Below are 288,358 nucleotides of genomic sequence, written 5' to 3' on the forward strand. Positions count from 1 at the left end.
CTTCTGAGGAGGAGGGGGAGTGAGAGAGTAGTTGTGGTGGAGTTTAGCTTCCCAGCAGGATAAAACCACTACATCATATTGTAACAATATATATATATATATACACACACATACATAAATATATTTCAAGTATGGAGCAGTTGGTTGGTTGCTTTCTGGCTTTCACCTTTGTAAATGCTATAGGTAGGAAAAAGGAAAAAAAAAAAAAAGAAAGAAATATATGATGGTAATTTGTGTTTTTCAAACAAGTTCTCCTTAATAATATGACAGAAATAAGTTCACTGTCAGCCTAAATATACAAAGTTCTCGAACAGGCAAACACAGAATAGTCATCAACAAAGGAATGAAAAAGCCAGCTGGTCCATCTAGAATTAGGGAAAATTTCACTGAGTTCTTTATAGATGAAGCAACTTAACAACTTACATGGGGAGATGTTATTTTCACCTTTAAATAATTCACAGCAACAAAAATATAGATGATTTTTCTTCCACCATGATTTCAACAAGAACTGTATCAACAAGTATCTATAACATATCTGGTGGCTTATTCTGTAGTCTAGAAGCAAAAGTTCTGTCTGCCGAGGAATTCTATAATCCTATGAATACACCAGAGGAAGAGATGAAATGGTAGGTAGTGTAAAAATGATATTCAGAAGTGAAGTCAAAGTTACATATGAACAAGAACAGAAGCAGCAACGCAGGAATTATCTGTAGGAGGGAATAACAGGTAACATACATCTTTATATATTTTTCAAATGTTATACAGGAACAGTTATACAGTTCCTAAAGACAGTAGGACATAGAAACACATATCTCTAGGGATAAACTGATTATTGTATTAGATTTGCAGGGGGAAAAAAAGTAAAAATAATAAAAATAAATAAAATTTCCAGAAGAATGTATGAGTTTTGTAAAGAGTTAATACTCCATTTAAAAGAAAACACAAACAAACAAAACAAAGACACACACGCTATACATATATATATATTTTTTATACAGTGTCTGAAGGCATACAATGTCATATTGAAATTCAAAAACTTGTGTCAAATTTCTATCTGCACTATAGCCTACCTGAATTTTAATTAGGACTGTTATTAAGAAAAATTTGTAAAGAAAATGATTCCCAGTCTTAGAAGGCAATACCTTTTCCTATGATTAGCTTATGTTGCAAAATCATTTAGAATCTCAGGACCACAGCATGCCTATGCTATTACTGACAAAATGTATTCTATTTATGAGGACTGAAAGGGAAATTCAACCAAATATCCTCCAACAGCTACATAGTTGCCCACCTCCAAAACAAACCTTGTATTTAGAGCTGCAAATAACTGCAAGCAGAAGTGAATATGGAAATAATAGGCTCCTTAGGGAACACTGTAGATTTCTGTGTGACATTGCTAACATACCTTTTAAAATTTCACACCTAGTTCCTGGTGGACTGTCTTAGTCACAGTCAGTCCTCTATTTTACATTCCTCCCCTATGGTACCACACAGTTCTTATGCACTTCAATTGTGTGCAGATTCTCCTCAAATGACAGGGCATACCAAATAGAACAACAAAAGTTAGACCACTTTTGCATGTAACATGCTGAACGTCTGAAAACAAATCTGTTTACTAAACAGATAATAAACCAGTACATGTGTCCCTTCTGATTTATTTTAGTCGGTGAACATATGCATACAATGGTTTAAATACACAGGAAGAAGGGCTCTTGCTCAATTTACACAAGACAGCCAAAAGGGTTGGCTGTCAGACAATGAAGAAGAAAAAAAAACATAGAATGATAGAATCATAGAATGGACTATGTGGAAGGGACCTTAAATTTCATCTAGTTCCAGCACTCCTGGCATGTGCTGGGACACTTTCCACTAGACCAGGTTGCTCAGAGTCTCATCCACCCTGTCCTTAAGCACTTCTAGGGATGGGGCACCCACAACTTTTCTGAGCAACCTGTGCCACTGTCTCATCACCTTCACAGGAAAGAATTTCTTCCTAATATCTAATCTAAGTCTACCCTTTTAAGGGTAGATTTACCACCTCACCACCCTCTGTCCATCTATTTTATAAGCCCTCTTTAAGTATTAAAAGGCCACAATGAGGTTTCTCCGGAGCCTTCTTTTCTGCAGGCTGAGAGAAGAGCAACCCCAGCTTTCTCACTGTTTATTTATAGGAGAGGTGCTCTAACCATCTGATTATCTTCTTGGCCCTCCTCTGGACCTGCTCTAACAGGTCCACGTCCTTCTTGTGCTGGGGGCCCCAGACCTGGACACAGGACTTCAAGTGAGACCTCACACATGCAGAATAGAGGGGGTCAATCACCTCCCTTGGCCTGCTGGCCATGCCTTTTTTGATCCAGCCCAGGACGCAGTTGGCCTTCTGGGCTGTGAATGCACACTGATGGCTCATGTTGAGCTTTTTGTTCACCACAACCCCCAAGTCCTTCTCTGCAGGGCTGCTCTCAATGAGTTCTTCTCATGTCTGGGATTGCCCCGGCCCAGGTGCAACACCTTGCACTTTGACTTGGTGAACCTCATTAGGTTCACATGGGACCATTTCTCAAGCTTATCCAGGTCCCTTTGGGTGGCACGCCTTCCTTGTGTTATATCAGCTGCACCACTCAGCTTGTTATCACCTGAAAACTTGCTGAGGACTCGATCCTACTGTCTGTCATTGAATAAGGTATTAAACAGCACTGGTCACAAGATGGACCCCTGAGGGACACCACTTGTTACTGGCCTCCACCTGGACGTGGAGCCATTGACCACCACTCTCTGGGTGTGACCTTCAAGCCTTATCCACCATACAGTCCTCCCTTCAAATCCACCTCTCTCCAATTTAGAGAGCAGGATATCGTGTGGGACCATGTCAAAGGCCTTACAGAAGTCCAGGTAGATGACATTGGTCGGTCTTCCCTTGTCAACTGATGCAGTCACTCCATCGTAGAAGGCTAGAAGGATCAGTCAGGCATGATTTGCCCTAGGTGAAGACATGCTAGCTGTCTTGGATCACCTCCTTGTCTTGCAGGTGCCTTAATATTGCTTCCAGGAGGATCTTTTCCATGATCTTCCAGGCACAGAGGTGAGGCTCACCACTCTGTTCTCCAGGACTTCCTTTCTACCCTTTTTAAGAATGGGAGTGATGTTTCCCTTTTTCCAGTCACCAGGGACTTCACCTGATTGACATGACTTTTCAAGATAGAGAGAGGCTTGACATCAATTGATGATCAATTGACATCAGCCAATTCCCTCAGGACCCTGGGATGCATGTCATCAGGCCCCGTAGACTTGTACCTGTTTAGAGAAGGGGAATCAGAGCACCTAGGCTGGGAGGAAGCCCCTGCTGCTCAGGCAAGTGCTACTAAGGACAACTCCATGCACCCATGCACAAAGGGACACACTTGTACTTCCAGTACAGGCCTGGCATCTTGCTGGGAGGAATAAGGATTAAATTCAGCATGCTGGGTGATACTTCTTTACCATGGTGAAGCTGAAAGGAATGTCTTACTCATTTTTTCCTTGAGGCTCAGTTAATACTTTTGTAAGCATCAAGCTACTCCTAACAAGTCCAAATTCTGCTGTTTTAATACACTCTCATTTTGTTCATAATACCAAGCGCTCTGCATTGTTACTTTGAATCAGATGCAGTTATGCATCATGTTTTCTGCATACTTTTTATCTATTACATTTTTTCCCTATTATTCTAAGCCCTTACAAAAATATTTAACCACTTTAAAAGAAGACTCACTTTAGAAGAGTTGTAAAAATAATTTTCTTCTTGGATAGTTTCGTGGAAGATTTTAACAACCAGTCTTCACACACAGTTATGGTAACACCATTCCTGCCATGGAGACATTACATTTTATTTATTTATTTATTTATTTTTCCCTGAAAATTAAACAGAAAAACCTTGTTTGGTGGGTTTTGCTTTTTCTATGTAATTCTGAGTTGTCTTTTCCTGAAGTTAAGAAGAGGCATTGCAAGGTCAGTTATATTTTCCTATTTCTTTACAATGCAGAAACAAACTATTAAACTACTTAATCATAAATATTCTATACAGTTACGTATGCTTTCAAGGATATTAGAGTGTTTAATAAACAGTATTTCATCAGTACTTTACACGTGGAATTATTACACTACAATAATATTATACTATCTAAATAAAAGAGGAAATTGATGTACAAAACCTGTATCACAGGAAACACAACTTCATCCCCCAAAATAAAAACAAAAACAGCAAATTCATCACTTTCTACAGATCTGTTGACATAAATAGTCTTCTTCCCTACTCTATAAAAATTCAGTGGTTCAATGATGTCATGGGTGAGCAGTAAGTAAATTACGAAGTATACAGGAATAGTTGATCAGCTGGTCATTTGATCAGAATTTTTCAAGAACTGCAAAACAGTTTTTTGGATTGTAAATTAGCAAGATTTCCATTGTTTTGGCAGGGGGTATTTTCTTAAGTTATTGATCTGAATGGATCCTCCTTCTCTAACCTCTTCTAGAAATGAAATAAAGTCTATTTAATCTATGGATACTTGGCTTTTAAATGTATCCAGGTGAAATCATAGAATCGTTACCTCCTCTAGTGTTTGATCACCCTCACAGTAAAAACTTTTTTGTGGTTAGATGGAGATTTAATTTGTGCCCATTGCCTCTTTTCCTGCCACCAGGTACTACTGAGATGTGTCTGGCAGCCTTTTCTCTGTTCCCTCACATCAGATATTTACTCACACTGAGGCGTTCCCCCCAAGAGCCTTCCCTTCTCCAGGCCAAGCAGTCTCAGTGCTCTCAGCCTCTCCTCCTACATTCTTTTTGGCTTTTCAGTGCTTTGGCAACACAAAGGCAACTTCAGTTTAATACTCTGCATTTAATGTTTAAAGACATGGTGTTGTTTCTTTTAGTATCAATGGCAACATCATCTCCATTTTCAAGAAAGAGAAAAGTTACTCTGTATTTTGAAATGCTGTAAATCATTAGGTAGATTATTGTATTCTTTACCCTTCTGTCCTCCAAAAAGTTTTACACGCATTATGCTTGTCTACCTTAATGCTACCATCTTTAATTGTTTTGTGACAATTTAGAGCCTGCCATAGAAATAATACGCTAATATTGTTTTCCAAAAAATTACCCAAAACTCTATCTGAACATTCTTTTTGTCTTTCAAATACCAAATTCTCAAGTTTGGAACATTATGACTGTAGCCTTCTTGCTGAATTGTTTCATAAAAAGTTCTAAATATGTCTGTGTTCACTTTTATTTTATTTTGTTTTGTTTTGTTTTTCATTTTTAAGAAGTTCAAATTAAAGTAAGCAATTTAGGAAGAAGCCACAAGTCTACAGTGTTTGTCAGTATAGTTGGTACTCTTCAAACCTAAAACTGGAGCGCAGACAGTTCCTTACTAGATGTTTTAATATTGCCCCAAAACTTCTTAACTCCATTTCCTTCAGAGTAGAACATTTTTGTGCCTTTTTTTTTTCTTCTCTGTTACTAAGAAATTCTAAGCAATGAAATAGAAGATTTTATCCTCAGATTCATCAGTTATGAAATGGGGAGGATGAATAATTTTGTAGCACATGTTTTTCAGTAATGAGCCTGCCTGAGAATGCTAGCTCACAAGACACTGGCCATCAAAGAGCATGACAGCAGATTGTCCTTCGGGAAGTAAACTTAGATGGATACAGGATAGAATTAATGAAAAAGAGAAAGAAATAGGAATGTGTATTTGGGGCTGAATAAATATTCCATGTTCTCCCCAAAGAACTATTTTTCCTTATTATTCCTCTGTGCTTCTGATTACTAGCCAATTAACCTCCTCCTCCTCGAAATCTCCTAGTCTCAATGTACAATAACTAGCTCTTGCACAAGAAAGATTTCTATAGCCAATGCCCCCTGCCTTATTATTTTCTCATTGATTATTCCAAACTAAGGTAAAAACAAAACAAAACAGCAACAACAACAAAACTCTCAACATTAATAATGAAGGCCATAAAACAGAATTACAAACAACCTTTAATACTTTAATATGCAGAGCAATTCAGACTACTGGCTGTCTGGGATATAGAAATCTGTCAAGACCTGAATGCTGGTGCATTGCCTAGGTGTTTTATGCCATGATTCAGTTGACCACTGATTCAGTTGACCACTGTATCTTTAAAATATTTCTCTTTTTTTCTTTTTAGTGATGCAAAAATATATTCCTTTTAAAGCTCAGTTGTGGGCATTTTTTATTATTTACCACTCCTGGCAAATTTAGGTATTTCTGTAATTAGATTTGTTAATGAGGTAGTTGATTTGAAAATCATTATTTACAGCTATAGGGTATAATCTGAGTAAAACTGCAAGGAAAAAAAAAAAGTGATTATAATGGGGAATTTTGATCTATTCTAATATATAGTGACTAAAATGGGCCCTTTCAATGTCTGAGTGAAATATCGTAAAAAATCATATTTCCTTCTATAGCTTTTGGAAGAAGACAGAAGTAATCTATTCTTTTTGTGGGGAAAAAAAAAAAAAAAAAGATAGCACCTCTTCACTGTCCCTAATTATTGAATAGCTGTATTTGAAAGCAGGGTATGATTTGTCCTTTCCCTCTAGGCCATCATGTCATATTAATAAAGAGCTGCGATTACACATGAAAAACCTCCCCTACTAGATTAATTTTATTAAACTTATCTAGAACTCCTGTATTTTAAACTGTGGAATAAATCTGCATTCAAGACATACATCCATATAGTGAGTGAAATGTTTTCCAGTTGATATCCAAGTTATTTTGTACATATTGGTATTTCCATACTGTGAATGGAAAATGGGTGTCTTCCACCTGCTCCTGAAAGGCCTGGCTCCACTGCTTATCTTACTAATGTGGATATTCTTTTTAAATAAAATACTTTATGAACATTTGTTTAACAATGTCTTTTAGAAATGAACATTTGTCTAATAATGTCTTTTGGTATGAGGATGAATTGGGTTTTCCAGGGATGTACCATGCTTTATTAACCACTCTAGCACATATATTATTAAATACTCTATTTCATACTCTTTTTACTTCTTTCTCCATCCCCCAGTAACATTAATATCAGAACGAGGAAGAAGCAGTAATGATTTCAAAGTTAAAATTTACATCAGAAATTTTCCAACTCTTTATATACAGTGATCTTCTGTGTGACTTGAAACTGGATAAGGAAAAATATCCTGAAATCAGAAGTGTTTTCCTCTTACTGTGTGAGTGTGCTGAGATCCCACTGAGCACCAGCCTGTCAGTCCTACTTACAGCTTGCATTTCTGCTGCAGAGAACTTCAGGGAAGTTGCTGTTAAAAATTGTAATAGTGCAGCCTGTACTGATATTACTCTCTGGTAGTCCCATTTTTATGTCTGCCTGAGGAGAATAAGGGTTATAGCTTCAACTGTAGGGTGCAGCAAAGATACAAGGCACTTTAAAAACCTCTTCCTCACTAATGATGTCCCACCAAGTGAAAAAATAGAAACCTGCCTATTGTTTCCTAGAAAATTAATATAAAAAGCATTCTTCCTCTTCCCCTAGAAATTGCCATCCTTTTAGTGCTTGCTTTAATGTATTGTTCCATGAACTTTCTGCTTCCATCTTCTCTCTCACAATTTTGGTTTTCACTGTCTTTCTGACTGCTATGTTATAGTTAACAGAACCTGCAGCTACAGCAAACAATTCTCCCTGTGCTCTGTTTTATAACATTAGGTGCAAGACTACATCACCATTAGAAGATAAAGGAGGATGGAGAAAAACAGAACAGAAGTAGTAGAGGAAAACACAGTGAAATTGGAATAATAAGACAGACACCAAATAAGAAGTAGAAATTTGTGATTGAGCTGAATGACTAAGAGAACATCTTATTTTGGAAATCTTGAATTTTTGCCAGAATTTCTGAGTATTTCTGAGTTTCAGTTAGATGGAAAGGATTGTGCATATAGAATGGGTGAAAAATCTAGGATATCTTTTGAGCTCTTTGTTCTTGATATATACTCTTTGATCATGACCCTATTAAGTTTAGGATAAAACCTGGGACTCCACCAGTCCACCCTTTGCACACTGAGCAGATAGAAGCCAAACTGTGCATTGACTAGGTCCAAAATCTGTAGAAGTGGACTGACAAGACACCAGGAGGTATCCACAGATCAGCCCAGATTCAGCCATTCTGTTCCATATTATAATATCAATAGAAACAAAACCATTGCCACTTTGATAAGCATATAAAATTATTCCAAAAAAGAGATCCAACTCAATGTAAATCCATCTCATTACACATACAGCTTCCCTCAAAATTCTGAATAAAGTCTGATATAAGTATAGGGTTAGAAAGCAAAAACTTTAGCCAGACTAGCTTACTTGTTGCCCATGTAAAATAATTTGCTGTCTTGTACATTGGATTTCTCTAAGTCTTTTCTCCCCACAAACTGTGACTTTCATTTCATTCCATTTCATTTCATTTCATTTCGTTTTGTTTTGTTTTGTTTCGTTTTGTTTCGTTTCATTTCGTTTATTTTATTGTACTGTATTGTATTGTATTTTTTTAAGAACTGGAAGCTGCTAAGTAAATTAGGAAGATAAGTTACTGGTTATGGAACAATTTTTGACAAAGGTGCCTGGTATTTCATTAGCTATTTTCCACTTTCAGTTGCTATTTGGATAACTCCTCATGTCCTCCACATACATTGCTCAATGAATTTAATTAAATTAAAAAAAAAAAAACTTATAAATAATATTTTCTCAGACATTTTAACATCTCTGAAATATTGGATTATGCTTATTTTTGCAGTCATCTGATTATTTCCAGTTGCAAAAATACATGAGAAGCTATCTATTAAGCAATCTGTAAGACTAGTTCACAGCTGGCAATATTCTTTTTCGACTGGAAACTGAAAGCTTTCCTCTGTTTTCAACTATAGTCTGAGTAGCTTTAGAGTTCTGCCAGTTTGTTGATGGTACAATCAGGGTATAAACTACAAAATGACAATTGTTAGGCTTCAGTACTTTTTGAATGAATATGTATCAGCAAAATCTAATTTTATGCATCTACTATTCTTGGTAGATGTCAATTAACATATGTAACAATAGGTTTAGATTTTGTCTAATGCATATTGTACACATGGGCTAGGTGACAATATTTTGGGCCAGGTGACTGACAATATTTTGTCAGTCTTACCTCTGTCCCTGGAAAGGTGTTAGAACAGCTTGTTCTGGATGCCATCTCCGAGCAATTGGAAGAGAAGAAGGTTATGAGGAGTAGTCAGCATGGATTTACCAAGGGGAAATCATGTTCGACCAACCTCGTAGCCTTCTATGATGGCATCACCAGCTGGGTAGACAGGGGGAGAGGAGTGGATGTCATCTACCTTACTTTAGCACGACATCCTGCTAGCAAAGCTGAGAAAGTGTGGGATAGAGGAGTGGACAGTAAGGTGGGTTAAAAACTGGCTGACTGACCAAGCTCAGAGGGTGGTGATTGGCGGTGCATAGTCCGGCTGGAGACCTGTGACTAACAGTGTTCCCCAGGGGTCGGTGCTGGGTCCGGTCTTGTTCAACATCTTCATTGACAACCTCGATGAGGGAATAATGTCCACCCTCAGCAAGTACGCTAATGATACAAAGCTGGGAGAAGTGGCCGACATGCCAGAAGGCTGTGCTGCCATTCAGCGACACCTGGACCGGCTGGAGAGATGGGCAGGAAGTAATCAAATGAGGTTTAACAAGAGCAAGTGTAGAGTCCTGCACCTAGGAAAGAACAACCGCATATATCAGTACAGGCTGGGGGATGACCTGCTGGAGAGGAGCTCCGTGGAGAAGGACCTGGGGGTCCTGGTGGAGACAGGTTGACCATGAGCCAGCAGTGTGCCCTGGTGGCCAAGAAGGCCAATGGGATCCTGGCATGCATATAAAGGAGCGTGGCCAGCAGGTTCAGGGAGGCGATCCTCCCCCTCTACTCTGCCCTGGTCAGGCCTCACCTGGAGTAGTGTGTCCAGTTCTGGGCTCCCCGGTACGAAAAAGACAGGGATCTCCTGGAAAGAGTCCAGCGGAGGGCAGCAAAGATGATATGGGCCCTGGAGTATCTTCCCTATGAGGAAAAACTGAGAGACCTGGGTCTGTTCAGTCTTGAGAAGAGAAGACTGAGAGGGGGATCTTATCAATGTTTACAAATATCTTAAGTGTGGGAGACAGAGGGATTTGGCCAACCTCTTTTCAGTGGTTTGTGGGGATAGGACAAGGGGCAATGGCCACAAAATGGATCACAGGAAGTTCCGTACCAACATGCGAAAGAACTTCACAGTGAGGGTGACGGAGCACTGGAACAGGCTGTCCAGGGAGGTTGTTGAGACTCCTTCTCTGGAGATATTCAAGGCCTGTCTGGACACCTACCTGGGCAACCTGCACTAGGGAACCTGCTTTGGCAGAGGGGTTGGACTCGATGATCTCTTGAGATCCCTTCCAACCCCTACAATTCTGTGATTCTGTGATTCACATAAACAAAACAAAATGGAATGCCAAAGTTGAGTATTTCCTCATTTTGATATTTCAGAGTCATAAAGAGGTTTTTAATCCATAATGTGATAAAAAGATAATTAGGAAAAGAATTCTAGGAACAAAAGTAGGGTTCACATGACAATGACAATGACTTCTGGGTCTAATCCCAAATGCCTTATTTTTCTTCTCTTCCAGTCCGCAATTTTTGAAATACTGATGCTAACTGCAATCAGAGTAGTTTAGGAAGAAGCAGTGATTTTAATAGCCAGTTCTACTGAATTAAATTAAATCATCACCCGGACAGCTCTTCTTTAGGCCATGTTTTCACAGTGTTTCATAATTCTGTTAAGCTGTTTCTGGCAACACTTATTTAAACAACTGAGTGGTAATTTGACTTTCATAATGTTTCTGACTATACAGAGGGATATTTAGAGTCATAAAAATCTGTTTAAAATTCTTTAGTAAATCCAGTAGCACATAACTATTTCCATTTTAAATTCTGCAGCAAAATTATGTACAATATTATTTTTCACACATCATAGGTATAAGGGTAGTGTATTTTTTCTAGGAGAGATGGACATAATTTTTTCAAGTTAAATGATGAAAATTGCCATGTAGATCAATTGTTGAGCTACAGTCTCCCAGTTAGTCACCAATCATTTACTGTAGTCTCCAGATTATGAAAAAACATCACCGACTGTCATATGAAGCTGTTTACAGAGTACAGGAATAAACTAAACAGATTATGGGCAGGTTTAGGATGACGAGATTATTTTCAAAACAAATACTACAATAATTTTGAGTGGGTTTTGCGTGTGTGTGTATGTGATTTTTATTTTTTTTTTTAATTTCAAAATGAGATAGGTAACATTAGATCAACAAAAATACAATTTGTTAAATGCTTGACACTATTGTGAGGCTTGACTCTGACCATTGGTACTAGCAATATTATTATCATAAGCGATATACTTGTTTGGCTTGGGGGAAAACAGTAGAGAACTATTCCTTTGTATTAATTTGAATGACCCATGCCATCTAATTCACACATTTACAATTATAAAATGGACAGTTAATAATTGACTCCTATTCACCTTCTCCATTGTTCTTGCAATTTTGTCATGTCGTATCTTTCCTAAGTCTTCTTTTCTCTAGGCTGAAGTATCCAAAGCTATTAAAAATGTATGGGAGGTCCTCAAAACAATCAGGAGACCAATTTGATAATTTAGGAAGACATGCGAAAATTAGAAAGTATTAGGCTTTTTTATATCTGCCTTATGTTTTCTAATTCTTTTAGGACCCTTGGAGACTACCCTGAAAAATTTTCTTCAGTGAACATGAAAGTTACAAGCTCCTTGTCTTGTTTCATAAAAATACCTAAATGTATTCATTGGAGTGGAGAGAGAAAATAGTACCTTCCTCGTTCATAACAACTTTATCGCTTATCACTTTATGGCATAGGTACACTATTTTTCCCTCTCCTTATTTGCTGCCTCTGTGAATTGTTGATCCCAGAAATATGGGACTCAAGAAACATGAGCGATCACCCTTTCTGTGTGCCCCTCTGATCTGCCAGTGAGAGCATTAACCCAGCAGATAGAAAAGTCACTGGTGTCAGGTACCAGTTAGAGGAAGCAGGCAAAACCTTACTCTGCACAGGTTTTGTTCAAGGCCTCATCCCATCTACATGCTCAGAATTGGCAAATCTAACTTTGTGCCTAGCTGCTGGTGCCAAGAGGTGAGGCAAGTAAATATCTACATAGGTAGAACAGAGCCCTGTGCATCCTAATTACTCAATTAATATTTTAGAGGGGTATAGACCCGACTTTCTTTTCCATGAAGAATCGAGGCAAGAGGCACAAATGTGACTTTTCTAGTTGAGATTTCTTGCATCTCCAAACCATCCAGAATAAAATATTTCCGTTTTGTTTAATTCTTTTTAGACTATACATAAGGAATCTTTTTGCTTCTGTAATCAGTGAATGAACTCCTGATGTTTCTATCCACCTGGATGGTATCCAAGAGCAACTGGCCTTTCCAACTAAGAGCGACCTTAGGAAAAGGAGCTTTCCTCAGGACTTGACCTGGGGCAGTATGGGTATCACAGCTCTGTTCCAGTGTACACTGAGAGTTTCTTCAGTCCATGGAGGAAATTTCTGAATTAGTCTGGTATTTGTTTGTATAGGAAGTCCAACTTCTGGTTAGTCTTAAAATATCATATGATTATCTAATAAGCAGGGCTCACTCTTTTTCATGGAGCTGATATGAATTTTAACCTTTGCAGTTTACTGTTTATCTGCCTAGTTGCATTTTTTTCTGTGGAAATAGACTTACCCCTTACAACTCCTTAAATATCATCCCTTTAACACAGTTGTTATTACTGTTTATGGCAAAATGTTACTGTATACACCAGCGTCCAAATGCAAACAAGTATGTCACTTTTGCTTTGAACTAACAGACCGTTTATCTTATACTATAACATTGTCTGTTTTTCCTGAGAGGAGTCAGTCTGAGAATACATGATGAGCCAAATACAGACAAATCCTTTTAATCTGTAATGTGTAAGTGTGGAGCTGATCTACTGCATTTCTTTCATCTTACCCATTAGCATTATCTTTGTTATGGTTCAAGTATATGTACTCCCTGCATTATTTTTGCCAGATTTTCAGTTTGAATTTCACTAGGTTTTTTCAGAACAGGTCCTTCTTTGTTGTTATTGATATTTGATTTCCCAGTTAGGTCAATAGAGTTACCCATCCTCAGTACACTTCCTCTTGAACCCCATTTTTATTTCTTTAGTATTTCAGTCATAATCTTTCATCAAGAGGATGGTTATCCACCTGGAATAGCAAGACTGATTTTTCAGTTGTGGATTATAATGCACCTACAACTTTAACATTTTTATCCCATGGATTCAACAAACATTAGCAACTTTAGATTTTACACAGAGCACAGGCCTCCACAATATTTAATATATACTTTCTTAATCAAGCTACTTTATCCAAAAATTCTTAAGCATCACTTTAGACCCAACTTGTGTGATAAGGATTCCTTCTATGCAGTGAACTATTTTTAGCTAACTTTACAAAACAGAAGATCTTGCTGCTGCTGCACAACTCTTGTCTACAGAGATAAGTGACTTAAATATGCATTTGACATCTTACAAAGCAGCTCTAGGGTTAAAAAGATTTCAAAAGTCAAAGGCCTTTTTGATCAAGACTAGAAAGTGGGTGAGGAAGTGGACCTGTCTGAAAGTCAGGCTGGGGCTCACAATTAGCTTTGATCTTCATTTTCAAACTCTCCACTGTTCTTGTCATTGGGAATCCCCTTCATATCTTTCTCACATTTTAGCTGAGGACCTATGTTATCATCCTTACTTTATTTATTTTTTTCCTGTTCTTTTTAGAATCTTCTGGGCAATAACGGGCAACTTTACTCCTCCTCCCCCCTCCCCCCTCCCCCCCCCCCAAAAAAAAAGAGACTTAACTAATAATCTTTGCTAGTTAGTACTTTAGTACTCATTTAAAAAAATACATACTCTTTAACTATACAGGAAAAACACAATAAACCCAATTGTTTTAAATGACTAAAAAATAATAATAATAAATAAAATATATAAAACAATAAAATTTATGATTGACCCACGGAACTCTAACTGGAATACTGCTATGCCCTGAAAAAAAAAAATGATTTAAAATAATAAACTCATGTAAAGCAACAGTAAGCTGTTAAAAAGTAAAGAAAATATGCTCATTTCCTGCTTGCTAGCTACAGGTAAGACTTTATTGCTTTTTCTTTTTTCAATAACATTCTTAAGCTTCCAAAAAGTTTTGTAAGGCAGACATGTTTGATAATATAGAGTGAACAGGGATATCTGCAAGAAGAAAAAAAAAAATTATCTATATTCAGAATGAAAAAGATTAAATAGCAGATAGCATAGTGTAAGCCTGGGAAATTCTGTTGTGTTTCTCTCTTCCTCAGCTCATTATATGTATGTTTTTGATCTCTCAGGCTGTTATTCTACCACTAAAAATGTACAAAACTGTCATTTTTTAACAATTTATATAATTTCACTCCTTTTAAAATAAAATTTGTATCATACTGCAATGAGAATTTGTGAATTTGGCTTGTTAAAGGTCATATCATGGCTATTAAGGACACATTAGAGAGCTGTACTGTACAGTCTGCAAAATTTCCTAAATGCCATATCCTACCACTGCAAGAAGGCTTAGGCCAGATTTTTAATAGCCCAGTGGTGACAGTGCATATGCATCTAAGGACAATGCACATGCAGAAGAAGCTAATTAACATCAAACTCTAATTAGTCCCTCAGTATTTAGCGATGAAGTATCAGCAGCTGTCTTAGATGCCATATGCTAATTAGCATTAATAAACTTCAGAAATAATTGTCTCCATTGTTCTATGTCATAATACTCCCTCTAATTATACTTTGGAGAGCATTGCCTATAAATGGTAGCAAGCATTACATTGTATTGCTTGAAGTTTAATGAGCAATTTATGGCAACTTGTGGCAATAGAAGAGAATCTATATCAGAAAGAAAAAAAAAAAAAAGATTAATACCAATTTTATAAGTCTATAATTAACACATTGGCTTGTACCTGTGCTCAGGTGGGAGGGAGATTTTTTTTGTTGTTGTTGTTATTGTTCTGCATGCTGTAGTGTATGCAGGAAAAGAATAAAAAGGTGATATTTTAGTATAGTAGAACTGATTCACTGCCTCTGCGTGTAGATGCTCCAAAAGACCAATTTTATATCTCAGACAAGATGGTGTGTGCTATCATACTGGAGTGTTTATGCTCTGCTCTTGCATTTTATGGGTGTTCAGAATTCCATTTGTCTAATGGTAAAGAAAAGAGAGAAATTCTCTTTCTGGTTTACTCGAATCACTATGCACTATCCACTATGGATATTTTTCCACAGATTTATATTTTCTTTGCAACACTGAAGAACTGTATGATTGTTGCTGTTGTTTCTTTTAAATCAGAAATCTGACAAAATCCACAGGAAACACAAGTTTAGGTCTGTGGCATAAAACCGCAGGCAGACTGAGACTCTGGAGGCCCATTCAGGCTTGCCTGAAAACTTGTGATACTATTGCTAAAGACATCCAGCACTGCATTACAGGCTATGCAATCTTCCATAAAATGATCCCTTCACACTGCTCAGTGTCTGTATTGCTTTGTTTGAAACGTACCAGTAAAGCTATGTAGTTCAAATACAGCAAGCATACATAATCTGTGAGCACACCAGGGAGAGCCAACTGGGTATAAAAAAATAAAAAAAATAGTAGGAGAAGGCACATAGAATAGACTAACTGATGACAAAGAACTGACCTGAGAAATGTATGAAAAGGGAGCCTGTCTCCTACCAGGCAAACCCCACCTTAGAAGACTTAATCCCCCAAATTGCATGAGACAGGATAGGATGGTTAAGATGGATGTTTTAACTATATTTTACCAGAAGCACAAATAAGCTTTCCAGCAGTTGTGCTTAAGTTTCAGCTACCTGTATTGGGTTTACGTGGCAAAGTTTTGGTAGTGGAGGCTGCAGGGGTGGCCTTTGTGAGCAGAGCTCTGAAGCTGCTCCATGTCAGAAAAGATCCAGCTCCAGCCAGCTCCAAAGGGACCCACCACTGCCAAGAGCTGAGACAATAGGCCATGTTGTTTGCATCTCTGTGAGAGATTTAAGATTTAATAACAGGTGGGAAAAAATTGCTGGGCAGCAGCATCTGGGAGTGAGGAGTGAGAAACAGCCCTGCAGATACCAAGGTTAATGAAGAAGGAAGGCAGGAGGTACTCCAGGCACAGAGCAGCATTTCCCCTGCAGCCTGTGGAGAGACCCCTGGTGGAGCAGGCTGTCCCCCTGCAGCTATGGGTCTCACATGGAGCGGATCGCCACGCTGCAGCCAGTGGAGGAGCCCCTGCTGGAGCAGGTGGACGTGGCCTGGAGGAGGCTGCGGCCCACAGAGAGCCCCCGCAGAAGCAGGCCCCGGGCCGGAGCTGCAGCCTGTGCAGAGGAGCCCACGCAGGAGCAGGGGGTCTGAGGGGAGCTGCTGCCTGTGGGGGACCTGTGCTGGAGCAGTTTGCTCCTGATGGATGGACCCTGTGGTGCAGACCCATGTTGGAGCAGTTCTTGAAGAGCTGCTGCCTCTGGGAAGCCCATGTAGGATCAGTTTGGGAAGGACGGCATCCCGTGGGAGGGACCCTGCGTGGAGCAGGGGCAGAGAGTGACCGTGAAGGAGCGGTGGAGATGAAGTGTTAGGGACTGACCTCAACCCCCGTTCCCTTGCACCACTCAGGGGGAGGACGTTGAAGAGGATGGATGGGGGGAAGGTGTTCTTGATTTTTTTTTTTCTTTTTAGTTTCTCCCTGCTCCAGCGTGTTAGCAATAGGCAATAAACTATTTTAATCTCCCTATGCTGGCTCTATTTTGCCTGTGATGATAATTGTTGAGTGATCTCCCAATCCTTATATCAACCCTTGAGCCCTTTCCATCATATTTTCTCCCCCTTTCACCAAGCATTAGGGACTGACCACAGCCTCAATTACCCATTTCCCTGTGCTGTTTGGGGTGGGGGAGGACGTAGAAGAGGGTGAATGGGGGGAAGGTGTTTTTAAATTTTTTTTAGTTTCTCACTGTTTTGGTCTGCTAGTGGTAGGCAAAAAATATATTAGTCTGCCTATATTGAGTCTATTTTGCCTGTGACAATAATTGTTGGGTGATCTTGCTGTCCTTATCTCCACCCTTGAGCTTTTTCCATCAGATTTTCTTCCCCTGTACCTTTTAGGAGAGGGAGCAAGAACGCAGTTGTGGTGGAGTTCAGCTGCTCAGCCAAGTAATACCACCACACCGTATTTTTGTAGCTATTATAGCTTAAAACAAACAAGCAAAGACCCTAACATGAAACTTCCTGAGTTTTTTTCCCCCTTCTCTTCCCTATTTTTCTTTCTTCCCCAGCCCTCCCCCAAAATAAACTGAACATTGTTGCATTACTCCTTAATTTGGTTAAATTCATTAAATGTCATTTAGCTTGTTGGATACAGAAGCTTTCCAAAGGACTATACTGCAAACAGAAAGTATTGTTGTTCCACTGTTGTTTGATGTGTTTTAAAAATTGCCCACCTACCCCCACTGGTTTGTTAGGAATGTCCAGGATGAAAGGAAAGCAGAGGGGTTATAGAGGCAAATTTAAAAAAAAAAAAAAAAAAAAGTATGGCAATTGTTAAATCTATTACTGTTTAACAGCCTGATCTGAAGTCACAATCATTCAAGACTGTGATAGAGCTTCATAAAAATGATTTCCTCCAAGAAAAGGGATCATTAGTTCATTGAAATGACTAATGTTAAGAGAGGTTATTAGTCTATTATTTCTACCAGTGCAGAACCTAAGCATGAAGATTTCACCAACTGCACTAGTGCCTATAAAATAAATGAATTGAAGATGAAAGAATGCATATGCTTAGGATAAGTGCATATTCATATGAAAGCATGTAATTTAACTTTTATAGCTTGCATGAGTTTGAGGCACAAAATTTGGTTATAGGTTGTGTTTGGACTTACGGTTTATGATTAAGAGCATGAACAAACATTAATAAGAACATATGACCTTCCCACATAAATAATAGTAAGATTGATAATAATATAGGAGGAGAACTGGTCTCTGGAACTTAGATTTGACATTGTAAACCAAGTTCTCAGCTATAATTCAAGGATATTCATATTTCATTTTACAATAATACTTGATTTCACTTTTTCTCCTGTTTTAAAACCATTTATTTACCTCAATAGAAAGACAGAAAGGAAACCTATCCACATCAGAACAAACTAAGGTCATAATTATTTTAAATGCATATGTTGTTATGAATTATCAGTGTTTTAATAGTATGGCCAAAAATTATGTAGATTGTGTATCATAGAATTAAAGAATCCTGGAAGGAACCTTAAAGATCATCTAATTCCAACATCCCCGCCATGGGCAGGGACACCTTCCACTAGATCAGGTTGCTCAAAGTTCCATCCAACCTGGCATTGAACGCTTCCAGGGGTGGGGCATCCACAGTTTCTCTGGGCAACCTGTGCCAGTGCCTCACCACCCTCACAGTAAAGAATTTCTTCCAAAAATCTAACCTAAATCTACCCTCTTTTCATTTAAAACCATTATTCTTTGTCCTATCCCTACACTCCCTGACAAAGGGTCCCTCCCCAGCTTTCCTGTAGGCCCCCTTTAGGTACTGGAAGGCTGCTGTAAGGTCTGCCCAGAGACTTCTCTTCTCCAGGCTGAACAACCCCAACTCCCTCAGCCTGTCCAGGCCCTTGATCATTCTCCTGGCCCTCCTCTGGACTTGCTCTAATAGGTCCCTGTCCTTCTTGTTCTGGGGGCCCCAGAGCAGTACTACAGGTGGGGTCTCACGAGAGCAGAGCAGAGGGGGAGAATCACCTCCCTTGACTTGCTGGTCATGCTTCTTTTGATGCAGCCCAGGATATGATTGGCTTTCTTGGCAGCAAGTGCACATTGCAGGCTCATGTTGAGCTTCTCATCCACCAGCACCCTCAGGTCCTTCTCCCCAGGGTTGCTCTCAATCCATTCTTTGCTCAGTCTGTATTTGTGCTGGGGATTGCCCAAGCTCAGGTAAAGGACCTTGCAGTTGGCTTTGTTGAACCTTGTTGAGGTTTGCACAAGCCCACCTGTCAAGCCTGTCGAGGTCCCTCTGGATGACATCTCTTCCCTCTAGCATGTTGACTTCACCACACAGCTTGGTGTTATCAGCAAACTTGCTGAGGGTGCACTCAGTCCCACTCTCCATTTCACTGACAAAGATATTAAACAGTGCCAGTTCCAATACTGACCCCTGAGGTGCACCACGTGTCACTGATCTTCACTTGGACATTAAGCTGTCAACTCCAACTCTTTGAGAGTGACCATCCAGGCAATTCCTTACCCACCACGCATGTGTTCCATGCATCACATCCACATCTCTCCAATTTAGAGACAAGGATATTGTGTAGGACAGTGTCAAATGCTTTGCACAAATCCGGGTAGATGACATCAGTTGCTCTTCCCCTACCCACCAATGCTGTGTATCTCTATTCATGTCCACCTGCAGGAAGATAAAAATGAAAAGATATCATAATAAACATTTTTGAACATCTACATTAGGAGTAGCTCGCTTCATATCTTAAGAGTTTTTCGTTAGAAATAACTGTTTTACTGTAGTGTTGAAATGTCAAAAATAAAAACTATCTTTCAGAAAATGTATTCAGACCTGAAGGGTTTTTTTTGAGTAGTTAAAACTTCAACTTGGACCAACAAGGTGATTTATGCATTTGTACTGTATTTTATTCTTTAACAAAAGCTTAATGCAATTGGTTTGGGGTTTTGTTTCTGTAATAAGCCCTAGGGCTTTTGATAAAGCTTTTAAATGGAAACATTTCTATCTTTGCTGTTGATCAAGATTTTATAGCTGGAGTTAATATATTATGTATGTAGTTGATTTAGATACAGCATGATTTTCCTCATTTTATATTAACAAGATTTGCTTCTCCTGCCAAGCTGATATTTCCTTTTACAGTAACATGCATTGCAATGCAACATTTTTCTTGATTTTAAGAATATTAAAAATATAATAGACGTATCAGTGCTGCAATTTTCTCTTCAATAATATATACAAAATCTTGACAGTATGAGATTTCTACGTCAGTGCACATACTTCTAACTTGCCCATTTCTCCTGTGTATCAGAAACCTTGACTCATATTCTGTTGGCAAAGTGGTGGCATTTAACTACATGTGACAGACAGGATGGTGTGGAGCCACACTGCTTCCAAGGGAGCATCAGAAGATGCTTCCCTAAGGATTTCAGTTTTTTGGTGAGGGCGGAGTATGGAAATACAACAACAACAAAAACAACAACAACAGAAAAAGGGAACTTGGTTTATAATTTTATTGGGTCTGGCTGAGATGAAGTTAACTTTCCCCTTAACAGCCCAAATAGTGTTATGCTTTACATTTGTGTCTAGAAAGGTGTTGATAATGCACCAACATTTTGGCTACTGCTGAACAGTGCTCGCACAGTATCAAGGTTTTCTTTCCAAGTCTCCCCAACCCTCCACTCTCACACCCACCAAATACCAGTAGGCTGGTGGCTAGGAAAGAGTTTGGGAGGTTGTGCATTAAGTACAATGGATGTTCTCACAAGCCAAGCATCTAACCTGCTAGGCACTGTGCAAATCTAACAGGCTTGAACTAACACTGATTAAATCATATTCATTGAAGAAACTGGTTACTTTATTTGTATTGATTCAGGGTCATTGTGCTGCTTAGACTTTAAAATACAGAGAAGTTTTACTAGGGTGCCAAAACCCTAGACCTATTATATTCGTCTACTCCTCTCTCCAAATTCATTCCTTTTGCAATCTCATGACAATTTATGTGGAATAGGTTTTTGCATCAGCCTTCTACACTGAAGTAAAATTCACTGACAATTTCTTGCTTATGTCATACTCAGTCTAAGTTCAGGCCAAACCACCACCTCAGCTTCACATCACTTTTGTTGTGCTTCACATTCAGAGCAGTTAAAATATCTTAAATATCCAGACTTACACAATTTGCCTGTCTTATAGTTTTAGGCCTCCTTCTCAAGCTCTTTCTCAGACTCCAAGAGTCTTCACATTTCTTCTATTTGAAGAGTACTCACCTCCCCATTTCTCTGTTCTCATCACACTTTAGGGATCACCATATCATTTTGATAGATATGATTCTTCAAGAACAGAACTAACGTCTTTTTAAAAATTCCCAGTTTCAAAACCCTGAAGAAACCCTGGACTACTTGGCCACCAGTATCTAGCCCTATGCACCTGTTTGAAAGGATTAACAGGATCTTAAAAGACTGCCTATGACCTTAACATCTCGGTCTTTTCTCTTCCTCTGGTCTTATAGTTCAGTATAGTTACTTTCCTTAATTATAACAGTTTATGAATGTAACAGAACTCATAGTCTGTTCCTACTTTCAGAGGACCTGCTGTTAAGCACAGACTCTGATGCTGTGCACCTTTCCTTTTTTTTTCTCTGAGAGGAAGGGTGAACCATGCCTGGCATGGGTGCTCCACCTTCTTCATAGACCAGGTTCCCTGCAAACCAGGAAAAAAACTGTCCAGAAGAAATAAATAAATAAATAAATAAATAAAGTTAAACAAAGTAAAAAGTAAAGTAAAATTAAACTAAAATAAAATCTGGGAAGAAAAATGAAATTTCTTGTTTAAAATCATAGAATGTTGATAGAATGTTGATGGTATTTGGCTGTACATATTGAACAAGAAATATTATTACCAAACTAAACATTTTCTCAAGCCCTTCTGGTTTCTTCCACTTACACAGACTATCAAAGACATACTGTCATATACCGTTTTCTTGATGAAAGGAGTGGAATATACCAATTGCCTGAAGAAACTTTCAGTTAGCTAACTATTTATTGGTTGAAAAGTGCCACTGTTTCACAACAGATAGATGTTTCCTAAAGACTCTAAGTAAGTACCATCTCCTGAGTATTTATTGACACCATTGTTTCACTTTTGTAGAAATATATATATACTTCAAAGGTGAAAATAGGCAAAATATCTATTATTATTTCATTAAAGAAACAACCTAGTGTAAGCAGAAGTTTTTTATTTATGTGAATATTTTCCTAGGGAAAAATCTTTTGTATTATATCCCTACTGGGCCAAGCTTGGAGTGTTGGAGTGATCTCACACCTAAAATATGTCATTAGCATAGTTAGCTCTGTGGTATGGGTGGTATGGGTTAATTAGGTAGTGTGTACATGTGGTATGAGTCAGTATAAGCTTTTTATTTTTTTTATTTTTTTTTGGGGGGGTGCTGTATGAAGCAAAGAGGTAGGAATTTTTGGTACGAGCAGAAGCAACTGCATACTAACTGTACATGGCAGTAGTAGTAGTAAATAGACATACTGTGAATATGGAAAAACTAAAGGGAGCTGTAAAGTAAGAAGAGGAGTAATAAAAGTTTATTCTTACAGGTGATTCACTAAATACATGAATCTGCAATGAACCTGCAATCTTTCCAGCAGGATGTCATTACAACAAGACACTACTTAGACTGACATGACACAGTCCCATGACCGTGATCTTGACTGCCAGCCCTGCCAATGTGACAGCCAATACAAGCAGTGTCACTTGCACTTCACACATTCTTGCGAACTGTCATCTATCTATATATATATATGTATTTATGTATTAAAAAAAATAATAATAAAAAAAACATTTTCGCTGCATAACATAGAACTTGATGACATGGGACATTTTACAGCTTACCTGCCATAACAGACGCTCCTCTCAGTCTACTGACTAAAATAAAGCAGTTCACATATGCAGTAAGCACTTAAGCTCTTGACAAATGTTGTGGGAGATGTTTCTTTTGCAGGGGAGGGGGAAAAAAAAAAAAAAAAAGGACAGTGATTTGCAGCTTTTTGCCATGACTTTGCCTTTACAGCTCAGAGTTGTTGTCTAGCTGACAAACTGATTTGTGACCTAACAATTGTAAAGAAAATAATAATTCTAAAATTAATGCCAATTGAGGATAATTTAACCCTTTATAGGACTTCTGAGTTTGTTAGAAACAATGAAGGAAATTGCAAAATTACCTCCTCTAGTTAGAGTTCATAGAGTGATATGATAACATTGGTGCAGTAAACAGAAATAATGTTAAGATAAATAAAAGCCTATGTTTGCAAGGGGACAAAAATATAAAAGACATGCTATAAACCCACATTTTCTTAGGTGTGGAGATACCAGTCATCCAAATGATTTTCTTGGATGCCCTGCAAGAGATGCAAATTGAAAACAACATCAAATGGAAAAGCAACATCAAGGTAGCTGTTGAAGACAGATGGAAACAACATCACCAACTTTCAACTAATAAAGTCTAAGCAGCTTATGTCTAAAAATAATGATCAGATTGTTCAACTAGTGTTAATTATTGATAGAATATAAGTTTTCCTTATATTGACTTTTAAGTTGATACTTCAAAGTATTTAAAGTACTTAAGTCAAAGTGCTTGAAGATGGAAAAAATGAAACGTAGATGAAGGTAGGTAATAAATTGTGTACACTTTAAAATATAAGGGTCATATGAGTCTGCTTACTTTACTCAGTTTAAGCTTTCCTTTTGCTTTCTAAAGGGGAGTGGCTGAGGGAACTGGGGTTGTTTAGTGTGGGGAAGAGGAGGCTCAGGGGAGACCTTATTGCTCTCTACAACTACTTGAAAGGAAGTTGTGGGGACCTGGGGGTCATCCTCTTCTCATACATAGCTTGTGAAAGGACTAGAGGGAATGGCCTCAAGTTGCACCAGGGGAGGTTTAAGTTGGAAATTAGGAGACATTTCTTCTCAGAAAGAGTAGTCAAGCATTGGAATGGGTTGCCCAGGGAAGTAGTGGCATCACTGTCCCTGGGGGTGTTCAAGGAAAGGTTGGACTTGGTGCTTAAGAACGTGGTCTAGTGGGTGAAATTGGTAGTAGGGTGATGGTTGGACCAGATGCTCTTAGAGGTCTTTTCCAACCTTAATGATTCTACATATCACATCACCTGACAAATTTGATGGAACAATGTTTTACTGTCAATTTCTCTGGCCTTTGAAGTGTTTCCATTCATGCTGCTACAGTTTCACGGTACTTCTGTCAAAGACACCGGAACCAGTTCATACAATTCTGATTTTTTTGAAAACATTTTCCTCAGCCAGGTGCCTCCCATCTCTAACACACAAGGTTGCTTATTTACTTACTTCATTCTATTAAAATTAATTTAGCAACTTTTTCCCATGGGGGAGATTTGGGGAAAAAAAAAAAAAAAGATCCCTTGGAAATATCGGCAACAATCCAAGTTATGATTGTCATACAGTGAGACTAAGTGACTAAGTTATTGATGGATTTTTCTTGTGGGTGATGAGTGAAACCCTAGGTTTATCGTAACAGAAAAATTACTACATTAAAAATATATTGTATACATTTTTACACATTTCATTTCTGGAGGGAATCAACAACAAGCATGCCAAGCATGATTAAATGACAAGTTATATAACACAGAGTATTTTTGTATTTAAAAATACATATTTGTCAAATTTGCTTTGGAATCCATTGGATTTAGGAGCTTAGCTATATTTTAGATTCTCGAACACCTTAAGAAACAGACGACTTCTCTATGTCTTCTTTAAGATAAGCTTGTGTTTATGAATAAAGACTACTCTGCTATTAAGACTGTTTTATTATGTCAGCAAAGTCACAAACAAAAAGTGTCCCATCCAATTTATACCAGGAGGCCTGACTGAGATCTGCCTACAGAAACTACCTGTAGCAAGAGAATTGCAGGGGAAAAAAAAAAATCACAAAGTCATTGCTTCTGAAGTAACATTTTGTAAGGTGTACAGCCTGGATTACATTGAAAGGACAATGAAAGAATCAAGGTTAACTGAGAGAAAGGTAGGCTTCCTAGCTCCTACTGATGTTACTGTTGCCTGGAAGATCTATTTCTGCCACTTCAGCCAGGGAGTAGAAGCTGACAGAGCTGGAATAAGACAACTGTTTGCTAAGGGATGCTTACCAGAAATGAATAAAATCTTGACCACAGATTATTTTTTTTTACAGGAACAAACATGCCTATAACGTGTTGTGGAGGAACTGTAGATATGATGGCTACCTAGAGTTTGTTGAAGACTAACACAATTAAAAATCCTCTGTAGTGGTTTTAACATTTCTGTTTAAGTTTAACAGAAATAATGAACAGATGGGCCACTCTCACCATGCAGGTAAGGGTATCTGTGGACCTGTATGAATAACTTGGGTGCTCCACAGTCATTAACAGTGAAAGGCAAAGAAAAGTTGGGGGGGGGGGGGGGAGGGGAGAGAAGGGGGAGGGGGCAGACGCAACCTTGCTCAGCAGGAGTAGAAAAGATGCTAATACAAGAAACAGTCTGAAACAGCAGATAGAGTAAGGAAAGGCTAGCTGACTGCTAGAGAGAGCTCTAAAGAGGTCCTCAGGTTCTCATGCCCTAAGGCAGCCAGCTTACACAGTGAGGGCTACTCCAGACAGTAGGATCCATGGGACTGTCTGGAGCCAACTGTAGTAGAATCCAGTTCAGGTACTTAGCAAAACTTTCTGTGTTAACTGCCCATACGTCTTGAAAACTGACATCTAAGAAGTTTTACTCCTTACGTTTCTATTTAATATTTGTTCAAACTGAACTACAACCACATTATCAATATCTGAATAATGGAAATGCATTATAAATGGGGATTGTGAAGATGAGACAGCTGATAAGCTTTAAAAGAGATTTACAAGTGCATCACTACAATACACAGTGGATTGAAGCTTTAATATTATTTCTAAAATAAGATATTATTACTTATTATAACTAAAAACAATGATGATGTATCACTACATTACCAACATATACCTAATAATAGCAATATTTCTTCAGTCTAGTTTTTTACTGCTTAACCACAGGGGTGGATATCAATTTTAATGGATATTCTCTCATTTTTGTGAATACAGGAGAACATAATATTAATATTGCTCTCATTGGCAAGGATGTCCAATCTTCCTTGTTGCCTGCCTGAGTTTTTTTCTGATTCCTGAAACAGAAACTCAGTCATTGCAGCATAGCCAATATATGTTTTCTTGTTCATTTTGGTCATCTAAGTCACAAATTTATCTTTTCAATTATATCAAGTCATTTTTCAGAATATGAAGGCTTTCCATATACAAAATAAAATTCAGTCTTTGAGTTCCTCATATACAATTCTTTCTAGTAGTCATTCTTTTTTCTTTTTTTTCCTTTTTTTTTAAGTATATCACCTTAGACATCAGTGTAATTCACGATTTAACATTGAGATGAAGCATTTGTCCAGAGCAAATGTTCAGAAGTAAAAGTAAAAAACATATCACTTCTTTCTATTCTTGAATGAAAAATACCACCAAATTTGACCACAGTGCTGCTTTACATTAAAATATTTACCTAATGTGCCTTATTTTCATAACAATAAGGGTGTGGATTTTTTTCCCTTCCTTTTCTTGCGTTAAGAATACATTCTAATTTGCTGAGAATTACTACACTAAGGCAGACTCAACTTGAATCACAAAATAAAACCCTGGGGCCTGGTGGACACTGACAGTGATACAATAAACAATTCTGTTCTGTTGCAGTATTTTGCTTGAAGCCAGAAAACAGGTTCAAGTTCAGCAATTTCAGACTTAAAAATAACAAGCAAACACAGAATGGTAAAGTGTTTAGTAATGATTCGCTTTTCCTTTCCTTAGGAGCTATAGCAAATAAAAGGGTGGCTCAAGTGAAAAATTATTATCCATAAAATGACAGACAAATTATGATTAAAAGCATAAATCCTTTATAGCTAAATGTCTGAAAGCTTTTTCTGAAGTGTTTTTGTTTCTTTCATGCTCTGACATGGTAAATTACACATTCATTTAATATAATCTACTGTACAGCCCGTCACATGCTCTGGGTTCCTCATACATTTTTCTTACTCTTCTACATGACTACAGATGGAAGCTGGACTTTGATTCATTTTTGCACTAATATGACAACTATTCAAGATACGGGGTAGTAGAAACTCAAGTATTAGTGAAGTTTTGTCCTTTGTAACGAGTTATAGCAAGATAGATCAGACATTTTCTCAATGATTCATTTTGTTCTAGGTGATGTATTAGCACATGTTTATTTGGGTGGGGATCATCCAGTGTCTTAAAGACACAGCTATGTGTACCTGTTTTGCACTGATACATCTTAGTCTCATTAAAATCTATACAATGAAGAATGTAAAACTCTATAAAAGGTTTTGTTTGTTTGTTTCTTCAAACCCCAATAAACACACTAATAGGATTTTAGAAGTTCTGGGAATAAATTTTCATTAAAATCTGATTCATTCTGAATGAACGGTAAAGCAAGAGGAGACCTTTAGCAAAAGTTTTATTTTTCCTTCTTCTTTCTCTCTTTCTATCTATCTTGCTCTGATGTGGCTAATTCTTTGAAAATAAGTAAAGTCCCTGCAAAGGGTTAGGGAAACTAAGCTCATTGACATGTATAACAGACGGATACATGCTGAAGAACGCACTGAAAAAGTTTAAACAAAAGTTCCCCAGAAGTTATGCAGTACTGAGACACCAAAAGACATATAATGGGAGGATAAATACTAACACTACAGTTCTGACTGTTACTACTTTATGGTATCTTTCTCACTTCCATTTAAAAATAGCAGATTGTGTGAAGGGTGGTTCTTTTTAAATAAACAATTTTCTGAAATTTCTTCAGAGAGTAATACTTCTCTGCTGATATTCATGATGGTGCTGGCAGATGTGGCTTTCTGATCTACTCACACAAACTTTTGCCTTGAATTATAGAGACAACACATGGTATGGCGGTATGGTCTGAAATTCTATTATTCATACTCATTATAGCTTGTGAAATTCTAGTGTTTGGTTTTTTGTTTGTTTGTTTGCTGATTCTTTTTTTTTTTTCCCAACTAATTTAAACATTACTTAATTCACCTGACTTATGCATTCTTGTTCTGACTTCTTGCCCCATTTTACACCTCAACTTTTTGGAATAACATCATTACAAAGTAGACGAATAATACAGGTGCACAGGCTGGAATGAGTTGCCAAAATCACCAAGAACTAACCTACAGCGAGAACACTCAGCCTAAACCTTTCACTTCAAGGTGTCTGAACATGAGTCATAGCTCAAACCTGTGCAGCTGTATCAGCCAACAAGCCTAACTGAGAAAGAATCTAGTTGGATAGGAAATCCATAGGTGATATGCAAAACTGAGAAAGAATATTAGTCCCATGGAAAATCATAATGAGATTTCTACCCCAGTGTCTTTGTTTGAGAAATCTGGACACTTTGGACTACATTTAGACTCTTTCTGAACAAGTGCCTAAATGTTGTGAATATAAGTACATTAAATTTTTTCTATATATAGTATGTATGTATCCAGTAAAAAAAAAATTAAAAAATTCTCATTATTTTTCCATATTATTAAAATGAAAAACAAAGGCTGATGTGACTAGAAAATAATTTAATGTTAGTCTTATTTATATTTTCCTAAAGCTGCAGTTGTTAAAATGAATTTAAGGTTAATTCAGAAATACATAAAGTAACGCAGCTGAAGTAGACATTTTTATCATTACTAAAAAGATTATTCTGGTGTTAGTTTTGTCTCACATATTGTACCCAACTTCTGCCAAGTGAACAAATATATATATATATATATATATATATATCTTTTAATTTATACTGGCTTTGTTTCACATAGTTTATAGTGTGTTTGTTTTACATAGTGTGCATGCAAATAAATTGTGAACTCCTGACTGCTCCTCAGGATGAAAAAACTCTTAAGGCACTCTTATGATTTTAAAGATTATTACTTTAAATAGACACCTTGTTCCTCAGTATAGTGTGATTTTCTTACTTCAAAGATCAGAAGAATTTTTCTGGCTAGCAAATAAATAATATAGAGTGCATGTTATTCATTGACAGCATTAATGACTAGTTTCTCACCTAAAGAGAGAAGAGAAACCCCAGCTCTATTTCCAAATTTGACCCAAATTTGCAAGGCTGCCATTAATAATTTGTTCTTATTTGTAAATTAAAGACATGATGTTGGAGTCACTGAAGACTACACAAATTGGTTATCTTGTATTCTTATGTGCATGAGCAGGAACATGAAACCAACAAATCAAATTGACTGTATACTCTTAGGAAGCACAGACATGTTTATACCTATTAAATTGGAGCTATTTATATTGCTATACTGGAAAGAGAGACAGCAGAAGTCATTACCATCTCCAGAAGGCAGAGTAGATTGTGGACTTACCTTGGCCAGTCTCAGGAAGAATGAATATTGTGTTAACACAAACCTCAGTTCTTCTTTCCTTCCCTACACTAGATGTAAATGCGATAATTTGCTCATAAACTGAACCACGGTTTTCTGTAAAACCCACCTAAGACAAAAAATTCTTTCTTGGTATGGACTTGCTGCTCTATACCATTTGTAACTCCAAAGCAGTCTGTTTGTGGAGCTGTACGTCTTTAAATTAAAGGCACAAGTGAGTGAGGGAGGGATTTTTTTTTTTTTTTAAAAAAAAAAGGACCACATTCTTCTAGGAGAAAAGTTAGAGGGCAGAGCTTGTAGTGTTTCAAATAAGCGATTATGTGTAACAAAATTATATTTCATTTAACAGCAAGAATGCTCAGGTCCTTCCTTCCTGCATTTTCACCACTAGCATAGCCCAGGCAGTGGAAGCCCAGGTTTGTCTGAACCTGTTAATTTAGATATGTCATTGGACTGCACTGGGAGCAAATCATTGTGTTATAGCCACTATGAAAAATAAATGCAGCAAGAAAAGCAGCAAGCTAGCAGCTTCTATGTTACTTTATCAGCTGATCAGCAGGAGGTACTCACACCTTCAGCAGCTGTCACTTCCCCTGGTCCTCTACTCACATCCCTCATCATTAGTCATCCTCTGCAGTGGACACAAGGTCAGGCCACGTAACTGCATCACCTTCACAATACCAGCATGGCTGAGCTTTCCCAGCCAAGTGAATTGCTGAGAAAGAGAGAAAGATAAATGAGGTTGCTTTCAAACCAAGCTTCCCATTCCACAATACTCTGAACAGCTGCTAAGCCACCTGGTCTGCAACAGGACTGTAGCTTATTTAATTGTAATCCACCAGAACTCAAACACTGTATGGCACTGCTATTTCTCACTGCAGGAAAAAAACGTCTTTTTTTCACACTGTTAAAATTTGGATAAAACCTGTTTTTACTAAATTATGAAGCTTCACTAAAGAAAGTTACAAGAGATAATACATTGCTGATTTATCAGCAGTTATTAGGACAAACATTCAACACACAAGTACATGACAAAGTTTGAACAGAAGATAGGGACCAAGAGGATTCTTCTGTGAAGAATTTGTAATAGGTTCACAAAACAGCCATGGGTAGTGACTCATCTTTACTATGTTTATTCATTTATCAGAGAGATAGCAAAGACTAAGGAAACTGAAGAGAAAACAAAGAATCATACACAGTTATGGAAGGACTGCTGGTATCAGACAAAGAAAAACAAAAACTAAAATGAGAGCTTATGATCAGCTGAAAGAGATGATTTGGTAAGCAAAGTTGTCTTCTAATGATTCTCCTCCCAAGATCGAGAGGGGGAAAAAAAAAAAAAGTTTTGCAACAAGAATCAGGATTTCAGCAAATACCTAGTAGACTCGGAGGAACAATTTGAAGGTTTTCAACTGATGCATCTTTCTTCAACTGCATCAGGAGTGGGAAGGCTGTGATAGGCTCAATGATATAAAAGTAGCACTCAAGGTCAATAAGACAGTAGCAGCAACACTGAATGCATTGTTTAAACTCACATTCACTAAGGGCGACCCTCAGGAGATTCTAGCCACCAAAAGCTGTTTTCTGGAAGATTTATCATAGGGTCTGCACCATACTAAAGGGTCACTAGAAAGTTTACAGGATAACATGATGTATTCAGACAAGAAGAATGATGAAAAGTGATGATGTAGGCAAACTATTAACTGTAGCATACAAATCTCTCTCTCTCATTTTTTTTTTTATTATTATTTTTAAAATCAGACAGATATGTGGCAACATGTTTATAAAAAGGATTTGGGGAAGATCCACAAAACTAAGAACCTGAAAGTTTACACACTGCATTGGCATTCTGTAGAAAGTATAGAAAAAAAATAGAATTGATGGAAACGTGAATAAATGTGCTCTACTGGGGAACAGTTGGTATGTTTGTTCTCATGAAAATTATTTCTCACAAAACTAACGGAACGTTTTTTTTTTTAATCCATTTTTTAAAAAATAAAAATTCTTTTTTTTTTTTTTTTTTTTTAAAGCGGAATTAAGTCCCTGGAGAAGAGAAACATAATTAATATAGTTTACTTAGATTTCCAAAAAGGTCCTTAAACTAGGTGGCACTGGAAACAGAAACTCACTGTAATTGGTTAAAAGATAGAAAACAGGCAACAGAAATCAACTGTCAGTTTTAACATTCAGAAATAGATCACAAGTACAGTTATAGACGATTTTTTCCTGTATCCTCTACTGTTCAGCATTTTCATAATGAATCTAAGGGTGGGGGTGAGTAATACAGTAATAAAATTTGTTATTAAGTTATTTAGGATAACAAAGAAAAATCTAATAATAACAGCAAGTAAAATTTAATATAGATACATGATGCATGAGAGAAAAATTGCCTTAATCTGTATGAATAGTACTGATCTTTGATTTGTCCTCTAACACTGAAGACTAAGCAGATATATGAAAACAACAGGACAGGGCTCAAAGGTGGTCAAGAAAAAAGGAAATATTAGGAAAGCAATAGGAAAAAAATATTAAAACATTACATGACCAAACATTTAGAATATTGTGTGAAGATGGCACCCTTATCTTGAAAAGATGCAACACAGCTTAGAAAAGCCAGAGAAGGGCAACACAGATGACAAAACAGGTTGCATCACACATGCAAAGGATCCACAAACAGTGTGGACAAACTTCTTTTAACTAAATGGACTAAAACTTCTCAATCTGTAGAAGGGACATGAGATGACAGCATATAAAACCAGCAGACAAAAACATGGCTAATGTGAAAAGAGTAAGTAGGAAACAAATGTTCATAAATGTTCATAAATTTTAAAATTTTAAAACATTTTAAAATATTTTTAATTTTTTTTTTTGTTTAAAATGGACACAGCCGGCTCCAATGGTACCACCACCATTAAATTAAAATTTAATTTAAAATGAATGTTCATAATTTTTCCAACACTAGAACTAAACTAACACTAGAAACAAAACTGTCAGGACAAAACTAAATTTTTTATCTGGTGCATAACTAAACCATTGAACTTCTTGAAAGCATTTGTTTTATAAAAAAAAAAAAGTACATATGGTGATCAGGAGCTTTCTGTGAAGCATCACTGAAGTTTGCTGTGTTCTTATGCTCCTCTCTAAGCATCTACTGGTACTCAGCAGTGGAGTTATAACTGGGCAGGGTGAACCTACACCATGGCCATGTATTCACGTACCATTGATGACTTCTCTTCTTGCAGAAGGAGGAAAACAACTTTGATTAATCTTGAAAGACAAAAATAAGTAGCACAGTAAATAGAAAAAAAAAAAAAAAGATTACAATTGCATCTCTGCATTGAGCTACTAATTTGAAGATTTGTAACTAAATCGATCATTAGCTTTCAGGACAATAATGAAGTATATAACAATGCAAGGAAATGGAAAACTACAGTTTTAAAGAATGAGTAGTTAGTGTCTTGGTCATAAGATCACTGCTGATCTAACTGTGCTTTACCAGAATGTCTTGCAAAAAAAAGATCAAGCAGAAATCTTTATTACAAATAAAAGACTTCATAGCTTTCATTATCAACCTTTTTTTCACTTTTTTGTACGTTTCTGTCTCCCATTTTATACAAATAGTTACAATATTGAATTCTAATGACAGAAAAAATTACTGAAGGAATCATACTTTTAAATTTAATTTCTTATAGATACTAGATTGCAATGACTTCATTACATTGAAACACTTCATACCTATACAAGAATATTGTATATTTGAGTTATGGAGATACTCTAAAAGTAAATAAGAAAATAGCTAAAACATTACCATATTTAGGAAAACACATCTGAAAAGAACTAGTGGGATGTAGTATAATTAAATAATGCAACTGGTTATTATTGGATTTTGGAAGTGTGTATTACTACTTATAGCTCGAACACATTCAGCTTTCTAGTTAATGAGCATAAAAAAACAACAAAATTCTAACAGAGAGGAAATTATATTTTGAAATTGAAAAGGACAACAGAAATACTCTAAAAAGTATTAAAGTTGCATGATAATATATAAAATAGTGGCTATAATTTACTCAGTTTGTGTCGATATTGATAAGTAGAAAGCAAGCTCTTACATCTTAGAAAAGATTATGAAATCTTTAATTTCCTTTGATCAATTGCTGACTACTTCCCTACCTCATTTAATTGAATCGATTAATTATTTTGTGTTTTATAGTAAGCCAGGTCCCAGTGAATCAAGACAGACTTTGTGCTGTAGTATTTCTCAAGAAAATGTGTCAAAAATGTGGAGAATGATCCTTTTTTTGTTGTTGTTGTATTTACCCTGCAGAAACCTAAGCTTAGTAGTTAACGAAGTTTAACAAGTTAGCAAAGATTAACAAGTTTAACAAATTATTAAATTAACAAGCTTATTATTGGAACCCTTGAAAATATACTTTTATTTGTTTGTTTGTTTTTAAACACAAAAACAGTATTCACACAATAGTCCCTTTATTAATCAGAGGCCCTAAAACCTGACCCCGCCACTTAGGTGGTTTCTCGCTTTACCTCCTCGGTAGGCCAGAGGGAGAAAATACAATGGAAAATGCTCGTAGATCGTTATGAAGACATGGAGATCACTTAGCAGTTATCATCATGGGCAATACACACTCTGCTTGGGAAAAATTGCCAGTTAACAACAGAGTTGGATGGTGAGAACAATGACAAAACAAAGATACCCTCACTGCCCACCTCCCCCTTCCTCACAGCCTTGACTCTTCACTTTACCCACATCTCTGTCTATCTCCTCTATCTCGTGCCCTCTCTCTCCCCTCACCCCCACCCCAAGCAGTGCACAGAGATGGGGAATAGGGGTTGCAGTCAGTCCTTTGCTGTTCTTCCCTGCTTCTCATTCCTCAAACTTTTCCCCTGCTCCAAGATGGGCTACAGTGCTTCAGGAAGCATCCACCTGCTCCAGCACACAGCCCTCTCCGTGCACTGCAGGGGAACAATCTGCTTCAGCATGGTCCTCTCCATGGGCTGGCTGCAAGGGAATCTCTGCTCCACTGCCTGGAGCACCTCACCCCCTCCTCCTCCTTCTCTCAATTTAGTGTCTGAAGGGGTGTTTGTCTCATATATATATATATATATATTTCTTTTTGTCCCCTCATGCCTCTGTTTCACAGGTGCTGTGAACTGTTTTTTAAACTTTCTTAAATAGATAATCACACAGGCACCACCACAGAGTACAGCTGGGCCTAGCAGCCATGGTGGTGGTGCCATTGGAGCTGGCTGTGTCCTACATGGGGCAGCCCAGGCCTTGCCTCGTGGAGTAGCTCTGCGGCCCTCTGCCACCAGCACCCGCGCACCTGCACCCAACACAATGGCAATTTGCTATTGGTCCAAATAACTTGGAGTAAAAAAAATAAAACAATCTTATAATTCCAAAGAAAGGAATTTGCAGTCTAAAACCTGATTTAATTTATGCATTTATGCTATAGTCAGAAATAAATATAGAGAGGAAATCTGCTTTACTAGTTCAGTTTGAAACAGAAGTGATTCTTTATATACATATATACATACCTGTACACACAAAGTTATATGTATAGTTAGAGATATACATGTACACATAAACTTTGTTGCCAGGGTTGAGATTTCTCTGTTTTCCTTACCATGAAATATTAAAGATGTATTTACCTGAGTATAGGAATTCTGATGAGAGAATGTTTTAGTTGAAAGCATGTGAACTGTTAATTCTGTGTGTATCAGTCTCATGTAATTATGAAGAAGATGCATCATGATAATTACTTTAAGATTTAAGAAAGGTTCCTCTTGAGTAACGATTACAATAAAGTTTTGTCAATACAATTTGCTTTTAACTTGCAGTTTGCACATGATAAAAAGCAGTATCTTCTGGTGCACAAGAATACTGGCTAGCATACAAAGTACTATGCCTTCTCTTTCCTTTTTTTATTCAAAAAATTACAGTGGTTAGTGAAACAGAAAACCAGTTATCTTTTCACAGTTTATGAGACAGACATGGAAGTAGAGCTCTGAAAGTTGCTCCGCATATTCACTAGCAACCTTGCTAATTTCAGCAAGATTTTTTTTTTTTTTGGGGGGGTGGGGGGTGGACACACCTGAGCTCCTCAGAGCACAGAGCACACTGTAGAATGGGGGTTCTGTCCCTTCGTGGTATTTCAGAGTGATTGAATGGGCATCTTCCCCCCATGATACTGCTGAAGTAATTACAAAACTTACTATCTACTGTGGGAAGCTGAGGCAGTTCTGGAAACATGAAGCAGAATGAAACTTTGTGCTTCAGATTAAATCAGTACTCTGCTCTTTTTAATGCTAGGAAAGAGGAAAGATTTCCCATGCTCAGACTGCTATAAATATGTACTTCATGTTTTTCTAGGCATAGACCTACAGGCATTGCATGTCAGACCTCAAATTCTTATTTTATTTTCTTCTCAAAGATGACCCCATATTTACCTGCTTGCTTTTAAGTATTGTACTTTACTGTAAAGATAGGTTTCTTTAAGTTTGCAAAGCAAGTGTTTCTGATTGTCAGATTTTGCTAGGTTTTGTACATTCATATTCAGTTTTGCAAGTGTAAGTGATATAATTTCCAAAAGAGAAATTGCTTCATTGAATTTTCTGTTTTAATATTCAGCCTTTCCTTTCGCTTCCTTGCATTAAAAAAAAAAGAAAAATGGTTTCCAAGAATAATCCAATTCTTTCGTTGGCTAACTGTCAGAAAACCTGAATATGAACTGCATTTCAGCACTCAAACAGAAAAAAATAAATACATTCATGTAGCATTTGTGAAGATTCTTTGTTTTGTTTTGCACACACACACTGGAGTGTTTAGGATACACCAAATAGATTAACTGTTATGGCACCACTGAGCAATGACTACAACACTTCACCTAACAATAAAGGGAGCATTTATCCTTTTATTTTCAGTGGTTTTACAGAGTCCACTCTGTCTAAGACTGAATGTTCTCATTTGCATCTTAAATGACAAAAAGAGAGTATTCTTCCTAACAATGCAGTTGAAAAAGTTGGTAGACTTTATAAGTACATTAGAGTATGGAATAAGAGTTTACATTACCTTGATATTTTGGAGAGGGAGACTTTTAGATGAATGAAACTCAGTAATAAAAAAGCTAGGCTACACATCAAGTCATAGCTGAATAGGAAAATTTCAGTTAAAATCATTAACTGAACAAATCTGAGATTCTTTTCTACCTTGTGATTGAATCCACCTAACTATGTAGTTGATTCTAAATCCTGCAACACATGAGATTACTTCATAAAGTGATGTATAACTCATACTCCTCTATGAAGGTCAGGTGCAAAACATGGAAAAACAAACAAGTATACAGTGTTTGTTCACTATTCCTGAGTCTTTCTCCTTTGAGCTGAAGGACAGAATAATTCTATGTCTGTGCAATGAATCCAGCAAGCCCAGAGTCAGTGTCTGGGCCTTGGAGAGTCCAAATGGTTTACAATTATGAGAAACATCTTCTGTACAAATAGAAAATAGAGATTACTCAGTTAGATCAAGCAAAAGAAGGGTGTGAACATTGAAATGAATCACAAGCTGAACACAAGTCACCTGTATATTGAATTTATGATATGGCAAACCTAGTAGGAGCAAAGAACCATGCACAATGCACTGAGTTCTGCTATAAGAACAAAGGCCTAGAAAATGAGACCTATGAAAAAAAATATTGTGTGGCTGCTCCATTTGAAGAAGAAATAGTAATGTAAGACGTGCTAACAGTTGTCAGACATAGATGTTCATAAGTTTATGATTTCCTGTGTGCATAAGACATTACAGTTTTTTTTGTTGTTGTTGTTTGTTTGTTTGTTTGTTTTTGGTTTTAATAGTGGAATAAAATACTTGATTTGATCCTGAATATCAGAAATTTCCCAAGGAAACATCACTTTAACAAATGTATAGTTCCAGACTTAGGCATCCCAAAATACTTCTAGCCTAAATTTTAATGGATCTTTTGCTAGGAAATACAGGAAAGATCAGGACAGTAATTATACTGCAAAATGTTAGATGTTACATTTTAGGGTATTCCAGTCATCAACTACTTCTGAGTTTTAGTTTTAAAATACAAGAGGAATATTGATTTTGTATTTCAACCTTAGAGACACATAAACATTAAGGATAAATAATTAAAGTGTGGGGACAAATCCTTCTGGGAGATTAAGCAGTTCAGTTTTGAAAAAGGTCAGCTTCCAATAGATAATAAAGTTCTGATTACTTTTCTAAAAACTATATGTAGAGTTTCACAAAAATAAAATCACTTCTTGAAAAAAAAAAAAACACATTGTGTCTCTGGAAAAATATTGTATTATATGAATCTCAAATCCCTCACCACCAACCTTTTTCCTTGTGGTTGCTTATATAAATACTGAAAACTTGAAGTAAGTTTTTTTCTTGTAGGCTTCTGTATGTGCACAAAAAATGTCTGTAGATTTGTAATGTTTTTATGTCCAAATTCCTAGCAATCAGAGGCTCTTTTAATGTCTGCTGAAATTATTTTGAGTTATTAAAAGCATAAACAATTAAGCACACAGTGTAGTTAAATAAGAAGACTTAGCATCCAACAGCAAACATTGCAAAAATTGGCTTTTTCCAATGTAGAGACTAATGGCAGTTTCCAGAGCAGGTTGTGAGGCAGAATCAACTTGAAGAAACACAAAAGGCTGAGAGAAATATGTTAGCATCCATTTATACAGACTCATAAACTCTGTAATAACAGAAATAACACTCCTTTTATTTAGCCTCCTTCTCCTTTCTCCCAGTGTGAGCTACTAAAGATGATGTCTTGACAAATCTTTCCAATCAAAGAGTGATAAGATTTTTAGTGTTGTGTTGTAGTTTGCGTGGAACACGTACAGGTGCTACCAAAGACCAGATAGCCATGTAACTTCCAGAAGTATGAAAAATTCCTTATGCCAAATTTAGGAAATAGGTATCTTTTCTGCTTTGAAATGTTGTACCATGCAAATACGCCTTCCTCAAAGGGAAACAAAGTCTCAAGAGAGCAAAGAAAAAAGTGCCTATATCGATATGGTGTTTTGCTTTTTTTTTTTTTTTTTTTTTTTTTTTACATACGCAAAGTAGCACAATGTTTTCCCCTTGAAGTCTGGAATTTGAAAAATTCAAACTACCCAAAAACTTAGTTAGTCCAACATCTGTAGATATCCATACAGCCTTTTCCTTCATTAAACATTGAAATATTTCATTTGTGAATTTTCAAAGACTGCAAAAAATCTTCATGTGCTTGATTAGAAAACATTCTCATAACAGGAGTACAAATGAGGATTCAAGAAGTACAGAAAATCAGATTATCTTCCTTTCACCAAAAGACTCTTTTCAGAAAAGGTTCCAGGGTAGCTATGATTTATCTTTACTCTTGTTTAATTTAAAATTTCATGTTTTACATTGCCATTAATTTGTAAATTAGAAGCTGAAGAAATTAGTACCCTTGTGATTTACATATCCCTATTTTCTCATCACATGCATCAAGACTAAATAAATCCCTGCAGATTTCTCTGTAGTTATCATCACTATTAGCAAAACATTTTATCATATTCATGAAAGATACAGAATTCATTGAATTTCCTAGTTTGAGAATTTGCAGAAAGGTATGACAAGCATTTTTTGAGGACAATATACTTTTTTAGATATGTACCACAGGTAAATTACCAGCATGAATATGACATATTCAGCGTATGACCTCAGCAAGCTAATTCTGTAATAATAATATCATCATATTTGATGTCAGAGAGAAAAACAAAAGAGAAGGGGAAAAAATCCATATAATGGTAAGTAGCTATATATTAAATAAATCATGCACATATTTTAAATACCAAAATAACAGATACATTAAAATTATGTCCATAAACTATTGAGATATGGGAAAGGCTTTATTTGTACAGCAGGAAAAAGTCCAGTGCTTCCAACTTGAGTAAACTGCATCTGTTTAGCTCTGTTGACAATGAACGTTAATGAATTTGCACCAGTTCTAACTTTGTCCTCCAAAATCCATGATTGATAAATAATGTTATTGTCTCTGGTGCCAAGGGCTAACCATCCCACTGCCTGTTATGTGAAGAGTAGACAGCTTATGTTGGTGTTTAAGGAATAGTTTTTTTGCACCATTGAGACATGATGAGTTGGTAAATGTGTGCTTCATTCTCTTTTCTTAGTTAGTATTCCCTTTTATTTTCACAACACAAGAGCTACAAGCTTAGGAGGAGACAGAAGCACTAGGGAGAGTATGTGAGAGGCTTAAAATAATATAAAAACTTAAATACTGGAAATTTCTGTAGCTCATAAAAGTTAGCTGGGCAGGTTGTTTCTATTCTTGGTATGGTTTTGGTGGTGATGGTAGTGGTTTTTGTTTTATTTCACTTGGGTTTTTTATTGTTTTTCTGCTGGAAAGGTAGGATTCCTCTATTTCTTTATCACTCCATAAAATTCTTGGTAGAAGTCCTCCAAATCATGCTTAACATACTATCTTCTTTCCTTCCTCCTACAAAAGCAAAAATCCTATGTAGTTCATTTTCTCAAAAGCTGTTGTCTCCATTCTCTCTCTTATTATATTGTATTGAATAGATACTCAAAAAAATCAGATAGATTTTTTGTTAGAATTCAGTGAGGATTTTTCACAGTAATAATTTACTTTATTAATTGTAACTGCAGATGTTCATAATGTTATAAGCAATGCATTAGTTTAAAAATAAATCTTAAATTTCCTTTAACTGCATAGAAGATTGAGTAGAAGAAAGGTTCAAATATTCATAGCACTTTTGTTTTTGTTTACTTTGGTTGTTTTTTTTTGTTTGTTTAAAAAAAGGGGGGGGTGGAGCTACTTTTGGGTTTTAAAATATTATATATTTTACCCCATAAAAACTTTCAGTCTTTTCAAGATATCCACACTGTGAGATATCACACAACTTTAGATGTTTACCTCAAAAGTATCTATACCTGAACTAGTAGCCTACACTTTCTTTTAAAATCAGTGGAAAGAAATAAACAGTTCAAGAGTTAATCGTATATAAAACTCAAGATGAGGTGAATCATGTCTTACAAGCAACACCTGTGATTTTAAGGAGAGGCTAAGTGACTAGCTCAGGTGCTAGTCACTGCAGTTTGATAAAGTAAATCACACCCCACAATCTAGTACTCAGTGTGAACATCACAAAATAAATTCTTAAGAATACTGTATTGGCCTACTTGTTCATACAAGGTTGGAACTCTTCAGCTACAATGCTGAGATTAATTTATATATGGTTATTTAAGTACTGGCATACTCCTTTGAGAGCTAGTACTTACCCAAAGTATTTGAAAAAATTTCCTAGACATTTTCTCTACAGTGGCACGTACAAATTTCCTCCCTCCAGTTCTAGAGCAGAATATAAGTGAAAATATCTTCCCTTTCATATCAAAATCATTACACTCATTATATCTACATGTTTATAAGGGCAAATGAACATGCAATGAGAAACAAACTTACAAAATTAAGTCCGTGCTATTAACTCACGTGATTCAAATATATACATTACACTAGGCAGTGCTTATAAGGATGATTACTTCATAATAAATCTGCCCTCTGTTTGCGCTTTATGGCAATGCCTGAGCTAGCTGTGGATAATGTTGGCTGGACACTAGAAGCTCCTTAGTACCCAACAACATTTGAGTTCTATCTGGGGTAAAAAAGCTGTCCAGAAGAGCAAATTTAGCACGTTAGAAGAATGACAGGCTGATGTAGCTATACCATTTTTTGGACCTAAACTCATTCTTTCAGAAGTAGTACTACACACATCTGCAGAAGCCTGCTAAACAACTAGGCTGTTGTGGGTTTTGTTGAAATCAAAAGGAATACTGTCATAAATTCCTGCAGGAAGACTTCTGGGATTCTCCTTAAGTATACAATCCACATACAAGTTAACAAAATATATAGCTTTGCATAGCATCTTACCCACAACAAATATATCATATTATGATTAATATTGAAAGCATATAGAAAGGGGAGCAAGATATACGTGTGTAGAAGACAGCCACTAGAGATTGTGTGTTATAGTAGTTATTTTTGAAAGTTAGAACCAGCAGCTCCTGTCAACAATACACATTTATCTAATTATTTAAAAGGTCTGAGTCCTGCATTACTGCAGACATTGCTGATACAAGATAAGCTTATGACAGGCATATTGCAGCCATTATGTAGGGTATTGTTGAAAATATGACAGGCCATAACTCTTATGGAACTCCCCTTGCATATTAATACAGAACTCAGCACAAAGTTCTGATGAAGTTAAATGCTTTGACAGAATAAATTTGGCCTTTGAGACAAAAACAAAACATGATTTTCAAAGCTCCCTGCTCTCTCTGGTAGCATAAACATTAAACTACAGCACAACAATATTTGTTTCCTCTGACAGAGGATGCAACTTAGATGATGCACTGCAAAAGTGTAGGCTAGATAGCATGCTAGATATTTCTCTTCATTTAAAATATTAACTTTTTTTTTTTTTTAGTTTGGTATTTTTAGATAGAAGAACTTAATCAATTATGTATAGATGGGTAGAAAAGCTCTCCAAATTTTTTTTTGTAGATCAGTCAGGAAACAGTCACTTTACTGAGCCACAATGTATATGATCACAATCAAATTGCATTTCCTAGTGATTAAATCAGCATCAGTCATAGAATGTGTCAGTATCAGTCACAGAATCCAGTAGGTGTCAGTCAGTATTCTACCTGTATGTAAATCTAATGCCATTCGCAAAGAAACTGTGAATTCATACAGAACTCATCATCAAAATGAATGAATGTTTTCTATTTTGATGGTGTTCACTAATATGAACCATTAAACATTTACTCTGAATTTAAGATTTGAATGAGCAAAGAGCTCAAAAGTAGTATGTCACCCAGATCCAGATAAAAGTAAAAATTTCTGATTCATTTGACATAACAGAACTGCACACTGAAGCCTCCAAGTCTACAAAACGTACCTTTTTTATTTTTTTATTTTTTTAATGCAGAACCAACACCTTGGTTCTTCACAGTACCACAACATGGTACTTCAAGCAGGAAAGCAATAGGGTTCTGACTGCTGATTGATTAGCAACATCTGAAAAAAGTGTCAAAAAGAAGGTTTTCTTAAGTACATGCATCAGTACATGTCTCCAGACACTGGCTTGAAATTACTAAACAATTTTACCAGCAACAGAATTAAAGACCTACTAGCTATAAGGTCTTTCAAGTGCTTCTCAAGTCAGCAGTGATGGACTGTCTCAATTGTTATTCAGCTATCCTAAATTATGTCAAGCAGAGTTTGGTTTTAATAATAATAATAATAATAATAATAATAATAATAATATTTTAACTCAGGATTATTTAGCAAAAAATACTTATTTTGACATTACTATACGTGCTTTGATTTGAAATAGTCTAAAGATCTATATTTTTTGTGCCAGACATTAGACACAAATACTAGCTAGCAGCCCGATTTATTTGGTAAGAAATGACTTTAAAAAATAATGCAATTTAATTCTAAATGTTACTTTTTTAGTTATACCTAAGACTCTATCTATAGAAATTATTAGTAGGAATGTGAGCAAATGCTCTCTCTTCAATTAACGCAAAGTTGTGTGACTTAACAGAAACAGAGCAGAAGTTCAGACCAAAGATAGCAGTGTAGAGGGGGCACAGAAACCAGACACATTAGGCATCATAACACCCCTTTTTTTCTGTATTTTTGGTGGTTTTTTTGTTGTGGTTGTTGTTGGTGGTGGTTGTTTTATTGGGTTCTGGTTTTATGTTTGGTTGTTTGTTTTTTTTTGTTTCTCACAAAATGTTTCAATTGTGAGAATGTGGCAAATCATTTTTTAATATCTATCACAGTGTTGAGATGATTCCCTTAGCTTTTCTGCCTAATGGAAGCTGTGGGCCTCTACATATCCTCCAAGATTTCTCCACCTTGTGAAGTGGTATGAAAACTGCCTGCATTATGAAATTAAGTAAAGGAAGCATTAGGAAGAACTGACAAAATTTTGCAATGTTCAGCTTGTCTGTACATCGCTTTCATGTTCACTGGACTGGAAAATGCCCATGATCAATAAGATTTCTTCTGCTTTGGAAGGAACATCCAGGGAATGATTTGCTAGTCTTTGTTTTCTGGAGTTTTTGAATTTCTTTTTGTAGTTTAGGAAACAAATTTCTGTGATGAAGACTACCAAACTACCCTTGATCTGTAGACTCCAGTGATTTTTCTTCATCGCTTACATTAATCTGATCTAGGTGGCCCTGCTTGACTATCTGTTTTGGACCAGATGACCTCCAGAGATCCCTTCCAACTTCAACCATTCTGTGATTCTGTGATTATTTCCACTAAACTTTTTCATGTATCTCATATTTCTTTGACTTGAGTTTTAAACAGACAGATTTCAAAGAAGTTCCCATCCCAATCTTACCATTTACTTTGGTAAAATAAATTATTGACTAAACTCTAATATAACTAAAACATCTATACAAAGCAAAGAACTGAAAAAAACACTACTCTAGTACACAAAGATGGAGCTGCTCTATTGTCAGTTCAGCTCTCTCTTTCAAATCAAGTCCACACTGGAGAGTTATCTGAATTATCTATGTTGATGCCTTTAAAAATGCTCCTTTGTGTCTTCCGCTTGTCTTTCCATTATTAACTTTCTGGATATTTTGTTTTTGTAAAAGGAATTCATATCTTAAAAACAGTCTTTTCATCAAATACAGCTGTAGCAACTTGGCTTTCTTTTCTCCTCTTTTCTGGATTTTTTTCTTCCACTTTTCCCCTTCTCTATCCCAAACGAATTCTCTGAGTGTATACCTTAATTAGTGCATCAATTATAGCTCACTATATGGTCCTGAAATAAAATCTGGGGACCATGACTACTTATTTTCAATAATGTTTCTCAGAAATACTCACTGCACATATTTTAAATCCATTTGTAGCTCACCTTTATCTTTTCATAGAGATCACTCAAATTATATTACTAATAGAGCTGACATATACATAATGATTTAGCATGTTCTGACTTTTTCTTTTTTTTTTTTGCTAAAGCTTTTTCTGCTCTGGGGTCCTGTCAACACAGAAGGTGTAAAATCTTTAGTATATAATTACATTACGCATTAGAAATGTGTACTGGGTTTACATGGCAAGATTTTGATAGTGGGGGGGCTACAGGGGTGGCTTCTTTGAGAAGAGTGCAGAAGCTGCCCCATCTCAGATCAGAGCCAGCTTCAGCCAGCTCCAAAGGGAGCAAAAAAACTGCTGGCCAGAGCCAAGGCAATAAGCAATGTTGTTTTAGCCTCTGTGAGAGCAGATTTAAGAAATGGGGAAAAAAATGCTGGGCAACAGCAGCTGGGAGAGTGAGGAGTGAGAACCAGCACTTCAGACCCAAAGGTCAGTGCAGAAGGAGGGCAGGAGGTGCTCCAGGCACAGAGCAGTTCCCCCACTGCCTGTGGAGAGGCCCCTGGTGGAGCAGGCTGTCCCCAGTGGAGCAGGCGGATGTGGCCTGGAGGAGGCTGCGGCCCATGGAGAGCCACCTCAGGAGCAGGCCCTGGGCCGGAGCTGCAGCCTGTGCAGAGGAGCCCACGCAGGAGCAGGGGGTCTGGAGGTAGCTGCCGCCTGTGGGGGACCCGTGCTGGAGCAGTTTGCTCCTGATGGATGGACCCTGTGGTACAGACCCATGTTGGAGCAGTTCTTGAATGCTGATGCCTGTGAAGCCCATGTAGGATCAGTTTGGGAAGGACGGCATCCCATGGGAGGGACCCCATGTGGAACAGGGGCATAGTGACCATGAAGGAAGCAGTGGAGATGAAGTGTTAAGGACTGACCACAGCCCCCATTCCCTACTTCCCTGCGCCACTCAGGGTGGGGGAGGACGTAGAAGAGGGTGGATGGGGGGAAGGTGTTTTTACTTTGTTTTTAGTTTCTCACTGCTCTAGCTTATTATTAATATTCCATTAATCACCCTATTCTGACTCTATTTTGCCCGTAACGATAATTGTTGAGTGATCTCCCAGTCCTTACCTCAACCTTTGATCCCTTTCCATCCTATTTTCTCCTCCTTTCCCTTTGAGGAGGGTGAGAGAGGGAACAGCTGTGGTGGAGTTCAGCTGCCCATCTTAATAAAACCACCACAAAATGGAAGACTATCTCCAGATTTCAATGTTTAAGTTAAAAAAATGCCAATTCAAGTTAAATATGTCAATTCACTGAAAGTACTTAAATACTTTAAGCATTGCTTTCAGTTTGCATCAGTAGATCTCAGCAGATTACTCATAAATTGCACTTTGGTTTGTTGGTTTGTTTCAATTATTTTCTTCTTCCTAGTTGTAATGAAGACAAACAGCTCAAAGAACTAAGCACATTGGCCACTGTATGAATAGGGCTGGAGCTGTCTTCAGAATAGATGACCTAAATGACATCCAGTGACAAGCATGGGCACAATAACAACCGTGTTTTGCTTGTGAGGACATCATTATTTTATAATTTGGAATGTCCTGAAAAAGGGTTAAGGATTAAATTGTCCATGTATTTGGAACTGTGGTGCAACATTTGAAAGTATTAGAAATGCTCTGACAGTAAAATTGAAATTACACACAAACACACAGACACACACACTTCTTAATAAAGCATACTATTTTATAGTATATAAAATTATAATAATAATTATATAAAATTAATTATTAATTAATTGTATAAAATTAAAATAATAATGTATATGCTTCTTAATAAAGAATACTATTTTACATCAGTAACTGTTTTGGATAGAGAAAAGGACATTTTCCTGAGGTTACGATGCCTATCTTGCCTTAGGGTTAGACATAAATGAATAGTAGTATATAATAGTACTAAATGAATACTAGCAAGATAACTTAAGTTTTGTCCTCTGCCTAGAAAAACAGATGGATGGACTTTCCATGCTGTGGTGAATTGTATTGCAAGAGAAAGTTTACTCCAAGTGTAACACCAGTGGATTTCTCATGCAGGCTAAGGGTTTTTGAACCTCTTGAAATCAAGAGTTTCTCCAGATATCTATCTTACATTACTTCTGTTAGACATTATTCTAAATCATTGGTAAGGAAGAAAGGCTTCCCTTTGGGTACAACCACATGAGCAAGTGTGTGGATTCAAAGTGACTGTAGAAAAGAGTTTCTAAGTGAAACACAGCTTTGTTGTCTGGCTCTTCTGTCACTGAGCTCATGACAAGAGCTGCTTTGGAACAGAATACAATAGATCTGGGTATTCTCCTTGAGTGAGCAGCAACTTCATAACTATAGCACGAAGCAATGCTGACACAATAGACTCATGCTGAGTCCCAGAACTTAGAAAATGCAACTCACTTTCTTTTTCTTCCTTTCAAAGTTATGCCTGGGGATAAGGAAGTATAGAATTTGTATGCTATTTTTGCCTCAATAGGGTAAGAAATTTTATGTTGTACTTCCTTAAATTAGCATTATTACCCCAATCATCGAATATATATAGACCTCTGATTTCTATGTATGTGCTGAACGTCACATCAGAAGACAGATTAGAGAATACTATAGGAGAGTTTTTATATTAGTTGCAGATATTAACCATTCACATTAGCAAGCACATTGATAAAAGTATACAATAATGAAATAAATCAATACATACAGAAGGATTAGAGGTAGCATGGCATCAGAAGCTAGAAAGAACATAAAAATAACAGAGTGAGGTGACAGTTCTGTGTAGTTTTTGGTTAAAAGTCAATGCTTTTTAATCAGTAAATACCTGTTCTTAAAAATACTAGGTTAAATCCAGTTAATTATCTCTACTTTTCATGGTGAACACAAACAAAATCCCTGAAATGAAACTTCTAAAATCTTGCTGAAGCCTAGTCACTTCAGGTGTAAGCAGACAATTAAATATATATATATATATCAAAAAATAATAAAAATATGTACACTTAAACATCAGATGGCATCTAAGAGCCTTTAATTACTGTAGATGCGTCTGTAGGTGCACACCACAAAGGAATTGTGTGACTTCCATAAAGCCACAGAGAATATCTTTACACCTAGAAAACCTGCCTACTTTTGCTTTCTCTCTTACCTACTGTCTAAGTCAGCTAAATAAAAGGTCTTACACATCATTTTCCTAATCTTCCAGGAACTACAGATCTAGCTGTTTGCATTTTGCTGTGCCTCCTGACTGTAGAAAACAGTGGTTAAAGATGCTGCTGTTATCCTATGCAAGACTGTATATTTTCCCAAGCACACTTTCTAAACAGTTATCCTTCCAGTACTCCTGTATATGTACTCAATCCTAAACTGCATAGTGCATTCATTGTAAAATGCAGCCATATCCTTAACTGAAAATGTAATTAGCAAAAACAGTCCAGGTTTACCACAGTATCTTAACCTACTACTAAGTTTATTTATGAGTATATTCAAATCATGCATTAGCCATTGATTTTTTTTACCTTGCTGAGTCATGCATACAAAATAGATTTGAAGAGCTGTGTATTTAATACAATCCAATCTTTCATAGAGTGTATTTAGAGGTAACTTTACAGTAAAGGCAATGATGTTCTTTGGTAACAAAACTGCCCCTCTCTAAGTATAATAGCAGCACTGCCATACTTTCTTTTTTTTGAGTAATATAGTCAATAACCACTTCAATAATAACATTTTAGAATTTCCTATCACTGTATAGGAATTGTCCTTGTTATTGACAAAAACAAACAATAACTCCACACACACACATGGACCTGTATTCCTCAAGCTTGTATGACTTTTTGCAATAAAACTCTGTTGTATGCAAGACACTGGAGAGATACATTCTGTTTAATGAAAGTCATTAATTCATTTTTACTAATTGATAGAAAAGCAAATATTATATTCTTTTGCTGAAAAGGTGCACTTCTGCCCCACTGGAATCAATAGGAGTTTAAAATGTGATTTAATTTAACTCACATGGATAAATATTTGGTCTAGATAGAGGATGATGTATGCAATTCCATAAGTCATTTCTGTACAGGTTCATGCATGAAGGGATGGTACAAATTTAGGTGAAAAAAAATACTCACATAAGTTCTATTGATTGTTTTATTAAGCCTCCTATATTTTATTGGTGTGAGGAGAGGAAAGAGACCAAAAAATGTCTGAGCCAAGGAATATGCATATATTGAAGATATCAGTACACACTGCAGTGGAGCAGAAATGCAAGGTTACCTCCATGCACAATTGTACCTGTCACCTCCTTGTATAACCCAAACAGAATAAAGAGGTTTGTTATGGAGTCATGCCTAAAGCATCTGAAAACAGTTATTTTTACTTGCATAATAATTTTAAGGCTCTCCTACACACAGTCATACATAAATGCAGGTTTGTAAATATTCAACATTATCTTTGAGTAAGCATCCATGGTATAGCATTTTCTTCATTTCTGCTTCATGGTGTGGTTTGTTTTTCTCTTTAGTCCCTAATTGGCTGTCCACATAGCAGAGCTGCCATCAGAGTTGGAAGCAGATTCCTCTTGGTGCTTCCTCACTTCTTTTGTTTCTGATTTTTTTCTCCAGACTGTGGAGCTGTAAAAGGCATCTTTTTCCATGGGCCTGTTCACTCTCTAGGGCATCACAATCAACAGCAAATGCATTTGTTCAGTGTTTGTATAGGATTTTGTCAAAACATTGCTCTCATTCATGCATTTATTGTGCATATATATGTATACATGCATACCATACTTACTTTGTATACAAAGTGAGTCTGACAGAAGTGTCTTGGCACAAAATTTATACAACTTACTCCGCTGAAGCTAAAAAGTATTAATTACCTTTATCTTCTTTGGAGAACTAAATATACTCTGTTCTTCTTAAGAATAAACTGAAGTAGCATGTGCATTTGTTGCTCTGTTTTGTTTACTTGTAGTACATTAATGCCAGTAAAGTTTTTGTTTGTTTGTTTTTGTTTTTGTTTTATGTAAGATGTATATATTGAGACAGTTTTACAGAGCTTTATACAGGAGTGTAGTCTTACGTCAGAGAGACTGAGCATAGCTGACAGCCTTATAATTTTTTGAGTTTAGTAATAATTTATCAACTTGAATACCTAGAATTCTTGGCCATTATATGCTAATGTGGACTGTAGGATTATCTGTACCTATTTTTTAGGAGAAATAATTAAAAAAATAATAATAATACTTCTCTTACTAGCCCTATCACACAGTTTTTTTGACTGAAGCCACCTTAATTCCACTCATCTGTCTCTTCTTCATTCCTCTCCAAGAAAATACCTCTGAATGTCTGGAATATGTGCACACTATAGATATATTCATAGATGTGAAGGAAATAGTGCATACATTCTAATGTGCATACATTAGAATACATTAGAATACAACCTTTTTCATTTCTTCTTCTCTGGGTACTTTTATATTAGGTAAGTTTTAACATAAAGGAAGAGACTCTAAAAGCAGGATATGTTCAAGTTACCAGTGTAAATCTGTTGGCAGATAAAGGGATAGGACGCATAAAAGGGCCAGGACCAGCAAGCTATGAGGCTCAGTGTTAATAAGTTTAACATTATCTTGGTACACCCAGTGATCTTTCCTGTACAGACAGTTGCAATTTGGGGTGGGAAAGGGTCAGCCTCCTGTGCTCAACAGTGCAAGCAGATCCTGGATGTTGTCATCTACTGATTCTCCTCCATTTGTTTTAATAAGGGTTTCACACTTTTTCATTTCAGCATTTTTCTTCATGAATCCCTGAGCTAGTTGAGATGCATCTATCTGCATCTCAACTATTAAACTTATGTTTGTTTAAACTTGCATATAAAGATAACTCTGTTTCTCTTATCTTGCATGGATTTAGGTCATACACTTCAATAGAAATTTTCTCCTTAAAAGTAAGTCAAGGTGATAAAAAGCTATGTTTCATGACATTATTCCTAGGCTCTCAGAGAGAGGAACCTCTGGAAGACAGGTTAGGCTTTAGTATTAAAAAGCAGGCACACTGTCCATTCCAGCATTTTGGCTGTATTTGGCTTTCATCACGGATGAAAGTAGTGATTTGCCAGCTGCAGCAGCTAAATGTAGTATCATTCATCATCCAAAGTTTTTTATTTCAGTTACTTTAAGTCTTTATGTTCCCTTGGGAAAGCATTAATATTACCTATTGTAAAAATAAATAAACAAACAAATAAATAAATAATAAAAAATAAATCATCTTGCTACTGTTGACTTTATCAATAACATAAATAAAACCAACATTTCTGTTTCTTAACAATTATGAACATTTTAATGTAGATTATCTATGTTATCTAAGTTCTTCTACTGCTCTTTAAATCCAGGATTACATTAAACAGCACTTTCCAAAGTAAAGTGTAATCAGTGATGATCCATGTATTGCATTATACTTGCACAACAACAACAACAGCAAAACTGTGCAACAGAAACGCATGACTAGTTGAAGATATCTACCTCAAACAACTAACAATAAATTTACCTGTAACAAACTTTGTTTTCCATGATCGACTCACACTTAGAGGCTTTGATTTTGGGGATCAGATAAGAAACAAAATTCTGAGTTTACTTACAGTCCTCAGTGTAGATTGTAGGGAACAGGAAAAAGAGAGCAACTCTTTTGAAGCTTTACATTTGTAATCCTAGAAAACCAAACTCAGAAACCTTTAGAATTATGTGGCTTATTTCTACCATATGAATCACAGATCAAAGCTCTTGATGTGAATGTTTAAACCTGGGCTCATTTGAAAGGTGAGACTGATGGGAAGCTAGGTGCATATTAACAGCAAATTAATAATCAAAAACAGTATGGACAATGAGAACATAGTTTCTCATACTTCAGAACTTGTTTCCCATTCCAGTAGGATTCAGAGCATGTGAAGGAGCACAAAAATTAGCCTGACCCATGGCCTTCAAGAAAGTACATGGAAGAAAAGAGCAAGGTTTCTGCTAGATTTTCCTTCTCCTTGAATTATAATGGATACCTTCCCATTAATCTATAATTGCTAAGAGCATGAAAACCAAGCAGTATCGAAAGATATCTCATACAAGAATGCATAGGGTTATGTTCTATGTTTTATTTTTGCATTATGCAAGAATAAAAGCTAAACAAGCAACCCATATCAGCCCAGGCCTTGCAGTCTATCTAATTTTATTTATTTATTTATTTATTTATTAAGAGAACTGTCAATAGAATAAAACATAAGACTTACACATCCTCATTTAATTCAGTTTATTTATCTTTAGTAACAGCATTAAAAAGTAAGGCATGAATCCTGTATCTTCCAGAAAACTATTTTATCATCACAGGAAATGCCACAAAATGTTGTGAAGATCTTCATCATGGAAAGAGTTTAATGTATGTGTTTGAAATATTGCACATTTTTGTAGCTCCTTCTTTATGAATGTAGAGTGTTTAATGTCTTCTTTAAAACAAAACCAAGCAAACAAACCAAAAGAAACGTAGTGACTATCCAAGCATGTGAAAGTAGCCATATTCATCACTTAAATTCTTTAGCCACAATTATAATACAGAAATTCCTTAAGTATTGGTTTAGGAATTTCACATCGCATTTCTGTTGCTAGGCCCAGCTTCCCATATCTGGATATTAAAATGTAAAGGGATCTATACATTTCATTTTGTCTCCAAAAACTTTTATTCACTAAGGAGTACTAAACTCTTTTTTTTGTGCCTCTCTCTCATTGAAAAAGCGTTACTAAAACAAGCAAACAAACACACAAACTTAACTCCAATACCTTTGCTAATTAGCTCAAAATTTAACAGGAAAATGCCCTATCTATATTTCCAGCTTTCATTCACAACTTGACAAAGTGAAAAGATTTATAAAAGCTGCCCTGCTGTTTGTCTCCAAACAGCTAACAATGTAAATATTTGAGAGAAATCACACTCATATTCTTTCAATTTTTCTCAATGTCCAGGATTCTTCAAATTCTCATTTGTTTTATCCAAGTGAATCTCAGATTTTATCCCCATACAAATAATACCCAATGGCACAATCGTTATCTTGTCATCCATCCTTACGTTTAATTGATTTCTGTGGGAATTACAGGTAGTAAGGGCTACAGTCTTGCATTATAGCATGCCTATAGGATCTAGTATGGGAATGTTATGCTAAAATATGAAATGCAGATTGCGCATGCCAAAGCATGTACACAATGTCCCTTTCTTCATTGCCAGGTAGCAATATCAAATATCAGAATAGTTACAATCCCATCTCTCTGCTTTTCCCTTCACCCTCATGGCTCTTCAGTGAAGTCTCAGGGCTGAAGTTATATCCCTGACTTTCATCAGAGGAGTTTGTCTCATGTGCAGCCTGGCAGGAAGCAAGTCCTAATAATACAGTGTGAAGGCAAGATCAACCTGGAAATAAATTTGGAGATATTATTTATCTAAGAGATATCAAATAATCTTTCCTCTTATTGTATGGATGAGTGATTTGACACTCTGCACCTGAATCTTGATGGACTGTGACAGAGACAAAACAATTTATTTTTTTTTCCAGACTGGACTGATTACAGGCAGCAAAGAGAGAAAAACTGAACAGTCTTCAAGCCATTACTTGTCCTTTTTTTGCCCCAAACCAAATCTGTTGATTTTTATGAAACACTTTGCGTCTTCTGTCCCCAAATTACTTATGTCCACAAACTAAGCTTTAGAACACCATTGCCTGTATATTTGAAATCGGAATTTATTTCAGTGCTGCTTTTTTTTTTCCCCTCTCCAGGAACATTACAGTAGACTAACACAGAGACAGAATCGTGATACTACCCAGGCTCATCCTTTATGTTACTTTTTCTGTCTGCTTCAAGCAGCTGGGGAAAAAACATTTCAAAGTTGTTGCTAAGTCTCACAAAATTTGAAATCTCTGTATTAGGCCAAAGGATATATGGCAAAACCTAAAGACAGACCAAAAATTAAAGTCTCAAACAGTGGTGGAGTCCATGTAGTGTCCCCCATAAATCAATATTTTCAGTGATCGTCAGCCAAGGAAAGCCTGCTCACAACACCTCAGTGAACAAGTCAGAACACCAGGCACCATTTTCTGTAGGTCTATAACTGTGTAAGGCTAAAGCCTTACTTTTTTTTTACCTTTTTTTTTTTTCCACTGTATTTCATTTCTGTCCATACCTGCAGCTTTTCAATAAGCTAGCAAAGAAGCACAGATGCTCAAGCAACAAATTTAAGTCTTTCAAATTTAATACAGAAAAAATAAGATGTACACACAAAATATGGAAGGCTGTTGGGGCTAGTGAGAACATTTCTGTGTGCATTAGAGATCAAGAGAAAGCAGAAGCTCTGTCTGTTTCCTGCCTTATACACATTTGTGGCACTGATAAGGTCTATGTACTGCTGAACTCTTTAGGTTCAGGTAATGAAAATAATAAATGAAAATAATAAAATAACAGAGGATCAGGGAAACAGGAACATTACAAACAGTCAAATGTTAATAAATGAAATCTGAAGGAAGAACAAGAAGAAAAGGAGTAATGGCAAAGAAAAATAGACATTTTTTAAAAGAACAGTGAAACTGTATATTAAAAATGGGAGGAAAAAGTTAGGTCACCAGCAAAAGTTTTACTGGAGAACTGTGAAAAATTAAAAGATTACTAGTTTCCTTAACTGAGTCAAAGCAAACATTTTGTAGAAAGCTTTTTGTTCATTTTTTTTGTTTGGTTGGTTTTTGGGGGTTTGTTTTTTTTCCTCAAAGTGAGTGAACAATGTGCAAAATTGAAATGCTTTATTAAACTAAAAACCATAATGGATGCTTGGGGTATACTGTCCCTACAGTTTTCTGAAGATTGCTGCTTCTGATACTTGATCATCCTTTCCCGATGTTTTCTTCCAGTTGCTACTAATGCAGTTCTTCAGTGATAGAAATGGAGGAGACAAGTGCTTTTAAATGAGGCTTTTAAGGATTTCCCTTATAATAAAAATTGAACAGTGTCAAGCAATTGTTTTTTGTATTTTGCTCCTTTCTCCTGTATTCATGTTCTCTTTCTTTCTTCTTTTTGTGTGTGTGTGTGTTTGTGTGTGTTTGGTTGGTTTTGCTTTTGTTTATTTTATTTTGCTTGTTGCTGGTTTTGTTTGTTTGTTTGTTTGTTCGTTTTTGTACCCTCTAATTTTAATTTCTGGTCATCTCCCTTCCCATCTTCAGGACTGAAGTGTAGCCTCTTCTTTTGGACTTCTGGTCATAATTCCTGTCCATTTTTATAGACTCATAGAATGGCTTAGGTTTGAAGGGACCTCAGAGATCATTTAGTCCCAACCCCACATTTTAAATCCATTTATACTGTATATTTGAAGCATATTTGAAGCATCGGGTTTAATATGTGTACTTTTTGATGTTACCATATAGTGCTGTCTGCAATTCTAGCATAATGATTGAATCATGCAACTCCTTATCTACACTCCTTTCAGCTAAGATTTGATTATGAAAATGCTCGTAGCTGAATTTACTCAGATGAGTAACATCATCACATTCAGTAATACTCTACATAAAAATCAGATGATCACAGGCTTTTTACAGAAACAGGTTGTACATGAATAAACATTCTTTATATCTTTAAGGAACCAAATTCTCATGTCCTTAATTGAACCAATGTAAATTCTAAATCAAATACATCCTATAAAGTATCCTAGTATCCTCACCTCTAGCACAAATGGTTTCTATTCGAAGAAATAGCCCTTTGAAGCTTACTTCTATGTAGTCCTGAGGTCTGATCTAACAATTATCACACTTTTTTTTTTCCCCCCACTGGTTTGTTCCTTTGAATGTTGGAGAATTTACAAAAAATTCTATTGTGTTTGGACACTTAAGTGCGTGACTTATTCTTCAAAAAATAACAGTACAGTTCTCATAAACCAGAAGTTTATTAGTTTCACAGGTGACAATAGAAATTGCAGGTCCTTTGTGAGGAGTTCACTTTCTATTGAAGCTGAAAATACTGTGTTAATGGTGATCAAAGCGCAATATGTCCAGCCGTGGGCTATAGGAGGACGTTAATTTTCTGAGATCATCCCCTTTCCCCTTCCCTCCCATTTCTGTTCTGTTCTCTCCCTTTCTGTTCCTCTCCTCTCTGCTCCTTTCCTCTTCCCTCCTTTTCTCTCCTTTCCTCTCTTTTCCCTCTCTCCCCCTCTCCCCTTTCCTTTTACCTTTCCTTAACTTATATCAGGGAGCATTCCGATAGTATTTGTGACAGCCTACTTAAAAAGAGAGAAGACATTTGGTTATTCAGCCTCTTCCTTTCCAGGAGCTGCTGACTCCCTTGTGGCAGTAAGAGCCACCTTCAGTTCTGCCTGCATCACCCCTCCTGTGCCAGGGACAAGAGCACAAGGTAGACAAAATGTCATGTAGCTGCCCAAGTCATCCTTTCAGTCCTTCCATCATTCAGCCATATCAAAACTATTATCTTTGTCTTGTGAAGCTATCAATGGCCCATAAATGTATATGTTCTCAGCATGACTTAAATTTCTTAGCACTTTTTTTTCCCAAATAACAACTTAGAATTTATCAAAAAATACAACAGAGCTGTGATATTACTAATTCAGACTAAGTTGCTTAGCTCTAATGAGCCAAAAAAAAATCTCACTTTTATTTCATGAATGCAACAGTCTATAAAAGTTTCTAGTGTGCATACCTTAGCACTCATTTAAAACTCCAAATGAAAATTGGATCTGTATTTCTATTAACACAGTTATGTAACTGTAACAAAGTCTGTGAGACTGCATGAATGACATTCTTTATAAAAGAAATGGATATTTGGTTTCATAAGCTTTATATTAGATTTAGAGTTTATTCCAATGAAGTCTCTCAACCACATTAGCAAATATATATATATATACATATAGTTGTTATGTTTGTATTATTATTTTTAAAGTCCAAGCTATCTGGAATCTCCATTAACACCTGGATTTGTGTGCTACAGATAGTCCCATTTATAGCTGCTACTATATGCTGTTACTGGCATTAGTCCTGCAATTAAGTAGTCTAAACTGGATCAATGGGAAAAAAATATGTTATAGTTAAAGACTCCTAAACAAGGCAAGATAGAGTAGTAGACCTTTTAGTATATTTTCACTCTGATTCCTTCATCTCTTCAGTAATACAAATGGCTTCCTTTGTCACTGGAGTCAAGAGACATTTTCCATTATAAGAATCAATTTTTATTTATTTCAACTCCACACAATTCAAACTGTTTAGCTGTCCTTCTGATTCAGCATCTGTCTGAGAGATCATTAAAAATAAAATATAATTATTTTATATTATTTGCCAGGCGTATGGTAGCAAAAATGCAATTTTTTTCCCACTACAAAATTCTGGCAGGTTTATTTATGATAAACTTCGGTGCTTTGCCTTGTTTAAGGCAGGAACTAGACTTCAACATGAAGAGTGTCCTTTGTGTCAGTAATATTTCTTGTACAAAACCAATAAAAATACAAAGTCTTTAAATAAGAAATTTTAAAAATTAATGTATTGAGACAGTAAGTTTTTGTTTGTTTGTTTAACTTGGAACACTTCGGAGATTTTAGGGAACTGTTCTGATAGTTTTATTTATCCTCACAGTTCCTTTAGATGAGTAGTATGCAAATGCATACACACAAAATAATCCACACCTCTTAGATCATTTGCCATTTCCTTAAGGCTCCAGTTTGCTTTACCTAACTGCAATGGGCTTCCTTTAGCACCACTGAGTATGACAGTAACTTATACTTTTGAAAGACAGGATAAACTGCTTCATTTTGACTGTTCACTAGCAATTGTTCACAAAGGATATTAATACAAGATAGCTTGTGTGTTCTGAATCCCTGCCAAGATTACTTAAGAACGGTTTCCTCCTGCAGTCATGTCCCAGAGCTACAGGATGCTTAAATGTTTGAGCTAGGTATATCCTAAAGTTAACTAAATGATTGCCTGTTATTTTCCATGGAGCTCTACTTTTAATCAGCATGTGGGTAAGAAGGGAGATTCTGCATTATGCTGTAAAAACGAACAAACAAAAAACCCACAAACATAATCAAAGAGGTTTTTGTCAGACCTTTAACTTGTATATTTTCAGAATATGATAGCCAAGTAGTGAATAAAACGATAAAACCCACAATAGGGAAGGCATGACAATCTGTTACAGATGGAAAACTGAATGAATACTACCCTTACCAAGAAATAAATTTTATTTATTTATTAACCTCTAATTCATGACCTTGTAGCCTTGATGGTGTTCTTTCAGCATAAGATACCATGTACGATTTACATGTAACCTAGGTTTTCAAGTTTCAGAGATGGGTGTAATCCTCATAGAACAGAAAGGGGGGTTATTTCCTGGCTGTGGTGAAACCTCTTCAGTTTACCAATGAATCCTTTATTAAGATATTATAGCAGTTGTATTTCCTAAGAAAACTTTCAAAAAACACCTAAAAATAAATCTTCTGGAGAACTGCTATTCAAAGTCCTGTGTTTTCCTAAGTCCCTTGATTTTACCCTTTCTCTAAATGACACATTAGCTAAATTAAAGTATGAAGAAGCATGTACTGCTGCTTTTTCTGCAAAGAACACTTTTGAAACCTGACATATGATTCATCCTTCTCCCCCATTTAGAACTTTGTATAGTTCCTAATAAATTTCCTACATAACCAAGCAATGCCTTTTTGTTTAGAAGTGTAATGAAGCTCTCTATGATATGGACAGTTGAGAAAAGCTGTTATTCAATTGCCATTGTTGAAGAACCTACCCTGCAAATTTTGTTTGGACAAAGTTGTCTCATGTTTTACAAGCTCTCTAAGGAATACATTATGACATGATATGCAGACTGTTTCTCCACAGCACAGATTAAGGTGAAATGCAATTTCACCATCATATGTCCAGGACACTATTTAAGTTGTAGGAAGCTGCCTTGTCCAAGACAAAATCTAGCCTGCCTATAGTCAACAGAGAGATAGTCATCCCTGAGAGCCATCATATCATTCTAAGACACATGCCTAAGGTAAATCATACACTTTTCTATACAAGAACATCTCAAATTACTCTGTAGAAACCACAGGTGATTAAATATTTAAACAGTTTATCTTCAGATGATTAAACTGGAGTGTGGTGGGGTGGGGGTGGGAGTATTGTATGGAGTATATTTCTATTCTCAACATTCAGCCCTTTTTCTCCATAAAGGAAAGCTCCAGTGAAATGCCATATCTTACAGTACCACATACTAAATGTCCCTTTGTGAAAGTTATGTTTTTTTGTTGTTGTTGTTGTTTTTTGTTTTATTTTTTTAAATAAAGCATTTTAACTAAATCATTGCAAGTATTTCTTTAAAGGTCACCAAGGAAAACAAGAGAATATATAACATATTTTAAATGTCACAGCATTGAAAATTAATAGTCTGCAGATAGAGCCTGTATTGATGTCATATAGATATTGTTCATTATGTTACACACAAATGCAACTGCTTTCTCTTACTTGCAAAATTGTATATCAAAATTAAGTTATGTCCTGTTAACAACTAAACTGTTGAAAAAGACAGGGACAAAAATTGACAAGTGATTTAATGTCAATTACTTGTCAGAGAGAAAAGCACAAAGATTTTCCTCTTCTGCTTGTATTTCTCCCATTATTTTTGAAAATGTATTCTATTTGAAAACATCAGGAATACTGCAGGGAGAGCCATTTGCTATGGGGAACTCCAAATCTATATAATCAATATTCAGGAGTATAAGTGCTTTCTCTAAACACTAGAGGGGACATAGAAATTAAAATGAGTACCAACAGTGCTTCCTTTTTTTTTTTTCCCTTTTGTTGTTGTTTGTCTTGTTTGTCTTTTATTTGTTTGCTTTTTGCTCTGTGCAGGATCTTATGTGGCATTCATCATCTCTCCATTCAGTTCTGTACTAAACAAGGGGGAAACATAGTCCCCAGCATATACTTTGGGAAGAAAGAGAGAGAGAAATTACTTGCCCAAAGTCCTGCAACAGATCTGTAGGAAAGTCACACTTCCCAAGTAATACTCTTAGTGGAGTGTATTAATGACAAACCACTAAACATCTCTGTTTCAATGATTCAGAGGTCCCAGTCACAAACACCCAAAAAAGCACCGTAGGAGCAGAAACAACAGAGTTCTTTAAGGTTTATTTGCACTTTTGTGTTCAGTTTTTGTAATATGTATCGTATTCATAATAGTAGATGTGGTGACACTTCCTGTGAGGAAGAAGATTGCAGCAAGCAGTGCATCTCTGATTTTGTGCTTTTTGTTATCGCTCTTCCAATACCCTTGATTTAGGGTTCATACTTGGCTCTAGCAAATCTCTACAGAACACATACCAGAAATACAGGCTATGCTTGGGGAGAGATTGTGACCCCACATAAATTGTTTTTTATATGGAAACACTTTATATTCAAGCCTTGCTCCAGGATGAAAATCCTTCCTAGCAGTTAGAAATTTAAACAGAGAAAGAAAACACAAGATCTGACATCAGTCTGAGTTATGCCCACAGACCTACAAGGAAATATAATTTGGAATGTGCTACTTTACAAGACCACTTATTTGCTATAAATAAAGCTCATTTGCTTTACTGGCATAATTGGGGTAGAAATGCAAACATTCTCCATCATTTTTTTTCTCCCCCTAATAAATATAGCATAGTGCAATGGCTGTCTGATAGCCCACAATAGAAACTAGAAACTCTTTACCAATTACAGTATAGGATATAAATATTGTCAGTTCTGAGACATGACTGCTATATCTGTTTTAGCAAAAATAATAGCATAGTAGATAACCTCAATGAAAGGTAATGATAAACAAGCGCTGGTAGGTTTCTTGCAGAGGTCTGCATTACAGCTACTGTCATTCACTGAAAGACTCCATGAGAATCTTTTATTTCATGTTTTTTACAAGTGATTTGTTAAAAACACATCTCCCTGTAAAGAGAAAGATGCAAAAAACATCAAAAATAAGGCAGCAGAAGCAAAGGTACAAACAGAATATGACAAAAATCTTCCAAAATTGTCATCTTATAAACCATAATTATACTGGATTATTCTACAAAATACCCACAGAACCAGGGTACCCGATGGCAAAATTTCCAGGAACATCAGTGGCTGAAATCTTCCATTTCTTATATAATCACTTGTGTATTCTTCTACTCCCCCCACTCCCCCCCCCCCAAAAAAAAAAAAACTTTTTCTGTATTAGCAATCATAACAAATTTACACCTGCATTCTTCAAATTCAGATTTATTGTCTCTGATATATTTTGAAATACCTGTGGAATAAAAGAATAACTAGAGATCTGTATTGGCTTTGTAACATGGCAAGGTTTTGGTAGCAGGGGTGCTGCATGGGTGGCCTTGGTGAGCAGAGCCCAGCAGCTGCCCCATGTCAGATCAGAGCTAGCTCCAGGTGACTCCAAAAGGGACCCGCTGCTGGCCAGAGTTGAGCCAGTGAGTGATGCTGGCCGGGCCTCTGGGAGAACTGATTGAAGAAAGGGAAAAAAAACCTGCAGCAAAACTGCAGCTGGTAGAGTGAGGAGTGAGAACCAGCCCAGCAGACCCCAAGGTCAGTGCAGAAGGAGGGCAGGTGGTGCTCCAGGCACGCAGCAGCAGTTCCCCTGCAGCCTGTGGAGAGACCCCTGGTGGAGCAGGCTGTCCCCCTGCAGCCCATGGGTCTCACATGGAGCAGATCTCCATGCTGCAGCCCGTGGAGGAGCCCCTGGTGGAGCAGGTGGATGTGGCCTGGAGGAGGCTGCGGCCCACAGAGAGCCCGCGCAGGAGCAGGCCCCGAGCCGGAGCTGCAGCCCATGGAGAGGAGCCCACACAGGAGCAGGGGGTCTTGGGGGAGCTGCCACCCTTGGGGGACCTCTGCTGGAGCAGTTTGCTCCTGATGGATGGACATAGAAGGGGGTGGATAGGGGGTGAAGGTGGTTTTAGTTTCCTTTTAGTTTCTCACTGTTCTAGTCTGCTAGTGGTAGGCAATAAATTATATTAGTCTGCCTAGGTTGAGTCTGTCTTGCCTGTGATGGTAATTGGTGAACGATCTCTCTGTCCTTATCTCAACCCTTGTGCCTTTTCTCCATCATATTTTCTCCTCCTCTTCCTTTGAGGAGTCGAAGTGAGAGAGCATTCTTGTGGAGTTTAGCTCTCCATCAGGGTGAAACCATCACAAAAGCACCTGCTTAACCATCTCACAGCAGCTCAGGTGATGTGTTACACGTATGCTCTATGTTTGTTTGTTTGAATACTACACTGAATGTTTGCATTAGTCCAGCATATTTTTCCTTGCTCCTATTCACTCTTAGTTACACTTCCAGATAATTAAAAAAAAAAAAAAAAAAAAAACAGAGGGAAGTAGAGCAGAGAGCATATTTTGCTAGTGAACCAAGGATGTTAGTTTCAAATTTGCTCCAAACAATAAATCAATCAGTGAGTGTCCAAATGCCTTTCTTTGGCTGTTGAAGGTGGGTGAATGTGATGCCAATTCTTCTCTAGCTACAAAGCCTGTCTTAACCACCAGCATGTCTTAACCACTTACCAAATTTGCCAATAAGTCTGTTCGAGATAGATTTTAGAGCATTATGTTACAGAATGCTTATGCACAGAATTGTTCTCAGCAGTGCTTAATAAAATAAATTTATTAATTTAAAATCAAGAAACTATTTTTTGCAATAACATCATCCTGATTTTCTTTTCTAAACCCTTAGCTGTGGCATTATGAAACATCAAAACATCATAAAATGTCCTAAAAATACAGACTTGTAAGTCACCATTTAAAGGTCTAAGCTCATTTTACAATTCAAATTTCACTTTTTTTTTTTTTTGTAGTAAGTATTTGTTTTCATTGGTGACGAGTCCCAGCTTCCTTAGGTAAGAAGATGATTTGGAGCATTGTCTGTATGGTAAGATATACACCATTTTCTCTAAGACTGCTATGGACATGAGGGTGACACAGCTGTAGTCCCAGGCTTCTGCTACACATGACAAGGGGAAAATTGAAAACAAGCCTGGTACTCCTAGCCCAATGGCTCATGAGATTCTCCACCATTTATTTGTCAGGAGAACAGGAATGATATGCAGATCACAGATCAAATGAACAGCAATGAATTTCAGGAGAATGCAAAGGATATCAAAGAGCATCTGGGGGCTTCCTATTAATAATTTTAAAATAATAATAAATTTTTTAAACTTATGTAAAAGAAAGGTTCATAAATTAAGAATGATATGGTTTATGACTGGTAGAACTACAACAGACATGAAAGCTGAAGAAGAATTAGAAAGTTAAGTATTGGTTTCATTACAATAATTTGCACTCAAAGCTTTGACAGTATGTTAAGAGCAGTGTCAGCTCCATAAAAGCCATCTGAGCAAAACACGGACTTTTCTTTGTAAGTCATTGCCACACAGATGTGTTCCTCAGAATGACAACACCATGCATACCGTCCAGTGTTTCTTCACTTGGCTAAGTGTTTATTGTCATCTCAGTATGTTCACAATCATTCAGTCTGTCCTGGTTTTGGCAGAGATAATTTTCTTCATAGTGGCTGTTTTGTTGCCATGTTTTGAATTCAGGAGAAAAAAAAAATGATAGCACACTGATGTTTTTGTTGTTGTTGGGCAAAGCATACACTTCTTACAGCTTACAGCTTCTCATACTTCCCTGCCAGCACAGGGCTAGGGGTGCACAAGAAGCTGGGAGGAGACACAGCCAGGACAGCTGACCCAAACTGGCCAAAGGGATATTCCACACTATATGGCATCATACAGAACAATAGAAACAGAGCAGGGTGGCCACTGGTTGGGATCTGGCTGGGCATTGGTCAGCTGGTGGTGAGCAATTGCATTATGTGTCACTTGTTTACTATCACTATGATCACTATGTATCACATATATAATAATAAAGCATTATTATTATTATTATTAACATTATTTTTATCCCTTCCTTTTCTGTTGTATTAAACTGTCAAACTTGTCTCAACCCACAAGTTTTACCTTTTTCCGGATTCTCTCCCTCCATCCCAACTGGGGGGAGTGAACAAACAACTGTGTAAGGCTTAGTTGTCTGCTAGGGTTAAATCACAACACTGTCTCAGTGTTTGTTTTTTTTTTAATTATAGTGGATGCATTGAAAGGATATAGCACTGGGTGAGAAGTTGAATGAAGAAAAATAGCGTGAGGATGGCTGCATGCACCCTAAAGACAGAAACACAACTTCCACAAAAATTTCAGCTCTGTATATGTATACATTTATAAGTAGTTAACTGATCTACACATTTCTTTGTGTGCTCTGAACAGAAATAGGTGTAATGTAAGAATACCTCAGGTCTGCCTGAAAGCATTGGATCTCAATGCTAGTTGTCTTTATGGGATTTTGTAGACATGGGACACCTGGAAAACATCAATAAGATAAAGACAAGAAAATGAACACTGTAAAGCACTAGGTACATTGCTAAATTGAACTTAACTGTTGTAGAGATGGAGATACGATAAAACCTTGTATAACAAACCCCTTCGTTAATTTTTTAGTTCTACTGAAGAACAGTTTTAACTAGAATATGAAAGCTAAATCTGTCAGGTCCACTCTCACAGTCAATATTAGTTGAACAACAAGAACAAATATCGAAGAGAGAGGTTGGAATATCACCATACACTTCTGGTTGCATGGGTCTCAGCCTGATTGAAAAGTACATCATAATATATTATAACAATAACATTTTTTTTCCTGTTTGGAACTCTTTTAAACAACATACTTGTATCTGCAGAGGTTTCTTACTCCTTTTTTAAATGACTGTAAAACATTCTCAAATCTAGCTAGACATCAAATGAAAAAAATTGGTTTTGGCTTTTTTCCAGTGTGAGAAAATGCGCACAGCAGAACTAGGGCAACAAAGAATCATTTGTCTTAATGAAAAATATATCTTTCTCTCACCTCCCTCTTCAAGTGCTTGGCACTGCTAAAATGGTTTTGCTGTTTGTGATATACTACACAGGCTCAAATTTGCTGACTACAAATATCTTTTCCGGACTATTTGTCATATTAGTTAAGAAAAAAAAAATCAACCTTTAAATCAACCTTTCAGAAAATGATCTCCCCCCCCCCAGTGATACATTTAGTCATTGAGAGTTCTTAAAAGTCAGTAGCATTATTCACATGAGTAAGTAAGTACTGTAAAATTCTTGCAGTATGAAATTATTTATCTATGTGACAAGAACAGACATTTTATATTTTGGAATTTCACAGTCACCAATAAAATGTTTTCAAATATTACAATTGATTATTTTTTCTTCCATAAGAAAAGGAAAAGAGGAGAAAAATTAATATGTGGAATAACTAAAAGAATAAATATTGTCTCTTTCCATTAGGGGGAAAACAAACAAACAAACAAACAAAAAGTGGTGAAATATTTTGTTCAGAAGCCTGAAAAAATACATACCTGATTTCAAGATACTTCCTCCCTTTTGCTCCATTGGTGTACTTTAGCCAAAGAAAGAGACAGAAGCTCTACATGAAAACAATATGGCTTGCCAACAGGGTAGGAGAAATAGACTGCAATACCTGTGTTGGAACACAGTGTCCGAAGGCATTTTTCTCAGCATAGAGTTTCAACAGTCAGGTCTTTTTTCAAAGCTTAAGACAAGGAAAACATTGAAACTTATTTCTTAGAGGAGAAATTTCTTATTTCTTAGAGGAGAAAAGCTGAAGTACCAAAAGGCTGAAGTACCAAAGTATAGATTAAAATGATACAAGTAAATAAAAAAGGAAGAAAGAAAATATATAAATTTGGTACAAAAAGAAAGATTGGAGTAAATTCCAAGCACAAGCTCTTGAAATTGAAAGATTTCTAAAAGGGACCTTCTTTAAATAGAAATAATTAGCCAAGTGCCCTTAATTCAATAAATGACAAAAAGAAAAAGTATCAGCACAGTTTCTTTTGAAAAACAATGCTCTGCCACTTTGTTTGCAACTCTCTATTTAACTTATACTCTTCATCTCAAAACATCTCTGCTGAGGTTCCATAAATTATTCTTCAACATGGTAGAAAACTATCATTTCTAATTATACTTTCCTAATGCTATTTAATATAAAGGAAATTCCAATCATGACATTAGCTGTCATTCTAAAAATCCATGTTTATTGTTAGAAAAATATTTAATATTTATTGTAACTTGTGCTTATCACTATTTCATTAGTAGGCTTTTATTTATTTATTTATTTATTTTTATTTCATATTCACATTAAACACTAAAAAGAGTATTTATGCAATTTTAACGCACTGAATATTACACAGAGGCATTCTTACAATGCTACCTAAGACAGATAAATTGTCAGGTAGCTTTATGGATTTTGCTGTTTGAATAAATAAGACAAAGAAAGAAAGAAAGAGAGAGAGAAAGGAAAGGGAAGGAAAAGGAAGGAAAGGGAAAGAAAGGGAAGGAAAGGGAAGGAAAAGGAAGGAAAGGGAAAGAAAGGGAAGGAAAGGAACTTCATGATATTTATTATGTGTCATCCAAAATAATGCAGTATGATAGAGACTGATTTTACTTCAGATACCAGGTATATATTGATGTAAATTCAATATCTTCTAAAGAGTTGCTTCTGTTTTAGTAATCTGATGCAGTGAATATGTATGGATTCACAAAAGGTCTTTCTTAACACTAACTTTCATAGAAAATATAAGCTTTAGGTAGGCTCTAACTGGAGAAATTAAATTCAATTGAACATCATTTTTAGTGGGACTAAAGGATCCATTTACTAACATAAATTACATTTTAGATAATGCAAAGAACTTCTAAAAATTATTTTCCACCCTGATGTTAAATATTTCCAAAAAATTCGACATACCAACTCCAGAGTTTATTTTCTTTAGCATTACTAATGTTTTTTTTCACACCTGGCTGGAATTTAACTGCTTTCAAAACGTATATAAAACTGTGATGTGTTTTCTAGCTACAAGTCTATCTTTCATTTCATGCAACAGGTAGAGTGATGATGTTGGTGTTTTTTGTATTGGTTGCATGCACTTTCTAGGTTCCATACATAGAGGTCTTCACTAGTGATCATGCCATTGTAAAAGTAGAGTATAAATCAGCTAAGTATAAACGTGGTAAGACTAATCCATGTATTTTAGATAGGCACATATCCCATGGAGAAAGGGAAATCCTGATTGTCTTAATTAAGTTTTAAATTGTAACTGACCATTCAGACCTATATATAATTCAGAGGCACTTCAGGAATACAGGAAAACAACCATGGCAGCATTATGAATTCTAATTGGGTTATTAATGATGTACAAACTTATAAAAATCCCTTTAGCCATTCAAAACTATAATATTTGAGGTATTCATCTCTGGGACTAGAATTTCAAACATAGCTCTCCCACAGATTTTGTTGCTATTACTTGACAAAGCAAACTGCTTCAGAAATGAGTGCTCAGTGGAAATTTTTGTGTTATTCCCAGTGTGACCAAAACTAACCTTGCCAAGGGGTAGTGCAGTGTACTTTCACAAGCTTTGGGTTAGCAGTCATCTACATGCTGCACTGGAAGGAATTATCAGCTGCAAGCTAGGAAAAAAAAAAATCATGCTTTCTACCTGAAACATTTCCCTGGTTATGATCTAGTAATGCTGTCAGTAACAGAAAAATAATAAAATACTGTAGTGTGATGATGTGAGTAAATGACCCAGCGGTCTAAATCCAGACCAGAAAAACACATATTTGGTTTATTTGGTTTGCACTTTCTTTCTTTCTTTCTCTCTCTCTCTCTCACACACACACACACACAGACAGCTCTGAATATAACAACATTGTTTCAACCTTTTTTTTTTTTTGATGGATATGTAGGGTTCTGGTAGAAGAAGTTGTAATTCGTGGTCTTGCAAAAGAGGAAAGCCAAAGTGATGCAGATGTTTGGAGTAAGGATAAGTCCTTCAGTTGTTAAGGACTCCCATCCAAGAATTAAACAGCTATGATTATTTCTTAAGCAATGATTGTATATTTTCTTCGCAAGGTGAAAAATTCATATCGGCTACTTTATAAAAAATAAAAGTTTGCAGATAGCAATAATGTCTCATTAGATCAGCTAATACATATGGAAAAAAAATCAAAAAGTCTTTTATGTAGTCAAATCTGTTTTCATGTCTAAATATATAAAGAGTATAAGAATCAAAATCAAACACAAAGTATTTAATCAGTAATTTTTGTGTAATCATTATTGCTCTGGCAGAATGAACCATTGTGTATTCTGATAGTCCTCATAGTCTTCTGAATGAGAGCTTTGGATCATTTAGTTCCCTCTCCTAAAATCCTGTTATTTTTCCTGAAATTACAAGTTCTGAGCTAAATGAGACAGATGAAGGGATAGAAAACTGGACCAAAACTGGTTAGAGAGTTCTTGATGAGTAGGGAATTTGTCTCCATGTATTTAAAACACCTAGAACTCCCTAAAATCTGAACTGACATTTGATGTTATTTCTGAGCAAGCCAAGAGCATGAGTAACAAAGACTAGAGGCTCACAGCTACGACAAGAACATGTTTCCATCCTGAAGATTGCTAAATGCCACCAAGACATTTCCAAGAGGTGTAATTAAAAATATATTACTTTCATTATGTACTACTCACAATCCCTTCCTTCATCCACTAAATGCCAGAACAAACTAAAACAGTCTAGTATCAATTATTGTCTAAGCTGTAACAAGCAAGCTTTCTTCATCTCTATTATGTAAGATAATTTCATTCTGCAACTTTGAGCATTGTATTTACTTTGTCCTATTCCCTTGCCTTCTTCTGTAAAGGAGTAAAAAATAATGAAAAAAAAATACTGTACAAGGAAAAACTGTTAATGTTTGAGTTCTTTTGAACAAATTGTGTAAAAGGTGTTGGATGGCTGCAAAAAAAAAAAAAAAAAAAAAAGGAACAGCAATATTACCCTTGGTGAATGGTATTTCAGAATCGCTCAGGTCCCACTATTGAAGGAGACTTCATGTTACTGGTACCCACTTCAGTGGAGTGGTTTCTGGTTTGGAAAACTAGTTGCAGTGTATGATCCTGCTCTTTCAGCAGAGAGTTGTGTGTAAATTGAACTGTGCTATGAATTGACACTATATGTAGCACGAAAGTCTAAGCATGCCTTATGGTGCTCAGTGTATGATTATAAGATCATGTATAGACCAAACATTTTTATTTTACCCATGTAAATTGCATTTTATTACATGCTTAAGTGTCTAGAAAAATGAGGGATGTCTAAGAGGCAATATAGAATAAGATATGGAAATATTTAGGCAAAAGTACAATTAAAAAGGTGTTATGTAATTAATGATATATGAAGGGTATAAAATAAAGTTTTGATTGTTTGTTTTCCTGTTTGTGTGAAGAATGCATTCTTCATTAACAGCTGAAAGATAATGATATATGCCATGTGGTAACAGTACTCTCTAGAAAGAGTCTGCATTAACTTCTGACAATTGAAATTTTGCTTCTGCTCCTCTTCTTAAAAATGATAGTGGGTCTGAATATTCTTTTGCACAAAAGGTCAGTGGAGTCAGAAGGTACTGTCCCTCATTGCAGGAAACAAATCGGGGTCATCTACAGTAATACCTCTCCAGGTCATTCTTGAACAGTCATACTCAAATATGGCCAGGCAACAGACATAAATCATACTGAAAGAATAATCATAAAATCATTAAGGTTAGAAGAGAGCTTCAAGATCATCAGGTCCAACCATCATCCTACTACTAATGTCACCCACATGTCCTCAAAAAACATGTCCTCAAGCGCCAGGTCTAACCTTTCCTTCAACACCCCCAGGGAAGGTGATACCACAACTTCCCTGGGCAACCCGTTCCAATGCCTGACATTCTTAAATTATACAGTTTGGTTAAACTTCCTTCATCATCTATCTAATTTGATGCCACAGTTGAATCGTCACAACAAAACAGACAAAAAAAGAGTAATTTTTCTTTCATAATCTTGTTAGTCTTCCGTTCATAATTCATTCCTCCCCTCAGCCTGTGGCTCCTATGACACAAGGTTTAAGGAGATGAGAAAACCAGATAAACATGGTGTTGGGAGGAGTGGGTTAAAAACAGAAGATTGGCAAGGAGGATGGTAAAAGAATGGAAGACTGGCGAGGAGGATTGTAAATACACTCATGTAACCTTGCAGCTGGCAATGCATAAAGTCTGGAGAGCAGCAATGTAGAAAAACATAAATTATGCGGGCTGCTCTTTGTGCTCTGTGTATTTGGCAAGTAGCACATCTGTGCATAGATAACATATGCAAAGATATAGATAACAGATTTGGTGGACTCAGAGGCACCCTGTCGGATGTTCTTGATCTCCTGTCCTTGGTACAGAGAACAAAGAAGCAAAGTGAGAATCACAGGATGGTGGTAAAAACTGTGCCTGCTTGAACCCTGTATAAAAACAGGTGAAACCAGCAGGCTGGTGATCTCCTAACATGATTAGTAGTTCCTGCATCCCCGTTTGTGTGCCTCTGCTTGGGTGCCTCCATTCCTCTGCTTGGATACCTCCACTCGGGTGCTGTGCTTCTGGGATCCCCCAGCTGGCCAGGTAACAAGAATAAATCTACTCTTTGAATTCTATCTGCAAGTCTGTGACTGATCCTGCTGCCTGCCTGTGCTGACTCACACGCACGGGATGCAGTACCACAAGGCCTCTTCTGCCATGCACCTGTACTCATGTCAGGTTTGCCTACATTGTGGAATATAACGTGCAGTCATGCACCAAACACATTTAGTGACAGAATATAGATAAATCCCCTTAATGCTACCTGGAAGATGGGTCTCATGCACCATGAGTGGAAAAATTGAAGAAGAACTGACATGAGCTTTCCTGGCAGTACAGTCCTCTCTCCTGCAATGATGAAAATACATTTTGGCCTTGCAGGCTTACTCTTCGTAAAAGCAAGTACATTTCCACGTGTGCAGAGAGTTATTAAAACAAGCACATTGAATGCTTTCAAGTCTTGCACAGGTATATAACCACCAATATTCATTACTTAATGCACACTATTTTCCTTTCTACATCAAAATAAAGGAAAAGTAATTTTTCATCCCTACCATTTCTAGTAACTCTTAAGTGTTTGAAAACTGGTAAATACCCTTGCAGTGGTAATAGATTTTCAATCCAGCCAATGAAATTGAGAATGGCATAGAACTGTAGTGGGCTTTCAGATGCTTCAATTACAGAGAGTGTGGACCAGGACTGCAGCCGCAGGAGAGGCACTGCGTAATAACAGTTCTGCTTTGCAAATTACAGTAAGTGCAATTAGACCTCATAAATATACTGGTCAAGCAGTGATGGGTCGATCTTAAAAAATGAATTTTTAAACGAAGTCTATTATGAATACTCAAGACGAGAGTGGGTATTACCAGTGCTTTATTTATTTGTTTATACAAGGCCTTGCTTTATAAAATGCAAACACTGCAGTGGAGGATGGTTGTCTTTTCCTAGTGCTGCATTCTGAGATCGGTAGGAAGCATCCAAGAATCTTCAGTGAATATTAGGCTGAGCTCATAGTGCTTTTTCCTTTGGCTCTCACTCTGCAATGACACTCCCACTGGAGTCACTGAGAATGATACATGAGCTCAGATAGAATACAGATTGAAGTATGAGACCATAAAGTGAATGCTGACAGCAGTTTCTGGATTTTTCCAAAATGCAAGGTTTATTGTAGAGATTCCTAGATATCAGAAATAGCTGATCCCCTGTGGAACTAAAACATGTCATGCAAGATACTTACTTGGATTGAAGAAATCACAAGCCTCCCATTCTCTAAAATTATGAAGTGCCTACATTTCTCGGAATGAGATGTACTGATCAGAGCATGTATTCTGCCATCACCACTAATAAACTTCTGTAGGAATAATTAACGGAAGAAAGGAAATAAATGAGAGACATGTATGAAATATCGTGGAAAATGGCATAAAGAAGAATGACAAAATATCTGAAACCTCTTAACATCAAAGTAGCTAAAAACAATTTTTGGCAAAACATTGCTCACTTAAAATACTAATAGCAGAAATTTAAAACATTTTCTTTCTTTTAGACAGCTTTGGCTTTTTAATTACTAAAGAAAGCAAGCTGTAATAAAAGCTAGCTTAAAATGACATTGATTGTCACTTCGGAGCTGCCTCCCTTTATCTTTAAATCTATACACTAATACTTCTCTGACATCCTGATTTAAAGGAACATCCAAAACTGTAGTTTCAAGTGGATTTTTAAAGAATGATTCAGGTTTAAAGGGAAGTTTAGGGAGGTACCAGAACTCCTTGTTTAGGTTTCCATTCGTTGACTGGCATAACTGGTGACACTGACACTTATAGTGTTTCTGGTATTTTTATGAGTTTTGTTGTTGTTGTTTGTTTATTATTATTATTATTTACTTTATTTTGAAAGACTTGGGCGGAAACCATATATCCACATCTATGCAACTCTACCTTTAACAATCTAAGATGCATTTTACATTTAAATAAATGTCAGAAATCAATGTCTCCCGAGTAGAAATTACAGTCAGGCTTGGACTAAGTGTAAAGATTTTACTGAGTTTCTCCAATGGGTCTAACAGATAGTAGGACAAAAGAATGTTGATTCCTTCTAAATATATATATAAAGCAAAACTTACCACTCCTTTTTACCCCAGGCTTCTATCAAGCATTGTATTTTCTACTGTCAATGCAGAAGCAATGCTAGTTTCTGTAGTTCCAGACAAATCAAAGACATACATAAACTCAAGACAAAATAGTCAAGCTAAATTACATATTTCCAGAAATAACTATGGCCTGTTTACATTCTGAATCAAGACCCTGAGTCAAGACAACTGACAGGTAAGTATCACCAAAAAGTGAACTCACAGTATGTACTGAAGGAATTTACAGAAAAGCTTCATAGATGCAATTGGAAGTATTAGGCACATTGAAGGAGTCATGGTTTGACAGCTAAAATTCTGCACAGATGTTATACTCTCAAAAGAGCATTAGCTTAAATCCCACCTATTTCCTATTTTGAAATCATGAATTTCAGAATCCTTATTTAACTGTGACTGAACCTCAGAAATGTGAGACAAGTCTTTTCCACCTCCTCTAAAAGAGCAGAGGGAATAAATATGTTTAATCAATCCTCAGGGAAATAAATAAATAGAAACACTACTGACTCTCCTCCTAATCACCAAGCAAAAAAAAAAAAAATCATCTTTCTACTCAGTGAGAACATAATCTCTGTCTATCTGTCTCTGGTCTAACAAATATTTAAATATTCTACTGAAAGTGGCAATTCCTTAAGGAAAAAATGAGAATCATAGAATCACTGAGGTTAGAAAAGACCTCCAAGATCATCTGGTCCAACCATAACCCTACTACCAATATCACCCACCAGACCATGTCCCTAAGCACCAGGTCCAAACTTTCCTTGAACACCCCCGGGGTGGTGACTCCACCACCTCCCTGGGTAACCCGTTCCAATGCCTGACTACTCTTTCCAAGAAGAAATGTCTCCTAATTTCCAACCTAAACCTCCCCTGGCACAACTTGAGGCCATTCCCTCTAGTCCTATCACTAGTTATCTGTGCGAAGAGGCCGACCCCCATCTCCCCACACCTTCAATTCAGGTAGTTGTAGAGAGCAATTATGTCTCCCTTGAGCCTCCTCTTCTCCAGACTAAATGGCTCTACCACATGACAGAAGTTATGAATCTGAATCCACACTGGAGAGACAGCCCTCCTGCACCTTTGGTGTGTGTCACAGAATCATTGGTTAAGAGCATGAACCTCCTGCTATCGTAACGATATAAAATTATTTACAAACGTTCAGGACAGGGTTCATATTACATAATACAAATCTCAATAATGCAGAATAGTTCACCAAACAGGGCTTACCTTAGACAACCAAATGGTCATAAAAATAGTTTTAATTTTACAGCTATATACATAGGGGTTTTAATCCTTTCCAGTCAGAGAAAAACATGGGTTTTTCTTATAATATCCTGCTGGGGGGCATAATATAAACACCTGAATACACTGAAGTTACCACTGAACCAGCATAAAGAGGAGCAGAATCTGTCCCTTAAATTTATTAGTTTAACTGCCTAGTTTACTGTAATGAAATGTCTTTATGATATTTAATTGAATCAGGGAGGAGAACAATTAACAAGTGTTTAGTTTATCCTTGCACAATGAACAAAGTTCTTTTCAAAAGTAAACACAATTTCAAATTAAAGAAATTCACTAGGTATCATTACAAGTCTCCCAGGTGAACCTTTAAAGGAATAGACACTATGAGAATTGAGTTTTTATGATCTGACATACGACTGGTAGAAAATATTTTCTCTCTTTAATGTCTTCCCTCCTTCTTCTTCCCTCCTCCTACAATATTTAATAAAGTCTTCCATGTATGCCCCCTATTCCCTGACATTCCCAAACCATTTAGTAATGGAAGAGCACAATATAAGCAGAAAATAAGAAGAATACGGCCTGGCAAAATTATACGCCATGTGAAGGAAAAAGTGCATTATTGATCTGAGAAAATGTCACTGCTGTACACAAATAAATGAGATTTAGACACAAAGGATAAGCAAGTCAGATTTTTTTCTTCTATTTTGTACTGTATCTATCAGAATAGCATCCAAATAAGAATTGTAAGCTCACTGAGAATGCACTCTACCAAAAATATATTTCATAAAAATCATGGCATTAGCATCTCATTGATCCAACTTAACAAATTAGATGGCAAATCAAGAAATTGTTTTCTTATTCGTCTCCTGCTCTTGCAGCACTAACTGTTGGAATTACATTGCTTGTTTGCTCATTTGTACACAAGTAAGCCAGTATGAATGATGTACCATAAAAATGTGACTACATTCTCCACTTCAACCTGCACCATCCCCTCTCAAGAAAACTTCAGTGCAATTCTATCATGGTGCTCTGATCTTTCCCTTAACTCAGCACATAGTAACCTTAGACCATTTACTTTCTTGGCTTCTGTTTTAGAAAACAGACTTGAGAATTACCTTGTTCCTGCAGTCTTCTCTGCAAGCTACTACATGAATCTCCTCTCAGTCTCCCTGCAGACATCCTTCCTACCTTTGTGAACAATCACAAAGGATTTTCAAGACCCCATCTATAAATGACCTAGAAAAGGAGCTTGCCAACTTTTTTAAACTTGGTGACAATAATGTTTTCAGATACACTTTCCCTGCCTCTGCTAAAAAAGAACAGAATTTCTCATCTCAGTGGGTGGAGGAGGGCTGTAGGTGGCTGAGCCACAGCTTTGCACTACCAGCAGCATCATTCAGGGGCAGGCAGGCACTCCTCAGGGCTGTGTCGAGGACCCATGCAGACGAATTATCTTTGCTGCCAATCTGAAATAGCACTGATACACTTCAGATAGGACCAGTGAAGGACTTGATCAGAACTATGATGGTAAAAATACTTGCAGGTCTTTGCTACTCTACATCTCACTACAGCACTCAGAGTCTGAACATGAGAGAAACAGAAAAACATCTTACAAGATTATTGAAGTCTGCGGTGTCACAACTTCCCTAGTGAACAAGCATTAAAATATAGATTGCTTTCTAGTTACCATAATGATGAAGTTTTAACTTGGCTTGAAGAGAGTCATTATTGGATAAATGGGTGCAGCTGTTAGGATCAGCCCCTCACCAGAGCTTGTATACAACACTCTCCAGCAGCTCAGCTTACCACAATAAGACCACTTGCACTTTGTGCAAGATTTTCTTAATAAAATCCATTTGTTAGGGTTTTGGCAAGGGCTTTTACTCCATCTTCCTTGTATATATCTCTTATTGTGTCTTAGGGGATCTTTAACTTGTGATGAATACTTTGAGAAAGAGTTATTTCTTTTTCTTTCTTTGGCAAGCTTTCTCTTTGTAATGTATGACCAAGTGGGGCAGACACTGATTTATTTTTTTTCCTGAGCTACAAAAAATGGAAAATAATAATAACCTGTTAAACTATTGCATAGATAAGACCAGGCTGTCTTTAGGAAATTAAAAAGAACCTTTACATTTTCTAAATTTTTTTCTGAATATTTTTATTAGCTTTTTTTTTCTAATAAATATTCTATTGGATAATTTAGATTTCTGAGATGTAGAGTTAATATTTACAAGCCAAATAAAACAGCACCTTTCTTTTTCCAGTAACAGAGGCATCACAGAATAAAAAAGAAAAGAAAAAAAGAGAGCAGAAAAAGTACAACACATATTTTCATCCACAGAAGGCTGCTGTTCTGAAGACAAGAAACTTCAGCTCATCCTCTTTTTGTGAGACAGCTAAATTTAACAGAAGTGAACACTCATGTAATTGTATGAGTCCACACGTGCATTCTGATTTTGAGAAAATTATATATGAATGAAATAATCTGAGACTATTACCATAACAATTCTGAGATTTTCTTCATTCAGTTTTTACAGTCATTCCAATTTGTTAAAATCCTAGCAATGTATAAGAAGCTGGAGATTGTAAAGAAAAGATACACATTTTCAGAAAGAATGTACAGTCTATGCCTTCTCATTATAGACTAATTTGAAGAGAATCAATTCTGCATTAAAGATATAATTAAGGACAGATTATTTCAGAGGGTTTGTAACAATAAAATTATCCTATTGCTATAAGGAGTACAGTAAACTGATTTGTACAGAGCATCTATCTTTCATCCAAATTTTCTATGCCCTCCTGTTAAAACCAGAACTGCAGATAAAATGACTGAAGGATAAAGACATAGAATCATAGAATCATAGGATGGCCTGGGTTGAAAAGGACCTTAAAGGTCATGTAGTTTCAACACCCCTGCTCTGGGCAGGGTTGCCAACCACTAGAGCAGGCTGCCCAGAGCCGCATCCAACCTGGTCTTTAACACCTTCAGAGATGGGGCATCCACAACCTCTCTGGGCAACCTGTTCTAGTGCCTCACCACCCTCTGAGTGAAAAACCTTCTCCTAATTTCTAACCTAAATCTCCCCTGTCTTAGTTTAAAACCATTTCCCTTGTCCTATTACTGTCAACACACGTAAACAGGCCTTCCCCCTCCTGTTTATACGCTCCCTTCAAGTACTGGAAGGCTGCAATGAGGTCTCCCCAGAGCCTTCTCTTCTCCAAGCTAAACAAGCACCGTTCCCACAACCTTTCTGCATAGGAGAGGTGCTCCAGCCCTCTGATCATCTTAGTGGCCCTCCTCTGGACCCATTCCAAGAGCTCCACATTCTTCTCATTCTTCTTGTGCTGAGGTCCCCAGGCCTGCATGCGGTATTCCAGGTGGGGTCTCACAAGAGCAGAGTAGAGGGGGACAATCACCTCCCTCTCTCTGCTGGCCACCCCTTTTTTAATGCAGCCCAGGACAGAGTTGGCCTTTTGGGCTGCAAGTGCACACTGCCGGCTCAAAAAAAAAAAAAAAAAAAAAAAAGACATGAAAGAAATAGTGCAGAAACTCTTCTTTCCACATGCTCCTGCATGCACAGGGTAAAATCCTTAAGTCTTGGTAACATTTCTTCCATTTTCCTTTCTGCCTCTGGCAGAGCACTTTGCTGATTGCAGTGTACAGACCAGTTGCCATACTGTAAGCTCTACCCATTATAGCTATCTGTAAAAAATTAAATTCTCATGCTCATGTTGTTTTCTGGAAGATGTTTCACCTGTCCTCCCTAGCAAAAAGTCCACAGTTTTTAGGTCCCTTTCTCAAAAGCAGAAATAAACACTGGGAGAATTACATATGCAATTTGGAAGCAAGTTTCTTTCTAAAAGTGAACAAGTTTCCAAACCCACAAAATGCTGCTTCTCTTCCAGATTCTGGGAAGGAGGCTAGTTAGTATAAAAGTCCATAACTGCAGCTTTTCTGGAACACTGTTTTATTAGTGCATAGTTCTGAGATCATGTACTCTCTGAGCTGCAGATCACTGTTTAAATCATAAGGGTGTATGGGAGACCAAGGTCTAAAATTCTGGCAAAACAAAACAAAACAAAACAAACAAAAAATGTTTTCAGTCTTTCCAATCTAGTGTATAATTTCTGCCCAGCTCAGTCTGCTTCTCTGTCCCTGCCTTATATTGCTTTGCTAGTGATTTCTTTTTCCCATATTCTAGATACTGGAAGTCTCTTATCCTGAAATGCTGAACTATTTCCATCTGTCTCCCTTTGCTAACTTCATATCAGGAGAAATTAACAGTGTGAGAGAAAAGAAGACTTTACCATCAGTTCCAAAGTCTGGATCTAAACAGCCTCAGCAGCTGGGAAAATCATACCTATCAAAAGTAATTTCTGCCTTTGGGGTTGGGCATGCTTAGCACAAAGACAACATGGAGAAATTGACCTCCAGGTTCTAAAACTAATTTCTGAACATTTTAGCAATTAAAGACTTATATGTTTTCATAACAGAATTGCCTGGACTCCTGTCACTCTCAAGGATGATGTTGGAAATATTGATTATCAGAGCATTCATTTTTCTTAATGAAAAGTAATATCACCACTGCAATACTGAGAAAGCAGAAGCACCTTCATCAAAGAATCATTTTGTTGGGAAGACAATAAAATGAAAGCAAACCAAGCAGAATCAAGATTTGGAACTGTTCACCTTTTATTTTATACCTGGATGCAACCAGAAATATTACATCAGGCAAACTTTCCTAAATGAGAACTGGCTTTGACTGTGTAAGGGTTCAAATGCTGCTGAAGGACAAATACAGCATCTACATGTTTACAGTCAGCATGTATAACTGGTCATGTAAGAGGCAGCCTAGTGCAAGTACACAAGTACTGAACACATTCAAGATGCTTTTTTTTTTTCCTCATTTATATATGCAAATTTACTTCTTGGATTCACTGTTACCTGATCACAGACTCAGATATAATTATAACAGCAGCTATACATCCATGTTTGTGCTGGATTCATACACCATTAAGTTTCTCTCCTACAGAAAACATGTTTGTCTTGTTTCTTTTCTCAGTGAGCAAACCCATATTCTCTGCAGTTTTAAAACAGCACTTATGGAACTCTTGTTAGTCAGAGCACTTTGGAAGCCAAGAAATGAGTGGGAAACAGTCACGCTTTATTCTAACAATCTATATTTGCAAGTAGATCTTTGAACAGTGTTATATCCAGTAGCTCAAAACAAAGAAAAACATCATCCCAAGCTACTTTTCTAACCTCTTTGTGGTCATTTATAACCACATCAGTGAGGTGCCAATAATGAACTGCTGACACTTAGCAGTTTATTTTGTTTATTATAATTATTTTTTAACAAAACATGGCGTCATTGCACAGGCTGATGTAGAGTAAAAGTTCAATACAGAGGACTTTTTCTCACTGAAAGGTACCAAAGGAGAGGTGCTCTCCTTTATGAAAACTGTTACTAGCTAGTCAGAAAGACAGCATGTGGTTTAACAAAAAAAAAAAAAAAAAAATTTTCAAAGGGAAATAGTTATTATTTTAATTATTCTATCAATTTCTGATATGTCCTAGAGAAGGAAAAAAAAAAAAGAAAAAAAAAAGAGAGAATTAATTCTTCAAAAAGGGAGGATTTCAAAAAGAAATTATCTATTAGAACTAACACTTCCACTGCAAAATCTTTCATCTGATAGATGTATCCTGAGGCAGATGGTTTTCAAAACTGCAGTTTCTGTGTGATGGGGGTCAAGATATGAGGTAGATAATAGAAATGATACTTTTAGGATTTAAACTTAATGGAAGTAGATTAATAACTGCTTTCTCTTTTATTATTGTTGTTGTTGTTGTTGTTGTTATTTTAATCTCTACTTTTCATAAACATTTTACCGTGTTTTGAATTTAGAGTAACTTCAAGGCAATAAGATGAAAGCCTTCTGTCTTCTAAACTGGGACTTTAGTGGTTCTCCCCAAGATGCCTAATGCATTCAAGAAGAACAAAGTATGCCTTCAGAGGACTTTGCTTAGGAGATCTGGAAAGCAGTAGCCCAGTGGTAACCCGAATAACATCAGGTGCTTGAGAAACGTATTTAAATCCTGTGATAGCTAATATATTTGTCACATTCTTAGAAGAAAAAGAAAAAATATTAAACCACTGTTTCACTCTCTAGATAAGGAGACACATAGCTGAGCAGTTAAATGCAGTTCTTTTCAAAACGCATTAGGAAGGAAGGAAGGAAGGAAGGAAGGAAGGAAGGAAGGAAGGAAGGAAGGAAGGGAGCCTGCCTCTGCATTTTTATGACTTTCTCAGGAAGAAAGGCTAAAAATAAAAACTAATAATATTACAAAATTTTCCTAAGCAAAACATAAATTGTTGTACTAGTAAGTCAAATTCTGCTTCTCTTAAAGTCTGAAGGAGTTTTAGAATTTAACCACAATGGCTTAAATTTAAAATTCAGTAATGTGATTCAGATTTCTTGTTAGATATTACTCTGTGAGGAAAAATGGCAGCTGATGGGAAATCAAATGTGCCTTGTCTTGTAGACCTCCATGAACAATTATTTTCAAAACGACCACTTGGCAGTTGACAACCTGGGCAAAGCCATATTTTTTGCAAAGTCTCTCTGCTGGATGTTCAGCAATGGAGATAATTTATTTAACTTCTATCTGCAGTCCTGCTCAAATTCAGAGCTGATTTAGGCAGTCTGTTCATATCAAAATATCAGCTCACATGAAAAAACAGGTGTTGTGCAGGTTTGTGTTTGAACAGAAAATAAATACAATGCCCAAGCAAGTTTACCATTTATCATGTCTGAATGGAATAATTCTGTTGAATCTGAACCTCTAGGAAGCTGACATAAACCATCAATTTCCATGAAATTCCATGGAAACTGAGGAAACTTAGTAGCAAGTGAGTTTTAATAAACACAGGAATATTCTAAATGTACTCTAGCTTTATCTATTACCCTAATAAGATTTAATAGACGTCATTTTGCAAATGAATAGGCACATTAATAAGTGTCCACATTAATCTTCAAAATCTTGATTTCATGTTTTCTGAGGTTTTATATTCAACATATATTGATTTGTGGAATTGATGGCCAGATTATTATTTTCGTTACTTGCTTTACATATCCTTTACTAAAAGCAAAAATAAACCAATGAAGTGTTCTGTTGAGATCAGTCCAGAAACCATATTTAATATTTTTGACCTATACTTGTACCTTATTTAATTAAAACCTTCTTTAAAAACAAAACAAAACACAGACAACTGCTGACAAGATACTATGCTATTGAAACAAAGAACTCCAAGAAGTGTCTATAACATTTTCAATGTCACCTATATTTTAATTAAGTGTTTTATCAAGCTAAGAATCAGTAAATTGAACAGTAAATATTTTAAAAGACAGGCTGAGGTACATTCGATGAAATAGAACTATCCCCGAGGAAAAGTACTTTAAAATAACCTTGCCAGAAAAAATAATTCTGCTAATCACTTTTTTTTTCTTTTTTTTTTCCTTAAAGACAGCAAGTGAAGTAGCATCATAAAAGTGAGTTGACCATATGACCCCTTTTCTATGTAAATTCTATATAAAAAAGATACAGCTATAAATCCACTGTTTTCCTTTAAATGTACATTTATTTATGTATCTATGAATTAATTCAAGTGACTTGATATTATGCCCTGATTTATGTTCCTACCAACAGAAAAGGAATAGCAACATCCCTAAAAGAAAACACATTCTAAGCCAAGTGCCTCACTGAGGCACAAGTTGCTATACTCCAGGAGAACAGTTGCACTTTATTGTACCATAAGTGATTGATAGTTTTGCCCTATGCAGTGACTTTTTGGTTACAAGAGCATATGATCATCATAAGTCATTGTACCAAATGCTTCCTATAATGTCAAACAGAAATCTGGTTCTCCACTGAATACATTGTAAAGGAGCACATGGACTTTTGAATGTTCTAAGCATTCATCAGGAAAATTAAAAATTAACAAAGGCTCAAGTTTGGTTACCAAAATGTAAATCATTCACTAGTTACTAATTCATATTATAGTAATGTAAATCTTCACATTTAATGTACAAATATATCTACATGCAGGTATGTGTACAGATGTGCAAAATAAACTTGCAATCATGTTATACATCTGATTTAGTATTTGACATGTATTTAATTTTAGATATAAAAATGGCCTCTAGTCAGCAAATCATTTTTACTACTTCCTGTGGGAAGATAGGAATATTGCTTTCTTCTCTATTTGACAGCATTTACAGTTTGCTCAAAGCTATCAGATAGAATTTGCACTTTGCACAAGATAGTTTTTATTTTACAACCCCAACATGTAAAATCTAAATGAAAGAATGATCCCTTTCTTTCTTTTTTTTTTCTTTTTTCTTTTTTCTTTTTCTTCCAGAATGAGAAACACCGTGAGTTTAACATGATATTAATAAGGAACTGTGGATTTCTGATAGTGATCTCTTTCCCCTTTGGCTGCATCCTGTCAAAAATGTTGTATGTTTTTACTGAATATTTAGAACAGATGAACCGTTTAATGTCAGTACAACCAAGGAGAATGATAACTCTGGACAGTAGCACTACATGTGTTTGGAATGGGAGTGTGATTGTTTTAAGACATCTGCAGTTTTCTTGTAGTTTATCTAATCTAATCTAATCTAATGTCACCAAAGGCAATGTCTCCTATAAAATGGGAAACACTATCACTCAGTTTTAGTATATTTCATAGAATTTACTGTGCAATTGTAAATACATTTAATAAGAGTTTGACAAATAAGCAAATCTTACATGACATTTTACCATCTACTTAAACTCATGAATCCATTCAGTAGGATAAGTTATATTGCATTGATTTTAACAGAAATAAGACATTTACTATTTCAAGATACATAGCTTACTGAAATTAATAAACAAACATGCTGTTTAATAGTAGACTATAGCAATATACTTTTTTTTTTTTTCAGATCCAAATCATAAATCCCATTGCTTTCAAGATACTGTTTTTCTTATACTGAGTACTGAGTGTGTAGTATTTAACGTATACATCTAAACCAGCAGTATAGCAGTGTTGCTGTCTGGAATGTACTAGATAGTACTACTGTCTGCAGAAAACAAATACTGACCTTCAACAAATCTAAGGTGAAAAATTTTGGATTTAAAACCTGAAAACCATAGCTCCTCCACCTGCAGTATAGAGATCACTGTGCCTCTATGAACACTAGCACTCCAATACTGAAATATATTTTCTCCCTTGTTTATTAAAACAGTTGTTTCTGTCACGTCTGCTTTCTTAGACTGATTTGGCAACCCCTTTTTCCATTGTTCTTTAAAGCTTCATGTACATCTCCTTGTGATACACTTGTTAGAAAAGCAAATACATTTCTATAAAACAGACAAAAATCTGTCAGCTTTCTAGAAAGCTTTAACAGAGCTGCTGTTCTCCACTAATTTGGAGAAGAAATACATATAAATAAATGTAAGCCATCCATCCAGTAACTCTCCAGGATACCATAAAAACAAGCAAACAAAATACCACCAAAGCAAAACAAAACAACAACAAGTAGTATCTGATGTTAAGCTCTAACAGTTTGTGCTTTGCTTTCTTTTTTAGTTTTAAGGAACTAGAATGACATGCCTAATGAAGACGATAAATCTGTTGAGAATTAAGGAAGCTGTTCATTTCTGAAAAAAAAGCAGCAGGAGGGGAAAATAAGATTTTAATTTTAAAAGAGCAATTACATGTCTTAAATTCAGTGATAACAAAACTGTTTTTAGAGATGTACTTTCTGTAGGTGTCTTTAATTTAGAATTTCATGGAAACTGATAGGAAAGATTCTTAGATGTTCTTAAAAACAAGATTCTTAAAATAGGTGTGGACTAGAAGACTATTAAACTGCTTTCAATTAAATGATTTTTCAAGCGTTCTGGGGAGGTGCAACCCTGGCTACAGACTAGGGAATGAGTGGTTGGACAGCAGCCGCACAGAAAGGGCTATGGAGGTTTTGGTCAATGGCAAGCTGAATATAAGCCAACATATTCAGTGCCCTGACAGCCAAAAGGGCCAGCCATACTCTGGGGTGCATCAAGCAAGCCATTGCTAGCTGGTCAGGGGAAGGGATTTTCCTGCTCTGCTCCGCACTGTTGCAGCCTCACCTCAAGTACTGTATGCAGTTTTGGGTGCCACAGTATAAAAGGGACATAAAATCATTAGAGATTCTCCAAAGAAGGGCTATGAAGATGGCAAAGGGTCTAGAAAGCAAGACGTGAGGAGTGGCTGAGGTCCCTTGGTTTGCTCAGCCCAGAGCAGAGGAGGCTGAGGGGAGGCCTCATGGCAGCCTGCAGCTCCCTTACAAGGGGAACAGAGGGGCAGTTGCTGAGCTCTGCTCTCTGGGGACAGCGACAGGACCCAAGGGAACAGCATGGCATGGAGCTGGGGCAGGGGAGGGTCAGGCTGGGTGTTAGGAAGAGGTTCTGCACTGAGAGGGTGGTGGGGCACTGGAACAGGCACCTCAGGGAAGTGGTCACAGCACTGAGCCTGCCGGAGTTCGAGATGCGTTTGGACAGATCAAGATGCTCTCAGATATAGGGTCTCATTTTTGGTTATGTGGTCCTGTGTGGAGCCAGGATTTGGACTTAATGATCTTAGTGGGTTCCTTCCAACTCGATATTCTGTGAATCTAAGCATGGAGGTTACTTCCTTCTCAGATAAGCAGTTGTAACTGCAGAAATTCTCTGATTTCAATGTCAAAGTCAGATGCTCCATTTAAATGATAATGGTTTTGTCCTCTGCATTTCTAATAGAGATACTGTATTTTAGCCACATGTCTGTCCCTAAGAAAGTCGTAACTCACAACACTGGGCAGAATATTTCGGACATAAAAACTAAGGTCTAACATATAAATGTACTTCGATAGCCCATTCATATCAATGCTAATTATGATTTTATCAACAATGAGGTCTTTAAAAGACATTTAGATGTAGAGCTTAGTGATACGGTTTAGAGGAGGACTTGTTAGTATTGGGTCAGAGGTTGAACTAAGTGATCTTGGAGGTCTCTTCCAACCTAGATGGTTCTGTGATTCTGTGAATAGCCAGTATGAATCTTCCAACAGCGAGAGACAGTGACGCTGACAAAATAAAGCAAGCTCTTACAATATATTGAATTCCTCCAAGAAATCTTTAGGTGCCAAAATATTTGTTCAATATGGGCTCAGTGTGTAAGTCAAAGGACGTCATTAGGAAAACACAATTTTTCACCAGAGGTGCAAGAAAAATAAAACTGCTTCTAGGTGGGAAAAAAAAAAAAACAATCCTTTTTAGTTAGCATGAGCTTCATCTACTTTATTTTAAAATAAACTACAATATTGACACTTAATGCAGTGATTTCTGTGGTTTTCTCTAGAAGGTCAAATTATATACAAAGAAAGTGAGGAAGAAAAAGATGAGCAACTGACACTATGTTTTACCTGTCAGACTTGAAGTAGGAAAAAGAAATAAGAAGTAATATGTTTGATAAGATGCCCCAGGTCTTGGACTCAGCTGAAAAAAAAGGACAAGGAAAGAAGTTGGGGGGGAGGGGAGGGGAGACGGGTGGAGGGATGTATGAAAAAAAGATTTTGAAATGAGAAGTACTTATTCTAGATATACAGGGTAGACAATTAAAATAAGCAGTGTGTCTTAGTAGTCTGGTCTTGCTTGACAGTACTGAGAATGATGTTACTATAAACAGGTTCTTTTATGATTGGATCAGGCCAGAACCTGTCAAGAGCACCATGAGATCCACCTCCTACTGTGGAAATTCTCCTGCTGCAGCTCATTTTCTCACAGTTGGAAAAAGAATGGAGAAGTCCAAAGTTTTTACTTTCAGATCTGATCATGATCTAGAAATAAAGTAGAAAACAAAGATCCTTCTTCACTTCTTCCAGATAGTATACATAAATATGAAACTAGAGTCATACTTCCTACAGCGCGATAAAGATCAAATAATATTATTATTTTAATTGTTATGGATTAGATTCTGAGGGATTATACAGTTTCATGACAACAGCTCTGATAATAAGCAAAGCCATACATGAAACATTTTTAGAGTTTCCTAGCGTAATTTGGGAGTCATATATTCTCCAATACGATTTTCAGAACATAACAATATATGTTCCAAAGTGATAATCCTCTTTAACTCTGAAACAGAATCCAACTATCTTCAGAGTTTAAATAACCACTTGGAAATGTTTTAATATAGTAACAAAGTCAGCACCTTTTGTCAAAATTCCTAAAAGAGCCTTACAGGTACCTGTATCATTCTGTATCCTAAATGTTTTAAGTTCTGTTTTCATCTTGCCTCTAAGTGTTTCACTTTTTGTTTTCAACATATTTATGCAGAGGACAGCAACAGTCTTAACCTTTAATTTTACTTGTAAGATTCAAAAATCCTAAAGCAGAATTACATGAAGCAAATACGTATGAAAAAATTAAAGATGTCACTTTTACAGGAACCCAATTCTGTGTTTGGAACTGAGAAGTCACCATATTTCATCAGACAACAGCCTCAGCAAATCCCATAACCTGCGTAATGCGGAGTCCATCATTACATTTTCTCTAAGTGGCATATTTCCTCTGCTGCATCCCAGAAACGAACACATTCAAGTACAATAATAACAGAGTGCAACATATGGGAGAGAAAATCCTTCTCAATTTTTAAAGAATGAGACTTGCTTTTTCATTACATGCATAACAACAAATATGTCTTGAAATCTAATTACAGTATCTGACAGTATGACCTCTTCTCTCAGTAAGTTTCACAGAGACAACTAGTTACTGCTGGGGTGGGGGGTGGGGTGGGGAGTGTTTAATTGTATTTTTTCTAATAATACTAATTCTTAATGTCTATCTGTCTTTTGTAATAATATAGTATAATGTGAGGAATGCCAACCAGATGAGTTTATAAAATAGAAATTTTATCTGCTGAGTTTAGTTTTCTCCTACTATCACTTTCTGTCTTTCTTTGCTGTTCTCTAACTCTCTTAGAAACAGAATGTGCTAGACCTGAGTCTGAACTAACCCCATTAGTTTTGATTTACAGAAATAAAACCAAAAGTGTTATTTCTGACCCTGGACTGCAAAAAGGAAACAGACAAACAAGAGCTCCCTCCCAAATGTCTTCTTTCTGTAATCTCTTCAGTTACTGTACAATAAGCTTTTGTGGAAATAGTCCCATGTTTTCTCTGACTAGGAAAACCTGGAAAGCTGTGCTTTCTTTTCATATCTCAATACTATCATTCTCTGCAAGAGTTCATAAAATGTGTTTAGGTCACATATTCACTTAATATATGTGAACATATTTCAAGTGCCTTAGAAGGATGTGACTTGTTAAAACTAGCCTATTTTCCTTGCCCAGCTTTCTGCATTGCAGGTAAGGTGAAGACTTTGAGGAGAGAAAAATTCACATTCCACAACAGTTAGTGAGCATGCCTTGTAGAGAAGAAGAGCTAGAAGGAGCGGTGAGAATCACAGTCGACCCACAGAGTTTTTGCAGGGTTTTCTGAAACCCAGAATGCAAAGACATAGCAGGAAAGGGGGAGGTTTGTTAAGCTAATATGTTTCTATTCTTTCTCATCCCAAGTTATACTGTCAAAGTCCTCTTACATAAAAACTTGAAGGACATAATTGAAAAAGACCTATCTCAAGGGTTTAGGGACCACATCGTTATCCTTGAAGAGGGAGATGAGTTTTTGTGCATAATAATAATAATAATAATAATATACAAAATAAAATAAGCTAAAAAAAAGAAATCCTACTTTGCACGGTGGGAGAGTTGTTCTGTCAGGGAACATCTCCCCTCTATCTCACTGCTTCTTTTGGAGCCCATCCAACTAATTCCAATTCACTTTGTCCTTCTGCTTCTATCCGTGACCATGATCTTCTAGAGACATACTTCCTTCTCCTGCTAAAACACACAAGGGAAATGTTCTCTTCTGTGATAGGTTGACCTCTGCCACAGCTATGTCCCATACAGCAGCTTGCAACAGGATGGGGGAAAAGAATGAGAAGGGCAGAAAGGAGAAAAACTGTGGATCTAGATGACAATTTGATTTGCACACACAAGCTGCACATACAAGCAAAGCAAGACAAGGGATTCATTCACTGCTTCCCATTGGCAGGCAGTTGTTCAGCCATTTCTAAGAAAGCACGGACTATCATCACATGTGACGGTTACTTGGGAAGACAAGTGCCATAACCCCAAATGTCACTCTTCTTTGTTCTTTCCCTCATTTTTTATTGCTGAGCACAGTGTCATGTGGTATGGGATATCCCTTTGGTCAGCTGGAGTCAGCTGTCCTGACTGCGTCCCCTCCCAACTTCTTGTACACCGCCAGCCTTCCCATTGGCATGGCAGCATGAGAAAAAAGGACAGTGTTGACACTGTGCAAGCACTGCTCAGTGACAATTAAAACATTGCTGTGTTATCAACACTGCTTTGGTCACAAACACAAAGCACAACAGTTTGCTATGAAGAAAATTAACTCCACCCCAAGCAGATGAGTGCATCATCTAGAACAAAATGAAAGAGAAAAATCACTATTCTTATCTTCGTAGTGTATAAATCTTATCTCTGCATTCTGTTTCTATATATGCTCTTATTTTCAGGTATTTAGAAAAAGTCCAAAGGAAGACTGCTTGATAGTGCTTTATAAAACATACTAGAAATGCATTTATATATATACATGCATATGTTATGTATATACATGTGTGTGTATGCATAAACATATAAAATCCTGTTTAACATATGAAAACTTTTTAATTTTAACTCCAGTTACTGCATTCTGTTTAGATCTCTAGAAATTAATAATAATAATAATACATATGTATATACATATATATATATTTAGCTCCTTACATGAATTTGGTAGTACAGAATCCACTAATGTCCAGATAAATGTTACCCCTTTGGAACTCAATCTCAAGGTTCTCTAGAGAAGCTCTTTCTCTAAGGAAAAGCTTTCTCTCTTCTTCTCTGAAGAAATTAATTTAGAATAGCTGCAGCTCGAGTTTTGCTCTGAGCACTCACTGTCAATTTTCTTCTGAGATGAAATGGGGAAATTGAATGAGTATAATTCAAGAATCAACTGAACAGCTGGCATGTTCAAAAATAATGCTGAGATCACACACTGCTGACTTGTCCAGGCTGTCTTTTTACACACAGTACATACAGAATTGCACTAATAACTCAATATTTTGGTGACATCTTTACTTGCAGGAACTAACCAGTGTTAGTAAGTTTGCCTCGTGATGTCATAAGGCATAGTTTAATCTTACTTTGCTGAAACCCCAAGTTCATTGCAGGCACATACCACATACATTTCTGGAGTTGAGAGCCAATATTATTTATAATTCATTTTCTCAGAGGTAGAGGAATCATTTTTCCTGTGATAACTGGTAGTTAAGAATCTGATGACTGCAAAAGCAACCACTCAGCTTTACCACTAAATACAAGACCTTACAATTTATGAGGCTTTTTTTCCCGCTTTCCATCCAGGATTTGAGACAGTAAGTGTTCCTGTAATTATATCTGTAAACCAAGAGTACCAGAAGACCCCAGAAAGCATTGAGGAACTATATTAGTTTATATAATGGCAGATCTTCTGTGAACTTATGTAATTACAACAATCAGTAGGCTTTAAATACTACGAACATTTCCTCTTTACTAATAAGAAAGGAAAGAAAGGAAAAAAAAAAGAAAAAAAAAAGAGAAGGAAGAGAAGAGAGAGAAGAGAAAGAAGAGAAGAAAGAAAATTTCTTAGCACCAAGTCCTGACTAAGATGCTTTGGAAAATCAGGAAATTAAAATGTGCACAAAATCTTCTTTTTTTTTTTTTTTTTCCTTTCCTAGAAGGGTTACCACGGTATCTGTGCCCAAAGACATCACTTTTGGAAGCTGGAACCTCTTAGCAGATTTTCAGGATGTAGAACAGTAGATGAATATGGGTTTTCCTACTCTTTTGGGTTTTGTTCCTAAAACCAGCAATAATAAATAAGTTTTTGCTTTGTTCCTTTTTGACTCATCAAGTAAAGGTCTATTTTCACTTCCAACATGAAAACACGTTTTACTTTTCATATGTTCTTAACCAGTTTCAGGATCACATGAATCAGGATCATGGTTCTTCTTGACAGCTCTTCAGGTTCACTAAAGTGCATCTCTTTACCTCCAGCAGTGCCTGCAACTAGACCCAGCTGGAAAAGTGGCTGACTTTCATTATAAACCTTTCAGCGCCTGAAATAGCAGAGTGTCTATTTCTGTCTAGATCCTTAATGCTGTTTTCAATAACTTCTAGAGCTTCTCTCCCATGTGTAAATCTTTCATCTCACACCTAACCACTGTGTCAGCATTAAATCCACAACACATGGTCCCCTCCCAGTTGTCAGTTGAACACACATGGGGGAGAAGATAATTTTCTTTTTTGTTTGTTTTCTTTTCTATAAACACTTTAGAAGATTCAGTTGGCAAATTTCTGGCTATTCAGTCACCTAAGAAAACTGCTCATGCCTTTGATTTCTACTACCGTTTCATTATGTCTCTTTATACATTCTTTGAATTGTTTTTTGTTTGTTTGTTTGTTTCTTTGTTTGTCTGTTTCAATCTTGTAGAATGTTAAGGGTGATTTTGAGTTGCAACATACTTTTCTAGAAGAGTGTAAAGAGGAAGATTGTTCTTTGGAAATTTCTTGAGTGTCATTAACTATCAATATAACTTTGTTTGCAGGTCACTTATCTCAGTGCTGTCTGGTTGCTGCAGATACCTACTGACAGATCCCCTTCCTGCATAGCACAGTGTTGAAGAATGACACAATCTCTAATAAACATCTCCATTTTGTAACCATGTAGACCTAAAAAAAAGACACTTCACATATAGCACACTACTCCAAGCAAACACTACTCCATACAAATGAGCGGTAAAAATGAATGCAATCCAAGGATTTAGAGACATTTTTGGTAACTATTGCAAGATCAACAGTACAAGCAATAAGACTGCATAGACTTATAACTTTTTATATCATTTCTGTTATTAGGCAGTTCAGCTTTGCTGAACTCTTCTTAGTGATTTTTGTTGTGACTGTTTGTTTCTTTCCTTTCTGTGGTCCTATGCAGTCTTATGCTACCCAGACATTCAGCAATATATATAACTAGCTCTTTTCCTGGGTATCAGTCATACTGATACAAGATAATTGGGTGACAGAAGAAGAGAATAAGTACATGTGCACTATAGTTAGTTGCTTAGGAAATAAAATATTTTTGTTGATGGAAAATTTTTACCCAATTCTAATGATGGTCTTTTAGATTAACTAAAATAAACATTGAAAAAGGATATCTGTAAGATGTAGGTTGGTAAATAGTCTAACTTTGTCATTATTTAGTATCTGGTGCTTCAGTTTCATTTGTGTAGAACAACAGAGACAATCAGGGATAAATCAGGGATAAATCTTGTGTTTATTTTTTGTTGTGATCATTTTCTCTTTTTCTTGTTGTGGTTTATGTTATTTAGCTTTCAAACAGCAAGCCATCAGATATAGACACATGTTGGGAAACTGGTCTTTAACCATATAAACCTTTACTTAGATTTATTTTATTATTTTTAATATATATTATATTAATATATTATATATATTATTATATAATTAAGTTTATTTAAGTTATTTTAAGAGTAACCTCTGAGAACTCTTATGTGTCAATACAAAGCATAGGAAATTCTATATTTTTTTAGAGAAAAATGTGTTTATGGTTACCTTGAGCAAAGAATAAAGCTATATTACTACCACTTTCCTTAGCTACTTTGCAGGACCATGTCCAGATTAAGGAATAATCAAAAACTAATTAAAAAAAAAAAAAAAAAACTTCTTGGTACAGCCAGAGCCAAATTAGGCTAAAATATTGATGTTTCATACAGTTTTTCTAATAACACCATGCAATGTTCAAATAGTCTTTCTGGTAATAGTCAAGTACTTTAATGTTATCTGAAGTTTGAAATTTTAACTGATTTAGTAAAAGGCACAATTATATCTTCTCATTGCTTTGTCCATTTATAGACAGAGAGAGAATAGTTAGAGAGAAAATGATAACATAAATAACCACTTTGAATTCTCAGTCATTATTGGAATGTTTTTTTGAAAATACCTAACTGAAGCATTTGAAAGGGCAAAAAGGGTAGAGAGGTTGTTAAAGCCTATGTTAAGTTAGTCTGTACAAACTCACTAGAGAAGGAAAATTATTTATTCAGAGTATTTTTCAGAGAATGTGCTAACAAAATCTCTGCAATTCATGAGTATTTCAGCATCATTTTACACTGACCTGTGCTGGGAGTTGTGAGATTCATTTTTTGTTTTATTGTAAAAAGAAATTTATTTTGTGCTGCAAATCGATGAGAGCCCATTCTGGAGAGAAACTTCCTTTAACCTGGTAAATAGAAATGTGATGAGATATTGTTCCAATCACCACTTAAACTTGTGGGGGAGGACACAATGTGGGTATTGTCAGCTTGACTTGGAATTGTTACTCTAGATGATTGAAAACAAGCGCACTACTGAAATCCATATGTTTTACCAGTCATCAGTGCCTCAAGGACGATCCCCTCAGACAGCCCTTTTTAGAGACAACCACCCTGCTTTCTCTCTGTTAGCTAGCAGTGCTAGCTGGAATCATGGAATTTATAATGGGGTGAATTCAGAGGTAAAAGCTAGGTTGTATAACAAGGCAGACAACTTTTGTTGCTACCATTTTTCTTCTGATTAGCAGAGCTTTACATTTTGATGCTGTTAAGCTGTGATCACACAAAGATCATTTTCTGCTTCTTACCTCTGTATGACTGCCGGCTATATCGTCTCAGAAGAAATATATCTATATCAAGATCTCTTATCATTCTCATTGTTCCCTTTCTGTTATGAAGGCAGTATTGAGCAAAGACCACCAAAGATTATATCTCAAGTTTGTAATATTTAGTTTTCCTAAAGCCACAGACACTTATGTTAGGTATAGCATGAGAACCTCTTGTGAAGAAATTGTTGAGAGCTGAGAGTGAGAGAAAGGCTCCCATACCTTCACATGGAAAAAGACTCAAATCATACCATGTGAGGAGAGTCAAGACACCTGGGAAAAGCACCTGAAACCTACTTATGCACATTAATAAAAGCTGTTACAATGTTAGTCTTCATTTAATTCTCAAATAAAAATGAGTTAATAATCACAAATTAGCCAGTCTGCCTAGTGAGCTGAAGCCCACTGATGCAACAAGAGAAAGGGGTATTTGCTGTCTACATTGAGGATAAGGGGGAGAGGGTGGAGATTTAAAGGGTGAAGAAAGAGAAAAATCAAGGTTCAAATGCTTAAATAACTGAACTGCAGGTCAGTTGGACAAATGAGGGAGGGGGCACCCCAATAGTATAAGGAGCAGGCTGTCTTCCCTTGTTGAAGTTGCTGATGGATTCAGAGCTCAGACCCTTCCAGGTGCCTGGTCCTCTTGCCGTTCTAAAAGGTTTAGACCAACAAATCCTACCAAATAAAATCAAAACAAAGCTAATGCAAAGCAAAAAGAGCAAGAGGCCTACAGAAAACACATGAAAATGCACAACACAGTAGATATGCAAGATGCTGAAGGCACCCATACGCTCTCTGAGGCTCAGTCACTGAGCTCACAGTCAGATGATTCAAGGCAGCCAAGCAGCAACAAATCATGACCATGGCACAACTGACTTGTTATAAAACAAAGACATTAGTCTTACATAGTCAGCTCTCCTTATTCATTGTCAGTATGTTGTCACTAGGCACCAACTCTTGCTTGAAGTTTTTTTCTTATTGTTATTCTTTAGCTTTCATATCCAGGCTCCACATATGAGTAAATATATAAAGACATTCCGAGCAGAAAACTATATACATATATATATACATATATATATATATATATAGCTAGTTGAAGAAAAGGAATAAGTGTCAACTGTACCAAAATGAAATTCTTGTTTCATATTACAGTAAGACATACCTCCAATAGAAAATGTCTATCAAATTAATTAATCCTTATGGATAATGTCATCTTTAAATAAAAGACTACTTAAGAAAACATTATTATAGTAAAGATCACAAGAAAATACTAAGTTAACTAAATGAACAATAATTTCTTTTTTTTCTTTACTCTTTGGTAGATCCATGGTTTATAGTATCCATCCTATTAACTTTATCATCCAGCAAGAGAAGTACAATTTCGTCAATTTGTTTGTCTAAGGACTGTAATTTTATTAAGTTTAGCTATTCACTTTTTTCAAGTCATTAAAGGGCAAAAATAAGATATTTAACAATAGCCTTCAATCTTCATGAACTCCGTAATGGTGACTTCTTACATAAGCACCACAGTGATGCTCAGTTTTTTGCTTTGTGTGACAGCTATTTTCACTGGTTTACAACTGGTTTAATGACCGAAGGATATAGCCAGTTACATTTATGAAGATGAAGTTTCTCCCAAAATTCAGTATTGTATAGAAAATACATAAATCAACAAAAGGTTGCTGCTAATATAGATTTGGAATTTAGAAACAATTACAAAATTAATAGTTATGCCAGGAATTTTTGTGGTTATTAGTTTCTTATTCAAGGTCTCGCACTCCATGGAATGAATAAGGTCACAGAATCACACTGCAGTGGAAATTATCTAGGAGTTTTGAGTTACTCAGTTGGTTCAATGTGCATGTCAAAAATAAAACAAAACAAAACAAAACAAAAAAACACGCCAACCAAACAAAAAAAACTACCAAAAGGTCTCCTTCATACCTATGTCACGTGATTTCCAAATAGTTTATTACCTGGCTTGGAAAGAAAAAAAACAAATGTTTTCAGGTTATGCAAGTTATACATGAAAGGAAGTTTGTTTATTCTTCCAACTATATCAATTGTCTAATTAAATATTTTAGCCCTATCTATACGTTCTGTCTCACATATCCTTAAAATCAGAATGGCTAAATTATGAGAAACAAAGATACGGCTTTTATTGTCAAGAAATAAAACCTATTCTTTGTATATGAAACTATCAAGGTTAGAAGAGATGAAGATACAAGCCAACATAAAGTTGTTAACAACGTGAAATCTTTGAAGCTGGAAGTATGAGATAACAATTGAAAAAAAATCCCTGTGTTCATGGCAAAGCAAAAGCTTCATAATCTTGTTACAATGACATTTACATGAAAAATGTGGGAAAAAAAAATGAATTAGTCACCTAAATATATATGAAGTATCTTCTAGTAAAACTGCTGTTCAAAGTCAACACTTACCTATTATCTTATAATTGACTGACAATTTAACAAGAAGCAACAAATCATATGAAGCATTTCAGGTAGGAATGCTATGGAAATAACAGAGCAGTACAGAAAACTTGCCTGCTTTTATGATGGTGTCCTAAAAGAAGAAAACTTAGCTCCTGAATGCAGTTGTTTAAAATACTGCATTCTAGAAAAAAAAAGAAAAAAAAAACTTTTCTATACCTACTTTCAAGGATAAAAATTGACAACACGGATTCTACTTTTCTTATCACTAAATTTGTTCTACAGACTTTCTTGAATATGATGGTTACAAAATCCAGCATTAAACTAGACCCTTTTTTAAACTGAAGCTGATTAAAATGAGTTATGCATCTGTGTGATATAAACAACATTATATTATTTGCCTCTGATGGCTATGAGTTTGATATATGTCAAGAAACTGAGTTTTCAGGTATGATTTGCAGCTTCCCTAGGAAGTTATCTAGGAAGGTACCTTTCTTAATTAGTCATATAAATGTGTCTCTTGATAAAAACAATGCAACATATTTCAGAAAGCAAAATGTAACCACAATAATGGAAAAAAAAAAATTGCTCATTTGCAGCATTCTCAGGACAAAGAAAATTCTTCAGCTGTCCCTGCCCTGACCTCCTGCAGCTACCCAGGTGGACAGACCCTTCACCTATTTGTATGGGTATTGATATCAGCAGTTGTTCAGCTTCAGCTTGCTATTGAGTTGATCTCTCAGACAGCACCAAGAGGCCATGCAGCAAGACCTAGGAATGTGTGGGCTACAAGTCTATGTAAACCATAGGAATGTGTTGCTGACAGCAGCATAAATGTTGACATCTTCTCGAGCAGAAAGAGACTTGTGGCTGCTTATCCAGGAAGATGATTTCCACATTCTGAGACCAGAAATGGCCAGCACTGGAGATGACAAAATGTATGAACTTCTTACCAGGGTATTCAAGGCCCTGGATTAAGGCAGTACTCTTGCTGATTTTAATAAATTTCAGCTCTTCGGGAGGACACCACATGTGGATTTATGGTCCAAGATGTCTCTGGAAAAACTGGGTGTACTATGTTTCTGTGTTTTGACTTTCCCCACCTCAAAAAAAAAATAATAATAATTAAAAGGGGGGGGGGGGGGGGGGGGGGGGGGGGGCGGGTGAGGAATACAACTGCAGACCGCAAATCATAGAATATTAACATCATAGAATCATTAATGTTGGAAAAGACCTACAAGATCACCTCCCTGGTCCTACAGGCTACACTATTCCTGATACAAGACGGGATGCTGTTGACCTTTTTGGCTACCTGAGCACACTGCTGGTTCATGTTCAGTTGAGCATCCACCAGCACCCTCAGATCCTTTTCCTCTGCAATGCTTTTGAGCCACTCTGCACCAAGCCTGTAGAGTTACATGGGGTTGTTGTGGCCAAAGTGCAGGATCCGGCACTTAGCCATGTTGAACCTCATCCCGTTGGCCTCTGCACATCAATCCAACCTGTCCCTCTGCAGGGCCTTCCTACCGTCTGGCAGATCGACACTTCCCCCCAACTTGGTGTCATCTGCAAACTTACCGAGGATGCACTCAATTCCCTCATCTAGATCAGCAGTAAAGAAGTCAAAGAGGATGGGCCCCAACACCAACCCCTGGGGAACATGACAGGTGACCAGTCACCAGCTGGAATTAACTCCTTAACTGAGAAAGCTTCACTCACAGTGAAAACCATGGTGGATGTTCTGACCTACTTTGCAGCAGACCTGTAAGAGGCAGCTTCAAAAGGATAGTGACCCACTGGAATGGAACAAGATCAGTGATATGGACAAGGGGATCAAGTGTACCCTCAGTATGTTTGCACATGACACCAAGTTAGGTGCAAATATTGATCTGTTGAGGATAGGAGGTCTCTACAGAGGGATCTAGATAACCTGGACTGGTAGGCCAAAGCCAACTGTATGAGGTTCAACAGGACTAAGTGCTGGCCCCTAAACTTGGGGCACAATAACCCTGTACAACACTACAGGCTGGGGGAAGAGCAGCTGGAAAGCTGCCCTGCGGAAAGGTACCTTGGGATCTTGGTTGATAGCCAGTCGAATATGAGCCAGTGGTGTGCTCAGGTGGCCAAGAAGGCCAACAGCATCCTGGCTTGTATCAGAAATAGTGTGGCCAGAAGGACCAGGGAAGTGTTTGTCCCTCTGTACTCGGCTCTGGTGAGGCCACACCTTGAATACTGCATTCAGTTTTTGGCTTTCTTCACTACAAGAAACACAATGAGGTGCTGGAGCATGTCCAAAGAAGGGCAATGAAGATGGTGAAGGGTCGAGAGAACAAGTCTTAAGAGTCTGAGAGAGTTGGGGTTGTTTACCCTAGAGAAAAGAAGGCTCATGGAGACCTTATAATGCTCTACATTTGCCTTAAAGGAGTATATAGCGAGGTAGGGATTGGTCTCTTCTCTGAAGCACCAAGTCATTAGACAAGAGGAAATGGCCTTAAATTGCACCAGAGGAGGTTTAATTTGGATATTAGGAAAAAATCCTTCACTGAAAGGGTTGTGAATTATTGAAACAAGCTGCCCAGGGAAGTAGATGAGTCATCATCCCTAGAGGACTTCACAAAACATGTAGATGTAGTGCTTAGTGACATGGTTTAATGCTGGACTTAGCATTGCTAGGTTAAAGGTTGGACCAGATGATCTTAGAGGTCTTTTCCAACCTAAATGATTCTATGATTCTATGATTTTATGAATGCAGAAACTTGTGACTGTCACTTCCAAGCCTGTGCCAATACAAAAGCATGAAGCTAGAATAGGAGCATCCTTCTATTAGCAGACCATTATTGACTATCCCAATATGGAAGATAATCTGATCCTACCAAAAGGTACTCAGATCTACAAAAAAAAAAAAAAAAAAAAAAAAAAAAAAAAAAGCTGTAAATCTACAGTTATCAAGAGTATCAAGTAATTATGTTATTACCAGTAGCCTCCAGCAACTCAGATATTTTTATGTGTATCAAAGATATCTAAGATGCAGCTGACACTGCCAAACCAGCTGAGCCAAAGTTCACACAAATAACACTGTAGAAGCACAGCATTACTGGTGCAGGCTGTATACTCAGCTGTCTCCATGTCTATCTGTAATTTCTTGGTTCTTTATCTTTCCTTCCAAAATGTCATGAGGTGCAGCCTGTAATAACATTACTACCAAGAAGTCAGTATAGATATTAAAGGAAAAGTAATTAAATCCTTCCATAGGTTGGCAAATGAGTGAGGCTCGGTAGGAAAGCCAGAAAGGCTGTGTCAGGTGGAGCTGGGAGGACAGGACAGCCTGATCAACTTTTTGCACCTGACATCTCTCTACTGAAAACTCTTTTTTTAAGAAGTCAGAAATTGAGGATCGTAAAACTCAGATAAAAGTTAGAGGAACAGCATTCGAAACACGTCATTCAGGAAATTACTCTCAAATAGGGAAAAGTCCTTTCTAAGCTATAAGCAACTTGACAGTTCTAATCCTTTTTACCTAGGCAATAATTAGTCATTTTTTATTGGATTGAAATACAATATCTAAGTTATCCCTATTTCAGACCTTTTCAGTGAAAAACAATTCCAGTGTCCATTGACATACATTTGATAAATCAGACAGAGTGTGAAGCTGAAGGGGAACAGACATAGGGTCATCCTCCAGGTAAATACATCTTTCTGGTGTAGTACAGGGTGATTGTGACTATGCTATCATTTCTGTCGTTTGAGACATTGAAACTGATGTGTATGGACAGATAAGTAGCAGATTCTTTGTTTTTACATACAGTGTGATAAACCCTATGTTGGCAGAGCATTTGCTAGGCTTAGATGAGAGCAGAGAAGAATCAATATGGCATTAAAAAAACTGTGGATTGTGAACTCACAGACAAGAAATGGAAGTGTTGTAAAAATGTAACTAGATGAAGCAGGATTGAAGGAAAATTTCAGTACTACATCCATGCACGCTGCTACAGTCATTATACCATTGTTTATTCAGCTGTAAAGAGAAGATAAAGAACTCACTTATGCTTTGAGGAATTTACAGAACTTAGTGAAATATTTGGAGAACACTTTAAGATGTCTCGCAGTGAGATCAGTTAGAATATCTGTGTTGTTTTCAGCAGACAGTATACTGAAAAAAAGTGGTCCTGGAGCACAAGGTGAATAACACTTTTCAACCTTAGCAATAATATTTAACATATTTATTTTTAGGTAACTGTTCATTGTAGTCCACAATAATCTGTTTGACTTTTTTTTGTTGTTGTTACATTATGATGTCATTTCAAATCTATCAAGCACAGACTTTCAAAAAGAGAGATTATGTGGGGTCATAACAAGATATAAATATATTGAAAGTAAGGTTAATATTAATATTGTTAAGTTGAATAAAGTAGTACTTAGAATTGCAATGTCAATGTTAATTACAGCATTGCTGCAACACTGTTAAAACACTTGCAAATTATACAACTAAATAATGTTGGAATAGTAAGATTGATTTTGAATTAAGCGATTTATAAACAGTTTTAAATACATTTAGAATAGCTCCTTTCAAAACTGTATTACCAATGATATATATCAATCTGGCATTTTGTTCTAAAATAGCTAAGTGTTGCATTTCAAGCTTTGAATGGATTTGACTCAATGGAGCGATTAGTCAGAAAATAAGCTTTTTGATAACTAAGTGAAATCAGAAAATATGCAATAACTTAGTGTTCAAGTAAACTTTAAAAAGTTCTCTAACTACAGACATTTGCAAAATTGCACCTATCCAGCAGAATAATATCTAATTTAACACAGTTACTAAAGATAAATGATTTTTCCTGATCAAATTATATCAGGATGAATAATTTTATACTATATAATTGGTGAGCTGGATAATTCAATAAGCCCATTTACTATGGTTGACTTCCTTTCACAAGTAGAAATTCTGTAATGAGGAAGGCAGTTTTGTCAAAACAGCTGCCAAATGGCAGTAGCACAATAAAAAAAAAAAAAAAAAAAAGCCCATTAATCAGAAAATTAATTAAACATTCTGTGTATGTAAAACCTGCTTCATACTGAGAAAATATGAATGGCCTGACAACAGCATTTGTAACAATTTATTCAGTGGAGAATTGTAGGAAACAACCAGTGTATTACAACAATATATATATACAGATATTCTGCAAGAAGAAAAAGACTCCATTTCTACGCTCAGTTGGGTAAGAAAATAATAGAAACAATTTACACATTTCTATTCCTTTCTTTTCTAATCTCTGTGTAAATATTTCAGGGTACCATTCTTCTGGTCTAAAGTAAGGAGCAGTCCTAAGAAAGAAAGACAGAATGAAGTTGTAAAATGGTAATAGACCACTGGCATCTCTCAGAATTGACCGTATTATTTGATGAGTTAGGGCTGAGATATTCTGCATCATTTGATACTGAATGATATAGAGAAGCATACAAAACTGTTGGATGCTTCTGAAAAATAGCTGTCAAAGTTTCTTCATAATTATTGAAATGGTTGATCTATTCATGACATTTAGGACAGGATAGAATTTACAGGAGGAAGAAAACAGAGCATTTTTCTCTTCCTCTAAGATTTGCTTCACATTGCTTACTAGTGCTTCCTAGCACTCACAATTTCTGTTTTGAAAGCAATGTTTTTAACTTTCCTGGATCAGAGAATCATAGAATCATTAAGATTGGAAAAGACCTTCAAGATCATCTGGTCCAATCATCACCCTACTACCAATATCACCCACTAAACCATGTCCCTAAATGACAGGTCCAACCTTTCCTTGAACACCCCCAGGGACGGTGACTCCACCACTTCCCTGGGCAACCTGTTCCAATGCCTGACTACTCTTTCTGAGAAGAAATGTCTCCTTTTTCTAACCTAATTTCTAACCTAAACCTCCCCTGGCACAACTTGAGGCTACTCCCTCTAGTCCTATCACTAGTTATCTGCAAGAAGAGGCCGACCCCCATCACCCCACAACTTCATTTCAGGTAGTTGTAGAGAGCAATAAGGTCACCCCTGAGCCTCCTCTTCTCCAGATTAAACAACCCCAGTTCCCTCAGCCGCTCCTCATAGGACCTGTTTTCCAGGCCCTTCACAAGCTTCCTAGCCCTTCTCTGGACATGTTACAGGGCCTCAATGTTCTTCTTGTACTGAGGGGCCCAAAGCTGAACACAGTACTCGAGGTGCGGTCTCACCAGAGCGGAGTACAAGGGGACAATCACCTCCCTGGTCCTGTTAGCTCCACTATTCCTGATACAAGCCAGGATGCCATTGGCCTTCTTGGCCACCTAAGCACACTGCTGCCTCATGTTCAGGTGAGCATCGACCAACATCCCCATATCCTTTCCCTCCTCACAGCTTTTGAGCCACTCTGCCCCAAGCCTGTAGTGTGCATGGGGTTGTTGTGGCCAAAGTGCAGGACTCAGCACTTAGCCATGTTAAACCTCATCCCATTGGTCTCTGCCCATTGACCCATCCTGCCCAGGTCCCTCTTCAGGGCCTTCCTACCCTCCGGCAGATTGACACTTCCCCCCAACTTGGTGTCATCTGCAAATTTACTGAGCTTGCACTCAATTCCCTCATCCAAATCAGCAATAAAGATACTAAAGTGGATGGGCCCCAATACCAGCCACCGGGGAAGATCACTGGGGACCAGCTGGATTTCACTCTATTCACCACTACTCTCTGGGCCCAGCCATCCAGATGGTTTTTAACCCAGCAAAGAGTGTACCTGTCCAAGCCAGCTTCTCCAGGGGAATACCATGGGAGACCACGTCAAAGGCCTTGCTGAAGTCTAGGTAGACTACATCCACAGGCTTTCCCTCATCCACCAGGAGGGTCACCCAGTCATAGAAGGAGATGAGCTTGGTCAGGTAGGACTTGCCTTTCATGAACCCATGTTGACTGGGCCTGATCCCCTGGTGGTCCTGCATATGCTTCATGATTGCACTCAAGATGACCTGTTCCATCACTGAAGTTGGGTTAACTTTCCTAAAGGCTCAAGCTAACGTGATAGTCTGTTGTGTCATTAAGTATCAGGACAAACTAACTTTTGAGGGTTATTTTATAAATTTGTAAAGTTAAACACCAGAACATGAGTGTCTGTAAACTGATCTGAAAAAAATAATAATAATAAAAATGTGATAGTAGTTTTAAATCTAACATGGATCTAACACAGAAGTGAGCATGCAGTCACTGTCTATAGATTTATATAAAATAACTTAGTATTGAACAGTAGAATTTTTCTCCCTAAAATGTCATGTTATTTGGGGAATTAATGTGGTATTTTCAGGTGTTTGTTTCTTTGCTTTTGATGGCATAAATCTTCATTGGGAGTGCTACACATCCATTTTTCATTATAATAAAATGTGCCCCATTTTTCTGGGCTATATCACCACAGAAGATTGCAAATGAGAGTTCCAAAAACTTCAATTGAATTTAGAACCCTCACTAGTTTTCAAATCGATGTAAGTAAATCAGGTAATGGCCTCAAGCACCTTCCTATTATCTGAATAAGTGAGTTTGAAATAAATGAAAGAAGCAACATTTGTGGTCTCCTGTTGCAGTGCCTGATATTTTTAAATAACACTAAGGATAATTACTTCTTTCTGTATCACATTCCTTGATTCCTTTTTGAGGCAGCACTGAACAAGAACAGAATTATATGACTGGGAAGAACCCTTGGTCTGTGGTCCTTACTAACTGGAAATGTACTCTGACTTTAGGAAAGCACCAAATTATTCCCAACAGGGTACATTTGAAATGCCCTTTCCTTTAAGCACCAAATATTCTTCATCCCATATATTTGATTTGCATTAATAAGAAAATTTTGGTTTATATGTGCTGTGTCTAGTTGGATGGATAGAACACCTAAATTATTTTCTGTGTCTGTATAGCTAATTAACTAAAGTGATCCAACTATTTCTGTAGCATCATCTATAGAAATGATTAAATCAGAATTACATAGAATATGTTAAATTCTATATCTCCACATTTTGCTAATGGAAATGATTTATTCATAGGTAGCCAGTGCATGAAAAGCCAATGCATATTTCCTCCATGGAGGTCAAGATCATACTGAAATAACTTAAAGTCACCTTTTAATTTCTATAGAATATTTTATTATTACTGCTGTATCAGAACAATAGGAAATTGAAAATGAATAGATTATTAAAAAAAAAAAACATCATGGAGAGAACACAGAAAAAAAAAAAGCATTAATGAGCAATAGCATTTGTGAATGTGTTCCACTTGCAATATTTTAAGACTGTGTCTCCAGCTGCAGAAATAGTGTTGAACTGAAGCCATGAAAACCACTGAATCATTCATTAGCTTCCCTGTAGAGGGTGGTTAGATAACACAGTGGGTTAATGCACAAGCTTTTCAAGCTGGAGGCAAGTTGTGTCTAGATTTAGGTCACAAGTGAGACACATTCAGTAGTATCAGCTTGCTTTCTATGTGCAATTTGCTACCTGCACCTAGATATTTTATGAATGGTAATCAGTTCCAACATAAAAAAAATAATAATAAAAAATACAATACAATACAATACAATACAAAATAAAATAAAATAAAATAAAATAAAATAATAGATTAGATTAGATCAGATTAAATTAAATTAAATTTAAAAAAGGCATTGCAAGAATATTACAATCGGGATTAAGAGGCTGTATAGACAAATATTCAAAGTGACTGCCTACATGATGACTAGCTCTTTCCAAAACATTGAGACTCTCAAAAAAATTACATGAAAACAATGTATTTTAGCAAAATATATGTGCAGAATAAGAAAAGACCTATATAGACTAAGGTATGAGCAAGAAACTTCTGCTGTTATCATCTAGGAACTGAGTGCTCTGGATAGATACACACTTGCTGCTACACAGGTATCATTTGTTTCAAGGCTAAAATAAATAAAACTGTGCTGCTGGAACATCTACCAGTGAAGTGAAATTCATGCTGCTCACAGCTGTTGTTGCCATAGGCTGGAAGGTGAATGGGTGGCATCTGTGGGTGTGCTCGGAGTGTTCGTGGTGCAAGGTATATTCACGCAGGAAATGGAGGAGAGCAGATGGAGATGAGAAGACAGAAAACTAATGGCAGTCAAGAACGTAATATGTCTCTTGTTGCTCAAATTTTAGTCTTTTATCTTTTCCATATCCTCATTCCCTATGGAAGCCAAGATAGCTATGCAGCAGCAGCAAGAAGAACTAGACTTGAGAATAAGTTATGATTTCATGACTTTCAGCTTGAGAAACAGAGTCTGAAGTCACAGGTCTAGGTTAGCTGAATCATTTGCTTGCAGGACTGTAAGCAAATACATAACAGTGATACATTGCTCTTAAGACCTTATATTGAGAAAGCAAAACCAACAGAACCAACATGAAACAGTCTGTAGGCTACACCAGAATGTAATGAAAAAATACCAGTTCTTATCTAGTATTATAAGCTTTTGTCTTTGTTGGTTTTCTCAGGACAACACTCTGCAATTAATCTGAAAAGTTGTGATACTCTATTGTGCCTTTCATTTGCATCACTTCAATATGCTACTGTATGTTTATTTATTCTATATTCAAAGGCAAAACCTCTCCTTTTTTTGCCTCCTTACACTTAGTTTCCATAATTTCACAGTCTTCCTGGAAGGTTTGAATAGCATCTAGATTAACACCATGTTTTACAAATTAGAAGTGAAACACAATTCAATCCATAACTATGAGTTTATGAGCCCAAGGCAAATACTTATTAATTTATTTGAGAAACTTGCAATTGGATTGAATTATTGGTTGAAAGTTTGTGAAAGAAACATCCTTCTAGGTGGTATGCTTTTCTGATGGATTTCTGTCATGAAATAGATATATTGAAGAATCATGTTGGCTTTTCCTTTCTTTTCCTTTTTCTTTTTCTTTTTCTTTTTCTTTTTCTTTTTCTTTTTCTTTTTCTTTTTCTTTTTCTTTTTCTTTTTCTTTTTCTTTTTCTTTTTCTTTTTCTTTTTCTTTCTCTTTCTCTTTCTCTTTCTCTTTCTCTTTTTCTTTCTTCTTTTTCTTTTTCTTTTTCTTTTTCTTTTTCTTTTTCTTTTTCTTTTCCTTTTCCTTTTCCTTTTCCTTTTCCTTTTCCTTTTCCTTTTCTTTTTCCTTTTCCTTTTCCTTTTCCTTTTCCTTTTTTTCTTTTTCTTTTCCTTTTCCTGTTTCTGTTTCTTTTCTTTTTTTTTTATTTTCCTTTTCTTCTCTTTTTGTTTTAAAAATCAATGTAATTTTTTAATTCCCTTACAAGCTTGCATCTTACTAAGAAAAAATCAATATAGAGACCAAAAGTAAAGAATCCATTGGATAGCTCTTTTAAGCATTTCTCCTTTATGTCTGAGGCACCATTTTGAAGAATAAAATGAGCTCTCAGAGTTCTTAGCAAGCTCAAAGAGCAGCATCTACTTTTTAAATACACTACTATGCGCAATATTTATTTATTTCCATATCCATCTATTTGCATAGTTACTCATACCAAGAACTAGGTATCAGCTTAGGTTTAGGCTTCAGCAGTCACTGGGAACAAGTATATTTCTAATTCATAAATTCTGAATTGCTTTCTGAACAACTGCTTGATGTTGTTGGGAATATAGACTTTTATTTAAATAAATATTTAAATGCTTTAAATGAAATAGATGAACATCTGTATCAGTATATAGACAGTATGAATGTTAACAGATGAGCCATATGTACATTGTTTTTTAAATTATAAAAACCTTTCTTTTCTCCTTTATCTTGCACCTGTAAGTTGTTAAACAGCCTGCCAAATGATTGAAAAGGGGAGAGAAAATACATCTTTGCTTTCAACTTAAAGATATCACTTCCTAGACACAGGGCTTATCAAAGGTGTTTCAATGGTTTAAAAAAATTAAATGCCATTTACATATTTCTTACAGTATCCAGATTGTTCTACAGTTCTATGAGTACTGAACTCTTAATTAAATGCATAGTTAAAATACTCTTTTGGAGTTTCATAGATGTAATCTGCCCAACTGTTATCACCAAATATACTATAACACTGTTCTATGGCATTTACTAATGTCTTTGAAACATCTGGAGGAAAGAAATGCTCCTGAAAGTAATCAGTTTCTCATGTTATTATAGGGTTAGCAAGACATAATGAAGCATCAAATATATAAATAGTATTACAAAGAGTATGTAATGAATTTAACCTGCCTTGACAATCTTAATTTTGGAACTTATTAACTTTTGATTACTTACCTTGGCAACTTTAATATTCCTATAGCAAACAGATAATGGATTGATTTCTGTAATGCAGTCTAAAATAACTGTTGATTAAGTAGAAGAGTTTGATATGGATTTTTTATAATATTGCAATATTATTATTGCAATTAGCAATATTTATAGTATTGCTAATAATATTGTCTCAAAAAAAAGAAAAAGATTTCCAACATACCATGTTTGTCTCCTTCACACCTTCCACAGAGTCTTTGATTGCATGTATAACTGTATTTCAAAATGCCACATATTTTGTGTTAATCTGGAATGAGCATTAACTCTAAACAAATAAATAGATAGATAACTAATGGCCTCTTGCTCTGAGCTGCAACTTACAGTCTCTACTTGGAGAGATGCCATGGGAGCAGCACATCACCCACAGTGGAGCAAGCCAGAGAAGAAGATGGATCGACCACTGTCCTGCCTTTGGCCCAACCTGAGAAGCAGCAGATCAGCTCCAGGAGGTTTACAGAACAGACAGCAACATTGTGTACAAGAGAAGATAGGCACATATTTGAAAGAGAGTGTGCAAAGCAATCCTTTGCTTTTGGAAAAATTCCATCTCATAATTATCGTCCCCTTCTCTCTTCCAAACACCTTCTTCTCTGTTAAGCTGTGACTTTGCCACTCAGCTGTCCCAGGAAATTAAATAGAGCAAGGCTGGAGACTTTCAACACTGTGGGACTGCATTAACTCTTCAAGCATTTGCAGATATCCTTCAGGAGAAGACATACCCTAGAAATCCAGCAGGTTGAGGTTCTCACAGAAGCCCCAATCTATTTCTCTGCTTCTTGCACATCTTAGCAAACCTCTTCTACAGGAAGTCATGGGGAGCATCCCTTGTGATGCACCAAGGAACCCTCTCCTTCTTTCTTGCTACAGCTTGGTCTGCCCAAACAACGGCTGCTTCCACAACCACAGTGGACTAGCTCTGCTCATTCTCCTCAGGCTCCAAACTGGGCAGCATTCAGAGATAAAAACCTCCATTGCTTTGTGTCTCTTCTGCCTCAGAAGGTTTCCTACAGCAACAAGCAAAATTTACACCAATACTCGGAAAAGGTGAAAAACCTAGGCTGTTGATTGTGAGATCACTGCTACCACAGCAACCTGTCTGACCAGTATTTGTGAGACAAGTGAACCTTTGGCGGGGAGGTGTTCTGGCAGGGATGGTGTGCAATGAGAAGGGAATTGCCAATCCAGAAACTTTGTACAAAGCTGGAGATGCCTGTGCTTTGACTGCATGTGCTATGGGGGTGACATGGAGGAAAAGAGCATACAGACACAATGGTATTCACAAGCTATGTGAGCTGGTGCCAGGAGGTGTTTTAGGAAGTTCATTTTCTTATGAGGAAGGACCTGCAGAGACGGGTGCTGGGGCAGGTGCCATCCAGCACAGAGCCGGAGATGCCTGTACACAGCTTCCATGGTCTGCTTTGCTGGCACTTGTGAAGACAGAAAGCCGAAGTGCAGAAAATGGGTGCTGCAGTAGGGATGCAGCTGTCAGCAAGGCAGCTCATGTGGGAGAGTAAGTATTCTCTTTCCTTGGGCCACTGACTGCTACTGGTGCTTGTAGGATACAGGCAGGTAGTCACATGGTGGGGACAGGACAGATGATGTCTTCAGCCCATAGGACTGTCCATAGGACTGTCCTCACACCCCATCAGAGCTCCACGGGGGCAATGCAGCCCTTGAAGTGAAGAACAGCAGAGAGGGTCTGGTACTCCTCCCTGGGCTTATCAGGATGAGGTCATCTCCTGTGGGATGCGTGCCCTGATGGAACATAGAGAGGACAGGTGTGGGAGTTGTAGGAAGAATGCAGCAGGTTGTGCTGTAGTAGAGAGGTTTAGAAGGGAATCGATACGATGCAAGTAATGACACTGCAGGGACAGGGGTTGAGGCCTTGGCATGCTGACAAAATTGGATGACCAAAGATATGGCTTAAAAAGGAGTAAAACAGTGACTTGCAGGATAAGGCACCCTGGAAGCTTATGCCACATGGCAGCAAGGCAGCCGCTCTCCCCTTCTCTAAAAATAAATGGAAAGGACAGACAGATTTCCCTGGAAGGGATAAGTGGGCAAGAATCTCATGCTCAACAGGTCACACCCATCGGGGGAAGAAGTGGTGTGTATCAGTAGCAAGACACTCCCTTCTGTGGGAGACTGGGACACCCACCTGCCAACCTGACACACAGTGAAAGTTTGCTGCTTTCCTGGAGCCAAAGTCAGCATGTCATGGAGAGTTCCAAGACACCCCAAGCCAAGAGACCACTACCCTTCCTCTCCTCCACATGAGTGCCAATGTGTTGTGGAGCTAAGGCCGGCAGCTAAGCACCACACAGCCGTTCGCTCTTCTCCCTCCCCCAGTGGGATTGAGGAGAGAACCAGAAAAAAAATAAAAGCTGGTGGGTTGAGATAAAGACAGTTTATTAGGGCAGAAAATAAATAATAATAATAATAATAATAATAATAATAGTAATTATCTAATATTGTGTACAAAACAAGTGATGCACTACGCAATTGCTCATCACCCACTGACGAATGACCAGCCTATTCCCGAGCAGCCAGTCCCCCTGCCTTGGCTAGCCACCCCCATATTAATTGCTCAGCATGACGCCATATGGTATGGAATACCCCTTTGGCCAGTTTGGGTCAGCTGTCCTGGGTCTGTCCCCTCCCAGCTCCTGCTGCACCCCCAGCCTGCACACTGGGCAGGACAGAGCGAGAATCTGAAAAGTCCTTGGCTTAGTGTAAGCACTGCTCTGCAACACTTAAAACTATCAGTGTATCAACATTCTTCTCATGCTAAATCCAAAACATAGCACCCTACCAGCTACTAGGAGGAAAATTAACTCTGTCCTAGCTGAAATTAGGACACAACGATACTGCAAAGAGTGAGCCACAAAAAGAACAGTCAGAACTACTGAAATCCAAGGGCTAAAGCAAAGGTAACAGGAACTCAAATTTTTTTCTCCTTACAGTGCAAGGCAAGGATAAAGGCAGAAGCAAGTGTATCAAACAATAAGCCCCCGGCTATATGGCTGGTATTGCAGCCAGGTTTTCAGCCCCCATGACCATGAGATGCTCTTTGAAGACAACTCGGAGATTCCTGCCAGGACATTTTTTTCCAGTGGGATGGCTAACTTTGCAAGTTAAGCTTAAAACTGGCTTTCACAGGAAGTGCTTTCTGAAGCCAGGAGACCAGAGAGTACATGGTGAAAGTATATGCAAAGAAGAGCCCTGAAGGAGGATTCCACACACCCCTCAGAGTCCAGGGGCAGACAACACATCATCTGAAATCTGTATAGCAATACTCACACTCTGGAGAACAGAATAGAAAAAATGGAGCTATGCGTGCAATCCCACAGTTACCATGCTTTTGGAATTACAGAAATTCAGTGGGTTAGGTCACATAATGGGAGTCCCACAGTGGACAGGTACAGGCCACACCAAAAAGATAGAAAGGGCAAAAGAGCATGAGGGTCTCTGTAGAAGAGAATCTGAGTATATGGAGGTTAGCTGTGCTCTGCAGAGTGCCTTTTGGTGCAGATTAAAGGAATTGCCTGTGAACTGAGATTTTGTGGTAGGTGTCTGCTACAGACCACTGGATCAAGAAGATGAAGTGGATGAAGCTTTCTTCAGAGATTTCAAATAGGCCTCAGGCCAGCTGTCTCTGGTTCTGACAGAATTTTCAACCATCCAGGTATTTGCTGGAAGGCAACACAGTCAACTGCAGATTTTTGGAGTGCACTGAGGAGAACTTCCAAAAACTACTGCAGTGTGCTCATTAGGTAGGAGTGGTGTTCTTCCAGAACAACTGTGTACAAACAAGGAAGACTTGTTTAGATATTTCAGCACAAATGGCAGCTTTGATGATGCAGTGATCATAAGGTTGTAAAGACTAAGATCCTAAGGATGAAGAAGACAAGGAGAGGGATAAAGACCTTGAGAGGAACAGTTTTCAGTTTGCTCTGGGAATAATGAGGGATCTCCTGGGAGTCTCCCTTGGAGGGCAAATGGGCTTGGGAGTGCATGTCAGAGACAGCCTTCTCCAAGGGCAAGGGCAATTCTTCCTCCTCAGTGCAAAAAGGCACAAAAAGGTACAACCAGAAAACATCCCAGATAAAGAGTCCACTACCAACACTACAAAAAAAAAAAAAAAAAAAAAGCACCTGAGAGGCAGAAAAAGGGAGACTACCAAAGGCCAACACAGAAATATCATGTGCGTGTACAGCAGTGTAGTGAGGACTGCAGAAGTTCTGCTGTAGCTCAGATGGGCAAGTGAGATCAAGAATAACATGAAAGGCGTCTGTATGTTAGTAGAAAGCAAATATACATGGAAGATGTAGGTCCACTGTCAAATGGGGTATGCAAACTAATTACAAATGTCACCACAGAGACCCAGGTATTCAATGCCTTATTCACCTTAGTCTTCAGTTCCCAAGTCTGTTACAGCAAGGAGCAATGGCAGGGGAAATGGCAAACCACTGGTAGCAGAGAAAGGTTGAGTTAAGGACCATGTGTACAAAGTAGACATGGACAAGCTGAGACCTGATGGGATGCATCCAAGTGTTCTGAGGGAATTGGCTGGCATGATGACTAAACAATTCCTATAATTTTTGAAAGCCAACTGGGACCAAGGGCAGAAAAGGGCAAATATTTTGCCTAACTACAAACATGGATGAAAAAAATTGAAACGACGGTCATACTTACTTTAGATCCTGGGAAAATTAAAGAAAAGGTCTTAAAGGAAGCTCCTCCTCCCAGGAACATGAAGGAAAAGAAGGTGACTGGAAGGAGACAAAATGGATTTACCAATGGTAAATAGTACTTGACCAGCCTAACTGCTTTCTCAGATCAAACAATTTGCTGAGAGGATAAGGGGAAAGCCATGGATGTCATTTGCCTTAATTTTGCCAAGGACATGATTCCCATAGACAAGCTGGCAAGCTCCCAGATGGACAGATGGAACTAGTTTGATGGAAACCATCCCAAACTACCATGCGCAAGGGTTGGTGGTGAATGGCTGAAAGTCCAACTGACAGAGATCACACGTGTAGTTTTCTGGAAGTTGTTTCTGGGTCACATGGTATTGAGTGTCTTTCTAAAAGATCACAATGATGGGATTGCATTCACACTCACCAGGTTTGTGAATGACACTGGAATGACAGAAGAGGTAGATGAACTAAAAGGAAGAGTCACAATGCAGAGAGATCACAACACACTGGATGACTGGTCAACAAGTGTTGCATGAGGTATTACAGAGAAACAGAAGCCCTGCACACATGGAGCAGAATAATCCCAAGCAGCACCACAGCCTGCAGTCTGGCTCAGTGGAATGTAGGGTTGCTGGGAAGGCAGCCTGAGGATCCCGGTGGACAGCAAGGTGGGCAATGGACCAACAATACATGCACCCCTGCGTCACTGAGGACAACATCCTGGGCTGCATACAGCAAGGGGTCAAGAGCTGAAATCTGTTTTCACAGCTCTTTTTCCTATCAAAGTAGTTAAACATTTTCTTTTTCCTTGAGAAGATCATGAACAAACCTCTCTGTGTCTCTGTTTTATACCATTGGAGCAGCACTTCGTACCTGAATGAAGAGTGTTAGGAAGACAGATTTATGTAGAATGAAGTACTTTCTGTGCAGAGATTTTAACCCAAAACGAACTCTTACAGTCAGCATGATTGATCCCTTTTCCTTCACTTGGCTTTGGAACTCTCACTTTGGGTACAAAAATAAAGAGAAAGTTTGTTTTACCACTTAAGATAAATCATTTGATTCTCTTAGAGAGCAGGAGCAGTTCCTGCACTATGATGTAACTCTCACACATTTAGTCTCATTTCCAAGCCACCACTTTGATAGACTCTTTCACACCACCCAGGGCAGATGAAAAGGCCAGAGCAGCTCTGGCAGCCTGAGAGACCCCAAACCTGTGACTATGTGTCAGTCTTTGTCTTTTATGTGTGTTGTTGTGCAGTTCTCTTTCTGGAGATGTCCCCTCCAATTCACTGATGCTCAGTCACATTCCCATCAGTGACTCATGCATAAGCCCCAAGTCCCTAAGGCAGATGTACATCAACTGTTTTTCACCAGGAGAAGAGACATTAATTCCCTGTTGGAGACTGTTGAGAGATACAAGAGTTCAGAAGAGACCAAGTTGTGATCTGAGAGAAGATATGGTATGTGTATTCCTGTCAAGAAGGTGCTTTTAGACTCTGTCTTGCTTTAGACTGAGAAAAAGTGTTAAGTGTGAAGAGTGAAAGGAGACCACCACAAACTAATGTTGAATATGTCCTCTTTCACAGGGAAAGAAGGGGTGGACAGATGAAAAGAAGTGATATGGTAAAAGGTACATAGAGAAAGAAAGAATTGGAAAATGAAGAAAATTTGTAACAATAATCTCTTGTTCATACACAGTATTATACTGATGTATTTTTAAATGGTCTCTCTTCCATTGCCATGCCTATTGACACTAGAAAGAAACTGAGGACACATGTTGCTTTGGGTGGCATTTTGTGTAGATGGAATGGACTCACACAATAAGTTTTTTGATTTCTTTTACTTATAATGAAACCCATAAAGATTTTCAAAAAGAAAAAAAAAATAATGATTTCCTTGGAGAAACAGAACTTTGGAGTTCAAGATTAGTTTTAATCCAAAAGAAAGTAAGAGGTTGAAATTTAGCAGCAATAACAGAGCACTTGGTTTCACAAATATTTAGTTATTTGTATAAGTTTCTTAGGAAAAAGGAAGGAGAAAAAAAGAGCCAGTTAAATACATATTTTTTTTTTACCATATAGCAGCTGTTAAATCATAACTAATTCTGGTTCTGTTAGGAATAAACATTTGTCATATCTGTGGAATACTGTCCAAACAGGTTCTCTAGTGGAAAAAGGCAAAGGACTAAAACAGTTCAGTTTAAAACACCTGTGTGGAAAAGCAGAAACCAGGAATTTTGAAGAATTATTTTCAAATAACAAAGAAAAAAATAAGGGTGGAAAAAAATCTCACAAAAACTTGTGCACTGGAAGCATATGCAGTTGCATATTAATGATGGCATCTGTTATGTACTGCCTGAAGTTCCCTTAACCACAGAACATTACATAACCACTGTCAGGAGATTTAAAAGACTTCCATTAATTTGTGATGGCAGCAATTAGCAAGGAGGGTGTTAATACTTAGTGGTGCTCAAGCTGTCAATTTCTGGCTATTTTTCATTTGGATTCTTTGTAAACTCTCACTGTTGTTTACACAAGATCACTGCATCTAGCTAAAAAACAATTTTGTTCCCCCCTCCCCCCCTTGTTTTTTTTTTTTTTAGTGGTATGAGATATTCATTAGACAACTGAAATTTGTATTATGGGCAGCTAAAGATGTTTTTCTCAGAATATCTTCAGTACTTTGTATAAATCAGTACATATAGAAAATTTGGAAGATTATAGAATCATAGAATCATAGAATATACCGAGTTGCAAGGGACCCATAAGGATCATCAAGTCCAACTCCTGGCACCGCACAGGTCTGCCCAAAAGTTTAGACCATGTGACTAAGTGCACAGTCCAATCTCTTCTTAAATTCAGACAGGCTTGGTGCAGTGACTGCTTCACTGGGGAGCCTGTTCCAGTGTACGACCACCCTCTCAGTGAAGAACCTCTTCCTGATGTCTAGCCTAAACTTCCCCCGCCTCAGCTTCACACCGTTCCCACGGGTCCTGTCACTGGTGATAACGGAGAATAGGTCATCTGCCTCTCCACTCCCTCTCGCGAGGAAGTTGTAGACTGCGATGAGGTCCCCCCTCAGCCTCCTCTTCTCCAGGCTGAACAGGCCCAGTGACCTCAGCCACTCCTCATACGTCTTACCCTCTAGGCCCTTCACTATCTTTGTCGCCCTCCTCTGGACACTCTCCAACAGTTTAATGTCCTTTTTGTACTGTACCTTTTGTACTGTATAATAATAAAATTATTTTTTAGTAATGTGTATTTCTGTCTGAATCCATTCCAGCTTGTAAGGATTGTAATCCAATCCATCTTGTAAGTTATATCCTGACATGTGCTGTCAGCAATTTACCAATTTGAATAGTATGAATTATTTCTGCTAGCAGATCATGGTGAAATATATTTTTTTAAAAATCTTTTCATAAGAAAACAAAAAACAATTAGAAATGAAAACTCTAATATCTTCTTTAAGAAGTTTTCTCTGGTCAAAGACTGGTTTTATGGTCAAAGAAATTCAGCAAATTGATGCTATGGGACTTGAAACTTCTTTCATATAAGAATAAAACTTGAAATTTCTTTCATATAAGACTTGAACTTTCTTTCATATAAGAATAAAACTCTGTACATGAGTTGACAACATTTCAGTGTCCTGCTTTAGGGTTAGGTGTTCTTCACATTCTAAAGTATATAGAGGAGGCCAAGAAACAGTGAAGGATGACATTATCATTACACAAGGCAGCAATGAATCACTTGTTGATTTCCATTGCAAGTCATCCTCTGGCGAGGATAGCATAGACCTCAGTCTCCTTAAATCTTTGCTGGAGATGACCTCAAAGATCAGGGAGCTGTAGTTATGTTCACCTAACTTAGCAGATTCAGTCTTCCTATTATGATCCTATTCAGTTTAGGTTGTAGTTTTGAAATAATTACGCATTTGAAAACATTACAATATGTCTCAATACTATATCAATACTATATCACTGGTGGTGTTTTGAAATAACATATCAGTTCACACATCTATTATAAATATAATATTAGCCTATATTTATTTATTTATCTATTTATTTATTTTTGTCACAAAGGTCTGCAAATCTTTTATGAACTGTAAATATATGGCACCAAAGAAGTACATCTCCTTCTGGAATTAGATAGCAGAAACTGAGCTGCATGAAATATGTTGCATAATGGTAAAATGAGATAATTTTTTTCCAAGGAAAGCAGAGTAAATTCAGTCAGCTACAAAGAATTGCTGTGGGGTCTTTTTTATGACCACATAAAATAAGAAACCATAGAGGTCATAGCTGACAGACCCATAACACAGTAAGCTGCATGCTATTCAGTTGGTTGTTGATGTTATTCTTTTTTCTGCCTCAATTAAAACGCTAGGTTAAACTGGCACTATAAGAAATGTAACATTTGATTCTATGAAATGTATTTCAAGCTTAGTATAAAGTGAGCTATCTGAGCTATATATTTCCAGGTTGTAACATTAGTTAAACAATGCATGCTAAATTGAAAAGAATCCATGTGACCTGCAATGGTTTTCACAATCTGTGTTTTAATGTTCTGTGCCTACAGTATTCAAATATAGGCAGACATGGTTTTGTGTCCCCATCCCCCCTACTGGTAAAATGCAATAACTTCCAATGTTCAGTTTTAACTATCACTAAAAATGCCTTTTACTCCTCTGTTATCATCAGATGCATAGCTAATGTCAGCAGGAAATTCTGAATAACTGTAGAGCAGGAGGACACCCGGGGCTAGGCAGCTAAATCAAACAAACATAATTAAATTGTGGAGCTCATTGTCAATGGATGCTGTGGAAAACAAAAGAATTAATATGTTTTAAAGGACATTTAAACAAATGAAAAGTGGTCTATCAGTGAGTATCAAGCAAAATGGTCTAGATACATTTTCCACTGCAGGAAAATCCTATAGTATTGTTTGCTGTCCAGTGGTAATAGAGGAAAGTCTCTGTATGGTTCCCCGTTTCTTAAAATTTTCCATAATTACCTGCCTCTGGCCACCAATGACAACAGGATGGTAGGTGGCCAAAGAAAGACCTCTGGTCTGTTATAAACTCTGAAAGTACTTGTATTCAGCCCCTAAACCCTATTCTCTGAGGGAGAGCAAACATACAACAGCATCTGCTCTGGGGATGTACTTCTATGCACTCCTGTAGCAGCTGGGAAAGCACATGTTCTTACTCCTCTTTACCTCTTTCTTTTCAGATGCAGCCTAGAAAAGGGAAGGATACAGTCTTGCCATTGATGCAAGAGAGAGTTCTCTGCCATATAACAGAACACGGCAGAGGCAAGCTCACAGATATTCAAGAGGGTAGTACTGTATTATATAGTACTGTGGTATTATACTCTACAAAATATTAAAACAGTATTTGTAGGCAGGGACTCCTAAAGAACCTATGGTGCTGTAATGGGATTGTGCCACTGATGGTATTGCTCCAGGTAGTGAATGGGAATCTTTGTCTAAATGTCCATTTACCCACAGGGCAGTAGATGACGGTAAAGAGCAGGGTGTCTCTTGCAGATCTGTCTTTGCTCAAACAGTGCTTGGGGGATTCTGGTAAACAGAGTAATCCTGTTAATGAAACCACATGCCATGCTTACACCAACGTCATGCAGTTATTTAAAACTGCCTGTCCTGTACCTCAGGGCACAGCACATATAGGTATATTTTTATCTTATTGCTTTGGATATTAGTGCACTTCAGACTAGTATGGTAGGGGTATGTCCTTTGCATAGCTGAAGTACATCTTGCCATACCAGAAGTTGATCTGGGTGGATTAATGCTAGTCTGAGGTAAAATATCTGTAAGGAAATGACATTTTGAATTGCAGTGTAGATCAGGTAGTTGGGAGACCAAGGCAGGCAAAGACCGTTAATCTTCACAAAAACATTTTGATTGTAACATACCTAAATCCCCAATACAGATTATCTGTGTACTTGTTTTAGGTGTTTAGTTAACTTAATTGACTTTATTATCCTGTTATATCAGTTGTACAACAATATCTGGGAAGAAAAATGTTAAAGAAATATTTTGTTGCCAAGAGGCTAAATTCTCTGTTCTCTGTACAGAACTTCATCTGCCAACTGCAGCATCCCATGAAACATCAGTCAGTGCAGTATTCAGATCATATGGTCAGAGCATCTTTCCTGGTTACCAAGCTGTAAAGAATTACAGCTAGTGCTACCCCAGGGGATCACTGGAGTAGGGACAGGACAGGATGACTACACATCTGGAATCAAGAGCTATTCCTGAATACTGTGGCATTCAAGGTTCCAGTGTAAGAAACACATCATCTAATTTAAACATATTCAGGAGAGGGCCACCAAGACATTATTGGGGTTCTGTAGCACTTGCCATGAGAGGTAGGGTCTGGTTCAGTCAGGAAGAGGAGTGTCTTCAAGATCACTTGACAGCAGTACTTACAGGGAATCTTGTGAGGAGATAGAGCTGGGCACACTGGTGCATGAGAGAGGACAAGAAATAACTGCCATGAACTGTAACAAGAGAGGTTCTAACTAGTTATAATGAAAATCTTTTTCTCCCTAAGGATAGCTCTGCGCTGGGTACCCAAAATGACTGTGTAGTCTTCATCCTTGGAGGTTTGCAGAACCTAACTGGACAAGGCCCTGAGCAACCAAGCTAGACTTCAGAGCTGATGATGCTGTGAACAGAAGGATGAACATGAGACCTCCTGAACTCCCTTCCAGCTGGAATTATCCTATGATCTTACGATACTGTAGGTATACCCATTTCAGACTTGGTGAAATTCATAACTGAATTCAAACTTAATTCTTATTGAGATCGATGAGTCTGTAATTTTAGCTGACTTGTTCAGTCTCTTCTTTCTGTAAACGAAAAAAGATAAAGTGAATTTAGTGCTGTTTAGAGAACATAAAGTAATGTTTCTACAGATCTATGTCCCTGAAAAGAAATTTGGTAGTAGTTACGTACTAGCCTTTGGTAGTAGTTGCAAAATTGGTATCATGCCAAAGGTAGCTCTGGAATGGCTGCTGTCCAGAGCACAAAAGTGTCCGATAAAAGTAAAGCAACTGTTTTTTTCTTACCTGTATGGATTTTTATTTTTATTTTCTAAGTTAACAGTCAAGATACCTATTCAGATTTGTGTCTAGGACTTTGAAAACTAATGTGTCTTCTGTTTTGCTAGGTTCTGGTCAGGACGATACTCTCAGAAGCATTTCAAGTCACTGAGAATTTCAAAGTACTTGGTGATGGTTTCCATGCCTAAAAATATCTTACTTTTTTTTTCCTTTCCTTCCTTCCTTTTTTTTTTTTTTTTTTTTTTTTTTAAGAATTCAGGGCAGGGTAGAAAGAAACTTTCACAAAATGAACAAATATCAAGATGCTCTCCTGATTAGGGTATACCCTATATCAGAATCTGCGGAAATAAAACAAAAAATCAAGGTTGCTTCTGCCATCATAGATTAATTAAACTTTGAATATAGAAAAGGAGATCTTTTCAGACAAATGTGCTGATCACATTGACAGAAACCGGAATTATATTTAGATTATTTACTGTATTTTGAATGTGTTTCTACATTTTATCTACTGTTCTCAATTTCTGACTTTTTTAAGTGTTTGTTTTTAATGTTCCTATTTTTTCTTGTTCCCTCTCTCCTATGCATTTGAAAATGTGATCTTTAATGTCCCTTCCAATATTAATGGTTATGGATGTAGATAAAGCTACTTTATTGGAAAATGGGCAAGGAAAGATGAATTCAGTGGGCAAGGCTAGTGACTTGTTTGCTAATTGCCATTATTTTAAAAGTTGCTAAAACTGGTGGATTTTTTTTTCCTCTGTATTACTATCTCTAATTCAAATTCTTTGTAATTTATTTGATTTAATTTACACTCACAGAAAATATGCACACACAAGGTCCCCTTGCCTCAATTTGGATAATTAAATAACTTTTGTTTGCTTTTGAAAGTTTAGTTGGATATGAACTATATTTTTTATGTTTTTGTTTTCCATTTTATCTAACAGAAATTTGCTTCAATTCTTACTGTTCATTGCTTTCAATATGTAAAATATTCTGTAGAAAATGAAATATCCTTGTCTGTAAAATAACCGTGTGATGCAGAGCAGGTAAGGAACTCACGCAGCATATCAACAGTAGGCAATCTATTTCTATAAGTCTAGCAGCCCAGTTTCAGGGTGAAGACCTTTTGTTTAAAAGATAGGTGTTCCTGGAATACAAGTGACAATATACCTATCCTTTATGAAGAAAATCAATATTTTTCAAAAGCAAAGCACTCACTTAGCTAGCATTCAAACAATAGTAGGTAATCAGGGAAATATCTAGAAAGAAAAGTGTACCATGCCTTTTAATTTTCATGATAAAAAAACAAAATATCAAGCACAGCATTTCTATTGTTATAATACATGTTTTCCCATGGTATTCTTCTTATTATTATTATTGGTTCTATTATAGATCCTCAGTGGTTGCAACATAACTGGCAATACAATAGATGTTATTTTCAGTCTTTCATGGTCTTTCTGTGAAGCAAAAGAGTATTTAAATTATGATGTCTATACTATATATTTTATTCTAAAATGTATTTAAAAGTGAGAGCAATATTTTTTAGACATACCTCATTGCTATTTTTTCAAAATTTAATGAAATGTAAGAAGGGTTACATTCTCTAATATTAAAAGAAATTTTGCAAAAACAAGAGTTCTTTCCTCCATCCCAAAGTGTAGAGCAGATACAAATGTTTTGAATTTCTAAAGTTAACATTAAGAATAGTTAGAATTTTCATTATCTCTATGTCATGTCCTGTCTTTATTGCTACTAGATTATGAGAAAAGTGTAAAGGTAAAAAGCTCTTTTGATCTATACTAATCCTGATAAACATTCAGCCTTTCTTAAAAAAAAGTAAATAAAAAAAAATAGCATACCATCTAAAAACCATCTAATAACATTTGCTCACTACAGCTATACATTAAAATTCCACGCCGACAAAGGTAGTGCTTTTCTGTGTGTGTGTGTGTGCGCACACTTTTCACAGGGTTATCAACAAAAAAAGACATGTAATTGACTAAAGCCTAGCTTTACTGGTCTCAGTCCATCAAGGAATGCTTTTATTGCTGCTCTTTTATTTACTCTAAGTAACTTCTTCCTGACCTGTCACTTTCTTGATCCTCTTCCGTGCTGTGTAGGAGAAAAAGAATAAAAACTAGGCAGAACAAACAGAATAGCACTGAAAAGTGTTGCAGCTGTTGGTATTATTGTTGGAGTGGTGTGTAATACTAGTGGGATATGAGATAAAGTATGTAGATGGAAACTGCAAAGCAGAAAAAAAGAAGGATAAGATCTTAGATATTCAGAGTAATGTGGAGAGGAAAGAAGGTAAAATACAAGCAAAGACCCAAATAAACAAAAACAGAAACCATTTTGTGAGTTTAATTTTAAAAAGAGAGTCTGACAAAGAAGTCATACCCCTGTCTACAAGATGGCTGCAGAGTTGACTAGAAATGACTTTCATTTTTATCATGATTTAGACTGATTAGTTTGTATCTTATAATTTTATACAGTTCTTTTGCAGTTCAACACGATTGTCTTTAGCTGTTCAAGATGGTGGCTTGTATGACTGATATGGCACTAAGCTCTGGGCATTCAGAGCATAAAATAATACTTTAATTGTCTTATTAGTGGATGAAACATCTGGCATAACATTTTTAAGGAAAAGAGAAGATGTAAACCACTTTTACATTTGTTGGAACTATCTTCCTCCTTATTTAGTGAGCTTGAGATTTATATTAAGCTAAAAGAACCACATTTTGTGAAGAAGCTTTAAAAGAATGCATTTTAGGATGAAGAAAATGAATCTAGACCTTTGCTTAGACAGTCGATAATAAGATGAATAATTATAACATTTATATTGATTACTGATTATTATATAACATAATAAGTTGTCTGTAGTCCTAAAGAAGAGGGTGGTAAAATCAAAGATATCATTAAGATTTTAGTTCTGTGTGCTAGAAGAAAGATTGTTAGATGTTGTTAGACAATAAATTATGCTACTACAACTGTACCATCAATTGTATTGTACAAAAAAGAAAACATCTTGTGTTTTGCATTCTTCAAACGGACAGTAAGTTACTACTATACCTAACTATACTTCTGAGTTTTCCTTTGCTGTTTGTTGTGGTGTGTTTTTTTCCACATACAAAGGGGAAATATGTTTTTTCTTATACTAAGGATGTATATATATATCCCTGTTTGTACGTATTTTTATATATTTCTGAGGGCCTGGGAACTTCTGCCTGACACTGAGGCAAAATCTGTCTATTCAGTGATCTTTGGTCATCTGCATTTGATCTCCACAGGACAGTGTTTCCTTGCTCTCCACTGAGCTTTCACAGCATCCGGCTGCCTTAAAAATAACAGGACTCTTCCAATTGATTCAGAAGTAACTTGCTCAAAAGGTGGTGCTCCATGACAGGAATTCAGAGAAGAGATGAGAACTTCACTACCAATCTGAAAACAGAAAGTAAAGCTTTGACAGAGTGGATTTGGGAACCAGAGATCAAGGGCTTGAGAATATAGGGTAGTGTAGTAGAAAGACACTGGAAATAGCTTATTTTCTTGAGGTGACAGAAACAGTGGACATGAACCAAACATCTCTCCTGAAGTATACATCCCTCCTGTAACATCTCTCCTGAAAATCCTGCACATTAATTATATACTAAAAAAAAAAAAAAAAAAAAAAAAGGGGGGGAGAGAGAGAGAGAGAGAGAGAAGAAGAGGAGAGAGACGACTATCACTAAAAACAATCACAGAAACAACAAAAGTTAAACCCAGCTAGATATTTGGCATCCATCCAAATCATGGATGGATAGGATGGAAATCAATTAGCTTGGAATGATTTTGCAATGCACCACTTATCTGGATTTATTATGTACTATTTTGGGCAACTTTTTGATAAATTTACACTTAAAGGTATATATGCCTAATCATATTCATACACTGCCTGTGTGATTGACATTTTTAAAGATTAAACTAGCCTTAAACATCTTAAGGCTTTAACAGTGAAAATTATTACCATGGGCATATTGCTAATGGTTAGTACAAGTCTTATGTATCAATTGAATCCTACTTAAATCCTAAAAATAATAAGACATGTAGAAAGCAATATTGTAGTTTTCAGGTTGTTTGTTACTCTGACATTTACATCCCCAGTACTTTTTATTATTATTTAAAAATCTTTACTGATTCCTGCTTATTTCTGATATCTTTGAAAAATCAAGTAAGAGAATAAGAAAAAAATAAAAATAAAAATCTGTTCCTAGTAAATGCTGTGGCAGAAAAACACTGATATCAATGAAAGAAGTATTTGTGTCAAGTTCAGATGAACAATTGCATTTAAATCATTAAATAATAATGGAAAAGAATAAGGGGAAAAGCTCACAAATGTTTAGTCTGGGAAGACATTTAAAAATATATTCTTTATATAATATGCTGATAGTGATGGAAATCCATCTTCAAATAATGTTCTGATCCATGACACCTCCAGACAGGAACAGTCATAAACATAGTGCTATGCAAATAAGTCAGGGTTTGGAGGAAAGGATTTACTGTGAATTTGACAGAAGACTGGCATGGGTTGCCCAGACTGGTTGTGGAATCTCCTTCCTTGGAGATATTCAAAAGACACCTGGTCGTGATCCTGGGCAACTGGCTCTCAGTGGCCCTGTTTGAGAAGGGTTTTGGACAAGATGACCCCTAGAGGACCCTTCCACAACAGTTCAACAGCTATGTAATTCTGTGAAACAGACTTTTAATACTAATTTATGTAAATCATTAGATTTCAATGTACTATGATTAAGTGAGGAAAAACAGATCTGTTCTCATATTATTTTACTGAGATTCCTAAATGGAACTATTTTTTTTTATGAAAGTATGAGTTTCATATATGAAATTAAACAGAAGCACAACCCATTTACATCACCTTTTAACTTGTAGATTCAAATGTACAACTTGAGAGAGCTTGTATCCTAATACAGGAGTAGATTGTTTGTGGAAGACAGATCCAACACTGAAGAAAAACAACAACAACAATGACAAACTTCAGAAATATGTAGTCTTGAATTTAGAAGAAACAAAAATAACGCAATGCAAAAATAACTTGGTGGGCTTCAATCAAAATATGATAAAAATGTATAGACTATGTAAATAAGTGAAGAAACATTTAAAAATTAAGTGAAAGACCTCTCACAGACTACTAAATAGCTGTTGAATATTTTTACTAGAAATGAAAATGCACAAATGAAGAAACAAACCAATCTAAGTAATCTTCTTTAACTAGAATTGCCATATAGGCAGAAATCAGCACATAAAGGTTTTAGGTGCACATAAAGGTTTTAGGTGCCCACAAATAAAAAAATCTAAAGTAGCTGCAGAGGTGAAATGCAATGGTAATGAAGAGAGCTACAATAGTCTAGCGAATCAAACTCATTTCTTCATGAATTTGAAAATAAAACCTAACTGCATGGAACACAGAGAAATATCACTGCTCAGCAGCCTTTTGCATATCTTGGGGTTCAGCTCACTTGCACTGTTAATCCATCTCCTCTAGAAGGGTGTTTCCAAGCTTCCATTACTAGCCAATGCTCACACAAAATTACTAGTCGTGAAGAACCGTTGCTTGGTGGAAGACCATTCAGAAGTCCTCCTGTCAGTCTTTGGAGACACTGCTCACTAACCATGGAATAAGAGCTATGTCATTATTATTTAAAGTGCTAATTATACATGAGGTAGGAAAACTAAAGATAGACACACTGACACCTTGTATGAGTCATATGTTTTGCTTTACTTTCGTCTTACATTTAAAAAAAAAAAAAAAAAAAAGTCTTGTCTCATGGGCTGTTAGGTTTTTATTAAGATATCATCAATAGCATGTAAAACTTGAGCAGTCAAAATTGCTTCCCAGGATCCAGCCACAAGAGGCTCAGCTCCTTTGATTAAAAACTCTATGAATAGATGACTATAATGTAGGAACTGTTGAATGTTTACTCAAGGGCTGACAGCTATACCACATAAATCACTCTTTCTTCCTGATCATTTTGGCATATTTCCTTCAACTGAATTAATGTCTTAGGACACAGATACTTCCTTATTTAAACTGACATATTAAAATTAGCTAGTAAAATATTATTTCTCAATCTTTAGAAAACGTCGGACTATTCAGTCAAGAGAAATTACTGTTTTTGTACTGACAACTATTCTTGTATATCTGTTATGTCCCCCAAAATAAGTTATTAGTGATGGGATAAGCATAGACTTTGCAAGTGGCCAAAAGCAAGAATTTCCCTCTTTTAAAAAATAACTTTTAAAACATTATTTTTATTTTTTAATTTTCTATGAAAGCTGAAAAGATCTTGGAATTTTTTTTTTGTAAAAAAAAAAAATCATCTCATCTTAACTTGATTGAACTAGTCTTCTTTGGTTTCTCTGAAAACCCTTAGATTCAACGCTTTACTGTACAGATTATATAATAAAATACATTTCACAATGCAAGGTGTTTTATGAGAAAGAAAAAAAGTTATAACAATGGATTTTTAATCATTAATCTTTTCTTAATGAAGGACTATGACAATATCTTGATATGGAGATCACTGATACTGTAATAGTTGAATGAATCAAAGGCCATAGCCTTCCCTCTTAAATTTTAATTATATCTTTACTTCTGTTAGAATAAAACGGTATCCTTAGCTCTTTATCTGCCTTTTTTTTTTCTTTTTTTAGTAGACCATTTAATTCTTAACATTATGGATTTTGATCTCCTTTTGTCTTTTTACTTTCTTTTCCCTCAATACTTTCCCTTTTGCCTATCCAAATAATTGTTCCTCCCTTGGCTTTTTCAACTACAGCCATAATGACTTGCAAACTTTCCTATAAGAAAGCAATTTAGGATCAGATATACAAATATTGTAATGCATTTGCAAAATGTACCTGTATACAGTAAATATGTGTATATATATAGAGAGAGATACATTGAGATATATAGAGAGAGATAGAGAGAGAGAGCGATATACAAAGTTAAAATATGTCACTTACAGGCCAGCCTCTTAGTATTTTTGTCTCCCTTTTTGTAGGTGAGAGGACTCTATGAAAATCTGTATCCTATGTGATGACTGAACTTTAGAAATTTTGTCCCATGTTTAAGTGTTTTACATTCCTAGTGTGTTTTACATTCCATTCAAGGTTCCAGACAGTACGTTACTAAGTCAGACCATATATACCCGCAATTTTTGCAGTATTCAGCTTGTTCCACAGCTGGCTGCATCCACGGAATTTCATTGAGTTACCATTAAGTGTGGAAGTACAAAACAAGAGCAAAAAGGTATCCTTTGCATAGTTCTTAAAACAAAACAATGCAAACAAACAAACAAAAAAAAATACTAATACTTTCTTCTTTAATTATGTTAATTTCCCAGGAGCCTTAAATTAATATTGAGATGTCTTCTGTGTCATGATTTTCATTATATAGCTTATAACTTATTGCTGACAATATTTTAAGCAAAGATAAAATTTTGATTCATTTTTGTTCTTGGTTTTATAAAACTTTACAGTCATAAATGAAAAGGAATAAGTCTTATTTTACATCATATTTTACAAACAATCTATAAAACTATCAGTCAATTACTAAACTCTAATTGCTTTCCAACACAAAAGTCTATATTGTCATTAAACAGAACCTCACATTTCCCTCAGACAGTTACTTCTCATCAGTGAAATATCCTATCTAAACAAGATCTTTTTATTGTTTCTCATACCACTAGGGAAAATACAGCTTTGCTATTTTATCCTTCGAAGATTTATGTAAAAATCCTGACATTAATCACAGGAAGAAATCCGAGACTGCAATAAATGTATGCAAAATGTTCTAGTGAAAATAGAAGTCATAGACTTTAAATTATGACGCCTCATTTCTTTACCCCAGATTAAAAATAAATAAATAAATAAATAAAGACCCTCTGGGGAGTATGGTGCTCAATCAATACTGTTTTACCTCAATGATTGTGCAATTGTGCTAATGTCGTATTTGTATAAGACGGGAAAAAATGTAATATTCCATGGGGAACCATTGCGTTGGTAGGTGTTGGATAAACTTCAAAATTTACCCCTACATGAGGTACATTTATTGCCCTTGCTTAGAAATATTAAACCTGCAGAAGATAATTGTACTACAATATCCCATCTTTGGAAGATCTAAGGTCTCATCCATAAACCTTCCCAGTGCAGCCACTTCTTTTTGAATAGTGTGCTGTGAATTTCATTCCATATGCCTCTCAAAAAGATGCCTGTGATCAGAAAATAACTAATATATTTTTTCTGCTTTCAGACAGAACCAGTGCAAATGAAGTTTTAATGTTCTTTGCAAATATGTTTTTTGAATACAAAACTTTTTCCCTCTTCCCAATATCTCACTTTGCTTCACCGTAAATATTTTCCTTTGTCTTACACTCTAATTATTATTTTATTTTGTAGAATTCTGATTTTTTCATTCAGTGATATCCTTGGTTTTTATTATTCTAATTGTAGAATCAATCACTCATCCTTATTTTTCTTCAGCCCACCATTTTCTTTACTGCTGAAGTTTTTGAATATTTTTCCTTTGCCTTTACTTCTTGATCTACTGTTCTTATTTCCTATGTTATCCAACTGAAGAAGAAGGAATAAAAGAAAAAAAAAAAAGGTTTTATTAGCTATGATATAACATCCTTCATTTTCAGGGATAGTATTTGATGCAATGTCATCACCAATGTTAATATTTTGATCAAATGATAATTGTCTAATTTTTCTGTTTGCAGAACAAGAAATATGTAATACGAACTCGGATTGCATTCAATATTTGTCTAAATACTACATATTACTGCATTGAAACTCACTGGTGTTTGATTTAATAACTCACTTAAAAAATAACTAAATAAAAAAGTAAAAGATAGCTTCGAATATTTCTCATCTGAACTACCCATCCTATTCCTCCTTTAAAAAGACAACTTGATTTCTAAAGTATTATATTGTACTGACCACTTCTTTATAATATTTCCATTTTTTTATACTTATATAGTCATACAAGTGAAAAATGAATGATGTAACATTTTTTATTTTATAATCTTCTTTTCTTAATGTAATGGAGAAAAACTCCTATGAAGATCTGTGTGACATTTTTAAAACTGTGAGTCTAAAAGTGCAGATTAACCAGGGTTTTATTTTATCACACACTGAATGACACATAGATTGTCTGCCTCTGAATAAGAGGAGCTTCATTTTGCTCTGCTGAAATATATGTTTTGACTTTTATAAGTCAGGAACGTGATTTCTGCAATTTGCAAGACGTTATACAAGGTATATACAGGTTATTGGTATTTATTGTTGTCATTGTTATTATCATTAATATTACTATCGTTATTATTGTATTCCTAAATCTTTGTTCAGGTGCTTTAATAAAATTCTTGAATTTTCAAGATGTGCTAAGCAACTACCATCATTTATTTATTTATTTATTTATTCCTGAAAGATCTCTACCAAAAAAAAAAAAAAAAACTCTGCTATTGACTACTGCAGAAAATATCTAGCTTATTTTTAGGGAAGCATTATGTTACTCCATTCTTTTGTTTTTATTTTTTCCTTAGACAGTTTGCCTTAGCTATTCTATATCATGAAAAGGAGTTTGTTGTCAAACTACAAAGACAGAAGCTGGGATGAATGAATAAAACACAGAGCAGATTGGTCTATACAAAATAAATCTATCATTCTTCTCAAGGTTTTCATGCAACTTAAATGGTTAGCATTATAAATTTAACACATTTGCTCAGATTTTCTTGACTCTAAGTGAAAGCAAACCAAAAATAATGAAAGGGACAGCAAAAAAAATAGATTTACAAAAAGAACATAAGTATCACTCAGAGGAGCTAACTTAAGTCCATTTGTAAACAGAAAGCTGAGAAGCTACTATTTAAAACAAATGATTTTACTCAGATTTCATTACCATAAGTCTGATACCACAAAGATGTCCAGTGCTGAAATTCTCAAACCTTCTAGAGCTAAGTTTTCAAAGATTTGCAAGGTTTTATTTACTTTTTTTTTTTTTAATTCACAATTCATTTCTTAATAAAAGTTAAAGAGACTCCATGAAGCTAATCAGGACACATTTTATTCTCTATATTTCCCAGTAAATATTTTATTTGTTACTACTGTTTTCTTATTGTTTATTTTTTTGTTTATTTGCCTTCAGTAAATGGAAAATTCTGGAACTAACAATACAGATCTCCTTATGTGTTCCACAACCCCAAATATTTCAGATCCATTTTATTTTGTCCTGTAAAGTTAGGAACTACCACCAGAATCTAAGATCTCCTTGTTCATTTTTTTTTTCAGTGTTCATTTAGCATAGAAAACTGAGTGGGTTTTTTTATTATTATTACAATTTTTTCTTCCTCCTGTTCCATTTTCTCCATACACTGTTTTGTACAAGCACTTGCTTTTCCAGCTGGTACTGTAAACATCACCATCCTGCATATGTTAAAAAATGAGCAGCCTGCTCTTTCCACTTTTAAAACTCAGAGTAGCAGAAGCAGATTGGTGTTGTTTTTTGACATGCACAGCGTACATTACTGCAAGATGTCCTATTTCCCCAAAGGGGTACTCAGAATGTCAAGAAACTTGGACCAGACACAACAAGATCATAAATATGCTACAGAGAACACACTAGGATATTTGTATGGGATTATCATTAGGTATCAGATGAATAGTTTTTCATCACATGCTCTCTGTGGAATAGGATTTGATGGTTACATACTTGTGATAATATGAATTATATCTCTATTTTAATACCACTGATTTTCAAATAAGAATAAAAAAAAAAAAGGAAAATAAAAAGAAAAATGCTGCTTTTATTTTTTTATATAGTTTAGATTTTTTTTAAACTTAGTTAAAAAAAAAGATTGCAATTGCAAAGTTTTCAATGATCTTAAAACTATCTTATTTACTCCTGATATTAAGAGTGAAGATAGTCACATTGTGCAGGGAACATTAAAAACACAGTCAGAGACAGTCCCCACCTGGAAAACTCCAAATCTGAATTCATTTTATATTTATGTACAGAATTTACATCGTGTTAATTAAAGAACACAAGGTAAAATATAAATTAAAAATAATAATAATAATAATAAAAATCTGCCTCTGTCTCTGTTTGGATCCAAATCTCATTTACCCTCAAAAAGAAGAGCAAAATGTACCTAAAAGCTTTATGCTTTATTTAGGCCACAATTTTATTAACTCCCCTGGGAACTATTTTCAGTAATGTACACAGTACAAGTCATGATTCTTACTTTAGTTGTTCCTATCTTGTGGACAAGTTCCATCTTAATAAATATACACCCAGGTAAACTCAGAACAGAAGAGAAAACCTGCTGCAAGCCAAGGCTACAATATTTTTCTCATACAGATGGTCTCCAACCGCCATTAAAAAAAAAAAAAAAAAATTAGCACATATAAACCAGTGATTTACCTTCTGCAGATGGAACTTGTATATTGCTGTATGTTTTCAGAAGTTGCCTTTTGATAAGCCTAACTTAATGGGCTCCCATTTCCATGTGACACAACCAAACCAATCCTGAATTAATTAAACCCTAATTTACCAGAAGATTCTTAACAATACATGTCGGTAAATAGCACTATCATGAACTGACACCGCTTTTCTGTAGTAACTCCTTCTAAAAAGCAGTCCTTGGCACTTGCATATACTGTTAGAAGCAAGCCTGTAATGCATTAATTTTGCACAACTTAACTTGCCCATACTCTTGCAGTTCTCTTACTTTATGTATTCAGAGGATGAGAGTATGGATGTTCACCTCTCCTCTTCCTGCAGTTTTTTATACTTCCTATCCTTTTCTTACCCTATAATAACCCTATGTAGAAACATCTGCTCCAGGAGCAGTGGTATCACAGATTGTATGATTGCATGATGCAAGGTCTCACTGTGGCCCTAAAATATGATATTCATATAAATATATTCACTCAGATATTCGCCTAAATGTTCAGGAACTGAGTGGTTTGTACTAGGACTAATCAGAAAAAAAATCAGCTTGCAAGAGTCCTAGTGTGCCAAAATAAAAATAGAAAATTGTCTAATGACTTCCAGCACAAGCTCTCCAAATTTTTCATTTCCTTCAATTCCTCTCTCAGCCTCTCTCTTCGTGATATTTGACTGAGAATCTGGGTCCATTGATTGAGTTTTTCCTCAATGTCTGATCAGTTTTTAAACAGACCTTATGACCAGTCTCTGACTATTTTGGACCTTTTCCGTAAGTAAGAAAATATTCTTAAGGGATTGTACTTTTATAGAGTCCTTGCTGCTACAGCATTTTCTTTTTTAGTTCTATGTTGTATGGATTTACTCCACATAGGAGGTTGTCATGGTTTTGGCTGGGATAAGGTTAATTGGCTGGGATTAAGGTGAAGATGTATTTTGGATTTTTGATGAAAAAACAGTTGATAATACCCTGATATTTTAGTTGTTGCAGGGAAGTGCTTACACAAATTCAAGGGCCTTCCTGCTTCTCATGCCCTGCCAGCGAGGAGGCAGGAGTTGCACTAGAAGCTGGAAGGGGACACAGCCAGGACAGGGGGCCCAGGCTGGCCAGAGGGATATTCCACACCATATGAGGTTGTGGTCAGCAATAAAATCTGGGGAAAAGGAAGGGAGAGTGGGAGGGTGTTTGTCATCCCAAGAAACTGTTACATGTGATGGTCCCTGCTTTCCTGGATGTGGCTGAACATCTGCCTGACTGATAAAGCATGCACAGCTTGTGCTTTACCTAGTAAACAGTCTGTATTTCAATCCATGAGTTCCTGCACTTTTACCTTCCCAGTTTTCTCCCCCATCCCACTGTGGGAGTGTAAGCAGTTATTTGCTGTTCAGCTGCCTGCTTGTCCTCAATGCCCACCCATCTATCCCTCAGTTTACAAATATGGAAGGAAACGTTTTAGGAAGTCCAGTCTGCCACCTTATTTCCCTGTCAAAGTGTGAATTTACTCCTGAGGTAAGAAAATTCTCTGCCTGTCTCCATATGCCACAGCCAACTTCAGGCCTCTCTCCACACTCTCTGTGCCAGGTGGCTCCCTGTGTAAAGCCCTTCTTCACGCTTGTGTGCTTGCCATGAGGCAGAAAGGTTGGAGGCATTTCCCAGTTCCCCAGTCAAAGTGAAAATCATCTTAAGCTTCTCCAGTGGCACATTTCCCTTCTCACCATTACAGAAAAAAAAAAAAAAAAAAAGTATGTTGGGGGAAAAAAGCTTACCCTTGATGTCTGACCTTGGCCCTATTGCTAGCTGACCATCCTCACTTCTCTTCCATACCTTCCCCTGTATTTATGGGGTAATTTCAGCAGTAATTCTTTGTAGCACTGATATTTATATAGGCTTTTAGAGACATGGACCTCACAAAGCCACAAAGCTGAATCTAACCACACTATAGGGCTCCGCAATCCTTTAGGGGGTGCTTAAGGATAGGTACATCCTGTCCTCCCACTCTGCATGAGAATCAAAGGCTTATCTTGGTCTCACTCATACCTGCCCACTCAAATACCTGCTAAGCATCTGTCTCACTGTCTTCAGAGGAAGGAGCCTTTAAAGGAAGTACTTACTTTTCTCTAGCTCTGACAAAGACTTTTGAGACTTTGATGGAATGGGAGCTGTACTCAGAATGCTAGCCAATTGAGAACTTAAAAAAAAAAAAAATATGTCTGATTTGAAATATTTTTATCTATCAAAGAAAGGAAAGCATATACCTTGAACAATAAAGCACAGAGTAAATACAGAATCGACTACTGCCACCTCTTGGCTATTTATATTTTAAAAGATTTTTTTAAAAACTTAAGAATTCTTAATGTTAAGAATGTTAATGTTAAGAACCAAGAAAGTAGCTTTTCCAAATATTTATTATGATAATATCAAAAGGGGAAATAAGTTTTGCCTCAGAAAAAAAGAACTGATGATATGGTGAGAGAATGCCAGTTTTGCTACTCAGCCAGATGCATCATCTCAACACTCATCTCAAACCAGCTGAACCCACAATGTCTGGACTTTTTCTCATCCAAACCCAGAAATGTGAAAAATCAGAAAATTTCATATATTTCACTTTTTTTTTTTCAGATTCTATTGTCAGTGCAGTTTTCAAGCTTTACAATATATTTGTTAGTGATTATGAGACTTAGAAATCAAGAAGTCAAGTTTTACAGACACATTTTTATCCACAAAGCATTTAGCTGTGTACAAAATGGACACTGAGCTGCTCAATATATTTTCTTCTCTGGTTAAGTCACAATTAAAATCAGCACTATTCATTCTGAACACACAACCAAATGTCTGACAAATGTTAAGTTAGATGAAAGCTATTAAAATGCAAGCTGAGGATTCTCAATTTTTCATGTACTCAATAGGTCATCAGGGAATAGAAGTCTGCTATGTTTTCTATACATCACAAATTTAAAAACAAGCATTGCGATTAAGTCACAAAATGCTGTATCAATATATTAATTGCACCTACAAATGTATCAGAAATCTGTACCAGAGTTAGATTTTAAGACATTTTACAATTAGCAATATTGCTTCTACAAGACTGATAGACACATATTGATGCTAGCACTGTTTAGGATATATTCTTCTGTCACATGAAAAAAAGAAAAAAAATAAGTATGTCAACTATGTCAACTTCTGACAACTAAAGAGTAAAGAGCAAAGCATTTCAGGTGTGTAACAAGAAACGTTTAAGAAAAATCTAAATGTTTTCTCCATGGCTGAAGAAAATCAATTTACTGAGTTTGCCATTGTCATTTTTTCAGCCAAAACCAAACAAACAAACAAAAAAAGGAAGGAAAGAAAGAAACAGACATTTCATGTAGTGTTTCTTTTCTTTTATTTATTTATTGTTATTACTAATATATTTTTATTTCAATCATTTATAGACACTTCTGTCACAATTTGTAAAGTGTTATAGGTCTTAAGTAACTAACTTAAAGTATGATATTGTTTATCATATCCTACTCTAGAAAACCTAAAAATTCTAGAAAATCTTGAATAAACTACTTATCAAGGAAATGCATACAAGACATGATTATGGAGTATCCTCTTGCACCCCTCCTGGGGAACTGACATGCTTGAATACTTCTTTGAAGTTCTTGTACACTAAAGCATGTAGCATGGGGAATAAATAGGAAGAATTAGAGGTCTGTGTACAGTCACAGAGCTTTGATCTCCTTGCAATTAGACACATGTTTGGATAGGTCACATGACTGGAATGTTGTCGTGGATGGGTACACGCATTTTAGGAAAGACAGGTCAGGTAAGCGGGGTAGTGGAGTTGCTTTTTATGTCAGAGAACACCTGGCATGTACGGAGCTTTTCCTCAGGGTAGATGATGAGTGCGGTTGAGAGTTTAAAGGTAAGGATTAAAGGACAGACTAACAAAGGACAGACTAACTCTGAGGAACTCAGAGGCGCCCAGTGATAGGATGAGAGGCAATAGGCAACAAATGAGAGGCAACAAACCAAAGCACTGGAAGTTCTCTTTGAACATGAGGAAAAACTTATTTACAGTGAGTGTGACTGAATACAGGAACAAGTTGCCCAGAGAGATTGTGGTCTCCTTCCCTGGAGATATTCAAAAGGCGTTTGAAAACTATCCTGTGTAATGTGCTCCAAGGGTTGCTGCTTGAGTAGGAGGGTTGGACTAGAGGATCTCCGGAGGTCCTTTACCACCTCAACCGTTCGGTATTTTTGTGATTCTGTGATTCTGTGACTGAAGAGCTAAATTTCCATCAGATTTCTCTTGTGAACAGATAAGAGCGATTCTAAAACTAAATCATTGTCATCCTTTTATGGTAAAATATAAGGGCATTATTTAAATATTTTATGTGCCTTTTAGTGGAAAACTATTTTGTATTGGGGTTAGTAGAATTTAATGTCATATCAGGGCATGTGTGCATCTCTGCAGATGCATCAGTAAAGTTAACATAAGAGTTTTGAACTTAGAGGGGTCTTCGTGAACTCCTCATCTTCAAATGGTACCATAATCTTCTCTAACTTTCAACATCCCTGCATGCCAGCCATCCACAATGATGTCATGTATGCAAATTGTTAGTATATCTTTCATTATGCCTTGTATTGCAAATCAAAGTGATAAGCTGTTGGCATACGTCCCCTTCAAAGCTACCTTACAGGGGCTAAAAAAGAAGAGAGCAAGAGATAAAGCAAAAGAGAGAAAAGTCAAAACCTCTTCCAAGAGGCTAGTTAGGAAGACAAGTAACAGCAGCTTCCAGGTGAATATCATCCATCAGGCATCCTTCCCAGTCCATCAGACAATTTCTCCCTTACACTTTTTGTTTAGTAACTTTACAGTTTTCATCAGATCTCATGTAAATTCCCCACTGGCTCTTCCTTTTTACAGTACTGTTATTGGAGCACACTTGACCACATATAGGTGTTACACACCAATTGATTGCTAAGATTTAAGCATGTCTGTTATCAGGTAATATTTATTAAATATATAAGATACATAGATGACATATATAATACTAGGCTCTATAGTAGTAAACTAGAAACCGTGATGGGAATGGTGAAGGTGTCTTACTATGTAGTTACAGACTGAAAGCCATAAGGCAAATGATAAAGATCCAGAGAAAGAAAAGAATGATGCAAACATCGAAGGCAGTCCCTTTCCCCAGAAATTCCAACATACATGTGGTTCAAACCCTGCAAGTGGAAGATTACTGTGAGATGGGCATTTGGGATAGGAGTCTAATGGCACTACAACAGCAGCCTCACCATGGGTAGGAAAAAGATTGTAGAGTTGCTTGAGTAAGGCAGGCTGTAGGACTGCAGGAAGTGTTTTGTGGGATGGTTCCTCATGTTACAAGACTGAGGTATTAAAACATTCTCCATTATTCCATTCTCCCCCTTCTATCCTTTCAATGCTCTTTCATATATGTGACCTTATCTAACACAGCCAAGCTGTGATGGTGAAAATAGTGATGGTGTCTTGACTGAACTGCCTACACTGTGAGGTGTAGACGTGCCCATGGGAAAAGTTTACTTTCTGCATATTCACTTTGGGTTGTTCTGTTTCTGATGATTTGTCTAAAAACTGTCCACGAGAAACAAAATTAATTTTGGTTCTCATACCAACTTAATAATAAGAGAAAAAGAAAGAGAAGAAAAGATAATAAAAGAGAAGAAAAGAAGGAAAAGGAAAGGGAAGGGGGATGGGGAGGGGGAGGGGGAGGGGGAAGGGGAGGGGGAAGGGGAGGGGGGAGGGGGAGGGGGGAGGGGGAGGGGGAAGGGAAGGGGAAGGGGAAGGGGAAGAGGAAGGGGAAGGGGAAGGGGAAGGGGAAGGGGGAAGGGGAGGGGGAGGGGGAGGGGGAGGGGGAGGGGAGGGAAGGGGAGGAGAGGGGAGGGGAGGGGAGGGGAGGGGAGGGGGAGGGGGAGGGGCAGGGCAGGGAAGGAATAGAGGAAATAGAACACTTCAAGATTTTTATTTATTTATTTATTTATTTATGTATTATTGCAGGATAGAAATTCTGAAACTATTGTATAATCCCTAGACATACAATCCTGTCATACTAGATAGACCACAGAGTAGTCAGGCAAGGTTCTTAATGTCATATGTAAAAAAGGGTACTCCTTGAAACATCAGTGGGCAAATCTAGCTACAACATCTTGGTATTAAACTGCTAATAGCATGGAATTTTACTACATGCTTTATGCTCCTCAGCAACATCATCTTAATTAGAATCATAGAATTATAGAATCATTAAGCTTGGAAGAGACCTTCAAGATCATCTGGTCCAACCATCACCCTACTACCAATGTCACCCACTAAACCATGACCCTAAGCACCAGGCCCAACCTTTCCTTGAACACCCCCAGTGACGGTGACTCCACCACTTCCCCGGGCAACCTGTTCCAATGCCTGACTACTCTTTCTGAGAAAATTTTCTCCTAAATTCCAAACTGAACTTCCCCTGGTGCGACTTGAGGCCATTCCCTCTAGTTCTATAACTAGTTATCTGTGAGAAGAGGCTGACCCCCAGCTCCCCACACCTTCCTTTCAGGCAGTTGTACAGAGCAATAAGGTCTCCCCTGAGCTTCCTCTTCTCCAGACTAAGCAACCCCACTTCCCTCAGCCGCTCCTCTTAGGTCTTGTGTTCCAGGCCCTTCACCAGCTTTGTAGCCTTTCTCTGTACACACTCCAGGGCCTCCATGTCCTTCTTGTGCTGAGGGGCCCAAAACTGAACACAGTACTCAAGGTGCGGCCTCACCGGAACAGAGTAAAGGGGAATGATCACCTGCCTGGTCCCGCTAGCTACACTATTCCTGATACAAGCCAGGATGCCATTGGCCTTCCTGGCCACCTAAGCACACTGCTGCCTCATGTTCAGGTGAGCATTAACCAGAACCCCCAGATCCTTTTCCTCTGCACAGGTTTTCAGCCACTCTGCCCCAAGCCTGCAGTGTGCATGGGGTTGTTGTGGCCAAAGTGCAGGACCTGGCACTTGGCCATGTTGAACTTCATCCCATTGGCCTCTGTCCATCCTGTCCAGGTCCCCCTGCAGGGTTTTCCTACCCTCCGGCAGATCAGCACTTCCCCCCAGCATGGTGTCATCTGCAAACTTACTGAGGGTGTACTCAATTCCCTCATGCAAGTCGTCAATAAAGATATTAAAGATGATGGGCCCCAACACCAGCCCCTGGGGAAAACCACTGGTGATCAGTCGCCAGCTGGATTTGACTCTGTTCACCACTACTCTCTGGGCCTGGCCATCCCGCTGGTTTTTAGCCCAGCAAAGAGAGTACCTGTCCAAGCCATGGGCTACCAACTTCTCCAGGAGAATATCGTGGGAGACCGTGTCAAAGGCTTTGTTGAAGTCTAGGTAGACTACATCAGCAGGCATTCCCTCATCCACCAGGCAGGTCACCCGGTCATAGAAGGAGATGAGGTTGGTCAGGAAGGACTTGTCTTCCATGAACCCATGCTGACTGGCCCTGATCCCTTGATTGTCCTGCATATGCTGCGTGATGGAATTTAAGATGACCTGTTCCATCACCTTTCCCGGAACTGACGTCAGTCTGACAGGCCTGTAGTTACCTGTTTCCTCCGTTTCATTTTTTTTCTTTGACCTTCCAGAACCTGACACAGAAAGTTATTCTGCTTCTGCATCACTGCTTTTTGAAGAAAATTCCAGTAAAAAGAATGTCTCTAACCTCATATTATACAGATAGCACAGTTATCTATTAAATTCAAGGACAATAGCATGCAAATAAGATGGAGTTTCTTTACAGTTCTTTTGTCAGTTGTATTTTTTAATATGTATATATATTGCACTTCTCTTTCTCCTACAACATGATGCTCTTGCTTGCACTGCATTCTTTTGATGAGCCTTTAATTTTAGCTTGCTACTCAGACTACGTCACCTGAAATCTATGGGCATCACCACTTGCTTCTCACTCTAGTCTGTACCTTTTCTCTGCCATTTTCAGCCTCAGGTATTTTCTTTCTTTTAATTTTCATGTATATAATGGTGTTACTTGGAAGTGAAGATGTGGAGTCTTTTGGGCTGCCCTGAGGTGCCTCACTTTCAGATGATGTTGATGCTTTGCCTTCTGTACCTGCTGCACTTAGCTACTTTTCTGTTTCTTGTTTCCTAGTGAATAACAACGAGGAACTTAGAGACAACCATTAAATGAAGCACAGCAAGACAGATCCCCAAAGAAAGAAATGCTGGAGACAAACTCAAGATCTAATGTCAGAATTGGAGGCTAATTAAATAAAAGATAAAAACTAAAAATTAGGATGTTGTTAGAAAGAGAATGAAAGAGGAAGGTCTTAAACATTAAGCATTCAAATAAAGTTAAATATTAGGTATTCATTTAAATAAACCACATATGATGACTCTGGATTTCCTTTCTTACTGATAAGCCTATCCATGAACTTACAAAACTTTGTATTTTCACACTAAAATTGACCATTTAATAACATTCTAGATTTTAGAAATGATTACTAAGACCTATTTTTCTTCATATATTTATTATTTTCAAATATACTTTTCATAAAATCATAGAATCATAGAATATCCTGAGTTGCAAGGGACCGACTCTTGCCTCCACACAGGTCCACCCAATAATCAATAAGTCCAACCAATATGTCTGAGAGTGTTGTCCAAATGCTTCTTGAACTCTGGCAGGCTCAGAGCCCTGACCACTTCCCTAGGCAGCCTGATACAGTGCTTGAGCAAGGTGAAGAATCGTGTTCTAAAATCCAACCTGAACCTCCCCTGTTGCAGCTTCATGCCCATTTCTTTGGGTCCTTTCACATCTATGTATATTTTATTACTATAAATCATAAACTGTTTTATGAGAAAATATTCATAAAATTAAATGTCATTGTTCATACTTTCTGGCAGACATTTATTTATATTGCTGAAATCCCAAGGATTTGACTGACTTTTAATCTAACACTGCTCCAGCTACGAATAAGCTGAAATAAATTATTATTCTGTTTTAAGATTGGTTTTATGAGAAAGAAAAGAAAATACACTAAACTAGAAATTTGATAAGAAATTTCATTAAGAATTTTCTTAGTTCGTAAATGATAAAACAGGCCAATTATTTTTGTTAATTTTAATTATATTAAATAAAAGTAAAATGTCACTAAAATGTTTAAATTTAACAAAATTGAATAGCCCAAAAATATATTAAAATGTTAATGCAAATATAACAACAACATTTCTTTCTTTCTTTTTTTGTTTGTTTATTTTGATTTTCAGAAAGAAAATACTCTAAAAAATGCTGAGAGGCTTTTGGTGGTAAGAATAAAGACTATAAACTATTGCTGAATCTCATTTATCTGTTTTTCCCCTGAATTTAACCAAATTACTTTAAATTCTCAGAAGCAACTAACTTTAATGTATCTCATATATATGATATGTATTATTAATACAGGTTTCTGACTAATTAATGAAAGAGTAGTGCCTTATTTTTAAGTATTCTTCTCAGTAAAATTCTGACAAAGTGAACTCAAAATAGGATAAAATTCAGAATCACCCAAATCAGAAAGACATCACTTTTAAAGGTCTATTTTGACCCACTGCTATTTGTAGCTATGAGAATTACTTTCTATCTCATATTAGACTTCTTTTTCTACTACTACTCACAGATAGTAACACATAAATGTAAGTTTAAAAGGATAAGTGTTATAAAATATTTTGTGATTCACACCATTACATAAAAAAATTCTTATTCTTTACTATTCAATTATGTATTGTACTCTTGATCCATGCATGTGTTGCCTATCTGTTGTCCTTTATGCCAAGTAGCTTGTGTCTTGGCAAAATCTCCACATGTTTAACAGTAATTTGAAAAATAAATATTACCTGGTCATTTTGAACTGAAAAAGTTCTTCTCTTATGTGTTCCTCTGTACTGTTCCTGTCTATTTACCCCTAGAAGTAGATGTATTTCACAAATCAATTAAATATTTTCTGTTTATGTTACAGAAGTGGCACAAGCTGCTTTGGGGAAAGGATTTTGAAATGAAAATGACAGCTACACAGAAGATAGATAGACAGATGATTAGATAGAAAGACAAATGTTTCATGATGAATATAAAGTGTAGAGACTAACTGTCAAAACATTGAGCTACATAAAGTATATGATATAGTTGCTACTGAACAGAGGAGATACATTTGTTTAATGGTAAGAATTCTGCACTTTCATACATTTTAAATATGTACATTTTCAGCTTTTTTTTTTTTTTTTTATGTAACAGATTGGTTGGCAGTAGAAATGTGTTCATACAGCATGAGAAGACAATTCCACTTTTTCATAGCACAAGTTTCTCCCAGGACTCATCTAGGTCTACACAAGAAAATGTAGGTTTATGGATTTTATGATTTATTATGATTTTTACAATTTACTTAGTTTATGATTTTTACAATTTACTTTACGCACACCCATTTCTACTCATTGATTACTATATGGAGTTTTGTGCTTGCCTAACTACCTTATCTTTTTTTCCCTGAGAAACCTTTGGATGTAGTTTCATGCTGTTTTGTTTTGTTGTTTTTGTTTTTTTTCTCTCTCCTTTGTGACAACATCTGGAGTTGTGAAAAACCCTCACATTACAAGTAGTGTTAATTTTGCACCAATCAGTTGAAATTTAAAAGAGAATTAATATTGTATAGATTTAGGAGCACTGTAGTGGTTGCAGAAACTAATGTTTTGTTTTTCACAAATTTGTTTGTAAATCCAGCCATGTACAGTACAACACCCTTGGTTATAAGACTAGATGGCACCAGGAAGAGTTCTAGCATTAGATATGTTCTCTAGTAATCTCATCAAACCTCAGCTAGTCTTGGTGCTGTCAGCACTGTTGATGAATGAAGCTAATTCTTGTTTATTTCCAAGGAAGTTCTGCCACCTACCAGCTGAAAATAGAGGGCTGTGCAACCACAAGTCACTGATTTCATTCAAAATATGAGACTTACAGCAGTAAAAGCAGATAAATACTTAGTTGTAACATTGTTTTCAAATTAATTTTAATTGATATTAAAATTGTTTTGGTTTTTTTTTGTTTGTTTGTTTGGCATTTTTCCTGTGCTTTATAAAGTATCATAAAAATACACTTTTGGGGAAAATAAAAAGATTTATTTTTAATAGGTATGAAAGCAGCTGATTGAGCAATGTCTTCTAGATGTATTTAGCATAAAGTTTTGCTTCCCTGTTCTTCTAAGGTATTATCTATAAAGAACAAAATGCTATAAACTCTTGTTAAGATATGGGTCTTTATTAATTGTTTCCTTTGCTTTTTATATATGTGTGTAAAAAAAAAAACAAAAACAAAAACAAAAAAAAACGATGATTGTGCCCTTACTTTAGCCTCCCATAGCACTTTGTACTCCCTCTGCACAGACATAAATGACTGTTTAAAATATATGTCAGAACAGGTTGCCAACCTCTGCATTAAACATAGCCATTTAAAAGTACAAATGAGTCTGCTGAATTCATGGGTATTATTTATAAACAGGGCACTGAATCAAGTTCTTAATTTGCCTATGGATTTTATTAGCTACAAAGAATTATTTCTTTTAGCTTATAGCATAAGAAAAAATAAAATTATTCAAACATAAATGCCTTTGTTTGCATTCTTTTAATGTCTTCATTTGTTTAAATCAGTTGAGGCATAGTATAATTAGGAACTAGTAGACAGACCTTGTAAACTGTGAGTAAATAATCACCTTTTTGACAGCTTCTTCTACCGGAACTCATTCTCATTGACTAACCAAGCCATGAGTCACTTGTTCACTAACAGTGCTTCTATTAAATGGAAAAGTGTATGCTCAATAACTTCTGTAGTAGCATTCAGAAATTACATTAAATTACCAAAAGGATGTTCCAGCAGCAGGAATGCCATGGTTCAGCTGTGCATCCTTTAGACTGGAACTCCAGCAGGGGAAAATGCAGAGCAGTATTGCCATGAGGGACAGCTGGTGCTACCCAGAAACCCTTAAATATAGACTCTTGCTCACATGAGAAGGCCTGTCTTCTTTGTGCACAGGACTGCTGATAGGGCTTAGAGGTTGAAAAAAAATAAAAAGGTAATAAAACGAACCTGCTCCATATCAGTCACTAAGAAGTAAATAAAACCTCTGCTATTTAAATTAGAAGCCTCCCTGCTAATGCTCTACCTCCATTTGCCCTTAAATACACTGCATTATCTGCTCTCTGAGGCACACCACACAGCAGGTATGTGCAGGACCTAGGAGCCAGATTAATGTCTAACTAAATAAACAAACAAATGTACAAAAAATCACGGCTATTACCACTATTTGAGCTAAAATAAATAATAATAAACACATAATTTACAACTATATCTTCTGCTGAATTTACTATATCTCTATAAACAGAGAAAAAAATGTTCTTTGTTTTAATAAATCAGCTATGTTTATTCAGTAATTCTACTGTTCTGACTAGCACTCCTCCTTAATAATCATCATTGAAGACAGTCTCAGGGGTTAATAGTTACAAAACAAAGACAACAGACCTGCCCATAATAGAAACAATAAAAATGGATTGTACTGAACAGATATTGTAGTGTTTTTTTTCCCTGTCCAATCTTCCAAATAGTAGAACCCTACATTTCGTATTTCTTTTGCCATTAACATAAATCATCTTGAGCTTAATGGGGAGGAGTCAAGAATTTTATTATTTAAATAGATCTAAATGAATAGCGTAGAGACAGTAGTAATAATGTGAGACAATTTTTCAGATACATTTACTGACAGCATAACATCCCTCTGGGCATAAATTATTGGGAATACATCTTTTAAAGCACACTGAGATTCAAAGAATGCATGCAGATGTCTATTGCTTAAGACTAAATTTAATCACCTCCTGCTTATGACCATTTGGCAGCTTCAGGAAAGTTTTCTCCAGAACTAGCTCTCTGAAGCCAAACTAATAAAGTGCTAATTAAAGTAAGTACATGGAAGACATGAACACCAGGAGCCTGGAGTAATTGGCTACAAAAAAGACATAGCTGAAACACATCGCTTTCTCTGCTGCTCCTGATTAGGCTCTAATTCAAATACCAATATTTCACTGCACGTCAAGGTGCTTTGGGAAAGATCTCAGGCTTTCTCTATAGAGTAGAGGGTCTGCTGTAAACAGTGATACCAATACTTGAGAAAAAAAAAAATCTATATTTAATCCCATGCTACCATCAAGATAACATTTGTGGCAGCCTGGGCAGTGCACAGAAAGCTTTTCTTTTCATTCCACAGTGGTGAGTCAGAGATCAGTAAGAAATGAAGGAAAACTAACCATTAGGAAAAAAAAAAAAAAAAAAAAAAAAGAAAAAGAAAGAAAGAAAGAAAGAAAGAAAGAAAGAAAGAAAGCTCTGGAATTGAAACCATCTCCCAAGCCTGTCACTACTGAAGAGTAATTAATCTGAGGAGCCTTTCATCTGCCTTGCAGGCAAGCTGGAAAGAACACCTACTGGCACTTTCCTGAAGAAACGGGCAGCACAAAAGTGAAAGTCTCTTCTTTTATTTTATTTGAAATGGGTTTTATTGTTGATTTCCTCTTGAGTATCATAAACTTAACTTTGATTACATGAACTGAAGTACAATTTCATCTTGTTGCATTTGCTACTATATCTCAATATCGTTTCCTTTTTATTTATTTTTTTTTCTGAGAACATATCCATTGTCTCATTTGTTCATATTATTTCTATGCAATAGCCAGAGAAGTACTTTTTCCTTATTCTATTATTCCTTATTCTATTCTATGTGTGAATCTGGAAATTACACAACTAACTAGGCAACTACTCACTTTATGATTCACTAGAACTGAAAATTTAAAGGAAAATATTTTATTTACAAACATACTTAACACACTATCAAGCTGCTTACTCATATATATGGCCATCCACTTAGGCATATCAATTTAAGAAGATATGGACCCCTGTTCAACAAAGCACTTAAATATATAATTAATCCCACATCTGCTTGACAAACCTAAGCAAATGCAAGTACAGCTTGAAAAGCATTCCCATGCTACTCAAGAAATTATGAAAACAATATAATTCTTAATTTTATGAGTCCAAAAAAAAATTGTTTTTAACATTTTTCACTTATTTTAAATAAAATAATACTGCGTGTTAAAAAGATATTATAAGAAAACAAATCCTGCAGATTTCTAAAATAATGTGAATCATTGTGTTATGCTTAGTATAATTTGTCCTTTTCTAGCTTATTAGGAAACTATTAAACTATTTCTAGTAAAATAGATCAAATAATTCTCTTTAAAAAACAACAGCAAAGAAATTTGAACCCTGAATACAAACTGCATCTCAGAAAATATGCAAAGCCTGCTTAGTCTGTCAATACAACGAGATCATTAATCACAACTATTAATATAATGTTAACGAGAATAGAGGCTTTTAAATGCTTTTACAAAGGCATATTGGTAATGTTTATTTTAATAGTTTCTATAGCTAGCTTCCAATGGTTCGAGTTTGGTTTCAACATGAAATATTTCTCAAGTATTAATGACTTACTTATACTCCTTCCTTCTGACAGAAAGAGTTAAAGCTATTTATACTTATGGAAAGACCCCTAAATATATATATATTGACAATTAATAAGGGAGTGGGCCTTGCAAGCCCCCCAAATTTTCTTAAATTTTATGGTCTGAGAATGTTACTCATGTTCATGTTTGTATTTAAATAAACACACGATCCTTAGAAGAAAACTTCCATATCCGAAGATAAAAGAGATAGAAAGCACATATCACGAATTTTACAAAATATCAACTTTGAGTGAAGTCTGGTCTTTGCCATGATTCAGACAACCTGGAGCTGACTGACAAATAGATCAGTCTCTAGGATAAACCAAAACATTTTCATACCTGTTCTTACAAAAAAAAAAAAAAAAAAAAAACTCTTTGTAAAATTGTAAATTCCACTAACTAGTTTTGGATAAGGCAAGGGAACATGATATGTCCTATATAGTCCTATATGTCTCCTATAAGTATCTATGTAACTATCCAATAAATTTAAATGTTACTGGTTTTTATAAACCTGTACAGAATACATAGGTACTCATTTGTATTCCAGCTCCAAAATGAGTGTCCTAAATTAGCAGCCCAAGAAACCTCTCACAATCTTATTCTCCAAGTGCATTATACTTAAATAATTCTTGACATTGGAATAGCTATTAATGCCACAGAGGTAAACACCATTGAGAGGTAATCCCCTCTGCTGCAGTGATAACTTTTTGCTGTGCAACACAACAAGGATTTTGTTTTGGGAAGATGATTGGATGTCCCCTTGCCACATGCCAGATAGTCCTAACTCCCATGCATTAGGTTGATGGGAGTGTGCAACGAGAGAGAGGAGGAAATGAGACCCTGTCTTTCACTGTACCACTGTCTTAAATTGCTTAATGCAGGTGGTAAAGCCCCTGTGTATTAATCAGAGAGGAGGATTCTGCTATGAAAGTTGTGTTAGGTTTAACAAGAGAGTTTGACAGATCCCACCCAAAAAGACTGAATATCCTGACAGTGAGGGCATTTTTCTGGGAAGTGAGGAACGTGAGTGTAAATTACTTCAGGCAGAGGAAGGAATTGAATCTGGATCTCAGACTGAGAACCTGTGGCAAAATACCTAAGTCTTCACCAATAATTTTTCTTTCATTTTTCTGCTAATGTGTAAAATATAATTTGATGTTCAGCAAAATGCTGCCTTAAAATTAGAAAGAAGTTTTCAAGTGGAAGAAACCCCCAAAACTGTAAGCAGGGTTTCACTGAAACTAATTACTCCTCAATATTTCACTTTGGCAAGTGAATCAAAATATCTATTACTCTCTAATCTTGATTTGTAAGAGTTAACACATTTAGAGCATCTATTTTAGCCACACCTTGATTTTCTTCAGAAAGGTTGGGCATAAAAAGGGGGCAAGCATAGATTAAAACCTAGAAATAGCGGAGCAAAGTACATTTCAACAAACTGGAGCTGGTGAGGTGAATCCTGATGAAAAGGTTTTTCATATTGTGCATACACTGTAAGTCTTAGGAATGACTCCTGTTCTCTTTACAACAAATATTTCATATACATTTGAAATGCTGACCTCACAATTACCAGAATATTTCAGCACTAAGAAGGGAGATGCAAACAACTCCCAAGAACTATCCTAGATCATATTATAGCCTGCTCTGGAATTGGTCTCAAAATAAATTATTTTAGCAAGAGTGTGAATGTTGAATGTGAATATATAATTATTAGCCTACTCCTTTTATCAAGCCAAGGCTGGCACTTAGGTACACTCTCTATCAGTTCTAATAAATGTGGGTTTTTAGACCAGTACCTTTTAAATTTTTCTCTGTTATTGTTTCACCCTTCTGGCTCTTTGTATATCTACTACAGCTGCATTATAGTCACCTTAGAGATTAGCTTATAATTCTCTTGACATATGTAACTTTGTAATAGCTTATCTTTTTAAATTACAATAAGAAAAAGAAAATAAAGTCAAGATGAGAATAAGAAAGCTATCAGTATTTTTGATAATTATGTGAAGCATATAATAAGATCATATTTACTGTCTTAAAGCAAAGAGTCTGTAAAGAGGAGGCAGAAAATCTTTCTTTACTTTTTTTTTGTTTTCCATAAGAAAAGAATAGCCTACATACAGCACTGAAATTTCCAAACAAAGGGTGTTCTGTCTCGCCCCCTCCTTCCTTCCCTCCATTTCCATATGAAATTTATGTATGAAATATCAAGAAAAACTGGACAAAACACAGCAGGCACATCATTGTTCTTATCACAGTTAATATTATAAGTCCCATTGACTTCAGTGGGAGCAGCAACAGATTCATTAAAATCAAATTTTGTCTGCAAAATTACTTTTTATTTCAAACCAACACATTTATTAAGGCATGATCACTTAGTGATACATACACCTAGAAAATAAAACCAAAATAATAAATAAATAAATATATAAACATAAATACAAAAACACCACTGTTAACATGAAAATACTGCATAATCATCTATAAACAGACTATATTTTCAAACCCTGCTATTACACACAAATGCATTTCTGGCATCATAATCAAGTCTGGATACAGAACACATTTGGTGATTTAGCCCATATTAGTTGTATAGTAAATATGAGCAGCAGATCCAGACTAGGTCAAGAAAACAGTCAGTATTTAATAGTACATGTGATTCTTAGTGTGTCTGAAATAAAGGAAAAAATTATACCCAAAATCTGTACAGCTGAGCCAGTTGTGTAAAATTTCTTGTCATTTCTGAACCTTTAATGCATTGATGTATGACTAATGCATTTCAAACTAGTCATGATGTGATTTGGATGTTATGCAAGGTAGCTTCATGACATTTTTTCCTTCTATTTTCCAACATCTTAATTTTAGTAATAATGGTAAGATTGGAAACTTTCTTTTTGCATATCATCCTTATTTCTTCAGCCATAAAATTCATCTGAATTCAGTAGAATTATACCTCAGAATACCTAACTCCATTGTCTTTAATGCATTTCATGAAAGACATTCCTTATCACCAATTATTTTTGTTCTACATATTAGAGTATGAATTACGATGAGAGATCCAGATTGCGAATATGCCAAGATCTTTTTTTTTTTACCTATTTTGTGCACTACAGTTTTGGAAAACCACCTTTTCATATCAGTAGTATATCTAGAAATGGAATGAAGTAATTGTTTGGGTTGAGATATTTAATGTCAAAATTTTATATGATATTTCTATAATGATACTATACACACAAGTTCAGAATTCCAGAGCTGTGCCATGAATATGAAAGTCTACTGTTGTATAGCCTAAATGAAATGTTTGTTTACAACAGCAATGTTAATTTGTAATACAGATGCTAATGCTATAATCAGTAGATCGGAAGACTCTGAGTGGCTTTAGAGAGAGCGTACACAGAAGCATGTATAGTTTTCATTAGGTTTAGCACTGATTTCAGTTGACAGATAATTGAAAAATGTATCACTTTAAGTAGAATTAGAATATTACATATCAGTACTAGTGCATTTTCAAAATAATTCATATATGATACCGATAATAAAGATTAATTCAAATACTATTAAAGTAATTATTTGTAATCTCTTGGGCTTTGAGAAGAAATTATATCTCCACATGAGAATTGCCTGCAGTGCAGTTAAACTGAAATATAAATGAAAAATATTATGCCACCTTTAATAATCAATTGTCATTCGCAAAATAGAAAGAGTTCCTTTCCAGAACCTGGAAGGCAGGTGTTCACTTAGCTAATTTTTACAGTGTTTAATTTCTTTGTCTTACCTTCTTTTGTTTATTTTTATCTGCTGTATGCCCCCTTCTTTTTTTCCATCCGCTATAGTCCCAATGTAGCACTTATGACTGTCCCCTTTGAGAAGACTCTGTTCCTCCCCATGTAGATTTTTGCCCAGTAGAGAGTGTGTAAATCATATTCTCTTGTATAATTCATTACAAGGGCACTACCATGCTCTTGTATACCATGCTTGATATGAAAGCATAGGGATGTGTTGTTTCTATTCTTTCTAGAACTATCTAAATTGAAAGATACTCAAAGTGCAACCTGTTTTCCTATATGTTTATCAGTTTCAACCACAGGCAATCCATGTTGCGTGTGAAGTGTTGGACACCCTCCCCTGCATGCAACAGGCCTCAGTAATGTCTGTTGCTATATTTTGTTTCCAGGCAACACCTAAGTTCACATCTTGGACTAATTTCAATAAGAACAGCCAGCAATCATCCAAATTTTTCAATAATTTTATGTTGCTGACCACCATTCATGTGATGTTGCCCTGGCAGCCCCTGAATGAACCAATTAAATCAGTTACAATGACTAAACACCTGTAAAATATTATTGATACATCCACAGCAATTAAATATGTTAGCAAAGAAAATACAGAGACGTAATGAAGAAGCTCACTTATATGGAAACATGAGCTACTTCAGCCCTTCCAGAAATGTTTGTCCAGGCTTCCTCTGCAAGGCAGCACTCATGCTGGTGAGATGCACAACTGCAAAAAGCAAAGGAAGACAGAAAAAAAGTGAGGGGGTAGGGGGAGGATGGGGGACACTGCTTTCGTTGCCTAAAATTTCTTCATAAGAATTACTTGTGAAGGAAAGGCTTGAAGCAGGGAGTACTATTCTCAGCTATTGCAAGTTATCATTTCATACAGTACCTTTAATAGGAGGTCATCCAAAACAATCTCAATGATAATATATTTTCTTGTCCTCACTATGCTGTTTAGAAAATAATTAAAGAATTTCATTGACTGGATATTTAGAAACCATTCTATAAATATATTCATGACCAGTTTAGGGTAATTATTCTTGTTCCACCATAGTCTTTTAGTTTATATAACTTTTTCTCTGATGTTTGCTATACTGAAGTATTTATAAAGAGCTTTTGGTTGGATGAGTTCAGTCAAATACTTTTATTCTCTGCCAATGAGATTAGTTCTTCATCATCAGAGTCATCCTAGGAGCCTTTTCCTGCATCTGTTCCTGTATGAATTTATCTTCCTGGAATACCAGATGTACACTGCACACTGGTATTTAGTACAATAACCTTAAATACATCCCTACTTCTGTTGGAAAAACCTCATTTGAGACGTCCTAGGATTGCATTAGCTTGAAAATACCCAACCATCACTGTAGGGTACTATAGAAGAAATACTGGCATTAATAATTAATGTATTCATTATAGATATACTGACCATAATGGAATATTTTAGTTTAATGTCGATATCCTGAGGATTGTTCTCTAGTAAACCAAGTGCATCTGTTAAAGTATCCATGAAATGAAAAAATCATTCAGTCTGAAATTCAAGCATCCAGCTTCCCAAATGTGTCTCCAGTTCCTAATTTTAACCTCCATCCTCAGTTCAGGTCCTTGCTTATTTGGGATTGATATGTGATTTAGCTGCTTAAACCCCCTGATTTTTGAACAGTAGACAGCATTTTCTACCAATCTCTACAGGATCAAGTAACTTTTCTCTCTGTAATGGTTTGTTAATCCGAGCACTGTTAGAGCTGAGAAAATTAATAAATAAATAAATAAATAAATAAATAAAGCAATTGTGCACACTTTATGAACGCTCAAAGAAGTGGCAGCTTTCAAGGGAGCATAGAGAACTTCTGTCCTGTTCCCAAAATCAGGGCAGATACTGAGGCAGTGTTAGCTCTCATTGCAGTTTAAAATCTAACTTTTTCCAAGTGGAACCATTTCTTATTAGCTGTGTCAAATGCTGGCATGCAGCATGCTCCAGCGATGCCCACTCTGGCAAGGAAATCTATGTAGAGCTGGCTATGGTATGTAAAGAACTGTAAAAGAGAAATCTCACATTAGAACAGTTCCTTGTGCACTTTTCAGTTAAGTAATTAAGTTTCAGAATGAATACATCAACCAGAATGAGTTACTATGAAAACTAAACCTTCATTCTGTTCTATCACTTCAGTTTCATTCATTTCAAAATACCTTGTCATTAAAAAATAATTAAAATTTTGTGTGCATTAAGGTCTCATGGATCCTCAACAAAATGTACTAAGCTTTGTACCCTTCTCAGCAAACTTAGGGGACTCCATGTAAAGTTAGGAATCAGAGAATTAATATTCTAAGATTAAATAACCTGAATATGTTCTCTGCAAATTCAGTAGATCTTTTGAACTGTAGTGATGGACCAGGAAAACTCATACAACAAGAAGGCTCTCTGTGAGAAACCATCACAGAAGTCCATTTCCACTGAGTTCACATACCAGGCAGAAGTGTCCATAAACTTTCTCTCTGTGGAGTCTGAACATTCACTGACAATAAGTACGTCCCATTGAAATCAACCAATACTTATGTCTGTAAAACATATACACATGAATGCTACAGCTTTTGGTGTTTCAGCTGTTACCTGAAGACAGTATGTCTGAAGAAGATATTTGACCTCATAGCCACAGACTTGTTAAGAAGACAGATATCTACAATGAAGATATTTCTCATGGAAAGAAGGTTGGACTGACTCCTCATTATTCTGCAGTTTGTGTTCTAATATACATTCCCATGAAAAAAAGCAGCCAACCACGTATCTTATCCACTATGTTTTTCTTAAGGAACATAATAGTAAGAGCAAAGTCAGAACCCTGAAGAGAGAATTTCCAGCTGTCTAAAGACCTAGTGGGTGAGATCCCCTGAGACACTGTCCTTAGGGACAGAGGAACTGATCAGAGCTGACAACTCTTTAAGGATGTTTTCCTTAGAGAACAAGAGCTCTCCATACCCATGTGTAAGAAATCAGGCAGGGAAAACAGGAAAACAGCATAGCTAAGCAAGGACCTGCTGGTCAAACTGAGGTCTAAGAAGGAAATGCAAAGGTCGAGGGAGGTGACTGTTGCCCTCTACTCTGCCGTTGTGAGGCCTCACTTGGAGCACTGCATCCAGGTCTGAGGCCCCCAGCACAAGAAAGATCCATTAGAGAAGGTCCAGAAGAGGGCCACTAAGTTGATCAGACTACTGGAGCACGTCTCCTGGGAAGACAAGTTGAGGGAGTCAGGGTTCTTCAGCCTGAAGAAGAGAAGGTTCCACTGAGACCTTACAGCAGCCTTCCAGTACATAAAGGAGGCTTATAAAAAGGATGGAGAGTGACTTTTTGCTTGGGCAAATAGTGATAGGACAAGGGGGAATGGTTTTCAATTAGCAGAGGGGATATTTAAATTAGATATTAGGAAGAAATGCTGAGGCACTGGAACAGGTTGCACAGAGAAGCTGTGGATGGACCATCCCTGGAAGTGTTCAAGGGATGATGCATGGGGCTTTGAGTGGCCTAGTCTAGTGGAAGGTGTCCCTGTCCATGGCAGGGGGATTGGAACTAGATGATCTTTAAGGTCTCTTCCATCCCAAGACATTCTATGATTCTACGTAGAAAGATGTGATTATTTCCTACTTATCTATTAAAATTCAATTCAATTATTTATGCTTAGCTCCTAATCAGTATTTTACTAGTGTTTGAGATATTATCTGCTGAACTGAAACCTTACAAAGTGCTTATGTTCTTTATCTAAGAAAACTGTAAGTATAAAGAAATTTCATGATATAGAATTTGATCACGAAGTGCAGAAAACCGCAAAGAAAAAAATGTAAATAGTCACTTCTCAGAGGTACAATCTTTTTTTTTTTTTTTATATCATATATAACTGCTGCAAAATGATTAGCAAAGCACTTTTTCCTGTTTCTCCAAAACAGTGTTTCAAAAAACAAACAAAAAACAGACCTTTTTTTTACAGGTGAACAAAACTGGTCAGTGAAGGGAAGAATGCTGGCACTGTGGCAGGTGGCCTCCTTTTAAGTCATTTGTAGTGTCTCTGGAGAATTACAGTGATGAAAGCAGCTAGAAAATCTTGAGAACAACCTGAGAAAACCTTAAAAGCAACCACCCTCACTTAACAGAGATGAAAAGTCAGGTTTAGACTTCATCACTGATTTTTGGTCTGGTAACTGGAAGCAGTTGTTATGGTAGCACATAGGTACAGCACTCTCCCCCACTCCCACACCTTTAGTCCCTGACCCCTGCCAAAAGGAAAAAGGAAGAGCATGAGATCAAATAACAGAGAATAAAGGAAAAGCATTCAAGAAAACAATTAAACAGTCTGTAAGCTTCAGACTACAGGGGTTTATGTTAAATAGATACTACTAAATGCAGCATTTTGCAATTAAGAGATAGTATATTTCAGGGTAACTACACCTTTAACTTTGTCTAGATGTTCTGTTGCTTAATTTTCTTGGAGTTCTTCAAATTAGCCCACTTAGCCGATGTTTTAAATATGATTTTAAGAACTTAACTCTTTTATTCTTATTAGTATAAATGGAATTCTTACGCTAAAATTTATTTAGAAACTGTAGTCTCTGCTTTCCATTTCCTTGGTTTCTAGTATGGAATAAACTCTTTATTCTTATGTGATATCTTGTTTCTTGTTTACTTTTTCATTTTAGAAAAGACCAAAAAAAAAATCCATAGAAGCATTGAAGCATATATATTTTCTTTTGCCTCTCAGGAAAGTAACTTTCCAAACATGAATCTGAAATATATTCTTGTAAACTCATGTCCTGCAATATGACATCTCCTGGGGCATGTCCTGTAATAAAGCTGTATTTTAGTTCCATGCTACTCTAACTTTCTTCATCTTTTTTGTCTACATATCCACATTTACAAAAAAGTCTCTAGCATTAATTTTTAAATCTTCAATACATAAATATATACATATGTACTATATATATATTTGATGTAGCAGATCATGTGTTGTTCAACTTTAATTTTAGATTGGTGACCAAATCATAATTATAGTAAAGACAGAAGATTTTTGCAAAAAACGTGCTTTATCTTATGCACTGCATTAGCAGCTCTAATCACCCTTTCTTACAGTATTCTGTGAAAGTAAATATCACTGTGCCATCAGAACATCTAAATATCAGAACATCTAGCTAAATTTTTCCTTGTAGATTGGAAAGAAATGCCATGATTGTGAGTGCAAGTAAAGCTCTCTATTTCAAGCAATCGATTTCCCAGGCAAGGAATTATGATGGTTGGACAAAATTAGCTTGAAAATCTTTGCTTGTTTGCCTGGGCTGGATGTCTGACTAGATTTTCCTCATGAAGGTCCAGAGTTCTACTTCCATGTAGTTTTGACGTTGCTTCTTTAGAAGAGGCATTGCATAGAGCCCTTTGGCACAGGAAGATTTGCCCAATAGTTCCTGTCCAGCTGCTGCTGCTACTGAGACACTTGGTTTTCCATTGCTCATGAGTCTGGCCAAAAGGATGCCTCTGAGTAAATTTGACCCAAATTTGTAATGAGAAGAAATCTGCAAGGAAACCCTATCTGTACTCTCCATAGGGAATAAAGACAATTTAAAAGGAAACTAAAAGTAAACAACACACATCTAATTTTTATAAGATTTGCCATCTGCCAGTGCAAATCTCTGATGAACAATCCAGTGTAACTATGTAGCAACTAAACAATTTTCAATGACAGATGGCCCTAATGTCTGTATAATGTCTGGCTTTTCCCAAAATCTTGTTCATATAAAAATATGAGACTCTTTTCATTTTGTCTAAGAGTAGAGGGAATTCCAACCAACCCTCTCTGGATAATAGGAGACAATATATGATTCTGTCTTTGCAACAGAGAAACATCCATGAGGGTGTTTAAAGTAGGTATTTATTTATTTTTTTAATGAAGTACTTAAACAGCAACTACAATTCTTAAAATAAGGATTGTTTATCTCAGTTAATGACATTTCAGATATTAGCCAAAGAAGTTCCATATCACATGCCTCTATAATGTAGTGGTAAAACCCTAAATTTTGTTTTGGAAAACTGCTACTTTTACTTAGCTGTAAAGACATGTACAGTCAAAAGCAGTAAATGAAGGCATGTTCATAACATGGTATTTTTAAACTGAGGAAAATAAACTATGTTACTATGGATCTGTCTTTTTTTTTTTTTAAAGTTTTATTAATTTATGTATTTCCAGATAAAAAGTGTGTTTGTAGATTGAGGAAGTTCTTACATTTCAGAAAGATGTAATTAAAAATTTATTAGTTATTAAGGAATGGTTGGCTTGTAATGTATCTGATTCTCCTTTTAATCAGCCTATTAGTTGCACATGTTTTATTAATATGTTTTCTAAATGCACTAAATACAGCTCAAACACAGTTGTAATGTAAGTCATGACTGCTATTTTTAAGACAGACAAGGAACAAGAACATCTCTTTAAACTTGTCTGATTTTCTTTGAAATTTGTACTAACTTTTCTCCCTCACCAGGTTTTCTGGTTGTTAGCTAGTAACAATGAAATAACTGTTGAATTTCTGTAAAATGAAACTTAGATTATGTAAATTTTAATGTGTGATTGTTTTGGTTTGAGTTGTTTTCACCTTTCTTTTTTACTTTTTCCTGTACCACACTGAAAATTAAGACAAAATACTTCATACATCTTACAGATAAGATTTTCTCTGTGTCTATAATAATTCCTTGTTAGATATACATGACATACATCTTGTTTTATTCTCCTGCCTTAGAACCAGTTTTACTAAGTAATTTAGAATTGGCCTACTTAATACAGAGATTTCACATTCTTAACAAAGTTATACTGAAATTTTGGGATATTTTAACCCAAGTCATTATAGACAATTTTTACTGTAAGATAGAAAAACACATATGTACTATATTCATTTGCAGAAAATACAGAGTTGATAGACCAAGAAAAGATGGTGCTTTGGTTTTGAAGCAGTCTAGTCTAGTCATGGAATAGTCATGGAATGACTATGTCATGGAAGTCATGGAAGTCTAGTCATGGAATACCAGCAATCTAGCAAAGGATTCCAAATTAGAAAGACAATTCTAGATACAATATTTGAAAGCGTTAACTTCAGTGATGACACTCCTTATCAATACAAGTGCACGTACGAGGAGCATCACGTTCATTGACTTCAGCGGAACTCTGACCTAACCGGTGTTTTTAGATAACTTTTGAAACACACATATATGTGCCCCATACATGTCAGGAGTTATATTGCATTTTGTATGCAAGAAATGATGAAGTCAACTTCAACTTTTCTAAAGTTGACTGATAAGAGTGTCACAGTGTAGTCCCTAAAGTCAATGATGGAGGTAAAATACAGAAATACAGTTCAGATTTCTTTAGATATTTTTTATTTTTTTTTTTACCCATAAGAATGGCTGAGCCATGTGTATAGTTACTTTTGTATCCTGAGTTAAGGATAGACTAAGAATATACTGTTTAAGATTCAGAATTTAAACTTCTTTTTTCAACAATATCAACATTCTGAAATAGTCGTTAATAGTCATCTGCAAGAATATTTAGCCCAAACTGGCATGACTGATACATTGACATTATTTTTGCTGTCACTAGTATTCTCATTACACTTACTCATGACACTTCCTTTAATCACCTTGTGGAAGATCTCCGGAGTTCGAGGCCCTGTCATTAAAGGATTTACTATTTTAGCACCTGATGTTGTTTTGCACCATTACAGCTCTTCTCTGAGGAGCCACAAAAATATTTTACAGCTCTTAATTAAGCCTCAAATTATACCCACGAAGTATTACTGTTCTTAATGTCTTGATGGAGAGCTCAGGGCACTGATAGGTTAAATAACATTTTACAAAAGCCAGTCAAGGACAGCAGTGTCACAGTGCTGCCTACCCCTGGTGATTCAGCAACCCACACCACCGCCACCACAGATCAGTCACCCTGTTTGCACTTCCTGCTTCCTGGACGCTTCTGGCAAAATGATCCTGGTTAGCCTGACCGCTTTTTAATACCTTTGTAACATTACTTTTATCCAATTCTTTTGATAGAATGAGGTCAGGGAGTGAGGATGTTGAGGATGTTGGCAGAAAATCAGTCCCCTCCATGGGAGGAGAACAAGTGGCTGGAGGCACAGAGGACAGTAACATCGTTCAGGGATAGTCACGGAGCAAGTGTGTCTAAACTGAACCCAAGGAACCTTGCCTCCTCCTGCTGCAATCTGCTGCTTGTGTGAACTCTGCTTGGCCAGTGCTGCATTGGTACTGCTAACATAGCTTCCCAAGTAGTCCAGTATATTGACTGCAGAGGAAGACAATAAAAATACATATAAAATTTCTCAATTTGACATTAAAAGTTGTTAATAATTGATTGTTAGCTTAATAAGTATTAGTTATTGTGTTTAATGGTAGTCAAAAAAATAAATTAAAAAAAAAAAAAAAGTAAATTCCACTTTTAATATACCCCTTTTTTCTTTTTTTCTTTTCTTTTTTTTTCTTTTTTTTTCTTTTCTTTTTTTTTTCTTTTTTTCTTTTTTTTTTTTTTTTCCAAGGAACCTAACATTTGTAATCAGCTACAATTGCTAGTAAATTCTGGGTTTTGCTTTGTTTACACTTGGGATGTTTAATACAATTATTTACAAAAACATTTGGTACAAACATCTAGACCTCTGAATAACTAAATAAAATACTTTGCCACCAACCAATTCTTGAGTAGATTTTCAAAAAGCAAATTCAATGTGACAGCTATGAAAACTACAGTCATGTAAATCTGCACAATTCAAGGCCCACACATTTGCACAAACTCCCAGTGAAAGGCAATGACACTAGAAGCTATATTTCTGAAGTAAATGAAAGATTTATAGAACACAGAGAATTCACTTTATTTTGCTTCATGTTGGAAAGATAAATGGAATAATATGCTATTAGGAAAACAATAAGTATAGGAATAGCATAATATTCTATTGCATGTTCCTTTTCTGTTAGCTAACCTTTTCACTTGTGAGAGGTTAAATGACAAAATTAATCAGAAATAATTGTTTGAATTATATATATCTTTCCACTAGACTTGGTCAATTCTAAGATATTCCTAACAATCTTTTATTTATGAATTTGTTTTCATATGGATTGCCAATGATTTCTAGAAGGCAGCATTGTACAAAAGGACCTCATGGTCTTTGTGGAACTGAACATGACCCAGAAATTCTCCTTTGCAGCAAAAGCAGCCAACAGCCTCCTGGGCTGCATTAGGAACGGCACTGCCAGGCGGTGGAGGGAGGTGATCTTTCCTTTCTGCTCAGCACTGGTGAGGCCACATCTGGAGTGCCACATCCAGTGCTAGGCTCCCCAGCACAAGAGACACAAGGTCATACTGGAGAGAGTCCAGTGAAGGCCACAAAGACGACTGTGGTGGGAGCACACAAGGTATGAGAAATGGCAGCAGGAACAGGGACTGTTCAGGCTGGGAACACCTATGAGGGGTCTGATGGCTGTCTTCCACTGTGGGTTTTTATAAAGAAGGGTGATCCAGACTTGTCTCAGAAGGGCTGAAAGGATGAGAGGCAATGGGTACAACTTGCAGCTAGGAAAATTCAAAATAGATGCAGGAAAAACATTATTCACAGCAAAACTCTCCAGACCATCAACTATGCATTCTCTGACCTTGGATACAGTCAAAAAGCCATCAGAAGGGGCCCTGAACAACCTGCTCTAAGCTCAGTTAGTCCTGCTTTGAATAGGGACTTCCAGATGACTTTCTGAAGCCTTTTCCAAACTGAAATTACTGTGTGATTCTGTAAATATTCATTTTATGATAATAGTCATTGTGAGCCCACACAGAGATTGAAGCTTACAAATACATGCATAAAAAAATGTATACATTTGTTCTTGTTCATTTCCCTTTTGCAATTTTTAGGACAATGGTCAAATCAAGATCAAACCAAGATTAATATATTGACAGCTTCTGTCAGAAATTTCCGCTAAAATTATAAAATCACAGAATGGTTTGGGTTAGAAGGGACTTTAAAAATCATCTAGTTCCAACCCCCCTGCCATGGGCAGGGACACCTTCCACTAGACTAGGTTGCTCAAAGCCCGATCCAGCCTGGCCTTGGAGATTCAGCAGTCTTCACTTTGTAATGGAGCTGATCTATAGAGATTATTTCTAGCCTTATTCTGGCAAGTACTAGACTGTTCAATGTTTTTATATGACCTGTGACAGATTTCTTTTTCTGAGATTTCAGGATCAAATATGAGTAGGATGCTATGGAAGCTGTGTTTTTAGCATTGGAAATTACATTTTGCATAGCTGATAAAATGTTCGGTTCCATATATTAGAATGTAGAGTATTTTTCATGAATTAACGAGCAGTATGTTTAATAATATAAGGATAACTAGGCCTGGCAAAACATTAATTTGAATATCAAATAATGAAGCAATAACTGTCTTGTTGCTGGAGGAAGCCATTTTTTGAACAAAGTTGTCAGAGTATCTTACTTTATGTCATGTGTCAGGGTTCTTGTCACAGCTACTGTGACAGCTAAAACATGATCCTTAATGAGGTAAAAATCTGGGTAGTTATACAGTCCTTCAAATAATCTGATAACTATGCAGTTTTGATTTTTTTTTGTTTCCTTTTTTTTTTTTTTTTCCAGAAAATTTATAATAGCTATTATATAGTCTTTCTGGGTATTTCCTAGAGATTTTTTTCTTGTTTCCTGTTGTAATAAATAAATAAATAAATAAATGCACACAGTTCTAGTAAATCCTAAACACTGAAATACATCTAGCTAAAAAATCTTCACAGTACAATGTAGTTTTATAACATACTCTTCCCCTTACTCAAAGAAAAGTCTAGAGATAAAGTAAGCACTGAAGACAAACTAATATTAGTAGTACTACATAGACCATGGGAGGATGATGAAATCATTTTAGGAGGAGGAAAGAAAGTAAATAATAGAGCTGGTGTTAGCATTTTTGACTGATTAGAACATATAGTTCAAAAAAAAAATGACTGACATTATTAAATAAGAAAAAAAAAATAAAATTGTTTTTTAATAACTGGAAAACTTCTCATTAAATTTTAAATTCTGGAAGAAAACCCTAATTCATTCAGACAAAGGTATTTGATGGAGCCTATCATCTTTCCTAGAAATTTGGGTCCCTAAGTTTTCAGTATATACATTTAGAAGGTGAAAAATGAAATTTTGTGTATCAAAATTATGAACCCCCAAACACTGAGCTTATACAACATTAGATTAATTTTGTAATTTATTTTATTGTCAATATGACATTTCACCTAGATATATGTTGAGAACTTAATTAAAAATTAAGTGGAAAGGAAAATGAGTTTTAACTTCATGATGATAGATATGTTTCAGCACTTCAGGAAAGTATTTTTATATTTCAGTGAAGAAATCTTGGCCTAATGTTATTTCCTAAACCCATATATTTGCTTTGATTTCTCCTAAATAAAAAATAAAAAAGTGAAATAATAATATTAAAAAATAAAGGCTCTCTGTGTGATAACAAAGCCTATCAAAAACATTCAGAAAATAATCTAAACAGACTGAGTCAAAGGGACTTGATGGCTTGTAAAAATATGTCTCTAGTTTATGAAGATCATGGCAGTTTTTAAATTAAAACAATATATCTTTCCAACATTTTGTCACTTTTCTAGGTCCTTTAAAGTTTCTCAATGTCTTCTGAAACTCCAACTCCTCTAAATAATTTTGCATGTTTTGACAAATTTTGCTATTTCGTAGTTCAACTGCAGTTGCAGATCACTGAAATAAATAGGGAAAATTTGGGGTATGTGGGCTAGGTAAAGGTCCAAAGCCCTGCCACTTCCTCAGGGTGAGCAACATAGCATACAGGATAAACTCCTTGGAAAACCTGACACTAGTTTTTGAAAGTGAAACATTTCTCAACATAAAACAGCTCCCCTGGCAACTGAAGCACCTGTTTTGACATATTTTACACAGATTTAACAGGCCAGAGAATTTTGCCCTACATCTGGTATATCCCTTTCTCTCCCTAGTTCTGTAAGTCTGCTATGGGGAAAACAGTAATCAAGATTGTCTGCTGAGACTGAAATGACCTAATGAACATATGTCTGAGTTAATGAACATTTCCTTGGACTCTGTCAGTGAGGTTCCTAAGGCAATTGTAGGCACTGAGTGGCTGTCATTTTCTGAGCTGTGAACTTGTTCAGCTAGTGTGCCTCAGCAGTAAGTGACTTCAGTTAGTGTTGCTATTAATAACCACATTTAAAGGAGCTCTAATTTTGCTGCGGGGTTCAAGCTTCTGTGAGAGACAGAATTCTCCACTGATTGGTTACTTATATCCATAACTGCTTGCTGCTAAGTGAGAGCAAGTGGTCTGATTTCTTTCACACATCATTTATTTCTTTAGAATCTGCTGAAGTCATGAAGCTGAACAGAAGGAAGTTGGAAGAATTTGTATATTTTGGGGTGTTGTGTTAGGAACAGGTTTTCCTCTTCTTACATACCGTCTCCATTCTTCTCTGTTTGGGTCGGCTCTTATTTCAGTTCTAGCTCTGGCTGTGTAGCCTCATGAGATATCTACCCACTTGCTCCCAAGAATAACATCACAAGGCCTTATTTTTGTTTGAGTACAGAGGGAGGGTGCATGTGTGTACTGACTTGTCAGCAAGCATATATCTATCCTGGTAGTATCTGGGTTGTTTTTGCAACATGATGTGCTAGCTTTGCTCTCATCTGAGTAAGCAAAAAGGACAGATTCCCTCATGAAGGTAGTCACAGTGGTATATGGCTATTTTAATTAAACTGTAAGTTATTTTAATTAAGCTCTACGGCTCTCTCATGACAGCAGACTTCACTCATTCTTTGGTATTGTATGAACACAGCCAGACTAAAACTGCACACAGTATTCACAGCTCCCCCACAGAATGAACAGTCACCCCCACCATCTTCTCCCTTCCTTGGTTAGATAATATCATGCTTTTCCATAGCAGTGTTATTTTTATGTTGTTGGTTGTTGTTATTTGTTTTTACCTCTGATGTAAACTGCAAAAGATGAGCTACAATTTTTCCATCAACAACAAGAGAAACAACAACAACAACAACAATAAATCATTTTGCCAGCCAACTAATGTAATATGACTGATTGATTGAGTGGTAAAATGGCAATTGCATTTCAATGTACATAAATATAGAATGATGCACTCAGGAAAAAAAATCCTAATTTTACGTAAAACATGAATGACTATAAGCTGTCTTTCCTACTCAGTGATGAGGTAATAACTGATAGTTGTATGAAAATGTCAGCTTGATGCATGTAACAATGCAAGAAGCATGCGGTGGTAGGAATTTTCAGGAAGGGAGAACAAATCTGAAAACAACTTTACTTCTCTGTATAAATTTTTGACAGCACAGACAGTCCTTCAAGTCTGCGTGCAGCACGGGTTGCAACAGGAGTGACTATACAGACATGTTGTGTCTCCCTCAAAAAGGATATAGAGCAACTTTGAAAAGTACAGAAACAAACAACATGAAGAGCATCCACAGAAGAAAAAAAAAATGAAGTGAGGACTCTTTTTTAAAGGAAAAAAAATGCTGAGAGGGATATGGTAGAGGTCTATAAAATTGTAGGCATACAGAAGGTAAATAAGTAATGACTGTTCACTGTCTCTCCTATAACATTATTTAGAGGCTTCTTTTAAACAAGTAGGCTTCATAGTTTACTTAGGTGCAAAAAGCAAGAAGACTTATATATGGAAAAAAAAAACGTACAAGCATAAAAAAGTACAAAAGCACTGTATCTAGCTCTGGAAGTCCTGGAGCTGTTTATTTGCTGTAAGTGCTTCTCTGGGCAGGTGTTCCTGTCCACTGTCAGAAACAGATTACTGGGCTACATGCACATTTGGTCTGACCTAAACTATGACTGCAATTAAAATGAAAGGGATCTACTTTTTTTTTTTTCTCCTCTTTCTTTTTCTGTTAAAGTAGATCTTGCTGAATGAATTTCAATTAATATTATGGATAACATACAATACGTCTATAACTACTCCTCAAATAAATCTGAAGGTAACCACAGCTTTCTTGTAAATATAAAGAGGCTGCATTCCATCTATCCAATCTAGTTCTCCTGGTTGAACTCACAAGAGAAAGTTCTCCAGCAGCCCTCACCTTGCATTGCTCAGCTCTTCAGCCACAGTGACAGATGGGAAGTACTGTTACAGCAATGCTATAGTCATGACTCTAGTGGAGAAATGTTGGTGGCTCCTGTTCCTTCAGTGTACTCTCTCATATGAAAGATCACCCCATACACAAGAGCATTCCCACCTAGAGTTATTGCGGTTTAAAGCTGTCTGTTGCCACAAGGAATTTTGTGCAATCTCCACCTTGTCCTCACAACCCCTCACAGGATGCTTAGTACATACTCCTCTTCACATAATTGGCATATTACTTCAGAAACTATACAGAAAACTCACTCTTTAAATTTGCTGGATTGATCCTGTTAACATACCGCTACTGAGGCAACTGAGAGGGAAGTGGTCCATTGGTGGCTAAATATACCAGGCATGCACAGCTAAGTGCTTGTGCAGAGCAGCCCATGAGTTACCTATATTTAGTCCTCTTTCTAAAAAGAGATTAATTCATGTCCTGGTACCCATGTCATTTCAAACTCCTTGGGTGATTAAAAAAGCTAATCATTTCACATAAGCTGAATACAAGAATTTCAATTAGTGTTTTTTTTTTTCTTTGTTCTAAAGAAGACACCAACGTAATGAGCTTCTTTTTGCTTTCCCTTATTTCTGTGCTATAGAGGTGATTCTCGAACATCAATTAGAACAGATTAAATTTCTCAGAGGACTTTGGATTAAGCACAGAGAAAGGGCACAGGTAAAGTCTAGCATCAATTTACTGCAATGTGCATTTAGGTCACTTTTTTGTCTTTACACAGACAGACAGCAAGCTTGTAAGCTTTCAGGTAGTAGGTGCAAAAATAAATTTATTGTTATGTTTATGCTGACTGTAGTTCTTACTATTGCTCTATCTTTTTGGAGATCTGGAAATGTGATTTATTTTCTGTCTGGTGTCAATACTGATCTTAGCAGGCAGGCATTTCTTTCACAAAAGCCACCCCTTATCTGGAACTAATCACTCTCCTCATTGGCAAAGTCAGTACAGAGGCCAAGGACTGAATGGAAATGAAGCCCCAACCTCTGTCTGGTCACTCCTGGTCAGGGCTGAGCTGTATGGAAAGATTTTTGCCTCAGCTGCATGGTAGTTCATCTGTGGATAAATTGAAAATTTCAATCGTCAGGGCTGTCAATCCAAAAAATTTTATGGGCACTATATTCTTTAAAAAATAACAGGAAGAAAGAAAGTAAAGAAAAAGAAAGAAAAAAATATTTGTCAGCTGTACTTCTAGTAACAGTAAAACCATTCTAACTGTACATCTCTGTCATGATCTATTTGCTTTTAGCTACAAACTATAGAATAATGAAAATAGATGAAATGAAATATTGTAGACTCTTGCAATTTCAGCTTTGCATCTCTGACTGCTATGTAATTATCTCCCAGTGCATCTGCCATTGAACCTTAGTATGTATACATCTTGTTAAAGGAACTTAACATTCAAAATAACATTCATTCTGACATTCAAAATAACTAGGAGAATAAAAAGTAAAAAAAAAGTAAAAGTAGAACTAAATATTCTTTAGACATGTTGTGAAGATTCACTGTACAATGCTGTGTGGTTATCAAGTGCAGACTTTACTAGTGTAAAGTTTCAGATCCTGTTTCAAAATAAAATGAAATCAAAATCATCAATTGCTGAGAGAAATGTCCTGGGAAGAGGAAACAACCTTCTTGTTTTCTGTAGATATTCCAAATGTAAACACTTTTTGTATGATATTCAAAAATACATGGAAAAATGTTCAGGTAAGGAAGCAGTATACCTTTATTTGAATGTTATGAGAAAGTCTAATTCCTAGTCTACCTTAATTTTGTCATATTTCTTAATTCCTTAATACCTTAATCTTAGTCTACTAGCAAGGTACCTAAATCACGAGTTTGTGAATAAGTCAAGCTCATATCAGTGGAAGTACTTAGGCCTAGCAGACAAGAGACTTCTGCAGAAATAGACTTGGTAAGAGTAAAATTACTAAGAGAAAGAGCTTTTATTAAAAAAAAAAAAAAAGAAAAAGAAAAAAAAAAAGAAAAAGGAACCACTGGAGGAAAAAAATAAGTATAAATGTTTTAAACCAAATATTTATATTTAACTTTTTTAACAAATTTGTATATCTACTTTAATCAGTGTGCCTAACTGGCAGGCCCTTCTATTGTCTCACAGAGTGACAATCTGCTGATCATGTCGACAAGTCTATGTATTTACAAGAAGTCACAAGGGATTCAAATAAAACATCATTTTCTAACTATTTGACACTGTCTTTTATTAGACATTATAGAAAATATTCCTACCATCAGTTGAAGAACTTCATCAATAATAAAAAATAAGGTTGAGACTGTCATGTATGCCTCACTTTTTGTCCCTGAAGAAACATTTGATAGTTCTGATTTTCCAGGAAGATGGCATGGCAATTAATACCAATTTTTCACTGAATAAATTTCAGCTGCCGTAACATTTAAGTAGGTATATCTGTGTTACCAGTCATCACCTGGGTGTTTTAATCTGTCAGAAGAAATGAAATTACTCTTTTCCTTTGCCTAATGCCCATTTTATGGTGCAAGAACAAAGAACTTTTTGACTGTTTTAAATTCATTAGCATTCTTGCCATTCAGTTGGTAGGATTCAGGTCAAATTAGACCTAGCAACACAAGTGAATTCAAGACTTTAACCAGATTTAAAATTGATTGTTATGTAGGTAATAAGAATATAAAAATAAAAATAAAAAATAAAAAATAGAGCTGTTATTGGAAATAACTACAATCTTCTGCTCCAAGCTTTAAAATATATTTTAAATAATAAAAATTAGAAGAAGAAATTGCTACTTTTTTTCAAAAAATAAACCACTAATAATGGACTAGTCAAGCCTCAAATCTAGTTCAATGTTCAAATATTTATTATACTCATATTTTAAAAAGTTTCACATCCACTACCCTCTTGCTGTAAAAAGGCTAATAAATTAACCTACCAGTTTAAAAACAAAATGTCATGACAATGATTTGTATTTAATTGCTGATTTCATAATGATTATCTCTGTTGAAGAAACACTGAAGGAATCATTCTTGGTGTCTGGATTGAGATATTCTTGGTTAAATATTTGTCCCCTGTATATTAACAAGATTTGGCAATAAAGTCTTCTTCCAAATGTTCTGCATTGCAGCCTGGGTCTCCACTTTTCATGGCATCTGTTATCATACCAAACCTGTCTTTCTCTAGGTTATATCAGTGTGTTAAACTATGGTGGTACTAAAGAAAGGTGAACATCAGTTTGGAAGGGACTTCTTGAGATTTAGTCCAAACTCCCTCTTCAAGAAGGGTCACCTAGAGCAAGTTGTCCAGGACCATGTCCAGCCAGGTTTTTAATAGCTCCTAGTGTCAAGTGTTCACAACCTCTTAGGGCAACCTGTTCCAGTGTTTGACCACTCTCACAGTCAAATACTGTTTTCTTGTGTTCAGGTGGAATTTCCTGTGTTTGAGGTTGTGCCCATTGCTTCTTGTCCTACCACTGAGCAGTGCTGAGAAGAGTCTGGTTCCCTTTTACATACTCTCCCACCAGGTATTTATTTAAATTTGTAGGTACCCTACTCCTTCCTCCCAAGCCTCCTTTGCTCAAGGTTTAACTGTCACAATTCTCTCGGATTCTCCTCCCATTAGATGTTCCAATCCCTTAATCATTTATGTGGCTTTGTGTTGTACTCCCTCCAGCAAATTCATATCTTTCTTGTATGGGGAAACATAACTGGACCCAGCACACCAGATGATGCCTCACCAGTGCACAGTAGAAAAGAAGGATAACGTCACTTGACCTGCTGGCAGCACTCATCCTAATGCAGCCAAAGATACTGTTGGCCTTTTTGGGCCATGGGGGTGAATTGCTGGGTTATGGTCATCTAGCTGTCCACAAAGATCCTTCTCTGCAAAACTGTTTTCCAGTGGATCAGCCTCCAACATATACTAGTGCATTTCTCACCAGGGGAAGGATTTTGCATTTCTGCTTGTTGAACTGCATCAGGTTCCTCTCAGTCCATTTCTTCAGCCTGTTGAGCTCTCTTTGGGTGGCAGCATAACTATCGGGTATATCAGCCACTTCTGTCAGTTTTGCATCAGGTGCAAACCTGCCAAGGATGCACTCTGTCCCAGTGTCCACATCTTTAATGAAGACAGTATTAATTAATTAAGATAGTTAATTAATACTCCTGGGGTACACCACTAGTGACTGGCTTCTAACTGGACCTTGTGCCATTGATCACAACCTGCTAGACCTGGTTGTTCATCCAGATTTTAATCTATCTCATTGCCCACTTATTTAACCCATACTTTGTCAAATTATCTAAGAAGATATTATAGGAATGATGTTTACTCCTTTCCAATGTCCACAAACTCCTCCCAACCATCATGACTCTTCAAAAATAATCTGGAATGGCCTTGCAATTACATCAAACAGCTCCTTAAGCATTTACGGTGCAAACCAACAGGCCCCATCAATTTATGCACATCTAATTTGTTTAATTAAACTGTTCATTCTCCACCAGAGTAAGTCTTCCTTGTTCCAGACTTTTCGTCTGGTCATAGGGGCCTGGCATTCCTGAAAGTTAGTTTTCCTCATAAAGACTGAGTCAAAGAAGGCACTGAGTACTTCTGACTATCCATGTCTTTTGTCACAGGTACCCTGTCCCATTCAGCAGAGGGCCCATGTTTCTCTTTGTCATCTTTGTGCCTTTTATGAACTTGTAGAAGCCTTTGCTGTTGCCCTGCACATCCATTGACATGTTCAACTCCAGGTCAGTCTCGGCTTTTCTAACCCAATCCCAGTTAAAGGAAAGAAAACTGGAGCATTATATCGGAAACTCTGAAAAACATGTTTTATGAACTTTGTAAGAATTGCCTAACACTGTAGAAGCATTAAGATTCTTTACTCCCCAGGGGAAGAAGAAATCTTCCCTGAGCAGAACAGACACATATTGTCATGATTAGATCACACAGTTCAGTGCTCAAAGAACAGCAGGTCAATTCTCTAAATGATTTTTGTTGAACATTTCTTCCTATGTTTTTTATTTTATTTATTTATTTATTTAACCAATGGGGAACCATAGCATTTGCCCCAAACTTTCAAGTGGTGTAACTCAAAATAAAATGAAATCAGTGACACAGTTACTTCAATAGAGCTATGTCATTTAACTTGATGGTATATATACATATATATTTAAAAAAATATATATTTTTTTCTCATACTTGTTTGGATATAATAGAATCATATCATAGAATCATAGAATGGCTTGCATTGGAAGGGACCTTAAAGATCATCTAGTTCCAATGCCCCTGCCATAGGCAGGGATGCCACTAGACCAGGTTGCCCAGGGCCTTGTCCAACCTGGTCTTGAACACCTCCAGGCATCCACAACCTCTTTGGGCAGGCCTGTTCCAGTGTCTCCCTACCCTCTGAGTGAAGAAATTCTTCCTAATTTCTAATCTAAACCTCTTTTAGTTTAAAACCATTCCCCCTTGTCCTGTCATTACCTGACTGAGCAAAAAGTTGCTCTCCATCTATTTTATAAGACCCCTTTATGTATTGAAAAGCTACAATAAGGTCACCCTGGAGCCTTCTCTTCTTTAAACTGAACATCTCCAGCTCTCTAACTCTTTCTTCATAGAAAAGGAATTCCAGCCATTTGATCAACTTTTTGTCCCTCCTCTGGACCTGCTCTAACAGATCCACATCCTTCTTGTGCTGAGGGCCCCAGACCTGGACGCAATACTCCATACTCCAAGTGGGGCTTCACAAGGGCAGAGCAAAGGAGGACAATCACATCCCTCCACCTGCTAGTCACTCCTCTTTCGATACAGCCCAGGATGCAGTTGGCTTTCTGGACTGCAAGCACACACCACTGGCTCATGTCAAGCTTTTTGTCCACTGGAACTTCCAAGTCCTTCTCTGCAGGGCTGCTCTCAATGAGTTTTTCTCTCAATCTGTACTCATGTCTGGGACTGCCCCAACCCAGGTGCAGCACCTCACACTTGGACTTGTTGAACCTCATTAAGTTCTTGTAGGCCCACTTTGCAAGCTTGTCCAGGTCCCTTTGGATGGCATCCCTTCCTTCTGTTGTATCAACTGCACCACTCAGCTTAGTGTCATCTGCAAACTTGCTGAGGATGCACTCGATCCCGTTTTCTATGTCAGTGATAAAGATGTTAAACAACACTGGCCCCAGTACAGACTCCTGAGGGACACCACTCGTCACTGGCCTCCAGTTGGGCATAGAGCCAATAACCACCACTCTCTGGGTGCAACCTTCAAGCCAATTCCTTATCCACTGAATGATCCACCCATCAAGTTCATATCTCTCCAATTTAGAGATCAGGATATCATGTGGGACCGTATCAAAGGCCTTACAGAATTCCAAGATGACATTGGTCAGTCTTCTCTTGTCAACTGATGCCATCACTTCATCACAGGCCACCAGATTGGGTCAGGCACAATTTGTCCTTGGTGAAGCCATGCTGGCTGTCTTGGATCACCTCATTTGTACTGCATGTGCCTTGACATTGCTTCCAGGAGGATCTTTTCCATGATCTTCCAGGCACAGAGGTGAGGTTCACCACTCTGTAGGTCCTCCTTTCTACCCTTTTTAAAAATGGGATCGATGTTTCCTTTTTTCCAGTCACCATGGACTTCACCTGACTGACATGACTTTTCAAATGTGATGGAGAGAGCCTTGGCAACTACAGCAGCCAATTTTCAGCACCCTGAGATGCATGTCAGCAGCGAATTCTCAGCACCTGGGACACACGTCATCAGACCCCACAGACTTGTACCTGTTTAGTTTCATCAGGTGGTCTTGAGCCTGGTCTTTGGTTACAGTTGGAGGGACTTTTCTCTCCCAGCCCTCATCTACTGGTTCAGGGAAACAAGTGATATGGGAAGCCTGACTGGCAGTGAAGACTGAGGCAAAGATATTATTAAGTACCTTAGCATTCTCCATGTCTGTCGTTACCAGTTCTCACTTCTTGTTTAACAGGGGCGAGTATTACCATATTCTCCTTGGCCTTTCATTTCTGAGCAATGTACCAATATAATTCTTTCTTGTTATTCCTTGCATCCCTTGCAAAGCTCAGTTCCATTTGTGCCTTGGTTTTCCTGATCCCATCCTCACACATCCGGGCAGCATCCCTGTACTCTTTCTAGGCCACATGCCCCTGCTTCCACTGCCTGTGCATTTCCTTCTTAGACCTCAGTTTGACTAGCAGGTCTTTGCTTAGCCATGCTGGTTTACTGTTTTCCCTGCCTGATTTTTTACACATGGGGATGGAGAGTTCTTGTGCTCTAAGGAAAACATCCTTAAAGAGTTGTCAGCTCTGTTCAGCTCTTTTGTCCCTGAGGACAGCGTTCCATGGGATCTCATCTACTCGGTCTTTAAATAGTTTGAAGTTCGCTCTTTGGAAGTTTGGGGTCCTAACTTTGCTCTTTGTCAGACCCGTATTTCTCTAGATCACAAACTCAACCAGGGCATGGTTGCTGCAGCCCAGACTGCCTGCAGTCTTGACCTCTTTAATGAGTTCATCCGCACTGGTGAGCACCAGGTCAAGTAACACAGGTTTGTAACAAAGGTAACAAGTAACAAAGGTTTGTCTAATACCTGGACCTGGAAGTTATCCTCAATGCACTCTAGGAATCTCCTGGATTGCTTACAGCCTGCTGTGTAGCTTTTCCAGCAGACATCTGGGTGGTTGAAGTCCCCCATCAGGATGAGAGCATGCAAGTGTGATGATTATTGTAGTTGAAGCAAGAATTCCTCATCCACATGCTCCTCTTGATCAGGTGGCCTGTAATAGACCCTGACTACAAGGTGTCCTTTATTGCTATGGTCCTTAACTTTCACCCACAAGCTCTCAACCTGTCTGTGGCTGTTTCTCAGAGGCAGCTCTTTGCAATCAATCCCTTCCCTACTGTAGAAGGCAACAACACCCCCTCCCCCAATGGCTGCACCACCACCCCCTCCCCAGTCTACCTCTTCTGGAGAGCTTGTAGCCCTCTCTTCCAGTGTTCCAGTTGTGTGATCCATCCCACCACATTTCTGTGATACCAATCAGGTCATATTTGTCTAATTGCACCATGGTTTACAACTCCTTCTACTTGTTTCCCATGCTGCATGTGTTTGTGTAGAGGCACTTCAGCTGGGCTGTCGGTCACATCATATTTTCAGAACCCTTCCTGATTGCTTTGAGACAGTTCACAAGTATTTCCCTGTTGTTTCTTTGAGTGACAATGTTTTCAAGTTTGTTTCCTTCACTCAGAGGTACATCCCTTTCCCCCACTGCATCTAGTTTAAAGCCCTCATGACAAGCCCAGCCAGCTTACTGCCCAGAACGCTCTTGCCCCACCTGCTCAGGTGTGCCCCCATCTGGTGTCAGCATGCCCAGTTTCTCAAAAGTACATCCAAGATCTTAGAACACAAAACTTTGGGCATGGCACCAGCCTCACAGCCAATCCTTCAATCGGTCCATTCATCTCCTTCATCTTGGGTCCAAGACACCAACTGGGAGGACAGATGAGAACACTACTTGCGCTCCTGATCCCTTCAACATGTTTCCAATGGCAATAAAGTCCCTTTTGATATTTCAGAGTCTCCTTGTTGCAGCGACATTTGATCCTACATGAAAAAGTAGGAAGGGGTGGTAGTCTTTGGGACCCACCAAACTTGGTAGCCTCTTTGTAATATGACAAATGTGGGCCCCAGGCAGGCAGCAAACATCTCTGGAGAGATATCTCGAAGGCAAATGGGTGTCTCAGTGCTTCTGAGAGGAGTCTCCAATGACTAACACCCTTTGTGCCTTTTTTTGTGGCACTGGTTCTGATGCAGGTGGGAGACTGAGAGAGTTTTGTATGATTGGCCTTTCTGAGGTCTTTACTAATGCTCTCTAAGTCACCTCTCTCCTGCCTTAGAACCTTGTATCTATTGTTCAGGGGCACTTTAGGGCCAGGGGGAGACTCCTTCTCCAGCTCCAAGCAGAGACAAAGGTCCACTCTCCCGTGTCCTGTGAGTCTTTCAAATGTGTTAGTTCAGGGCTGGAAGCTTATTTACCTTCCCCTTGCCAGGACTTAAAGCAGGGCTGTTGCTCAGACCGTCAGCGTATAATACCGTTTGTCAATCTTCTGCTCAGATCCCTGGATGCTGCATTGCCTGATGAGCTCCTCTTGCAACAGATCCACCAGTTTGAAAAGTTGATCCAGCTAGGCACACTTGCACCCATGACACACACCTCTGCCTTCAGGCCCTAGGAGCACTTCCAGAGACTGGAGTTCCCTGGAACTTAGGGTCTGGGCAGTGCTTTCAATCCTCTGGAGGTCTGTTTGGGAGTGGGAATCTGCCCGGGGAGGTTGCAGCCCCTCCGTCTGGGTTTCAGTCTCAGACCAGCAGGCTTGGAGGGTGGACACTGTTTCTGTTGCAGTGGAAGGCCGTTCTGCTGCTGCTCCCAGAACACAAAATGACCCACCCTTTGCCCTCCCTGTGTGCACTGCCATGCAAACAGCAGCGCCAGGACCTGACTGATGCCCCACACCCTGATTGCCCGCCCCGTTTGCAGGTACCTGGTTGCTTGCACTCCCCAGGGGCTGCCTTTGTAGGACAGAGGAGGTGCGCTGCTGGCTCTGCCCAAGCCTCGTCAGTCGCCCTTGCAAGGGCTGCCGGGTCCTGGTGGCTCCCTTGGATGCCTCGAGGGCCTTGGTGTAGGGAACACCCTGCATGCCGCAATCCCCTGCTCTGCTGCAGAGCATGTCTACCCAGGAGTTATCACCTCAGCAATGATAAACACTTCCAAATAAAAAGGTTTTTCTCAATTCTGTTTGAATGATTCTCTTAATAAATGTACGTAACTGCAAACTGAATTAACTTCTCCATACATTTTTAAGAGCCATTAAGATGTTCAGACACGTGATAACATGCCGTAACTTGCACTTTCAAACAGCTTGATTCTAAAAGCAATTATATACTTATTTCATTTATATATACGCATAACCTCATTTGAAAACAGTTTGATTCTGAATGCAATAATACGCTTATTTAATTAGAGGAACTACTTAAATATGAAGCCAAGAAACGAGTAAGTGGATAACCCTAAAATTATAAATTGTGTTATTACTACTGTGAGACAGTATGCAAAAATAACCTAGTGTACTAGACTACAATGACATTTTGTCCACCTGGTTCAATAGGCAAGGTACCAGACACATACAGAGAGACTGATAGGACTATACAATTACCCTCTTTAGAATATGGCCTACATATATGATATGTATATCATACAGCACTTCTGAGACTTTAGAATTACTAGAAATGGCTTTAAAATGTAAAAATCATTCCTACACATATGAACCTGACTTCATCAATACATTGAATGTTCAATTACTTGTATATTAAAGAGAGTTTTCTTTTTCTAAATTGTAACAAAATCAGAAGTTTAAATGTCTCTATGTTTAAAAAAAAATAAAAAAATAAAAGAAGTAATCTAGAGCAACACGCTTCCTCTTTAATTTATGTCTCCCACTCTGTTATCTGAGTCTTTGAATAGTCTACACAACAAAACAAACAGCAATAGCAAGGCACAGTGAGATGATTTAAGAATAGAATTTTAACTCATGCCTGCATTATTTTGTTTTTATGAGTTTAATTCTAACTTCTATAGCTTTTGCAAATACTTTTGGGATGGCTTCACTTCCTTAATTTGTCAGATTCTGATTTCAATTATGGTGCTATCATGGGGCTATAATTTCCCAGATGCTACAGGAGTTATTTCTGATTTATATTAATATTACTTCAGTAAGAATTAGTGCCATGGCTATTCTGGAAGTGTATTCTAAAATGCCTCATGCCTGTCAGTTAATTACATCTTCAAAGTCATATTTTTTTTTATGTAATAGGCACTAAAGCACGTATTTACACAATATACATATAGATATAATTCTCAAATTATTAAAGGTTATTCAGACACTTGCAGATTATTGACAACTGCTATTCCTCTTTTCATTCATTCCCTCAAAATTATTGAATGCATTTTAACAATAAATGGTTATAATGATAAAAAGGAACCTACTGTTGGCTTTTCATTAAAATTATTTGCCATGAGAGAGAAGATAGAAGAAAATAATATGATGAGAAGAAATTCTCTGGTCACAAGAGAAGGACTCTATTGCTTTCTAGATACTATCCATCATTCCACTGATGATTAAAAGCAACATAAAATGCATAGTGAATTGAAACTGTTTCTTTGGTGATTTATTAAAAAAAAGAAAAAAAAAAAAAGGATTTTAAAAACAAAGATTTACAAATATAAACAGACAGAAAAAGCAGGGTCTCAGCAACTTTGTGGTATTCTATGCAGTTTAAGACCAGTTTGTGAAAGATGGTCTACCCACACAGATGACAGAGATGTTCCTCTGAGATAGTAACCCACACACAAGAAAAAAAAAAAATCTTCTATAGCTTAAAATTTTAGCATTTTCACTGTTAGAAAATTGTCTCCAAAAAGTTGGGTAAATTACCTCTTCTAAAGTATTTATGAGTGAAATCAGTGGGAATTGGCCATCATTTCTTATGCATTGGCCATCATTTCTTATGCATTCATGAGGAAAAAAATGGTTAGATTTTTCTCTCTTTTTTTTTTTTTTTTTTTTTTTTCCCTGAATCCTGTTTACACCAGATACATAATTAAATATTTATGGAGGCAATAACCAGTAACTGCACATTTAGGAGACAACAGAAATTTAGGAAGATGTAACCTGATCCTGCAACCAAGATCCCAGGTTTCACACAGGGACTCACTTTTTCTTTCTCACGTCCCATCTATGCAGTTCATTTGCTTCCACATAACCATAAACTACAGCTTCTCTAGGTTCATGATAAACTCTTCCAAAATTGCATGCAAGCGGTTGAGTCTTTGGTGTTTCCACTTTGACAAACATCTATGGTATAGGAACAGCTCAATTTCCATGTTATTATTTGTCCTGGTATCTTTTTTAGAAATAATTCTCTAGCAGTTTGACAAAGCTGGCAGGACAGTGCTTGGCAACAATGGTTTTCATTTTAAGTCCCAATCATACTGAAATGTAATTGCCAAATTTCCAATCATTTAAAAAAGGGTTATTTAAATGAGCCCATTGAACTAAAAAAGTGTATGTAATGACTACAGATTCATGTAGACTCAGCTGTAATCAGGGTCCTAAAAATATAATTAACTTACCTATCTGAATCAGAAAAGCTGACTATGGAAAATTTTTATTTTTTTAAACTACAGAAGTCAGAAAAATATTCAGAAACTTTTTTTTTTTTTCCCTTGGAAAAAAAAAAATCTGTAAAAAGCAATTGCTTTTTTAGTCAGAACTATGCAAGTTCATAAACATTTATCATCTTCTTGATTCCATCTACAAACAGGATAAAGAGAGGTTCTTGATAGTAATTGCTTAAGATGACCGACTTATCAAATTTATTCTCCACGCAAAAAATTAAGCTTTGCATCATCATAAAAAATAATATAAATCCATAATAATAAACACAGGCAGGTTTATCAAAATATTTCACATATAAACTGAAAGGATGCTTCCCCCCCCCCCCCCCAAATATAGTCAAATTGCTTAAAAGCCCAGTTTCTCACCATCTATTGCATTATTCATCAAATAATTAGAGCAGAACTTCATTTTGAATACATATCAAACAATGCAACTTCTTTTCTTTCAGTTCTTACTTCAGCTTTTTTATCACTGTTGTCAGAATATCTAGTACTAAAGAGTTGCTGGCATGATCAGATGGGTTTTATAAATCTCTCTACATCAAATTAACCTAAATAATGAAATTATACAGATTAAAATTTAATATGGATGCATTTGAATCATTTTATGTATGTGACAAAAACATGTTGATTTCAGTTAGCCAAGGAAAACCTATTTTAACATTTAAGAACTACATTTGAAAACTCCTGAGCACAGTTGTAACAACCATATAAAACACACAATACACAGCTAGTAAAAAGTACTTGTATAGAAGTATTATTTTTTGTGCTGTGAAAATGTGAATAATCAACTGAAGAATCTCACAGATAGCCACCACTACCTATAGATTAATGAATTTTCATCTTTGGATCAGCTGTTAGGGCTCCAGGAATGCTATAATATGAATGTTCAGAACAAGAGCTTTATAGAGATTGCATACTGAGGAAAACACTTAAATCACTGAGGTGTTTTTAAAAACCTTGATCAGAGTCTCTAAGGGATCTGTAAGCAACTCGTGCTACTTTCTTTAAAGGGTTCTAAATTGAGCAATAGGGGCTGACATTTGGAGTCTTTTCTCCTTCCTTGTCTGCCAATGTGCCCTTTGGGATTGGTGTATATTACAGGGATTGTTTTCTAAGCATGAGACCTAGGCTTCAGATTTAGCTGGATTCTCTGATGTGTCCAGTCACAACACAGAATCACAAGGAACAGTCATTTGTCACAGCTGTTACTGTACTTGAGGCACTATCTCTAAGGCTATCCTAGTGTTCCAACTACCCTCCATACAAGCAGTAATAGCACCCTACACATTTTGGGGAATGTTGGCATTGGTGCTCCCTGGCTCCTCAACCCCACAACTCACATATGAGCACTACAACCAAGTGTCCTGGAGTGCCAGCACCAGTCTCAGAGCTTGTTCATCCTCTGAAGCACGGTGCTCCCACTTCTGTCTCCCTTGTCTATGATTTAGTCATGCAGATCCAACTGCAGAACCACAAGTACCATATTACTGCTTTTTAATACGACTTCTTCCACTACAAAATCACCATTTTTTTTCACAGTCACACAAACTGTGTTTTCTGCAGAAACAGAAAATATACTTCATCCACATAGACCCATGATCTGATTGTTTTCAATACATATGTAGGAGTTTTATCCAGTTATCTCCAGTCTGTCTGGAAAGCATCAGTAGAAAGTTTTAATAGAATAGACTCTATCACTTACGAAATCAAGCTTCTTGCAACCCTCCATGGAAATGCTTTGGTGCTTATCTCTTAAAATAGCTGTCATATTCTTTTGGGTTTTCTTTTGTGACTATTTTCCATAATTCTCTTTATTAAATTTAAAGTCAGTGTAGCCATTTATTTTGAGATATTGAGATATTTAGAGTTTTCCCAGAAGAAATGTCATGCAACTGGTGAAATATATTACACGTTTATCACTAAATCCATATTTGAAAATATCTTTTACAATACCCTTTAAACTTGTCCATATGTTAGAAAATGGAAGTAGCTCAAGAGCTTCATATACTTTTCTGATACTTCACTGAAGTTTCCTCACTTTGACTAAGCAGTCTTCATAATCCACCAGTCAATCAGAAGTTGATCACTTTTTTTCACTTTCCAATGCAATACCAGCACCCAGAAATTATATTTCTGATCTGATCTTAGTAACATAAATAATTTGCACCTCTGACATGGCTTGATAGTGGCATTAGCAATTCACAATTCTGTAATTCCTTTTCAGTGCAGTAATTTCTCTTGCAAGAATTATATTAAGATGTTACATTAGCCTTGCATACAGAGATTATAAATTTTAACTTTGCATATCACCTGATTGTGGTATTTACTAGTTTTCTTAATTAATTCATTAACATATTTAGATAAGACTCAATACACAGTCTAATACATTTCTATTTCATATATAGATATATTTTATCCACAAATAGGTTTTATTAATGATCACCAGGTTATCCAGATTTTATTCAGCACAGAATACACCCCTCTGCATTTTCAAACTATGGAATTCTTCTCTTGATTGTTTGAAGTTTCTCACATTTCCCTTGAGTATTATTAAATAATTTGATATTCTTAATATTTGAATACTACTAAAGCAAGGTTTGGTTTAGTTGTGTCGTCGTCATCCCCCTCCCCCCCCCCCCCCCCCCAAATATTTTGGTTTAGATCTCACACAGACTTTTAAGTTACTTGTTTTCTGACACTTCCCTAAATATTTCTTCCTTGTGTTCTATTTTTTTTTTTTTTTGTAAATGATAGCTTTAGGTTTTATTTCTCTAAGAACTATAACTTATGTATTCTCTTGCACAGGAGCTGTTAATGTTTCCAAAGAGATAATTGGGACAGATTTACTGTGATTGTCATCATTCATCAGGCAGTACCTGTTACCAGTTGGAAAGTATCCAGGTCAGAGATCTATGTTCAGATCAGACATTTTCAGACTCTTCTTCAATTTTAAAAGATCTTTGAGAATTTAATGTGGGATTATTATAACTAACTATTCTCTGATTAACTAGCTGTGTTAATACAGTCTTTTGTTTGTTTTTACACCTGAGAGCACCAGCTTCTTTTTTTTTTTAACCTTTTCAATGTTTTCAGAGGTAAATAATGAGTCAGATTATTTTTATTAATTTAGCCATAAGTAGATATTATTTTTCCATACTGTTATGTACTTTTTATTTTTCCCTTCCCCTTCATCTTCTTCATGTGGGAGATATCGTCACTGACCAAGATGCTTTGGTGTTAATGTTAATGCCACACGGGTAAGAAAAGCTTATGTTAAATAAATTGTTTTTAACTATAGGGCTGCAAGAGAAGGACACCTTTAGAGAGGGAAACTAAAGCAATTATAACTACCAAGTACTGAAAGAGGAAGGGTTTTTTGTATGTTGGGATAGTCCTGTGCAACATAAGACTTTCCTTCCTTTTGTTTTATCTCTAAAGCAGAAAAAAAAATACAAATAACCATTTAAGATGCTGTGCCTAAGGAATCCAATGTATTGATGCCAGGAAAGGAAGTAACTTAGAAATCAGAAGTTCATGGATTTTATGAAAAGAGAATTATCCAGGTGGTAGAAAGGATGAAATAGTACTTAAATTAGTGGTACTGTGCTATTTACCCACACTGTGAAACAGAAAGGTTCTCAGCAGTAAATACTCTAATCTCATTCTAGACAATTTAAATCAGATTAATAAGATCCATACGTTTACAAAACTAACATTAATAATCCTTTATTATTATTATTATCAGTCTTGAAAAGCTCCTTTTCAGAAACACTGGTCATTTAATAGCAACTGCAGATTCTATTCATATTTTTCCATCATTGAAGCAGGTAAACATTTTTTTTAAACCAACATTTCAGGAAGTAGGTTGCAGGTAGATATTGCTTGGAATTACTTTATGAGAAATAAGGTTTGGCCTATAAGACCGACAGTTAAGTTCATACTTCGATTAAAGTAGACCCAATTTGTTCTGACAACAATCTGTTTGAAAATCCTTGAGTAGTAGACATGATCACTTACTTGACATTTCATATTTAGATCAAATGAAAACTGAGCTTTAGCTGTGCTTGAAACTTGTAATTTCTTCAGCTTATTAGTATTCCTATTTGAAAACTTTGAGCTTTGATAGTTGAAGAATCTTGCCCTCCTGTTGGCAGGGTTAGAAAAGTAATAGGAATGCACATTTCCAGGGTTTACTAAATTTGATTGATTAAAGATGAATTATAAATGTAGAAAATAAATTAGAATTGATAGTTATATTAACATGTTATTATTTCCTGTAACTTAATGGACTGTTTATGAAAACTAAGTACTTCTTCATGAAGAATTTCTCATCATTCCTTTCTAGTCAGCTTAATTTATTACAAAGAGGAATAGAAGACACAGGAAGAGAAACTTAAAACAATGTTGCTACTTTCCTGTGTACAGTTCTTAAAGCATGCCAAAAGACCATGCAGAATTTCAAGGCTTTCACAGAGGTACTCAACAGATGCTCATATAGGTCCATGGGTGTATGTCTAAGCTATATGCTAATGAGAATTTAAAAGGTCACAAAATCAGGCTTTACCATGCAAAAATTCCTAAAGGAATTTTTGGAACCCAAGTATCTGTAAGCATTTCCTGCATAGTGGATGGTTGAAATGGTTACAGTCCATAATTTTCATAACATAAGTTTGTGATCTTTTAAGAAGTTCCAACCTTTATTTATTTAATTATTTATTTATTTTTGCATCCCCTTCAGTGTCTCTCCATTTCTTACATTTCTTACTCTGGATACTTCATAATATAATTTACTTTAATAAGAATGGAAGAACTGCCATACTGCATTAAATTAAAGTTCCACCCAACTTAGTGTCCCATGTCTGTTAATGTCAATTAGTGTATGCTTAGGGGAAAATACGAGAAATGAGGCAAGTAAAACATGATTTTCCCCTGCCAACCCTTCAGAATAGGATTATCTTCAGTACCAAGAGATCAGTAACAATATTGTAACACTCATACTCCTGTCCACCACCCCTAGCAGCCAAAGAGTTTTCTTATTCATTTTCTCATTCAGAAGAGCAGAAACAGGCTTTAAAATTGAAGCCAGCATCTCATTAAAAACTCTAGAAGAAATATTTAGAAAAATTTGCCAGTCAGAAGTAATCTTTAATTTTCTTCTTTCAAGTTTCACTATTCAAAAATATCTATTCAAGTAACTGATTATTTAATAAGAAATCATCCGAAGATGAAGCAGTTATCCCTGAAATAAAAAAAAAAAAAAAAAAGGCAATAAAATTTAATGAGAGAAAAAACAATAAGTGAGATAAAGTTAACATAGCTACTTGAATCCTGATTCTGTATTCACAATTCTGTAAATCTATAGCTATTCCAGCAGTGGTTAGCTGAATGAAATACAAGAGTTTATCCATTTCAAATATATGCAATATCTATTTTTCACTGCTTAATCTGATCCACATTCTATTTACTGAGACATAAATGAACTCTAATATAAAACAGATTTAAATTCAAATGCAATGTTGCTCTCCATTTGGAATGAGTCTTTAATATCTTTTCAGCTATGAGTACTTTTAGATGCAGCAGTGTGCAACTTTGATTTCATGAGATGACAGAATTATTTTGTTCCATTATACAATGAAACCTCAAAATATTAAAGATCTCAGGAGCAAATACTGAAAACAAGGTACATTTCGTATTGATTAAATATTGAATACAAAGTTGAAATATTGTTTCAGTTTTGAGTTTGTTTATGTATGTATATATCATAGAAAATCAAAGCAACAAGTTAATGTGCTTCAGTCCACTTTGTACTGGGTCTGTCTGGGATGGAATTCATTTTCTTCATAGGAACTCATACAGTTCTGTAGTTTATTTTTTTTTTTAAACAAAGCAATGCCGATAAACACATTAATGTTTTAGTTAATGCTGAACAGTGTGCACAGCATCAAAAACTTCTGTTTCTCACTCTGCCCCACCAGTGAATAGACTGGTGGTGTCCAAGAGGTTGGAAGGGGACACAACCAAGCAGATGAACCAGACTAACAGAAGAGATATTCCATATCATATCACATTATGCTCAGCAATAAAAATGGAGAGGAGGAGGTTTAGGGACATTAGTCTCCCTAACTGTAGGGCATGCTAAGTTATTGCCTTTGCATCACTTTTTTTCTTTGTCTCTTCTTCCACTTCTCCTTTGCTTATTCCACAATTTTTATTTTGACCCACAAGCTTTCTTGCTTTTACTCTGTTCCTCTATACCATTGCAGGTGAGGGAGAGGAAGTGAGTGAGCACCTCTGTGCTGTTTAACTGCCTACCAGGGTTAACCTAAAACACAGTTGAAACAGGATATCTTCTCCTTTTTCTGTTTCACACTATATAATAGAAAACTATGCATTTAGACCTTGACTTCTGATGATCTATCCTCTCTTTGTTTCTCTCTCTCTTTTCATTTGTAGTATTTTTCATTCCTATGTAAATACTACAAAGCTAGTCTGACAGACTTTCCCACCTGTCTTGGAAGGAAAACATTACCACAGTTGGTGACAAAATTAGTATTTGATTCTCTCAATTAAATTCCAATATTCTTAGGCAAACACAAATACAGAATGGACCGTTCTTTACCAGAATGTGGAGGGTAAACAGGCAGGGCTATTTGAATAAAGGTAGTAAGGAATAATAGAGAGCTAGAAAACAAGGCTGCAGGCTAAACGAACAAAAAGCCAGGTTAGGAACCAACTCACAGAGAATGGTTTAAACTCATTTTTTAAACTGTCCAATAGCCTTTTCACAAATACTTGGTGGCTATAAGACTGCTTCAAAGTCTATGTCTTTCTCTTGCAGCAGACAGTGGCTGGTTATCTTGGAAATGATTTCCAGAGTGCTTTGGAAAAGACTTCTGCACTTAGGCAGTAACTCGTTGCAATGCACTTATTCAGCCTGGGGAAGAAGAAAAGAAGAAGAAGAAAAAAAAAAAGTCTGCAAGGTTTTAGTAAAAATTTTGATGAAAATACTAAAATCAAGGAAATAAATAGAAACATGAAAAATCACTATGAAATGCCTTTTGTCAGCCCATGATGAATATAAGTAACTATCTTTCCTTGAAATAAAAATGGATCTTCTAGAGAAAGATAAAGGAATTAAACTATTCGTTAGGAATGTTTCAAATCTGGCTAAAGATGTAAATATCTAATTAAGATTCTCAGTCAATGCTATCTTAATTGACTAATACATCATTCTGTTAACACTAATGGTAAATTAAATATGTTTGATCAATATTCAAACAATGAATTGTGGTTAATTGACGTTGATCTTAATGGGCATTACCTTAAAATATTAGCTGATGCACATCCACATCTGTAGGGATTACATATTACAATATTAAATTTCAAGATATCATCTACAAGAAAGCATTAGTAAGGGTTAGTGACTTTTCCTTATATAACAAGAGGAATTGCAGCCAGTCATTCCAGAAAAGAAAATTAAATTACCCCCTTACAACTAATATATTATTTTTTCTCATTATATTTTTTCCTTTCCATTGAAGTGATGACTCTGAACAATTAAATACTTCTAAATCATAATTTATGAACTTTGTTGAATTATGTTAACATGCAAAATGAATTAAATGAATTAATTAAGCAAAACAAATGGCAAAAAATGCAAACAAATACAGAAAATTAAAAAAAAAAAAAAACACTAGACTAAGAAATTGAGATCTGACATAGAAGGCTTTTAATGTCTGTGAAGTGAATGGAAGTTAGAGTTATTCAGACTGGAATTTCCAAAAGGGGTTAGCAATGATAAATATGTCTGTTTTCCAGCTGCTTGAGAAGAGTCAGCTTCAAGAGAAGCAATATTCAAAAGATGATCCCTAGTGTTTTCTGAAATCCACATCACTAGTAATGTCCTAGTTAGGAAAGGAAGGGGAAATAAAAATCTCTTTTTTAAATTTTGGCCTTGAGCTCTAAGTTATAGAGAGGTTTGATATTCGAGTCTTACTTCTGCAGTTAGTTAGTTAGTAGAGTGAGTTATGTACACCTGAAGTAGGTTCATCTCCATAATTTCACATGTCCTATGGGTCTAATATAGATCTTGCATACCTTCTTTCCTTTATTCTTACAGAATTTTATGCCATGCTTTGTTTTTTTAAACACTGTAAACCTGAGTTCATTTTATTTTGAGGTTTCTTGGGGAAGTAGCATTGATGATATATTGACCCTTGAGTTCTAGCTGAGTAAAAATGCTGATACTGTCACTGACACCTGGCATACCGATAGGAAAAGGCCTAGGAACATTATGCTGTTTCACTGGGATAATCTTAAACCGGTAGTCTAAGGAATCTGGGAATGAGAGCCTAAAGAACAAAATTCATGGATGCGTAGATGACACTTTTTTGATAGCTCTACAAAAACGTTGATATACAAAGCTCTGAACACACTGTTATTCATCATATTTCAGAAGAGAATAAGTACATGCAAGTACTTTCTTTCCACTGAAAACACAGGTAGGTGCAGATCTGCATCTAAGTTAGAAGAGCTGCTGAGCTTTTCACGGACATAAATGGTGCAAGAGAATTATCTAAGGTCTATAAGAGGGACACAACTCTGATATCTGGCTCAGAAACTGCAACCTCAGCTTAGCTATTAAAGGAAGCACAAACCCTTAGGGGGAGTTGGGAATTCAAGGAAACAACCACAGACAAGCACACGCACACTCATGCATGCACACACCCTGTTTTGTTGGGTTTGTGAGAATAAAAGATTACTAAAATGATGGGAGTTGCAAGTACCTAAGACAGGTGATATTTCAGGACAGATACAGTAACAATCGTCTTTTAGTTTAAGACCATTCCCCCTTCTCCTGTAATTATCTGATTGAGCAAAGAGTTGCTCTCCATCGTTTTTTATAAGTCCCCTTTAAGTACTTAAAAGCCACACTGATGTCACCCTCAAGCCTTCTCTTCTTTAGGCTGAACAGCCCCATCTCTCTCAACCTTTCTTCATAGGAGAGGTGATCTTGATCCTGCATAAGAAAGTGCCCTGAAAGGGAGTCTACAGGTAAGAAATCTCATCTGAGATCAGACATAGGTTTTATGCAGTAGCACATCATTCCCATGATTTTATGCAAAATTGTAGAAAAAAAAAAAAAGTTGTATTCTCTGCCATTAATTTGCACTGCAAATCCTCAGTGCTCCCAACTGTTGTGTAAAAAAACAAACAAACAAACAAACAAAAAATCACCTATGTCCTTATCAACTAAATCAAATCTATGTCATACGATAGTATAGAAAAGGATTTTTTTAGCAGTCAAATTTCTGTTAATAAATATTTTCTGATAATAAGGGGCATTACCACTGCATGACATGTTTTATTCAGGAATGTTGAATAAAAAGCAAACGCAAGTTGTTACATGACAACAGTGAAGGCCAAACACAATCACAGAATCACAAAATCACAGAATCATCTAGGTTGGAAGAGACCTCCAAGATCACCTAGTCCAACCTCTGACCTAACACTAACAAGTCCTCCACTAAACCATATCACTAAGCTCTACATCTAAACGTCTTTTAAAGACCTCCAGGGATGGCGACTCAACCATTTCCCTGGGCAGTCCATTCAAATGCCTAACAACCCTTTCAGTAAAGAAGTTCTTCCTAATATCCAACCTAAACCTCCCCTGGTGCAACTTTAGCCCATTCCCCCTCGTCCTGTCACCAGGAATGTGGGAGAATAGACCAACCCCTACCTCGCTACAGCCTCCTTTAAGGTACCTATAGATCTCCATCTTTCTCTTAGAGTAAGTACAATCATTTCTCTTTTTACCTATTGGCACTTTAAAACTTTATTGTCCTCCATGGTCAGGATATCTATTTCTATTAAATGATAATTTTTTATTATTTTTATTAAAAACTATGTTTAGTCTGCTGTTCATAGACAGCATATTTATACATTGTTTGGTTCTATTTCTCCCTCCCCCCCATCCCATAATTTTAGAAAAAAAAAATAAGAGAATGTGGATAGCAATACTAAGCATAGATACCAGTTTTCTTCAGCTTGCTTTTGAAGCAAGGCTGAATCACACCTGAGTTCTGCAAAGAAGGACAAAAAAAAATAATAAAAAATAAATAAAAAAAAGGTTATTTCAACTTTTCCTGCCTTTCATTGTTATATTGCATAAGTGGTATGCCAGCAGGGAAAGAGAAACAGGAAAGAAAGAGAATGGCCTCTACAGTGGGAAAAGTGGGACAAGAGTAGAAAGAATAGGAAGGCAGAAAGTTTTGTGGTATGCAAAGAAACTTTATTAAAGGAATCTTAAGGTTTCAGAAGTTGGTGCTCCAGTTTCAGGAAAAGTGAAAGTGAAGAAAATCTAAATTCTTAAATCAGTTTCATTTTGCTTATTCTTTCTATGACAGGCTCTTTCATTACTTAATGCTGTACTATTTTTCAGAAACTATGACTGTTCTTTCTTCAAATATAAGTACAAAGAACATGTCATATCCCATACATTTTTATGTGTATACTTGCACTGTGGTCTGTATATAGATATTATTAACTGACACATTTTTATCTGAGAAAAACCATTTGGGCTGGTTGTTATTTTATAGATTTCATAAAGTTGTATCTACTGCAAAGTATATACAATGAAGAGATTTAAATATATCTTTGTTTCCAGGAGTATTTTACTAGAACAGTATTAATTCAAATGAAAAGATCTTTGCCATGTCACAAGCCTTTTTTTTTTTTTTAATCAAAATGAGATCATAACTTCAGTGGCACAGTTCAAAGACAAAAAAACATCAGTTACTGAAATGTTTATCATTTGGGATGGGCCTTAGCTTCAACATCTAAGGTTTAGTCAGCGCATCCAGGCTAAATATCTAAGCTGTATCTGTAGTCATAAAGAGAAAAACATTTGTGTCTCCATTGGATGTGATGAACTGTCTCTTGGACAGATGCATCTTTTTTCTGTTGAGTATAAAACAAGCTGTTAAGGTACCTAACTAAAGTTAGGAGGTGTGGCATAATGACCACACGGACACCAGGGTTCTTTTAGGATCAGTAACTGCTACTTCTATATTGATGACATAACTTCATCTCTCTCTTACTGAGAGCCTCACTTCATCTCTCATATTGAGGACATAACATCATTCTCCTTGTTGCATGCCCATATTGAGGACAGGCTCCCTTCTTATACTATTTGCCCCACAGCAGTACTTTTCCACTAACTATTCAGTGGTCAACAACTTTGCCCGGCAACCGCAAACACCCAGCAACTTCCATGCCTTAACGGCTGGAGAACAAGCAACCCGAGACAGCAAGGCGTCTCCTGAATGACCCTTCTTTGTTCCCTCTAAACTCTTTACATTCCTGATGGCCTCATCGTTAAGAGTCTGATGTTATCACCAACCATGGGGCTCGTCGACCCCCATGGCCACACTCCCACAAGGAGGAGTGAATTTTGTGTTTGGCAGCTGCTTTATTGCATATCTGACTGTTTTTCCAGACATCGTTTAGTAGTGCTTTCACACCACAGAAAAGGTTTTTTTCTATCCTACTTGCAGTGAGCAGCAGTATTCGGACATGGGGAATACTCCATATCCCATCCCCCATATCCATGGGGAATGACTTTTCTTAACCTTTTATTAGTCAAGTGAGTATACAGAGTTTCATTTACTTATTTATCAAGCAAAATTTTAGAAACAGAAATGATTGTAGTGAACCAGGCCCAGATTTTCCATTGCATCACTGCCTTATTTTTCCTACTGTTAACATAATTCATCTTCCACATGGTGAGATCTACTTTCAGTAATCAATCTGTTTCATACGAGAAAAAAAGAAAAAAAATATTCTTCTTTTCAAAAACAACTGTTTTTCCATTATATTATGATGATTAAAACCATTGGTTAAAAAATGAGAAAAATCAACCTGTTAAGTACCCTAAAGTTCTAATAACTTTGAACTGAATGGAGGACACACTCCTCACAAGCCAAGAATACAAAACAGAAATACATTTTTTTCCTGCTCCTGTTTTTACTGGTTATATAAGGTATACAGGTAATATAAGGTACTTGATTTACTCTTACAATGGAATATATCCTCCACCCAACTATTGCCTGTACATTATTTTGCAAATACACAGTGTGTTTATCACCCTGTAATTCAAGTGCAAAGAAAGCTACAAGAAGCGCAGTCCCTAAAAATGATATAAAAGGGGCAAAAAGTACTAGCAACAAGAAAAATCTGAGAGAATTTAAAGACACCTCAACTCAGAAGAAGTGTCTAATTCACCTAATACCCTATATTAGTTGATATGGAGTTAAATTAAGAAAAAAAAATCATTCAGAAGGCCAAAAAAATTACTTATATCATTAAAGGCAGTTATATTTTTTTCCTGTCATCAGCAGAGATGGACTTAACAGAGGAGAGAGAGAGCGCGAATGAGAGAACTGAGGAAATTAGACTGGAGTTTGGAGGTATTGAAAACTGAATACATACAGCAGGAAGCTCCACTTCAAACAATTTGAGTTATCCTAGGAGCTCAGGATTCACTTATTCACAAGCACTAAAGATATATGCTTTGTTTGGTTTGCTGCTTTCTTAGGAATTGATAATAGCTTTAGTTAATCAAAATGAGAACCACACCAAATTCAGCCCTTCAAACACTTTTGAACTTTGCAGACTCTTCAAATTCAGCTCCAAATGCTGTTGTCTGGCCTTATTGCAGATAATTTCTATTATACCTCATATTTATTATGGGATTAAACCTCAGAACTAGTGCACAAACATTGAGGACCACATAATCCCTCTCCAGAAAACAAAACAAAACAAAAAAACAAAAGAAGTTCACACTGAAGATGGAGGTATAAAAAACAAATATGAAAAGGAAACAATGAGATATCTTTTTGTTTTGTTTTTTAAATAGTACACTGTAAAATAGATACAGAACTAAGGCTACATTGATCCTTCTTCCTCATTATTTTTTCAACAGATAAACTTGTTTTATCTTTTTTTAGTTAGGAAGCTACCATGACTTGAAGGGTGTAACTTGAATGGAAGATAATAACCCTGACCCCAAAGTAGGCAATCTACACTGAGTGCTGCTCCCAACTGAACACGGCTGATTTCAGATCCTAGACTCAACTGGATTTGTGGATTAGGATTTGACCACAATGATAGTTATTGCTAGTGATTCTGACAGAAAATGTATGAGGATAATTTTTAGGCCACAAAATGTTACTCAATAATAATAACTTCTTAGCCATCAGGCAGAACACACAATGTGGAGTCAAGCATCTCACAATGACATGTTTAGCATCCATATATATATATATATATATATATATAAGATAAATAAAAATCTTGAAGTTTAAATAGCATTAATATATTCCTAAACTAGAGCCTTAAGGCAATATAATATCAAAATGGGTGTTCCAGGTTTTCCAGACCAGCCTGAGCAAGTGATGCTATCTGTTCATTCTACCACAAGTTCATTCCAGAGAGTCTGACAGCAAAGTCTGAAAATAGATAGTTATACAGGATTTGTTCTTTCTGCCTTTTTGACCCTTCAGTCTTTTCACTTCAATTGCAAGCCATCGCTCTCCAGCTTCCTAAAGTCCTTTCAGTATTGTGTCTCCTTTCATTTTTCTTTCCAGCTTGTATATTTCCTTCCATAACAATTCCTTTGTTTCCCATAAAAAAAAAAAAAAAAAAAAAAAAGCTGATGATTTCATTAGATAATTTAGGTAATTTTTGGAAATTAAAAAGGGTTATTATTTTTTTTTTCCACTATCAAAGTTACCATTTAATTTAAATACCTATTTATTTGTGGTCAAATGCATCAGCTCAGAATGCTGTTTACAAGAAATGTTCCTGATGTGATGGAGTCATCCCAGACTGAGTTCTTTGCAAATTTCCTCATGTGTGGGTCTGTGATGACTGAATTTAATTAAGTATTAATTTGTGTAGAGAGACAGTAATAAGATCACTATTTAAAGTATCACAGTGAAGGTAATTTGATATTGCCCATGACTGACCATGCAACTAGTATAGCTTGTCTTTATTTTCATTTTTGGAAGTGTATTGAGGATGATAAGAGACACAAAGACTTTCCAGTGGGTTTACCACCACTGAATTAGTGTGAATTGAGTAAATTACCTAGAATTGATTTCAGCATTGACCACTCCTTCCTGAATTTCTCCCTCTGATTATTTCTTGGAAGGGAACCAGAAAATAGAAACAGGCTGGTGTTGTGTACAAAGTAATTAAAAGGGAATTGTTATGCATGAAATAAAGGAAACCTGCACTTGAGGCAGTGCCAGAGACAGTATGTTTACCTAATGTGGTAAAACCTGATTTGTCCATACTGTTGTCCTGCTATATTAGCACTCAGATTTGTATTTCTCAAAGATAGTCAGAAAAGATCTGCTGGAGACCTCTCTGCTGCTGCTTCAATTACACACAACTTTTTTCTAATATACAACACCTACTTTCCCCATACTCCTTCAAATCCACCTAAAAATGAAACATTCCGGTTCATCATTCCTCACAGAATGATTGGAATAGTTTTTTAAACAGTCATGTCACACGGTTGATTTTCTTCATAATGTGTCATGCAAATAATAATCTCTTCTGTCCTAATAATGTTAAAACACAAAAGCTATTGAAGTGCTTTCAGAGAAGTGTCAGAATGCTCTAATAGTGCTTCCCTCTTCAGCGACTGCTACATGTGGATAATTTCCTCTTTTGAAACTCCATCCTCATTTCTCCTACTTACTGTCTGGTCCAGCTTGAAGTTTGCTAGTGAATTACTCTCTCTTGCACACATGCACACACTCACCAGATTTAAGGAGGATGCAAACACTTCACTTTCTAAGCATCTAGAACCAGGTACATGGGCTATAACCCACAGTCCTGTTCTAGTTGCTGTCACTGAGCCTCTCACTCACTTCACTCACCTCGGTCCTCCAAGTAGCTGCACCTGGAGACCCATCTGTCTCATCCCAGTGGCTGGAGCTGAGTCACCCACTTGCTCCAACAGCTGACACCACAGGCCAGAGGCATCCACACTGCTTTTCTAGTATCAAATCCACTCACACCAGTCTCACCAGCTGCTAGTACCTAGTCCTTACAGCACTCACACACAAGATAGAAAGTGAGAATACACAGAAGAAAGCATTAGGAAAGGATTTAGTAAGAAAATAACACAGACTGTGATGATCACACAGAAGGACTTGCTCAAACAACTGACCAGCCCCTGTTTGCATGTAACCAGCCCCTTTTATGCCCCTTTCTAATTACCCCTTTGTTCCACCACATCCCCTCCCCCTAAATGTTCCTTCAGAAGTTTTACAACATCCCACAGGCGCCTCTCAAATACCCCAAATCTTCATGTTCCTCTTGTTTTCCCCTTTTTACCAGTTACAAGGTCCAAGTGAGCCCCCTCCCTGCAGTTTCTTGATGGCCTGTCAATTAGCAACTGGAAGCTTTTGGTCCTCATCATTGATTCTGCTGTCTCTTTTCTACCAGGGTAGTGTCTCTGTGTGCTTGTGTTTATCACTTCTCCTTTTGCTTATGATTTCCTTTTGCATTGAAGAGGTTCTTGATTGGATCACCTTAATTAAGTAGATGTTCTTGCTTTCCACATACCCTTACAAGGCAGGGTCAGCCTGGACAAGCAGCTGACCAGTCTCCAGGTCCTCCCTATCCAATTGCAAGGGCCAGCTGGCTATTCTAAAGACACTGAGAAAGTGAGACATTGAGAATACAAAAGTTTCTATTCATTTGTTCCAGTTGTCCCTAGCATGAAAAAAAATATATATATGTGTATATATATATATATTTATTTATTATGTTGAAGAAGAGGTAAGCTTCTTTATGACACAAGAAATTTCTGGAAAATTCTCCAAGGATGGTTTCCTTATCTACCAGGAACTCCCTGGTAGAGCATAAGGACAGTGTGTATAGTGCCAAAATAAGATCATTACTCTGACACATTAGATACAACTAAGTTTCTGTGGTGGTGTTCTTGTTTTTAAAGTGGATAAGTGCCCCGTGGTATGCAATAATAAATAATTGATAAGTACATGTAAGCAGTCATAGCAGAAACAAGTGGACTCTTCATTACAGAGCACTTTTTTTTTTTCCCATATCCTGTGAGTTAAAGATATATTAAATTTGCCTGTATGAATCACTTTCTAAAAATAATTTCATACTTAGAAGAACAACTGAAGCAGTACAAACTTTAACTTCAGGGCCATATCAAACATAATTTACATCAGACAGAGCAAAATTCTCTTCCTGAAAAAGCATCCTATTTGGATATTTTCTGGTACTACTTGTTATTTACATACATAAATAAGGGAGAAGCATGTGAATAAATAAATAAATAAATAATCCCATATACAAGACTCTTGCAGAACACAGAACAAATCTGTTCATTAAATAGCAGAAAAGGTTCAATTTAGTATTGAATCTAAAGGTTGCTAATAATATAAATGAGATAATATACATGAGATATAAATACAGTTAGAATTTCCTAATGTTTATTCTTCACTTTTTATTTCAATACATACAATTATTAGTAGCAATTAGTTAACATTAGTAGCAATTAGTAGCATAGCAATTATTTTTAAGAAGTGTTATTAAACTTCTGATAAGGGCTCATGCTTGTCCTAAATCAACCTCATAATGCTTCTTCACTTAAATATGCACAAGACTCAGTTTAGCATGTGTGAGGCCCAGATTTGCCATAAATAACATATTTTCATGATAAGAAATTTCAGATACAGGTACAGCTCCTCAGAAATAGTTACAAGACAGGACAAGGGCAACAGTAGCAGGTGGTCTGAGCTACATCATTGTGGTCTTCCATGAGTGGTCCTGGAAGTTTCAGCAGAGGCTTTAGGGCCTGTGCCTACCCTCTTACATTCAGTACAAACTCAGACATAGGTGATACAGAGTAAGCATCTATAATAAAAATAAATTCAGATTATTACATCAATACAAAGTGAACTTCAGAAAGTACATGCCTGAAATGCAGCTTCACTGTGTTTTGCCTCTCTCTCTGTTTTTGCTCTGTCAGCAATTTCTTTTGTTTAATAAGTATTATAAAAATATGTGCTATAATTAATCTGTCTGCTGTGACTCGTTTCTTTTATGATCCCTTGACTTCTGCAACTTCCCCAGGCTTGCTTAGGCTGAGGCCTACCCATTGAAGTAGGCAGCAAACATGTACATAGGTCATCAGTCCAGAGATGGCCTAGGAGGCACAGAAGATGTTTCAAAGGGAAAAGAATCCTGCATTTCGGGTAGGGCAGCCTAGGCACACTACATCCCTGGGACAGCAGAGGCAGAGTACACACAGTGTATGCAGAACAGATAAAAAGTTTATCTCATGATGAGTTGGGCCTGTGGGACAATTAGTTATACTGCAAAGAAAGAAAGACAAACTGCTTGTCATATGAAAAAGTTAAGCAGATGCTTTAGGATTGAAAACGAGACACAGAATTGTTGTAGAGGTCTATACCAAGTTCCCTGTAATGAAGAAAAGGAATTTATACATGGAGACAAGAAACAGCTATAGACAAACAACCCAAAGCATCATTTATCTGAAATCTAAACAAAAGACTTTACAGCTAGCTATCATATAATAATTGCTTTTCATACTACTATACTTCATGCCAGGTGAGACTGAAGATCTATGCTGTCTTGGTATTATTTTTAGATTAAACAGCACTAGTAGGAAAAGCACACTGAAAATTTCACAGAGAAATAGGTTTTCACTCGTTTTACAGCCCAGTTTGATAGGTTTAAATGTGAATGCAGTCATTCATGAGTTAGTATTTCAGGGATAGACCTTTCTGATGCAACCAGTACTGAACAAAACTGATAGCCAGTGCATGTAGTCATGAGAAATTGCAAATATCAGCTTGGAAAGAGTTTCATGTTATCATTTGTCCAGTGCTCCAGCACTGGAGTAGCTCCTTCTGGCTATTTCTACTGTGTTGGGGATGTTATATACAAAAACTGGCTCACCAGTCACATGAAAATTTATCGTAAACCCCATTTGATATATATTTTTTGTAACATTTTCATAGATTGTTGCTGTTGTTTGGTGGCTTTCCTCTTATTCCCTAATCCTGGAGTTGGATAACTTCATGAAAATGTCAGCTTTCACAGTAATTATTGAACCATCTGCTTGCTCAAGAAGGTCACACAGAGGCAGATAAGAAGAAGCCAAACTCATTTTTTAAGTTGCCTCCATAATTTTCAAGAAGGCATTTAAAAACATTTAAATGTCTAGCCAGATTCAGCAGTATTGCTCCTAGTCAGATTATCAAACTAATTATGGGTTCCAAAGTCAATTTCCTATGTTAAAGCGTAGATAGTTTTTCAGTTTGGTTTGGTTTTGTTGCTGAAAAAGGCTTACTTTTCACAAATTCTGGAATCATTCTATTTATACAGCTGAATCTGTAGCAAAAAACTTAAGACCTGCTATTGACAAAGTTTATAATGAACTTAATGGTATAGAAGGTCATTCTAGTCATTCTGATCATGAAATTCTGAATTATGCCCTCAGAGGACCCCTAGAGAACATAGATAGTTAAGGGAAAAAGTCACAAAGGATAAATCAAAGAGAAGTAAAAGGAAAAAAAAATGAAGCTAAGGAAGCATGGAAAGGCTAAGCCTAGAGACAAATGAAAAAAGGATGGGGTGAGGGGTAAGCAAAGCAAGCCTAGAGTACGAAGAAAAAAAAAAAAGCAGAAAGTGAAGATGCAGAGGAGAAAGTATGGCATATTGCTGGGAGAGAGCACAAAGTGTATAGTGATTTAGAAGCTTATGGTGAGACCTCTTAGGCTTCTCTTCTATAGAAGCCTATAGAAGTAATATCTGCATATTATTTTTTTTTTACAATTGAGATTCAAACCCTAAACAGTTTTTAACATCTTTCTATCTTCAACTATTTGTAAAATATCCAAATTTAACAAACAGCAAAGAGAGTTAAAAATTATTCAAAGAGAAGTTATTCAATATACCACTGTGTTCCTTTTTATTCAGTAGTTACAGTTGGTTGTCTTTTCTATTTTGGCATCATAAAGAGTAAAAGATACAGTTTAGTAATGGAGCCAAGCCTAAGCACTAAGTTAAAACGAACACAAACAAAAAAATCAAGTCTTAACACTGACTTAAAATGATAAGGCATTTAATTTTACATTTCTCCTATTTTTTTTTTAGGTTTCTGCTCAAGCATTGTCATATTTAAGCCACAGAGAAAGACTGCACAGTCTTTTAGATTACTGAAGAGAGATGAAAATGTCATGACAGAGTTCTTGTAGATGGGGGGTTATATGAAAACATCAAAATTACTGAGAAAATTGGTAATATAGTAAATTGAACTGGCTCATCTCTGGGATAGCTAGAAACATATATATATATTTTTTTTTGTAGCTGTAATGTAAAGCTACTTCTCTGTTGAAGGACTACAGAGAAGGACTGACACATGGCAGGATCTGCCTTTCTTGCCCTTCCTTCCTGTTGAGCAGTACGATTAGTGGTTACTGCCCGCAAGAACAGGTTTTGTGAGCTATGCAGATAAGAATCATAACACATTCTTGTCATATAAACTGAAGCCTTTCTTTGACCTTCTCTTTGCTAAGGTACAGAGAAGGACCTGCTTCCACATCCTTTCTGACTGATGGCAGCTCTTCTGCCTAATTGCCGGAGTTGGCGTTTCTGCCTTTTTTGGTGCCTCCCTTCTCCTGAGCCCTCTGTCTACCCACGACTTGACCACAGGCTATGTCACACCCACCTGTAATGCTGTTGCCTTGCAATATCCGTATCTTCTCTCTGTTATTCTCTCTGTTTTGTCATTTCTATTCTTTAACTGATTTCCACTAAAGCTGAGTCAAGTCTTTTTTGCCATTTTTTCCTAATCCTGTTTTATTCAATCCATGTCGATACGCAGGACAGGTATAATGTTGGCAAACATATGTAGTACAGGTGAGTCATGCTAGGTCTAAATGTAGCTGTTTGTAATACTCAGAAACAAATGATCTGGGTGGTTCTTGTGGTAGGTATGTGTTCCTCTGAGTGTTTCTTGTGATAAGTATGTGTTCCTCTATCATTCTGCTTGGTAGCTGCAAAAAGAGACAGTGTACAGTGTCTCATATATAATTCCTTGACAGTAATGAGCTGTAAACTTGAAAAGGTAATTTCCTTCCTTACCAACAAAATGCACCAAGTCTTTTGGATTTTGCTTTTGCATTTCATTTGTTTCTTATAAACCAGTATTCAGGTATATTTGCACCCTTTAGAGACAGTTTAGTCTGAAAGCTGGCCTCATCGTCAGGACTGGATAACTAGTTAGCATGCCAGGGCTTGGAAGCCTGGAAGGCAGGTACATGAAATCAGTGATGCATGGGATCCAGACATCCTGGGTATGTCATCGCAAAGCCTAGCTGACAAGGAGATTCAAAAGATGAACTTTCAAGTGATAGACAGTCACTTTGATGTACATTGCTACATTGATATCTCACAACAAAATAAAAGTAAATCCTAGGATGTCTCACATAATAGGAAACCTATGCTGAAATTACCAAAGAAAGAAAACTTCTGGTGCCTTCTGTTGCAGACTTAGCCATCCACCCTCAAAAGTCTATATCACTTTAAAGGTTGGTTCACAGGAGGGAAATAAATAAATAAATATACAAATAAAATACAAGCTGAAGGGGGTATGATATTGTTCAAAAGAAATTAAAAAAAAAGCATCTGAATGACATCTGGAGTGATAGAAAGGCTTCAGTTTAGGACTAGTGAAAGGATTTAGAATTGGAATTTTTTTTTTTTTTTTTGTAATATCCACTGTCGTTTGACTCAATTAATAGGTGGGATGGAAATTGAAAGCTCAAGAGACCAGCATGAAAGATGGATAAAATGTCATATTGATCCAGCAATGCTTCTCATCAAGAAGAGTTTAATGCACTGATATACCCATAAGAAAAGAATATTGCAGTTTTTAAGCCTGCATTACACCCAATGGGATGACGATTTAAAAAACAGATAGCAGCAATGATTAACATCTTTCTAAGCCACATTTCACTGTCTGCTCCACATGAAATGATGTGAATGAAATAGATTTTTATGAACTGTACAAAACTGTACAGAAATGTACAACTAATCTAATGACCACATGCTCAATAGATGGCAATTCCCATCTCAAGCACTCTCTTCTATTTCTGGTTTTAATTATTTCTCAAGAACAGAGAGGATGCAGGGGAATCAGTGAAGGTGGCATTTCTACTTATACTCAGACACTCTGTTTCTAAAAGAGAGACTAGAGACTAGACCAACAGAGACTTGAAAGCCATATCTAAGTCAAGGGAGAATAAGATGCCTCCCTTTTCATTATTTCTTCTAAAGTGAATTTCTTCTGAAGTAGTGATGGGGTTGTTAGACTTAATTTTTTCGTGCTGTAGAATAGCAGCTTTCCATCAGCACTTATATCCTGCTTAATTTTACTGCTACTATTAAGCGGAGAGGTATGCAGGTTTACTTCTCAAATGATATGAACGATTAATATAAGAGATGTTTTTCTAGGATGGAAGTCAAGTAGCATTCAGTGGTGAATTGATTTCTGTGCAGTGCAATGGGTTGTGTCAAAGCAGGGAAATGTGGAAATGTACACTTTGACCAAATGATGCACATGATGCACTTTCATATGCTATTTAGATGAAAGCTGCTGGCCACCCATGAAGCACACTTACCTGTAGCTAGAATTGCCAAGTATTCTTGTTGATCATGCATTTGCTTGCATTTGTAACTTGATATAAAAATCATACTGAACCCCAATGGTCAGGCACTTTATGTATCATATGTATGTGTATTCAAACAAGACTGGGCTGGGCTGTTCCCAAGTCCTCAGAACTGCTCCTGCCCTGTATGTGAAGGATGGACAATGCTTTTCACCACTATAGTCACTGGCTATGGAGAGTTTCCTTTAGGATGGGGCAGCTGAAATGTCAATGCTCCAAAAAGCTGACTGTGGTGCCATAAACTTCAGTAACTGTACCTGCCAAACAGAAGAAGACAGTAAATAGGGATAACCTAAACAAGCATCCTGGGCTTTGTTTCCTCCAGAAGACCAAAGCCTAAATACAACCCAGAGGTTAGTCATATGGGATAGCAGTAGGAAAATGCAAATAAGAAAAACAAGGCAAGGCTCTACCTTTCCAATACACACAAAAAGAGGGGTGTGCTGTATGAACCTGCTCATACTGAGATCTGAACGCTTCTGCATGGTGAGTTCACCATTCATTACTCTTTGAGGTGAAAACTCACAGCATGACCTGTAGAGTACACATATCAGGTACTCAAGGCAGTGAAAAACAGTTTTCAGTGAGTTTTCAGTGACTGTTAAAGTGTTGTTTAAAAAACCTCAGTGAAGGCATTTCTAAACAAAATATACACATCATACATTTGGAAAACAAAATATACACATCATACATTTGGAAAACTACCTTCAAGTGCTTCTCTATCCAAGTTCTTTCTTGTAAACAAAAGCACACACAAAAGCGGAAAGTTTCAGTGTCGTTTTCATTTTGTCTGAAATGCTTCTCATGGGGACATCTTTACAAAACACTCTATCAATCTCTGTCAATTTCTCAGAGCAGTTGTTAGTGAAATGTCACCTTCTAAATTCCTCACACTGGGAGTTTAGACACCTTCAGGTTTTGAAAACAAAAACTTAAGATAACATAATTAGTACACAGTTAAATTCACTTAAAAGTAAAATTATTATAGAAGAGATACAAGTATGTTAAATTATTGAAATTAAAACAAACAAAAAAAAGTTTCTTTGAACAAGTTATATATTTTACTATTTCTCGTCTCTAACAGCTAACTTTAAACTTTTGCAGAATTTTAAATAAATACTCCCAGATTCTGTGGTATTTGAGGTCTCTGCTCTCACTGTAAGGCATACTTATGAAATTATATCCAGGAGTTTGTGGTGTAAGGTTCTTATGAAACCTTATGAAACCATCTTCAGCCTTCAGAAATAAAAGATTTTCCAATGAATATGGAATGGGGATTTTTTAAGTGAGAGGGTGCAGTATTCCGTTTGTCAGAGGGAGAGCAACATCAGGATAGTTTCTAGATCTTCAGCTACCAATTTGTAAAAATATAGAGAGAGTTCTGAGGCACTTGTCTCTCTTCTTCTGGAGACAAGAATACTCAAAGATTAAATGGATATTCTAACTAATTAGAGATGCGTAACTGATTTCCACACTCCTATATAGTCCTTGAATTCTGTACAGTCACACATATAAAAATGCAAAGTATTTCCAGCTCACCTAGCATAGAGTCAGATGGCTAAGGACTGCTTCAGACAGTGAAACCAGTGTGCTTTGAATTTCTGTAGCTGGAGAAGGGCTTGCAATATATTGAATCATCTTTCTAATGTGTATCTGACATCCTCTATCATATAAAAATCAGAAATACCACCTCACCATCACTTTTCTCTGAAGAAAAAAAAAAACATATATATATATCACAAAGGTATTTATTCATTATGCTGGTGAGCAAAGTCATGACTGTAAATTAGGTGCTAAATACAGTCAGTAGCTTGATGTTGTCAAAGCACTTTGGCACAGCTCTGCTGTGTTGCTGGAAAGATAAAGAACGTATCTTGTAGGCCTGGGCAAGAACAGCTATTTATACATGTGTATGTATATCACAGATGTGTAAAGCAAAAGGGATGTGCCTACCATTAGAAGCTACTTCCACGGGGAGTAACAGTCTTAGGGGACTAATCTTTCAGGTCATAGCTTTATACTTACGAATATAAAGGTCATTCTTGTTATGTACCTATGTTCTGTGAATCTAACTGATATAATGGGAAGTATCTGACCTCACTAATGGGACGTATCAGATGAAGATTAAAAGAACTCAATTCTATTCAAGATGAAAATCTGTACTGAAATTAATCAGGCAATAATTTTAGTTCTAAACTTCCAGGTCTCTGATTTTATAGAACTGTATATATATATTCTGCATAACTGAGCTTTCAAGAATTAACTTCTCACATTTCATAACATCTTATATTTTTACCTCTTTTGTTTCTTCTTAATCTGAAATTTTGAGGAAGCTGATTAAGTTGTCAACTTTGTCTGCCAGACACTGGAATATCTATTGTACAAGGAATTAATAGTAGATATGATGACACCTAGTGGTACTGGAAAATACATATATTTATTTTCAAAATAAAGACAATGCATCACACCTCTAATCTCCCCATTTAAAGCAGCTGAAAATGTTTATTATTTGTGGTTGTTTTTTACTTATCTAAATACACAGATGTACAGGGGGTTAAAATTTCCATTCCAAGTAAATCCAATTTATTTTTTTTTCTAGCAACTGCAATTTCTGTGATATTGTCTTTGAATGTGATCAGACTATTTCTTGCTTACAATGCCTACATGAACAGGTAACTAATATTCAACTTCTCCAGTTTGTCAAAGAATTAATATATTGTCAGATACAACCTGATATAACTTTTATTAGTCAATGGTCTAAAATGGGGAAGCAATTACCTGGTGCATCAACACTTACACATATAGGATTTACAGATATCTCTCTACCATCTCTTAATATAGAATACATGTAACTCCATCTAGCAAGTAGCAGCTGGATCATGCAAGGAAATTTTAATTACTTCAGCATTTCTGCCTCTGTTGCCAAAGGACTCTGCCTACTTATAGTATAGGTTTTGTTGGTTTGTTTGTTTGCTTGTTTGTTTTTCCACAAGTCTCTTGTGAATGAAAATGACCAAAAAGAAAGCCTACCTTCCTCATTGTTCTACCATTTGATGGTAGAATCAACACAGGTGAGAACCTGTGTTGGGCAGTCTAAGTAAGACTTAGATGCCTTCCTTAACTAACTTACAGTTTCTATTCCTATTTGCCCTATGAAGCGATTTAGTCTCAGAGGTATTTGTCATTTGTCAACAGGAACCTTATTGTAGCTTTTCAATACATAAAGGGGTCTTATAAAAAAGATGGAGAGCAACTTTTTGCTCAGTCAGATAATGACAGGAGACGGGGAATGGTTTCAAACTAAAAGAGAGGAGATTTAGATTAGATGTTAGGAGGAAATTGTTCACTCAGAGGGTGGTGAGGCACTGGAACACGTTGCCCAGAGAGGTTGTGGATGTCCCATCCCTGGAGGTGTTCAAGACCAGGTTAGATGAGGACCTGGGCAACCTTATCTAGTGGGTGGCATCCCTGCCTATGGCAGGGGGCTTGGAACTAGATGATCTTTAAGGTTCCTTCCAACCCGAGCCATTCTATGATTCTATGATAAATAACGGAATAAAGAACTTGATATGAAATAGATAAGGGAGAGCTGGTTAATTCCTGTTTATGGACACTTGCTGGATTTTATGTCCAGAAATCAGAAGGTGAGCACGTACATAGAAATAAATAATAACCTCTCCCCTTCACAAGCTCAGTAGACAGTGGATAATAAATGAGTTCATCTCCATCCTAATACCTGTAGAGAACAAATTTCTTTTAAAAAGTATGAAGGAAGATACTGCATAATAGTATCTTAGTGTACCAGTTCTGAGGTGGATTTTGGAGTGTGACAAGAAGAACAGCACACCATTCACAGAATGGTGCCACAGTTTCATACAGCCTAGGGAGAATGTGATTCTACTCTGTATTGCCATCATCTTGCCTTTTGTTGTTTAGAGTACAAATCATGGGCTACAATTTTCTCCTGTAGATAAAGGTATTTTTACCCATGTCCTGAATTCTCCCATACATATCCATGATACAAAAGAGAGAAACAATGAAAGGTATGGAAAGGAACATGAGTTTATATAAACACCTACAGATACCAAAGTAACATTGTCAAGAGAGATAGATTTGGGCTTCTTTTTCCTCTAAGTTTGTATGACAATTGCATTTCTAACAAGAAGAATTAGAAGAACAGAACAATTTTAGATGTTCAGAAAAACTCTCAAGAACTTTTTCCAGGATAAGTCTTTTACCCAGTAGTGAACACAAAACCAAGCTCTCTTCCTCCAGTCTCTGAATGTGGATTGTAGAGATAATGTATTTATGGAAGAATCTCTTTTTCACAAAAACTGAAAAGAAACAAGAGTTATTTTTTTTTAAACACTGATAACAAAATTTACCTGTCTAAAACACAGCATCATACGAGCTGCTATGGTGACAATTACCTCCATCCCAGCCAGAACCAATACCTTACTAGCAGTAGGGTTTGCTCTGGGAATACTGCAGTAGGTATCTGGAGCACTGTGGATAGACTGGCAGTCCATTGTGTCAAGAACACATACAAGCAGCATAAGAGAATAGTTCCTTCCTTGCAATCTAAGCCTGAATAAGAAGTCCCAAATTCTAAGGTGGTGACTGTGTCTCAGAACTAAAAATGAAAACCAGGTAACCTTCATATTATAAAGCTCATTGCAATCTTAATGTTAAATATTAATGGATGCATCACACTAGTTTCTGTGACCAGCAAGCTGGGAAAAAGAAGGTTAAATCTTTTTAAGTGTATCTACCTATAGATATTGATATAAATATAGATATAGGTGTAGAATCATAAAAACAGAATCATAGAATGGTTTGGGTTGGAAAGGACCTTTAAAGATCATCTATTTCCAACCCTTCTGCTGTGGGTAGGGGCATCTTCACTAGACCAGGTAGCTCAAAACTCCACCCAGCCTGACACTGAATGCTTCCAGGAATGGGGCATCCACAGTTTCTCTGGGCAAACTGTTCAGTGCCTCACCACCCTTGTAGTGAAGAATTTCTTCCTCATGTGTAATCTAAATCTACCTTCTTTTAGTTTAAAACTGTTACTCCTCATCCTATCACTACAGGCCCTGGCAAAATTTCTCTGTCCATCTATGCTGTAAGCCCCCTTTAAGTACTAGAAGGCTGCTATAAAGGTGTACCCTGAGCCTTCTCTATTTCAGGCTAGGCAACCCCAACTCTGTCAGACTGTCTTCTTAGAAGATATGTTCCTGTTCTCTAATCATTTTTGTGACCCTCTTCTAGACCTTTCTATCCATGCCTTTTTTGTGCTGAGGTATAGATATAGTTAGACATTTATGGAATAATTGCCTAAGGTGACTTGAAAATTAAACTGATGTTCGCATTTTAAAGAAAAGGTACAGCACTGAAGAAGCTTCCAGGATGGAGTGTAGCTGCACTACCTAAACGTTCCCTCAGCCTCCAACCTTAGATGTTAATCACACTGGGGAAACCTCCTGTGCTGACTCTAAGGAACAGTACAGACTGTAGAACAGAGCGGAGACACTGTGGCTAGGCTCTCTGACAAGATGGGAACTTGATTATTCTTGTGCACACCAAGACTGGTAAGCTGCACGTTTGCTACCCTGAGCCAATGACCTGTCATACTTTTGACAAAATGATGTAGTGAACTTTTCTCATTATAATATCATTATAATACCAAAACACACCTCCATCCCAAAAGCTACCTGCCGCCAAGGTGCGACCACCCCCCACTGAGCATGTGCTCTGAATTTCTCAGAGCCTATACCTTTAAACAAAAGCAAGAAAACTTTGCACCAACCATAACCAAGATATGCTTGACTAGAGTCACTCAAGCTCCACCTAAAAGATAGAAAATAATATAAATTGGCTTAAGAGAGTGAGGATGTTAGGAAGATACCATCACAACTTCTGGGATTGATTGACGGGCTGAATCTCTCTTCACCCCCCCACCCCCCACCCCCCACCCTCATTGGGACACCTCTCGGTATGATCTGAACACCTGTTTATACCAAGTACCTCCCCAGGAAACAGAAATCTCTTATAGAGTCTTTGTGCCTTTTAACACATTTATAGCCAGCCTGTGTTACTCATGCTTTTGGTATTTGAGTGTGCTTTGCAGACACTGAATTTATCACTGACGATCTGAAGAACCTGTGTACCTGTTGCTTTAATAAATTTCACTAGATTGCATTGAACCTAGCCATGACAGTTCGCATTGAACGCGACCAAACTCTTTAAGTGTGTCCATGGTAGTTTTCATGGAATGCGACTAGAGCAAGGGTGTCCTACGTTATTTGTGAATCTGTAATTGTGATAGTTCAGAATCCTGAATGTGACCAGACTTTTAATGGCTAATTGGCTACACCCTTAATGCAACAACAGTTTTGATATAGGTTATTTAATAAAAGAAACAAACCATCTTTTCATCCCTATCACCCAATAACCTGCCCCCAAGATGAGTCAGAAGACTTCTCACTTCTAATTCTTTTAATGAACTACAGACAGTACTGACAGGCTGGCCTTTTTCCACAAAGGATAGACTGAACTGATAGACGTTTCTTATACTTCCACTATTCGTTACATGGAATGCAAGACCATGCTGCAGCATAAAAAATAAAGCCAAAACTTTGCATTTTGAAGAAAAAATCCAGTGAACTGATTGGGATTTAGTTATCAAAGCTCCAGGTTTAGAGGGTACAGACTGTATGTTTCACTGTAAATTTTTTGATCTCTCCACTGAATTAAGTAAAGCATATTCTTTATTTTGCTCAATCAAACCTGACATACTATAGTAAACCTGGAGAAGTAGAATATCTTAAGTCTTTTTAAGAATTAACATACAAAACCTAAAGCATTTATTATAATACTATTATTAACATATAAATGAATGACATTACAAACAGAGGATAATTAAGTAAATTACTTCATTATTATAAGTAATTTCCCAAGGCATCAATTAGGTAAATTCTAATTACAGACTGTTTCAAAGTTTTAAGTTGAAACTTATTAAATAATACTGGCAAGACCCATGGATGTTGCAAGAAAAAAAATAATTTCATACATGAGAGCAAATTTCATTTCAAAAGGTTAAACTAAAGACAGACATACTGTTCTTAAAGCTATTAATAACCATAATCTATGAATTACATTGGCTTTTGGATTGATAAACCCATATTCCAAGCTCATTTATTTCACTGAAAGAAATTGAGGCAGTCTTTTCAAAGACATCAAATTATGAATACAAAATGTTCATTTGGAAACTCATTTGTTTACACTCTCAGGTGCCAGTTTTTTCCCATTAACAAGTTGAAATCTTTTCAAATTATTTTTATTGGAAATTTCATTAGTGTTTGTAAATATGTCGTGTTTACAAGTAAGCAGGATGTGTTAATGTGAGCTTGTGCCCATTCTGCATCTTCCATTTCTCCCTGCCCATTCCTATCTATTTGTAGTGCTGCCCATTCTTTTGCGCTTAGTCAGGCTAATCCCTTGTATGGACATGTACTCCACTCACAGAGTAGCTCCCAGGGGGCATTTTGACACCTTGATTCATATGTTCATGGTTTTTATGTCTCATCTCTACAAAACAATATTACAGTATGATGGAAGTCTTTGAATTGGCCGAAAAAAAACAGAAATCCCAAAGATACAAATATCAACTTAGAAACTACCATTTGTCACCCATCTACATCTCAAAAGAGACGTGCTTCACAAAAGCAGTGAGCAGTGTTTCTTTGATAGAGTAGATTGAAATTGAAAGAAGAAAATGAAGATTCCTCATAGGATATCACTACAGTGAAGTCACAGTTAGGATCTTGGAAATAAATATCTCAGAAAACATTTTTTTTATTTTTTATTTTAGCGGAAGCAGCAAATTCAACAAAGCACATATGATTTAATTCTAAGAACTGTTTTTTACCCATTGATATTAGTAACGATACTCTTCCTCCTGTTATAAATGAAGATACAACTCAATCTGAATTTAGTAATATTTAAAAAAGGCAAGTAAACAGCGCTGGGTGCACGGGGAGTCTACGCTCTACCAACACGAACACACAACCGTCGAACTTTCTAAATATATAGAACATTGCTTTTACATATTCGTAAGAAACCCGAGTACGCCTATACATATGTACAATCAGAAAAGGTATCATTTGAAACATAAACATGGCAAAGTTTCCAGAATTCTGGCAAGTGTTTAACAAACAATCCCTTAAGTCTATTACTATTAATGTCCATGACTGGGGGAGCATAGTTGGAGTTGGTAATCCTGGTTGAAGCGCTCCCATATCTTCCATGACTTCATTAATTTTTCTCAGATCATATAACAGTCCCCATCTTCCATTCCTTTTCTTGATTACAAACACCGGAGAGTTCCAGAGCTAGTCGTGGGAACAATGTCTCGCTTTAAGTTGTTAAGCAACTCGGCCTTCGGGCCGTATGTATCCCTATTCCTCCCGGATCGAAGGGAAACAGTTCCGGCTCCTTTTCAGGTCCTATAGGGCCTGGATCAAAAGGAACGCCCAGGTCACCAGGGGGCGTAACAGCAAAGGCCTGCGATGGCAGTAGCGGCGGGGGGGGGAGATGGTGTAGCAGAAGGATCGGTGGACGATCCCGCAGCTGCCTCGCTATCTGGCAAACCACAGGTTTCTGCTTGTGGCCGCACATGGCTGTTTAAGGCCTCAGAGATTGCTCGCCAGGTGCCGAGCAATCCCACCGCAACCTTGTCGTTTTTAGTAGCAGAGTCCCACACCTTGACCTCAATTTGGTCCCATGTTTCAGGATCATAAACCGTCTGATTGTTAATAAAGGTAATAAGCTGTAAGGTTACCAGGACAGTCTTTGTTTCTAAGTAAGTATGATTCCCCATAATGCGCAACTGCTTACCTTCGGCCAGCGAGGGGCAGTTGGGTGCGCGGGTCCGCTTCTCTCAGCTTGAGCTTCCTTCCAGCTCCGGTGCGCCTGTTTCCAGCGACTTTCTATACGAGTTTCTTTGAGCGGTTTGCTGAGTTTGGCCGAACCTGTCTTCATCAGGCGATCAATGTCCCTGTTCCTGTCCTACTCCCTGTTCTGTTAGCCTGTCCCTGTTCCTGTTGTTCATGTCCCTGTTTGTTTTTCATCATCGAGGACGGGCTCCCTTTTTATACCATTCGCCCCACAGCAGTCCTTTTCCACTAACTCTTCATTGGTCGAACAACTTTGCCTGGCAACCAGCAAACACCCAGCAACTTCCATGCCTTAACAGCTGGAGAACAAGCAACCCGAGACGCCATGGCGTCTCCTGAATGACCCTTCTTTGTTCCCTCTAAACTCTTTACATTCCTGATGGCCTCATCGTTAAGAGTCTGATGTTATCACCAACCATGGGGCTTGTCGACCCCCATGGCCACACTCCCACATCTCCCCCTTCTTTATTAACATCAACCATCTTCTTGACACGAATTATTACTCCATATATCACACTCCTGTCATTGTTAGTCAGGGTACATTATGGAAATTTAGAATTTGTAAATCATAGAATTGGATACTAGATAGATAATAATGTACTATGGTGATATTTGGAAACAAATATTTTATTTTTTTTATGTTTAATTGACATTTGCTGAAAAGATAGCAAAACCAGAACATATTTCACAGCATGTCCTATCTTTTAATAGATCAATCAGTTTCTTCTGTTTCATTTTTTATTACAACAGCGAGCCATACGGTGACTGGCACTTCTTTGAAATAACCCAGGGATATTTTGTTTGCTTGTTTCTCATTGCCTAAAGCATACATACTGTTTGAATATTGCAGTTAAAATACTAGTGGAAATAGCATGTGGAGTAGGGTTTTTCTGAAAAAGTCAGTATGAGTTTCACTTGTAGGGTATATAAAAACAGTGCTTTGTAAATGTCACACTAGAAAGTCTGTCTTTTTAAGGAGACATTAGAAATTGTGATGGAAACAATTCTGTCACTAATTTCTCAACCCACTCTGTTTCTGGAGCAGGCTGCACAGAAGTGAAAGAATCAGAAGCAAGTGAACACAAATCCTTAATTTCTTCAGTAAGACGTACAATGCATAAATGAAGCCAATGAAAAACACCTACACTGCCACTGCTGCAGCTGTGGAAAAATAGGGGAAGGAAACATGACATGATTTCCTTCTCCACAAATAATAGATGCCCAGCACTGTACAAAATCACAAACGTTTGTGCTACAATTATTATTAGTTCTCCTTTTGCATATGTTATCTCATTCATAGATTCAAATATCTTGTGCTGAATTTACGGGAACTCAGTGCAAAATAGGCTGTTCAAGTGTTTGGTAAGACTAGTAATATACATATCCCAAGTATGAGAACCAACATACAACATTTTAAGATCTACATATATTCTGTTTTAAATCTAAAACTGTTTTTAACTTCAGGCCAGAAGCATCACAGGCTATTCTCAAGTGATCTATAAGGAACTGAAACAAGCAAGCCTATGCTTATATTTAATACACATACTTCTGTGCTTCTACTGGGAAGTGTTTCAATGTCCACAGATTAAATGAAAGATTGAGAATGACAGGTCTGCTCAGGTTAAAATCACCAACAAATAAAATAACTAGTGTAAAACACAGGGTTGCAAAAGGGGATATAAAATGCTGTCCATATTACAAATGACAATTTCAAGGGCCTGATGCTTGATATTTACACGTACTTTTTGTACAGCACCAACTTGATTGCCTCATAATTAGTGACAACTCCCATGAGGTAGAAAGTAATTGCTCATTTGTAGATGAGGTACTTCTTGATCAAGAAGTGATTAAAATATTTATAGTGCACAGCTTGTTCAATTCAGTCATATTATCAGATTAATTTACTTTAATTCACCATGCATCAACATTTACATGATTTTCCTCCAAAAATGGTACTTGAAATAAAATAACTTTTTATTACTTATTTTTCAGCTTAATAGTATCACTATGTGGGATGGATAGATGGGCCATTGCTCCATTAGAATTCTAGATTTACTCTATAAGCATTATGTTGTGTGCTCAACATGAAAAACTTATAGGTACTTATGATGAAATATTTTTCAGGCTGGAATCTCCAGGGAATATGGTTTAAATTAATAAAGATTTACTAGTGACAAGTATATATAATTTTGTTAGTCTTGAGGAAAAAAAGGTGAGACTTCGCTTTTGTTTTGTTTTTTCTTTACTTTTGTTTTGTTTTTTCCTTACCTTTTCCAAAAGGTTTTGATTTTCATTTTTTTCTTAAATAAAAGGGGTTGTATCTGAACTTTTCATAAAACCTGATATTTTAATCTGACTTTTATTTCTAAACTCAAATCTCTGCATTGCTGTGATTTATGTTGGTTTCTCTCCCAAAGGACTTAAGGTGATAAATTAACTATGGTAAAAATCTAAAAATTTACTTGGTGTCTGAAAGTAATCTCAACCTGTGCCTTTATATACATGTTATATAAATAACATGTATATACATGTTATTATATACATCTTACACCCATGGAAATAGGGTGTAACGTATCTGCAGGTGGCAGAGCTACATTGTTTATGATACGAAATCCCCAGATTCCAAAGATGTCATTTTCAAAATTGTCAGTAAAGTACCTGACAAAAACTGCTATGGATCTATGTTTACTGAAGATTAAACAAATATGTCCTAACCCAAACACCTGTTTGGAGTTCAGAGCCAGTTTTACAAACTTCTCAAGAAGCTGGGTAATTGCTCAGATTTAAACTAGTTTAAGCTAACTCAGATATGTTTATCCAGCATGCTGTTACAGCAAGGTAGACATAATCCCTATAAGTATACTGGATAGCAGTGCCAGAACTGAAAATCCCTACCAGCTCTGGGAACCTTGTATCCTTAGCTAGTATTCCAATATTACATTCTACATGGGCATACGTGGAAAGATAGAGCAAAAGACACTTTGAGCACATGGAACACAGTTTATATTATGATGAAACCTATCCTTGTTCCTGTGGGATAAAGCACTGTCAATACATAAATCATAGAGAATTTAGGTTGTCGTTGTAGGCCAGACCAGAATAATGAAGTTTAGACTTCCTACTGATTCACTCTGTCTTTAAGGCTAACAAGTCAAGACTAATATCCAAAAATATCTATTATCAGATTATATTGAAATTAAATATCTCCAGTTAGCACTTATTTTTATTAATCACCAATCTCCAATTAGAAAGTAAAAAATCTAGCCTTTATCTTATTTACCATATTTACCTCCAATGTGGTCAATAGGGATGGCTGACAAGATACAACCCCAAAACAAACCAAAATATATCTTTTACGTTTGGTTGTATGTACTTTACATACCGATTTCTCAAGCATTTCCTGACATGCATTTGGTTGAATCATATTACTCCAACAGCTGCTAACAACTGTAAAAAGAAACTGAAATTACCCAAGTTAATGAAAAGAGTCTTTTTTTGCCATTTTGTGATCAACACACAATCACCTTCTTGGGTATGATTATACTGAAAATGTAATAGTTATGCCTTTTTTTGTGTGTGTTATACAATTCTTCAAGATTAAGAAATTCTCAATAAGGTGATCTTACTAATGAATCTTTATTATTTCAACTTCTATGTTCAGAAATCTTTTTGTCAGTTTAACAGTTTCATGAGCATCTTGCCAAAACATCTGACTCACAAGTCAAAGGTTGTAAATTGAAGGAAAAAAAAAATGTGAATATGTCAATCTATCATTTATCTATAAAATGGTCTGTGCAGGATAACCCACCTTCAACCAAATCAGTAAGAGAGCAAATGTACTGGGGTACATTAATTAGATTTGGGGTGAAACAGAAGCACATTAGTTTTTCTCCTGTAGTCAATTGAAATGTAATTTGGCACTTTGGTTTTAAGGACACATTGCCTGCACTTTAGAAAAGTAAACTTCAAAGCAAGAATAGTTTTGTAAAGCAATTTCTAAATAAAAGTTAAATGAATTATATGAGTTATTGTATTTATTTGCCTTCTATCTCAGTGCAGATGGACAACATTCTGTGGACAGTTTAGGGCAAGGAATCTGCAGTGAGCCTTGTTGCCCTCAGGAAAGGAAGAAAAGCTGGAGAAGAGCTGTCAGAACTCTGTACGTTCAGTTCTGTCAGACACAGGCTGCCTACAGTGTCTGCCAGCATAAAAGAAAAGAAAACAGATGCTTGTCCAGTATCAGACTCAATGATACCTCCTAAGAGACTTTGCTGTGGTTGGTTAAACAATAAAGAAAAAAAAGAAAAAAAAAAGAAGAAAAAAAAAACAGAGAGAATTAGATTAGTGGAATGTACTTGCCAAAACAAAAGCCTGCAATGTCTGCCTGACCAGCAAAGAGCCTTTGCAGTCACCATTAATGTTTTCACCTCTAGGCATAGTTCTTAGTCTCCTGGCACAAAAATACCGGAAAAAGACACATAAACAAATGTGATGAGACCTCAGTCAGGAGTAGTCTCTCTCTGAAAATAATTGTAAGGTATTGTAGTTTTGAAACTACAAAACAGCACAGAATTAAATAAATTATTTTAGTATAAAGAGAGAGAGAAAGTTTTTGTATTGTTATACCACAACCTGACAGCATGATCAGGTACTAAATCTTTCTCATTACAGATAGCTGACACAGGAAAGGAAAAGAAGGAAACCATCTGCCACATTTTCAAACAAAGGCTGAAGACAGTTGTCTTAAAGTTTAGCTATTTTAGTATCCTTTCCCTGGGATTTTTGCTTTGTTATATAGTTAACTGTGACTTTGATCCTTAGTGTTGTTACCTCCTGCTTCTGATCCTTAAGAAAAATAACAGCAGAAACTTGCTAATAGGAGACCCACCACAGGCCATTGTCCTTTTTCTCATATTTCAGAAAAATGAAAAATAAAAAAACAAAAAGATCTCTTCATAAATGTTTTCAGTCAATCATGTAATGCTCTTTTTAAGAGATACATTTTTTTCCTTCAAAGGTGAAAAAGGAAGTCTTTCAAGGTTTGATTCTCAATCCTTGTGCACCTTACTGGACAAAATACACACAAACATGTATTTCACATTTATGTACAGCATCTGTATTGTTTTGGTCAGTAAACAGGATCCTCATAGAATCATGCAATCACAGAGAATTCAGGCTGTAAAGGAGGTCAGGAGCTCTCCAGTCCAACCTCCTGCTTACAGCAGAGCCATTTCTGAGGTCCAGTCTGGTTTTTCAGGGCTATGGGTCTTGAAAACCTCCAGGGTTGGAAATTACACAGTCTCTTTTCCTCCCCCTCTTCAAGGGGAGGAAGTTTCTCCTTTTATCCAGCCTGAACATCTGTTGTTTCAACTTAGGCCCATTCTCCCTCTTCCTCCCACCATGCACAGCTGTGAAAGGCCTGACTCCATCTCCTCAGTAACCTCCCTGCTGTCCCTCTGTGGCAGGTGTTAGGTGCTCCTGAAGACACCCTAGTTTCAGGATGGAGCTGGACCCTCAGCCTCTCTCCACAGGTCAAGTGCTCCAGCTCCTCATCATCCTGGGGGTCCTCTGCTGAATTTATTCCAATTTCTTGATGTCTTTCTTGTATCAGGGGTCTACAACTAGACAAAGTATTGTGGATGTGGTCTAATGAGTGCCAAGCAGAAGAGGATAATCAGTCCCAGTAGCTGCTGGCCATGCATCTGTTCATGCAGACCAGGGAGGTGTTGGTCACCTTGGCTGGCTCCGGCTCAGCTTACTGCCCACCAGGCCCCGCTGCCTTTCCTGTATGGATGCTCCCATGGAGTTGCTTCCAGCTTGCCCATCCACAGCCAGTTGCCTCTGCGGGGGCTCCTCCATCCCAAGGGCAGCTCTTAGGATTTGTCCTTGCTCAGTTTCGTAAGGTTCCTATCAGCCCATTCCTCCAGCTTGTCCAGGTCTCTCTGAACGGGACCCTGCCCTAAACCTTATCAACTGATATCCTACAGTTTGGCTTCACTTGATACATATGTGTTCTATTACATCCTCCAGCTCAGTGATAAAGAAGTTTACAAGGACAGGTTGCAGTACAGCCCTGTGCAGTTTTCCACTTCTTACAAAACTCCAAGTCAAGCATGACTCATTAACCATGACCTTCTGGATATAACCATCCAACCACCTTTTTACCATTTAGAAGTCCAGCTATCTAGACCATAATGTCTCAGCTTTGATATAAGAATATTGTGGGTGACAGTGTCAAAAACCTTGTCAAAGTTGAAGTAAATGACATCCAGTGATTTTATCATAGAAGGCAGTAAACCCAGTCAGGCCTGATTTACCCTCGGTTAATCCAAGCTGACCCTTCCTAATCACTTTCTTCTCCTGCGTGTGCCCATAAAATTGTTCCCACAGGACTTAGCTTGTGACTTTCCTAGGAAAAAAAAGCAATGCTGACCAGTCTGTAGTTCCTTGAATCATCATTTTATGAATACGAGTATGTGGAATGTTAATCAGGCTTGTTGGTTTCAAAATACTGACTGACCATAAGTCAGGAAAGAATTGCTGAGACCAGTCTTGAGCAGGAATGTGAATTAATTATTATGCAGGAATTGTATAAGTTGATTAACATGCAGGAATGTGAGTCAACTGACATGCTTATCTTGCTCATCTGTCCAAAGTACAGGATAGATGTTGGAGGTTTGCAGTTGAACATTCGTCATGTGTGAGGCCTGGCAACTGTAGCAACTAAGGGACAACTAGGTTGAGACAGAAACCTCACAGACTGATGTTGTTTCAAGTGAAGCCAGGAAAGCAACCATGCCTCTGTACTGAAAATTAGTGTCACTGTCTCCCCCTCTTTTCTTCTTGACTGACAATGCAACAAGCCTTGCAGCAATCAGCACACAATAAATGACTTAGTCCCACCTCACAAAAAGTATAAATTTGGCATTTAGAAACCTCCAATCTGAGAAAGAGTACTCCAATTATTGGACAGGTCGAATGGCCTGGACCTCTCTCCTCCCCAAGCAGGGATGCCTCTTTGGTTAGACTCTTGCCACATTACCCAGGAAAATATGGATAATTAAAACACTGAACTATAAACTTGAGCTCGATTATTGCAGTAAGTGAATTTACCAAGCAGCAATTCTGAATCTGTTATATCTGTCACCTTATAAACTACTTATCTTTTCAACTTTGAAAAACTGTCTCTGTGAAAGTCCTTGTTAGGGCTCTGAAACATTGACTCTGATAAACTGTTATACATGCAATCCTTTAGAGGTAAACTGCTGACCAAGTCTGGGACTAGGATTGGATCTAGCTGAACCTAGGCTCCTCTCTGAGGAGTTTAGAAAGCAAGACAGTCCTTTCTGAACCTCATCACAGAATCACAGAATCACAGAATGGCTGAGGTTGGAAGGGACCTCTGAAGATCATCTAGTCCAACCCCCCTGCCAACAAGGATCACCTAAAGCACATTGTGCAGGATGGCATCCACGTGGGTTTTGAATATCTCCAGAGAAGGAGACTCCAAAACTTCTCTGGGCAACCTGTTCCAGTGCTCTGTCACCCTCACAGCAAAGAAGTGCCCTCTTATATTCAGATGGAACTTCCTGTGCTTCAGTTTGTGCCTGTTGCCTCTCATCCTCTCACTGGGCACAACTGAAAAGAGTCTGGTTCCATCCTCTTGACACCCTCCCTTCAGATATTTATATACATTGATAAAGACTCAATGACTCAATGGGAGGACCTCCCTCAGCCACATATCCTTAAAGTGACAGAGTGCAAGATTTGTTTTTCTCCAGTTGCTATGGACTTCTCTTGGTCTCAGCTACTATTACAGCATCATCACTCTATTGCGGATCTTTCTTCTCCTTAAGCCCTGTTTCTAATCCTAGATGACTATGAAACCTAGCCAGCAAAATTCAGGCAAAGCAGCCACTGAGTACTTCAACCTTGTCTTTGGCCACTGTCACTAAACCAACCACTCATTATAAACAGGTCCTCATTTTCCTTGTTCAATCTTCTCCTTCTACTGTAGCAATAGAAGCTCTACTTGTTGCTGTTGACATCCCTTGCAAATGTCAACTGTGGATTATTTTGATTACTTTTGCTGCAAATGGGGAGGCTATTGGTGCTGCGATGAGATACCAAATCAACTTAAGCCCTTCGAGTCCACATAGCCTTCATGTTATAGTCAGGGTTTCCCGAGTTATAAGTACATAATTTCCTGTCTTAGTTTGATGAGAAATTTATGTATTTGCATATTATATTTTCTTGGCATAAGTATTAAATAAACTGCCTCTTATTTTTTGTGGTCAGCAACCTCTGCTTGTGCAGATACCATCGTAGATGTATTTAATACCTGTGCATTTATTCAGTTACTAATGGACAGGAATTACTTTGTGATTAGGTTTTCTCCCACACTTTCCAACACTGCTGCAAGCTCTTTAGGAAGGACAGGCTGGGAAGATGAGCAGGGAATGCTGACCTTTTTGGGAGAGAGCAGGTGGAATACATGCAGCTCTGCCTGGGGATTGCAGAAGAGCCATCTGAGTGTCTATGGATTAGGATAAAAGGGATGACAGGGACGGGGGAACGTTACAGTGGGGGGTTGCTCTAGCCACCCTGAAAAGTAAGCCCTAGTCTTTCTGAGACTAAACTGTGGCCTCTTCAAGGATCTGCTTGAAAGAGTCTTGTGGTAGCACCCTGGAGGGAAAAGAGCCCAAGAAAACTTGTTAATATTCAAGGATCACTTCTTCCAAGCTTAAAACAAGATCCATCTCAATTAATAGGAAGTCAGGCAAAAATGACAGAAAGGTAGCCGTGCAGAAGAAGACCTGGGGGTCCTGGTGGATACTGAGTTGAGTATGAGCCTGCAATGTGCCCTTGCCACAAAGAAAGCTGATGATATCCTGGGCTGCATTAGGCAATGTATAGCCAGCAGATTGAAGGAGGTGATCCCTTCCCTCTGGTCAGCACTTGTGAGGCCACAAGTGGACCTGTAGTATTGTTTCCAGTTCTGGGCCTTCTAGAACAAGAGAGACATAGATATACTGGAGAGAGTCCAGTGAAGGGCCACAAAGATGATGAAGGGACTGGAGCAGCTTTCCTATGAGAAAGAGCGAACTGGGAATCTTCAGTTTAGTGAAGGCTCAAGGGGCTCTCAATGTATATAAATACCTGAAGGGAGGGTGCATGGAGGACATAGCCAGGCTTTTTTCAGCGGTGCCCAGTGACAGGACACAAGACAATGTGCACAAACTGGAAGAAAAGAGGTTCCCTCTGAATATCAGGAAACACTTCTTTATTGTGAGAGTGATGAAGCAATGGCACAGGTTGCCCAGAGAGGTTGTGGAGTCTCCCTCCTTGGAGATTTCAAAAGCCATCAGGACACGCCCCTGAGCAACCTTGCTCTGTATAGCTCTGCTTGAACTGGGGGGTTAGACCTGATGACCTCCAGAGGTCAGACACAGACACAGACACAGATTTCTAGGTTGGAAGAGACCTCAAGATCATCGAGTCCAACCTCCGACCTAACACTAACAAGTCCTCCACTAAACCATATCGCTAAGCTCTACATCTAAACGTCTTTTAAAGATCTCCAGGGATGGTGACTCCACCACCTCCCTGGGCAGCCCGTTCCAATGCTTAATAACCCTTTCGGTAAAGAAGTACTTCCTAACATCCAACCTAAAACTCCCCTGTCGCAACTTTCGCCCATTCCCCCTCGTCCTGTCACCAGGCACGTGGGAGAACAGACCAACCCCCACCTCTCTACAGCCTCCTTTAAGGTAACTGTAGAGAGCGATAAGGTCGCCCCTGAGCCTCCTCTTCTCTAGGCTGAACAAGCCCAGCTCCCTCAGCCGCTCCTCGTAAGACTTGTTCTCCAGACCCCTCACCAGCTTGGTCGCCCTTCTCTGGACTCGCTCGAGCACGTCCATGTCCTTCCTGTAGCGAGGGGCCCAAAACTGAACACAGTACTCGAGGTGCGGCCTCACCAGAGCCGAGTACAGGGGCACAATCACTTCCCTAGACCTGCTGGCCACACTGCTTCTTATACAGGCCAGGATGCTGTTGGCCTTCTTGGCCACCTGAGCACACTGCTGGCTCATATTCAGCCGACTATCAACCAATACTCCCAGGTCCTTCTCGGCCAGGCAGCTTTCCAGCCACTCATCTCCCAGCCTGTAGCTCTGCTTGGGGTTGTTGCGCCCCAGGTGCAGGACCCGGCACTTGGCCTTGTTGAACTTCATACAGTTGACCTCAGCCCATCGCTCCAGCCTATCCAGATCCTCCTGCAGAGCCTTCCTGCCCTCGAGCAGATCGACACACGCACTTAGCTTGGTGTCATCTGCAAACTTACTGAGGGTGCACTGGACGCCCTCGTCCAGATCATCGATAAAGATATTAAAGAGGACCGGCCCCAGTACCGAGCCCTGGGGGACACCACTTGTGACCAGCCTCCAACCAGATTTGACTCCATTCACCACAACTCTCTGGGCCCGGCTATCCAGCCAGTTTCTAACCCAGCGAAGCGTACGCCAGTCCAAGCCCCGAGCAGCCAGTTTCTTGAGGAGAATGTTGTGGGGAACGGTGTCAAAAGCCTTACTGAGGTCAAGGTAAACCACATCCACAGCCCTTCCCTCATCCACCAAGCGCGTCACTTTGTCATAGAAGGAGATCAGGTTCGTCAAGCAGGACCTGCCTTTCATAAACCCATGCTGACTGGGCCTGATCGCCTGCTTGCCCTGCAAGTGCCGCGTGATGACCCTCAAGATAATCTGCTCCATGAGCTTTCCTGGCACTGAGGTCAAACTGACAGGCCTATAGTTCCCCGGGTCTGCCCTCCGGCCCTTCTTATAGATGGGCGTCACATTGGCTAGCCGCCAGTCAACTGGGACCTCCCCCGATAGCCAGGACTGCCGATAAATGATGGAAAGCGGCTCGGCCAGCTCCTCCGCCAGTTCTTTCAGTACCCTCGGGTGGATCCCGTCCGGCCCCATCGACTTGCGCACATCCAAGCTCCTTAGCAGGTCGCCAACCATTTCCTCATGAATAGCGAAGGCCACATCCTGCTCCCCATCCCCTTCCGCCAGCTCAGGGCACTGGGTATCCAGAGAACAACCGGTATTGCCGCTAAAGACTGAGGCAAAGGCGGCATTAAGCACCTCAGCCTTTTCCTCATCCTTAGTAACTAGGTTTCCCCTCGCATCCAGTAAAGGATGGAGATTCTCCTTAGTCCTCCGTTTCGCATTGATATATTTGTAAAAGGATTTTTTGTTGTCTTTAACAGCAGTAGCCAGGTTGAGCTCCAGATGAGCTTTGGCCTTTCTAATTTTCTCCCTGCACAGCCTCGCTACATCCTTGTAGTCCTCCTCAGCGGCCCGCCCTTTTTTCCAAAGATTATAAACCCTCTTTTTTCTGCTAAGCACAAACCGCAACTCTCTGTTGAGCCAGGCCGGTCTTCTTCCACGCCGGCTCGTCTTTGGGCACGTGGGGACGGACCGCTCCTGCGACATTAAGATTTCCTTCTTGAGGAGCGCCCAGCCTTCCTGGACTCCTCTGCCCTTCAGAACCGCCTCCCAAGGGACTCGACCAACCAGCGTCCTGAGCAGCTCAAAGTCAGCCCTCCGGAAGTCCAAGACAGCAGTTTTACTGGTCCCCTTCCTGGCCTCGCCAAGAATAGAGAACTCTACCATTTCGTGGTCACTCTGTCCAAGACAGTTTCCGACCACCACATCTCCCACCAGTCCTTCTCTGTTTGTGAAGAGAAGGTCTAGCGGGGCACCACCCCTGGTAGGTTCACTGACCAGCTGCGTCAGGAAGCTATCTCCCACGCTCTCCAGAAACCTCCTAGACTGCTTTCTCCGTGCCGTGTTGTGTTTCCAGGATATATCCGGGAAGTTGAAGTCCCCCACGAGGACAAGCGCCGACGATTTTGCAACTTCTGTCAGTTGCCTATAAAACTCCTCATCCGTCTCCTCATCCTGGTTCGGCGGTCTATAACAGACCCCGACCAGGACGCTAGCCTTGCCGGCCTTCCCGCAGATCCTAACCCACAGGGATTCAACCTTATCATTCCCAGCCTGGAGTTCCACAACATCAAAAGATTCTCTAATGTAGAGAGCCACGCCACCACCCCCTCTGTGCTGCCTGTCCCTCCTGAAGAGCCGATAGCCAGGCATTGCAGCACTCCAGTCGTGGGAGCAGTCCCACCACGTCTCCGTGATGGCAACTAAGTCGTAGCCTTCCTGCTGCACGATGGCTTCCAGCTCCTCCTGTTTGTTGCCCATGCTGCGTGCATTAGTGTAGATGCACTTCAGCTGGGCCATTGCCTTCTTCCCCAGCCTAGCCATTGTTTCCCCCGGCACGGCTCCAACAAGCCTTGTTTGAGCCCTGTCCCCCTTCTTGCCTAGTTTAAAGCTCTCTCTATGAGCCCCGCCAGCTCCTGGCCTAGGATCCGTTTTCCCCTTGGAGATAGGGACCCGTCTGAGGCCATCAGGCCGGGTGCCGAGTAAAGCTCCCCATGGTGAAAAAACCCAAAATTTCTGTGCTGGCACCAGCCTCTGAGCCACCTATTAACCACGTGAGCTTTCCTCTCCGTGCCTCTCCCTTCCCCCGTAGGGATAGACGAAAACACCACCTGCACTCCCGCTCCCTCCACCAATCGTCCCAGCCCCCTATAGTCCTGTCTGATAGCCTTCAGGCTTCTCTTTTCAATATCATCACTGCCAGCCTGGACTATCAAAAGCGGGTAGTAGTCAGAGGGGCGAACCAGGTTTGGAAGCTTCCTGGTAACATCTCTGACCCTGGCCCCAGGGAGGCAGCAGACTTCCCTATGTGTGGGGTCAGGCCGACAAATAGGGCCCTCCGTTCCCCTGAGTAGGGAGTCGCCCACAACAATCACCCTTCTTTCTTTCTTGGTGGAGGCAGTCCTGAGGCGTGGAGTCAACTTCCTCACCTCAGGCATCCTCCTGGGCAGGCTTCCTACCTCGTCCTCACCCACCGGTCTCTCAAGCTCCAGGGCCTCAAACCTATTGTTCAAGGGCACCTGGTAAGGCAGCGCCGGAAGGGGAGGGCATCTCCTGCGAGGTCGAGAAGGGACCCGTCTCCATTCCTCCTCAACTCGCAGGTCCCCTCCCTCTGCCCGATGGCAACAGGGCAGGGGGTCCACCCCCCTTTGGGGCGTCTCACCCCGGTCCCTCTCCCTCCGGTCCTGCAGGGAGTCACTCCACCAGTCTATCTCCCGCTCGCACTCCCTGATATCCCTCAACCTCTGCACCTCCTCCTTGAGTTCCGCCACCATGCGGACCAGGTCGTCCACCTGCTCGCACCTCACGCAAGCAGTCCCTCTGCCTCCCGCCGATGGCAGCAAGAGGCTCAGACACTCCCCGCATCCGGAGACCTGAACCGCCGCATGTTTGGACGGGCAGTCGGTCTGGGTGTGTACTGACTTCCTAGAGAAAGCACCGTGCCTGGTGGAGACCATTGCAGCCCAGCTGACGGGAGAGTGCCGTTAGAGGAGGTGTCCCTATGGGCGAGTGTGAGCGCTCCGCCCTTCCTGCCCGCCCTAACTGCCTCGCTAACTGCCGCGTCACTCCCTGTTTGCCGGCCCTGTTCGCCGCGCTCCCTAAGGGCTGCCTTTGAACGGCCGGGGGGAGGAGCTGTCGCTGATGCTGCTGGCTCCGCCTACGCCTCGTCAGCCTCCCTCACGAGGGCTGCCGGTGCCTGGCGGCTCCCTCACGTAGGCTCGATGCCCGAAAAATAGCCCTGCCTGTCCCGATCCCGCGCTCCGCTGCAGCACGCGTCTGCCCCGGAGCCGGTCGCCTCGGCAAGTGGTCCCTTCCAACATCAGCCATTCCATGACTCTGTGATGGAAAACAGTTCCCACAGACACAAGTTGCTGATACCAGGCAGAAAATAGATCTTTAATACTGTAAAATGTATTAGGTTGACATCTATTAGGTTTTGGTAGTAGGGGAGAGCTTCAGGGTGGCTTCTGTGAGAAGATTCCAGAAGCTGCTCCATGTAAAGTAAGAGCCAGTTCCAGCCAGCTCCAAAAGGGACCTGCAGCTGGACAAAGCTGAAACAATGAGCCATGCTGGTTAAGCCTCTGTGAGAGCATATTTAATAAAGAAAATAAAGCTGTGCAACACCATATGGGAGAGAGAAGTGAAAAAATGTGTAAAGAAACAACCCTGCAGACACCAAGGTCAGTGATGGAGAAAGAGGAGGTGCTCCAAGTGCTGGAGCAGAAGTTCCCCTGTGGCCTGTGGAGAGGACCACAGTGGAGTTGGCCATCCCCTGTAGCCCATGGGGTACCACACCTCTATGCTGCAGCTTATGGAGGACCTTACAGGGAAGTGGGTGGATATGGCCTGAAGTAGGCTGCAGTCCATGCTGGAGCAGACTCTGGTCTGGAAGTGCAGCCTAAGGAGAGGAGCCCATGGTGGAGCAGCGGATATGGTGGGAGCTGCTGTCTGTGGGGGGTCCATGCTTGAGCAGTCCATTCCTGAAGAATGGACTCTGTGGTATGGATCCATATTGGAGCAGTTCTTGAAGAACTGCCGTCTGTTGGAAGCCCCCATAGGATCACTTTGGAAGGACTGCATCCCATGAGAGAGACCCCATGCTGGGTCAGGTGAAGAGAGTGAGGAGGAGGGAGCAGCAGAGATGAACTGTCATGGACTAAATGCAGCCCCCATTTCCCATTCCCCTGAGCCACTCTGAGGGAGGACATAGAAGAGGGTGGATGTGGGGAAGGTGGTTTTTGTTTGCTTTTAGTTCTCACGGCACTAATCTGTTATCAATAGGCAACAAATTACATTAATCTCCTTGATTCGGAGTCTGTTTTGCCCGTGATGGTAAGTGATCTCCCTGTCCTTATCTCAATCTATGATTTTATTTTTTTTTTTTTTTTGCATTTTCCCTTCTGTCCTTCTGAAGATGGGGAGTGAGAGAATGTTGTGGTGCTTCAATGCCCAGCGGTGTTAAACCACCACATGAAGATACAGGTTGTTGGTTTCTGTTGGAGGTTCTAACACTGGGCCTTTCTTTGATGCTATACTTAAAAATTAATGTTTCAAACTTAATTTGGCCTTTAAAAAGTAAGGCTATACACACACATACAAACATACACAAAAGAAATAAAAACTGTAGATTATGTTAAAAATGTTGAAGTTTCCCACCAGTAATGAGACATTTCTGGAAACAGCTTTTCAGATTCCTCTGGGGACTTCTGGTTGCCAAAGACAGACATAATATTTTCTCATTATTAGCTCTTCAGTAGAGACAAAACAGAGTATTGTGTTCTTTGCAGTCACACTGAGGAAGAGGTATTTTTAACAAGTAATTTAAAGGAGTAAAATGAAGGAAGGATGGCTGAAGAATTTACAATGATGCATAATTATTGGAGTGAGAGAATCTGTGAACACTTCTGTCAGGTTTCTTCAAAAAAAAATAAAAAGAAATCTTCCTGATAAATCTGATTTAAAAAGTGATGTAGGCAGGAAGAATAAGGAAAATAGAGTGCATGTAATGCATTCCTGCATTACACCTGGTAATTCTTAATCTGCATTGTTTCACATTCATCAAAACAAGACAAACAGCTGTAAATTGTGGAGGCATTATTTGTGTATCTTGTTATTTCAGTCAAATCGTCAGTTTTCCAAGTGGGAAGCAAATTTTTTTCCACTTAACACTGGCTTTGGCAAAGCAGTATATTTTACATTTGCACTTTCAAATGTGGACAAGAGATGTCATCCAACCTGTTCCTTTGCATACCCAACAGCTTTTAAAAATATGGACTTGTGCTACATACACTGGAAGTCATTTTTCATACTATTCCTTTAAAACACATTACTGTAATCATAGAATCATAGAACAGCTTGGGTTGGAAGGGAGCTTAAAGACATATAGTTCTACCTGCTCTTCCATGGGCCGGGACACCTCCCACTAGATCAGGTTGTCCAGGGCCTCATCCAACCTGGCCATGAACACCCCCAGGGATGGGGCACCCACAACTTCTCTGGGCAACCTGTTCCAATGCCTCACCACTCTCAGAGTAAATAAGTTCCTCCTAACCTCTAATCTAAATCTTCCATCTTTTAGTTTAAAGCCATTCCCCCTTGTCCTATCACTATCTGCCTGTTTAAAAAGTTGCTATCCAATCTTCAGTTGTTATCAGATGGGGCTTCCAAAAACCCTCAGACCAGACCAGAGGTTTAATGACACCAGTGCTATTACCTCATTATCTTCATATCTTTTAACCTTCTCTATGGTTAAGAGAATCTATAGTAAAATCTCTGGTTATAGCAAGAAGTTTCTTAAGTCCCGTTGTTAAGGAGCAACCCACTTACATGTAGAAGTAAAGTGACTAAATTCTGAGTTCTGGAAAACCATATCTTACTGTCTTGAAGATATTGATTACAGGTCATTTATCCTTTGCTTCAATTTCTCATCCATTAAAGGAAGATAATGATACATAGCTGCTGTATGTACCTCACTGGCATACAGAGGAGACTTCTAATTGCATTTAGATTAATTTCTCATTGAAACTGGTGATTAAATTAAGATTCATATTAATGGACTATTTATAGAAACTGTATATACATAAGGTTTGAGGATACCTTACAAAGTAAGACAACCATTCCTCTGTTCTTGTCCATGCAGCCTAGTTGTAACAGATGGTCATGTACTGTCTTTTAAAATCTCTGTTCTATTGGTTAGTTATCCTTGCAAGATTTTCCCCTCGATTTCTGAAAGTAATCATTTCTATGGCAAATCAAGTTAATTATTTCTTGATGATAAGAAAAAAAATATTCCTAACACATTTTACTGCCTGAAGATTATGTTTCCTCTCAGTCTTCCTATTTCTCTTAGTCTTGTTCTGTCATCTATGGAAGAATACCTTGTAAAAATTTCTATTAAAGGCAGTTTGCAGATGTCGATGTGATTTTTTTATTATTATTTTTTTTTAGGCCACACAACTACTAAATATTAAAAATATATTACTTCTCTTAAGTATGGCACTGGTTAGATCCCAGGTGATGTCTGCATTATCTACAACAATATCTTTTTGGCTCAAATAAAGTACATGAACAGTTAAAATCCCTCAGATCAATTATTCCTCTCTCCTAGCAGGATTTTTCTCCCTATTTTAAATTTGTGTATATGCTGGGGGCAAGAAGGTAGGTTGTCTTCAGAAATAGTACTTGTCCTTTTGTCATGTTTATTTCAGGCTATATCATCATTTATAACATTCATTCTTAATTTAAAGTTTATCCTTCTGGAACATTTGGGTCTTCCTCTACTATATATAAGAAAATTCTTTATTCCATTACCTTCAGTATTTAATATAAATTCTGTGTAGTTCCAGGTCTAAGAGAGAGTAATCTCTGTCTTGGAGAAGGTTTTCATTGAATCACAGGGAAGTTTTATGCTAGTTAACAGAGATCTGTTGAAGCTAAGGAATCACTGGCTGGACTTCTGATGGATAGCCATAATAGGCCCTGTATATGCAAAATGCACAGTTTTGCAGCAGACTTGTGAGAGATGAGAATCTCTAATGAGAAATTTCAGACAATAAAGATGGAAAAACAACTGAAGACTATACTTTTAGTCTAAATCCTCACCGGTTACCACACTAGCTGTATGTAACCTGTTGTTAAGACAATTTCTGAAATACAACAAGCATTCAAAGAGATTAGATAAGAAGAAAGAAAAGAAAGCTCCTTGTCTCACTGATGTGAGAAAGAAGAGAGGGCTCCAGCAGTTTGGATGCGTGTGCCAGATGAAGTACTTTCCTTTGATAGAAACTATGCTCTTTGGCCTGATAGATGGCTACATAATAAAAATCTAGCTGTGCAGATGATGGGAAGACAATATAGCAAATATTTGTGGCAGACATCTAGCAATGCTCTATCAGGAAACAAGCAGAACAAAGGACAGAATGCAACATGATGCCTACTATGGTCTACTGCAATAAAATAAATAACTGAATTTCATGAGCTCTGGTCATGGGCAGCAGAAAAGTTAGTACTGGGAATGTAAAATGAGAGTATGTTGTACACCAGTTTGAAAAGGTAATAATTTAAATTTTAAGTAAAATAAAAAATAAATTGATATAGGACACTATACTAGCTTTTGTACCAGTGAGTACTTTTACATGTAACTTCACTTTTATTTTTCTTTGAAAATAATGGAATCACCCATGGAAAGTAATAAAAAATTGCAGGTTTAGGTTTTCTGAGATGTGTAACACAGGAAAGTTCTTCTCTCTTGTAAAACAATAAAATCTAACTAATCATAAGCAGCTCATTTTCTCTGCTTTGGTAATTACATTTACTGCATTTGATAGAAAAAAACAGAGTGATGTAAGATTCAGGGGAACATGTGGCTTTACCCTGCTCGACAGACGAACTCCACAACTGTTCTTTCACTTCCCCTCCTCAAAGTACAATAGGGAGAAAATATAGCAGAAAGGGCTCAAGGGCTGAGATAAGGACAGGGAGATCACTTACCAGTTATCGTCATGGGCAAAACAGACACAGCATAGGGAGATTAATACAATTTATTGCTTATGACTACTACACTGTAACAGTGAGAAACTAAAAGCAAACTAAAAACACCCTCCTCCCATCCACCCTCTTCTTCCTCCTCCCCCCAGAGTGGCACAGGGGAACAGTGAATGGGGACTGTAGTCAGTCCCTAACACGGCGTCTCTCCTTCACAATCACTCTCTTTCCCTGGCCTAGCATTGGGTCCTTCCCACGGGATGCCATGCCTCCCGAACTGATCCTGTGGAGGCCTCCCACAGGCAGCAACCCTTCAAGAACTGTTCCCACATGGCTCCGTACAACGGGTCCCATCCGTCAGGAGCAAACTGCTCCAGCACGGGTCCCCCACGGGTGGCAGCTCCCCCCAGACCCCCTGCTCCTGCATGGGCTCCTCTCCACAGGCTGCAGCTCCAGCCTGAGGCCTGCTCCTGCAGGGGCTCTCCATGGGCTGCAGCCTCCTCCAGGCCACATCCACCTGCTCCACCAGGGACTCCTCCACGGGCTGCAGCATGGAGATCTGCTCCGTGTGGGACCCACGGGCTGCAGGGGGACAGCCTGCTCCACCGGGGGCCTCTCCACAGGCTGCAGGGGAACTGCTGCTCTGTGCCTGGAGCACCTCCTGCCCTCCTTCTGCGCTGACCTTGGGGGCTGCAGGGCTGGTTCTCTCACATTTTCTCACACCTCTCTCTCCCAGATGCTATTGCACAGCAGCTTATTCCCTTTCTTAAACCTGCTCTCACAGAGGCATATCCAGCGTTTCTCAGTGGCTCAGCTCTGGCCAGCAGCAGGTCCCTTTTGGAGCCGGTTGGAGCTGTCTCTGAACTTACATGTGGCAGCTGCTGGGCTCTGCTCACAGAAGTCAGCCCTACAGCCCCCCACTACAAAACCTTTGCCACATAAAACCAATACACACGTATACAAAGAACATTCAGACAGATAACCTTTAAGACTATATTATCAGGAACATTGTGTATTCTAGCATGAAGTTTTATCCAATTTTCTTACAACTTCTTTAGTTTCTTACCTGATCAATCAGAGGTATGTTTGGGAGGCTTTTGTCATAGTACTTAATCTGTTTATGCCTCATGCCAAGTATCCTCGGTGAAACTGTAATTAGAAAACTAATTTAGCAGGCCAAAGTCCAAGTCCGCAAAGATATTTAGGCATGTAAGTTCTTATTTAAAGGCTTAATTCCCCTTGAGAAGCACTTAGATATGATTGCTGTGACAATAAGCCTTGCCTCTATCATTTTCAATGAATACATGATATCTATATCTCTATAGTGCAATGGTGTCTGACGTAAATATTTCTAGGGAAAGTCTAGCTATCTAAGTCTAGCCATCTAAGGAGAGCATAGCTAAAGCCAATTACTTCACACAAACCACTTTCCCAACACAGCTTTTCATTTCCCAAGGTAGTCTGGTCCCTGCTAGCTCAGGCATTTCTGTGTCACATATCATACATTAGAGAAAATCCTGATAGTGCAAGCTAAGAAAAGAATAGAAAGCAGAATAAGTATAAACTACATACTTCAAATAGTCTGAATAACTGAGTGTAATTATGTGTTGTTTGATAGAAATAAGAAAATACTGTTGTATTTAGAAAAAACACTTTTTTCATGACCTATAAAAGCACAAATAGTTACTTGTGAAATGCAGCTCTGAATTATTTGTGATTCAAAAGAACAGTGAATAATTAGATGTTGGATGAATGGAGGAACTGACACCTTTTCCAACAAAATAGTAAATCTTTTTTTTTTTTTTTCTCTCATTCATATTATAAGGATTTCCTGTTCCAAAGTATTACCCAAACAGATCACATACATGTTTCCACAAGAACAGAATATGTTTTGTGCATGTTTTTAATTTGTAAACCCTGAAAAGGAAAAATGTCTTTTTGTTTGTTTGTTTGTTTTCATTAGTTTGTTTTTCCTGAAAATTAAGAGCAATGTCTATAATGCCTCTGAAGTAAAATTTTGCCGAAGATCAAATTTCCCCTGTTTGGAACCCTGAAATTGCAGACTAGTTTTCTGCACAGTCTTTAAGGACTTTCACATCCTTTGAACCATCCTTCACACACATTTTGTTACATACAAAATATTTACATACACATTTGCTGTGATACACATTTGCTTTGACATACAAAATACTTTGTAAAGTTGAGTATAAAAATAAATTTGTGGAAAGTCTCTATGTGCAGCTGGACTTAATGTTTTCCTTCTTCTCTGCATGACCTATGTGCAAAAATACTGGGCAAGTGATACCTATGTGTTGGTGAAGTTGACACAGATTAAAAGGTGCATATTAGTCTCCTGAGCACTGAAGCGTTCCAGGATAAAAGGAGAAAAAAATAATTTGATATTATTTTAGGGAGTGTTAGACCAGTAGAGACATAGAAATGCAGGATGACTCAGAAAATAAATAAAAATAGAAATACAAAAAATAAAGAAGATAGCACATCTGTAGAAGAGTCTTTAATATAAAATAGCCATTAATTCAGCAAAAAGGTGATATCCATAATACAGCTGTAGCTTTCAGCCCCAACCTGCGTTACACTGACCTGGTGTACTTCCTCTGTATTTTGCTTTTACTTCAATCCAGGTGGTAGGGACAGAAGAGAAATGGTGCTAGCACATATCACTTCTAGCTTTGATGGTTCCTAGAGTGATATTATGCCTCTTTCTGCCATGGATTATCATTTCCTCACCCTTAACTAGGCAATATAAGTGGAAAGCTGAATGCATTATAAAAAGTTGTAAGAAAAAGACAATGAAATCTTAGATGTTTGCTTAGATGCTTCATGTAATGAAAGAAACTGACCAAAAAAAAAGCATGGTTACATAGTTTAGATAGATCACAGAATCATAGAAAGACATGGGTTGGAAGAGACCTTAAAGATCATACAGTTCTAACCCCCCTGCTGTGGGCAGGGATGTGCAGACAGTTTTCACCTTCAGAACAATTTAGAGTAATTGGTTACTAGCGTACACCAGCAGGACAGAAGAACCAGCAACAGATAGAAAACTTGGTCTGAAATTTCCTTCTAACATTCCTAGCTGATGATACTAACAATTATATCACTATACACTCAAAAAATTAATCCCAGTTATTATCATTTCTAGTAATATCCTGCAAAATGTCATTTTATCAACCTCTTACAAAGGCTAGTATTTGAAACAGCGAGTCACTTTGTTGCTCCAAGGAAATAAAATGGAAGAGGTGAAATTTACTAAAAGAGAGTTCAGCCTTAGTATTCAATCAAGACTGTATTTTATTGGATGGATCAGGAAAATAATAGAAAAGAAGATTACAAGTACAATCAAGTACAGTGCTGCATGGATATCAAAACATTAAAAAATCTTTGTTTAAAATTAAGAATGAGAGATTAATTGATTACTTGACAATATACAAATTATAAGCCTTAGTATTATGTGCTTCCTAAAAGGTGTTTCTAGTGTATTATTTGCAGTAAAGACATATTACAGTGAATATTGCTAGAAAAGATTCTGATGTAAGTTTACCTAGAATTTGCAGACCTGATCAGTCATGTCCAGGAAAGACAAACTGAAAATGGGAGAAGCTCTGGCAATGTCATGCATGCTAAACCGTAGTGTAGAGTACATGTCTTTCAAGTTAAATTGCTATCAGGTCTCTCCAGAGCTTTCTCTTCTCCAGGCTGAACAACCCCAACTCTCTCAACCTGCCCTCATAAGAGAGGAGCTCCAGCCCTCTGATCATCTTCATGGCCCTCCTCTGGACTTGCTCCAACAGGTCCATGTCTTTCTTACGTTGGGGGCCCATAGAGATGAATGCAATACTCCAGGTGGGGTGTCACGAGAGCAGAGCAAAGGGAGAAAATCACCTCCCTTGACCTGCTAGCCACACTTCTTTTGATGCAGCCCAGGATATGGTTGGCTTTCTGGGCTGCTAGTGCACGTTGCCAGGTCGTGCTGAGCTCTTCAGGGCTCTCCTCAGGGATGCTCTCAATCCATTCTCCATTCAGCCCGTATTTGTGCTTGGGATTGCCCCAGCCCAGATTCAGGACCTCACCCTTGGCCTTGATGAACTTCATGAGGTTCACTTTTCAAGTCTGTCAAGGTCCCTGTCAAGGTTTAGATGACATCCATTACCTTCAGTGTATTGACTGCACCGCACAGCTTGGTGTCATCCTCAAACTTGCTGTGAGTGCACTCAGTCCCACTGTTCATGTCACCAACAAAGATGTTACATAGAGCCAGTCCCAGTACCAGCCTCTGAGGAATGCCACTTGTCACTGGTCTCCACTTGAACATTACACCATTGACTGCAATACTTTGGTCGGAGGTTGGACTCGATGATCTTGAGGTCTCTTCCAACCTAGAAATCTGTGTCTGTGTCTGTGTCTGTGAGTGCAACCATCCAGGCAATTCTTTATCCACAAAGTGGTCCATCCATCAAATCTTTGTCTCTCCAATTTAGAGACAAGGATGCAAGGACAGTGTCATGCAGGACAGTGTCAAATGCCTTGCACAAATCCAGGTAGGTTATGCTATTGGTAGATGCTAATTTACTTTGAATACAGCTTTATTCTTCATAAAGAGGAAGACTGGGCAATTCTGAAGCTTTCATTGTAAATATAAGTAGTGGTTTTCATTTTGTGGGAAAACCCATGGTTAACTAAAAACAACATATTCTTCAATATGGAAAAAAAAATAGATGAATCAATTGATCAATCATTTGAAAAGATGCAGCAAACTGCAGCAAACATTGACATATATATATATTAAATATACCTCCTTGGTTTCAGTGCTTTCCCTCAGCAAAATTACCATTACAAATAATATTTTGAATAGGTTGCTAAACTGAGGTAAATCAATTTAATTTCATTGATGTCAGTGAAGTTTTTCCATTTTACCCAATGATACTGTGCTCCATTTTTGAAAATGAACTGGTATAGCCAAAATCTATCATTTTCTCTAAAGCCATGAATAAATGTTGTAATGATCAAACATTTCTTATTTGAAATATAGTTCTGCACTTTCAGGAAAAAAGATTTTTCTTTAAGATCTGCCAAATTCAGTATGGTATTAATGGCCTCTAAGCCAATCCTCAGATAGCCATAAGCCTACAGCATTATCCAAGATGTATTTGAAGAAAAAAATTGCTTGACACTAGAGAAAAGGTTAGCTCTACACTGCAGGGATTCTAATTCTTAGTTTCATTAAAGAATTAAATTAGAGTGAAACTTTTACCCTTTCCTCCTCTCCCCATCACAAAAAGGAATGTTAACCTCAAACGGACTTGCTGCTTATCTTCAGTATTTTTCAACCTTTTCTTCACAGCAAGGGCAAAGGTCTCTGCATTGATATTCTGAAGGGAATCTGCATGACATTGTTACGAATGGGCAAATGATCTGGAAGTCCCTACACAGCCAATATGATTCTGATTAAAGCTTGGCATTTGTTTTCTTGCTCTTTGGAGCAGACAGCATGCTGCCTGGAATTAGAAATATGAAAGGCAGAGGAACTTCCTACTGTGCAGAGAGAGTATTTTGTCTTCCTCATTTTCAAAATGCAGCTAAGTTTGCAAACTTTTTTATTATTATTATTGTTTTGAGCACAGATCATTAAAATGAGGTCATCCCTGTTTTCCTTTTCAGAGTAAGGTGTACTGTGGCTCACACAATTTCCTCCAGAGTTACTGAGAAAGACCTTGCTCTACTAGCTTCTTAACTGACAGTTCTGTATCATTTAAAACTAGAAAATAATTATTTAGTATTTCAATAATAAATGTAAATTAAACATTTATAGTAAAACCTGAGAATTTGGAAGGAAAGCTCTTGTATGAATGTGTGCATATTCATTTACTTGTGCCATATGCATTTGTACCCCCATTTCAAAATCTAACTTAAAAATCTGTTGATTATTGTCCACTTAAATGCACCAATCTAGAAACCTGGATGCAGGTTTACTTTCACCAAATTAGAAAGCCCCTAAATAGTGGGGAAAAAAATCTTTGAGTAAAATACTAGTTCCCCTGAAGTCAGTGGCAGAACTAATTTTTAAGAGTTCAGGATTTCATTCTTTGTTTCCATTATCTGTGCTATCTACATTATTTAGAATTTTTATATATAACAATTTTTGCAATATATTACATTGTTACAATTAACTGTAACTTGTAGCGTGTGCTTCAATGGCAATATGTACAGTACATCGCAGGGAGTCATTAACACAAATCAGAGGGCAAGCCTCACACAACTGTAAATGTGTTGTTGTTGTTGTTGTTGTTTTCCCAGAAAGTGCAGAACTGTTTTTCAAATAAGAAATATTTATTATATTTTAAACAAAATTATAGACTTAACCACATCATTTCATTTATAAAAATGAGGCAGAGTACCAATGAATAAAATGGCATAAATTCATTGGTGTCAGTGATATTAAACTGCAGAAGAAAAATGAATACAAGTGAGCACAGGGGAAGCCAGCCTCCAGAAACACTATTACATGAGTTTCAGACAATCTCAGACAACCTGGGGTTCTTGAATAGCCCCATGCAAGTGATTCAGGACCTGGGCCATTGGATTCTATAGTTTCTTCTCCATAAAGGAGTTAAATTTCTCCTCTTAGCCTGCAATCTTAGGATATGAACAAAAATTAAAGTAAATCTTAAACTGTCTAGAGATCAAAGAAATAAGTGATGGAGGTCATCAAGCTTCTAATAAAGCAGTTAGTTGAATTCAATAACCAGGAACTACCTGTTTTAGGAAGTAAATCCTTCTTCATCAGTAGCTTTCACTAAACTACTAAATTTGAGTCACCAGAGAATTGCATAAAGAGCATTTTCCTTGACTTCCGCACTGATAGTAATTCATGCATTATTAAATATAAAGTTACACTTCAAATAACACAGTTAAATAAAGAAGCTGTATGAACAAAGTACATACATAGATACACATACGTGAATAAAACAGCCTGGCAACTTTAGCATGTCTTATTCTTCAGAACAAATATAGTCATCTTGTTTCATGCCTTTTTAATTTGTATCCAGTGAACAGGTTTTGTTATCCCAGAATTGTGTCTGAGGAAATTTGTATTATTATTTTTCAACTGAACAAAGTTGAGATTTGTTGCTTTAGTATTGTTATCATTACAATTATGTCTTTAAAAGAGAAAATACCTTCACTTTGAGTTAGAGTGTTAAGAACAGACATTCCTTCTATTCAGATTAGATTCTACATAAAGAAGGCTATGCTAGTTTATATATTTATGTCTACGAATAACAATACTAAACTTTACAAAACAGTTAAGGGAATGGGAATAATCAATGACATCGTTCTTTCTGAGTTTTGATGCAATTCACAAAGTATTTCAGAGACTGCTGTAATAAAAGTTTAAACTGGTGTAAAGTGAGGCCAGACTATCTCATTTAAATGAGCAAAATAGTTAACATGCTTATCTGACATTTCCTATATTTGTGCATTTATAAGGCAGTGTATTATGGTGATTTATTCCAAAATCTTACTTAATACAAACCTTAGCCTTTCCTATTTTTAGGTACATAAAGTGCAGTGTATATTTTTGTGCAAATTTAAGAAAAGTATCATCCTTAGGAGCTGAAAAGGTCTTGTGCCTGTCCAAATTTTCATCCTTCGTTGTTAATGTATATCTTTCAACAGGTGTAATTCCACTCTGATGAATTGTCTATGATGCCCACTAACATCATCTGTGGGCTACCTAAATATGATTTCCTTTCCTTTTTTTTTTTTCTTCGTCAGCTGACTTCTGACTAGCACTCATACAACCACTAGAACAAAGTGATCGATGACCGAATTCTATGAAGTGCACCCAGACACATCTCTGGTATATACCTGGACACACACCAGGCTTTTTAATGAATATAATGCTTACTCTGAATAAAGATGATAAAGGATTTCATTTTCCTCTGCCTCAGATTTTCATTTTTTTCTTGACACAGCTAAAGTCACACCTAAAAAGACTAAGAAGCTTATTAGAATAGACAGTGCTACTGAGAAGGAAGGCTCTGCTTCTATTGCTGTTTTAGCATTCAGCATGGCAACCGCAAATTTAATTAATTCACTGATCTGTGCCTTAGTTTCCTCAGATGAAATGTGGTGATGAATAACCTTTGTAAAAACGGTCTTAAAACATATGAGGAAAGGATAATGAAATCTGTAATTAAAAGTTTATAATTGAATTTATTTTTCAATCCTGAGGCACTTTTTCTGTTTTTTCTTCAATTTATTAATTGTGAGGAAATTCTTTAAAATTTTACATAAATAATTCCTCTCACTCAGCTGATACATTTTGTCATATGATGACAAATTTATGCTGCTATTATAACACAAACAATCTTTAAATTCTTTGCCTTTACAGGCAGAAATATTTTTTTCTCTCCTTTATGCCAAAAAGGAGACTCTCCAGATTCTTTATTTATTTATTATTATTATTTAATAATAAATTTACTCTGATCACTTGGGATTATTTTGTGCCATTGAAGTTTAAACAAAATTCTCCATTAATTTTAAGATTTTATTTACACATCAATGAGAATGTTGTCTGACAGCATTAGCAAACATAATGGCATTGTATTTGCCAATAGAACGGTTCAGAATGCCTTGTTGTCACTATGTACACAAATTATTTATAAGACATTCCAGCAAGATAAAACCAATTCATTGCCAATTGCTTGGGAGGCTGACAGGCTAAAAAATATTTTCTATAGGAATTGTGCTTAATAGAGACTGTCACATGAAAATGTATGATTGAAGCAGAGTGAGTAAATAAAGCAGGCAATAGTTTTTCTCTGTAAATCTTGGTGTTTCCATACAAAAAGGAAGAATTCTGATACATACTTTAACAGTAAATTAAATAGGAACTGTGGAACATCAAGAGTAAATTTTCATTGCTTCTTTTCTTCTTGGAAGAAAATAAAAGAAAAGAAGCCAAGAATAGGTTACTATAATTAAAAATGCATGTATCCACATACTTAAATGCATTAGCAAGTCCCATTCATTTTTATCCTTCACTGTAACTGATCTGATCTAAAATATACACAGGTTTCTCCTTAACAGTCTTGTTTGATTTTGCTTTCTTGCTCTGTGTGTCTGTGTGACACTGCTTACACAGTCATTACTTGTTTATACATTTTAAAGCAAGTAATTTTTAACTTAGTATAAAGAAAAGAAGAATCCAAAACCCGCGAGTTTTCTTGGGTTTAGAAGTAGCAACATATTTATCAAAGTAGATCTATAAACCCTCAAACTGAGATTAATCAAGTCACAGTAAAGTGTAGGCAGTTTTTAAATGCCTGTAGTTAAATGTTAGATAATAATTAGTCTTTATCACATTATCCTTTCCAATATTATATCTTGCACGTACACATTATGTCCTCATGAAAGCACCATGAAAGAAACTACAGATTACTTAAAATCAAAAACATATTTAACAAGACATCAGCATAACTTTTTCTCTCTGTCATAGCAATCTGTATTGTATTTGACTTTAGTCCCAAGGGGAAAAAAAAAAAAAAAAAAAGAGGTTGGGGTGGGGGGAGGAATCACAAGTCATCTGAATTCTTATGAAATAACTGTAAAGGCAGCTAACTTTCACAATGGTGAAAATGGTACTGCAATGCTTCACCTAAGTTAAAAGGAATAACTTTGGCTCATACTCAGCAAGCATGGTTCTCTTTCTTCAAGATTCAAGTCTCCAAGTGATTTTAAACAAATGTACGTCCATTGTTCATTCATACCATTTCTGTGAAATAAAATAGCCTATAACAGAAAAAGTAATATCCTACATTATAAGCAGAAGGACAGATTTAATGCATGTATATAACACCATAACAACAATGGAACACTATTCTCAATTCTTTAATGAATATTTTCCTTGAGATTTTTTTTTCTTTTTTAACAAACATTTTGCCAAGGAAATGTGATCTCAGCTGAGGATGGTTGGATATAGCTAGAAAAATAAAAGCAGGTTGAAGACTGGGGGCCAACATCTGCTCTAAATTACAGCTGATAAGAAATGAAATTTGTAATGGAATCCCATATAATGGTTGATGAACATTATTTAAATGAAGCTAGTCTTAGAAAATGATGTCCCAATATGAGGCCGGTACAACTCTGAGAAAATACTGCTCTCAGGCACATTGAACTGAACTTAGATTTCAGCATCTGCAAAAGTACAACCCCATAATGCAACAAGATCAAACATTAGTTTCAAAGCATTTTTATCTTAATTCACTACAGAAAAGAAGGTGGTATGTGTTCCTTTTGCATAACACCTCTAATTTTCTTCATGGTACCTGACATGAACCACATTAGTATCACACTAATTACATTATAGTTCACATTCTCTCTAACACAATTTGTCAGAATTAACCCACCTCCAAAGAAGAGTCATTTTCCCATTTTCCTTCCTCTTATCTCACTGAAACCATTATTGAATAAGTTTCCAGAAGGATAAAAGACTGTTCTTTGTAACATTTTCAGTTATCTTTCCCTGAAGAAAAATAAATTCAAGAGTAATTTTTGACAGAGAAGAAATTATACCCCAAGCCTAAAAACAATTTAGCACTGTCACCATGGGGGAAAAAATATAATGTATAAAAATTGGTATACTTTTTTTTTTTTTTTTTCATGCAGTGACAGAAATATTATCTTCTGTCAAATGATACATTTAACATTTTTCAGTGCAACTCCTGAGCTACAAAATCACACTTTCTTTTAATCCTTACAGGAAAAATGTATCTTCTACTTGACTTAAGAGAAGAAAGTACTTCCGTGCTGCTCAGGAAAGCATATATTCTAGTAGAGTAGAACTTATATGCAGCCACAGTACATGACACACTGGCATATACAAATTAATTTTCTAAGCAGACGGTCTCCAGGCAGGTGTGTAAATGTTTTCTTCTCTTAGAAGAATAAATATTTTCTTCTATTATTTTTATTCTATCTGGAAATTAAAATAAATAAAATAAAATAAAATAAAATAAAATAAAATAAATATTGTCCCAAACCAATCTATTAGAAGGAACATGTATTTTGACCCTAATGTCAGAAGTGCAGTCTTTATTAACAGTGATTTTTTTTCTGATTGTGAACTAAGCCTGGCAAATGTCAAAGTATAATTACGTCAAATGATTGTTTGAAAGACCCAGACAATATCTTTCCTCTCTTATAACAACTTATAAAATAACATACTATGATATGATATGATATGATGAGTAGATTATCAAAGAAGCTTTAGTCATTGATAGCTGGAAAACAAATGTTATTGAGCTTTGTGATATTTTAATTTAATTCAAAGGAGCAATAAAACACATAAACACTTTGCCAGATGTTCAGTTTCAAAGCAACTGAGCTCAGTTTCAGCTGAGCCTTGCAGTTCTTGCGAGACAACCTAGGAGATGTCATCTCTTGCAGGGCAGCAGATGAAATCAGGTGTTGAGCACAGACGGAGCACAATTTAAACATTTTATCAATCTCAGCAAAACTTTATTTCATAAACCTTAAAAACAAACAAACAAAAAACAACAACAAAAAACAACAAAAAAACCACCTTCCGTTACAAACAAAGATGTTAATAACTTAACATAAGTTTGCATTCTTCAAGACATTAAGCCTTTTTTTTTGCTGTTGTTGTTTTGTTTTGTGTGTGCAGGTTTTTGCAGAAACTGAAAACTGAATTATAGAATAATTTGCCATGTTTTTGATGTAGTAACTATCGATGAACACTCGAGGAGTGTATAGAGTTGCAGGGGAGAAATTAAAATGGCCTGTGTATAATTGACAAACAATATAGACAATCTAGAGGGAAAGGGGGTAAAAGGATAAATACTTAGGCCTTTTTATTCCCCTGTTCCAGGTTTTACTTGAGTAGGCAGCTGAGCTCTACTGCAACCACTCTCTCACTCCCCCTCCTCAAAGGAAAAGAAGGAGAAAATATGATGCAAAGGGCTCAAGAGTTAAGATAACGACAGTGACATCACTCAGCAATTATCATGATGGGCAAAACAGACACAGAGTAGGGAGACAGTAAAATTTATTGCCTATTATTAATAAGCTAGAGAAGTGAGAAACAAATGAAAGAGACCAAAAACACCTTCCCTCCATCCACCCTCTTCCACCTCCTCACCCCAAGCAGCACAGGAGAACCAGGGTAACTGGGGGTTACATTCAGTCTATAGCAGTTCTCCTCTTCTGCTCCTTCACAGTCACTCTTTGCCCCTGCTCAAACATGGGGTCCCTGCCACAGGATGCAGTCCTTCCCGAACTGATCCTGCTTGGGCTTCCCACAGGCAGCAGCTCTTCAAGATCTGCTACAATATGGGTCTGTACCACAGGGTCCATCCATCAAGAGCAAACTGCTCTAACTTGAGTCCCCCATGGGCAGCATTTCCTGCCAGGTCATCTGCTCCTGTGTGGTCCCCTTTCCACAGGCTGCAGCTCTGGGCCGGGGCCTGCTCCACAGGCTGCAGCCTCTTTCAGTGCAGATCCACCTGCTCCACTGGGGGCTTCTCCACAGGCTGCAGTGTGGAAACCTGCTCTGCTGTGGTACACCATGGGCTGCCAGGGGACAACCTGCTTCACCATGGTCCTCCCCACAGGCTACGGGGGAACTTTAGTTTTGGCGCATGGAATGCAAGCACCTCCTCCCCCTCCTTCTTCACTGACCTTGGGGTGTGCAGGGCTGTTTCTCACTCCTCACTCTCCCAGCTGCTGCAGTGCAGCAGGTTTTTTTTCTCTGTCTTAAGTGTTCTCACAGAGACGCAAACAACATCGTTTATTGGCTCAGCAGCAGGTCCCTTTGGAGCCAGCAGAAACTGGCCCTTATCTAACATGGGGCAGCTGCTGGATTCTTCTCACAGAAGCCACCCTTCCAGCCCCCCACTACCAAAACCTTACCATGTAAACCCACTATGTCCCCCCCTATCACAGTAGTGATTTTGTTTGTTTCTCTCTTCGTTTCATTCTTCTCTCCTAAGGTAAGGTGAGGCCTACTAAGGGTAGTCACTGGAAACGAAGTCATCGAGCTATTCAGAACTGAGTACTACGAGTCCATAATTATTACCAAAAGTTGTACAAAGTAGAAAATATTTTCACTCTGGCTCTATTCCCCTCTTTTGAGAAGGCACATCAGCAGACACAGAATGTAAAATGGCAAGGAAAATATATACATATACACATAAATGTGTTGTGTCAGTTTTCCTCCATTCCCTTACTTTAATTAATTTTATTCATATTCTGTTCACAAAAAATAATAAAATACAAAACTTGAAATAAGTTGTGTGCCACTAACTGTTGATAGCACTTGGAAGATGAGAAAGGGATCACAATAGTCTTTGACTGTGCCACATCTGCCTACCCAAAAGTCCTCTCTCCCATTTGGTGACTCTGCCTTTAGCCAGCTGGCAGAGATTAGAACAGCTTGTGGACTTCACTCTCCTGTCTCAGAACCAGGGCAGAAGTCCTTTTTAGAAGAGGGTGCTTCTGCTGCTACGACTGTAATTTGTAAGCTGAACTTCTGTGTTTAAAACCTCTTTTGAAATCATTTTTCAAAACCTCGCCATTTGCTGAGAAGGAAAACAAACATAGGAAAATAAAATCGTGATAAACATCTTCCTCTCTCTCTCTCTCTCTCCCTCTCTCTCCCAGGTTATGTAAAAGCACTTACCTACATTATTTGTGTCTTTCAATTGTTTTTTGACATAACAATTGGCTATTTAATTACATTTTAATTTTTCATGTTTCGTTTGAACATATTTAAGGTGCTCTCGTGTGGATGGTGTGTTCACATACATACACTGGGAAGCAGGTGGAGCACATTGGTCCCTGTCAGCACAGTGCCCTTGAATACTCCCACTCCTTGGATTTACTTGGCTTAATAGATCTGATTCTGCATGCATATTTCAGGCCTAGCATCCCGGCTGTGCTGTTGGCTCAATTTTCTTATTTGTTTACAAATGTGAAACTAAACTCTATTGTATGGCCATTTTTCATTGCCATTTAGAGTAGCTTATTCTTTTTTCTCTTTATAAAAGTCCTCTATTCATTTCCAACATCCTTGTGGATATTTTACGTAATCAAATGCAGTAGTTAACATAAGAATTTTCCAATATAGTGAGAATACATTTTTTCAGTAAAACAGTCATAGCTGTCTGGAGAAAGCCAGCTCTGTCTGTCATCATACAGAGGAGCTGGGGGCAACAGTTCTTTATCAGTACCACCGTGAGATCTCGAAGGGGAACACTGATATTCACAGCACTAGTGATGAAACTTGAGGAGTTTCAAGTTTCCAGCCACAAAAGCCTTTCCTGTAATGCTGTCATTGTAATTCTCTTGTGAAATACCATTTTCTTATTTGGGGGTGGTGGTGTGGGTGTTAAAATCAGGAAGCAGTTTTAATTTATGTTGCAGGTAACTCTCTAACCTTGTAGCCAGAGCAGCTTTGAGATTTATGTAGAAGTACAGATCAGTCATACAGTTGAGATGGTCTGTTACCAATTCTGAAATAGAGCACTTGAGATCTGTGTTCCTGAGAGCCACTACAGAGCTACTAGTTCATACTGTTGGAGGAGGAGGAGTCTATTTATCCCTGCCTTAACTTGTGCACTGCAATTTTCTGCTCTTGGTTTCTCAATTGCTGTACAATTCAATTGTGAAGATGTGTCATGCCACAAACTGTTCTGCAGTTCTGTTTAAATTGCATTTAGGTCATGAGTCTCCTAATTAAAGCTTTTAGCAACATCAAAATGGTGTCATAGTGATTTTAATTTTCCATATTCTTTTCATTCATCAAAATGCTATTTATAAAAATATGCTTATAAACATGAAAAAAAAAATCTTAGAGACTGCCTGTTCAGACTTTGACACTGGAACCCAATTTATTTATTCACTTTGAATCATAGGACAGTCCATATTTAAGACTTCATTTTAAAAAGCTATTCCATAGGATTAAGCCTATTAAAGTTTTATTGGTGCCTATGTTTTATATTAATTGTATGGTATGCCCCCAGGTATTTTCACAAAAGGGCATTTTAGAAAGGTAAATTCAGCTGATGGATGAATTTCTCTGCAGAGGTTTATTAACATTTTTGTCAATTTATCCCATTACATACAGCGGCATCCCTAGGTGGTGATGAACGCCAGTAGCAGCACAGACTTCACATAATGATGGCAAACTAATTCCAATAATTTTCTCAGTAGCATCCTCAAATCACAAGTGAAATGATCTTTACAAGTACGGCAAGATAGATAAATAATACATAGATAAATAAATATGCATTTATGAATATTTATTTAAAGTAAACCTACCTGATTATGTACTTAGATTTCATCAGCAGTCTACAACATGGAATTAAGAAGAATTAACACTGTTGGCAACAGTATTGTTGGCAACAATATTCTTCCCTGTAGCTTGTAAAGCAAACTCACCAAAATTTTGTTGATGTAAGTGTATATATAGGTTGTCAAACAAGGTATATATCAGTAACATGACATTAAAATCTCACTTTCTCTAAAAATAGAAGTCATATAAAACTACCCACACTGCAATGCTCACAAGTGACAGGGAAATGGTTCCTATTACTTTGGGTATGTAGTGCACCAGGTGCATAGTCCATCAAAAAACTTTGAAATTCCAATTTTGATTACTAAATATTTACAACAATGTGCTTATGAATTAGCTGCATTTCTTCACAGGGATTATTCAGCAAACAGCTTCAAATATTCAATTACTTTGAGAAAAGTGCTATTTATCTTTTTTTCAAGAATACCTCATAAACGGCAAAAAATGATAAAACTTTCTTTGAAAACTGTGACAATGACTACCTCTCTCTCAAAATACAAGGCATTTACTGCATTTACAGCTTATTTTTGTAATTCCAAATTGGCTGACTAGCAGTGGAAAAAATACATTTTCAGTTTCTAAGCATAAAAGGATTTGGTCTAGATTTTTTTTTAGATATATATTAAGTCATCAAAACATATACTGAGTCATCACATTATGCAGGGTTTGTTATTTGTTGTTGTTTTTGTTTCATTTAATTTCATTATTTTATTATTTTTTTCACTCAGAACATAATCGTTTCATTTCAGGCTGAATCTTAGCCACAGATTCCCAATACACTTGTTTCAAAAAAAAAAAAAGTGTTCATTTGTATGCATTTCTATTTTTTCTTGGTTGAAAATTAAATATTAGTTACAGAAAAGTAATTGTTGGGACTTTTCATTATCAGTTTAGAACAATCCAATTTTGTATTTTACCACCAATGATAGCATTGTTTCACATAAAATCCCATTGAAGCCATCAAAAACCCGAAGTCATGATAAATTTAGACCTTTCTTAAGTATCTAAATTTGAAAGCAATGTTTTCACACTTGGGCTTAAAGGAAGTATAGTTTTCATGCCTGCAAATTTGTACTCCCTTTTTAGAGCTCAGATGTGCAGCAAATATAAATCCTCTTAAATGCAATTCAAATAATAAAGTTATTTTGCATTACATTGGTTATTAATTTTTGTTTCATCATAAGGTCCTGGATTTCTGATTCAGCCGAAGTGCTTAGGTCTATTCATTCATATAGTTCAATAAATACTACCTTTCTGGAAATCAATTGAATATTTAAGGAAAACAATGAAAACGTGCAAATAGAAAAAATGAATTAATTCTAACCTTTTGTTTTATTTTATTTTGTTTGTTTATATTTAAGCTCAGAGACAAAGACAATTAGTGTAAACAGGCTCTGGATAAATTCCTTTAAGTTTCTGGCCTGGAAAAATCGTAATTAGCTAGTTAGTAAATTAAAGTCTTAATGTTTTTGTTAGCAATGAAGATGTTTACAATTTATGAGGTAAACAACATTTTGCATTCAATATATTTATTAGGAGCGCACTTTCTAATAAGCTGATATTTTTTACAGTGAGAAAGACTAATGACTGTTTTGCAATTAATTCATTACCTCTGCATGAGGAAAATTTTGCTCCTATAGGACTTAAAAATGTTTTATAGAGATGATGTATTTAAACATATTTTTAATTCATGAAAAAAAATAATGAATTCATGAAATAAAGATGATAAACAGCAAATATTTTCTTTGCATAAGTTTTATAGATAAACTGTTCATAAAATTCTCTGGATAATCGTGAGATAGCTGTTAGAATTCGTATCGGAGGAAAAAATGTTCATAAGTCCCTTCCCACTCTCTAATGTTTTGTACAAGTCCAGTCAAGATACTCTGATTAGCCAGCTCCTGCTTATTTTGAAACAAGAGGCAAACTCTTCACAGATGTAAATCAAACAGTAAAACAAAAATGACTGATAATGTAGTGTAGAATGTAAGGACTGCAAGTCCTAAAAATACAAAGTCAGCTTTGAAGTTCAGGAAAACATTTAAGCTCAGAGCACCACAGCATAAACCTTTTAATCACCTCTTCCCTCTTCAGGCAACTGACTTCTTGACCTACAACATTTACTTGAAGAAAAATTTATCTGTTCCAAGTGAGATTAAAAACTCTGAGCAAAAATATTAAAAAGGAGGGGAAAAAAATATATATATATATATATGTCTATTAACATCACCATCACTACGACAAATTTATTGGAGGCTGCCACAAATTAAAATTGATTGTAGCTTGCCTGAACATGACTGTTTCTCTTTTCTTTCTTTTCTTGTGAAGGCTTTCCTGTAAATCTCACACTGACTAATTACATATAGCAGTAGATTAAAATAACTTTCAAAAATACTGATTTTATCTGCCTTGCATCACATCTGAGTGACACGAGAATCCATTTCTAAATACTGTTTTTTCCTCTTTTTGGAATACGACTCTCACAAACATTGCACTTTAGACACACTATGACTGCTTCATCTCATCTGAAGATGGATATTTAAAGAGGTCATATGAATCACTCAGAAGATGCTATTAGTCTCCACCTATGACAAATGGCATTTGATACTAACACCGATGTCATTATAGACTCCAGACATACAAAGACATCTTTCCAGGTCCCTTCATTTTCTGCCACACGTGAAAGAGAGATAAGAGTAAAAATAAATTTATTGTAACCAATTGATAACCAATAGATTTAAGAAAATAACTGGCATGTAGAAAATGTGTTTGGAAATTTTCATAGTTAGAAAATGACAGAGTACAGAAAAGTTTCATAGAATGAGTAACATAAAGCTGGAGAGGATGTGGGATGGGTTTCTTGGAAAAAAACTTGCTCTCTACATTAGCCTGATTTATTGATGCCAGCTGAATCATGTATCTTCTTCAAGCGCAGCAATGCAAACAGAAAATACACCTGTGTTAAAGATACAGAAAACGGAACAAAAATTCTCATGATGGCCCTTAGTAGATCAGCCAAATGAGGATATTTACATCAATGAAAAATGAAGCATTTGAACTTCATTCACCTGATATAAAATTCCATCAAAATGATTACCTTCCTAGAGAATAGGACCTATGGGCCTTTAGAACCTAGTATAAAAATACACATATTTTTCCCTTTCATTGCAATTGAGGCAAGAGCTTTCACTCTAAATTTACTGGCTGTGATGTAGAATGCAGCACAAGCACTGGAACTGGCCAAAGACATACCCACCTTTTCCTCTCTACCTCAGTGGAAATAAAGTAATTTAGTTCTTCAGATGAAGAGTACACTAGTAGCATGGAATCAAGCCTGATTGTTTGTTTGTTTGTTTGTTTGCTTGTTTTCCTGTGTAGCCTCTGGGTAAGAGGCTTAATCATCAGTAATGCTCTCAGTTTTAAAGTCCTTCTGAAATATATTAGACTGCCATAGTAAAGGATTTAATAGTCTACTTAGTGATATAGTAACATGTTTATGAAAGATGCATTTTGTAGATTCCCCACAGCAATGGAGTGCTACTGTAAATATCTAATATCTTGAATTGCTGGGTGTACAGAAATGTAGCTGTTTGTCCCACAACATGTCATTGCTGCTCATGCAGTTACTTGCATGATGACTCCACGCAAGGCCGTTGAGGATATGCTTCCCACTGTGTGCAATCTAGCTCAAAATCTGTGGTTTCAACACTAGTCCCAGTGTATGCTTGTTCTGCTCAAATGTTTATATTGTGCTGTGAAGCAAAATCTACTCTCTCATATAAAGACAGATATTTGTCAGTATTTCGGTGTGACTTTGTGTTCATTTATGCTAGTGAATTTTATACAAAAAAAAAAAAATCTAAGGCTGTGTCATGTTTTCAACAAGTTCAATGAGCTGCCTTAACAGTTTACTGGTCCCTAAAAAGGCAAATCACTCCCCATTTTTCTCCAATCTTGGCTAAGTACTCTCATAACTCACCTGTAGTACCTCTGGCCACTAATGGAAATAATTATGAATTTTATAGAAATAAGCCAGAAGGCAAAAAGTAGATAATGGACTTCCCAGTTCATGAGCTTTAGTGTGAAACAAACACTGGTCTTTACCACAAGAAAGGTGACAGAATCACCAATCTGGGACTAGGACAGGACAGAGAGAAAAGTGAGAAAGAAGAAGCATTGAAAAGCTCATGGATAAAAAAAGGGAGCTATTAAATGATTTTAACTGTGCATAGAATAGACAGCCTAAGGACTAGTGTATTTCATATAGAAGTGTTCTTTGTTTATTCAAGATTTCTTTTGATGCAGAATTTCCCTATATCAAAACCTAGGAAAATTTACCCTTGTCCAACACTCAAATCTCAACTCACCCTCACTCTCCTGATACTACAGGGAAAATGAAATGACATGCTAAAGCACTAAAAACTAAACTTTTTCACTTGTTTTAAATTGGGCTTTAGTAAGCAGCAGAAAATAAGCAGTAGTGTAACTACCCCAGATAGACAAAAGACAATGAATGTTAAGACTTTTCTGACAGCTAAGGTCATGATGATTCAGTCAGTATCAGCAAATTTTAATCTAGTTTTGTTAATGGCCACCTGCTCCCAAAATACCCTGGCCGCTTGTTTCAGTCCTCACATTGCCAATTGGCCCAAGCATTCATGAAACGGAGCAAACAGACTACCAGATAAAATAAATCAATCCAGTCAAAAAGTTAACCAGAAAATGACTTTTAGCTGGATCAGATCCCTGACATTGTTTACCTCCTGGCTTTCATTAGTGACATTTACATAGGATGTAAAGAACCAAAAAAGCCTTTTGTCTTATTTCCTCACAATGGCTATCTAGTTTTCTTGCTGCCTGAAGTGATTTGTCCAGAGTGAATATCTGTTCCTCTGCATAGCGCATGGACTATAAAAACCCCTAGTCAATACATGGTATTGCTAAATCTGACCAAGTGTTAGGGCCAAAAATTGTGAAGAGAGAAAGATGCAGGTTGTGAGATAGCTTGTTGTTCTGTAGTTATGGGAAGTAGTTTTGGTGTTTAAGGTGTCGATCATAAACGAACCACAATGAAATAAACAACTAGGCTTTAATACATTTCTTTTCCAGATATTCCATTCCTGATACCAGAGCTCATTTTGATTTTCTTTTAGAAAGAGATTGTTGGTTATTTACTAGCTAGTTGATACTTTGGGTAGGAGGGATGAGATAGTGTGTGTATTGAATGAAGAACAAAATAAAATTCTATACTTATATCATTTATTTCATGCAGTTTGAATTAGTTGAGAAAACAAAGCAAAGAAAAATAAAAAGTCTCTCCTGCAAAATCACTTTAATCCATGCAAAAATAAGACAGAGTTGGAATGAAAGACAACAAAATCATAATTTTACAGTCATCCAGTGGTAATATTTTATGTTCATATTCAAATCACTTTGAAAATAAGTAATACTTGGTATGAAATGAGTATGCTAGACAGAATATAAGCCTTAAGAAATACAGATTTTAACATTGGTAGAGCCTGTCTCATATACTTAGTTTCTTCTTATTTCCTGAACAAATGGATTTCCACATACTACTGTATTCAGAAAATAAATTTGAACAAATATTCCATAAAATTGCAGCTCATAGAAGTATTAGAAATGCTTCCCTGAACAAGTTGAGAGAAGATATGAAACAGACTGATGACAGCATAATGGTCACACAATTCAATATTTCACTGCAAAATTATATTGCATTTCTCCTATACTACAGGTGGTCTTGTAAAAATCCAGATGCTCCTACTGGTTTCTATTTTTGTTCACCAGCTGGAAAACAGTGGAAGTAGTTATAACAATGTAAACTCTTTTAACTCAAAACTAAGCTAAGTAGATGACAGGTCTGCAAATTCTTAGTAGAAGTTTTGATAAGTACTTGTACAACAAATGTCAGGCTTGTGTGTGTGTGTGTGTGTGTGTACCTAACAACCTTTTAGCTAGGAGCTTTCATTTGGTCTCACATGAGGAAGTCCAGAAGAAAAATTGAAACTGAATTACAGATCACTGTTTATCAAACAAGCACAGTCTGAAACAGATTGTTTGTTAACTAAAAATAATTTTCAAATAATGAGTATAGTTTAAAAAATATAAAAATAAATAACTGCAAACTCAGATAGGCCCCATGTTTTTTCCCTAACTAAATCTGCAGAAGTTTAGTTTACTGGGTTGCCAGTACCTTCTCAAATTAAGTGATTTAATTCTCCTGTCAGCAGGCTATCCTTAAACCCTTTCTTTCTAACAGAAGCTCCAAATATATTAATTTAGTTTTATCTGGGAAGGAAAAAAATAAAATATTAAAAAAAAAAAACAAGGGAAGAAAAAAGATTGTTCCTTTCTGCTGTAGCTACATCAAAATCTTCTGACCTTCACAATTCCTTGCAGAATTCTGTCAGAGAGCTGCAAAGGAAACAAAAAATTGCCCTCAGCATGGTACTGCTCACATTTCACAAACACTTGAGAAACCTGGATGTAGTTTTCTCATGGGCACACCTTCAACTCATTTCAGACAGCAAACTGTGAGGACTGCTCACAAAGCAAAGGAGTAAATTAATTATATGACAAGCACTAATATCTTATTTAAAATGAGTAATCCCCAAATATCAATTAAAAGTTTTCCTTAGTGTTGGAGACAGTTTATATCTTAAAGGACAAAGAAAAAAAATAGCAAAAAGTTACTGTGTGGATAAACTAAAGTATTTTTGCATTAAAATACTTAATAAGATTAAAGCTATTCAACATTCTTCAAGCAGACAGCTTCAGTATTCAAAATTATACATTCATATGAATAAGAAGTTTCCATGGGAGTTTTTTATTCCCATGAATAAACATCTCTGTCATTGTGACAACAACAACAAAAATATTCATATATTTCAATATATTGAAAAACATTAAAAAATACAAAATAAACACTAGGTGATCTTAAACTAGATGATCTTCTTCAGTCTATAACAGAGAAGCAGATCAGTATTAGTTCTCCCGAATCCCAAATTGGTGAGATAGCACAAAAATGGGAAGTTTCCCAAATGGGGTCAGTATTTATGTAAGACATACATACATATACATACACAGGAAACATGGACATTTCATGCACATTGAGTTATCTATTAAGGTGAAATAGCCAGGAAAAAAAAAAATCAGCTTAATAGATAACTCAGTGTGCATTAAAGAAACACTTGTTGCAAATTACAACAAACTAAAAATTTCCATAACTTGCTCAGTATTACTCTTCCATCTAGAAGAACTATGAGCCAAGCCTGACTTTTCCGTCAGCATACACAACATGAGATGTTGCTGCCCTAGGAAGGGAGAATAGGATTGAGTTGTTCCTGCTACAAGAGATGAAGTACATGGATGGGTGAAAATGTCAGAGAAAAACCTACACTGCCAGGCTTTTTACTATCAGAAACTATGAGTCTTAGAGGTCACTTCCTCCCTTGACTTGTATTCACCATTTCTGCTGAGCAACCTCTCCCTCTACAGTGTCAGCAAATTAGTCTTGTTATGACAGAGAGGTCTCTTATTGAAATTAAAAAGCTACTGAGATCAGTAAAAATCTAGCAAAATTTAGATGGCTATGCAACTCGAGAAAGAAATGGACATGTGCTTCAATTTTAAATCCAAATATTTTCAAGATATTCTTTACAACAGGGTGACTCAAAATCCAATTTGCATTTTTGTGAATGCTTTTAATACTAATACAAAAAAAAAACAAACAAAAAACCTATGATTCGATAGATATCTTTTCAAAAGTTGTCTTTGTTAAAACTTTTGTTGAAGACAAGTGAAGAAAATCCGTATATTTAAAGAATGAAGTGGCAAATTTCAGTCTAAATTATTTATATTTTCAAAGTCATAGACTCTGAAATGGAAGCCTTGAAGATTCTGCTCAAAATTGTAATAACAATATTAAAAAATAAAAATAAAAAAGACCAGCAATCTAAGCAATCTAGAAATGATTCTTTTATTTCAGTTGGGCAGGTATATTCTCTAAATATTGTGGCGTATGAGAGTTTAATATTTCAATATTCATTATGTTTTTTGCTTTAAAAGTGATGTAGTTTAGTGAGTTTACTCATTCTAAAGCGTTGATATGCATTTATATATAATCAGAATGCAAATCCGTCTGTTACTGTATTATTCATCTGAAATAATAAGCATACGTTTCACAAATGTTCAATATAATTTGACCAATTTTATATATTGTAAGAAAACATATTTCCTTTTGAATTCCTTAACTTTTCATTTCATGGGATAACTTTCTTAGCCTGGATAACATTCCTTTTTTTTTTTTTTTTTCCCTAAATTAAACACATTTTTTTAGACAATTATAATACTCTGTTCTTGTCATTTTTATGTCAAGAGATGCTTGCCATTTTTATGTCCTGGTCCGTTTTTAAATTAAGTAATTCAAATAATTTTAAATTTTCTATTCTTACAAAAAGCTTTGATTTTTTAATGCTTATTTACTTTCTTATTGTCTTTCCCTAAACTTGTCTACTTTTAGACAAGTAGACTAATTTTATCAATAGCCGCTATTGCAGGCAGGATTCCAGATGAGTCTGCATCATTGATTTACATAAAGACCTTTATGGAGTATTTATTCACATCAGAAAGCAAACACAAAATTAGTGTAAACACAATTAAAGTAAATTCATTTTCCAAATCAATCTAATAGATATTTTTGCAGCATTAGCAGAGATTTCTCTCTGAGAGGTTCCACTTCTGTTGTGGTTCTGTAATTATATGAAGTAAGGCATTATCTCCCAGAACAGGAAAAGTTTTGGAGTAATCTGTCTTATTGAACAACATTGTTTGTCAAGTGATGTGTAATACTCAGCTGATGCAGTGATATAAAACTTAAATATATGGTTTAAAAACCAAACAAACAAACAAAAAAAAAATTATATGTTTTAAAAGAAAAAACACGATTAGTTAGAAAGCACGTACATTGTTTCTACTGAAATATTGTGTATATATATATATTACAACAAAAAATATATACTTTACAACAAAAAATATATACTTTTATTTAACATTTCGGGATTTTATCTAAACACTCAGTTAAGATATCCATATAAATTTCTACTGAGAAAAAATAAGATATCTATAATAATAATAATAATAATAATAATTAATAATAATAAAAACTCCCACATAAACATCACATAGTGACTTCAGTGGTGATTTCTCTTCTAGTATCAACTGCATAAAAAAAATCCACTTTTCCTCTCAACATTCAGAACATGCTTTTACCTCTGATTAAATTTGCCTTCTCTCAGTATGGGTATTGATATATCCTACAATGTTTTCACAAGAAACACCTTATCTGTCCACTTGAAGACACAATATAAATTCACAGCATCTCACCTCCCAGAAGACATTGCAGCATCCTATTAAAGTAGTCTAATCTGATAAACCCCCCAAACCTGTGAATAAACCTGTGTGATATCTGATGTTAAGATACACTTCATTACTAAACTTGTGGATTCAACTTAATTTTAAATTAAGTATAGCAGAGGAAAAGACCTGTCCTCTTTTCTTATTGTGTAAGAATTGTCAGTGCTTATGGATTCCATATGTATTACTATATGAGCTTCAACAATATTGAAGAAACTTTCTGGGTGAGTTCTCATCAGAGAAGTATGCAAATGTATGTTGCATTAAGTGTTTTTGCAGTACTCACTACATTTTTTTTATTGGTTGGAGCCTCTCATTATATAAATTGTATCAATATGCATATTTCATGTAATATTATAAGTCCACAAATATTAATAGTACAAATTATTTAATATATACAAATTTATATAACATGAGACATATTGGACATACCTTTATGTTATTCACAGGCAGCAAATCTGACACAGGCCAGTCTTCATCTCAGACCAGATTGCTCAAAGTACATCACTGTGTAACATAATTTGTGCTTAACTGTTCCTAATTCCAGCAGAAGATATCACTAAAGGGGATAGCTGAGAGCACCAGTCAGTTGCTATGCTCTTCCAGCACTTTGTTTGCCATACAGACAATCAATGCACATAGTTGTGACAGGTTAATTTTAAAGCTGTTTTTGTGCCATCTTCCTTCTGCTATTTTTTTAACTCTTTATGCTCATCAGCTGTTTAATGATAATTGATGTTTTTATATAAGTGACAATATGAAATTTCAACAGACACAATGGACTGTGACAAAGCTCCAAGCTGTCCACATGTAAACTAGAAATTAGAACTTGTATGTTGGTAATTCAACCTTGACCCTTACCTACCAAGCTTTGCTAAGCGTATTGTCATGGCTTTGCCTGGAATAAAGCTAATTTTCTTTGTAGAGGCTCATATAATGCTGTGTTTTGTATTTTTGATGAAAATACTGGTGATAACATACAAATGTTTTAGTTGTTGCTGAGCAGTGCTTACACAGAGCCAAGGCTTTTCCTGCTCCTTGTACTTCTCTGATAGTGAGGAGGCTGGGAGTGCACCAGGAGCTATGAGGAGACACGCAGACAGGACAGCTGACCCAGGCTGGCCGAAGGGATGTCCCACACCATGTGGCGTCATGCTCAGCAATAAATCCTGGGGGAAAGGAGGAGGAATGGAGGGGACATTTAGAGTGATGATGTTTGTCTAACCAAGAAAATGTTACACGTGATGAGCCCTGCTTTCCTGGGGGGGAGTGGCTGAACATCTGCCTACTGGTGGGAAGTAGCAAATTAAATCCTTGGTTTGCTTTGCTTGTGTCTGCATATTTTTTGCTTTGCCTGGTAAACAGTCTTTATCTCAGCACATCCATTCTCAGACTTTTACCTTTTTGATTCTCTCCCCCATCCCACCTGGGGAGAGTGAGTGAGTGGATGTGTGGTACTTAGATGCCTGCCAGGGGTATACCTCAACAGTATTAGTCTGGGTTTGTATAACAAATGAAAATGTGTCTTCTGGTTTGGAGCTGGTACATACCTGGATACAGCAAACTGAAAAATACTCTGTGGGCATTTTAGGGGTCTGAAAAAATGTAAAACTATCAGAGTTAACATCAAAGAAATGAATTTCTGAAGAAATATAGTTTTAGAACGGAAATATTCTTAGCTTGCAAAATTCAGCTAAAATTTATATATCACATAATACATCAATCCATAAATGAAAACAAACTAAATATTATGGTACCCAGTCATTTTTCAAGACTTCTGTAATAAAAACACACGGATAAAGCACTTCATTAGTAAGAGAAGCCACAGAAGACGAACAATTTTTGGAGATTAAAGGAATTATTCCTTTTTTGTTTGGTTGGTAGTATAGGTGTGTTTTTGTTTGGTTTTTTTTTTTTTTTTTTTTTTTGTTGTTACAGTTACATCCAGAATTGTCTGGAAAGTGTTGCAATATCTTGGTCTTAAAGAAGTGAATGGGCAAGATACAGGGTGCAAAACATTCCATGTACCATTCTTGGTGTTTTTTCCATACTCCAGTTTGAGATAACATCATAATTTGAAGGAGATTCTCTGTCTAAATAATATGGTGACTGTAACACAGCACAGACTTCCTCACTGGAAAAATATATCCTCCATCTAATTATATTCTGTTTCGTTATTAAAAAATTCAGGCAAATGCATAGGCAAGTTCAGTAGAGTCGGGTACATGTTGAAGCCAAAAAATTGTTGACTAACTCTGCCAAACAGGTTGTGCTGTGCTGTTTTCCATGGTTTTACCAGCTATAGGTGACAGTAGTCTGAAGGCATTTGGCACTTTGCTCTATTTCATGATGTTGATGTGCCGGTTCAGTAGATGGATGAAGAAAAATCTTGATGAAATCCAAATAGAACCATTTATTTATTTATTTAATTATTTTCTGCTTGCTGTGAATCAAAGGAGGGACTGAAACAAGGGAACTAAAGGGATTATATTCCGCCTGGAATGTTTTTCTGTGGTGTATTCTGTGGACTTGCATATAGGTATATATAGAGAGAGATGTAGATAAATATGTGTAAATTGTCATAAGAAAACATGAGTCCATGTGATTATTAATATAATTCTAAGTTCTGTCTTTTTCTTTAACTGTGCTACTGCAATTTAGATATCTGAATAACTTTCTACATCATAGAATTATAGAATCATAGAATGGCTTTGGTTGGAAGGGACCTTAAAGATCACGCAGTTCCAAACTCCCTGCCATGGGCAGGGATGCCACCCGCTAGATCAGGTTGACCAGGGCCTTGTCCAACCTGGTCTTGAAAACCTCCAGGAATGGGGCATCCACAGCTTCCCTGGGCAACCTGTTCCAATGTCTCCCTACCCTCTGAGTGAAGAATTTCCTCCTAACCTTTAATCTAAATATTCCCTCTTTTAGTGTGAAACCATTCCCCCTCTCCTGTCATTATCAGACTGAGCAAAAAGTTGTTCTCCACCTTTTTTATAAGACCCTTTTATGTATTGAAAAACTACAATAAAGTCACCCTGGAGACTTCTCTTCTTTAGGCAGAACAGCCACAGCTCTCTCAGTCTTTCTTCATAGGAGAGGTGCTCCAGCCATCTGATCAACTTCTTGGCCCTCCTCTGAACCTGTTCTAACAGTGCCACATCCTTCTTGTGCTGGGCGCCCCAGACCTGTACACAGTACTCCATACTCCATGTGGGGCCTCACAAGAGCAGAGTAGAGGGAGAGAATCACATCCCTCCACCTGCTGGTCACTCCTCTTTTGATGCAGCCCAGGATGCAGTTGACTTTCTGTGCTGCAAATGCACACCACTGGCTCATGTCAAGCTTTTTGTCCACTGGAACTTCCAAGTCTTTCTCTGCTGCTCTCAATGAGTTCTTCTCCCAGTATGTACTCATGTCTGGGATTGTCCCGACCCAGGTGCAGCACCTTGCACTTTGACTTGTTGAACCTCATTCAGTCCATGTGGGCCCACTTCTCAAGCTTGCCCAGGTCCCTTTGGATGGCATCCCTTCCTTCTGTTGTATCAACTGCACCACTCAGCTTAGTGTCATCTGCAAACTTGCTGAGGATGCACTTGATCCCATTTTCTATGTCATTGATAAAGAAATTGAACAGTATTGGTCCAAACACAGGCCCCTGAGGGATACCACTCATCACTAGCCTCCACCTGGACACAGAGCCATTGAGTGTCATAGTGGTAACTCTTACTATTTTTTCCTTTAAGAGCCTTATGTTTAGAACAAGTCTGTGTTCTAAGGTAATAAAATTCTTCAACTGAACATAGCAGCCAAGTCTAATGTTATGCCTTCCAAACCTCTGAGTCCTGGGCATCTCAGATGATTTAGTTGTACCAGTGTAAAAATTTTTTTTAATGTGAGTTTTAATGATTTGTTGATATAATTCCTTGTTGGATATTAGCTAGTTGATTTTTAATGCACTCCACAGTACTACCATACATATTTGTCCAACTCCCATTGTTGCACACTGGAATTTCTAGCAAGATAACTGAAGAAACTTCACTGCACTCACTTTTCTATCACTATTGTGATGAAAAGAAACAATTTTCCCACCCAAACATTTCTTGGGTTGGTTTGAACTATATTGAGGCTATTGAGTCAGTGATAATTACAAGCATTTTAGCTAATATAGAAGAGCTGTAACCTTGAGAAACAGTCAACAAATCATTTTGAACTATTATTGTTCTGCAATATTCAGACACATTTCAAAGATGCCAGTTAAATTCTGATCTTCTTGTAATTAACAAAGTAAAAAGTATCTTTGAATAGTTACGTTACTGCTAGAACACCTTCTGAACGTCAAATTTTGTTAAAGGTCAGTATTCTCAGTGGGATCAGTGTGTTTTCACTTCCTGAGCATTTTTGCAGCATTCTTGGGGAATATCTACCTCTGTTATCATGAAATTTGTTCTTAATTCTTGTTTTTCTCAATCATTCTATCTTTCTGAAAATTTGTCTTTGAGTTGTTAAGTATACAGAAACACATAGGAACAGTCTACTGTCTCTTGCATAGGTTAGCAGAAGTAATTAATAGTCCCATTATTCCTTTTTCTTGTGATCTGCAGAATTCAAAATGCTGATTTCTGCAATCCCTCAAAAGTTTGTGTATTGAAGATATATCGTGAAAAGGAATACTTGTGATAATGCTCACATTCTTTTTAAATGTTCAGAATAAATTGTCAGAATTAAAAAACAAAAACAAAAATAAAATAAATAAAATAAAAATAAAAACAAAAAAAAATAATGCTTGTGTGCTACTATCTTATATGGCAGATATACATGAACTCTAACCAGCAAAAGGGGGGTTAAATTCTATCAGAGACTTTTCTGTAATACATCTAATTGTATTATTAATACTGATTTCACATTTATTATATATCAACAATTCTGTGTTTATTCTTTATAAAATTTAATTGCAAAACTTAAATATAATTTTGACTAAAAAGAGACCTACTTTATGACCTTATGTGAAAGTCGTCTGACATGCAACAGTATGAAATCAAGCAAAAACAGAAGATTCATGGAAACATTCAGAGTTCTCTTTCTGTGCAGTGAAACCATCAATTCCTGTAAAAGTGAAACACAGAAGAAAATGGGACCTAGTTCTATGCAGAAAAACAGAAGCTGAATATATCATCAGCTTTTTTAAGTAACCAGTATTGGAAGCTGTCATAATTATTTCCTGAAATTTCAGATTAGCGGTCTCAAGAAGTAAATTATTTCCTTGCTGTAAGTTGAATTAGAGGATATAAGTCCAGGACATTTTTGTCTTAATCTAATGTACTGATAAATGTAATATTCTAACCTACTAATCTAATTTATTAACATGCATGTTGAACAAGATTATTATATGGCAAGAAACCCTTCGGTATCTGATTACAATTATCCAACACAAAGACCAAAGAGAATGATTCATCTGTCTTCAGACAGAAAGCAGTTTTTCCCTTTCTGTTCTAAAGGGTATGTCTCCACCTCATTGACTTCCGTGATTTAACGATTAAATGATGTGCCTAAGACCATAAAATAGATTTCTGGAGGACAGCCCAGGTCTTATAATTCCACAGACCTGTTCTTATCAGAAACCATCCTTCTACTCCTTATCTAGGTTTAGACCAATATCCCCAGCAGTTCACCCTGTTTTGGGGAAATCTGTGGGTTGAAGACTTGCTTGGTGCTGCTTTCATTCAAATCGTACCCTGTTGCCTTTCAGTTCTAATTTCAGCTATGCAATGTATGTTGTCCCAGCCCTTTCCCATGCTACAGAAGTTAAACTTCAATCAAAAAAATGTCAGTTAGATTTATCCATTAATTATTAATCTGCCAAGAGATAGATTTCTTCTGTACACAGGCTCTTAACTTTCATATGTTAGTTCTAGTGAGGTGATTGCTTCTCTATCTTTTGGTCTATCTGCTGTTCCTGATCCCAAATTCCACTTGGTAGCAAATCAGACTGTTTGCATATTTGTAATCAGACTGAAATGTCCATAGACCAATATAACTGAACTATGGTAGAGCCATTGTAAAAAACTCATTCAAACAAAGACTGGAAAAAGGCTAACAAATACACAGTGAAAGCTTACTGACAAATAGACAAAGCAATAATTAACTATCTCCTTCCACCTAGCTATAATTATCAGGAGCAGAACTAAGAGTTATAAATCATTCTAGTTATCCTCTGTTTTGACATTTAAAAACACACACAAAAGTTTCTCAGTAGACAGTATGTTTAAATAGCCCCTCCTTCCTGGATTATTATCATGTATTGTCATAGACTGTCATCTCTTAAGAGAATAGCTGCATGGCAGCAACACTACATTTCTAAATAATACATCAAAGTGGAGTTTGTAATTTACAGCCATTATTGTACTTCTGAGTAGATGAGTTGTAACTCTATCTTCTTATTAATTTAAGATTTCAATAGTCACCTTAGGTAGCAAGAAAGGGTAGAGAGGAGACCTGTGAAAGGAAAGATGTCTGAAGTAAAGAATTGCTACAGTACAAAATACAAAACAAGACTAAAGTATTCCTATGGAGTCTGTAGGTAGAAAGAAAGATGATTTTTACCTGGTAACAGAGTGACTTATGTCTTTCTTGTCTGGATAACTAAGGCAACATAGAGGACATGTAAGTTTATCAATTGTTTTCATGTCATGATTTCATGGATTAGGGATTATGTAACATAGCATCAAATAAACAAAACAAAATAAAGATCAAACTTGGAAGCTTTTGTCATGAGTTGTAAAAGGAAAATATACAAATACTTCCAAGAATATATTAAAGTAATAATGACAATAAAGTATTGACTAACTTTGAGCAGCTTTCTTGCATATAAAATACACTTACAAGACAGTAACATCTTCATAGAATCATAGAATGGTTTGGGTTGGAAGGGACCTTAAAGATCTTAAAAAAGGGGATCTTAAAGGGACCTTAAAGATCACCCAGTTCCAACCTTCCCTGCTGTGGGCAGGTATACCTCCCACCAGACCAGGTTGCTCAAAACCCCATCCAACCTAGCCTTGAACACTTCCAGGGATGGGGCATCCACAGCTTCTCTGGGCAGCCTGTGCCAGTGCCTCACAACCCTCATAATAATTTCCTTCTTGTATCAAATTGAAACCTACCCTCTTTTAGTTTAAAGCCATTACCCCTTGTCCTATCACTACATTCCCTGATGAAGAGAATGACAGAGAATCTTCTTTCTCTCCACTTTTTCAAACTGACATTGAAAACTAAGTAATACTTAGTATTTTTGAAAAATTAAAAATTTATTCCATACTCTTAAATCATTTCTATTAATGACACCACATATGGATCCTTTCAACAGATTCTCAAAGATAGTAATCATTTACGAGCACAAGTCTGTCTCATTTTCACAAACATTCCTATGGGTCACAGACTTAAACATGTATTCAACACAAACAGAGCAGCATGAAATTAAAAAAAAATAAATGTTCAATGATTGCTCCATTTCCATTTTAAATAATTTCCCAGGGAGAACATTTTTTATTTCCTGAAACTGGTATTTGTAGTTCATTCACAAGAATAAGTGTCAGGCTGTATCTACCTTGACAGAAGCAGCTGGGCTATGGAAGAGGTCCTCTAGCTTCTCCTCTGGGAGAAAGAGGAAGCAACAAACCAGAAGACTCCTAAAAGTCAACTGCTTGAACTTCCACATTACAGGCAGAGAGGCCATGGATGAGGGAACCAGCTAAAACAGAAGTTTCAGTGATGGTGAAGTTATGAATCAAATGGGAAATCCCAGGGCAGAGCGGATTTCAGATGGACATGTAAAGAAAGCAAGGTGGGTAAATAAATGATGTGACACTGGCAAAAGAGACACAACTTAAGACTTGGAAATATTCTGTTAAGTACTGATGACTCCCTTCTCTTTGTTGAATTCTCTCAAGATAGAGGCAGAGGGGGGTGGAGGTGATGAGGTAGAGAGAAAATAGAAACATTAGTGTTTGTTAAGCCATGACTCCACATAATCCTACTCAAAAAAAAAAAAAAAAAAAAAAAAGTAATGGGAAATAGTTTAATGCTAGATATATACTCAGAGAAAGTAAGGTGTTAAGGCTTCTTAATCACTGTGTTTTTAACATAAGTGAAAAGTTGAATACATCTGTAGAAGCTGTTAGGAAATTCTTTCTTCTCAGCTTTTTGTCTCTAACTCCATTGTAACTCACATTACACATATGTACAATTTTAATTTCATCTCAGAACGACAAACTGATGGTCTAAGATAACTATACATACACTAATCTCAACAGAAAAATGTCATTTTCATTAAAGTTAATATTTCAGGTATGCTACAAAAGCTCAGAGATAAATGGAAGTTTTATGAATGTTACCGATTTTCCAGATATGAAAGAGCTAGCAGAAAAGCAGATTGTGGGCAATTACAGGCATTTTATGATGTATGCGTTATTAGATATAGCTCAGACAGCAGAGCTGAGGTTGCCTGTGCAGTGCAATTTTATTGGTGTGAAAGCTAATTTAGGGCAGGGTTCTGAAAGCGTGGTTTCAATTTTAAAGCTCAACAGGGTGTTATTGGCTACTATTCTGCCTACATGACATGAAGAGAACTATACATAATTAAATATTTCCAGGAAGCATCAGAAGACCACTGAGCACACCGTGGATCTCTTCAACCTCATAGAGGTTCAAAATATAAAACATGTAGAAAACTTGTGACTAAGACATATATTAAAAAGGAAAAGAGAAAACAAACAAACAAAACAAAACAAAAAACACTCTTGTAACTGTGTCTTTGAAATCTGTTTTAGAGCAGGAAGATGAATTCAATGAAATTACTAATTATCATTGAAATTGGTAGAGTGCAAAGAGCTCAAAGTTTGAGTATTTTCCCATTGTAGCACTTGAGCTTCCAATGTCAACAAGGATGTTTATTCTAGAGTACCCCCATCAATCCTACAGTCATGTGTTTCTTTGTAATACAGATCTCTGAGTTTTATATTAGAAAAGTTCTTCAGTACACTGTCTAATGCATGTGTATTTCCTCATTACAAGATGAAATTTGTACAGCTGTAGGTAGTAAAAGAATTTAAATAATGAAGTACATATGAGTGAACACAGCAAGCCCACTTTAATTTAGAATACTATTTAGGTGTGGGAAACTTTACATACACTTTAAAAAGTTTGTGCTAAAACAGATTGAATTTTGGTGGGAAAGAAGAACAGTGTTATTTCCTGGCAAAATGCATTAAGATGTCCAAATTAAATAATGATAATAATAATAAGAAAAAGACTTATATAGTTGTTTTTTTTTATATATAATTTTCTTTATAAATTCAGAAATAAAATGGGATATTTCACAGAGAGACTGAAGATTGTCTTTCACTCTAATGCAAGTTAGCTACTTTCCTGAAATATAAAGATGTGTTCCAGTGACACTCTTGATTTATGAGTTAGCCCTTTAACTTACTGAAATATGAGGGATATAGAAAGATTATCTAAAATTAGGTGACACATCACTATATTTCTATATGAAAACCTGGCCTATAAGCACAGAAAGGTAAAACTTTGAGGATAAAAGCTGTACCTGTAGATGCTATTAAAGATAAAAATCTTAGCAGCAGGCACAGTAATTGCTGGAGGATGAAGATAGTACAGTTAAACAGAAAATCAATGGTAACATTTGTACACAAAGTGACTTATATTACATCTTGTCAATGGACCTTAAACCTAATTGACACTCAAAAGGTCTTTCCTTTCCAGTTCATCTTTCTGGTTTATTTCTGTGTTTAAAAAAAAAACAACAACAACAACAACAACAACAACAACAAAAAAAAACACTTCCAGATAATATACTATCTGACAGTCTGACAGTCTCAAGAGCTTTTATTGCATAGGTCTGTATTTTATTTTGTTCCAAAGGTCTCTGTCCCCACTCAAAAGAAAGAGGTATATCTTAAGTAGGTTAATATGAAGGAAGATTTTGGAGAGGACAAGGCAGACAGTGGACCTAGCAAGTTAGGACCAGCACAGTAAAGGCTTAAGTTAGCACATTCAGCAACACTGAATGCAGTGTTTAAATCCCCTGTTCCTGTAGCAGCCCTGAGACCAGCATCAGAACTCCCTGTATGATACATGGAAAGAGTTATGTGTCTGATGATACAATTGATGGCTACTAGTACAGAGGGAAGAGTAGTACTAACAAATCCAGTCAGTGGGAATAATGAAGAGCAGTTGTAACTTAAATCATGCTCCCCTGAGCCTTCAGGCTATGCACTTCCATGCAGACCAGTGGCAGGTCACAATGCAGTCTGGAATTCCTCGAAGGGGCTGAGGACATAGCATTTAAAATGATACAGTAGGGCATTCATCTTAAATTAACAAGGAGAGGAGAGATCTAGACTCAATTACATCTGCAGTTGGGACAGATTTAAGCCCACAAAAATGGACACATCTACTAGTTTGAGTATATTGGGAGAAACAGAAAATATCCCAGTTTAAGCATTCTGAATAAACTTATAACTAAGATAAATCCTATTATTTAGGATCTATCTCACACAGATAAACTTTTGCTGGAGCACAGGCATGAGCCAATTCTGAGTGTTGGCTTACTAGTGAATGTGTACACAGACATAGAATTTAAAGATTTTGGGGAGAAAACATTCCTCTTCCTCTCGAGACACTGTTGAAGGAAAGCTAAAATGAGTGAAACATAGTCAAGATATGCTGTAGTTTCAATGTAAGCAGCCCAGCTTGCTGAGTTTATTCTTCTGCCTGAAGTCTGTACCAACAAGTAGAAAACTTCCCTTAGCATTTTTCATTTCCAAACATGCAACCCATCTCTTGTAGCTGTAAGCTGGAAAACCTTGTTTCCTACCCATACCAGAAATGAGGACTTCCTTCTTTCTTGAATGAAGTCTTTCCTCCACTTTGTTTCCCAATACGTACTTAACATTGATCAGCTAGCTATCTGCAGTACCACTATCACATCTGACCTAATCATTGTGCTTCAGAAAGAAAATAATAATAAATAAAATAAAATAAAATAATAAAATAAAATAAAATAAAACAAAACAGAATAAAATAAATGAGAGGAAAATAAACTAAACTAACCAGCATTTATTTACCAAAAGGTAAATATATTCTCACTCTGATTACAAGAGGATAGCACAATAAACAGATCACACATGCATAATAAGCAAGAACGGGGAGTACTGAACTTTAATATTGAGTATGCAGGAGCCACTGAACTTCTCCTACATCCTTCATTACCTGCAACCTAGCAATTAAGTCTTTTTTTTCTCAAATTTAAAAGGAAATATATATATATAATTTATTTCTCAAATATCTGTAATAAATAAGAAAAAATGTAAGGACACAACCTTAAAAGGGACCTGAATTGGCTCAGGAAAAGCTTCTCCATTCCTATTAACAGCAGACATAGATAAATCATATAGCAATATTTCAAAATTTCTGTATTGCAATGTTCTGAGCACATTAGCCAAGAAAGAATTGTTTGAAGGTATTCGGAAATTAAAACAAACTTCTGCTATTAAATGTAACTTTCCATTTAGGAAATATAAAATCAGAATAAATGGAAGGGAAATATCTCCTTTTTTACACTGCATGATGGAAAATACACTTTTGCACATTTGGTTTTGTCTTAATTTAACAGTAGCTACAAGATCACTGACTTAAGTGCCCTACCTCTACTGTATTGATTCTACACAATGCAGAAGAGCTTCTGGGCACGTTTAAACTTCTGCAACAATAATTGTATTTCTGTGTATCTCAGAGGAACATTCTGACTGATCTCAGTAGTAATTCACCTTATCTAACAAATAGGAGCATATAGGTGATTTCGAACTGCACTAAAGTTAAATAATTCATGGAATATACCACTCAACTAACAATATCAGTATGCATTACTGTTAAAGCCTTCGGTTACATTTCGTATGTATCAGATAAATTTGTTTAATTCTAATATTAAAGTAAATCTGATGAAGGATTTACTGAGTTCAAGGACTGAAATCTATACTCAGGTTAATTGATATTGATTTGTAACTAACATCAAATCCAACAACAATGATATCACAATGGGTGACAACATAAATTAATGAAATTATTCTGTCAGATCTAATGGCAACACAAGATGTAGCGTTCAATTTGCCTAGAGAGCTTTTTAAAAAATATACATATAAAACTATGGCTACAGTCATTTTGCCATCCTTTCCTGTAGTAATTAAATGATTTTGGAGAAGAAAATATATCAATGGGAATTTCTAGAGAAGTTTACAGTCTGTTCAATGGATCAAAAATAAGAACTGAAACATGTCTTGATTAGAGTGTAGGAACACGTCCAGGAGGACAAATCTGTTGGTCCTAACAACAGATCTAGCAGAGTAGTTTGGTGAAGAAGCAAGGCATAGAAACCAGAAATAAAGTGCTAATTTTGGACAGTGAGTGAGATAACGAGCATTTTGAAGGATATGTGAGATTCTGCTGATGACTCTGAATCATGACCACAAAGATTAGTCCCAGCATTCTGTGATAGGTATGCCTACTCCATTTTAACAGTATGTGCCTGGTATTTCTTCTGCTGTAGTACATTTCTGCGTCAAAGAAGTGAACAAAAACAGGTGGTTTGAAAACACGTCCTGAGCAAATAGAAGATAAACTTCATGCCAAAGAGCATTCAAAGAACAACCTGAGAACACATAAATATCTATGTGTCCACAGAGACATAAGAAATGGAGACAAGGAAATTGGAGAAGGATAGAAGCAAAAAGATAATTTAGGAGGCTGACATTTGGAAGACATAATAAATAAATAAAGAAATAAATAAACTTTTAGAAGCAATTTTTAACTACAAAATCTAGTACATTATAAAACCCTAATTCTGTCACAAAGTGAAAAAGAAGTTCACTGTTATGTGCAATTCATGTAATTATAAGAGGAGAACAGACAGTTATTTTAATATTCAAATTGTACACTGTGGTACTATACACCTTGTAGTGAATATGTATTCAACTGCCCTCTAGTAACCTGAATAGTTTAACATAATTGGGATACTCTAGTTTACCACCATCACTATTTTGATATTGGTTTTGGTTTTCAGTAAGTAGTCACACATACAAAAGATAATCTTAGGTGTTTCCTCTAACAAGAGAATATAAGAAAAAATATATGTTTTATTTTTAATATGGTCCAAACTAGGCTTCTTTTAGAAGAAATGCTGTTAGAAACTACTGTTTAAGTACTTGCTGGCTATCCTTTAGGCATACCTACTGCATTCCTTACACAAGAATATGATACCACTGTAGCTCAAGATAAACTCAAAAAGCAAGTTAAGCTCAAGAAGAAACAGAACTTTATTTTCAAATCAAATGCAATGCATAACTGTTCTTCAAAGATTTTTTTTTTCAAATACACAACAGTCAAAAAAATAATTTCTCCAAATGATCAAGAGAACAGAAACAAAAGGCACATGAAAATACAAACTGAGAACTACAAATATATTACTTTTTATGTTTTTACTCTTCAGATGAAATGATCATAACCCTTTTATAACAACAACTAGATCACACATAAGATAAAAATTTATGATGGATAATCTATTTACAGTAAATAAAGCTATCTATTAACAATAAATAATTTATGCCATGTAACAATCAGACTGCATTTAACTAAAGTATGTTCTTCCTACAGCTCTCAAAGGCAATAATTAGTTCCAAATCTGCTCTACATCAGGATATTTCAGATACATTTTAGTATTAAGCATGCAAAAATATTCACGAGTGAATTTATCTTTCCCAGTAATAATGGAGAAAGATGGATTTCTTGCACACTTGAATGCCTCCAAAATTGTAAGTTTCCAGATAAAATATATTATTTTCCTCCAGGAAAGTAGGAAACTTAAAGCTCAAGATTTGTGTATACACTATTAAGAGTGACCAGTATGATCAGCATTCCTGAAGTGCCTGTGAATTTGGTGAACAAGCTTAGAATCTTTTAGCCAGTATAAATTTGATAATTTTACTTCATGTTCAGACTATTTCCAGTGTGCAGTTAATTTATGTTGTCTTGCAGACAGATTGACTAATTAACAGATGTTCAAGAAATAAAATATGCATACTTTTTAAGCATCAAATAAATTGGAAGTATACAATTAAACAGTTGGAAAGGGGAAGAGAAGCCAAGGGGAAAGGGGGGAGAATCTAAGGCTGCCAGCAGCAACTCAAAAGATGGGAGAGCTCCAGTAAAATAAATAAATAAATAAATAAAGTAAAAATATCAATTTGAAATTATCAGTCTATGTGGAAAACATGAAAATGTGACATTTTCAGTGACTTTAGGTTTAAGACGAAGAAATAGGAGTAATTAGGTTTTTAATTCTTCTTCCCTTGTAAAATACGTTAGCTTGACTCCAAAGAAGACAGTCTTGTTAAGGATAAATTATATTGTTTTGTCATTATGAAACCAACCCATGTTGTTCCAACTCAGGAACCTCAGTCTCTAGCTGCATCTCATGTTGCTGGAATTGCTTTGGGTCAAAACCTTTCTAGATCCTAGCAAATGGAGGGAATGTGGCAGTAGCAAGACCATGGTCAGACCATTTCTTTCTTTCCACTTGAAGCAGACTGTAAACTCATATTCAAATGTATCCGGACTGACAATGCGGTCTGTGCAGGACTGAAAAACCTATCTCAGAAGCTATTTAAAGTCCCCTTTGCTATTTGTGTTGTTTGTTGCAAGGGCTGGGCAACACAGAACTGGATCCCATGTCTTCACCTGCCACAACCATGAAAGCCAGTCTATTCCATTATACTGTCCAGTGGACTGTGGACTGCCACAATAAACAGGAGCAATAAAAGACATCTGAAACACATACTAAGTCTTTCTGAACCTAAGTCTTTCTGAACACGTCTTCATCAGGTCTTTTTGGAGAAAAAAAATAAAAAATGGTTACACAGAAAAGATTTTCTAGGTGTTCTAACTTAATTACTCTTATAAAGCAAAGCATAAAACTTCCCAAAGCATTGCAAACAAGATCACTACTGCCCGAATCTCCTCTACTCAAATACTGCCTACACAGTAGATATTCATATGGCAATATACTTACATACATGTAAATCCATATTTGGGTGGTATTGAAGATACTTTCTTCTGTAGATAAGACCAAAGATGCATTCTCTATAAGCATATTTTGACGGTGAAATTTTTCTCTTAGTAATGAATGAAAATTAAAAATAGAGTGATCAAAATTACAACTACATATGCCACAGGAAATCATAGCAAGAACAGAAAGCACTCTTGATAATTATCTGACTAATGGAAAGATATAAGACTGAGTTATTACTCTTGGAAAAGGATGAAAAATTCTTGTATATGTACAATCTTAGCTTTGAGAGGCACTGAATCTTAAACTTTTATTACTTTTTCAGTTATTTTTTAAAAATAAAATGCTGAACTTTCTTCTTCATTCGGTTCATACCTTAAAGTCATCCAACAAAGAAAAATTGTTCATTATAAAAATTATTCTTACAAGCATTCCTGAGAAGTAATTAATGTCGGGGGAAAAAGTTTCTTTTCATACTAGAAATTCAAGTTCTGTTTAGAAAAATGGTTTTGACTGAAAATTGCAAATACTGTGACAACAGAAAGATTCCACAAATATGTACATATATATATATTTATAAGCCAAGAAGAAACGACTTTTGTGAGAGAGTTCTGTACTATTTGCAACTTGACCAAAATACGTTGCATTGTTGTAGGAAAGACACAAATATTATTTGTATGTGTAAAGAAAAAATAAAAAGTAAAAAGATGGTACAAATAATAATTATATTATATTCCATGTGTGAGTTCCATGTGAAAATGCAAAAACCCTCTTAAATAAGATAAACTATGCCCTGCATTAATGGGACTTGTTTTGTGCTCCTGCCTGCCAAACACCTGCTGGTAGAGCAAGAGTGCTGACTGGTTAAATTGATTAAACACCCATGTGGGGAAACTGTTGTTTTTTTAAAATCCAGAAATATAACAATTCACTTGGGGAGTGACAAATTGTTTTTGAAACAAATCATGTGTTTAAGATGCTGTAATGTGAAGCCTTGGGGGGGGGGGGGGGGGGGCGGATAATAATGACATCAGAAGATTTCACATTTAAATGTCCTCTGGCTTTTTACTTTCTCTACTGATGTGAGGGAAACTGTAACCTGTAGACTTTCTTACACTGTTTATTCTGTGAAGAAGTTATAAACAATTCTTACTGCAGTATACAATATAGTTTCACAGATTTGTTATTTTGCTTTCTATGCAATTATATGTGCCATCAGGATGATGAAATTCATGTGACAGGGAATATAATTTTTATAGTTATACCGTCTCCTTAATTCATCAGTGATATGTAAAACAAGGTTATTTTGCAGGAAAACTCTCAGTAAACATAAGAGAAATAGCACTAACTCATGGAAACTTTCATCTACTTTGCAAGTTTAGAAAAATTATTGATTTATGCACAACAAATCACAACAGAACTGTCATAGATCCATGTGGAAAAACAGAAAAACTACTAAAAAGAATTTTATTAACTGAACTACTTTTGAATAATAGATGGTATAATAATAGTCCATGTTGCCTCAGTGTGCTAGTTACTAAGGAAAGTTTTTAGTATTTATATTACATATGTTAGTGCTATTTGTTAATAGTGGATCTGTTGAAATTTAGAAATATGATTTGCAAAGGTGTTGTGTGATTTCACCCATTTAGGCAGCTCAGCACCACCCAACTGCTCACTCATTTCCCCCCAGAATGATGAGGGAGAGAATAGAGAATGTAAAAATGAGAAAGCTCATGGATTCAGACAAAGACAGCATAATAGGTGCAGAAAAAGCTGCAGAGACAAGCAAAGCAAAACAAGGAATTCATTCAGTTATTCCCAACAGCAGGTTCAGCCATTTCCAGATAAACAGGACTCCATCATGTGCAATGGTTTCTTAGGAAGACAAATGCCATAACCTGAAATGTCACCCCTCCTCACCCTTTCCCCCAGCTTTTATGGTTGAACATAACATCATATGGTATGGAATACCCCTTAGGCCAGTCTGGGTCAGTTGTCCTGGCTGTGTCCCCTCCCAGTTTCTTGTGCATCCCCAGCTTCCTCGCTGGCAGGGAAGCAGGAAAGTCTTTGACTCTGCAATACCTAAAACACCGGTGTTTTATCAACACTATTTTCATCACAAATCAAAAACATAGTGCCATACAATTGGTAATAAATAAATAAATAAGCAAATAAGCAAAGAAACAATTAAATAAATAACAGCTTTATCCTGTCCAAGCCAATACAAGATGACAGATACATTGCACATTTGACATATTTGTTTTAAAGAAACTATTAGTCTCTTTTAGAAGAAATTTCTAGAATGATTTTTATAAAAATAATAATAATAAAGGAAATTTACCTTTGTTCTGATCTTGCTCATATCTTGCTAAGAGCACCAGCAGAGAAAATATGCTCCCTTTGATTGGACTCTTATCACCAGAGCTTGGATACATTATTTCTTCCATAAATATAATTTGTATTGTAATCAAGACAAAGAAAACTTTCAAGGAAAGGAGTTTTCCTTTGTGAATTTTTTCCTCCTTTATATGTGTTTCTTCAGTCTTTAAAATATATTATTAAAAATGAATAAATCAGAGAAAAAAATAATATTATACTTTTTGAAAGTCATCTCTGCCTTTCACATGCAAATTTTAAATGGAAGTAATTGCTCTTTAACTCTCTTTTCCATTTTTGGTGTGGTCAAACAGATCAGGAAGTGCTTTACTGTTATGAGTGCTTAAGAAAGATAAAGGCCTGTGTGGTCTGAGGAGACCATAAATTACATAGACAAAAGGATCCATGTGTTGTCACTACTCTTCTGAAGTGCTCTTTGACAGAAGTGGTTGTGCTAGTACTGATGTTATGAAAAAAATCAATGGATTCTCAAATTAATAAACCAGAAATAAAACATTTCTTACTTCACTAAGTAGGTGTGTTATGCCCTAAGTTACCTGCTTCATTCAGAGGTGTTGTCTAGGCCAGCACTAACAAAGTTCAATAGTGCTATTCTCTTTGTCTAAGTTATGTGGCCATTTTGCCTCTGTACTACAGAATTCATTGTCATTCTTTTAAATCATTTCTTGATTTTCCCTGTCTAAAGCCACTCCTTCTGTCATGAAATCATTGACTGGCCTGCACTTTAGAGAGCATTATACATATCTCTGGAAAAGCTTTTACAGGATGCTGTGGAGGCTTATGTGATAAATCACTATTTGAAAGAAGGTCATTGGCAGCAAAGTGCAGACTGATAGATATTTAGATATAGCAAGGCATTGAAATATTAAAGGAATGTGTGCAACCCATGATTTGAAGGCTGGCATTTAAAATGAAGTTCACTAATACCTTTTCCTTTCCATGTGCAATTTCAACCTGTGACTGAGCTCAGTGTTTATTAAAGCTATCACTCAGTTAAATGTGAGATAACAGAGACAGCAAGAGGGAAGAGGGGGAAAAGGTAGATCTGGAGGATCTCTGGAGAATTTAAAGCAATTTAGTAAAACTGCTGATTTTGAAATTCTTAAAAGTTAAGGCTGAAAAAGTTATTTAAAACACTTATGAAAAAATATCTCTTCTGCATATAAGCTGTGTGAAACCCAAGAAGGTTATACCAAAGCAAGTGCAAAGTATTTAAAGTTGGGGAATAATTTGTCTACTTTCACAGTGAGAAGTAAATATTTAAAGTAGTATTTCTCACCATGTTCAGTTTTCACTGTGAATCAGCAAGCTCACACACATGAAAAATGTACACATGTATCTATCTATATGTATATGCACACTATGCTTATACAAACACAGGCTCAGAGGTTACAGGTTACACAAGCTACTGCACAGATGGGACTGTCTCAGAGTGGCAGCATCGCATTGTGTATTTTAAAGAGCTGACAATGAGGTGGTCAGATTTTAACAAAAATAGTTCATAAAACCAAATTTTTTTATACAGATGTTGGAGACTCAGTAACTGGAACAACAACAAAAAAATCTTAGAAGGGGTAAAAGAAGCAGGAAACTTAAAGATGAAAACTAAGATGAGGAATAGTATGAGATTCTAGAGAAACACAGTGGAATGAAGGCTTACATTGTACCCTAGACCAAATGCACAGCAGTGAGTTTTGGAACCTTTTTCAGCTATCTTCTGGGAAAGGCAACAGGTTATAATGTGAAAAATCACAATGGTGTGGCAAGCCAGTACAAACTTCTCCACAGTGCAGCAATTTCCTACAAAAACACCTATGGAAAACTTATCAAAATGCTGGCAAAATTGTTTCTATTACCTAAAGCCATTAAAAGCTAAGGCTCAGTAGAGTTAATACAGACAGCAGTCTTTGCTTCCCTTCCTCCGCCCTGATGCCCTGTGACTGTAACCTCTGATGAGTATGAGGGAAACTGTGGTCATATGGCATCACATTTACACAACTTCTTTGTATATCTCCTCTAAGCAAGTCTTAAAGACACCAAACAAATTTATAGCCAAGTGAGAACAGGGGAAGGAGAAACATGGCCTGGGTGACACAGGTGGAAACTGTTGAAAAATATTTGCCTAACTAGCAGGACCAGCAGAGCAGTGCAGATCCCATCCCTTGCAGGGCTTCTGCCCCTTCAGGGTTCACCTGAAGGTTATCTTCATCATTCAAAGGCCTTTTGAATAAGGTATACAGTGGTGTGATGAGATCAGGAGGCGATTTGACTGTGTGACAATAGTGACACTTCACTTGTAGTGGAATGAATTCACATTCCTCCCTGAAGTAGAGAAAGTCCTGAAATGTATGCACTGAAAGCACTGAAGTAAGACAATAAAATATCATTTGCATGCTGAAGTAACATATATCACTTATAAGTCCATTTGGACTGAGTTTCTTTACCCCAGAACTATGTGATGCAGCTAGATCCTCCCCAAGAGCTGAATACACATAGGCCATTGCCTCCAAGCCATATTGTCAAGTCTGTCTAGAAACTCAACTCAGAGATGCTAAAAAGAAACTAAGAGGAAATAATCCGTATGACATTATAGAAGATCCATGCAGTCCAGAGCTGGTGAATAAAGAATTCATACTTCATAGTATAAAAAATAGGAATGGTAAAAGCAGATCAGATCAAACATCCATCTTTGTTCACATCTTGTATTTCTGTGAGTTGTCTTTTAATTTTCCTAAACAGAAGAGTGAAATCCACAGCTGCAGTTTCACATCAAGGATAATTCAGGTAGTGAACCTGGGCCATTGGTGATTAACAACATATTTTCTCTTAGAACAAGGTGTAAACAGGGATACATTTGGATGCAATTAGAATTAACTAGTTTTCCACCAACACCTCTTGCCCTCCTTGGCTAAGGTTAGGCATAGTCTATTAGTTAAAAAATCTTTCTCTTTCAGGAATACAGACCTGAGATACATGGTGTTATCATCTTACACTTCTAATTCTAAGTCCATACGGTGAACACTAACATGTATACCCATTATATACTTATTATGTAGTAGAAAGTATGCATGGGTAAACTGGAAAGCATAACTAGGATTAATTTGCTTTGGCCATATGTTGAGATGTTGGACCACACCAGCCAACTATGAATCTGTATTATTGCACTTCTGTGGAGTTTGCCCACATGTGAAAATACCTATTCTTCCAAAATACCAAGAATTTTCAGGGAATAGATATGAGTTTTATTGAACACTGAAAAGCTGCTTCTTTTCGGTCTGTCATGTATTAAATTTCACAATAGTAATAAAAGATTTGTTCATTGATACATTATTCTGTCCTGTGATTTAAAATTAAATTGAATATATACAACATCAGGTATGAATTTATGCAGAGAATGAAGCTGAAAACCATCTACATACCGGCCATGTGGCATCACCTGATCACATATGTATATTTTCACATCCACTCTTTTGATCGTATACAGGCCCTTCACTAAAGAGAACGTGAGAAATTGGCCAGCAGAAGTGGAATAAATAGAAACGTTAAGAACACAATGAAAAATGTCTCAATATGTAGGTATTAAATGTTGTTATTGCTCTTTTAGGAATGAAATGTGCTATGTCTCCCCAACAACATGTCAAAATTTTGCAGACTTGATTATACTGATTTACAAGCTATCTCATATTTGGAAGCTACACAGGTTACCCATGTATTGTGGTGAATAAACAAGATCATGCAGTCATATAACAAGATCCTAGAGCTTATTACAGTATTGTCTTTTCTCATAAAACCCATATTTTATTTTCATATTTGTGGCGCTGCAATAATTAAGATTTACTACCTAAGCATTCATATCAAGCGTATGTAAGGTGACAAGATCAGTCTAGCAGGCAGATAAGTTTTAAAGGGAAAAAAGACAGAAATGTTACATAGAAATTACTCCAAGTCACAAGGTATATGCAAACTAGAATACAAAACTAGAAGCTGATTGAATGAAGCAAGGCTAGGATGAGTCATAACTGAAATAACTCCTAGATATTTTGAGAGAGACAATTTGAGAGTAGGAAGGGTATATATTTATATATATACATACATATATATGCAGATCAAGAGGGGCATAAAACTGAAAGTTTGGAATAGACGCAAACAAATATGAACAGAAGAATTACATCATCTCCACAGTTATGGGAATCAATTTTCTCATCATACAAAAAATAAATAAATAAAAAAATAAAATTTTCAGTTATATATCATGTCTTCTATAGTTATTCTGAAGAGGATATAATAAAAAGTGCAAACTTAGAATATATGATTACCAAGCACGACATACCGTGCCATGAAATTTGGACAGGGCAGCTCTCCTTACTCCATTAATTCACTAAGGATTTAAAAAAAAAATAATCTTTCAATGAAACATGCTCTGATTTTTTTTTTTAAATTATTTGTGATAATTATAAAAATATAATTTATCTTGATGAATATAGATATTCCAGCCATACATTTCTTCATGTATTTTTTAGAGTAACTAATAAATTTTGCCATGTGAGACTCGGTAATTCAAAACAGTAAACAAAGTGCAACCAGTAAATTTTAAGGTGTCTCTGAAATGCACAAATATTTGTCTTCACCTCTTAGGTTTTAAAGCCTTACAGAGTAGGATATTACCTGGTGATGAGTATGGGTTTTACCACCGGAAAATAACCTCTTCATTATGGAGACTCCAATGACTGCTGGATACTATTTTGAGACTGTATCTATTTTGAGACTGAAAATTTTTGTATCATATCAAAACTCTCACGTCTTTAATTGCTTGGTGAGATACTGACATACCTATTACAAGCATTGCAGACAACAAATACATACATCTCTTCTCTGCAATATTGAAAAAGTAAATATATAAAAAAGAGGGATTTCTCAGCTCCTGCTAGACAGGTTATTCTGAAACTCCCAAAGAATCATGGTTTGTAACTATGCTACTCTCAGAGTTTATTCTGTTTCAGAAAAGAGGAAATAGGGATGTAGTTACCATTCTTATTTCACTAAAACTATTTATTTGTTATGATTTCATTCAATTTCCAGCCTTTGTCTAACAGATCTAACAGCAATGCAGTACAATTACATAAGCAATAGCCAATACTGCAACCAACTTCTGTATGTCTATTTCTGATTTATACACTATTTTAGTTACATGGAGTCCATGAAAGAAACATTTTTGTCTCTGAGTTTCATTCTCCTTTTGATCTGTTTTTAATCAATGTGTGACATCAAATTACTGGAGTCACTTGAATCTACTGCAACTACAAAGTCAAGGTAGATTTGAGAACTCTGTTTTGCTTCCTGGCTGCTACTGAAAGATATAAATGAGAATAAAAAGATGACAAAAAAAAAAAAAAGTGATATGAAGTGGCCATACATCTATTGTAACTTGCAATTCAACTACAAGATACACTCCTGAACATTCCTAAAGTAATGAGTAAATTGGGTAGCAGCATGAGCTGACTTTTATAACAGACCTCATTAACAGTGGGGTTCTTTTTCCTGTTTCTAAGTTTAATTGTTTTTTAAAAATGCTAAAACCTGAAAGTCCTTTGGGGATTGGAAAGATCCGATATTTACAGAACTTTACACTATTTATTTATCTATTTATTTATTTATTTATTTATTTAGATCTGGTGTGAGACACATAAAATCAAGTTTCAATCTCTGGAAACACCACAGGCTTCATTTTTAACACTGAATAAGCCATTTCATTTATACATGTAGACATTTCAGCACACCATAAATAAAATGAGAAAAATACTTTTCCAGTTACTCTTTTTTCTTTATAGATTTAGTCATTGACCATCAGCTGGGATATCTACATTCATCAGTAAGAAACCATCTAAGCAATGTAAATTGTTTGTTTTGTTTTGTTTTCCAAATATGTTATTTTTTCATACTGACCTCCACAAATTTCATTGGTATAAATAAGATACACAGTTACCTGATTGGGAGCCTTCACCTCCTGCATATGAACAGTCTTACAGTCTTTGTGTTGCTCTTGTAGAGAGAGGGAAAAAAAAAAAAAAAAAAAAGCATGTAATTTTTCTCTTGGGAAAATACAATTATTTTTGTTTGACAGTGTAAGTGTTTTATAGTAAGTTCTTTTTTGAACATAGATTTGTTTATTTTTTTATAGGGGACATTTGCATAGACCATTTTCTTCTAAAGCTCGATAACCAGTAACAACATTCGTAAAAAATGAGTGTCTTTTTTTTTTTTTTTTTTTAGTCATTCAGTAACATTTTTGGATTGAGTTCTACAAGCTTCATCTGCCATTCAGCCTGTGAATGTACCACATACCTGTACACTTTCCGAATGAGCCCAGATTCCATTTTTTCTTGCATTTAGACCTACTAATTCTACCACTCTCTTAGACCAAATGCAAAGAATCAAGCTATGACCAAAAAGTTTTACATTTTCCAAGTACTTATTGAGATTTTGCCGGTTCTTTGTCATCTCCCAGGGTACTGAACTCTATATTTTAATCATTCTTCATATCATAACTGCATCCCCCAATAGGAGCAAAAATATTGGCTTATTTTTTTAACCTCCTCCCACGGGTAGCAATTAATTCCCCTTCTTAAGAAGAAAGATCCTTGACTGTGACCCTCAAAACTGTGTTCTGACCTTCAGAAACAAGTCCAAAAGCACAATAGGTTGAGACAGCAGGTTTCTATTGAGCAACAGCAGCAGCTGTGGGAGCTCTGACAGTTCTGAAGAACTGGTTCATTTCTAGGTTGCCATGGTGAGGTTTCTCATTTATAAGCCACTATTTTATGCTTTTGTTCCTCAAAGTCAAAAATAATTGCTTAGCAAATTCCTTCCATATAAGGTGGGTTAATGAAACAAATCAGTTTACAAATACTGCAAAAGAAATTAGGAATCCACTCGTTCAGAATTTATTCTTTTAAAATTTCTATTTTTCAAATTCCTTGTTAAAATTATTAATGAGAAGTTAGTTGCCCATATATTCTTATTATAGCTAAAATAGTTGTTTTTAAAGCCTTGTCAATACTGTCTGATTTCTCATTGTAAAGCATGCATCCTGCAACCTATCTTGCATCAACCATATAATTAATATGTTTACCACAGAAGCCCTTTTTGTGATGACTTACTGAATTTTCACCCTCTACATTAAGTTCAAAGAAATACTTTTGCATCATAAAACATATTTGCTATGCAAAACTAGTATTTACATTCCACTTTTTTCAGTTCTGTTTTTTTGCACAACCTTTCTGTTTCTCTTCACTTTCTGCTTGTTGTAGTTACTTCACTTCCATTCCCTAAACTCCTCTCTACTGACTTCAATACACTGAAATGTATGACAAAAATTTACCAACTTTGTTTCAAAATCTGAAAATAAAGAACTCAATATATTTCTACCTATTATTGACCCTTCTTGCATTTCAAGAAGAATAATAGATTTATTTTTTTTTTTCAAATCGGTCATTGATTAATATCAAAAAGGCAAAGCTGTTGTATTAAAATGTGCCCAAAAGCCTACCACAGGGGCAGGTGTACTAATCAGTATCATTAATACCACAGGAATATCTTCTTTCATATTTTGGGACTACTAAGGGTTATGAAATACTCGAGGAGCAAAATTCAGTACACTTTGTTTTCAGCTCCTGAAGATACAGTGTCTTGACAATTTGTTTTGTATCTCATTGTCAAATCAGACATGCACCACTACAAGCTGGTTTCAAACAATGCAGAAAGGTTTGATCCCCAGGTATTAATTCTGCAGAAACTGAATATCTAGCTTCTCAGGAGCACTTAGTTGTTATATCAGTGGCTTGGCATAGGATTAAGTTACTGGTGAATTATGATTCTGAAGGCTAATCAGCATAATCTGTATGTAATATGAGAGAGTACTAAATAAGAATGTTTTTCTTGTTCTTATCACCTGAACAGTTCATCTGGAACGGTATTGCTGAAAGAAGAAAGCAAAAACAATGGAGCAATGTGTGTCATGTGGAAAAGAGCTTAAAATAATAATAATAATAATAAAGTTTGAAAAAAAAAAAAGAAAGAAAGAAAGAAAATATAATCAGCAAATTGGCCTGGCATGAAATAGCAGTACATGAAACAGTGATAGGCAAGGAATCATTGAACAGCCATCTGAGGAATCAGAGATGGGACACAGCTGTTGCAAATAGGCAAAGCTTTCAGCCTTCAAAAGAGTGTTATTCTGAATATAGAGTGGGCAACGTATCTGCACAAGGAAGAAACATATGGAAAACAACATGTCCGCCACTGCTGGGAAACAAGAAAGCAGCAGTTATCTGAAAGGCTCACAGGAGGCAAACAAGGTTAAGTCTGGGAACAAGTGCTGTCTTTTCATTATTTAATTTTATATATTTAACATGTTAAAGAAACATTAAATATCCAGAGGAAATTATTCATATATTAAAAATATCTTTTAAAGATATATTTTTTTTTGAATTCCTGAAAGAAAAATAGAGTAGACAATCCTTGCAGAAAATAAAATATGAGATTACAATCCCTACCTAAATCCCCCTGAAATCACGTTCAGTTTTAACCATTTTCCTCTAATGGAATTAATAAGTTAGTGTTTTAATGCTTTTATTCATTACATAACACAAATCCTGAAGAAGGCACCATCCTGCTGCAGTATTTATTCGCTCAGTCTCCAGGAATCTCTTCCATGTCTCTCTCATATCCACGCTACTGTGACTTCTGATTGAAGATACATCTTACTGTATAGTTTTAGCACAATTACTTCCTGTATTGGATTGTTTTGTCAGACAGAACAACTCTAGGGAGATTCAGAACTCACAATAGTGATCTACTTGGAGTTCAGAATCTCCCTACCTGTTTTCAAGAGTTCTTGAGAGCTGAAGTGGTAGTCTCACCAGTCCATCATCTCATATCTTCTGATGCATTCTTTATTTTCCTTACCTTTTTGGCTGTGAAATTGATCTATACTCTTTGTTTTCTCTCATGTTTGTTTCCATAAATGCTAAAGGCATTTGAAAAGTACTCCAAGAAACTCTCTTTCTTGAAGAAAGTCCAGAAAGCCAACCCTATCCTGGGCTGCATCAAAAGAAGCATGAAAGCTTCTTTCATGGCCAGCAGGTTAAGGGAGGCGATTCCCCCCTCTACTCTGCTCTGGTAAGACCCCACCTGGAGCATTGCAATCAGCTCTGGGGCCCCCAGCAAAAGGAAGACACAAACATATTAGAACAAGCCCAGAGGAAGGCCACAAAAATGAGCAAAGGGCTGGAGCACCTCTGCTATGAAGACAGGCTGAGAGAGTTGGGGATGTTGAGACTGGAGAAGAGAAGGCCCTGGGACCTTCCAGTACCTAAAGGGGCCCTACAAAGAAGCAGGAGAGGGACTCTTTATCAGGAAGTGTAGAGATAGTACAAGGAATAATAATCTTAAACTAAAAAAGGGTAGATTTAGATTAGGTATTAGGAAGAAGTTCTTCACTATGAGGGTGGTGAGGCACTGGAACAGGTTGCCCAGAGAGGCTGTGGCTGCCCCATCACTGGAATTGTTCAAGGCCAGGTTGGATGGAGCTTTGAGCAACCTTATCTAGTGGAAGGTGTCTCTCTCTACCCATGGCAGTGGTGTTGAAATTAGATGATCTCTAAGGTCCTTTCCAACTCAAACCATTCTGTGATTCTATGATAAGAAAGATGCTGTGGTAAATTAACCTTGGCAGGAAGCCTTCCCAGTCACTCTCTTGCTCTCACTCCTCTGCAGGACGGGGGGAGAAGATGAAAAAGCTTATAGGTCAGGATATGGACAGGAAGATCACTTACCAATTACCATCATGGGCCAAACAGACTTGATTTGTGGAAAATTAAATTAGTTTAATTTATTGCCAATTAAAAGCAGATTAGGATGGTGAGAAGCTAAAGCAAAACTAAAATCACCTGACCCACATACCCCTCCTCTTGCCCGGCTCAACTTCACTCTTTCATTCCCAACTCCTCTGCCTTCTCCTCCCACCTCCCTGAGTTGCACAGGGGAACAGGGAATGGGTGTTGCAGTCAATCCATAACACTTCATCTCTGCTGCTCCTTACTCCTCACACTCTCCACCTGCTCCAGTGTGATTTCCCTCCCACAAAAATAGATAGATAGATAAATAAATAAATAAATAAATAAAACTTCACAAACTTCTCCAGCATGATCTCCCATGGGCTGCAGTCCACCAGAACAGAATATGTAGCTCCTGTGTGGGCTCTTCTCCATGGGCTGTAGTTCCTACCAGGAGCCTCCTCCATCATAGGCTCCAGCTTGGGATTCTCCATGGGATGCCCTGTGGAAATCTGCTCCAGTGTGGTATACCATGGGCTGCAGGGGGACAGCCTGCTCCACCATGGTCCTCTCTTATGGGCTGTAAGGGAATTTCAGCTCCAGCATCTGGAGCACATCCTCCTTGTCCTTCTTCTCTGACCTTGAGTGTTCAGAGGGCTGTTTCTCTCACATTTTCTCACTCCTCTCTTTCACAACACCTGTTGCACAGTAGTTTTTACCCTTTCTTAAATGTTATCACAAAGGCATCACCAGCTTCATGGATGGGCTGATCTTTGGCCAGCAGTGGGCCCATTTTGGAGCCGGCTGAAACCAACTGTGTCCGGCATGAGGCAGCCTCTTCTCATAAAGGCCATGACTGCAGTGTACCTGCTACCAAAACAGGTTGGGGGGTAACTAAGGAGGAGCCCTTAGACTCATGAACCAAATACCTCTAGGGTAATGCATGATATGCAGTGGAAAGTACCCATTGAACCGACAAGGTCTCACAGGTACCAACTACTTTCTAAAGACTTACTGGCAAAATAGCATTTTAATGACAGATTTTGAAGAGCATGAAGCACTGGCTTTGTGAACATCTGTTTGGACCATTCCCAGGACATGAATGACAGAGTTAGAGAACACATCTGAGTATTTGCTTGAGAGTCTTGTGAGTGAGTCATATAGACTGGCAGCATAAAATTCATTCTGTTTGAATGAACCGCCCACTTCTCATAATGAGCATAAAAGACATCGAATGCCTGCATTTTGCAGCAACATTTTCTGTATTGTTTTGAAATACTGAGAAACATCAAATTTGCTGACAATGCATCAATATCTATGAATAAGGTAGTCTGTGGCAGTTTACGTCCTACTGTCTCTTTGAATACTGCTGACCTTCTATGACCTTCTAATATATATTTTTAATCTAATATTTATATTAATAAGAATTAGAAATGTTCTGTTTCCCCAGATGAGAGCTCTGATTCTCAAGTGTAATGGGGCAAAAAGAATGTAACTTGTAAACCAATCTGATGACTGTAAAATACATATTACCTTATGCTTGCATCAAGAATGGCATTGTTAGCAGGTCAAGGGAAGGGATTGTCCTGCTCTGCTCTGTGCTGGTGTGGCCTCATCTTGAGCACTGTGTGTAATTTTGGGTGCCACAATATAAGACAGATATACAACTGTTAGAGAATATCCAAAGGAGGGCAAAAAAGCTGGTAAAGGGTCTAGAGGAGTATGAGGAGTGGCTGAAGTCACTTGAATTGTTCAGCTTAGAGAAGACCGAAGGTATACCTCATCGCTGTCTACAACTTCCTCACAAGGGAAAGCGGAGGGGCAGGCGCTGGTCTTTGCTTTCTGGTGACCACCAATAGGACCCAAAGAAACAGCTTGAAGCTGTGACGGGAGGTTCAGGCTGGATATCAATAAAAAGTTTTTTTTTTTTGCCAAGAGGGTGGTCAGGCACTGGAACAGGCTCCTCAGTGACATGGATCACAGCACTGAGACTGCCAGAGTTCAAGAAGAGTTTGGACAATGCTCTCAGATACATGATCTGATTTTTATTCTTATTTTTTTAAGTAGTCCTTTGGGAACGCAGGAGTTGGACTTGATGATCCTTGTGGGTCCCTTCCAACTTGTATATTTTATGATTCTATGATTGTGACCATATTATTATTAAAAAAAAAAAAAAAAGGCATCAATGTTTTTAAACAAAATACACTAGTATTTGTGGATTCATTAAACATCTTCATTACTTACAGAGTGTTTATACTTTGTGTCAAAGCCCAATGTCAAATGACTGGAGTGTCAACATAAAATGGAGTTTACTCTTTGACAATAACTCCAAGCACATAGAGCTACACTGAGTTACTGCATTCCATTCATGTTTGCTATACACTATGTATCTTAATTTTATGCATTACTATTTACTGTGATCTTTCTATAACAAACACAAAAATAAGGGCAACTGGAAACAGTAGTGAATGAATATTTAAAAATATTACTGCCTTACTTTTTAGAGCAATATGTAAAATGTTCCAATTCGAAAACCTCATGTAAGGCAGGAATAATACCTCCTTGACACATCTCTTGAAAAATGAAAGGATTTTTTTCTTTCGTTTAGTCATAGATTTTGGTCCTGAAATAATCAATGCATTAATTCAATATAAGTATTTGCAGTGTTTCAATGTCTTGGGCAATTAGAGTGAAACAGTTTTACATTTTTGTTCTTTCCTTTAAATATTGGATACCTTCAGGAACATCCTGAATTCATGCAAGTGCATTCACATGTATGTACTAATTCTTAAAAACTAGAATTTCACTATTGCTAGTTATTTCACTATTAATAATAGAATTAATTACCAGAGGGTCAGCTTTATCCTCTAAATCCTTTTAAAGGTGAAGCTTTTTACAAGTTACTTTATTTTCCTTAGAGCTTTCACAATGCACAGCTGTAGTTTATAGATTATTTTGCATCCATACAAAAAGAATACATAATTACTTCATAAAATAAAGCATGATAGTGGTTATTATAATGAAATTTCTCCATAATTTTTTTTCTTCACCTGAAAACCTGTGCTTTTTTAACCAAATCAAGACCAACAAAAAATTTACCAAGAAAGATTTTTTTCCCTAGGGTAGACAAAAAAAGCAGATTTCCTACCCCTTTTGCATGGTTACAACACGAATAAAGACTATGCTGTAGGGAATAGGTAGCAGCTGTCATTCTGATATATTAGTCTGTAAGAGCAATGCAAGGCCATGACTGCAATTCTCTTTGAATGTCTGGCTAAGCACTCTACTTCATGTATAATTAATGTTCATGAGAAGTTAAAGTCCATGCTTAGCACGCACTGTGCCTTTCTTTCCTGCAGCACGCAATACATAACATAGTGGCATTCATATGAATACCAACCAAATTATTGAGGTTCTTTTAATTTTTATTTCTTATTTTTATGAAAAAAAAACATATTAAAATATAGTATCTTTGGAGTGAATTGAAATCAAGAAATGAAGACCTTTGTTACAGGAAGCTTTGGCTAAAAACATTTAAATTAAAAACTGAAATTAAATTGCAGCTCATATTTTGAATATGTTATCAGTTTTGTTATTTTCTCTTTTTTTTTTTTTCTTTTTTTTCTTTCAACCCTTTTCGTTTGGCATCTTGGATAATCTTGGAATCACATCTTAATCTGTGAACTAACAGAGAAACACGAATTATTGCTTTCAAATTTAACATGACTATATCTATGTCAGTATCTACCTTGCTTAATAAATCCCACCCACACTGTAAATTATATATCTTTTATATGTTTCAGAATCCACAAGAAAAGTGATATTATATTACACACACTGAACTGTTTTATTTTTAACAAGGTGTGCAGTGTTCAATTCTGGTATATCATTTGTGACAGGATTTGGCTACCAATGTATAAACCAAAGTATGCTTTCACATGTCAAAATATCATAATACTGAAAGACATCTAAGCAGTAATAGAGTACATCTTTTTAAAAACAGTGAATATATTTCCTGTGAAAGTACATTCAGCATTACATAATTATATCTGATAGATAAAATTAAATAAGTATATAAGATAGATTTGAGAAATTTTTAGTGTAGTGGTACATGTTCAATTTTTTAAAAGTCAAGAACATTATAGGAGATAATCAAACCTCAGCAACAAAAATAAGAAATTAGGGAAAAATAATTAAACATTTATTTGAAACACATTTATTTACTTCCATTTCATGTGAGAAATAGTTTCCCAAGTGATTGGTTTTACTAGTGTGATATAAGGATGCTCTGTATAAGTTATATTAAATTCATTATCCACGAAAGCTTTCTTTAAAGTCTGTAACCATCTTAATCATAAAAAGGTTTCAATCAGATTTTATCAATCAAGCTTGTACCCAAACTTTTAAACAGAAAGTATTTATAATGTGTCCATACTCTTTTCAATTTACATTAGAGTGACTCTTAAACTGCTTCTAAGTAAATGTACTTAGAAGTAGAATGAGCAATACAAAAATCCTTCTTGGACACCAGAGTGATCAATATTTGTAACAATTAAATATATTGTTGGTTTAGTCTAATTATAGCCAAAATGCCTCTTTTTGGACTTAATTGACACTGCTTTGGACCCTTTGGATTCTATTTGTCTTCTTATCTAAAAATGAGCATAAGAAAGTTTACATACAAAAAGCAAAAGGCAACATTGTTTGGGCAAAGTTTTTTTTCATAATTCAGCATAAAAATATACATATAAAATAAATATGGGGGTGTTGGTTGATGAGAAGCTCAGCACAAGCTGGCCATGTGTGCTTGTAGCGCAGAAAGTCAATCATATCCTGGGCTGCGTCAAAAGAAACTTCACCAGCGGGTTGAGGGAGGTAATTCTCCCCCTCTATTCTGCTCTTGTAAGACCCCACCTGGAGCACTGCATTCGGCTCTGGGGTTCCCAGCACAAGAAGGACATGGAAGTATTAGAATGAGTCCAGAGAAGATGACAAATGGCTAGAGCACCTCTCCTATGAAGACAGGCTGAGGGAGCTGGGGTTGTTCAGCCTGGAGAAGACTCTGAGGAGACCCTATAGTGGCCTTCCAGTACCTTTAAGTACTGGCCTATAGGCAAGGTGGGGAGGGACTCTTTGTCAGGGTGTGTAGTCATAGGACAAGGAGTAATTGATTTAAACTGAAAAAGGGTAGATTTAGGTTAGATATTAGGAAGAAGTTCTCTACTGTGAGGGTGGTGAGGCACTGGAACAGATTGCCCAGAGAAGTGTTCAAGGTCATGCTGGATGGGGCTTTGAGCAACATGGTCTAATAGAAGGTCTCCCTCCCCATGGTAGGGGGGTTGTAATTAGATGATCTTTAAGGCTTCTTCCAACCCAAACCATCCTATGATTCTATGAATACTCACATGTTTTCAGAAGCAACTATTTGCAAACCTTGCCTTTCTTATAATGTTGTCTGTTTCTCTTTAATTAAATAAGGGATATTATTTTATGCATGTGTTCTGTAATATGCATGTTTAAGGCCAAACAAATTGGTGACAAATACCAACAAAATAATAAAATAAAATAAAATAAAATAAAATAAAATAAAATAAAATAAAATAAAATGAAATGAAATAAAATAAAATAAAATAAAATAAAATAAAATAAAATAAATTTCTCCTGGCTCTGAATGCAGCAGGAGTACCATCAAAACCTATAAATATCCTGCTATAATAACAGGATACCAAAATTAAAACCAATAGGTTATCTTAATTCTCCTGTATAAAAGTCTGTGACATTTGATTTATGACAATTATATTTTTTGTGTATATTTTGGTAGAAAATATCTTATTATGTTTATATACTATGATTTTGATAGCTGGTTTCATATACTCACAAAATATGTCGAGTTGGAAAGGACCCAAAGGGATCATCAAGTCCAATTCCTGCCTGGATGACTACCTAAAAATGAAACCATATATCTGAGAGCAGTGTCCAAATGCTTCTCAAACTTAGCAGGCTCGGAGAGCCTGTTCCAGTGCCCAACCACCCTTTCCTAACACCTAGCCTGAACCTCCTCTGTTGCAGCTCCATGCCGTTCCCTCGGGTCCTGTTGCTGTCCCTAGAGAGCAGAGCTCAGGACCTGCTCCTCTGCCCCCCTCATGAAGAAGCTGCAGGCCACAATGAGGCCTCCCCTCTGTCTCTTCTTCTCTGGGTTGTACAATCCAAGTGACCTCATCTGTTCCACATGTTGCCCTCCAGACCCTTCACCATCTTCATTGCCCTCCTTTGGACACTCTAATAGCTTTATGTCTTTCTTATATGGCAGTGCCCAAAACTGCACACAGTACTTGAGGTGAGGCAGCACCAGCGCAGAGCAGAGTGGGACAATCACTTCCCTTGATCTGCAAGCAGTGCTGTGTTTCATGCACCCCAGGATGTGGCTGGTCCTTTTGGCTGCCAGGGTCCACACACCATTGATTCGTGTGCAACTTACCATCGACCAGAAACCCCCAGATCCCTTTCTGTGTAGCTGCTCTCTAGGTTCTTATCCCCCAGTCTGTACATATATCTAGGGTTGCTCCTTCCCAGGTGCAGAATCTAGCACTTGCTGTTGTTGGAATTCATGATTGGTGATTGCCCAGCCTCTAATTTGTCAAGATTTCTCTGCAAGGCCTCTCTAGTCTGAAGAGAGTCAACAGCTCTTCTTAATTTAGTGTCATCTGCAAATTTACTTGGTATGCATTTGAGTTCTACATCCAAATCATTTATAAAAACGTTGAAGAGAATTGGCCCTAAAAAATACATTAAAAAGCGTAGTGAAAAATAAGTTGTTACTAACGTTCTCTATCTATATGCAAAAATTAAAACATGTCCAAGTACTTTTCTTTAATCATAAAAATTTCAGATCTACTAAGCTATTTACCAGTATTACATAGCTTACTACTTGAGAGTAAATAATATATAAGACCAATGGGAAAATGCTATTAAATAAATGTTTCCAAAGGCTTTTCTTAAAATTATCTTATAATATATATAATATATATTTATATATAGTCTTCTGGACAAAAGCCCTGAATTTCCAGTATCAGTCTTAGCATTAAGAATGGAACTCCTATCCAATTTCCACTGACATTAATGGAAGCATTTATTGAATGATGTGTGGTAACCGTGTTTGGTATACAGACAGGAAACCATAGCCCCTTCTCCTGCTTGAATAGCCTACATACTGTGACAAAAAAAAAAAAAAAAAAAGTTTGATCTTGTCTATCACTATTAAAGATTGGAATGTTATCCCAGAAAGAAATACAACGTTTAGGGAAAATATTCAAGGAAAAAAAAAAAGAAAAACAGACTTATCTTAGTAGTATTTCTCTAGTCATGGATCAAAGTTTTGACATAAGGATCTATGTGAAATTTCAGTCTTTTCAGGATAAGTGCTACTGTTATGTGCTATTAAGCTTTCATTTGATTGTGATTAGTATGTTTCACTGCTAATGTGTTATCATATATTTTTTAGTATAAATAAAATATTTAAACATTTCACGTTTTTATAATTACATATTCTAGTCTAGCTATGAATTGCTGCATTTGAAAAACATGCTGTGCTTGGTATCCTGTTAAAAAGTCAGTCTAGATAATCATCATAGTTATTTTGCCCTTTAAAAACAGTGAATAATTGAAATTTGGCAGTAAATTTCTGCCATCTCTCAATCAAAAGAGTTCAAATAACTTATTTGATCAAATTACTTAAATTTCAGATTGCTGAACCAAATTGAATCTTAAAGACTCAAAGGTGAACTTCTAAGAGCACCCATCAATTGTTTTTGAATAATTTTAATACTGTTTGCAGATAATTCTACTCAGTAGAGCTTGAACTTCTTGATGCCATGAAACTGAGTTTCAAATGGTACATTTTCAGAAGACCCTTTATCTTCTCTATGAAATGTATCCCTTGTTAAAAAATTGCAAAATGTTAAAGTTAAAAGTTAAAATGTTGTAAAAAAAAAAAAAAAAGTATAACATTGAAGTTTCTTTATCCTTAATATTAATGTGAAGGTTAACATTAAAGTACATTTAAGTATAACTCAGCATGGTGCAAGATGTTCAGATTACTACCTCTGGCAACAGCAAATAATGTTTGGACTGTTTAAATTCTAAGATGATACAATACAATTCATCTTAGGATACAAAAGGATATTTTTTCCTGTAGTCCTCATTTTGTAGTATAGACAGAACAGTAAAGTTTCTATATCTATATGCTCATATCTAATGTAGGTAATCAAAATATTTTTTTGAAAGATGGCTGCATTTATCTTTTGAAAAGTCATGAGTCTCATTTACATTGTCAAGTTATGACAGTCTGAAAGCATAAAGTACCCTTAACATGAAAACCCCCAAACTAATATTTGATTGCCCAGACCTCCCACATTTAACAAGCTTTTATTTTTTTCCTTGAGGATGTGCTACTTTGCACAGCCTTGGTATGAATTACTAAGGGCTGGAAGGGGAAAACTAGTATTTAGACAACAGTGATTCTGTAATAGTTTTAAGAGTCTACATGAAACTATGTTCATGGGTTTTACTTCAATTATAAGAAATACATTTAGCTAAAAATCTCATGCAAATATAATCCACCCGGTCTCAACATGAACAGTAGTCAGAAATTCAGCTCATTGCTTCTTAATCCAGTGAACAACATTCAAACACTTTAACTAGAAGACAGTATTAAATTATCTACTGTGTGCCAAAACGGATAAAAACTTAATCTTTTTAAAATCAAAAAGTGAAAGCTAAGGATTGTATTTAAAATTAATGGCAGTAGAGCTGCCTCTATCAGTGAGGTAATAAATTATCTTGTGAAAGTGTTCTGCACTGATTCGCACTGAGCAACGTATCCATTAATTATCAAATTATCAAAGCTACTGCACAAGATCCTTTCTACTTCACATTTCACTACAGCAGAAAGTTGAGGGAGAGGAGAAGAGAAGAATATAGAGATTAGCTGTCAGATATATTAAAACAGTTATTTACTGAGGCAAATAGGGACTTCTGTTTCCATGGTCACTAAATGTTAATCTAATGTGGAAATAGGGCTGCCCATAGTGTCAAAAAAAAAAAAAAAAAAAAAAAAAAAGTATTTTCCTGCTGTATGCATCAGAATTTAGACCCATCTCTTCAGATAGGTTCTTAACCAGATTAACTAGTCTGCCTGAGGACACACCTAACATTCATCCTGGCTGCGGCTGTACAACATGCTCTACAGCACTTACTAAACATGAGAAATTACACATTCAGGCTCTTTAAGGATCTTGCATTAATTTTTGAAGCTAAAAACGAGTAAAGCCATTACTGCTTTAAATCCAAAATTTCTGAGCATCTAGGGTAAGGATCAGTTTTATAGAAGTAAACTGAACACCCCAAAATTCCAATTGTGATGGTAAACTGATGGATTTGAGACTCCAAATCAAAGAAAAAGCCTCTCTAAGAGAAATATAGAGTTAAACACATAGATCAATACCATAGAATCATAGAATCATAGAACAGCTTGCGTTGGAAGGGATCTTAAGGAATCCTTACAAGAGATTTAATTCCAACCCCCCTGCCCTAGACAGGGATGCCACCCACTAGATCAGGCTGGCCAAGGCCCCATTCCACCTGGCTTTGAACACCTTCAGAGATGGGGCATCCACAGCTTCTCTAGGCAACCTGTTTTAGTGCCTCCCTACCCTCTGATTGAAGAATTTCATCCTAAAGTCTAATCTAAATCTCTCCTCTTTTATTTCAAGACCATCCCCCCTTGTCCTGTCGTTATCTACCAAAGTAGAGTCCTTCTCCATCATCATGAACCTTTCTCTATAAAAGCATAACACTTTAAAAATTGTGTTTGAAATATTCCCCTTTTTAAAGACATGGAGACTAAGTTGATAATAATTTTCAACATTCAGGCTAATAATTGTGAAATTCTTAGTGGTGTACTGAATTAAGAATTTTCTTTTAGGTTTAGGTCCAGATCAGCCTTTCTATTTGTGCAATGGTTGTTTTATACTTAACTATTTCATTTGCAGTAAGACAATATTATGTTCCAGATTCTATCTTGGTTTCATATTGAAGGAATGGACTTGGCATGTATTTATACATATTTATAGTAAATTAAACAAGAATTCAGCTTTGTGATAAGTATTCTCTGGAACTATTCTCTGATGCTTTTGCTTAAGATTCCTCTCTCTCTCTCTCTCTCTCTCTATATATATATATATTATATATATATATATATATATATATATATATATTTTTTTTTTTTTTACCAGGGCTTTAAACTAGGTTTGACAGGGGAAGGGAGGGGAGCTAAAAGTGAAAGAGAAGGGCTGGGGGAAGTTGTCACTGCTGTCACTGTTGAAGATAGTAGGGAAACCTCTGAGTTGTCCCATAGGATTGTCCAAGGGCTCCTCAGAGAAGGTAATGATACCAATACCCCATCCGGAATCTTCTTCTTGCATCCCTCCAGGGGTAACTGCACCTGCTGCTTCCCTAAAGTGCCTGTATACCAATGCACGGAACATGGGAAAATAACAGGATAAGCTCGAGATCTGTATTCGGTCGCAGGGCCACGATCTCGTTACAATCACAGAGACGTGGTGGGACAGCTCGCATGACTGGAACGCTGTCATGGAGGGCTATGTCCTTTTTAGGAAAGACAGGCTGGGGAAGCGAGGGGGTGGGGTTGCCCTTTATGTGAGGGAGCAATTAGGGTGTACCCAGCTCCACCTGGGGGAGGGTGAAGGACAAGTGGAGAGCTTGTGGGTGAGAATTAAGGGGTGGGCTGGTATGGGGGACACTGTTGTGGGGGTGTACTACAGGTCACCAGATCAGGAGGAGGAGGTCGATGAGGCCTTCTACAAGCAGCTGGTAGTAGCCTCACGATCCCGGGCACTGATTCTCATGGGGGACTTCAATTATCCAGACATCTGTTGGATAAGCAACTCGGCCAGGCATGCACAGTCCAAACGGTTCCTACAATGCCTTGAAGATAATTTTCTGACACAGGTGGTGGAGGAGCCGGCGAGGTGGGGCGTGCTTCTGGACCTTGTCCTTACCAACAGGGATGGGCTTGTTAGGGATGTGAAGGTTGGGGGCAGCTTGGGATGCAGCGACCATGAGATGGTGGAGTTCAAGACGGAACTTGGTGGAAGAAGTAAGGCTAAAAGCAGGATTGCTACCCTGGACTTTCGGAGAGCCAACTTTGACCTCTTCCAGGACCTCAAGCAGGTCCTGGGGGTATCTCATGGGCTAGGTTGCTAGAAGACAAGGGTGCTTGTGAGAGCTGGGCAACATTTAAACAGCACTTCTTCCAAGCTCAGGATTGGTGCATCCCTAAGAGTAGGAAATCAGGGAAGGGGGGCAGGAAACCTGCATGGATGAGCAAGGAGCTCATTAATAAGATCAAAAGGAAGAGGAAGGTCTATGAAATGTGGAAAAAGGGCCTGTCCTCTTGGGAGGAGTACAGAAGTGTTGTCAGGGCCTGCAGGGACGCGACGAGGAAGGCTAAAGCCCACCTAGAGACGAGGCTTGCAAAAGAGATAAAGGATAATAAGAAGGGTTTTTTTAAGTATGTAAACAGTAAAAGGAAGACTAGGGATAATGTGGGTCCCTTGCTGAATGAGGGGGGTGTTCTGGTAACGGGAGACACCAGGAAGGCGGAGATCCTGAATGCTGTCCTTGCTTCAAGGACTCCCCCCCGGGACTCCTCGACCCTGGAGAGATGAGAAAGGATCTGGGAAATGGAGGGCTCGCCCCTGGTTGATGAGGGAGTGGTTCAGGAGCATCTGAGTGGGCTCAACACACACAAATCCATGGGTCCCGATAGGATGCATCCACGTGTGCTAAGGGAGTTGGCAGAGGTGATCGCCGAACTGCTCTCTATCATCTTTGAAAGATCTTGGAGAACAGGAGAGGTGCCTGAAGACTGGAGGATAGCCAATGTCACTCCAGTCTTCAAGAAGGGCAAGAAGGAGGATCCGGGCAACTACAGGCCAGTCAGTCTCACCTCTGTCCCTGGAAAGGTGTTGGAACAGCTTGTTCTGGATGCCATCTCCAAGCAATTGGAAGAGAAGAATGTTATGAGGAGTAGTCAGCATGGATTCACCAAGGGGAAGTCGTGCTCGACCAACCTCGTTGCCTTCTATGATGGCATCACCAGCTGGGTAGATGGGGGGAGAGCAGTGGATGTCATCTACCTTGACTTTAGCAAGGCTTTTGATACTGTCTCCCACGACATCCTGCTAGCAAAGCTGAGAAAGTGTGGGATAGATGAGTGGACAGTAAGGTGGGTTGAGAACTGGCTGACTGGCTGAGCTCAGAGGGTGGTGACCGGCGGCGCAGAGTCCAGCTGGAGACCTGTGACTAGCGGCGTTCCCCAGGATTCGGTGCTGGGTCCAGTCTTGTTCAACATCTTCATCGACGACCTTGATGAGGGAATAGTGTCTGCCCTCAGCAAGTACACCGATGACACAAAGCTGGGAGGAGTGGCTGACACGCCAGAAGGCTGTGCTGCCATTCAGCGAGACCTGGATCAGCTGGAGAGATGGGCAGGAAGAAACCAAATGAGGTTTAATAAGAGCAAGTGTAGAGTCCTGCACCTGGGAAGGAACAACTGGACATATCAGTACAGGCTGGGGGATGACTTGCTGGAGAGGAGCTCTGAGGAGAAGAACCTGGGGGTCCTGGTGGACGACAGGTTGACCATGAGCCAGCAGTGTGCCCTCGTGGCCAAGAAGGCCAGTGGGATCCTGGCGCGCATTAAAAGGAGCGTGGCCAGCAGGTCAAG

The sequence above is a fragment of the Cygnus atratus genome, chromosome 2 (assembly GCF_013377495.2).
Source record: "Cygnus atratus isolate AKBS03 ecotype Queensland, Australia chromosome 2, CAtr_DNAZoo_HiC_assembly, whole genome shotgun sequence".
Taxonomy (NCBI): Eukaryota; Metazoa; Chordata; class Aves; order Anseriformes; family Anatidae; genus Cygnus; species Cygnus atratus.